The 265,159-nt window shown below is 44.8% G+C and overlaps 1 protein-coding gene across 6 annotated transcripts; it reads left to right on the forward strand.

The window, feature by feature from the left end:
- The first annotated feature begins 24,466 nt into the window (after positions 1 to 24,466).
- On the forward strand, positions 24,467 to 205,460 carry ZNF462 (zinc finger protein 462). Of its 6 annotated transcripts, XM_048504814.1 has the most exons (15): positions 24,467 to 25,149; positions 70,067 to 70,242; positions 73,651 to 73,812; positions 118,514 to 118,766; positions 122,092 to 127,580; positions 130,184 to 130,348; positions 132,335 to 132,618; positions 143,433 to 143,551; positions 152,760 to 152,951; positions 178,289 to 178,541; positions 182,512 to 182,648; positions 193,011 to 193,234; positions 196,498 to 196,630; positions 200,658 to 200,772; positions 202,543 to 205,460. In XM_048504814.1, the coding sequence occupies exons 4-15, from the start codon at positions 118,547 to 118,549 to the stop codon at positions 202,748 to 202,750; spliced, it is 7,539 nt and encodes a 2,512-aa protein (XP_048360771.1). In that variant the 5' UTR covers positions 24,467 to 25,149; positions 70,067 to 70,242; positions 73,651 to 73,812; positions 118,514 to 118,546; the 3' UTR covers positions 202,751 to 205,460. The 6 variants fall into 6 exon arrangements, with proteins under 6 accessions (XP_048360771.1, XP_048360772.1, XP_048360770.1 ...); XM_048504815.1 differs by lacking the exon at positions 70,067 to 70,242; XM_048504813.1 differs by lacking the exons at positions 70,067 to 70,242; positions 73,651 to 73,812.
- The last annotated feature ends 59,699 nt before the right edge of the window (positions 205,461 to 265,159 follow it).

A 265,159-nucleotide genomic window follows, 5' to 3' on the forward strand; every position in this document is an offset into this window, starting at 1 on the left:
GCAAGGCGGTATGGTTTGATGATCTGTATAGGCTCATGGTAAACTATGATAATAATATTCCTGTGGTCAGACAATTGCAATTCTACCTAAGACATCTTTAACCTGGGGTTTGGGGAGGGTGGGGGGGGGCAGAGCATGAAGACAGTGACCTGGATTTTTTTTCTCTTCATTTGCAATTCCAAATTAGCAGTATTTCAGTTGGTACTTTATTTTTGAAAGTTAACTAAAAGAGACTGTTCCAATCGTTAATTCAATCCCATCCATTTTGACCCAATATTCTAACTACAATCATAACAATGCTTTCAAAAATTTCTTACCAACTATCATAGAAAAGGAAACAGTTTGTCTTCCTTCTGTGTATTTTTTAAAAAATTAATCCTTCTTTCCAACGAGAAGGACTGCTTAATCTAACACCATAATCCTTAAGATTGGAAAGTGGAAAATCAGTTGCCTTCATAACCATGTTGCATTTATTGCATTTTTAAAAAATCCTGAAAGATCAGTTCACTAAAACCAATCCTTTATAACACCAAGGAGCTCACAGTGATGCTCATGGTAATTTCACATAATATTTCTGGTTACAAGGCCCAGGACAGTTGTAATGTCCATTCAGAAAGAGGCTCTAATGAGAAGAAAACTAGAAATCTATTTAAAGAATCAGAGGGACCACTTGGAATTCTTAGTAACATCTACCAAAACACACACCTACAATTCCATTGCAGTTAATTAATCTGCGGTACAGTCTACGTCAGGAAGAGTTTTGGATTTATATCCCATAGATACGGGCTATGATTTCTCCATCTTCCATATTTCAGACAATATGATTGGGGTGTGTGTGTGTGACTTGGTAGTGTCACATCTGATTTGCATCAGAGGATCCCAGGTTTGACCCTAGCAGCAGGGTGATGGGAAAAGACCTCTGTTGGAGACCTCAAAAAGTCACCGCCAGTCCAAGTAGACAGTATTGAGCTTGATAGGCCAATGGCCTGATTGAGTATACGGCAGCTTTATTTGTTCAGGTGATTATTTCTAGACCTACATTTATGACTTTAGGATGGGACAATCTTAAAACTGAAACTATAACACCAGAGGTGGGATCCAGCAGGTTCTCACAGGTTCCCGAGAGTAGGTTACTAATTATTTGTTTGTGCCGAGAGGGGGTTACTAACTGGTGATTTTGCCACGTGAATTTTGCCTTAGTTATGCCCCTCCTCTCAGCAGTAGCGTGCAGAACTTGAAGCCGTCTAGCAGGAGGTGCACCGGGCGTATCGCCCCAGCCTCATGTGCTCTGCTCATGGGTATTCATTTCTCTCGCCTCAAGGATCGGGCAAGAGAGTGGCTACTGCCCTCCTTGCTATACAGTCCCCTACCCAGGAATGCCCCGCCCCTGGAATGCCCGGACATGCCCCCGTCGTGCCCCCCCCAGCCCCATTGGCACTACGCTACAGTTTGAATCCCACCACCATGGGAACCTGTTACTAAAATTTTTGGATCCCACCACTGCATTACAAGCTACCAGAAAAGCTACTCAGTCCAAAGGGACTCAGAAAGGAAAAGGCGGGAAAATCTGCCTCACAGTGATAATAAGGTGTGTGTGTGTGTGTGTGTGTGTGTGTGTGTGTGTGTGTGTGTGTGTGTGTGTGTGTGTGTGTGTGTGTGTGTTTGGGGGGGGGGGTTTGCCACAGTTGTCATGGCCAGAATCAACTGATTGTTGTGACTCTGTGGTTGTGGTTAGGTAGTTTTAGCTGCTAACAGTTCGCCCGTATCTATGGATGGCATTTTCAGAGGCATGCCTCTGAAGATGGTAGCCATAGGTGTGAGTGAAACATTAAGAGCTAAAACTGTCAGACAATGTCCACAAAGTCTGGAAAACCCACCACACCCAACTGTTTAACAGTTTGTACAATCAAATCTAATCAAATCTACCAATCCAAAGGTTGATCAAAAGCCATGTACTGTGGATGCAAATTACATGATATCTTCCTCCAGGCAGGCACCAATAACACAAGACTTATCAGACATCTTGTGGGCTCCCTATATGCATAACAGACCCTGTTTTAGCTTTATATATACAAATAAAATCGCTTTGTAAATAGATCTATGTCAATAGATCAAAGCTGCAGATCTCTTTATTCCGAAATAGGATGACTTTATAGTAAGAAATGTTCCTTAAAAATTACTGATTTCTCTCCATATAAATTTGCCTTGATGAACAATATAACTTTCACTTTTGTAAGTTTAAACAACTATGCATCAGTGGTTTGAAGTGTGGAACAATCTTTACTTAACATCATATAACTTTTACTACAACTGATTTCGCAATGGCTCTTGACCTAGGTATCTGCTAGCATTCTCCAGAATTGCTTCCATCCAAGGACGTAGGTAAGGGGGGGTTCTCGGGTTCAACACCCCCCATTGCATGTCCGAAGCTCCACCACCACCACCACCACCACCACCACCCCCATTTATGTGGGGTTTTTTGTATTTTTAGTGGTTTTTTGGTTTTTGGCCTGCAGGGGGCGCATTTTTAGGCTAGTAACACCAAAATTTCAGGGATTGTTGGGAGACTCTCCTGATGATACTACCCAGGTTTGGTGAGATTTGGTTCAGGGGGTCCAAAGTTATGGACTTCCAAAGGGGGTGCCCCCATCTCCCATTGTTTCCAATGGGAGCTAATAGGAGATGGGAACTACACCTTTGAGGGTCAATAACTTTGGACCCCCTGAACCAAACTTCGCAAAACCTGGGAGCAACCATCAGGAGAGTCTCTTACTGATACCACCCAGGTTTTGTGAAGTTTGGTCCAGGGGGTCCAAAGCTATGGACTCCCAAAAGGGTGCCCCATCCCCTATTGTTTCCAATGGGAGCTAATATAAGATGGTCCATAACTTTGATGGTCCATAACTTTGGACCCCCTGAACCAAACTTCACCAAACTTGGGTGGTATCATTAGGAGAGTCTCCTACAGATACCCTAAAAGTTTGGTGCTGCTAGCTTAACAATTGCACCCCTGACAGCAGGCACCCTCCAAATTTCCCTTAAATCCATCTTAAAGGGAGAATCTGGGGTCCCCAGTTAAAACAACATTGACAGTGATGTTGTTTTGTGGTGGATTCTCCCCCACCCTGAAACAGCATCACTTTCAATGTTTAAACTGGGGACCTCAGATTCTCCCTTTAAATCCATGCCGAAGTGGGTGGATTTAAAAGGAGAATTTGGGCTCCCTAGTTTAAACCTCATTGAAAGTGATGCTGTTTGGGGTGTATTCCAGCATCACAGCGGCCGCCTATGGGGGGGGGGGCGCAAAACTCAGATATTGCACCGGGCTCCATTTTCCCTAGCCATGCCTCTGCCCAGAGGGGAGGGCAGAAAGGGCTGCCGGCTGGGTGCCCAGCTGGTGGGGGGCGGGGAGGGTGGGGCAGGGGAGTCTGCCGTCCCTGACCTCGGAGAGCTGCCTTCATAAGTACTGAGGCTAGGGGCGGGGCTTGTGGGTGGGGGCCTGGCCCCACCCCCTGAACCCCCCCATAAAATATCTACACCTTCGTCCCTGCTTCCCTCTATGAACCCAGGCACAAAAAATATTGGTTCCTACTGTGGTTTTATTTTAGAAAATGTTACTGTTTGTATCTAATAGGATTTCTTATTATTGATTCTTCCTTTTGATATGCTCATAAGCATCGCAGTATTCAAAATGCTGCGGTCTAATGTTTTCATTCTGTCCTGAGTCTTGATGTTACATCATGTTATATCTGATCTATGTGCAATAACTTTTTCAACTGTTCCATCCTTCTCTGACTCAAGATTTTGAATGTAGATTTCTTCTGTTCCTTCTGTAAACAATTGTGTGATCAGTCTGAACTAAATATGATCTTGTGGCCATATGTTGCTCTGTTGCTCTGCCTTTTCATGCAGATGGTTGCTGGGGATACAGTAATAAGCATGCTTACTGTGGAGTAAGTCCCATTGTGCTTTGTGGGACTTACTTCTGAGTAAATATGAGTCCCTCGCATAAAAAGTAGGGAAAAGATTCTATAACTTGGACAAATGATGTCTCTCTGTATCAGTAGACCCAATACAACATGTGCATCAAACCTACTATCTGGAATTCAACGGAGCTGCCATGACTGTCTAAAGATTACCTTAAAGACTGCACTAAAGATTGCATTTAACAAATACTTGTAATATTTTCCAAGAGTGTTACCAAACTAGTGTTGAAGTTGCTGCAGAATTTGGGAGGGTTTAATTGACACCAGAACTGTTTTCCTAGCTGTTTTGTCATCAAATGAAGAAGTATTAACTAGCTCTCTTACTTTGTTCATCAGCTATAGGAAGAAATAATGCTAGTTGAAGTCTTTTGTCTTCTGTCTTCAGTTTCCATGCCATATGGCTCAAATTCATGTTTCTACTTTCTCCAGAGCTCTGCATTTATTCCCTTCAAACATGCTGTTCTCTACAGATTTTCGTGGAGCTGGACTTTTTCTTTGCATCGGTGTTTTACTTTGTGTTCTTCTCCCAACATCATGTAATATTTGCTATTACCAACTTTATAAAAGTGAAACCACAGGAGGCTGAAGCGAAGAACAAATTTTGCTTAATGCTGGGCAGCTTTCGCTACAACTAAGCTCAAAATTGCCAGTGCTCTTGGTTTGCACTCTGCGTGGATGTTCTTTGAGAGCTGCTTCCTTCCTTATACCTGCTCGCAGAACGTTATTCCTACTACTAGCAGCCCATGTTGAATTTTCCGCTCTACTACACAATCATGAAAGTTTGGTGCACAGTCCCTGGATGGAGCTTGCATTGCCAGGAAATACAGTAAACCCCACTGATTGCAATGAAATTTAGACATGCCTAATTTTTTTTCCTGGGACTAAGCCCCTGATTAACGAGAGCAATTCAAGTTGATTAAGTGTCCTTGTCTGTAGAAGCACACAGCCTTTTGACTTCTAGCTGCCAAGCTGCTGTCTAAGCATCAGGCTTTCTTAGAAATCATACGTAAAGACTTCAAGCGCTACTGAGGGTGAAAACTGTGACTACGTTCAAACGGGCTGTGCTTGACGATAGATGGAAAAGTTTGGCCACAATAGCCTGGATGCATTCAGAGTTTCTGGGAAATTATAGACCATGACTATTCTGATCTGGAGTGAAGACTCCATTTGTTATTGATGTGATTCTTGAATTGCCTCTTATGGTGCAATCTTAGGCCCCTTACGCACAGCAAATGTATAACGGGTTGCAGTCAGGATAAAGTAACCCATTTTCAGAGGTGGGATCCAGCAGGTTCTCACCAGTTCCCGAGAGTGGGTTACTAATTATTTGTGTGTGCCGAGAGGGGGTTACTAATTGGGTCTGCTTTTCCGTTAGAAATTCCATTAGGTCCAAAAATCATAAAGTCCTGTTGTTTCCTATGTGGCTGGTTAGCGAAGGTAGAAAACGGGATAATTCTCCCTGTTGGGCTGTTTTAAAACATGTTTTAGAAATATGATAAAGTTCCTTGTTTAAGGAAAGTATCCTTTTCTTTGGATTTCTAGAAACAAAATTCGGTGCATTTGAAAGTATTGGGCATTTGACAGGCAGTCAATTAGAGGAGAAGTAGTTGTTTCTGTTGGCAGTAGACGATAGGACTTGCTATAATGAGTTTAAATTATGGACAGAAAGATACCAGCTGGAAATTAGGAACTTTTTTTTTACAGTAAGATTTTTTTTACAGTAACAGAGAGATTATTAATGCCCCGCCCCCGGAATGCCCGGCCACGCCCCCGTCGTGCCCCGCCCAGCCCCATTGGTGCTACGCCACTGTTTGAATCCCACCACCATGGGAACCTGTTACTAAAATTTTTGGATCCCACCACTGCCCGTTTTCCTGTTTTCACGTTCACATGCATCAATGAAGGCAGCGATTGGAGCCCACGGAAACAATCTGGGTTGCTGTTGTGCCTTCGCATGGAGGCGCATCTTTAAAAAAAATTTACTTCCCACCAATGCGTGAAGGGCCATAGCGCGGCATGCACAAGTGAAACACCCCCCCCCCCGCAGCCATGCTGACGTTTCATGATACGACCATCTGCACTTGCGTAGCCATGCAGTTGTTAAGCCATGAACATTTTTAAAAAGGAAAACGGAGGTGAATAAAGCACCTCCTGCTCGGCCTTTCGCTCATGAGCAGCGGCAACCCGAGATTTTTAAAAAGACTCGTGAATAGTGAGATTCTCAAAACAACCAGTTTGGGGGAAATAACACTGGGCAGACCTGTTTTAGGAGCGGGATCTGTGCAAAATTTCCCTCCGAAATGGATTTTTTTATCGTTCTACACCCAAGTTTATTGCCCGGTGTGGAAGGAGCTTTCTATATACCCCTCTATATTCAGAGAAGTCAATGGGCTTAAAAGAATATAATTGCTTTGCACGACACTGACCATTTTCTGCACATGCCGCTGAAAAGTTTTCAAAAAGTTTGTCTGCGCTCACTCCCTCGAAAACGCTTCCTGGCTGTCATTTTGTGATTCTCCTGTTTTCTTTCAATGTCTCCATGGATTCGTAGCATCAGTGCTTCCAAGCCTCAGGCTGTGAATCTTTGGGGGTTGTGTTTTCATAGCTTCAAAGTTATCACCGCCCCCCCCCCCCATTTTTTTTAATGACAGAAGTAAACAAGCGAGATGATGGAAAATGGCGCCGAGGAGGAAGTCCAGGGGCTGCACAGAGTGGTAGGAAACATTTTTAAAGTCCTCTGCACAGCAAGTGAGAATGTTTTGAAAACTTTTCACGAAAAGAATTGCTAAAATAGAGGATGCATATAAATTGTTTTGAGGCTGGACATAAAACTTTTTGGGACTAAAAGCGTTTTATTTCCTGCCTCAAAATAATGTTTTTTGGTTGTGTGGAAAGGGCCACTGTCAGTAAACAGGGTTTTCATAAAGGTGTTATTAACTGCCTACAGGAAGATATCATAATCCATCAGTACTTTGGTTTAAATAGGTGGGCTTGATTCACTGATGTTATCAAAGGATTGAATAACTTCTTGGACTTCGGCAGATTTACGTAGTAGATACTCGAAAAATACTAGATAATGTAATGAGTTGGGAGAAAAGAAATTATTTCCTGGTGTCAGACAGAAATGTTTTAGAAGAAAGTAACACAAATGTCACTGTAAAGGTTGGGGAATTTGTTTTTGTCAACTGTTTGAGTTTTTTAAATAGATATAGATATAGATAGATAGATAGATAGATAGATAGATAGATAGATAGATAGATAGATAGATAGATAGATAGATAGATAGATAGATAGATAGATAGATAGATAGATAGATAGATAGATAGATAGATAGATAGATAGATAGATAGATAGATAGATAGATAGATAGATAGATAGATAGATAGATAGATAGGTAGGTAGGTAGGTAGGTAGGTAGGTAGGTAGGTAGGTAGGTAGGTAGGTAGGTAGGTAGGTAGGTAGGTAGGTAGGTAGGTAGGTAGGTAGAAAGAAAGAAAGAAAGAAAGAAAGAAAGAAAGAAAGAAAGAAAGAAAGAAAGAAAGAAAGAAAATTGGAAATAGGGGAGGACCAGTAAAGACCTCTGAAGATGTTCTGTTCATGCCAACAGGGAATTCATCTTCCGGTATTGGGAATATCTGGGTCCTCACAGTGTAACCACTATGCATAGTCAGCATCTTGTATGAATTGAATGGATTTTACATATGGCTATCATTTATGCAATAAATAAATTCTCTATATCTGTACTGTATCATTTTAGAGTGCAATGGGAGTCTCATAGGATTGAATGCTCCTCCCTTCCCCCCTCCAAAAATATCCTGCGCGTAGAGAATTGGCAAACCAAGAGAATAGCCTAGGCTTCTCCCTGACACTCATTTTTCTATGAACCAGGAATTTGTGTGCACGTGTAAGAATATTCAGTGATCTGAGCCCCCATCTGCCATCTGAAGTGGTATAATCCAGAAACACCATTACCACCTCATCCGCAGTTGGTAAGAACTAGGCTATAGACTCAGCCTCTTCCTTTGAGTGGTCCACTGAGCTGTAAAAATGGAGCATCCTTCATCAAGTCACACTGACATTTGGGGAGTGTTCTTTTGCATTTTATTAAGAGTTTTTGGCAAGGTGCATGGTTACCTTATCCTTTGTTTTGACACAAGTCACTTCATGGGATATATAATGCTTTTGTTAAGTTCCTGGTTTCATATTGAACATAATCAGCCTCTTCAAAGCCTTTCTTTCCTAGTAAGATTTTTTAAAAGTAATCCTGCCAATTAAATATCAAGCATCAAGTGGACACTGTCATATGGCTGGAATTTGCTGTATATTCTCTGTATTACTCTTAGACTCATTCTACACATGCAGAATAATGCACTTTCAAACTGCTTTCAGTGCTTTTTGAAGCTGTGCGGAATAGCAAAATCCACTTGCAAACAGTTGTGAAAGTGGTTTGAAAATGCATTATTTTGCGTTTGCGTAAGGGGCCTTAGATTCTGTGGACAAGTGCTAATATATTTTGGTGGCTGGTAGCTTCCATGGTAAGTACGTGGTAAAGTTTCTCATGGACCCTTTCCGCACAGCGGAAAGGGTGCCCCTGCACCGGCAGGAATTATGTCGATGGAGGGGTGGGGGCCGGCGTGGGAGAGGCGGCTCCGCATGGAGCCGCCTCTTCCCCGTCCCCCCCACTCACCTCGTCGCCTTTGTCGCCCTGCTGGACTCCTAAGACCCGCCCACGTTGCCCTCCGACCTCCAGGGGTCAGAGGACAGCGAGGGAGGGTCTCAGCAGTCCAGTAGAGTGACGAAGGTGACGAGGTGAGTGGGAGAGGGATGGGGAAAACAGCGTGTTCCTGGCTGTGCCGTTCACACCGTGCCGGCGGGAACGCGCTGTTTTCCGAAAACCTCCCTCTAAGAGGGAGGTTTTTGGAGGCGGCCTGACGCCGCCCTGGGGGTAGTGGAGGGGAGCTAAAACGCCACAGCGCCACCTGTGCGAACGGCTCCCTGGGGACAGCGTTTTTGCCGTCCCCAGGGTGCCGTATATGGCCCGTGCGGAATGGGCCATGGTGTTTAATATTACTGGTATTAACTGTCATAATCCATCCATCCAACCTAATCACACATTGAAAAATAATGATCAGTATATATTTACCAATTATTTTTGTGTTCTTGCACTTAAAAGTAACATAATAAAAGTGTTCTTACTTTTTTAAAAAATGTTTTTTAAAAATGCCAGTTTTTCCAATTGCAACAAAGAAAATTGAAAAAGTTGCACAGCCATATAGGTTCATAGAAAATCCCAAAATGAGAATGAAATCCATGTAATACCTTTTATTAGGACAAACCCCATGGACACAACACATTGTGTCAACTTTCAAGGTCACAGAAATAAATGAAGCTGACAGTTCTTGGGTCCTGAGAAGTGAGAGCAACATTTTCACAAGACACTAAAATCTAATAATATCTCTCTTTTCCCATCCCATTTGCCGACTGCCCTGCCTGCCTCTCCAGCACATTTCTACCCTGTTGAGGATACCAGCAAAATAATAGCAGCTTGTGTTTTTGCCAGCAGGACAAATAGCAAATCTGGAAGGAAGACTGTTTAAAGTTGGGAAGATGGTGCTTGCTTGCCGCAGTTCCAACCAGGGACACCCGTGTCTTCTTTTTATCAGTGGAAAATGAACAGGACTCTGGAACACCAATCTGCTAGGTGAGTGTATCCTCTAATTTGGCCCTCAAATGGCATTTTCACTGATGGAATGTGCAGAACCATTCACTTTGCACCATTATTTGGCTTACATCCCCACAGGATGTTTGTGTAAGAATAATAATGCTATCGTGGTTAGATTTTTATTCTGATCCGTCAAGGGTGATCCATCGAAAGTACATTCTTCGGATTACAGATTCTTTTGGTGGTTCAAGAATCTCGGAAATTGAACTGGGATGGCTATCCACATTGCAATGCACTTCCAGCTGAGTACCAGGTAGCACAATCTTCAACTGTTCTGCAGGCTGCAGATGGAGATTGCATTATTTTGCATTGTGAATGCAAATGCATCTCTCGCAATTGCTAGCAGGGCTAGCTGTTTATTGAATACATCCCACTTTTACATCAGGGTTTTTATGTGAAGCATTTTCATTTTATCCACACAATGGCACTTGTATTGTGAGGTGGGCCAGAATGAAAAACTATAATGGCTTACCAAAGACCACCCTGTGAGATCCGAGCCAAAGAGCGGCCTTCCCAAAGTTTTCATGTTCTGGTATAGCCAGTGTGGTGTTAAGACCGGTGGGCTCTAATTTGAAGACCCTGGTTTGATTCCCCACTCCTGCACATGAGTGGCAGATTCTTATCTGGTGAACTGGATTGGTTCCCCCGCTCCTACACATGAAGCTGGGGGGGGGGGGGTGGGGGGGGGGGGGGGTGGGGGGGGGGGGGGGTGGGGGGGGGGGGGGGTGGGGGGGGGGGGGGGTGGGGGGGGGGGGGGGTGGGGGGGGGGGGGGGTGGGGGGGGGGGGGGGTGGGGGGGGGGGGGGGTGGGGGGGGGGGGGGGTGGGGGGGGGGGGGGGTGGGGGGGGGGGGGGGTGGGGGGGGGGGGGGGTGGGGGGGGGGGGGGGTGGGGGGGGGGGGGGGTGGGGGGGGGGGGGGGTGGGGGGGGGGGGGGGTGGGGGGGGGGGGGGGTGGGGGGGGGGGGGGGTGGGGGGGGGGGGGGGTGGGGGGGGGGGGGGGTGGGGGGGGGGGGGGGTGGGGGGGGGGGGGGGTGGGGGGGGGGGGGGGTGGGGGGGGGGGGGGGTGGGGGGGGGGGGGGGTGGGGGGGGGGGGGGGTGGGGGGGGGGGGGGGTGGGGGGGGGGGGGGGTGGGGGGGGGGGGGGGTGGGGGGGGGGGGGGGTGGGGGGGGGGGGGGGTGGGGGGGGGGGGGGGTGGGGGGGGGGGGGGGTGGGGGGGGGGGGGGGTGGGGGGGGGGGGGGGTGGGGGGGGGGGGGGGTGGGGGGGGGGGGGGGTGGGGGGGGGGGGGGGTGGGGGGGGGGGGGGGTGGGGGGGGGGGGGGGTGGGGGGGGGGGGGGGTGGGGGGGGGGGGGGGTGGGGGGGGGGGGGGGTGGGGGGGGGGGGGGGTGGGGGGGGGGGGGGGTGGGGGGGGGGGGGGGTGGGGGGGGGGGGGGGTGGGGGGGGGGGGGGGTGGGGGGGGGGGGGGGTGGGGGGGGGGGGGGGTGGGGGGGGGGGGGGGTGGGGGGGGGGGGGGGTGGGGGGGGGGGGGGGTGGGGGGGGGGGGGGGTGGGGGGGGGGGGGGGTGGGGGGGGGGGGGGGTGGGGGGGGGGGGGGGTGGGGGGGGGGGGGGGTGGGGGGGGGGGGGGGTGGGGGGGGGGGGGGGTGGGGGGGGGGGGGGGTGGGGGGGGGGGGGGGTGGGGGGGGGGGGGGGTGGGGGGGGGGGGGGGTGGGGGGGGGGGGGGGTGGGGGGGGGGGGGGGTGGGGGGGGGGGGGGGTGGGGGGGGGGGGGGGTGGGGGGGGGGGGGGGTGGGGGGGGGGGGGGGTGGGGGGGGGGGGGGGTGGGGGGGGGGGGGGGTGGGGGGGGGGGGGGGTGGGGGGGGGGGGGGGTGGGGGGGGGGGGGGGTGGGGGGGGGGGGGGGTGGGGGGGGGGGGGGGTGGGGGGGGGGGGGGGTGGGGGGGGGGGGGGGTGGGGGGGGGGGGGGGTGGGGGGGGGGGGGGGTGGGGGGGGGGGGGGGTGGGGGGGGGGGGGGGTGGGGGGGGGGGGGGGTGGGGGGGGGGGGGGGTGGGGGGGGGGGGGGGTGGGGGGGGGGGGGGGTGGGGGGGGGGGGGGGTGGGGGGGGGGGGGGGTGGGGGGGGGGGGGGGTGGGGGGGGGGGGGGGTGGGGGGGGGGGGGGGTGGGGGGGGGGGGGGGTGGGGGGGGGGGGGGGTGGGGGGGGGGGGGGGTGGGGGGGGGGGGGGGTGGGGGGGGGGGGGGGTGGGGGGGGGGGGGGGTGGGGGGGGGGGGGGGTGGGGGGGGGGGGGGGTGGGGGGGGGGGGGGGTGGGGGGGGGGGGGGGTGGGGGGGGGGGGGGGTGGGGGGGGGGGGGGGTGGGGGGGGGGGGGGGTGGGGGGGGGGGGGGGTGGGGGGGGGGGGGGGTGGGGGGGGGGGGGGGTGGGGGGGGGGGGGGGTGGGGGGGGGGGGGGGTGGGGGGGGGGGGGGGTGGGGGGGGGGGGGGGTGGGGGGGGGGGGGGGTGGGGGGGGGGGGGGGTGGGGGGGGGGGGGGGTGGGGGGGGGGGGGGGTGGGGGGGGGGGGGGGTGGGGGGGGGGGGGGGTGGGGGGGGGGGGGGGTGGGGGGGGGGGGGGGTGGGGGGGGGGGGGGGTGGGGGGGGGGGGGGGTGGGGGGGGGGGGGGGTGGGGGGGGGGGGGGGTGGGGGGGGGGGGGGGTGGGGGGGGGGGGGGGTGGGGGGGGGGGGGGGTGGGGGGGGGGGGGGGTGGGGGGGGGGGGGGGTGGGGGGGGGGGGGGGTGGGGGGGGGGGGGGGTGGGGGGGGGGGGGGGTGGGGGGGGGGGGGGGTGGGGGGGGGGGGGGGTGGGGGGGGGGGGGGGTGGGGGGGGGGGGGGGTGGGGGGGGGGGGGGGTGGGGGGGGGGGGGGGTGGGGGGGGGGGGGGGTGGGGGGGGGGGGGGGTGGGGGGGGGGGGGGGTGGGGGGGGGGGGGGGTGGGGGGGGGGGGGGGTGGGGGGGGGGGGGGGTGGGGGGGGGGGGGGGTGGGGGGGGGGGGGGGTGGGGGGGGGGGGGGGTGGGGGGGGGGGGGGGTGGGGGGGGGGGGGGGTGGGGGGGGGGGGGGGTGGGGGGGGGGGGGGGTGGGGGGGGGGGGGGGTGGGGGGGGGGGGGGGTGGGGGGGGGGGGGGGTGGGGGGGGGGGGGGGTGGGGGGGGGGGGGGGTGGGGGGGGGGGGGGGTGGGGGGGGGGGGGGGTGGGGGGGGGGGGGGGTGGGGGGGGGGGGGGGTGGGGGGGGGGGGGGGTGGGGGGGGGGGGGGGTGGGGGGGGGGGGGGGTGGGGGGGGGGGGGGGTGGGGGGGGGGGGGGGTGGGGGGGGGGGGGGGTGGGGGGGGGGGGGGGTGGGGGGGGGGGGGGGTGGGGGGGGGGGGGGGTGGGGGGGGGGGGGGGTGGGGGGGGGGGGGGGTGGGGGGGGGGGGGGGTGGGGGGGGGGGGGGGTGGGGGGGGGGGGGGGTGGGGGGGGGGGGGGGTGGGGGGGGGGGGGGGTGGGGGGGGGGGGGGGTGGGGGGGGGGGGGGGTGGGGGGGGGGGGGGGTGGGGGGGGGGGGGGGTGGGGGGGGGGGGGGGTGGGGGGGGGGGGGGGTGGGGGGGGGGGGGGGTGGGGGGGGGGGGGGGTGGGGGGGGGGGGGGGTGGGGGGGGGGGGGGGTGGGGGGGGGGGGGGGTGGGGGGGGGGGGGGGTGGGGGGGGGGGGGGGTGGGGGGGGGGGGGGGTGGGGGGGGGGGGGGGTGGGGGGGGGGGGGGGTGGGGGGGGGGGGGGGTGGGGGGGGGGGGGGGTGGGGGGGGGGGGGGGTGGGGGGGGGGGGGGGTGGGGGGGGGGGGGGGTGGGGGGGGGGGGGGGTGGGGGGGGGGGGGGGTGGGGGGGGGGGGGGGTGGGGGGGGGGGGGGGTGGGGGGGGGGGGGGGTGGGGGGGGGGGGGGGTGGGGGGGGGGGGGGGTGGGGGGGGGGGGGGGTGGGGGGGGGGGGGGGTGGGGGGGGGGGGGGGTGGGGGGGGGGGGGGGTGGGGGGGGGGGGGGGTGGGGGGGGGGGGGGGTGGGGGGGGGGGGGGGTGGGGGGGGGGGGGGGTGGGGGGGGGGGGGGGTGGGGGGGGGGGGGGGTGGGGGGGGGGGGGGGTGGGGGGGGGGGGGGGTGGGGGGGGGGGGGGGTGGGGGGGGGGGGGGGTGGGGGGGGGGGGGGGTGGGGGGGGGGGGGGGTGGGGGGGGGGGGGGGTGGGGGGGGGGGGGGGTGGGGGGGGGGGGGGGTGGGGGGGGGGGGGGGTGGGGGGGGGGGGGGGTGGGGGGGGGGGGGGGTGGGGGGGGGGGGGGGTGGGGGGGGGGGGGGGTGGGGGGGGGGGGGGGTGGGGGGGGGGGGGGGTGGGGGGGGGGGGGGGTGGGGGGGGGGGGGGGTGGGGGGGGGGGGGGGTGGGGGGGGGGGGGGGTGGGGGGGGGGGGGGGTGGGGGGGGGGGGGGGTGGGGGGGGGGGGGGGTGGGGGGGGGGGGGGGTGGGGGGGGGGGGGGGTGGGGGGGGGGGGGGGTGGGGGGGGGGGGGGGTGGGGGGGGGGGGGGGTGGGGGGGGGGGGGGGTGGGGGGGGGGGGGGGTGGGGGGGGGGGGGGGTGGGGGGGGGGGGGGGTGGGGGGGGGGGGGGGTGGGGGGGGGGGGGGGTGGGGGGGGGGGGGGGTGGGGGGGGGGGGGGGTGGGGGGGGGGGGGGGTGGGGGGGGGGGGGGGTGGGGGGGGGGGGGGGTGGGGGGGGGGGGGGGTGGGGGGGGGGGGGGGTGGGGGGGGGGGGGGGTGGGGGGGGGGGGGGGTGGGGGGGGGGGGGGGTGGGGGGGGGGGGGGGTGGGGGGGGGGGGGGGTGGGGGGGGGGGGGGGTGGGGGGGGGGGGGGGTGGGGGGGGGGGGGGGTGGGGGGGGGGGGGGGTGGGGGGGGGGGGGGGTGGGGGGGGGGGGGGGTGGGGGGGGGGGGGGGTGGGGGGGGGGGGGGGTGGGGGGGGGGGGGGGTGGGGGGGGGGGGGGGTGGGGGGGGGGGGGGGTGGGGGGGGGGGGGGGTGGGGGGGGGGGGGGGTGGGGGGGGGGGGGGGTGGGGGGGGGGGGGGGTGGGGGGGGGGGGGGGTGGGGGGGGGGGGGGGTGGGGGGGGGGGGGGGTGGGGGGGGGGGGGGGTGGGGGGGGGGGGGGGTGGGGGGGGGGGGGGGTGGGGGGGGGGGGGGGTGGGGGGGGGGGGGGGTGGGGGGGGGGGGGGGTGGGGGGGGGGGGGGGTGGGGGGGGGGGGGGGTGGGGGGGGGGGGGGGTGGGGGGGGGGGGGGGTGGGGGGGGGGGGGGGTGGGGGGGGGGGGGGGTGGGGGGGGGGGGGGGTGGGGGGGGGGGGGGGTGGGGGGGGGGGGGGGTGGGGGGGGGGGGGGGTGGGGGGGGGGGGGGGTGGGGGGGGGGGGGGGTGGGGGGGGGGGGGGGTGGGGGGGGGGGGGGGTGGGGGGGGGGGGGGGTGGGGGGGGGGGGGGGTGGGGGGGGGGGGGGGTGGGGGGGGGGGGGGGTGGGGGGGGGGGGGGGTGGGGGGGGGGGGGGGTGGGGGGGGGGGGGGGTGGGGGGGGGGGGGGGGGGGGGGGGGGGGGGGTGGGGGGGGGGGGGTGGGGGGGGGGGGGGGGGGTGGGGGGGGGGGGGGGGGGGGGGGGGGGGGGGTGGGGGGGGCGTTTTAACAGTAAATAGGCTGAGCAGAGTCATTGAGGCAACTGTATGTACAACTATATCAACACTTCTACAGCTATGCCAACACTTTTATCCTCTGTCCAGTTCAACTTCCTCCTTGCCAGCAACACTCCCCCCCAAACCATCAGCTCCCTTGCAAAATGCTTTCCTGTCCTTCAGACCCAAGTGCAGACTGTTTTTCAGATGCCACCCTTCCACATGGGTGTGACTAGCATTCCTAAAGTGCCTTGGTTCAGTGGCCACTTCACTGCACATCAATGCATTTCAACTGTGATTAAGCCCCACCAAAATCCAGGGAGGTTCACATCACTAAGGTCACAACAAAGGCAGGCACTCCCAGAACTGGCCCTGATAGCTTGAAATATCAGCCTCCCTTCTTGTTTACTTTCAAATCGTAGTCATCCAACATTTGAGGCTTTTAGATGAACGGCTGCTCTTTTGGAATCTGGTGTGGCCTCTGCTAAAACATAGTCAATTAGCCTGTAAAGGCTCTTTTGAAAATAGCCAGTCATTATTCCCTCATAAAGAAGGTGCACAATTCAACCAAAGAGCATTGCAAGTTCCACTGGTTTTAATGGGAGAGTGCTGAGCTTATGGATACCTCTTACTAGCATTATTATTACTTACTTACTTACTTAGCCTTGGTTGGATCGTTTCCCAGGTGTGAAAAGTGGAGATGGACTTTTCTGCAGAAATTGTTCAGTATTGCAACTCTCTCAGTGTCTGCCCATTTCAGAAGATTCCTTCACTTTCCTTGGCGTCCCCTCCGTTTCTCTAAACCTTAGAGGGTGTCTTCCAGAAGGACTCTATCAGCTCTGAAGCCTAGCCACTGTAATGTGGCTGATATAAACTGAAGATTTTTTAAAAATCTTATTTTAGGATGGGAGGAATTAGGGCTGCCACAAGGAAGGTTTAGCTTCTAAATTAAACCCAACTTCTGTACAGATTTAATCCAAATGCATCTGGGCTCAAGAAGTTTTGATATCTTGATCGGTCTTGTTTCATCTTTTTCAAATATAGAAAACATGGGTACTGCAAGAGACGTTTTAGGGGAATCTTTCTTTCCTTCTGCTCTCCCCATTCCCACAAATTGCTTAGGGCTGCTTCATCTGTTACAAAATGCACATGTAGACAACATTACAATTAGCACATGGAAATTAAAGTGTAGATATAGGTTGCTACACGGGATCATCCGGTGGTCATTCTCCAGTCTTCCACATTCCTGTCAATAGTGAGTTATGTTGGTGAGCACCAGGAGACGAACTTCACAGTTGTTGGATTCTAACACTGGATCTCCTAGTCCAGTGATGGTGAACCTTTTTAAGACCGAGTGCCCACATTGCATCCCAAACCCCAGTTATTTATCTCGAAGTGCCAACCCGGCAATTTAACCTGAATGCTGAGGTTTTAGTTTAGAAAAAACCGGTTGGCTCCCTCTTCCTCCACCCCACCCGCTCGAGCAGGGGCCAGCCTGCTCTAGCCTCCAGCAAGTCCTGCACACACTGCTCTGTGCCTCTCTAGCATCTCTGCCTCCTCTGCGCCCCCCCCCCTCGGGCAGCAGCCACGTGGAACACAGGCACCAGGCCCGCCAGCCGAGTCCTCCCTGCTCACCGCGGTGCGCGCATGTCATGCTTAGTGGCCCAGACCAGCCTAGATGTGTGTGTGCATGGGGTGTGTGTGTGTGTGTGTGTGATTTTCCGCCCCCCACATGACAAACTCTGTGTGCGCATACCCACAGAGAGGGCTCTGAGTGCCACCTCTGGCACCCATGCCATAGGTTCACCATCACTGTCCTAGTCCCAGGAGACTCGATCAGCCTCCTCACTGCTGGTTTTTTAGAGAATGGTGAAGATGTTCCGGTTCTGGGAGGCTCCTTGGTTATATTATGGCTGGCTACTTCTTTAGTTCTTGATTGTGCTCTATGCTGTTTTTTTGGAAGGGTTATCATTTGAGGTTTTACAGCTGTTTTTTGTTTATTTTCCATAGAATCAGATAGTTCTAGGCTGATCTTGCATGTCTGTAATCTTGCTGATAGTATTCATGTTGGATTTCTTTTAAAAATGCTTGTAAGCCACACTGAGTATTTTGGAAATATTTTTTATTTCTTTATGTCACAGTTTGACTTGTGAAAACCTGGTCAGGTTTTCAAGGCTGAAAACATTCAAAGGTGGTTTGTCATTGACTTGCCTTCATGCCCTTGGAGGACTCCCAACCAAGTACTTGCCACAGTCAACTCTGCTTAGCTTCTGAGATCAGATGAGGTCAGGCTCCCAGCAACCACACATTATTTGTTAAAGGCATAAGAATGCCTTGCTGGATCAGAATGGGGCCCACCTAAGTCTTGCAGTCTGTTTTCAGTAACTAGGGTAGTCAACATCCAGCTAGGGACTAGAGTTATCTCAGAATTACAACTTATCTCCAGACTACAGAAGTGCAATCACCTAAAGAAATGATAGGTCTGGAGCAGGGGTCTTCAAACTACGGACCTCCAGATGTTCACTGACTACAATTCCCATCAGCCCCTGCCAGCATGGCCCAATGACAGGGCTGATGGGAATTGTAGTCCATGAACATCTGGAGGGCCATAGTTTGAAGACCCCTGGTCTGGAGGGTGGCCTCTATGGACTTATACCCTGATGAAGTCTCTCCCCTTCTGAAACTCTGTCCTCACCAGAGCCCATCCCAAAATCTCCAGGAACTTTGCATCTCAGGGTTGGTAACTGCATTAACAGAGCTGGGAAGATTCTTCAGAAGCTTAGAAGCAGGACCTAAACAAGAAAGCCATCCATATTGCTTGCGCATAGCACTCAGCATTCAGAACCAGTGGACATTTTTAGATTTCGAGAGCAGATCGTGACAGCCACCACAAAATGGCTGCCACCAGGATTGCAGCCAATCATAAAATGTTAAGAGATTCCAACCCAAAAAGCTAACATGGTGGAATCTGTTGCTGAATGGGTGCTTCCTACTGAAGTAAATATGCCACTTGGTGGGCACTTCTGAAACATCTTCTTTTAATTATTTTATTTTGTTTATTATACCTTACCTGTCATGCCCCCACAGAGGCTTTTGTTATTTCCCCATTAAGATTCAGTTTCCCCATAGTTAGCATGGTTTTAGTTCATTGTTAAGTCTTCTAAGGGAGGGTATTTTAGTTAGCCCCTGTCCCTTTAAGACATTTCCTAATAGGCAGTTTCTTTTCTTTACACAGCAATCCCCTGTTTTAGTTCTAGCCAGTCAGTCAGAGTGAGGTGCTAAGGGTAGTTGGAGACTGGAATATTTGTGATGTCCATGGAGCACAAGTTAAGTTTAACAGTAATTAGAACTAGACAAAGACTGAAAGAACTGAAAGGAAGCAAGACACAGTGGACTTTCTTGAAAGCAGCCAAGAGAAGACACAGTCTTCAAGCCTGCTCAAGACAAGCAAGTACTCTGATTAGATAGACTAAAGGGAGGAGTTAGGGTCTTGATTCTCTCAAGTAATAAACCTATTGTAAGAACTGTTGAACCTGGCTTGTGTCTCCCACACTCTGTCCTAGCCAAGTACAGGGTACTAAAAATAGATTCACTTGGGGGGCAGAACATTACTTTACCTTGTGGTTCAGGGCAGCACTAAGGGAGAGCAAATCTCCTTCTTTTGGAGAAGATGGAAGTGGGCACCAGAGGAAAACATTAATGGGTAATGGTGTGTCCAATATTGCCTCTGTACAATATATTCAGTTTACGTGACTTACAGGGGACCTTTCTCCTATGACTCAGCCTACTCAAGATCAAGGGCAAACACTCCAATCAGATCACAATGTTAAAAGTCACTCTAAAATTACAGGGTGAGAAAACCAGTGGTAGGACCAGTAGTTCATTTCTAACAGTACCATATATAATATGACTCATTCCCCAATGTTTCTTCCCCTAATGTCCCTGCAGCTTGAACTTCCTCACCATTTAAACCAGGGGTGCCAAACATGGCCTGGGTGCTGCATCTGTAACCCCCTAGCTCAGAATGGGTTGACCCAGTAAGGGGTGGAGACTCAAAGCAGCAAGAGGCTGCAGCAGACCTCATGTAGTTGGAGGAGGCAAGGCTACCAGACTCGGACCTTGGTTGTATAAGCCCTTAACACCTTGTTAAGGTAACTGCAATATTGTTGGGAACTACTGGGAAGGTAGTTGTTTGTTTTTGCTATGTTGTAAATGTTGGGAGTTTATTGTTTCAGGGTTTCTTTTCATGTTTGTAATGGGTGAGAGTTCTCCTGGAAACCTTCACCATGTTGAATCCTGTTCACCAAGCCCTTGGAGTCTTCAGGAGCCAACCCACCTGCAAGAAGAAATGGACTTGGCATTACAAGACTGTAACTAGAAGGACTTGAAAATGCAACCTGAACAGGACCTTGAAGTGTGATGTTAAATGTTGATGTTATATGTTAAGAAAGTAAACCATTTTGTTTTTAAAAATTGTTGTTGCAAACTCATTCCAAGTTCTGCCCCACAGAACCCACAAGCTGAGGTTACACATCCAGCCCCTTAAGGGATCTTACGAGGCCCTCAAGCCAGCTGAAGCAACCCTGCCACCTTGCCAGGCTAGATCAGGAGTGAGGGTGGGGGGTTGCCTCAGCTGACTTGTGGGCCTGATATGCCCTCCAAGGCAGTCACCTCTCTCCCTCCCCAATCCATCCCTGCAGTGCCATTCTGAGGCCAGCCGAGCCAGCCACCTCCCACCCAAGTCACATTTATGCCATGTCCTGCCTTCGCAACCAACACATTTGACACCTGTGATCTAAGCCCTTTCCCAACATTCCATTTGTACTAACAACCAGTTCGATATTCTGTTCCAAGGTGCTGCACTCTGCTGTGTTATGCTATCTATACTCTTAGACACTTGTGCAGCTAATTTAAAGAGAATGGTTGGAGAGGCTGGTGCTCAGCAGTATCTGAATTGCCGAGTCAGTCTCTTTGTCCTGAGAAAGGCAGCTGCTTCCTAGCTCCACAGACAGCTCAGTAATTTGTGTGTGTGTGGGGGGGGGGGGGCACAGACAGCACTGGAGTCCCTTATATTTGACAAGTTTGGCCTAATCCTTCTAAAAAGCCATCTAAGTGAGTATCTGTCATCACATTTTGTCGTTCCAAGAGGTTTATTATAAATCACAGGAAGGAATTCATTCTTTTGTCTATCTAGAACATATTGCAGATCAACTTCTTTGGGGATTTTGAACTCTCCTGTCTGAAAGAGGGAGATGCCTCTCAGTGAAACTCACAATTGAGTTGCTCACAACCATTTGTACTTTTCTACTTGCTTGTAGGTAGCCATGTGAGAAGAATGCAGAAGAACTCGATCTCCTGCAATTTGTGAAGACTTGGCAGCCTGGTTGCCTGGAAGTTGTTACCATAGGTGATTAGTAGTTTGATCGTAAGAACATTTTCATAGGAGTAAGCCTCACTGAATCACTAAAGTAAGATTCTGAGTATATCTGCTTAGGCTTTCTTGCAGGCTGCTTATAATTTTGATCTAGAGCCATTTACGGCATTTGTTTTTACATGAAACTGACTTTGTAATAATTTTGGAACATGTGAAAAGGATCTTTAAAAAGCTCCATGTCAAGCTATCAATCATGGTTTGGAAGAGAAGTAATGCCATCAATAAGTCAACTTTCCATAAATAAGACACTCCAGACCCTGTTGTTGACAATTCTGAGAAGTTCTGTGGAGCACAAGGGGTTAAGAGACGTCAATTGCGTTGAATGGAGCTTGTGATGGTCTGAAGAGGTGAATCAGTGATTTGAAATAAAAGGTTGCCTTTCAGCTATGTGGGATTCTTCAGGAACAATACATCATGACGATTGCGCATTTATGATTGCGCTGCCTAGGACAATCTGCACATAATTATGTGTGCTCTGGATTGCCAGGAAGACCCATTGCTTGTGGGCATTCCTATGGAAATGAGGTTCACTGAGAAATGATATCCAGGAAGACTGGGCTTTGCTTTGTTTGTGTTCCCTGCCCCCTTCCCAAGATCACAGGATTGATGTGGCTTAGGCTTCCTGGGACTGACATGAAGTTCCAAGCTTGCTTCTACCTCTTCAGCTCTTATTTTTTTCCAGGACTATTGGCTGACAGGAAAAGTCAGGATTCATTATTAAAAGACAAAGAGGCACATTATCTGCTTGAGTGCTGAAGGTACGTCAAAGACTTTTTGTAAAGTCTTGGCGTTCCTTTCACAAGAAGGGATGATTTATAGAAAATTGCTGCCAGAACACATGCACCTCCTTGGCAGTAGCAAAGACAGTCCCCTCCTTTCCCTAATGTTCTTTTATCAGCATCTTAGGAGGTGTCCGCTTCACTTGTCTGCATGAAACCATGGAAGTCTGTATAAATTTCTGGGTTTCTTCCAAGCTGATTTTCTGAATCCAGCAGTGTTAACTTCTCCTCTCAACAGACTCTTTTTTTCTCATATGTTGGAAATTCTGGTTTTTTTCCCCACTCAAGTAGACGAAGAGATTGTTGTTGTTGTTGTAGTTATTATATAACATCAGGCTGTATTGAGCTATACAATTAATGTGGTTCTTGAAAGCCACCTCTTAGAATCCTTAAGACATGCTGATATAACAAGGCATGACCCCACTAAAGATAAACACTTTTCTATGCCATTAAAGGTTATAAAATATAAAAAAGGATAAACACTATTAAATTCCATCAATTTGATCTCAATGAAAGAGATCTGAGCACACACCCTGCTCTTCCTGAACACACGAAGCCACCTGCTATTGAGACAATCAGACCATTGAACTATCAAGGGCAGTATTGTCTGTTCTAACTGGCAGCTACTCTCCAAGGTCTCCAGTAGAGGTCTTCTGAATCACTTACTACCTGACCCTTTTAACTGGAGGTGCTAGGAATTGAACCCAGGACCTGCAACCGATTATTTTGGGATTTCATTGAATAATTTCAAAGGCATAGTGCCCAGAGGTGGGATCCAGCAGGTTCTCACAGGTTCCCGAGAGTAGGTTACTAATTATTTGTGTGTGCCAAGAGGGGGTTACTAATTGATGATTTTGCCACGTGATTTTTGCCTTAGTTACGCCCCTCCTCTCTGCAGTAGCGTGCAGAACTTGAAGCCGTCTAGCAGGAGGTGCACCGGCATGCGTGGCAACCTGCGCCTGCGTGCATTCGTTTCCCACCCAAGGACCGGCGCAGCGGCTACGTCCTTGCCACAGCCCTGCCCAGGAATGCCCCACCCCCGGAATGCCCGCCTCCGCCCCCACCCCCGTCGTGCCCCGCCCAGCCCCATTGACTCTACACCACAGTTTCAATCCCACCACCATGGGAACCTGTTACTAAAATTTTTGGATCCCACCACTGATAGTGCCTCACTTGGGCAAGTTCCTATCCAGTATCCCTGGTCTCCCCCCACCCAGTTCAAAAGGTTTGTGTGTGTGCGCTTTTAACTTGTGACATTATTATAAAATATCTTGATTAATGGCTAAACCAAAACTAAGGGAGGTCTGAGTGTTTATTTCCATTCAGTTGACACTTGGTGTGAAAAAAACAAATTATATTGTTGATCTAAATAGAATAAAATGATTATACTGATGATCATTACGGTCTTTCAGGGTAATGGCATGAGTTCCACTGATTTTTTTTTAAAAAACTGGGTTATAGCTATTATTATTTTAAAACCTCTTAATAATGCTCAGCATTAGGGCCACTGTGAGGAACCACAAGCAGATATGCTGTCTCATTACTTGGTTGACACTATTATCTTCTCAGTTCTGCATTTTCCCTTGGTACCTTGGGTTAAGACATCAGCTCGGTTTTAAGGCTGGCAGTGAACTATAGCCTTCATATTTTAATAAAATCTTAATTTTTAAAAAGATCTCAGCCAGTTCATTCCACGGAGAGGATTTCCTCTGCATAGTTGATAATCTCTAATGTTCCTTTCCCCCTCTCCCATCCAGATGGACTCCAGTTTGAAGACTAAAGAAACAGACTTAAATAGTGTCACGTCTCCCAATTCAAATTGCTTTCCCCTTCACTACAGCGCATATTGATTTTTCAATGCTAACTTCATCTCCCCTTCAGTACCAGATTAAAGTCTGGAAGGTATTAAATCTGGCATGGAAGGAGGAGTTGAAAGAAAGCACGCACACACACAACACACACACCCCAACATTGTTGCAGAAGAAGGTTCAGAATGATTTCTTGGGGAAATTATACAACATTGAAGATTGTGGGGTGTAATAACTTCATCTCTGCTTTTTTTAATTTCACTTCAAGGTGATGGCACCTTATCCTTTGGGGGTTTTGATTTCCACACAGAATATATCATCCCAGCCAGCTGCAGAAGTCCAGTCAACTATGGGAGACAGGATGGGAGGGGGTGACTCCAAAGTTTTATTTTTTCTTTTAAAGGAGATCGCTGTGGCCAAAAACAGTGCACAAAGCTCCTCCAACAGTAGAAGCGTTTGCTCCTCAGCCTTGCAAAACTCTCTTCCTTTGTGTGTGTGTGTGTATGCATGGGGAGAAAGGAATCAAACGACAAAGCGTCTTTATTTCCGGGAGAAGACTTCAAAATACGTGCCAGAAATGGACAATTCGAGTCCCTTCTCTCTTTCTCCCCTGCTCCATCAAATGCAAGCGAAAGCGGTGTGTGTGCGGGGGGAGGAATTAAAATCAACCACGTGGTAGATCTGGGTGTCCTTTAACACCCCCCCCCCCCACCACCACACACACACACACTTTCCAACCTCCAGTTCCATTTATGTTCTTTCACCCTGCTCGAGGTGCGCGGGGTGGGGGGACAAAAAGATCCAGCTTCTCCTTAGATGGTCGCATCTCAAGGATCAGCTTTGGGGAGCCCAGAAGAAGGCATCTCCAGCATGCAGGAACCCCCGGCTGGTTTTGCTCTGCATTGATCCCTTGGACATGGCTGGTCGCAAAGACCGTGAGGAGAGCCGCGAGCTCGGGGGGCTTCTCTCAGCATCTTCAAGACCGGCGAGGGTTGGAGGTTGGAGGCACCAGCTTGGCCAAACGAGGGAAGCTCTCCAGGTCGCTTTGGCCGCCTTCCCTCCTCAGTAAGCCTGGGAGCGCCTCACACACACACACACACACACACACAAACGCACACACACAAAGAGGAAGAAAAGCCCCCAAGAAGACTCAAGTTTCCAACCACCTTTCCCATATCTTCCCAACCTCCTCCTCCATCCACATCTCCTCCTCTCCTCTCCACTGTTCTCCTGCCTTCCCCCTTTTTTTTTTGTCTTTCTCCCCCCGGGTTGTTGTTGTTGCTGTTGCTAGAAAGCCTTCTTGCACCCCCTGGTGCTGTTGCGTTTTGTGTGGTAGGCAAGGAGATTGTCTTCTTTCTCTCTCTCTCTCTCTCTCTCTCTTCTGCTCCCTCTGGTTGCTCATTATTCAGAGAGAGACACAGAGAGAGAGAGAGAGAGAGAGAGAGAGAGAGAGAGAGAGAGACGGATATCTCAGGTCATCTGCAGCTGCAGCAAGCCAGTGAAGGAGAGGGAGAGGGAGAGGGGGGGGGAGAGAGAGGGGAGAGAGGGAAAAAAAAAAGCAGGGAAAAAGATGGCGATCCTCCATTGCTGAGACCTGGCAAGGAGCACATGAGACTCAGGAGGAGAAGGAAAAAAAAGAAAGCCCCAACTTCCATAACAATTTGCAGAAGAAGGAGAAGAAGAAGAGGAGGAGCGAGGCAGAGCGGGGAAGGGAGAAGAGTGGAGCGAGACCGGCACCAGCACCAGCACCCGGGACCTGGCTGTAAGTCCTCGCGATTCAAGCCCATCTCGATTGAGGAGGAGAGAAAGGTCTTCTCGGGGGTTTTGTCCCACCGCCGCCGCCGCCGCCACCACCTCGGGTTTTTGCTCCCTCCTTTGGCTCCCTTCCTCTGCAAAGCCATTCATTCAGCCCAGCCGGAGGAAGAAGAAGAAGAAGAAGAGGAAGGGAGGAAGCAAAAATAATAATAATAATAATAACAATTGAGGTGGCGGTGGTGGTGGAAGCGGTGTGGTTTTGTTTCGGGAGAAGTCTCCGTGTCTTGCAGCGGGGGAGGAGAAGGAGGAGATGGTGGTGGTGGAGCTGGTTGCTGGTGGGGGTGGGGGGGGGATAAGGAAGGAGGCAGGCAGTCAATTGTGATATTCTTCTATATGTTGCCTGTTGTTGCATTGAGGTGGAAAGTGAGGAGCCGGGCTGAGAAGTGTGTTGTATGGGCAGTTTTGGGGGGGGGGGGGGAAGTGATTGGAAGAGGTGGGCAAGGGGAAAAAAAAAAAGGCGCTCCCAAGCGCTGAGCTGGGCTCGAACGGGTGACCTCTTTCTTTCTTTGCTTTCTGTTTCTCTCTCCGCCTTTCCTGTTCCTCTTTTCCCTCCTTGCAAAAATCTGGCCCCTTCTCTCGGGCAGGTAACGGCGGCGGCGGGGGGGGGGGGGGGCACCTCCCCCCCCCCCGCATCGATGCGCACCGGCGGCCGCCTGGGCTGAAGTTGAGCCGGCGGGGGTCTCCCCTTTGGCTGGAGAGGGGGGCCGGCTTGGCAGAGGACAGCTGGAGAGAAGCCATTACACACACAGTCCTGCTCGCTCTCCCCCTTGGAGAGGAGGCTCTGAGGGAAGGGAAGAAAGGAGGCAGGGAGGGTGAAGCAGAGGGCTTCTGGTTCAGCTCCCGGGTGTCTGGGGCTTTTCCAGAGGAGGAGAAACAGCTGAGGGGGGGCCCCCCCATCTCTCTCTTTCTCCCCCCTCCCCGCCCCGCTCTTTCTTTCTTTATCTCCTTGTCCTCCATTTGCAAGCTGTCTGCTTTGGTTCCAGTCCAGACTCCAAAACACAAAGCTACTTCTCTTTCACGCACCAGCTCTGGGCTTTCTCTCCTTTTTTTAAAAAAAAATTTTGTCCTCTTGGAGTAAGCCTCTTTCTCCTCAGCTTTGTAGTTTCTGCTGGAGGGGGTGGGTGGGAAGGCGGAGATCCTGGTGGAAGATCTTTTCGAGATCCTCTGTGCTGCACAGAGTCTGATTCTTCAGCCTTTCCTCCCCCCCCCCCCACCAGCTTTGCAGCCTCAGAGAAAGTTTTCTCTTCTTGGTTATTTGGGAAGGTCCTCCTTGGAGGGGCAGATCCAGGGTGGCCAGGGATGGGGCTCGCTCTGGGCTCGTGCCCGCTTTTTGTGCTTCAGCCTGCTTGTCTCATGAAGCCACTTGCACGTCTCAGAGGAAGTGAGTAGTTGGACAGAGGGCTATGATCTGAGTCAGGTAAGCCATGTCATGTTCTCTAGCTCCACCAGAAAATGGAGGAGAGGGAGAGCAAGGACAGGCTTTTCCACTAGACAAAGCTGAGATGGGAAGTGCTCATGCAATTATGGATGTTTCTCCATTTTTTTTTCCTGAAGCTTTGTTGGCAAAGCCGGGCTTGACAATTTTTTTCCCCCACAGTGAGCAGTTTTGTTTTTTTTCTTCTTCTTCTGATGGTCTCTCCTCTTTCTGACTTCAGGAAATGGAGGATTTGAGGAAGTTTCATACATTCTTGTCATAGATTCTCCAGAGAAAGAGAGACAGGCGCACAGAAAGAGAGAGACACACACACATGGAGGGGGAGACCCGTGTTCTGAAAGGACATCACCCTCTCACCTTTGATAGTTTGATTATGAAGGCAACCTCTTTTGATTTAACTTTTGGGGTTGGGACTTCTTGGTATTCAAGAGCCCCGATTCAGTTGACCAGAGACATGCAAGGAATAGTGAAGCCCATCTGATAAAGCTGATGATGTTCTACTGCAGAATGACACGAAATCAATATTGATCAAGCAAAAAAAAAATGTTGATAGCCTTGCAGTAGACAATCCAGTTGATGAAGCATAATGGCATGGTCTCTTTTGGAAGCTTTGTGATTTAGATAAATAATCTGGAGTTTGCATGTTTGCTACTAATGTTTTATTTTTAAAATCTACATGATGGGGTTCCTCTGAGATACCATAAGGCACATTAAAGAATGTAATTCGCTGGGAGGTGGCTTCTCTTCTTTTCAAAAATGCTTTCACAAAATGCTTTGTGAGTTTGGTGTCCAGAGATCCATGAAGTGTTCTCTGAAAATTTCCAACGTGATCCATCTAAATCTAATTCAGCTTGCCCATCTTCCTCTCTCATTGAAATCAGTAGGAGTTTTGGTTTGATTTCTGCTTTTACATGTAGTTATGAAAACTCCAGGCATGCTTCAAAATGATTTCTAGAGATGCATGGTTCCTCCCCTCCCTCCTTTCACTTTTGTTTCAGTGCTTTAATTTGGCATAGTTTAGGGGCATCCAAAGTTGATGAAAAATATATCCATAGGGAAAACACAACAATCACCACTAGCTCCCCAGTTGTGTAAGTGTTTATCTCCAGAAGAGAGGGGTGAAATAACGAGGCAGAGTAGCCATAGCCAACATTTAAGAGAAGAACTTGCATTTTTGTAGTAGATAGTGACAATTAAAAAGGCAGATCTGGAAGAGATAAATATGCATGTATACATTTAGCCAGAAGTCATGAGATGGTTGTACAACACAGTGTGAATTTGTGGAATTTTCTCTTCCTCTTTGTAAAAATGAATACAGGATACTAAATTTTGATAGATATTAAATGCTTAAGTTGGTAGCACAACTTGATTATGGTTGAATATTTCTTTCTGAGAAAGATCCCTCTGTAGTGAGTGAACAATGAAGCAGCTAATGCTGTGCAAAGCATTCCTAGGGTAGCTTTGAATGATATTGTGAGAAGCTGGACTTTGGATGGGTCTTATCGTTGATACAACTCTCTTCTGATTTGACTGAATAAATGCTGAGTGAAACCTTTGTTATTATTTTGTCTGCCATTATTAATATGTCTTTGTCCATAAGAATTTTCAAACTTTTGGAGAACTGGGATTAAGGACTTAAATTAAAAAAAAATCCCAAACATGTTGGTATGAATAGTTCTTCTCTCATTTTAAGACAAAGCTAATTTAAAGGCATCATTTAAAGGCTAGCATTGTGGACCTACAAGGCCAAGATACCTCTTTCTAATTAAACTATTTGATTAATGTCTGGTAGGAACTGAGTAGTTTACTTTGCATGCAGTAAGTGAGCATTACAGTGATACCCTTGTTTGGAAAAGATGTAAAGGCTATTTTATTCATATGAATATATCAGTCCACATTTCAGCAGTGAATGCATGATTTGCTTTCATGGTGTTTGAGCTACTGTTTGGAGATATGGCTATTTCAGACTTCCAAGGAATTTCTGGATGCTGTTGGGTCTTCAAACTTTTTCGGGGAAGTTACTGATAACACTCTTAATATATTAGTGACCAAGCTATTATTATGTCCAGTGTAAACAGTAATTATTTTTGTTGCATTTCATCTCTCTAATTGTGGCTTATTATGGGCTTCTCCAAAGAACCATTAATCCAGAAAAAATTTGAATCTGGAAAGCAGATATGATGTTGTGATATTTTAATGAAAGGTGACCATTCCATTCATAAATGACCCATAAGGTAAAGGCTTTGGTATGTGTTTAATGAGGAGAGCTGATACAGAAAATTAAAGAAATGCAAGAAACATACCCTTTTAGAAGGTTTCCTCATATCTACTAAGCGTGTTCATATGTAAGGATTTTTTAAGCCTTTCTATTTTGGGGTATGGGGGAAAATCAATGTTATATGCAAAGAGAAAATAAAAATAATTTTCCTGCTAATTTGTACCATTTCATACGTCAAGCATTATCCCACAATAAAGTGTCTGTTGTTTAGCAAGTCAACACCCCACCCACAATTGTTCCTCCCCCTAATTTGATGGTTTCATTAAAACAATATTAGGGTCAGTTAGCGCCCAATTAAAGTGAATTGGGAAATTGAATGCTACATGTCCAAGGTCTGAGCCCTGAACCTGGTGAAAGCAATCATTTGACCACACAATAGCTATTTATGCTGAGGCAGCAGTTGAGTTAAGGAGGCATTATCCATCCTGTATTTTTTTAAAAATCATACCCCTAGGAGTTTTTGAATGGAAGAATCAGATCCCATTGGAATTAATGTATTAGATTGACCCTTCATACAAGTCTTGCATAGCTGTGCATCCTTTTCATAATCAATAAGTAATCCTTAAATGTAAACTTTTCTGAATTCGGTTTCAATAATTATGTATGCTTTTTTTTTTTAAAAAAAGTATGTCTAAATTGGGTTCTGTTTGATCCAGTATCTGATTAGTATGTTTTTTGTAACCATAGGAAGATTTAAAATTAAATTATTGTATCTATTTATGGGACAAAAGGACGAGATATATTTGTTGGATGTTAATTGATCAGAAGGAATCTGATGGGGATAGTTACCGTAGTGGTAAAAGGATGCCTTTCACAAAGGTTATTGGAGTTCTGGCAGATTTGGTACTTTGAAGCCCTAAGGACTGGATGACTGGAAAATGAAGCACTGAACTCTTGTGATAGTACATACCTGAATTTTAAGGACTGCTATTCAGTAAAGATTGTTCCCAAAATGCGGGTTCCTGTTTGAAAGAAAGAGGAGTGAATGAGTAAACTGACAGCAGTTCCTGCAATGTTTTTGTGGATTATTTTTAGAGTAGCATGGTTGGAATCACAGTGCATTTTTAAGGTAGTTCTGATGTTCTAGAACTGCTTTCTCTGGGAGTTGCACCCAGTTTTTCACATTAAACTGAAATACATAGGCCCACAACGGCGACAGGGAAACCTCCCCAAGAGTGAAACCTGTGGATAAATGGTTGTGCAACACACATTGGTTATGGCTAATTGTTCAGGCTTGGAGGAAGTAGATGGGAAGGTCTATCTCAGAGGTCTGCAACCTGTGGCTCTCCAGATGTTCACAGACTACAATTCCCATCAGTTCCTGCCAGCATGGCCAATTGGCCATGCTGGCAGGGGCTGATGGGAATTGTAGTCCATGAACATCCGGAGAGCCACAGATTGCAGACCCCTGGTCTATCTATACCTAGCTGTGGATGAAATCTGTGGATTAATGGTTACAGCTAATTGTTCCGATTTGGAGGAAGCAGGTAGGAGGGTCTATCAAGAGTTCACTGGAGGGTAATCAAGAGTTCACTGGGCATTAGCATGTTGCAAAGTGCAATTTCAAGCAATGAGGATCCTTTACAAAATTTTGTACTGAGGAATCTGGGAGAAAATAGATTCACATTGACTCAAGTTTTGGGGGAAGCATTTGTTAGTTTAGATGTCCCGACACTTTTTGAGTAATGGTGCAGTCCTAAACAGAGTGACACCCATCCAAGTTCACTGAAGTCAATGGGCTTAGAACTGTGCTAACTCTGTGTAGGATTGCACACTAATAGTCCCAAGAACACTTTCCTAGGAGTGAGATGTTTTGAACAGACCTGAGTCAGATTCTGAGCAGACCTGCTTAGTAAGCCTGATAAGACTGTGCCCCAAAATTGTTTTACCTGAGTAGTAGTCTCCTTCTAGGTTTGCCCAACTTTTATGCCAGTAAGATTTGATCCCAAATCAGATAACAAGGGTTCGCCACAAATTAAACTAGCTGCTTATGGCAGTGATTTTTAGGGGGGAAGTTGTGATAACAGATCATTTATATGAACAGGCGGAAAGTAACAAACAAGTGTTTCCCATGCTTTTTATAATAGGACCTAGGCTTGCTTGGATTTTTAAAAAAAACTTTGAGCAACAATTCCGTTATTAGAGGTTGAAGTCACAGATGCCACATGACATGCTTTTCAGCCCTATTTTCACGTAAACGACAGGCCAAACTGCTCGAATCGCGTTTCTGAGAGCAACACATGGCCATTCTGGAGGGAGAGTTTACAGTTGCGTTCTGACCCTCCTGTGCTTTATAGGGCGTGCATCATTATACTTGAAAAGCACATATTTCGTCAATCAAAATAACGGCCAGCCATCCTTCTTGTGATTTTGGAATGGTAGATTAAGCGTTGCATTCCAGAGTACTACCCCTCCTCTCCCCCCCCCTTTCCCCAGTCAGCCAATACTTGGCGGGAAGCTTTTTCCTGGGCAATGTTAATTCTTCCGGGATTCCCTTGACCCTGTGAACTGGAACACAGACTGCATTGGAGAATCTTGGTGCCTACTCTTGCATGTTTTAAATCTCTTCCTTATGATGATGTCACTGCTCACATATCAGCAGAAAGGAGAAGGGCTGGCAGGCCTCCGTTCCTAGATGGCATAAGGTGGTGAATGCACAGTGGCTTTAATTTCTCCAAGGCACTCTTCAGCTCTTCTTGCTGCATACAGTTGGAGCATTACTAGGAGGAACAAAAGGAAAAGTCTGTGTCTTCAAGCAATGTGTGATTACGGAATAAATTGCCCAATATCACAGTTACTGGTTTGGGGTTAGACAAGTGAGTGGAACAAAAATACACTGATAGCTAGTTGTTTTGAAAATTAAGAATTGTCCCATTTAGATCCAAGGAAGTGAGATTTTTAAAAAATGACTAATGATGCTGAAGATTTAATTTCATTTTGATGCTTAATGACCAAGTACTGAAAGTGTAGAGTTTAAGGGTTAATATTGGGTGTGGAAGAAACTGGAAGTCTCTGTGAAATAAGTGCTTTGTAATTTGGTGAATTTCTGTCTTTGTGTATGTTTTGGATTTTGATTTTGAAGGACAAATAAAAAATTGCCAACCACAAGTTCATGGAGCGTAGCTTTAGCAATGGCAGTTAAGTGCTGGGCAAACAAAAGAAAAGCGCAAGAGAAAGTTCAAACTGTGCATGGCACAAAGAATAAAACTTTGTGTAGCTTATTTGGCACATCAGATACTCATGTATCTGGACTGTGGGTGAAGGGGCACTGATTCTGAGCTCATCATATATGGTGGAGCTTACAGCAGTAAAGAAGTAACCAGTAGCATATAGTGACATCCTAGGCCCGTGGTGGCGAACCTTTGGCACTCCAGATGTTATGGACTGCAATTCCCATCAGCCCCTGCCAGCATGGTCAATTGGCCATGCTGGGAGAGGCTGATGGGAATTGTAGTCCATGACATCTGGAGTGCCAAAGGTTCGCCACCACTGTCCTAGGCAGAGTTGCATCCTTCTGACCCCATTGACTTTAATGTACTTTAGGAAGGATGAAACTCTGTTTAGGTTTGCATGGCTAGGCGATTTCCTTGAAGTATAGGTCTGTGGATGTCAATTGATCGTAACAACTAACATACACTATGGGCTGATTCAGAAAGGTAGTTGCACCTTCAGGTGCATCTTTAGATCTGCATGAAATCTTTTAATCTTCCACATTAGTTTCTTTCAGTGCTAATGCAAACTATCAATGTCAGCAGTTCAGGAATCTTCATGTAAAAACCCTGTAATCCTTCCCTTTAAATTTTAGCAAGTGTCTTGATAAACGTTAAGCACTTTGGTTTCTTCCTGTGATCCACGAACCAAACATTGGATTAATGGGTAGATATCCGAGCAAAGTTAGAGTTAAAACCACTTTAATTTTTCTTTAAAAAATTACTTTTGACTAATGATCGTAAATTGTTGCATGATAGGTGATAGCTGCTATTGGGAGAGACATGGTTAATGCTGCAAATGGTTGAACTTCACTATGGCATCTTTCCAGATGAGTTGACTGTTGAAAATAAAATGTTCCAGAAGAACTGGGAGAACAGGAAAGAAGTTAAAATAGCATGGTTTGTATGCCAGTGCTGAGAGAAGAAAGAGGAGGGGGAAGGCAGACAGAAGATAATTATTCTAAGTTCAACTATCTCTTTGGATGAAGGAAACAGAATTTCAGAGATGTATCTGAAGGATTCCTTCACTTCATCATTCTTCTTGTTTCCAGAAGAACCAAAAATCAAGAAATAGGAGAGCTTTGCTGTAATTGATTCCACTGGGAATAAATTGATTCCACTTTAAATACACAACTACCACCTAAAATATTTTAAGCTAAACATAGAAGAGATGCGCCAAGACACTTGGGTCTGCATGGGTTCTGTATTTTTCAGTGGAATCTTTGTGCAACAAATATTAACTTATAGTCTTGGGAACTGGTCAGATATCAAACAGTAGTCAAATATTTAACTCGTTCATTTACAAGTTGCAGCAGCTAATAGAGAGAACTATGCTAATTACAAAGAAATAATCTTTCAGAAGTTTCTAGAAGCTTTGTTAACACCATGCCTGATGACATGGAGGATCTTCATCTCAGCGGGAAACCTAGCGATAATCATGATTCTCAGCTGTCAGTCGAACCATTTTTTTCCAGTGGAAACATTTTGATGAACAACTTTGCTTCACGGTCCCTGTTGAATCCTGTCTTTGTGTTTAGAGATGCCTGCAGTGAGAACACATTGTTCACTTTAATTTGGTTTCCAGACAGGTTTAGGAATTGAAACCACCTGGGTTGCTCTGGTGTTTGCTTAAAGAGGAAGAGGGAGAAATTCCAACCTTGTTGGCTTTCCTGAAACTTACAGTGACTTTTGCTTCTGTTGACCACGGTATCAGGGCTGGCTGCTGTAGAAGGTATTCTGTTCCTTTGTGATTCCTTGCCAGAACCGGCGGTTCTGTTTCTGTGTGACTCACTGATACTGGAATGTGGTGCTTGGAAATAGCTGCTTGGTCTCATGGCCCTTGTACTGCAAGAGCCTGCTAGGTTCCATCTTGTCCCCTGTGCTGCTTAACCTTTATATGAAACTACTCCGAAAGGCCATTTGGCAATCTGGAGTAAGTTGTCCTCCATATGCACACAAATGCCCCTTCTTTGTGTCTTGCATCAGTAGATGCCCTAAACCAGTGGAAACCACGATCCACTGCAAGAGGGTCTGTAAACCGAAGTTCAGTCCAAGGTAAGACTGAGACACTGTTGCTCAGCACTTGTCAATCAGGAACTGTTTTGAACAGTTCAGCTGCTTCCGAAGGAGCAGGTATGTATCTATAGATAGATGCGCCTGTCTCCTCTGTGCATCTGTGTCCCTTCTTTGAAAGACATGATGGGGCGTGGCTGTGGCTCCATGGAAGAGCATCTGCTTTGCATACAGAATGTCCCCAGGTTCAACTCCCAGAATCTCCCGTAAAAAAGGCTCGGGTAGTTGATGTGAAAGTCCTCCAACTGGTACCCTGGTGACCACAGTTAGAGCAAACAGGACTCACCTTGATAAACCAATGGTCTGGTTCACTGTAAGGCAGTTTCACTCACCATGGTCTAGCCATGGTTATCGATACTCTAATTACATTCAGTGCAACGTGCTGTGAAGATGGTTTGTCAACTTTAGCTGGTGCAAACTGCAAAAAAAAAGAGAGAGAGCTTACTACAGTAATTAGTATGAGTTACTGGAAACATACCGTGGCAGTTCTGAAAAGTTGTTACTAGCTCCTTCTTTCTTCTGGGCACAATATACATACAGTGCTGTTTTTTTCTTGTAAACCTTAGGTGGATAGTCCAGGAGAAGGGTGCTAAAGACTGCCTTTTCCCAGTCTGTGTTGTAAGCCCTCCTCTGTGTACTTCAGCCATCAGAAATCATGGGGCATTGCAGTATGGTACCTTTTTTCTGTAACACTGTCTTCACAGAAAAATTGTCTGATGTCAGGTTTGTTATGTTTCAGGTATTAAGTGAAAAATTTGCAGTTTTGCCAGTCTTTTGATGTCTGTGGGGATTCTACCCCCGGGGATCCTAAACTTACTGCTGGCCAAGTTTACCCCAATTCGAACATAAAACAGCAACAAGAGGTGATAAGCAGCAAGGCTGTCAACATGCTGCCCCAGGAGTTAAGGCCTTGGTTAATGCTTCTCAGGTCCCATTCCTAAGGGCATTCCCTTCTAAGGCCACCCAGCATCTCAAGCCAGTGATGGGTTACCTGGCAATAGGCCTTCATCTCTAGATGGTTCAAGGTGGTTGCCTATCAGCCTCAGCTGCCAGCTACACTCCTACCTTAGTTAGGACCTTACCAGTCCCCTAGGATTTTTGTTGATTTAGGGAGATCCATTCCCCACCGCAACCTGCATGGTCTGTGCTAACCCAATCTCATCAAATTATGGAAGCTAAACAGAGTTGGCCCTGGTTAATCTGATGGGAAACCAGCAAGGAAGTCCACGGTTGGTATGCACAGGCAGGCAATGGCAAACTGCCTCTCTTTACCTCTTACCTTCAGTCCCTATAGGGCTGCCATAAATTGGCTGAAACTTGACGGTGGTTTCCATCACCATGTTCCCCATCTGATTATTTTGAATACTGTGGTGGATCCCAATATTTTGAGAGACAGTGAGCAGTCGGATAGCCTTATTGATGCTTTAATGTGGTTTTGTTGCTGATTGGTTAATTTTACACCTTGTGTTGCCACTTCTGTGGCTACTTCTTATCACTTTTTGTTGATTAAAAACATTTTAATGTTTTGGTTGATAAGAGCGCTTTATGAGTTTATAATGAGAGGCAGGGAATAAATTCTTAAAACAAATAGAAGCCAGACATGCGGTGTTCTTGGGACCAGGGAGAGCTGAACAAGACGTTAACAGAAAAGAATTGCAGAATTAGGATGTTCTGCAGAATGGGGTTGTGTCAAATGTTTGACCCCAACTCTTGCAGTGCATTGGAAGTACGGGGTTCTCAGTGCTGCCCTATCATATAACTCTATCTTGTGATGTTAGAAAACAAAAATTTAAAAAGTCAGATTTGTTTCTACTTTTGCAAATAAGAAAACCTTCAGTTGAGAACATCTCATTTGTCTCACATTCCAACCTTAGATATAACAGATTATTTACAGGATAGCCCAGGATAGCCTGATCTTGTCAGATCCCAGAAGCTAAGCAGGGTCAGCTTCAGGTCATTATGCAGAGGTGGACAATGGCAATACTACCTCTGAGTTTCTCTTGCCTAGAAAACACTACATGGGTTCCGTAAGTCAACTGAGGCTAGATGGTAAAAGGGGGTGGGGAATAAACTTCATTTTTAATATAAGCCTTACTTGTTAGAAAAACTCTGATCCCAAGACCAAGGTGAATTTCACACAGGCCATATATCAGTGGTGGCGAACCTTTGGCACTCCAGATGTTATGGACTACAATTCCCATCAGCCCCTGCCAGCATGGCCAATTGCCATGGGAGCAGCAGTGGCGTAGGAGGTTAAGAGCTTGTGTATCTAATCTGGAGGAACCGGGTTTGATTCCCAGCTCTGCCGCCTGAGCTGTGGAGGCTTATCTGGGGAATTCAGATTAGCCTGTACACTCCCACACACGCCAGCTGGGTGACCTTGGGCTAGTCACAGCTTCTTGGAGCTCTCTCAGCCCCACCCCCTCATAGGGTGTTTGTTGTGAGGGGGGAAGGGCAAGGAGATTGTAAGCCCCTTTGAGTCTCCTGCAGGAGAGAAAAGGGGGGTATAAATCCAAACTCCTCCTCCTCCTCCTCCTCCTCCTCCTCCTCCTCCTCCTCCTCCTCCTCCTCCTCCTCCTCCTCCTCCTCCTCCTCCTTCTTCTTCTTCTTCTTCTTCTTCTTCTTCTTCTTCTTCTTCTTCTTCTTCTTCTTCTTCTTCTTCTTCTTCTTCTTCTTCTTCTTCATAACATCTGGAGTGCCAAAGGTTCGCCACCACGGCCATATATAGTGTCTGCAGGGTGTTATAAAAAGTGGGGTGATGGTGGTGGGGAGACTTCACACAGGTCCTGTTCTCAAAACGAGTTTGGCCCGTTTTAGTTCCCTCAACCTGGGATTTTCAGAAAACGCTACACCAGTGTTCCTTTTGCACAATCCTGGTCTGGAAGTCCTCCCGCAAGAACCCAACAGGCAGAAGACGCTTTACTTCCCACCCTCCCACCTGTTCACTTTAGGTTACACCCCTTTCCCTATGTCAGGGAGAATCCACGCACCTGCATTCTGTGCGGGTTGCCTAGCACATTGTGGGCAGACGCTCTGAGTGCCTGACAGTGTACGAAGTCCTTCAAGCACATTTTTTTCCCCGTGGCAGCGAGTATGACCGCCATATAGATCTACAGCAGCCCGTTCATTATTGTTCGGAGGTCCCTTTTTCTTGTATTTTGTGCAGCTGCGCAGGTGCAGATTGTGGGACAATCGGCATGGCTGTGGGGGTTCATTTCTGTATGCTTTTGCAGCTATGTATGTGTTGCAGGAAATTTTTTAAAAGAGAGAAGCGTCTTCGTGTAAATGTGCAAAAGCAACCCGGATTGTTTCTCTAGGTTCCAATGGATGCCTTAATGGGTAAAGGGCACACGTGTGAACGGGAAAAATGAAAATGGTTTCCTTTATAACAACTGCAACCTGTTATACATGTGTTGTGCAGAATCCACCCATGATCTAGAAAGAGTCAGGGATGAGCCCAGATGATATATGAATAGCAAATACTTTTAACTATAATCTTCGAAGCAGATTCAAATTCGAAACAGATAGAGACAGACCAAAAAGGAACACAGTACATCTACCCAACACTGCATTAATATAATCATAGCATAATGGATCCCATTATGTGACATTCTAATATTATCAGAGAAACCATCACGAAATCTTTAAATCACTGTTGTCTGTCCACTGACTAGTCTACAACATCTTTACTGGACAGTCTCTTATATCTTAATCTCGATCAAATTAGTAATCTTCCAGTTGTTTTTATTTTTACCTGCATGGGTGCCTATTGGATAAGAAAAAGATCATAATACACTCAGGAAAGGGTTTTTAAAATGGTGATCTGGTGACTTCAGATGTCCTAAGGTAGTGATGAAAAATCTTTGAAGGAAATTAACAATATCCTTAGCCACAATGCTGGTCTGTGCTGGAATGTAAACTGATTGGCTGTTGATTTTGGTTAAGAGAGGTTTTGGGAAAAAGCTGTTGATTTTGGATAGGAGAACTAGCAGAGAATTGATTGACAGAGTGTAATGAGGCAGTGTTGTTGATTCCAGCTGATGAAATGTGCATCTCTGGTAAACCGTGGCTTGCTGCAGTTAATATTAGGTAACACTTGTTTCTCTAGGTTCTGGCTTGCTATAGTTAATACTAGGTAACACTTGTGTAAGTAGTCAGGGGGTTGCCACCAAAGTTCACTGATTTAAAAAATGACACAAGTAATCAGAAGATGATGCATCTCTGGGCATCCATAACAATACTTCTTAGCATTTATGTATTGCCTTTGAGTGTTCAGCATAATTAATTATATATATTTTTTTCTCTGTAGTCCCCCTTTCTCGCTGAGACCCCAGGTGGACTGGGCATTTTAAAACAACGCAATAAGAACAGAAAATAGGCAGCCAGCAACTAATAGAACAACGCACTGAAAACAGAACAATTTATACAAATAGTGTAGCAGAGCTGAATTGCAAAATAGGCCAGCAATATAATAAACATTGTAATACGTACAAGGAAAAAAAGCAATGAAAACTGGCTAAATTTCACAGACATTAAACAACTTTATTTCCTATTGTAAAACCATTCCATTTTACACATTCTGTAGAATAATCAGAGTGTGGGAGGTACATTGCCTTTGCCGTTCTGACAACCTTGAAATCTAGATGGCTATTATCCCCATATTGCGCATGGGGTGGGGTGGGGGGCAGAGTCTTGTGGAGAGTAGCTTTCTTAAGGTTAGGTTTTTGGCTGAGAGGAAATTTAAACCACCAACTCATGTCCTGCTGTTCATTCTCAATATGCCAGCTGCTACAAGGTGTGAAAGTGGAAATAAACCAAAAGTAATCAACAGGCATATAATCCACTGCGAAGAACTTGCATTGTGGTTCATACGATATTTAATGAATTGTGAAAGTTTACATTTTCAAAAATGTTTATGCCGAAGTCTGTTGGTCTCTTCATGTAAATATCTGGAAGAGCAAAGGGAAGGTGGCTAAATTCTCCACTTTTGTCTCTCCCACTCGCTTTACTACTTTGCTGTGCAATTAACTGCTTAGTAATTATCAAAGGGAGTGAATGACCTGTGGCAGAACATTCTTGTGAAAGCATCTGATATCTCATAAAGCCATCTGACACCTGGAGTGCCTAAACAGTCTTAGAAATGAAGATATGAAATGTCTTTAAAAAAAAAAGGTCTTTAAAAATGTCTTATTAATGGAGAACTCAGAAAGGACCAAAAAACTGGAGCTTCAGCTGATGTCACTGCATGAAGTTGGCTTTTCAAAGGATGCAGGGATCAGCATATCTGGAAAAGGAAACAGGAGACACCACAAGCAGAAAGCAGACGGTGTTGTTGAGCAAGCACAAAAGTAGGTTAAGGCATTCCATAAGCCATTTGTAGTGGAAACTCTCTGGAAACAGAGCTATCTGTGTTGAAGGAAAGAGAGGCGATGGAATGAAGAAACACAAAGGAAGGTAGCTTTTTATAAAGGGTTCCTTAGGGAGATCAAAAGAAATCAGTGTACTTTTGTGGACAAAGTATATGAGATAACCCCTTCCCTTTGGCTGATAGATACTAAAAATGGAAAGTGATGTCATAGGTGGGCACCGTCTGGTTCCATGAGCTTTTGGACAGCTGGCAGCATAACTGATAAGCAGTTCAAACAGTATAACAGTTAAGTTGTGGAAGAACCATGGATTCGGCCCTGCAATACCATGCATGCCATAATGCTTGGAAGACTGAATACATGCAAGACCTGTCTTTCTATGTAATATCTAAGGGTGTCTGGCAGAGATAGAAGCATTGATGGGAAAAGCAACCCAAGATGTTGTTTGTGTTTAGTGAGTGTTTCAAGGGGAAAAAGTTGACATTGACTATATTTCCTGCCTTGCGCTGCCATGTCAGATTGCTACCAGGGTTGCTTGTCTATGCCCCTCTTTTTCTTCTGAGCCTTGACCACTGCATGTTTGGACAAGATTTGGACAATACCAGTAGCCACCAGTTGCTAACATATAGTATAGACATATACACCTATGACATTCCAGTGCTGATGTTTTAATGTTATAAATGTCTGAGGCAATAAACTCTTATTGGCCCTCATCCCTGGCTGTGTTTGCATATATGTGTTTCTTAATTTGCATTATTAAATATTCATATACATACACACACACACATATATACACATATACATACGCATGTGTGTATGTGTGTGTGTACATGTGTATATATAAGCTGATGTTTTAATGTTATAAATGTCTGAGGCAATAAACTCTTATTGGCCCTCATCCCTGGCTGTGTTTGTATATATGTGTTTCTTAATTTGCATTATTAAATATTCATATACATACATACACACACACCCACACACACATACATACATATATATACACACACATATATACACACACACATATACATACACATATATACATGCATACACATACATGCATACATGCATGCATACATACATACATACATACATACATACATACATACATACATACATACGTACATATATATAAGCTGATATTTTATATAAATGTCTGAGGCTTTGATGTTCACCACTTTGGGGACCCTATGTGAGTAAAACGATGGAATATAACTATTTTAAATAAATAAATAGTCTGTTAGCCGAAAATTTGCATGGTAGGGGTAGGATGAAAAGTTATTACTAGTTGGAAGTTAGTATGGTATTTCATAGGAAAACCCATTAGTATCTAGATGCTCTTGATGATGCAGGTTTTTCGTTTCGTGTATTTCCTGAAACTAAAGCAACCATGCGAACAGAGCCCCGCAACCCTCTTCTGCCTTGTTCCATAAAAATTTCCACCTTTCTCAGCTCAAGAAAAACCCCATAACCAGTTTGGTAAAAAGTCAATTTGATCAGCTAAGTTAAAGCATCTTTAGCAGTGCTCAAAGAGTGTAGTAAACCTGTGAAAAGAATGTCTCTGGCTGGAAGAATTTGTGGTCTTGTGGTTAGAGTCATGGCGTTTTTGATTGTGGAGATAATGGATTTGTTGCTTGAGAAACCGAGCAACTATGGAATGAGTCCTACCTGCTGACAGGCCTAGGAGATTGGCATGTTTTTGCTTATATTCTTGGTGTTCATTTGGAAGGGTGGGGAAAGGAAGTTGCCCTGTTTGTGCAGGTTGACTTTTCCTCTTGGTCGGCTGTAGGGAGGTAGACTGTTTTCCAGTAGCATGTTTAGTGGTGCAAAATGTTGTTTGTAGTTTCTCACTAGATCTATTAGTGCATGTTATGTTTTGCATGTGAGAAAAAAATAATGATATGGTCTGGTCCTTATTTGAGATCAAAAGATAGAGGCTACAGTACATTCCGACCACTGTTAATTTTAGATTTCTTTATTTGTATCTGTTTTAATATCCCACCCCTCCCTTTTTGGGCTCAGAATGGCATACAACAATAATAAAACAATAAAAACATAAAAACTATAAAACATTTAGATATTTCTTTCTCTTTTATCTCTCTATCTCTTTTTTTCCTGCCCATCCATCAAGGAGCTCAGAGGGGTGTAGGTGCCCCCCCTTCCTCTCTTCACTGTATACTCCCATTATATACTCACGAGTTCACAAGTTACAGTTAATGCAGGTACACTCCATGTGCAATGTATATTTGATTTTTCTTCATATATCACATTCAGCTCATGTACAACTGAATGTGTGATTGAAATTGTAGTTTTATCCAGATACTGGTTCCCAGTTTAATTTGCAAAGCAAGTGCACGTTGGCTCTTTGTTACAAACAGATGTAACATGTGAACAAAACTACTTTGAAGTAGATTAGGCGGAGAGAAAATGAGCGCCTTGAGGTCATCCAGAGTGCATCATGGCTGAGCAGGGATTTACACCCGGTTCTCCTCCGTCTTATTTCGATACTTTTAACTGCTTCACAACACTAGCACTGTAGTGCCTTACTATCGGTTCCCTTACTCCAGTGTGTGTTTTCCTTTCCTTCAGATTTTGTTGACATTTCAGTGTTCTGGGACATGCTCTTCATTTTATTGATACATAAGGAGAGTCCTCCTTGATCAGTAAAATTGTTCGTGTAGTTTGGTGCTTTGCTTCTCACTGCCGCCGACAAGATATCCCAACTTCTTGGTGCAGCGGCTGAGTTGTAGAAATGTTTGCATGAACTAGGAGCACTTCTGTGTTGAAATGCTAGCCTGCCAGGGATCTTTAATTTGGTAAAGAGTGCCGTTCTTAACAGCGCCAGTCCTAACACACAGTTCTTAAGCAAGATGGAGCGTTCCTATTACTCCTGTTCTGCAGATGCTCCATTGGCTTCCCATCTGTTGCAGAGCCCAGTTTTATTCGCTGTCACATACAAAGCCCTTCATGGCCTTGGCCCCAATTATTTGCAGGACCATTTCTCTCTCTATGTTCAGTCATGACAATTTCCCTCAAGTCTGCTTCTGCTGCTGACCTGTAAAGGGGCAAAATCAAGAACTGACCATACAAGTCCTGTCTCTGAAGTAGCTTCCTCTTTGTGGTTTACCCAAGAGCGCAGGAAATCTCCCATTCTCCTGGCTTCCCACAAAGCAGGGTAGATAAAAAAAGACAAAAAGCAATGATTCTGTTTTCTAAACAAAAATCATTCTTTGATTTAAATCGGATTTTAAATAAACAAAAAGGAAGGCCTTTTAAGAAAAAATAACGATAATTTAAATAATTTTCTGTTAAAGATACTTTATAGTCCAAAGATTACTCATCACGAAATAAGGATTAATTTTTAATTATGTAGCATGAGACTGTATATTCATGCAATGTTTACATTATTTTTTTTTGGTAAATGAATCCCATTAATCCATTCACAATCTCAGGCTCTTCCAGAGGTTTCTGTAAGATTATTTTGGGCAGTTTTTCCATCTAGAAGATATTATCACACGTGCTTGGTTTTCCAGTTCTCAAAACTGTGCATTTTGTGTCTGCAGAGATAACATTCCACTTCTTCACAGCAGAAATGTTCATACACGGTTGTGAAAAATACCTTAATCCCATTTTTCCTTTGCAAATCTATGTACACAGAATCAACCCCTTACCTGTTAGGTAAGTTTCAGAACGTTAAATGAATAGAAGATCTGCACAAGAAGCTAAGGCCGTTTCCGCACGGCCACGCTGGGGGTTGGGTTGGCATACATGACGCCAACCCCCCCCCCCCGGGACCGTTCGCATGAACGGTCTCGGTAACGAACGGGAAGACGGCGCTGCAGAGCGCCGTCGTCCGATCGACCTACCTTCTCTGGGACCGTCCGGCATGTCGCCGAGGCCAGGGGACACGCCCCCCTGCCCTGCGCGACTGCTCCAGAGTCGCAGGGCAGGGGGGCGTGTTCCCAGGCCTCGGCGACGCGCCGGATGGTCCCAGAGAAGGTAGGTCGATCAGGCAAAGGGGGGAGGGATGGCGCCTTGCAGCTGCTGCCATTCGCATGGCAGCGGCTGGAAGCCACCGTTTTCCAACAACCTCGCTCGGGGAGCGAGGTGGGAAAATGGCAGCTTCGCGCCGCTGCAAAGCAGCAGCACCCCCCATGCGAACAGCTCCCTGGGGACGGCGTTTTTGCCGTCCCCAGGGCGCTGTATTTGGCCCGTGCGGAAAGGGCCTAAGTGTGAGGACTGAAGGGCAAACAGAAGAAACAAAAATGGAACCTTTTGAGCAGAATATTCCACAAGTGTTGGGATCTTTGCGTGTATAGCCTGAGGTTTCTCATATTATTCTCTTCCTGGAGGAGAAAATCTATAATGGCAGCATGTCACAAAAGATACTATGGTTGGGAATATTTTAGTGAAGATCCTCTACCTATGGGTGAGGCAGGCATTATTCTAAAAGCGAAACCTTCACCTGGTTGTAAATATTAAGACTATACCAGTAAGAATGATTTAAATCATGATTTAAATTAATTTGATTTAAATCAAATTCACCCTGTCATAAACTATGCAAAACTGAACTATTCGAAAGGGCTTTTCTGCACAGCTAATTTACAAAAAGAGTTTTACAAACTTGCTTGCATAAATGATTAGGAACTATGGTCTATAAGCATAAGCATAAGCATTTTATTGTCATTGTGCATGCACAACGGAATTTACAGCAGCATTCCTCGATGCACACAATTTCAGACTGATACCCCATCCTCACTTTCCCCTTCCTCCACCCATCCCTACACAGCCCCAAACACATCAACACGAAGCCGCAGAGTTTAGCATAGCCGCAGCTCTAGAGTAGAAGCTGTCTCTAAGCCTCTTTGTCCTAGTTTTGATAGACCTGTATCGTCTGCCGGATGGTAACAGTTCAAAAAGAGAGTGTGCTGTGTATAGCTTATTGTAAGTTGAGTCCTATTTGTGTAAGTTGTGTACTGCTTAATGTGTCATGTGGATACTTATGCTGTGCTTCAGTTCTTTCTGATGGCTCCAGTACTGCTTTGGCTACTGAATGTCCCATTTTGTTGATTGTATTGAGTCACGCATGTAATGTACCTTTAGTCCCTGTGAGAAAGGCAGACTACAAATAACGCAGCTAAAAAGTAGAAACATTCAATGAACTTAGAAAGGCATAACTCTGTTTAGGACTTCTCTGTAAACTGCTGAATTTTGCACTGATTTCAGGGTGGATTAATTTAAATTAAGGCAATTTGACAGTGATTTAAACCAACAAATTAAATAACTTAAACTGATCAATGGATTTCCCAATTTTATATTTCAAATATGATTTATGCGCATGGGTCTTTTTCACTACCTTGGAGTATGATTCAAAGCCCCTAATGATATGCCCTTTTGTATTACAGAGTTTATCTAGTTTGAGACAGTGAATACTTGTGAAACAAAGGATTTCTGATTGGCTTTCTGTGCACAAGATGACTTTCTTGAGCTACGTGTCTATATAAGTGCCGTCAAGTCCCAACCAACTTATGCCAACCCTAGCAAGATGCTTTCAAGGCCAGTGAGAAGTAGAGGTGGTTTGCCATTGTTTTCCTTGGCTGAGTCTTTCTTGATGGTCTCCCATTCAAACACTGACCCTACTTAGGTTCTGATATCTAATGAGATCAGGCTATATCAGGGGTCTGCAACCTGCGGCTCTCTAGAGATGTTCATGGAACTGCAAATCCCATCAGCCCCTGCCAGCATGGTCAGTTGGCCATGCTGGCAGGGGCTGATGGGAATTGTAGTCCATGAACATCTCTAGAGAGCCGCAGGTTGCAGACCCCTGGACTATACCATGGTGCCTTCCGTCCCCCTTACTTGAACTAATGGTATGTAAAAAGAAAGTATGTTTGGAATAGGGTTGCATTCTTTTTTTTTAATAAGGTGGGATTCTTTAATGTTATAATTAAATTTATTTGAGAAAATCAAACCTGTGGGGTGTAGTGGTTGAGAGTAGGTGAATTCTAATTTGGAAAACCTAGTTTGATTTTCCACTTGTTTACATGAATGGCAGACTCTTATCTGATGAACTGGATTTGTTTCCCCAGTCCTGCACATGAAGCTTTCTGAGTGACCCTGGGCTAGCCACAGTTCTCTCAGAACTCTCTCAGCCACACCTACCTCACAAAGTGTCTGTTGTGGGGAGGGGAAGGGAAAAGGAGTTTGTAAGCTGCTCTGAGACTCATTGCAGGGTATACATCCAAACTCCTCTTCTTCTGTAGTTCTTAAAGCTCGTTTATGGGTATAACTTGTCCCATTAATTTGGAATGGAATTTTTCAGGGATTGCACCTGTCAGCCAAGGGATTCTTCGTCTCAAATTTCAGGCAGATTGGAGAAAGCATCCCCATTTCCTAGGTGGTTAAAATTCTTGCTTATTTAGCAGGCACAGACAGATATGAATTGGCATGTGAATAATCTGTTCCTCTTTCCTGGGAGCCTCAGGCAATAGGGTGAAGATGCAGATTTTTAAAGAAATTGCATGTATGGGCAAGGGAATTTAAAATCCCCCCCACATCATTGTTCTTGAGCCCCCCCCCCCCTCCACACACACACTGTCTCACACACCAGTATGGCCAGCTTCTCCAGTTTAATTCTAAGTTGGAGAAAATGCAAGGTTCAGAGTGGGGCATTCTGTCTTTGCTGGAGGAAAATGTAGGATGGAGCACTCTGTCTTTGGTTAAAAACAGATGACTACCCTGCGCTGTCTTTACTTATGAATGGTGCTGATGCTTATCTTTTCCCTTTGCTGAAGATCATAGCGTTTGCTGGAGGATTTGCCTCTGGGGAGAGGAAGCAAGTGCTGTACATCATTGGACTGGTAGGGAGGGAGAGCCATAGCTTCTGTGCTTAAGGTAAAATGTTCTGTCAAGTCACAGCCAACTCCTGGTGACCCCATGAAGTTCCACCTCATGGGGTTTTCAAGGCAAGAGATGAACAGGGGTAGTTGGCCATTGTCTTCCTCTATATAGCCGCTGGGCTTACCAGGCCTTTGGAAGAAAATTTTAAAAAGTGACATCATCAAAGTCACTGTCATTTTTTGGGTACAACCCAGAAGCGACAAAACGGTAGCTTGAGGATTTGCTGGAAATTCTAAGTTTTTACCATGGAGTTCCTGGTGACTCCTAGAGCTACTTAGAGTGGCAACATCATTGACATCGCTGCCATCTTCCATGTCCCTACTCCCAGTCTTCCTGCTGGTTGGCAACCCTAAAAGCAGCCCCAGTCTTCCTTGAATGGGGCTTTGACTGAACTGTGTTTAAGTTACTGCTCGTGCTTTGAATGCTGTTCATGCTGTTTTGACTGAAAGTCATTAATATTCATTTGCTGCTGAATAAACTTAGAAGTCAAGGGATAAGAGGGCAGGTTCTCTTATGGTTTAAAAAGTGGTTAAATGATAGGAAGCAAAGAGTACGAATAAATGGACAGTTCTCACAATGGATGGAAATAAGCAATGGCTCACACAAGGATCAGTATTTATTATTGTTATTGTTATTATTATTATGATGGTTTCACAGCTGCCAGATCTTTAGCTGGTTGTTGGCCTTCATTACAATTTGAGCCTTACCCAGAGGCCTAGGAAGTTGTAATGTATCGGTGTGAGGCCAACAACCAGCTAAAGATCTGGCAGCTGTGAAATCTACTACTACTACTACTACTACTACTACTACTACTATTATTATTACTATTATTAATAGACTGCCCAATCCCCAAAGGGCTCAGTTGCATTGAAGCTAGTACTATTAAATTTGTCTGTAAATGGTTTAATTAAGCCAAATCAGTAGGGACTGGAAAACCCAGGTTTATATCCCCGTCTTGTGGAAATTCACTGGCTGGTTTTGGCCCAGTGACATACTTTTAGCCTGAGCCATCCAACAGGGTTGTTGTGAGAATCAAAAGGAGAAGAATAATGTAAGCTGCTTTGATCCCCATTGTGGAGAAAGGTGGGGTATAAATGAGGAAGAGAAGTAATAAACATAGCTGTATATGAGAGGCAGATGAAAGGCTGGTTGGTGTATATTTGAGAAGGACAAAATAAGGCAGGGAAAAGGGGTAGGATATGAGAATTGCCAGAAGGAGGGAAAGTGGTAATAGTGTGGGGAGGGGCGTAGAAGAAAAAGTGATGTGCCTTCCCCCTCCCAAAGTCCTTGAGGGTTCCCAACTTTGCAAGTTGGTCTTGTCCTGTGGTTGGCATCACAGAACTGCAATGTAGAGATCCTAGGTTGAAGCTGCTGTGGGTTGTGGGGAGCTGAAGACAGGAGGTCAGATAAAAATTGGTTGGCTGTTGGATGGGAGGGAGCAAAGGAGATAAAAAAGGGGGAGAGGCCACAGGGGCCTTCAGGAAGGGAAAGGAAATGGTGGAGGAAGTGGAAATAAGATGCCTCCTGAGAGTTCTTGCAGATTCTCATTTGTTAGTCCTAACCATGACTAACCATTATGTCTGAATCGGGCTGCTGTGTTTGATTGAAGTTTCTGGATTCTGTTTTTAAGGACATTATTTTTGTTGTCTCTGTTTCCCCATTTATCCCTTAGATTGGACAGAATTAACATTAGTGATGGTGATTCTTGAACTACTGTAGTTCAGCTACCTAGATCCCTCTGAAAACTTGCCAATGTTTGTTCAGTTCTTTTTGGAAAAAAAAACCCTGAATTAGAGCTATTGCCACATCTTCCATAAGTTTATAATGTGTACTTTTTGCTTATCTTGAACCTATTGCCACCTAGCCTTGTCAGGTGGTCCTATGTTCTAGTCTTAGGAGAAGGAATTAAAAATGTCCATTGACCAATGAAAAATTAGTAGGAATAGCAATTGTTGGTTATATGGATGTCTCTCTCCGAGGTTGGTCTCCTTAATATGTACCTCACAAAGGCTAGTAGTAGGTCTTTTTCTAAAAAAAAAGGCTCTTTTGCGAATCTCTCTTGTATACTAAACTTACTATCTTCTCTTCCCGTACATGCAATGCAGATGCCATCCTTGATCTAAAGTAACCTTCTGTACAGTTTTTCAGATACCTCTTAAGTCCCTTCACATACAGCAAAATCAGGTGTAGTGATAGCCTTCTGGTCTTCTCTGTTGGAGATGTTTATTTTAAGAGTTCATGTCTCCTTAGCTTTGCTAATACTATCCTACGATATCAGATAGTCTCTTGAGACTTCAAGGGATGGGTAAGATATTTTTAGCATGGCTGTTGGGTAGATGATGTTTCAGATCATGGAATGGCGTTTTGGAGGTTCTGTTTACCATATACAGAAGTGGGTTGCCTCTTTGTGTGTGTTGCATGGATCGTACATGGAATTCAGTCATGTTTTGGAGATGAGATAAGTGCTTCAACATGTTTTGAAGAAAGTGGATTCCAACAATTTTTGGAAAGTAGTAATGAGATATGTAGTGGTAAAATCTACACCAAATAATCTGATGGCTGTTTAAATATAGTGGAGCCATGTGACAGAATACCAGGGGTAACAACATGATGATGTGAAAGGACAGATTGGGGGGAGGGGGTGTATTATTTGTTGTATCTAATTTCTGTCCATAGAGCCATCAACACCCATGGTGTTTTACAGATTAACATAAACAAATCCTTGTTTTAAGGACCTTACAATCTAAAGGATGTAATATGGGGATGGATGATCTATGTGCTTCCCAAACTTGTTACTGAGGACTGAATCCCATGTGAACTGTCTTACAGGAATGTAGGTTTATTATCTCTGGTGATGAATTCCCTCCCTAGTAAAACTCCTGCTTTAGGTAGATTAAACATGGAGGGGTTTTTTTGTTCTTGGAATACTACATGGATGTTTAGTAGCTGCTACTGTTTCTATTTTTGAACATTTGCTTTCTGTTTCCTGAGCTAACAACATGAGAATACATTTCTTTACAAAGCTTGTTTGAATAACCTCTTTTTCTGAAGACATTACGGTAATTCTAGACATTACTGTCATTATCAGGTTGGGGTTGGGTTTTTTTTTTTTTTTTGGTTAACTAAACTACCCTTGTAATGGGTACATTTGGTTATTCCAAAAAGAAAAGAAAAACCTTGTACCAAAATCCCTTGGAATATGATCTAATGAAATGTCAGTTGTGATTAAGATCTTGGTCAAGATGTTGTATCGTATTTCCAGTGACTTATTTCTTCCTATGGGCCAACTCATGAGTCCAGAATGCTTTATTTCTTTACATCCTACCTTTTTTCAAAAGAAGCACAGTGACTAAGAAACAGAAATTGGTAAAAGTGTGCAAATGGAAAGTCCTTGTTTCTCCTTCCCTCTCCAGCAAACAGGTTGTCTTCTGATGAAGGTGCCCGATGACTGGATAGGCTGATGGGATGATCTTTGATCTTTCTCCTTCTGCAAAATACAAAGTACAACAATAAGATTTCCCTATTTATCTGAGAGAATCCACATTCACTGGTGTAAAATTGAAATAACAAGTAATACCCTAAGGATCTTGTCCCTTGATCTTAAACATATCTGCTTATAAGTGGTTTTTTTTTTCCATTTTACCTTCAGGAAACCTTTTCTATAGTAAGTTCTTTGCTATGGGTCATGTTGTACCAGATTATGAACCATAACACAAAGCAGATGCTAAATTGGAGAATGACAAACAGCAAGATCCATGGGCCTCATTTTGACTCCATGTGACTGCAAAAAATGTCCTAGAACATTTTCAGGACCCTCTCCTGTGCCTGTACATTGCAAAAGAAGGTTGCAGTTGGTGGGGTAAGCCATCCTTCTAAGAATCTTGCCTGTCATTACAGGTCTTCTCATTGATGAACACCTGGCGATAGTCCCTCTAATTGTTCCCCAGAACTTCGCGGACACTGAGCGGAACTGAGCCACCTGGGAGAACTCCCCCTGCTGGATAGCCCCTCATCTGTGCAGCACCAATATGGTGGCCTCATGGCTTATAGGGAACGTTGACCCCTGGTGAATTGGCTTCTCCGGAACACAGTTCTGTTAAAACGGTCAACACAAACTTTGGACCATAACGTTGAAGTCAGCTAGCCTACATGAGATGTGAATGGTTATGCCGATTGCGGCTTATGTGGTCATAGAGCCAGAATTTGCCCTCACCCAGAATTTGGTACTGTAACTTATGTGGATCATCAGTTTTTATTTTGATAGATCGGAGGCCACCCTTTTTGGTTGAATGTGGAATAGATGATGAAATTAGACATCAGAGAACATCTTTTTGCTCCTTTCATTCATACTCAACCAGATTATTTTCTTTCATCACCCTTGTTTATATTGATGAGCCTACTAGCAAGGGAATATCTCAAAGGGCCTTTAAATTCAAAGGTACATGTTTACAAAGGCTATTATGAAAGATCTTGCCATAGCTGCCAATTAAATGCTGGAGTAGTAGATGAAGGGGAAAACATTATTAAAATGATATGATGGGAGAAGAGACTGCTAATAATACAAGTAGCTATCCGTGTGGCTACGCATGTGGTTTAAGTTGCCAAGGTACTTAATCTGGAGGATAATTTCAGTATTTTTTCCTCCTCTCGCCAGAAGATCTCTGTTCACTGGTGTGAATTACAGCTCCCAATTATTTTTTAGGTCATGTTCATCTCAACAGCCCTGCTGGAGATGTATCCGGCACATTGCTGCACATGGTACCTATATCAGGGACCAGAGGCCCCCCCCCCTTTTTTTTTGTTTGGTTTAATGAAATAAACTTCCATGGGTCTGATCCCAAGAGAGAAACGAGGCCATCTGGATAACAGAAGGTTAGGCTGAGGAATGTGTTGCTGAGAGTGCCTCACAGACCGACCCAGAGTATCTGGTTAATGTGTCCAGTTGCTTCTTGTATTAGAAGCTTTGAAATGGTGCCTCTCTCAGATCTGCAGGGCCGGCATATCGGTTGCCACTGCTGTGACGCAGGAGATAATTCTGTTGGGCCAGCAGCAGCAGCATGGGGGTGGATCTACAGCACAGGATGTGTAGTGTCAACATGAAGCATTGGAGCTGGCATTAAGAAGAAGCAAGCAGCCATTTCATGCCAGTGCAGGAAGTCTAAACAGATTCCCCCCATGCTTTGCATCTTGTCCTTTAGAACACAGCCTTCTCATTAGGCAATAAAGCAGCACCTTTGTCTGTTGTCATCTGAAGAGTTCAGCCTAGCAGGATTTCTTGGCTCCCTCCTTTCTTTCTCTCTCTTTTTTCTTCTTCTCAACCTGCCTTTTTATTTCTGCTTAAGCAATTGAAGTATATTCCAAAAAGCATTGTATAATGAGGGCTGGGAAGAGAAGGTTTCACAAAACCGGGAGAAAAGGAAGCATTCAGTCATGTGAAAAGTCCTAAGCTTCTGATGAGGCTCCATTGTGACATGCAGATCTCTTTGTCTCCAGTCCCGAGACGGTTTTGTTCAATAGCTGCAATCATCTGAGAACATTGTGTTATAGCTGTGAAGTGGAGAAGGGTACAATACTGCAAATGATACAGGATAGACGGTGCAATTATGTAATTGCTACGTAACAGCAGAAAGCTATCATCGTTGTCTCTTAATGGGAAAGTCCTACAGATGAGGTGGTCTTTCTTTTCTGCAAAACCCTGCCGTCCAATTAACAATGCGACCGGTAGGTTTTGTTTTTTGTAATTAAAAAGCCCTGGAAGAACTGCATTTTTTAGCAGGACATTTCATAAGAAAAGTTGTCAGATGCTTCGGGGGAGACTTTGCAACTCTAGAACGTAGTGGCTTGCATGATTGGCAGATATGCCCATTTATGTCAACTGCACTTGAAATTTGACTGTTCTTTTTTTAAAGCCATCTGAACAGCAAGAAGTATTCCAGAGTTTACAAAGTTATGAGTACAGAAAACACCTCCTCTGTTGCCTGCTCAGTAGGATTTTCAAAGAACAATATGTTGCAGCCTTCCTGGAATAGCTCCTTGTCTGAGATTTTGTTCGTGTGGCTTCAAATGTTCTCGAGAATTCATTGTAAATTTTTCAGCAGCATCTGGGACAGGGGATACAGATAAAACAAGGGTCTGTATATCCCCCCTGACCCTTTCAATAAGATCTTTTAGGTAACATGTATGACTCCAGCTTTCTTCCAGTCTGTGGATGGCTGTTCAAGGTGTAAATTTAGCTTTCATGGTCTAAGTGGCTTTGTATGAACGTTTCTGATCTTTCAGTCAGTAACTACTTCACTTCGGCTATCATCAGAATTCTTGCAACCTAGTTTATTTGATTTTATTTACAAAATTCATATCCTGTCATTTTGCCTTCATAAGGGCTGCCAAAGTAGCTAGCTAACAATTTAAAGCAGTCCATTAGATACTCATGAAAGGTCCTTGTCTTCTGAGGGAAGGAGGACATCTTGAGTGGGTGATTCCCACCCCTAGGTCAAGAGAGGCAGGAACAACTTTTTCTTCCATTTCCTGTTCCTGTCATGAGAGTCAGTTTCTCCAGTACGTTATTTCCAGCAACAATCTATACAAGATAATGTAACTGCAACATTAACTTAGAACTAATTAGAGAATCATCCAGAACAATTTGGACAGGAAGCAGAAGCAACCATAAACGGGAAAAGTTAGATAATGTTTAAGATATTGCTTAATTAATTATGATGGTTACGGGAGGGATCAAGATGTCCTCCTGCTCTCAGGAGAGAAGGACCCTTCACAGTAAGACCATTTCTCCTCTGAGGGCAGGAGGACATCTTGAGTGGGACCTCCCAAAGCAGTATTTCTGAATACATTCTATTGCTCTAGAGAACATGTGGCAATATCCATTGGCCGGAGGCTGTCTGCAAAACTATAAGTATTGATTTTATATTGACTAACAAAGGTGGACATGTTGGACCAGGTGGTGGCCCTACGTTTCTCATTTATGGATGCGTGTTGGGCTAATGTGACATTTGTAGCTACACTGCAGATGGAATGTGATGTGATGCCTGTTGACACTGATCTTTTGAGCCTTGCAGGCTTCTGTAATGCAAGCTTTCAATTTGGAACTAACAGCTGCCCTAGTAGACATTGGCTGCCCTACATTTGGTGGACTAATGGATGTGAATAGCGTATCAGACCTTCTGAAGTTTTCTGTGGGAGGGTTTGGGGCAGAAAGATGGAAGACAGAGTTCCTGTGATAGATGAAATCTGGAGACCGCCTTGGGTTTAAAGGTGGAATCTGGTCTAAGAACTATTTTGTCTTTATGGAATACACATAACTTTAGTTTGATTGGAAGTGCTCCAGTCTCCAACACCCTCCCTGCTGAGGTAATTGTTACTAGGAATACTGTTTTCATACAAAGCCACTTCATTGGAACTTCTTGAATTGGCTCGAAAGGGGCCTTTGTAAGTGCAGTCAGAACTGTGCGGAGCTTCCACACTAGGGACTTGTGGTGGATTAAGCTGAGCAAATCCACTTATGCATCTTTGAACATGAAAATGTTTGGTAATTCTTTCTCCTCTATAAGTGGGAAGAACATGGCTAAGGCTGCTGTCACCTCAGTGTTGTGCTCTTTAGTCCAGATGACTGACTGTCATGCAAAAAGTCCAAGAAGAAAGATATGCAGGGTTTTAGCAAATTCATCTTCTTCTTCTGGCACCACTTATGAAATGTTTTCCATGTTGTGTTGTATATGTGAGTGGTAGATGGTCTTGGGATGCCAGAATAGTGTCCATCACTTTGGAGGAGTACTTTAATTTCAGATGTTTTCTCCTTTCAACATCTGCATGGTCAGCTTGAGCCACTGTGGATGGGGCTGTACCAGTGGGCCCTGGAACAGGATGTCTGGTTCTGATGGAAGCTTGAGAGGTGGAATTATCGACATCTCCTGAAGGGAGAAAAACCAGGGTGTCATGACCAGTATGGAGCTACTACTATGACTGTGGTTTTCAGTAGTCTTCTCAGTAGTTCTGGAATTACCAGAGTTGGAAGGAATGTGTTTAGGAGACTTCATGGTCAAGGAGCTCAGAGGACATTGGCTGCCTCTGCCTGGTGATGGTAGTCCCTGATGTATTATCTGCTGAGCTGGGCATTCTTGGGGGATGCAAAGAGGTCTAATATTGGTTGTCAGAAATGGCTGGAGATCGTTTGAAAAATTCTTTTCTTGAGCATCTGTTTCAACTCTGAGATTGTTTGCCTGCTTAGACAGTGCAGTTATGTTGAGGGAGCCTTTTATGTGTTCTGCAAGAATCGATGCCAAGTTCATCGCTGCCCACTTCAGGATTCTCAGAACCTCTGCATGTAGTTTTGGGATCTGGAGCTGCCCTGGCTGTTGATGTACATCTTGGCAGACATGTTGTCTGTCTACAAGGAGATGATTCCTCTGGATCTAGAACTTGAACTGGGAGATAGCAAGGAAGTCCACTCAAATCTCCAGCTGATTGATGCCAACCAGCAACTCTGCATGTGATCGTTGCAAGGGGTCATCTTTAGCTGGACAGTGAAGGTGCTTCCAATCGACTGGAAGGGTAGGCACATGCATGTAAGCCTCCTGTACATCTAGGGGAGTCATGAAGTCTCTTTGTTGCAGGTGTTCTATTATAGATCTCAATGTTTCCATGTAAAATCGTTGCAGTGTGATGCACTTGTCTAGGAACTTGAGATCCAGTGTGGTTTGCCAGTCTCCAGTTCTCTTGGGAACTGTGAAAAAAATTGAATAAAGACCACACTGAGGACAGGTTCAATTGCTCTATTTCCAATAAGTGTTGTGTGGCTGCTCCTGTACTCAGCAGTTTTTTTAATGTTTGAGAGCCAGTGATGGAAAGAAGAGTTGAGGGGAAAACTTGGTGAACTCTAGAGGGTAGCCTTTGGAGACCACCTCCATTGTCCAGGCATCCTTTTGTTCTGAGCCCAAAGATCTTGAAAAAACAGCAGTCTGCCTTCCACAGGTTGGTTGGCATAGTCAGGGCTTGGATGCTGTGGCACAGTCCTTGTTGGACTTGTCTCCCTTGTGAATGAATGGTCTGTTGTTGTTCTGTCTATGAAAGAATCTGTGTGAATTGTTCCAGTTAGCTCCTCTGTTGTCTCTGAAAATTTTTGTGAGAGTTCTATGGGATCAAAAGTTGAACCCGCTTGAAGGTCATTGCAGCCAAATGGATTTGGGCATGGCTTTATCCCTGGTTTCAATGCGGACTTCAACCAGAGAGACACCAAATAACATATCCCCCCTGTGGCTCTCAGCTACAGATTTCTTCTTGTGCCTACAGAACAGGCCATTGCCCTTGATGGAAAGATCAAGGAGTCCAGCGTGGCATCAGCTATGAATGAAGCTGCCTTCAGTACCCTGTTGGTACCCTCCACAAGCCTCCTGTTTTCTTCTGGGAGTAGCTGAAGGAGTTTTCTGGTCCACACAGTTGCATCCCTTGAGACAATAGGTGCTGTGGCTGAAACTCTGATGACCATGTCTAAGGAGTCTCTGTTTGACCCCTCTCCATTCTCTGGTAGTTGGCCACCAGAGGTGCAACTGGGGCATCAACAAAAAGTACCTGCAGGAGGTTGTTAGTGAACTTTGGAAGTGTGTACAACTTCTTAACAAAGGCAGGAAAGGTTTGCTTGTTGTTGGCTTCACCATTTCTTTTTAAGTTGATTTTCAAAATACATAGATAAAGGAAACACTTTGGGTCTGTCTCTAACATTGTTCCAATGGTGTCTCTTCGTGGCTAAGAGCAGGTGCATTCTGATCTGGAGGAACCAGGTTTGATTCCCAGCTCTGGAGCTTGAGTTGTGGAGACTTATCTGGGGAATTCAGATTAGCCCGTACACTCCCACACACACCAGCTGGGTGACCTTGGGCTAGTCCAGGGGTAGGGAACCTGCGGCTCTCCAGATGTTCAGGAACTGCAATTCCCATCAGCCTCTGTCAGCATGGCCAATTGGCCATGCTGGTAGGGGCTGATGGGAATTGTAGTTCCTGAACATCTGGAGAGCCGCAGGTTCCCTACCCCTGGACTAGTCACAGCTTTTCAAAGCTCTCTAAGCCCCACCCCCTCATAGGGTGTTTGTTGTGAGGGGGGAAGGGCAAGGAGATTGTAAGCCCCTTTGAGTCTCCTGCAGGAGAAAAAGGAGGGATATAAATCCAAACTACTCCTCCTCCTCCTCCTCCTCCTCCTCCTTCTTCTTCTTCGACTAGGTACATGGTGGATACTTGCTTTAAACAGAACTTGGTGCTTGCAGATAGGCTGAATCCCTGCCTGCTATCCCTAAGGTCCTAGTTAAAAAGATACTGCATGCTGCAGGTCTGTGTGGATAGTATTCTATATTTGAATATGAAAAATCTGGATTAAAATCCATACAGCATTAATGGATGATAGCCTGGGATGACCCCATATATGCTACACTGAGCTTTGTGGAAGAAGGTCCAGGATCTTTTTGTGATGAATAAATATGTTCTTTACATGTTTCCCTTGTGGAGGGTATTGATAATTGGCCATGCTGGCAGGGGCTGATGGGATTTGTAGTCCATGAACATCTGGAGAGCCACAGGTTGCAGACTTCTGAACTAGTTAATTATGAAAGGGAAGTGACAACTTTAATGTGAAGGTCCCCATCTGTTATTCTGAATGCACCCCAAGACTAAGATTAATACATTCCAGTTCAATCATATGTGCTTTGGGTGTGATATCAGCCCATATTCTCCGCACTTGCTATAGGCTTATTGTGAGAATGAACTACTCAACACCTTCTTTGCCTCAGTTTTCTCCCAAAAGGAAAATAGTGCTCAACCAAGAGGAAATGGGTCAGAAGATGCAGTGGGGAAAATTCAGCACAGAATAAAGAGGTACTGGTAGTACAGGAATACCTGGCTACTTTAAATTAATTCAAATCTCCAGGACCTGATGAAATACATCCCAGGATATTAAAAGAACTGGCAGAAGTAATTTCAGAACCACATGCAGTAATCTGAAAATTCCTGGGGAACAGGAGAAAACCTAGCAGACCAAAGGAGAGCTAATGCTGTTCCCATAAAAAGGGAAAAAAGAGGATCCAAACAATTTCTTCCCAATCAGCCTGACATCAATACCAGAAACATTCTAGAGCAGATCATTAAACAGACAGTCTGTAAGCGCTTAGAAGGGAATGCCGTGATCACTAAAAGTTTCTCAAAAACAAGTCATGCCAGACTAATCCAATCTCTTTTTTGATAGAGTGACAAGTTTGGTAGATGGAAAAGAATGCTGTGAATGTAGCATACCTTGATTTCAGTAAGGCCTTTGACAAAGTTCCCCATGGCATTCTTGCAAGCAAGCTAGTAAAATGTGGGCAAGACAATGCTACTGTTAGATGGATTTGTGATTAGTTGACTGGCCAAACTCAAAGAGTGCTCACTAATGACTATTGTTCAACCTGGAGAGAAGTGACTAGTGGGGTGCAACAGGGTTCTCTCCTGGGCCCATATTTTTATCAATGACTTCTAACAAAATGAATTTCAACAGAGATAAATGTAAGATACTTCACTTAGGCAGAAAAAAATGAAATGCAGAGATATAGGATTGGTAACACCTGGCTTGACAACAGTACATTTGAAAGGGATCTAGGAGTCTTAATAGACCACAAACTGAACATGAGTCAGCAGTGTAATGTGGCAGTCAAGAAAGCCAATGGATTTCTGGCCTAAATCAATAGGCGTATAGTTCTAGATTGAGGGATATACTAGTACTACTCTATTCTGCATTGTTCAGACCGCACATGGAATACTGTGTCCATCTCTGGGCACCACAATTCAAGAAGAACACTTACCAGCTGGAACAGGTCCAGAGGAGGACGTAGAAAATGGTGAAAGGTCTGGATTCCATGCCTTATGAGGAGTGGTTTAGGTATGTTTAATCTGGGGAAGAGAAGGTTAAGGGGTGACATGATAGGCATGTTTAAATATTTGAAGGGATGGCAAATTGAAGATGGAACGAGCTTGTTTTTTTTCTGCTCCAGAGACTAGGACAAGGACTTAATGGGTTCAAGGTACAGGAAAAGAGATTTCAGCTGAATGTGCTGCCTCGGAAGATGGTGGAATCTCCTCCTCTGGAGGTTTTTAAATAGAGGCTGGATGACTATCTGTCAGAGGTGCTTTGACTGTGTCTTCCTGCAGGGCAGTGGGTTGGATTTGATGGCCCTTGTAGACTCTTCCAACACTATGGTTCTAACTCTATTTAAAACCGTAAAGCAACAATTGTTGCCCGTGTTGCTGGTTTTCAGTGGAAAGTATTCCTCCTCATCAGTGATGATCCCTTTGTAGAAACATGGGAGAGGGGAAATAAAATTAAATTGCGTAATAATAGAACTATTACCACATGGATTACATCTGTGAAGTACTTTTGAGTGTCAGACGTCCTTACAAATGTTTTCGTAGGCTGATTGTTCTTGTCTTCTTTACATTGCATAGAGTTGCAGACAGTGGCTTGCTAGCGAATTCATTTCTAGGATGAGCTCTAACCAGGGATTTCTTGGCCCTCAAGTAACAGTCTTGACCACCACATTATCCTAGGCACTAATTACAGCCTGAAAAATTGAAAATACGTTCAGCTCCATGTTCTCCCAGAGGTCTTTGTAGACTATGAAATCATCTCTCCGTTCCTCTTCCTTCTTCCACTTCAATGCTTATGTCACTAATCCTTTATTGTATATATTTGTTAGAATACAAACCTTGCTCTGCTGAGGATAGAGCAGAAAATGCTGAGCTTCAGTACTGGACCAAGCTTAGCTTCAGCACTGGATTTGAGTCTTGCACCTTAAGAACTTTATCTTTTTCAAGTCTTCCTGCCTTTCCATCTTTCATATCTAATTCATATTCTGGCCTGTGCTCTGGGAAGGATTCTGTGACTTCCTGTGGTACTTAATAATGGTGTTGTAGCAAATAAAAGTAGTACCTGAGATATTACTTGAACATCTGATTCTGGATATTCTATTAAGTCAGTAAAACATGCATATGTGCTTTTTAAGCAAAGAAAGGCAACTGTTCTCAGATGCAGAGGTTGGATTTCACTTTCCACTTCTGAACTCTCTATCCCTGAGGGAAGCCCATATCTTTAATAGCGAGGAGATTTTTTTTTGTTTTGCCCCATCTAAACTTCAAGCCTTAGATTTAACAGAAATGGTATTTGCACTCTAATTGACTTTGACTTAGGGATTCAAGAGTAGACTTTCCTGTGTCATTTTTTTTTTGCAAAAATAAAAAGCCATATACAAGAATTTAGAAATTACATATATTAAGAGAGAGCCAGCGAGGTGTAGTGGTTAAGAGCAGGTGGAGTCTAATCTGGAGAACCGGGTTTGATTCCCCTCTCCTCCACCTGAGTGGCAGAGGCTTCTCTTGTGAACCAGATGTGTTTCCGCACTCCTACATTCCTGCTGGGTGACCTCAGGACAGTCACAGGTCTTCAGAACTCTCTCAGCCCCACCTACCTCTCAATGTTTCTGTTGTGGGGAAAGAAAGGGAAAGGAGCTTGTAAGCTACCTTGAGTCTCCTTAAAGAAGACCAAGGTGGGATATGATTCCAAATTCTTCTTCTTCTTCTTCTTCTTCAATACCATATACATATGATTAGATTGAAGAGATCATATGGTGTAATGAATAGAGTGTTGTACTTGCATCAGGAAGATTTCTAGCCTAGTCACTCACTATTTCTCAGGGTGGTGTGAGAATAAGACTGGGAAAAAAATCTATCTGGACATGAGGAAGGTTGGAAAGCAAGTGCTATAACTATATCTGAATCCACTTCCTGTATATTCAGTCTGAATATGTAGCATGCAGTGTAAATCGTGAGGAGGTTCCACTGCGTTATTGAAATTTATTGTCACTTTGATCAACTTTACAGATCTACATTAGATTTACCACTTCCCCCCTATCCTGTTATAGAAGTGGAGAATTTCAGATATCAGATGAGGTGACTCCTTTACTGTGTGAACTCACTTCGCAGTGCATCCAGTGTGTTAACTCACTAATATCTTATATTAATACCAGGCCAGCCTCTCATCATATGCAGGGGATAATTATATTTGTCAGCATCCAAAGCAGGCCTGACGGACCACATTAAGAGCTGCAAAGTCAGATCGAGGTTCCTCAGAATTGCTTTGCTTCCTTCCCAGCTGTATGGCACCTGTGGGAACTTGCTGGAGTGCCACATAGCCCCATTTGAAACGGGTTGCAACACTGGGGAGGAGAGGCTCTGGTTCATGAACAGTTCTGTAATGGGGCAAATAATGTGTCTTGACCCATTTTGTCTTGGGACAGTGGCAGAGAGGGGAGTCTGGAACCACTTCTCCCATGGCAGTAATCTAGATCCGGACTGAGCCCTGTGGCACATTGGAAAATAAGTTCTCTTCAGCTGCTGCTATATGGTTGCGGAAAAAGTGAGCCGGACCGTGGTTCCTAGGGCCAAAAGGTACAACTTGTGGCCAAACAAATTCTATAACACGGCCCTAAATATTATTAGAACTATAAATGATTTTGATCTAGGATTTCATCTTCTGGTCTTTTTCTTTCCATTTTGTTTGGTCTATTTGACCATTTTAGAGCCGACGTATCTAAGAGACTTCTAACACTGACACATCAAGTAGTGTTAAAGAAAATGTATGGAAGCCGTGAGACTGAGCCTTGCTGAAAGTCACATTCCAAAGAACTAGATGGCTAAGCAAGCTTTTGAAGGGCATCTTCTGTACTGCAGCTACTCATTTTATTTGGTTAATGGTTGACCTAGTTCCATTGCTGTGTGCTTCCTAGAACACAATCTAATAGAAGTAGATACTCTAAATAAGAGCAGGGAAAGTCACATCTCCTCATAAAACAGAAATTGTGACTTTGCTGACATATTTTGGAGAAAGCTGTATTTGTTTTTGAAGGATGAGAATGTGTCATAGTCATATTGAAAAACCTCTGCACCATTAATTATCCTTACATGTGGTAAGTTCCGGCTAGAGAATAAAATACTCAGACAAATTTTTGTTGGACTCATTGGTTGTTCAGGGCGGGTCTGTGGTTCCTGGTAACCAGGTTAAAAAAATTGCAAAAGGTTCTTTCTTTTCCACCCTTAGACCCCAAATGACAGTCAAAAGTTTGTGTAAACAGATGGGCTATTAAGACCTTTTTGTGGGCTTATAAATTTTTAAAAAATTATTTGCAAGATTGGATTATGAGCAATATATGTATGACGGTCTTCTCCTTGTGCGTATGAGTTCTGTCATGCAATTATAGGCTTTTATGTGAAATGTAGAATATTTAACTGCAAAATTTATAGGCAGTTATCAAATTTGTTCTTTTGGATAACATATATTCTTCAGTCGATCTGTAGACTAGCAGAGGTGTTTTTTTTTACAGGTATTAAAATTGGCTATAATGATAATACACGTGAGCAAAAGCCATTGTTTTCCTATGAAGTATTCATTGTATTAAGGAGAAGGGGGGGGGGGGAGCCTGATAATCTTTCTAGTGGACTCAGATTGAGAGATGTTAGCCACAGTATTTTATGGTTGGCATTCATTAAATGTGTTTTAAAAATGTGTTTTAAAAACATATTTTACTTAAATGGGCTCTAGGGGAGAGAGGAACCGCCAGCCACATCCCCCGCCTGCCATCTCCCAGGGCTCCTGCCACCTGTCCTGCCCCTCCACAACTCACTGTGTGCCACCTCTTGGGTCAGGTGTTTGGGGAGGGGGGAGATGGTGTACATCTGAATGGGGAGGGGTTAGGGCGGGCTGAGCAGGAGAGTGGCTTGCTGCCTGCATCCTGGCAGTGTGGCTTGGTTTTTGGTGAGTTGATAATGCGTAGGGGAACTGGGAGGACTTGTAGAGGGGCTGGATTGGTTTGGTGGGGAGATGCAGAGGGAATGGTGGAGCTTCTGCTGGGGTGGGGTGGGGTGGGAGACCACACGGGGATATGGGGGACTTCTGCCAGGGCCTGCAGAGGTTTGGGTTTTGTTGTGGGTGGAGGCTGGGGTGGGGGAGAAGAGAGACATTGTTATCAAGACCAGCATGGAGAGCAGCTTCCTGCTGCTTTCCCCGACGGGGGCGTTGCTTGGAATGCTGCTGCTGGACCTGGCAGGGATGGTGGCTTCCTACCGCTGCTCTGCTGGGTTGGGCTTCTTGTTTGGGTGGGAGGGAGGGAGGGAGGGTGGGGAAGAGGGTGAGTGCTGGAGGGCAAGGAGGCTGGCCAAATCTCACTCTGGTTTGATCACGACAATGAACCCTGAACCAGTGGGCATGCAGGACAGTCTTGTACGCCCATGGATTGAGGGTTCATCGTCACAGCACTTTGTGTATTACTGAATTGTATAGGGTAAAGATAGCGTTAACTCTTCTGCCATTGTTTGAATTTTTGCAAATCCCATTTAGCATCATGTATGGAAATGCATTTGATTACCAAATATTTTTAAAAATAAGATTCCACAAAGAATGGATCCATTGAATACTCATGCCAGTCTATCACCATGTTATAAATTAAAGGGAAAATTAAAGTACCGTATATACTCATGTATAAGTCGAATTTTTCAGCACATTTTTAATGCTGAAAAAGCCCCCCTCGACTTATATGCGGGTCATTAAAATTTTTTTTGTGTTTTTACTTTGCCGGCCAGCAGGGGGCGCTGTTTTTATGCTAGCGGCACCAGAATTTCAGGGTACCCTCAGAAGACACTCCTGATGATACCAGCCAAGTTTGGTAAAGTTTGGTTCAGGGGGTCCAAAGTTATGGACCCCCAAATGAGGTGCCGCCATTCCCCATTGTTTTCAATGGGAGCTATTAGTATATGGGGCTACCCTTTTGAGGGTCCATAACTTTGGACCCTCTGAACCAAACTTCACCAAACCTGGCTGGTTTCATCAGGAGAGTCTCTTTATGATACCAGCCAGGTTCGGTGAAGTTTAGGTCAGGGGACCCAAAGTTATAGACCCCCAAAGGGGATGCCCCATCCCCCATTGTTTACTATGGAAGCTAATAGTAGAGTTTCCATTTCTGATAATATCCCTCTTAAAATCTAAGTTGGGTTACATTTGGACATACAGATGATGATGAGGAATCCAGTTTTGGAGGATTTTAACTCTTGTGTTTTAGCTTGGTTGCTGGTTGAGCTAAGGTTTTTGTACTTTTAAAGTTATTGTTGATACCATATTGTTCTTGTTGACCCTCTTTTGTACTTACAGAGCCAGTTTACTGGGTTTTTTTGAAATAAATATTCAAAAACATTTAACCTACTGATGCCTCAATTGATGTAATTTTATTGGCATCTATTTTTATTTTTGAAATTTACCAGCAGCTGCTGCATTTCCCATCCTCGACTTATACGCGAGTCAATAAGTTTTCCCAGTTTTTTGTGGTAAAATTAGGTGCCTCGACTTATATGCGGGTCGGCTTATACGCGAGTATATATGGTACATCATCAATATAAAATTGCAAGCTGAAATTCAATTGACTTTTCAGAGCTTTTTGAGATTGTAGGAACTACTACACTTGTGTTCTGACATGTGGGTCAGTGAAAGTTTCTTAACACCATTGTCAATTTATTATTTCTGCAATCTTTTACCTTATTCCCCCAGTGGGGACCCAGAGTGACTTGCAGAAATATAATATTCAGTGTAATGTGAACCAATCTGGAGAACTGGGTTTGATTCCCCACTCCTCTACATGAGGGGCAGACTCTTGTCTGGTGAACCAGATATGTTGCTCCACTCCTGCATTCCTGCTTGGATGACCTTGGGCTAGTCACAGTTCATTCAGAACTTTCTCAGCGCCACCTACCTCACAGGGTGTCGGGGGGAGAGGAAGGGAAAGGAGTTAGTAAGCCGCCTTGAATCTCTTTACAGGAGAAAAAGGCAGGCTATAAATCCAAACTCTTCTTCTCTTCTTCTTCTACTGTGAATTAACACATCAGTACAATTTAATATAATATTAAATAGAATATATGATATACTATATGAAAATGTATTTTAAATTAAAAACAACAAAATATAATACAAAGAAAGAAAGAAAACAAGCCACACAAAGCTGTATCTTTTTTGCCAAAGGGAAGGCGTCTACAATTAGACATCATGATAAACTTTGATTTGCTTAAATCCCGGTAAGTCATAATGTCTGCGTGCAGATGATACAGCAACTGAGTCTTGATGATAGGAACCAATCCAAGATGGGTTTTTTTTAACAGGAAGAGTTGTTAAGCATGGTATGAGCTGCCTAAAGAGATAGAGAGCTCCCACTCAATGGCAGTCTTCAAGCTGCAGCTGGATGAACACTTTTCACAGATGCCGTAGGTGTCAAACTCGTGGCCCTCTAGATGTTATGGACTATAGTTCCCATCATCCCCTGCCAGCATCATGCAGGCCGCGAGTTTGACACCTGTGCCGTAGACTGATTCTGCATTGATACAGGGGTTGAACTAGATGGCCTGCTATGACCCCTTTTAACTTTTATGATTTAGACAAGGCTTTGTAGCTGATTTGTAATCACAGTTTGTGCTGTGTGCGAATGTATGTTCGTGATACCTGAATTCACAAAGCAAGAATCAGGGGGACCTAAATTTGATACTTGAAGAAGGAGGAGGAGGAGGAGGAGGAGGAGGAGGAGTCTTTATTTATGGCCAATGACCAAATATAATACAAATCTCCAATATAGCAAAAATATCTACAACAAAACAGGAAATGCAGATCTCTCTCCAGCGCTCCAGCACTATCCATATATATATATATAAAATACACTGTAAGCATACTAAATACTAAACAAAACAAAAGTATCTAAGCAGGATGCCATATTCAGATCGTTTTTTCTTTTTCATAATCAATCAACAGAATTTTGCTACTGGTTTAGTAATATTCTCCTACTTATCCTGTAATAGTTTTTTACAACGAACTTAATCAGAACAATATGTCATATTATGTAACATATGTGACAGGACTTTTTCCCTTGCCTCCTCAAAAAGGGGACATTTTAATAACATACTTACATCTGATTAACCAGTTAGTTTCCCTAAATCGCCATTTATTCCGATGTGTGAATGTAGCCAGATTCCATAGTTGGCACATTCCACCTAAAAATGCTGAGCAGCTTCTGAAAAGTTGCTGGCGTCTTTCAAAAGTTGTAATGGATTTTTTTCCCTATAGTGTTATTATTGAGCTGAGGTGGAGTATATTTTTAAAATAAATATGAATTTGATATTCTCTTTGATGTATCTGCAGAGCCCAAGTGTTATTTCATTCTTGCTTACAGAAGCAAAGGTGTACTGAGTCAACACTCTTTGAAAAGGGGGCAGTATATGGCCTTGGAAAGTTGATCTATGGAGTGATAAAAACACGAACTGCCTTCTTCATTGTGCCCAGTGTTGGTTTGGGACAAGTTTTTTTTGAGGAATTGGTGAAGACCTCTATGTTCATCATTTCACACCTTCAGATCTGAAGTGAAGCTGTGTGGAGATGATTTAAGCACATTTCCAAGACATGGCTTGGGTTTCTTGAGCTACGGCGGACCTTCAGGGACATCTCGTTTTGTATGTTCAGAAAGGCGATCCCTACATTTCTCATGCTGCCCATGCTGACAGCTGCTCTGTTTGTGAAAAGCAAATTTGAAGATGTCCCCCAAAGGGGAAAGGACATGTGAATTATGTTCAGCCCTGCTAACACACTCTTAAAGTGCAATGTCTGGCTCCTGGCCTTAAATGTGGGGTTTGTTTGTTTGTGTGGTATGGAAAATGCTTTGTCTGGAATGAAGAAGGGAAGCATGCAGAAATGCATAATGGCCTGGCCTTTTGTGCGCCGTCGTTGCCAGATGGCATGTTTGCTGCCTTCAGCAGAAAAAAAAAATTAGTTTGAATGTAGTGCAGCCGGCTTCTGATGCTTTGCATCTCTTAAATGTATGCCAGTATAGATTTTAAGCTTTTCTGCTTTGTTGACCACTATGTGTATGTGTGATTGAGAAAAGCTCACTTTGTCCTGCACCACAGAGTTCACATGAGGCCCACCGTTGCTCTAACCACAGCTAAAAACATATATATATATATTTCCTTCCAAAAGTGCCAGAGTGCAAGCGCTTACATACAAAGAGAATTCTCAGCACATCTTGAGACTGTGCAGACAAAACACAGCATGCAACCTGCCAACAGTTTCCCTGTAGGGGTGCGGTGGGGGCTCTTATTTATTATGTTCCTACCCTGTTTCCCCTAATATAAGACATCCCCGAAAAATAAGACATAGTAGAGGTTTTGCTGAAGTGCGAAATAGAAGGCATCCCCCGAAAGTAAGACATAGCAAAGTTTTTGTTTGGAAGCATGCCCGACGAACAGAACACAGAAAAATAAGACATCCCCTGAAAATAAGACATAGCGCATCTTTGGGAGCAAAAATTAATATAAGACACTGTCTTATTTTCGGGGAAACACGGTAGGAGCGTTTACATGGTTAGGGGAGACGGAGCTGCCAGCCCAGAATATGGAGCTGAATACGCTGCATTTGGCTTGATGGGTCACTGGCCTCCCTTTTGGAAGTCTTTTTTAACTTCTTGGGAAGTAGAAATTTGGTAATTGGCCATATTGGGGCTTTCCCTGTGGCTCCCGGCACAGCCACCCCCATTATCAAACCGATCTAATGAAAATAGGCACCAAATTTGGTTTTGCATCTAGTTGCTCAATTCCAGCCTTTGCTAATAAGCATCTGGAAATGCCGGAATAATGAGACCTGTGCATTCTGGCTGATAGTCACTCAGGGACCCGTCTTCCATTATCGTCCTTTCTGTTGGCATTCGCCATTTCCCTCAGCAATGCAGTGCATGAATTGCATAGTGTTTGAGACAGTGTTTTTTGTGTTTTAGTCTTAGAAATTCCTTTTCTAAATTCCTTTAATAATCTCCTAGGCTATCCACCTTGCTGCAAAACAAAGCCTCTTTCTCTAGTCAGTGTTTTGATTTTTTGCATCTCTCTGGACATACTTCTGTGCTTCCATTCTAAGTAGGATTTCCTGTCCTTGTCATTAAATTTATTTCCCATCCTATCTTACAGGGCAATCCTAAACAGTAAATGGATTTAGAAGGGTGTAACTCCACTTAGGAAGGCATTGTTATTGTGTCAGGTCCCTAGGGTTGTTCAGGCAGTTATTTGGAGAGTAGTAGTGGACTGCAGTCCGTTTGGTTTTATTTTATTTTATTATTATTTTATTATATAGGTAATTATATAGGTAATTCCAAAATGTAAAAGCAAATTTGCAGTGATGAAGGTGGCACAGTGGGCGTAATACATTTACGGGACTGGGGGGAGGTGGACGCCTGGGCAAGGAGCCGGCCATAGGGAGGCGTGTTCGGGCCTGCGGGAGGGGTGCATTCTGGGAGTGGGGGCTGAATTGTAGCGAGTGTCAGGGACGCAGGGCACGCGCGTGCCACATGCACAGTTTCCCATTGCTCCGCCCCTGAGGTGGATTGAGCAGAATAAAATATGGATTGAGCAGAATAAAATATTAGGAGCGGAACAAATTGGTTTTAGGAAAGGGTATGCTACGTTGCATCATTGTTTACTCCTTGATTCAATTTTCCATAAATACATCTGGAAAGGCCGTTCCAAACTGTATATTGCCTTTCTTGATTTACAGGGGGCGTTTGATTCAGTTGAAAGAAACAAGCTCTGGCGAAAACTTGAAATTCTGGGGGTAGAAAAATAGAGCTACTCTCCATGATAAGACCTGATTACACCATAAAACTTATTCCCAGGTGAGGTGTGCACAAGAGGGAATACTCTCACTCCAAAAAAAATTTTAACAACTTAAACCGAGTGCGTAAAACAAAGGATGTATTTTGAAGCCCCCACGTTGTTTAATCTGTTTCTAAAATGATTTGGCTCCAAACTTTAACAGCAATAAACACATGTTGGTCTCTGTCCTAGGTAACATCCCAACTCCCATCCCAAGCTTTATCACGGATGATGCAATTCTACTCTCAAGAAACTAGAGCTGGTCTCAACCTTTCTTATGTCAAAATGTGCGGAGTACTGCAACTAACTAACAGCTTAAATATAAATACCGCAAAAACCAAAAATCATGGTCTTTTCTAATAGACTTAAAATCCATAAAATGGTTCATATACACGTGAAAGGACATTGAACAGGTTAAATCCTTTAAATACCTAGGGATCCATCTTCAATTCAACACCAAAATGGGTACATCATAGAAAATGCAGCGGTGAAGGGATGTACTTGCCACACAAAATGCAGTGAATAACTTTTTCTACTCCAAAGGCCAAAAGCACATTCCCTCTGCTTTAAAGGTCTTCCAGGCCAAAGAATCTTGGTAAACAGAACCTCCTTTCACGGGGTTCCTGATCCTGGATTACCGCTTGGTCCAACGCGCTGTTGAAAAAAGGTACAATCAGCATTTCTCTACAAAATATTTGGAGTCCCACATTGTGTGCTCCTTATGGGGTGCTATGCTTAGAAGCTGGCATGCACCTATTATATGCTACCAGAGGGCTTGGCTACTTACCTTTAAGTTTTGGATAAAGATATGCTTTCAGCTACAACCACGGAAGCCTACTGCATAGGGCCTCCTAGTTGAGGTCCAAAGCTTAGGAGTGGTGGAATATAATCAATGAGTAAACTCAATTCATTGGGTTTCTCATTAGAGGAGTTGGTATTGAAGGACCCTGAACAAATATATAGCCTAATTAAACTTAGACCCTATATGATCAGGAGTATCAACATCCTAATCCAATACGTGCAAACAACATTACATGCTCCCCATTGTACTTTGAGTATAAACTCCTGAGCCTGGCACGATGGCCAAATACTCTATTGCACAAATCCCGGATTCTAAAATCAACAACAGCTGGAGTACTGACCTTCGAGCCAGATGCAATGTTTTTTTCCCCTGCCCTTTTAGCAAAGGCCGTGGATTGAGAAGCAGCCTCTCATCCACATAGACCTTCATGCCCTTTCTGTCCCACCATGGTGGAAACATTTGACCACATTTTGTCATGTTATTGCCCAAAATATAATCCCCAGAGGGAAGCTTTTAGTACTACCGATAATGGGAGAATGTGCCCCCCCAAATATCAAATCCCAAAATTGTTAAACAGTAATAATCCTTCTATACTTGGGAAATAGCCAATTATTTGCTGCAAGTCATGTCCTTAAGAGGTATGTAAAATAGGCAAGTACAAAACTATTTAAATGTAGGGAAATACTTCACATACCTCCTGATAATTCTGGGTTATTTTAGAAGGTGTTTATAAGGAGCTGACTGTTATTTATTGCATTTTATGGAAATTTAATTAATTTATAGTATTAATTAGTATATACAATTTATAGATCTTGGGGAAGGCTATACCTTTTTAGCAAATAGGCTATGAATAACGAATATCTTAATCTTGTCTTTTAAATGTAGTTTTACTATACCTGTTCACACTCCCATGTACAATGGAACGGACAAAAATTTTTAATCTTCGTTATTTTTATAAATGAAGTGTGATTTTAGAATGTAAAACTACTCATAGACGCCATGTACAACTCTTTTAAATTTAGTGATGGTCTATACTCACGCTTTTGTTTCTTATGCCAATAAAGGTCTATTGCAGGTAATCTGGCCTCCAGATGAGAAGTCTAGAAAACTGTGGCCTTCATTAGGCAAAGAAACGGTTTCAGGGAGGAAAAGGTGTGGTTGTCTGGCAACAGGAAGAAGAATCAAATAAAAGGGAGAAGAAAATCAGTTTTTGGAGAGAGCAAGAAGAAAAATGTTGTTCGTAAGTGACAGGAAACAGCACAATATTTAGGGATCTGTGGAGCAGAGGGTTGAGGCTATGCAAAAAGACTGCTCAGCGGTAGTAGCCATACCTAGTTTGTCAGAAATCTGAATGTTGCTGTCCAGTATTCCCAGATTTTAACTTACAAAAAGGGGTGGGATGGGGTAAAGAATGTTACCCGTTAGGGTACAGTTCTGTTGGGTTAAATTTTGTTAGCCATCTGACAGTGTGAAAAGTTCTATCATGCGCTCAAGCACAACTGAATCTTGCAGTAATAATGTTTGAAATTTAGAGAAATTCCCTTACATTTTACAGGGTTAAGAAACTGTAATTTGTAAACATTCCCTAAGATCACATTTTATTTATTTTATTTATTTTATATTTATTTATTGTTTAAACTTTTATACCGCCCCATCCCCAAAGGGCTCTGGGTGGTGTACAACATAAAATATAAATATAAATAAATTACTAAAACCTTAAAAACAAATAAATTACTAAAACCTTAAAAATACAAATATAAATAAATTAATAAAACCTTAAAAACATGACATTGATTTTCCCTGTAACAGAGCTTAGACATCTTGCCAAGTGTCCTCAATCTTTTTGAGCCTGCTGGCACATTTGGTTTTCTGACCCGACAGGATGGGTGCAGCTACCAAATGGCTTCCCCAGGAGGGACAGCCAACCACGAAATGATGACCACCTCTTAACTACAGTAGCACAATGAAGATCCTTGTGCTTATGTGGCAGCTACTGCCAAACCAACGTTTTTTTAAAAGTTGTGCAGCCAATTCAATCTCCAATAGTCAATCAGAAGAACTGGGCAAAAGCCCTACCTTGACCCATTAACTTCCCGACAGCCCAATCCAGAAAGAGGATGGAGCGAAATGGGTTATGGGAGCAGTGCGGGCTTGTGCCGACGTGGGTGCCCACCTCGATGGCATAAGGGGCACCTACGCCAGTAGAGAGCACAAACATGCTGCCAGGCACCACACAGCTCCACAGCACCCAAGCCCAGAAAGGCCCGCTGCACCAAACTGGCATCAGCACTGGCATCACTGCATGCAGGTATAGGAGGGTGGGTGGGAAAGCATTCTTGGGACTGGAGCTGACTTTAGCAGGCTTCCACTGGACTTTCAGCCCAGCATTGCCCCCATCCTCGACTGTAGACTTATGCCACTGTAATGTGGTGTGAGTCTTTTTTAAACACATTTTCCCAAGCAGCTGGGAGTTTTGTGTTTTGTTTTGGGGCCTTCCTGCGCTCCCTGAAATCCCTTTGTTGGCACTGTGGAAGGGGCACTGTGCTCTCTGGATCGGGCTGCACAAACACTTGGCAGGTGTCAAAAAAGGTGTCAGCAGGCACTCACATACACCACACTGAAGACTCTGGCATAGACTTTACTTTCAGTTTACACTTCCTGTTAAAATAGTTTTAAACAGTTTTCATTCTGTTGGTCTTCATCTTTGGACCCAAGAATATTACCAGGTGTCAGAAGTAGAGAACGAGGGTAAGACAAGGAGCCATCCCCCCAAACCTCTCTTTAAGTACTGCTGGATTGCAGAAGTGTGTAAATTTGGATATGTTACATCCATACTCAAGTCTGCAATTATATGGGAATACTGCAGATAATTTTTTTAAAAAAATAGACCTGAACTTTTCAGCAGCTATAGAAGCCAAGGAAAAAACTGATCAAATCAAATATTTATTTTTCTGAATATTGCTGGAGAGGAGCTGTTGGGTACTTACAATAATTTGCAGAAGGTGAAAATCTGAAACTGAAAGTAATAACTTACATGTCTAAGGAGAATAAGTTCTTTGTTTCTGTGCATGAAAAACCTGATCAAACTATGGCCCTTTCCGCACACGCAAAATAATGCATTTTCAAACCACTTTCACAACTGTTTGTAAGTGGATTTTGCCATTCCGCACAGCTTCAAAAAGCACTGAAAGCAGTTTGAAAGTGCATTATTCTGCATGTGCGGAATGAGCCTATGAATCAGGATGCTGTAGAACTAAGGTGGCTGAATCATAATTGTGGCTTAAAAGGGCCTCTGATAAGGAATAATCTGTGACATCAGACAAATTTCCTGGAAGAACAACTCAATATGAGAGAGAATTATCGTCTTCAGACTATGAAGGCCCAGGCCAAAGATCTGAATTCAATGGAGGTCTCCATGCCCTTAATTTAAAGAAGTACAACATACTCTTGATCAGATTTTTCCCCCTTGATGTTGTTCAAGCAAGAAAAACCTGGCGACAGGGCCTGGATTTTTGCAATGCAAGTAAATGAAACAATGATCTCATTTGATTTGGAAACTGGTGCTCAAATTAACCTGTTATCTGAAAAATATAATAAAACTTTGTCAGTGAGGAAGAAAGTGTGTGTTTTTGTTCTTTCAGAACTGACGTTTGTAGGAGATACATCTGCTAAAGGGATGAAATCAAACAGAAATTGCTGGCTGTAGACTTGATGCCACAGTTACAGTCAAAGAAAGATGTTCAGTGGTTTGCAGTGGATGGGAGGGTCATTAATCTTGGAATTTTTTCCCCTAATGTCCACCTCTGTGGAGCCTCTATAACAGCAATAAATGCTGCTAAGATACAGTGTAGGAGGAATCTTGGGAAGTCTAAAAGAAACCCCTGATAAGTAGCCAGTGTTAACATTTTGTGCCCTGCAAGATCCATCAAAACTTCAACACTGCATCGCTAACCAGACTAGTTCTTACAAAAATACAATGAGTGTTGGCACTAATGGCATCGGCAAAGCCTAATCCCTTACTGATTTGAAAAAGAGTTAGTATATTATTTGCCTATAAGCGATATACTTCTACACAGAGAGTGCCTGTGGGAATTGGCCATAAGCACCTTATAAATTTATTTAGCCAGTCAGTGAATGACTATACAAACAACAACAAATACAAAACCTTTAATGGCATATAAAGAGTGGTAAAATACAGATTATGTTAAAACCAATTGACTAAAATTTACACAAAGGTTTCACTCTTGATCCAAGTGCCTTTGTTAAAAACCTGGCAACTGATTCAGTAGTGTGGGGATGATGGTCACTAAGCAGGTGTGAAACTATTTCCTTGTCTGATCTCACTGAAAATTTCTTCAAGATGGCCTCGAGAAAAAGCAACCGATAGACTGCCAAATCTTTGCAATGAAGGAGCACGTGTTCAGTTGTTTCGGGTAGGCCCGCTGCACAGGAACAAGTCCTGTTCTCCTGTGGGATGCCATGATATCTGCCTCTTGTTTGGGCAGTCGGTAACACATTTAGCCGAGCAAGCATAAAATATCTGCGGTGAATGACTATACATTATTACTGTTGATCAGCTTACAACGATATGATTTGGCAGTGACCCATACCATAGGAAAACTTAGAATTTGTTGATGTGCTTTTCCAGGAGAGTTTCCCCCACTGTGGTGCTTGAAAAGACTTTGGAGTTGGAAATCAAAGCACTGAATAAGCAAATGACTATGCTTATGACTTCCACTGACTACTTCAACAATTAAAGAAGAAACTGATAGCAGTCCAGCATTGGAGGTTTTGAACCAAGTTGTGACAGGTCAGTGACCATAAATGAAAGATACTTGTGGTCTGAAAATCAGAGACTGCTGGAATTGTTGCTATGAATTCACAGTGATAGAGGATATTTTCTTTAAGGGGAACAATGTGGTGATACCTATTAGCCTCTGCAGATGTGGTAGAAAACCCACAAGCATCATTGAAAATGTACAGCAGAAGCTAAATCCCCAAGAAGTGTTGTATGGTTTAGGCTATCCAGGTCAGTGCATGTGACCATTAATACATTTTACCGTGCAATTCAGGGAGGGAGTGCCTTGCGGCAGCTGGAGACAACACAGCGAAAGCAGTGCCATACTGCCTCCAGAGGACCTATGGGCAGTGCAGGAGGGAAGGAAAACAAAAAACCCCTCCTGCCGCCCTAATTGCCCCATAGGCCACACAGTTTTACACTACACAAAAGTGTGACGCAAGCCTGCATGTTCAGGGGCCAGCATGCCTGGGCTGGCACAGTGGTGGAAGCCCCACCGTTGGGAATGCCCTGGCTCACCTATGCTGCCCCACAATTGCCTTGACTTCTGGGTTTCAGTTCCATGGAGCGAAGGCTCATTCTGCACAAGCAGAATAATGCACTTTCAAACTGCTTTCAATGCTCTTTGTAGCTGTGCGGAATGGCAAAATCCACTTGCAAACAGTTGTGAAAGTAGTTTGAAAACGCATTATTTTGTATGTGCAGAAGGGGCCGAAGAGTGGCTGGCTGCTGGCACCTTTGCCCCCTCTGCTGGCAGGAGTGTCCCTTGCAGTGGTGGAGGGGGCAAATGCTGCTCCCTGTGTGCGCCCCCCCCCCCCAATCTGAGCTGCCAATATGCATTATAAAAAAAAATTGGGGCTTTTGACTAGAAAGATGAAAACTTCAGAATGGTTAATAGAGCTGTGCTAATATATGATGGACGCATGATAGTTTATTACATTAAATGGTAGAGCTAATTTTTATAGAAGAAGAAGAAGAGTTTGGATTTATATCCCCCCTTTCTCTCCTGTAGGAGACTCAAAGGGGCTTACAATCTCCTTGCCTTTCCCTCCTCACAACAAACACCCTGTGAGGCGGGTGGGGCTGAGAGAGCTCCGAAAAGCTGTGACTAGCCCAAGGTCACCCAGCTGGCGTGTGTGGGAGTGCACAGGCTAATCTGAATTCCCCAGATAAGCCTCCACAGCTCAGGCAGCAGAGCAGAGAATCAAACCCGATTCCTCCAGATTAGATACACGAGCTCTTAACCTCCTACGCCGTATATTTTCAGTGTATAATATAAATACATATTTATTCTCATTTTGTTACAAAGGGGGCAATGTTGTGATAGAGCTCAATTTAGAGAAATTCTAATATTTTGTGGGATTGACTGGCAATTTGGGTTTTTTCTACAAGATCCCGAGACCTTAGGTTGTTTCTAGAACAAGGCTTGCAGACAGATATATCTTATCTCTCGGTCTATGGATAATTACGCATCTCTTTGTGGTATTAACTGTGCAGCTGATGAGTGGGACTGTGCTCTCACACTTCTTTGCATTTTGACCCTTTAAGTGTGGCAAGAGTGTATAGCAGAGAGAAGACAGACAGAGGCCATTGAATTCACTTTTCTCAGTTCTTTGTGATGATGTTTCCATTTCTATGAGCCTGTTTGCTCGGGAATAGAATCCACCCGAATGGCAGTAGTCCGGTCGCATCAGTAAGGTGCCTATTTGGATGGGGAGGCCCACAAACTTGTTCTCTAAGAGAAAATCAATTGATAGCATGACTAAAACTCAAATGTTATGACAGTGTCTGAAAAGACTTGTTTGAGAAATGCAGAGTTTACGAATAACATTCATAGTAATACAGAATACTTTGAAAGCAAACTATTTGAGAAATGGCACTCTTCAGTGTGCCTTTCCGAGTAGGATATGGTCAAAATGGGCTCATCTCAAGGATGCCCTTTACAATGTGTTTGGCAGAAATCCTTAGTGATTCCGATAGACAGTCCTTCCTTCCTTATTTATTTTATTTTATTGTTGGATTTATATACTGCCCTCCCCCGGAGGGCTCAGGGCGGTGTACAGAATACACATATACAGACAGGGCAAAGTTAAAACCAGTACAAATATAATATAAGCCCTGTCTCATGATTAGAACCAATAAACAGCAATATAACCAGCAATACAACCAGCATCCGAGAACTAAAACCAAACCCTCCCAGTAGAACCCAAAAGGCCCCCACTAAAATGGGCTACATGATTAAAACAAGCAGAAAACAAGGGGAAGGGGGTAGAAGGCAGGGGGAACCCTCAGCAGCCGACACCCCCCCCCCAAAGCCCGGCAGAACAGCTGTCTTACAGGCCCTGTGGAACTCACCAAGGTCCCACAGGGCGCGGACAGATGGGGGGAGGCTGTTCCGCCAGGCAGGGGCCAGGGCCGTAAAGGCCCTGGCCCTAGTGGAGGCCAGTCACATCATAGAGTTGATGTAAGAAGTTAGTAATGTGAACCGGTTGTAAGGAACAGTTTTTTATTTCATCATGAAGTAGTTGGGAAGTAACCTTTTTCACCGTTTATGTGGATGATACTATGTTGAAATAATTCCATGTAAATACATTTTAATTGTATGTGAATAAAATGGGCAGAGTATAATGAGGAGAAAAATACTGATTAATAAATATGCACTCATGTAAGTACCTAATTTTTGCTGTTTTGAAGCAAGAAAAAAAATCCTTGATGTGATTGGCTGGAAAATCTTGACAAATGCTAGCTGACAGGAATAGGAAGAGTTGGTAGGGTAGACAAAACTGGATTTATTTTCAGCATTGCTCTGTAGGTCTCACATGGGGTGATGCCTCTTAACTTTTTCCATGTGTAGCTTAGCAAAGCTGTAGATGGAATGGAATCCTGTAGATGGAATGGAATCCTCCCCTTTTGGCAGAATGGCTAACAGGTCATGTTTCATTAAGATATGATACCTGGTAAGACTTCATATTGCCTGAATCTACCCTGGAAAAATAGTTCTCAAGGCCTATGCCCCACTCTCTTCTGTGTTTATTTATTTGTGTTATTCATAGTCCACCTTTCTCCCTTAACCTCCAGGTGGATTACATAGAGCAATGGTTCTCAACCTTCCTAATGCCGCAACCCTTTAATACAGTTCCTCATGTTGTGGTGACCCCCAACCATAAAATTGGTATATATAAAATTTAAAAAGACCGTTTTGCGATGGTCTTAGGCGACCCCTGTGAAAGGGTCATTCGACCCCCCAAAGGGGTCGCAACGCCCAGGTTGAGAACCGCTGACATAGAGTGAGTCAACACAGTTGGCAGGTAGGACATTCAATAAACAGTGCAATAGGATTTGGGTTGTAGAACCAACCAGAAGTCTAAAAACAGAACTGAGGCAAAACACAAGTTTTTCACATGGCATATTAAGTGATGCAAAATACCGCAGCAGGATCCTGGTTTCAGCAAGCTAGACACCGTAGGATTGGCCACAGTCCTAATAATTTTTCCAAGTAACGTTGTCAGTCATTTGGTACAGTGCAGCTCTGTTGCCTGTGTAGAAAAGCCCTCTTGAGTAATTCAGTTTTGCATAGTTTGTGGACAGCCATGAAAGTGGGAACCTTCCTGACCTCAGGCAGGCCATTCCACCAGTTGTGGGCCACAACAAAGAAACCACGTGCACAGGCTGTTGCTGGTTTTTCCCATTTGAGGTTTTTATCCTGCCTATTAGCTGTAGGCTTTTGGGATACTTGCAATACTTGTATAATCTGTTCCCTGTCCCATGCGTATTATTTTGTATCCTAGTTTTCTTTCACTCTGATTCTTGAATCCTCCTTATATTGCCTACCCACAATATTTTTTGTGCTTTTTTGCTGCATTCAATCCTCCCTGAGCTGTTGCCTCTCAGCTTCCTGAAACCAGAGAGATACATTGGTGACTCCTGGAGTATTTAGGTATTTTTTTTCCAGGAGAATGTGAAAAGGGTAAACCGATCCCTTTGAAAAATCAATTAATCAAGTCACTTTAATTCTCTAGCTCTAATAGCAGTATTCCTTTCTGGGAAAAGCTCATTGCATGCCGTCAAATGCAACTTCCATCGTCCCGGAAGGCAGAAGGAAGGATTGGGGTACCACTGCAACATTTAGCCTTGCAATCAACCAGAGAAATCTAGGCCCCAGGACAAGAGCATTTTAAAGGGTCCACAATGCTAAATACAAAACAGGACGCCAGTATTAGCTCAAGTGCAAGACTGACTTCAGTCCTGATGTGTGTGGTCTGAACCACATAACTGTGTCTAGCAAGGACATTTCTAGCTTCCTGCGTATCTTGAAGGTTCTGATCACGCCAGGAATTGGGAATGCTTTCCCAGTCCCATTTTGAGTAATCCAAATCAGCAAAGTTTGAGCAAAAAAGCTAAGATTTGTTGATGGATCAGCAGCCAATCTGTTGACTCTCCAACTCATGCAAGTAGCAAGAACTGGCTGACTGTCTCTTGCTTTGCCCTGGCCTTGAAAATATACATTGAACTGCAGACCTCCATGGCAGTGGTTCTCAAAGTTCGTGAAGTAGGCATGCTCCTAAATCTATAATTCCGGGAGCTCACTTGCAAACAAACTCCATGTTGCTGTCCCTTTGTCCGAGCAGCCCCATGCTAGTTAACACTGAGCAATCTTGTCTTCTGTTATTTCTCATGTTTGGAATTGATAAATGTGTGGCATTGCTGACTAGCATGTTGTATTTCATGGCCATTATGCAGAGGCAAACTCCAATTTGACATTGAGCCTCCTCTGGTACCCCATTTTTTCTCTGGCTTGGTGTTGCCTTTGTGACCCTTTCTGGAAGGGCACCTCAGCCCACTGTTGGGAACCACAGACATATGGGAATGCTCATTTTGTCTGTGTGGTGTAGTGGTCAAAGTATAAGTAGGATATGGTTCACATCTCCACTCTGCCATAGAAGTTTGTTGGATAGCTTTGGTCCAGATCAGTCTTGTACATTTGTGACTGCCATGCAGTTCCCCTACCCCAGAGCTCATAAGGGCTCAATAAAGCTATTTTTACAGTATGTGTGTACATGAAGCTGCCTCTCACAATACTAGAACCAGGGGGCATTCATTGAAAATGCTGGGGGGAAGAATTAGGACTAATAAAAGGAAACACTTCTTCACGCAACGTGTGATTGGTGTTTGGAATATGCTGCCACAGGAGGTGGTGATGGCCACTAACCTGGATAGCTTTAAAAAGGGCTTGGACAGATTTGTGGAGGAGAAGTCGATCTATGGCTACCAATCTTGATCCTCCTTGGTCTGAGATTGCAAATGCCTTAGCAGACCAGGTGCTCAGGAGCAGCTGCTGCAGAAGGCCATTGCTTTCACATCCTGCAGGTGAGCTCCCAAAGGCACCTGGTGGGCCACTGTGAGTAGCAGAGTGCTGGACTAGATGGACTCTGGTCTGATCCAGCAGGCTAGTTCTTATGTTCTTATAAATGAATCACACTGTTGGTCAATCAGAGTTAGGACTGTCTACTCCAGGGGTCTGCAACCTGCGGTTCCGGAGCCGCATACGGCTCTTTCAGCCTTATACTGTGGCTCCGCGTGGCCTGGAGGTCGGAGGGTAGCATGGGCATGTCCCTCCAGGAAAGATGAGTGGAGGGACCAAACGGTAGATCTTTGGGGCCGTGGAAAACGGGTCCAAATGGCTTTTTGGGTGGTAAAGGTTGCTGACCCCTGGTCTATTCAGACTGGCAGCTGCTCTGCAGATCTTTCACATCACCAATTCCAGGTCTTTTCAACTGGAAATGCTGGGAATTGAACCTAGGACCTTCCGCATGCTGAGCAGATGCTGTACCGTTGAGCCACAGAACTTTCCTTTGAAGCATCTTTCATATATCCCAGGGCATGGCAGGTGGGCTGCATTTGCCTTGACAAGTCACAAGTTGCATAGATCTGGTTTAAGGTAGCGGAAGCATAATGTGAATTTATTAAACCAAGACAAATGATTAACTCTATATCACATTATAATATCACAGTGGCTTTGAAAGGCAGGATGCTAAAGGTCTCCCCTCACCTTTGGGAAGCGGACAAAAGGTAACAGTAGAAGGGAAATCTGAATGGATAAAATAATTGTGGCATGTAGGAAAACTTGTTTGGCCTCTTCTTTGAAAAGGAAAAAACAAAAGCCCTCCTTGAACTGCGGCTTTCCTTCCCAGAAAACAAGTTTATTCAGTCATGTGGGAAGCACAGGCAGACAGACATGCGCGAGCGCATTGAAAACCTGATATCAGAAGGGTATCCGGCCTCCAGGAAAGCAGTTCTTGTATGTGTGGGCCATGTGCTTAGATCTAGAGTTTAAAAATAAACGCTAGGCTGCCTTCCAGAAGATCCAGACATAGCACACAAATGCATACGAGCCTGTTTCACCACAGCTATACAGGTTGCCAAGGACAGCCCAAAGAGTTGGTTAAGGAATGAGCTTACATAACTGCGTAAGGGCAGCCAATCTGGATCGGCTTAGTGTCCCATCTAGTCCAGATGCCTGGAAGCAGAGAATGAAGGCCAAAGTCTTCTGCACACACCCCCAGCGCTGGTTCTGGGTGGATTACTGTCTCCAAACGTGGAGGTCCCATTTAGCCGTCTTTAATAGCCACTGACGGACCCACGCTCTGTGCATTTCTCTAATCCCTCTTTAAAAACCAACTGAACTGGTGACAAGAACTATATCCCATGGCAGTAAATTCTGCAAGTTAATTACCCAGACTTTAAAAACAAGTCTGATTTTTAAACCATTGGGGGTTGTAAGGAATAATGTGCAGTTATGTGCAGTTTTGATCTCAGTGTGTTGACGCTATAAATTGTTAAAATATAGTTTATCTAATTATGTTAAAATGATGCAACCTGTAAACCCGCCCCCCTTTCCTCCTTTCTCAAGTATCTATACAAGCTCGTTTTTGCCTGCTAGGAACAGCTAAAACTCTTTGGTGGCACCTTTCTGGCAATATTTCTGCTTAAGGTGTTCTGACCCGACTTTGTTAGAGGGCCCCAATGTCAGTGGGGAAGGGCCAGTGAAGTTAGTGGGCTTAAAGGAATGTAACGATTTTATGGTTGCATATTAAAGTGCACCAGATGCTTGTGGAGTTAAATGAATGCACCCCCATTTGGGTTCGTTCCCCCTTCTAAGTACCACATATGTAGGCCCCCAAAGCAGGCTTGACCATGGTGTGAAGGAAGGGATGACTTAAGTTTCCTCCAGTGCTGTTTTCCAATCTGCGATCCCCACATTTTTACACGTCAGGCCCACCCCCTTCCCCCCTTACATTGTCATAGTTCAGACTTGGCATGCCTTCTTTTTTAGAAAAAAAAATTGCATGGTTGCTACTTTATGGGACTCACAGCCTCTGTGTCGTTTGACCTTCAACATAAGCCTCTTGAGTAGGAAAACATTTAAATTTTGCTATGTTGTCGTAATTCTGATTTTCTGTTTGTTTATACTGTTTTATGAGGAGCGGTAGCAGCATCATGACACCGCCGCTGTTGGGCTGTGCTTTCTGTTTTAGCCTGATCTTCCGTTTGTGAGCCGTTCCAATGTTTATAATCTGTGGAAATGCTTGCTGGTCTGGGAATGATGCCTAGAACGAGGAACTTGCTATGCCAGCCTGGGAATAATTGGGAATTGCAATCTACCATGAGACCACAGCGATAGCCAACTGCAAGAAGGGAGTCTTTCTCCCTCCCCTCCCCCTTTGACATCAGAGTTGGACTTGAATCTGTTTGCTCTATCCAGTCACTGATGCCTTCTGTAGAATTACTCACCCATTCATCCATCCTAAGATTATAATTATTTAACTTGTCTCTCTTAAAAAAAAAAGACAATCAAGGGATAAGTCAAGATAAGTAAAAAAGGAGCCCCTGGATAATACAGGGCTTTTTCATTCCATCTGATTTTTAATCTCAAGGTAACTGACACTGAACAGTAACACAATCAATTATCTGATGTAGGCAGAGTTTGCAATTCAGATCAAATGGGCCTGGAGGGAACAGCTGGTTTGTTTTAAAGGCAGAGATATATTGCAGATTTAAACCAGTTTGAAAATGATAACTGGGATAGCTTTTCCATAAGAATGTTGGAAACTTTATATTTGTGGGATGCTGAGATTCTTCTGAAGTCATTTCACAAAACTGCAAATCTTTGGGGTAAAGTTTAGAACTGTACCTGAAATCTGGCAGTGACAGGATTGGTAGCTTTCTACGCACACAAGCAGCTTAATTTTGTAGACAACTTTGAGATTGACAATTCAGTCTTAAATAAAACTACATTGGGTTTAGAAGGGGGTACTTCTATTTAGCCTTGCAATGTAAGTGATTCAAGGACTTTAAAAAATAGAATAAAGCAAGCATATTCTTAGTATTCATGAACTCATTTATATACACTTCCTGACAGGCAGTCAGGGGCTATGATGCAAAGACTGGCTGAGTAACATCAATTAGACTTCATGGAAAGCCTATCAGTATGACCATAACGGAGGTTTACACATCAACTACAAATGCAGATGAGGAAGAAATTGAAAGCTTTTATGCAAGTGTCTAGGAGGAAATTGATCATACACCTAAACAAGCTGTGATAATTATAGGTAACTGGAACACAAAGGTAGGAAACAAAGTAGAATCAAATATTTTTGAAAGATTTGAGCTAGGAGCATAAAATGAAGCAGGGAAGTGACTCATAGAATTCTGTGAAGATTTGTTCATTGTTTAAGCATGTTTCAGGCAACAAGGCAGAACAGTAATCAAATAATCAGAAGCTGGAGAAGCTCCTTTCTCTCTTCTAAACAAGGCCAGGACTTGATAACAATGAAAAATTAGGAAAAAACTAAAAAAAAACATCAAACTATTCATAGTGCCAAAATACAATCTGAGCAACATTTTTGAAAAGTTTAATGACCAAATTTGCATTACTGTGTTCAGAACCAAAAGAACTATGGGTTGAGGCCCGAGATATTAATAGGAAACATGCATAAAGGCTATTCCTGTAGCCAAAAGAAATGAAAAGCTGCAATGGATGACTGATGAAACACTTAAAACTGTTAAACATAGACAAGAAGCAAATGTTAAAGGGGACAGAAACAGAATTCAAAGTCTAAATGCAGCATTCCAGCAACTGGCACATAGAAGTAAAGGGAACTATTATAATAACCAGTGCAAAGCAATAGAAAAGAACAACAAAGGAAAAACAACAGATCTGTTCCATACAGCCAACAAATCAAAGGGAAATTTAATGTATGGTCAGGAATGCTGAAAAGTTAACATGGGAATACATTAGCCGAACAGGACAAAATAAATAAAAGGTGGGAACAAAAAACTGAAGAATTATTCAGAAGAGATTAAAGGAGAATAGAGATTCCTTCCAATAAGAAAGTGAAGTGAAAGCTGCACTGGGAATAACTGGGGAGGAACAAAAATCACCAGGAGCAGTTGAGATATCAATAGAACTAATCCAAGCCACAGAAATGGTGTCTATCAGAATTTTGGCAAGAATATGCCAACAAATATAAAAACAAAACAATGTCTCACAGACTGGACTTGGTCAGTTTACATTACTATTTCAAAAAAAGGAGACACCAGTGACTGTAGCAACTATTGGACTGTCACATTAATTTCTCAAACAAGTGAAGCGATGCTCAACATTTATTACTATATATGGAAAGAGAAATGTCATATGTTCAAGCTGGATTCAAAAAAGGAAGAGGCACTGGAGACCGCACAGCAAATTTATTTTAGTTACTGGAGCATACGAGAGAATTTAAGAAGAAAATCAGCTTGTGTTTCATTGATTACAGCAAAACTTTTGACTGTGTGGATCAGGGGTCCCCAAACTTTTTAAACAGGGGGCCAGTTCACTGTCCCTCAGACTGTTGGAGGGCCGGACTAAAAAAAACTATGAACAAATTCCTATGCACAAATGATTGTAAAATGTTTGATTTCACCTTTCAGCCTTTCTTGTCTGTGAGTCTATTTTTTAGAATCAGTGACCAAAAGTATATCATAGTACAGGCATTTAGAATTGGCTTCCAAATATTGTTTGGGGAGGCTGTGGAATACCTTCCGTGTAAAAAAAAAAAAAAAAAAGCAAGAACTTTCCTCTAATGAAAGAGCATTCCATCTAACCCAGGATCAGGTATCTTCCTGCGGTCTCTTTCCATCTAACAGCCAGCGAGCGATTCTCGCCAGAAGCCATGGCTGATGCCAGTAAATGGGAGTGAGGCGGAACAGAAAGCCTGAGAGCAACACATGGAGTAGCCGAGAGGAGGAAGAGGCTGAGACTTTGAAGGCGTTACCACATGTAAGGTTTCCAACTCTAGGTCCAGATTGAAATTTATGGAGATTTGGGGGGTGCCATCAGCTTCCTGTAACTGCTAATCAACTTGGCCGTTGGGGCCCCGGGTTCCTCCTCCTCTCGAGCCCCTCACCCACATGAGATGGGAACATCGCCGCCATGCCTGGCCCAGCGGGCGGATAAGCTCTGCCTTCAGGGAGCCACATTTGGCATTCCATGACCCGTAGTTTGGGGACCCCTAAAGTGTGGATCATAACTAAAGCTATGAGGTGTTGGTTTAAAAAAGAATTGGTCAATGATGACTGCAATATAGCAGTTGAAGTTATTTTCTATGTGCACAACCTGTTACTCACAATGGCTTAAGAGGTTACTGTTAAGACAAAATATGGAGAAGCAGAATGGTTTCCAGTTAGCAAAGGTGTCAGACAAGGATGTATTTTATCTCCCTCTCCCTTCAATGTATATGCAGAGCTTAGCATTAAGGTGGAATAGATTTAGATGCATTTGGAATTAAAATTGATGGCAGGAACATTAACTTTAACAGTTTGAAGATATTCAGATGATACCACATTACTCCAGAAAATAGCAAAGTCTTGAAACAGTTGCTGATGAAGGTTAAAGCATAGGGCCAAAATGGGATTATATCTGCAAATGCAAAGCAGGATTATAGCTGAACATCAAAAAGACAAAAATAATGACTGCTGGGGAGTTACACAACTTTATGGTTGACAATGAAGAAACTGAAATGGATCAACATTTTCTTTTCCTTGGCTCTATCATTAACCAAAAGCGAGATTGCAACCGAGAAATCAGAAAGAGAATGAGACTGGGCAGCCATGAAGGAGCTACAAAATATTCTTGAGAATAAGGATGTGTCACTGGCAACTAAGATCAAATTAATTCATGCCATAGTATTCCTTATTATTACATATGGATGTAAACGTTGGACCGCTGGCAGGAAGAAAGTTGATTCCTTTGAAGTTATAGAGGAGCTATAAAGAGGTTTTTATTGTTTGTATTTGTTATTTGTTGATTCAATGTTGGTAGTCACCCTGAGCCCGTTGGGAATGATAAATAAAGATCAGCCCAATCCAGGTGAGAAGGGCTGAATGGCCATAGGGAGTGGTAGAGGGCTGTGCTGATGTACCCCCACACACACTGCAAAGGGTGCCCCTTCTGGCAGCGCGGGACTCCGGCAGCCAGCTGCCCCTCAGCTCCGCAGCAGCAAAATGTAGAACTTAGGGCTGCTGCTGACCAATGCTGATATACATTTGGATGCCAGCACACAGGGGACAGGCCTGGACATTCCTGGTGCTGGAGCTGATGTTATTCAGCTTCCGTTGGTGTTTTTGCCCAGGATCACTGGCCCTCGGGCCTTCAGACTTACGCCACACGAAAGTGCATCATAACCCATTTTTGGCAATGGGACAGTTCAGGTGGTGGTGGGGATTTCGAGTTTCCCTCCCTTCTGTGCCACCCAAAGCCCCTTTGGAGGTGGCGTCTCTCTCCCTGCCCTGCCCCCCAACTTGATTGCACTGTCAATAAATAAATGTCGTGTTGGAAGAGAGTTTTTACGGATTATGCGGGCTGTCAAAAGGGAAATAAGTGGGTTCTAGATCAAATCAAGCCAGAATTCTCCTTAGAAGCCAAAAGGACTAAATTGAGTTTATCATACTTTATTCCCATTGTAAGAAGACAAGAGTCACCGGATAAGATAATAATGCCAGGAAAAGTTGAAGGCTGCAAGAAAAGAGGAAAATTGAACAAGAGATGGATTGATACTACAAAGGAAGCATCAGCCCTCAGTTTGTAAGACCTGGGCAAGGCTGTAAACAATAGGACATTTGGGAGGACATTAATATAGAGCACAGGTGTCAAACTCGCGGCCCTCCAGATGTTATGGACTACAGTTCCCATCATCCCCTGCCAGCATGATTCTGGCAGGGGATGATGGGAACTGTAGTCCATAACATCTGGAGGGCCGCGAGTTTGACACCTGTGATTTAGAGGGTCACCATAAGTCAGAAGCAACTTGATGGCACTTTCTGCACACATGCACACACATACAAATAGTTGCATTTAGGCATTGAAAATCTCTTGTGGATTGGCTTTGAATCCGGTATGTCAAGGTATTTTATGCGTTGGCTTAATTGTACTCCAGCGAGCACCCTTCCTGCAACTTTGGATATAAAGATTGGCTAACTTCTAGAAGGCTTTTCTGCAAGGACTGCATTCAACTGTTTGGTAGTTGCTGGGTTTTCAGGGCTATGTGGCGGTTCGATTAACGGTTGGATCTTTGGGTTCCTGGAATGTTTCACCTGCATCTGTGGCTGGCATCTTCAAAGGTGGATCACAAAGGGAAGTATGTTACACATAACATAAGTGCCCTCCTGTGATTAAAATGAAAGGCTGTTTTCCTTTTCATTGCCTGTCACAGTAACATTCTAGGGCTTAAATAGTTTTAAAAGAACCAGCATGTTTACTCTGAGCTTTCAGTATCATTTATCTGGATTGGCCTTCTCTGATTTATCAACTAAGCTTTAGCTGCCTAATCAACACTTTAAGTTTGACTACCCCCACCCCTAAAAAAAAATCTCTTGCATCTGAATTAGGACTTTAAGAATGCTGCTTAAAGTGGGTCGTGGAAACTTAATACATTCATTCTGACTTTGATTTTTTTTTTTTTAAAAAAAATTGTCATTGAATGGGAGGGATGCACAATTCAAATTGCTCCGAGAGCCCATTTTTAAAATATCTTTATATTTTTATTAATCTGAGACTGCAAAAAAAAAGTTGTTAACGTTTTAAGTCGGTGTGTTTCTTTTCAAGCCTTTCCTTTGTTCGCCCCCTTTATCTCTCTGTGCCTGATAGTTCATTCTTTCTCACTTCTCTCTGGGCCACAGGCTCCCTCTTTGTGGATTCTCTCTCCAGTCCATCGCTCTTTCCTTTTGCAGCTGCGCCGCCACAGATCTGCATCCCCATCTATTAGCCCCGTTCTCTTTCAGTTTTCCCACCAGGACATTTTCTGCATTTTCATCTCTTAGCGTTTTCCTTTTCCTGGCACACAGTTCTCGCTGCACCCCATCGTTCTCCCTGTGTCCTCTATAAACCATCTCAAGTCTTTTTCTTTTACCGTTCGCCATGCCCCCTCTTCTTTCCGTACTTATAGAATGTGTGCGTATTTGTCCATGGTTTTTAACTAACTTTCTTGCATGCGCTTTCTTTCCATATTCCATAATTCAGAACACATAAACATTCCCGTATTGGAGTCCTCATATTCAGTCTTTGTATACTCTATGGCAGGGGTCTGCAAGCTGCAGCTCTCCAGATGTTCATGGACTACAATTCCCAATTGGCCATGGTGGCAGGGGCTGATGGGAATTGTGGTCCATGAACATCTGGAGAGCCGCAGCTTGCAGACCCCTGCTCTATGGGTTCCCCAAACCTCGGTGATTTTGGTGGTAAGAGCACTCAAGGATTTCATAATCAGGTGCAGGTAGACTTGGGTTGGCTAGAAAAACTGCTACCATTTCTATGAAGAACTTCTTGAACTGCAAGGGAAGGAGCAGTAGAAATCTTGATTCTCCAGTTCCCAACACCTTTTTTTAAAATGAACTTGGATAGCCTTAAATGTTTCCTTCAAGAGATAGGCTGTAAACAATCAATATTTGGAATCACCACTTGCAGGCAGAGAGGAGGCTAAAGTTGGTTCATAGGTCTTGCTTGGTCCTGGATTGTGCCGATATGCTGGATCATAAAAAAGTAGATTTCAGGGTTTAGTTTCTTTCCATTGTGTGTCATTTGGGGTGATTTTTGTTTGCAGATGACGGCATAGGAGAAAAAAGGGCAGATTTATTGGGCAATTATTACAGAACACTTCAGAATCTTTAAATATTTTGAAGTATGGCATTAATATTTTAAGGGTTTTCTCACAAGGGGAGGAATTGAAAATCTTGGCAGGCTTAATAGATACTATCTATACAGATGCACCTTTAAAAAAAAAGAAACCTTAACTCCATCATTATTGGGAGAATGGCCTTTTTCTAGCATAGAAGTGCCTTTGAAAGACCCTGTTGGACTTCTGCATTAAATATGTAATAATGATTAATAAGAGGAACGCATGTGTGCTCCCTCTGTGAAACATTCTCTTAGGGTATCTAACAGGGGTCCCAGACAGTTTGCATAGTGATCTGCGTAATGAGAACCAAATCCAGAGGGACTCAAATAGTACATGTTGCTTTTCCGACTGGCAGCATGATCAGTTAAGAACGAATTTGAAAGAGATGCCCTTGATAATAATACAGAGAGCTCTATTGTCCCTGAATATATGGGCTTTCACCCATAACTCTCTTTTCCTCCTGCTTTTGCAAGACATGTGATTAAACCACACAGCTTCCTCCTGCCTCCGTGTGGCTGAGCATGCTTCCACCACTTACGCCATCTGGGCCACGTTAGGTAGGTAACTTTTACTCCGTAGGCCTTTGCCGGCAATTTTTTTTTAAAAAAAAATGTGCAGTGATTTGCTGTAATGCTGACCTGGCTGGAGATCATTCCCAAGAGGACCCATCCGTAATACATTGCTGGGTAGTATCACAACAATCTGTGCATTACGATGCACCTCGTAGCTGGCCAGTTGGGGGTTGAGAGTATCCCCAGTGCCCTGAAGCACTTTTAACCTGCCAAAAGTGATGCATTGTGCAGCTCTTTTAGAAAACAAAAGGCAGGAGAGAAAGTCCAAGGTGTGTTGTTTTTCCACTTGGAAGAACATTTCCCCCACCGCCCACTTACGTAATTGACAGTAAAGTTGGACCGAAGAGAGCCCGGGCTAATGTCGATGACAGCTTCATTTGAGTAGAGCTTCCCCCTGCGCCCCGTTTCTTTCTAACACAGTCCATCAGAGCATCCTCGTGTGATAGTCCCATAGCAATGGACAGGACATTGTAGAAGAGCACGTTAGTGCCGTTCCCTCTGGAGCACGCGCTGGAAGGCTTCCCGGTGGGTTGCATCTTGGCCATTTTGTACTGAAGAAGTTGTAAAGCACAGGTTTTAAAGCGTATCGTTCTGTAGCAGTCCGATCGAGCCGCTGCAACATTTTCCACATGTCCTGGAGGGAAGTCGCCAAACCTGAGGGTCCCACCCCTTGATGATTTAAAATTGGAAATCCCCAGGAGAATAAAACCAGATGCTCTGTGGCTCTGCAATGCTGTTTTTATTTCTTTTTGTGGGCAACTTGAAATCTTGAATTGGGCGTGTGAACGTTATTAATGTACAATCGGCTTCCAGCATTTCAGCACCGCTGGGGCTATAGGATTCAAGGCGATGAAGCCAACTTGTGAATTGAGCCAAGTTGTTCATTAGTATCCTCTTCAAAGAAATGACAGCACACTTGTAAGGGGAAAAAAAGTAATGAACAAAGCAGAGTAGTGGCAAATCCCCAGGAGTGCAGGAAAATGCAAAATGTAGTACCGAGTGTTATGTTATGTTAAATTTAATTTATATACCGCCCTCCCCCGGAGGGCTCAGGGCGGTGGACAACAGTAAACAATAATACAACCAATAATACATAATAGATACAACGCATCAAAACAGAATACCTAACAAAAACTCAATAACCCTTAACAATATCTAATATCTAACACAGTTCACCACATATTAATTAACATCAACATTGGAAATATCATTTAACAAGTTCAACATCATTTCTCAATAATAATATTCGTAGAATATCAGCCAACAGAACAACCTAACATCTACACAAGTATATCGTAATAACACACTTAGTAGTCCGTCATGACCAGCAATAAACCCATCCCAACAATACAACAATTTTTTTAACCAGCTTCGTGGCAGGCCCAGCCTCAACGTTTAAAAAAATCTGTAGTCATAGTTATGGAGGTATGCTCAAAATGGTGTTGGAAGTGCTTCCTGAAATCTCTGCAGCCAGGAGGGTGACTGAATCAGACTTCCAGTGGTTCAAAACCGGCTTCATTTCCTCCCAACGAATGGCAAGGTTTAGTGTGTTTGGTACGCTCAATGAATTATGCAAGGCATGAAAATTATTCAAATTCACTCAATTTGCATAATCCGTACAAAGTGGTCGAAGTACTTTTCTTGAGGGAGAGTGTTGATCGCATGGTCATATAATTTTATTTTTATTTTAAAGAGTGAAGTATAAAGGTCTACCTTACCATGAATCAGAGTTTATTATCCATTTATGTCCTATAATGGTTGGCAACAGATCTTTCATGTCTAAGGCAAAGGTCCCCTGCCCAACTTGAAGCACCATAGTTAGAGATCAGCTTCAGATGGAGTCACTGCTGTCAGCAATAGCCTCATCATGGTGACACTTCAAAGGAAGGAATGCCATCCGTGGAATAAAAACACTGGAGATAGCCACATTTCTTCCTTAATTGATCTTCTTTGCTATTCCAAGCGGGTGTCTGGATGGGTTGCCGCAATTATACAGACAGATGAGGTGAGTCTGTGTCTCCCCAAGGGCTCACAAGCTGAGTGTTTGAGATGCCGATTGCCAGTGAAGAATTTGTCATTGAGAGGAGCGTCAGGATGTATTAAACAAGGAGAGCACAATTCATGAGACAACATCCTACACCGAGCAGGGAAGGGGGAAGAGGATGTGATTATGTACAAAGGGTTGATGACCTTCCCATTGGCAATGCTTGGGTGTTACACTGGCAGATTGAGAAGACAATTATCCCTTAGTTAGAAGTGAGCAGAGAAGGCAGGAGCGAAATGATTCTTGACAGAAAAGACTACTGACCTATTAAGGAAGTTTTCACAGCCCTCGTCTGTAGCAAAAAAGCTTCTGCCAGCGGACAAGCACTGGTGTGTTTTTCTCCTATACTGAGAAGAACAAAGAACAAGTAAACTAGTCAGATTTCCATACTTTATGGAACTGTGTTTGCTGAAAACACTTCTCTTTAGCGATGCTTTGGGTTGTCTCGCCTCATATTGGCTGGACAAACATAAGATGGAGCTTGAGAATAACCCCTTCCTCCTCTCCACAAAAGCATTCTCTGATCTCTGTCACTTGCCTTGTACGTCTCATAAGAGTAAACTTCAATGCCTTCTAATAATTATGTCTCACAAATAACATATACATGCAGAGGAGAACCCCAGAGATAGAGTTTTGCTGGTTGGGTTTGCACCCGCAGTTTGTCCTGTAGGCAAAGCAAGCCGATGTATAGTTTATTTCTTCACATACTTTCATTCATTCATTCATTCATTCATTCATTCATTCATTCATTCATTCATTCATTTATATTTATTCGATTTGGTAGACCGCCCTACCCCCAAAATCAGAACCCAAAACAGCATATAATAACAGTATAAATATTAAGAAGCTAATAATCTTCATAACAAAACCACTCCGTAAGGTAGGTAGAGAGAGAGAGAAATAAAACTGTACATTGGTTGAACTAAATGGTAAGCTGTGTTCACTGATCTTTGCAGCATACAGAGATCACTTCCTTGCCTTGTATCTTAAAATTAGACCTCCCTTCTTCTGTTGTTCTACCCGTATTGCTGTAGTGGCTGAAACAGCGCTTGGACCACCAAAATTTAAGTTCATGTCCTTGCTTGGCTGAGAAACTTACAGTAATGACTTGAACAAGTCATTGTCTTTCTGCCTAACATGCTTCACAAAGTTGTTGTTAAGTTAGCATGGGGTCCCATGTGTACTGAAATCCAGACTGTTCCAATAGATGTAGTAGGAGTTCTAACTGAGCAACCAAAAATTTGTCTCAGTGCTTTTCAAGAGCATGTGTATTTTAGAAGCTACTGTGGAGCAGCTGTCCTAGCTCAGACATGCCTGGTAAAATAATTTGTTTTGCATTTTGGTTTGTGGCCTTGCTTTCTTCTCTGCGACAACTGTAGAACTACAGGGAAGAGGTGAATTATAATTGTGGTGAAACCTTTTTGGTATTTTGGTTTTTAGTGGTCTTCTCCTGGCGTGTACCTCTTTCAGAATAATTTCCGCCATTATATTATGATTATACATGAATACATTCCATAGCTTTCTCTGGAAAATTTATATTTTATTAACTTCATTTACTCCCTGACTTTCTCCAAAATGGGAATCCAAAGAAGCTTGTATTATTCTGTCTTCCATTTTATCCTCAAGAAAGAAGTAGATTAGTCTCAGAGTGTGTGACTCCCCATGGTTGCTTAACAAACTTCCATGGCAAAGGCGGGATTTGAACATGGGTCGCTCAGATTCTAGTGCAGTCAGATTCTCGTCCAGATTCTAGTCTAGTCTAGTCTTAACAACTACACCCCACTTGCAGGTGTACTTATTGTTTCAACAGTAACAATATTCTCCCGTTACCCATTAACATAATCCCACCCCGTCTACCAGTTTATATAACAAGGAGTGAATGGCAGTTTCCAAATTATACAGTGGGGAAGTAGTTAAATTATCCATACTGCTCTATAAAAAAGCAACATTTTGTTAGAAATGAAAAATTCAATTTCTTCTGATTTCTTCTTCTGTTTGCACAGTTGTGTTTTTCCCCCCACAAGGCATATGGTCAAATTGTGGATCTGGTGATGGCCCAAGGTGGCTACTATAATTAATGAGCTGTTTGGAAATTTATTAGCATCTGCTATTCTAATTTGCTATTAAGCACAGCTGCGGATTGGAAATTTCAAGTATGAGGTATCCAAATGTGTGATTGACTCCCCCACTCCTTTACTAAAGAGTTCAGTTTCGCGGGTAATAAAATAATTGTAGTCAAGAAGGATTGGGATTTAATACACCAAGGATAAGAATCTATTTAGATATGAATTCAGTTTTGTATGTTTCTCTGCAAAGCATTTTATTACATATAACCGAGCATCATTTCCTTATTTTTCAGTATAGAACAAGAGCCAGTTTTCTACCAGCACTGTATGCCAGAGAGACATCCTGTGCTTGGTGCCGAATTTGTCAAACTGAATATTTCTGTTTCCATTTTAAAAGGCCGATTCTAGCCTTCATAAGTAATCATTCTGTAAAGTCAGAATTGATCTGCCTTCAGGCTTGTGCCCTGAGTGTGTGTTGATAGGGAAGTCTCTGGTAATGCCAGTTCAAAGATGACTGGGTAGATGCAATCCCTGTTGTTGAAGACTGGTTTGGGGTCTAAACCTTGGTGAGCCCTGAGTCTTAGGTTTGCCTGCTAGAAGCTTAGAAATGTATGGTCTGTGACTTTAGAATCAAAATGACAGGTGTTCCAGGCAGGGGCTAACATGCTTCGTGATAAAACCAAACACAAATAGTGGCCTTGTCAGAAACCTGGTGAAATCAGAGAGAATCCATGAGTCATAATGGAGAACCACATATGCTGTTCTGAGCTCTTTGCAGGAAAAGCAGGACAAAACTGTACTAGGTGGGTTATATGAAAGTGGGTACATCTGATGATCAAGCTATGAGCTACAGAGTCCAGTCAGCTGGAAGATTTGCTGCAGAATCTTGGAAACACCTGGTCTCAAAAGTAGTTTTGTAGTAGGAACATAATTAGGAGCAGCAGTGGGGTAGGAGGTTAAAAGCTCGTGTATCTAATCTGGAGGAACCGGGTCTGATTCTCCGCTCTGCCGCCTGAGCTGTGGAGGCTTATCTGGGGAATTCAGATTAGCCTGAACACTCCCATACATGCCAGCTGGGTGACCTTGGGCTAGTCACAGCTTCTCAGAGGTCTCTCAGCCCCACCTACCTCACAGGGTGTTTGTTGTGAGAGGGGAAGGGCAAGGAGATTGTAAGCCCCTTTGAGATTCCTACAGGCGAGAAAGGGGGGATATAAATCCAAACTCCTCCTCCTCCTCCTCCTCCTCCTCCTCCTCCTCCTCCTCCTCCTCCTCCTCTTCTTCTTCTTCTTCTTCTTCTTCTTCTTCTTCTTCTTCTTCTTCTTCGACCAAAATGATTTTGAGATTAAAAAGATCCAGGGGGTGGCCAAAGAGAGGAAAACAAGGGTGACTTGACCTACCATCATATTAACAGTTTCACATTGTGACAAAGTTACAGGGTTTATGAGATTATTTATTTCTATTTGTAGGCCACCCTTCCCCTTATAAGCTGAGGGTGGCTTCCAAAATAAGATAAATGCAATAAAGACATATACAACCTCTGTCAATCTGATCTGTCTAAAAACACCTCCCGTTGGCGATCAAAACAGTCTGAAAATTAAAACATCTGCATTAACAGAAGATCAAAAGAGAGGAGGGTGGGAAGGAGGGTGGCCACAAGATGATGAAACCATTGCTGCCTCAACCATAGGCCTAGTGGAATAACTCTGTCTCGTAGGCCGTGTGGAATTGCATTAAGCCCCTCAGGGCCTGGATCTCCTTTGACAGAGCATTCTGCCAGGTTAGAACTAGGGCCAAAAACAACCTAGTTCTGGTTGAGACCAGCTAGATAACTTTGGGGCCAGGGATCATCAACAGGTTGTTATCAGCTGAGCAAAATGCTCTTCTGGGGACATATTGGGAGAGGTGGTCCCTTAGATACGATGACCCCAATTTAGGGCTTTGAAGGCAAGTACCTGATTTGATACTCTACCCAGAGCCAATGCGGCTGCAGAGCACGTCAACAAATGTGCTCTGGAACAGTCTGTCTTGGGGACAAACAGAAAAGAGATGTTGCGGTCCTGAGTGGTTTAGAGTGTGAGAGCAGCAACTGAGATCATGATGCTGTTGAACTCCATATTTAAATAGCAGAAAGTTTCCTGCAGAGTCTAATGTAATTGTGTTTGTTTGGTTTTTCTTCACACTTCTAAACATGGAAGGGTTTCGCTAAGAGAAAGTTGAAGATGCATATTAAGAGGGCCAAATCCCTTCAGGATGCTTGGAGGCTTTTAAAAACCCATGATAACAAAAGCACAGATGCCATGTACCTGGTTGTACTGTGTTGCAGATAAAGATGTTAGTTTGGTCAGTTAAGGTGCAGTAGTCAACAAAACTGCACGCTTCCACATTAGAATATAGTCCCAAACGAATATGAGAATTATCATTCATTTTTATGCGCTGCCTTTGTCAAAATCATTATTTTGTACATTATTGAACATAGTACTTTGAAACAAGAGCATTTATGCCAAAATGTATTTTTACGGAGCTAGGACCCAGGCAGAGCATTCTACAACAAAGAAGTTCCAGCATGTTTTGTTGTGTGGCGGAGGAATATACATGCAGAGTAATACACTTTGAATCCACTTTCAGCTGCATTTTACTTTGTGAAATAGCAAAATCCACTTGCAAACAATTGTGAAAGTGGATTGAAAGTGCATTATTCTGCACGTATTATTCTGCCCAAGGGGCCTGTGGGGAGCAGTTTCTTGCTGTTATGCTAGTCTTTGGTGTCATTCCATTCATGACACCCCTTAGCCAAGGAGGAGTCTAACTGTTTACTTGCATGCACGTAAGATGAATGTTCTACTTCTAGCAACACAATTAATTTGTGGAATTTGTCACCACAAGGTTCAGTAATGGTACATTCATGGAGAACAGATTTATCAGTGGGGTATTTGACAGCTAAATGGAACCTTCAAGTTCAAAGGCCAGTGTTTCTCTAAATAGTAGCTGCTGGGGGGCTGGGGGGCTGGGGTGGTAAACAACGCAGGACAGAAGTTGCCTTCATACTTTCCCTGTGGATTCTGGGCTATACGAACTCTTGGTCTGGAGTAGGAATAGTAGTAGGATTGAAGTAAGCTCCATTCTTTTTTTTCTTTTTTTAAAATTTTTTTCCAACCAAAGATTACTAATATATACATCAATAATCAAGCTGTTACACAACATAAATATATAACAATTTAACAATCCTTACTAAATATAGATTATTATCTAATATTAAAACTTTACATATTGTTATTAAATACACAAATATTTACCCACTCCAAAAATCCTTTTTACTATATCCACTACTATTCGCTATCTATAACAATTCGTAAACCTTCCGTAATACACCAGCAAGACAACTATCAGCAGACTAAGACAAGTTCAGTGTCCCACATATTACACTAGATGAGTAGTATCCCCCATTCTTTATCTCACATCCATAGCTCCTGTGTGGGTGATCCAGATCAGAGATTCCGCAGACTTCATGGCAAACATGTGATACAGGAACATACGACTGCATGTGAGCTGAAGCTCTGCTTTCTTTGCTATCCATTTCAAACAACTGCTGAACAGCTTGGCAGCTGAACAGCAGCTATGGTAGTCAAGCTTCATTTCTTTGCCTTGTGGGAGCTTTGGGATCTATATAACACATGACACCAGTTGCTTGGATCACTTGATTAAATAACGAGAGTGGGAAAATTGTGCCTCCTGGAAGGCTGTGCAAAAATGTGCAATTACAGAATGTCAATAGCATGGAGGTAAATAAACTCCAAACAGGCTTTTTAAAAAAAGACAGTGCCTGTAATTGCTGGCTGCCAGTGAAGTCTGGTACCTACCCACCAACTCACCCTGTTGACTCAACACTTAGGGAGAACAAGCAGGTATGGTTGCCCTGGCCTCACCCCCTGACTCCGCATGCTTGTGATTTGCAGACAAGGAAATTGTGTAGATTGGGCCAGCATGCCTGTACCTGCACTGCTTCCTCATGCAGTTAGTAAATGTCTTGTGGGGGTTTCGTCTGTACAGGTCTTAACTGTTTGGTTAAACAGTCGACTATGGTGGCAAAAAAAGAATATCCCTGGAAAGGAGGGACAGCTAATTCTGATATGTGGTGGTTCTCTTGCATGTGTGTATCTAGAAACCCAGATGCTAACATGGACTACACAACAGAACGATGTCCTAGATGGAATTGGTTTATTTAAATTTTCAGCTGAGCTGTGTGGTATCTGATTTTGAACCTTGAAAGTTTGACTATCAGCACAATCCAGATCTCTCAGGTAGCGCTGCCACGCTGCCTCCGAAGGGCTTTTCTGCAAGGCAAGAAGCCCAAAACAAAACCAGAAAACACCAACTAGCTATACTCGCATATAGGGGATAGTGGGTGGACATATTCCACGAAAAATGTGGCGTACATCCGAAGCCAGCTCTGTTGGCACACTCTGCTGGCTAGAGGCGCAGTGGAAGCCAACCAGATTGGGTCCACCCCCGGAACTCTTCTAGCCACGCCAGCACAGCTTTCTATACTGGCAGGGCTGGAGAATGGTGACGGCTTCCAGGTTGGGCACCACAGAGCCATGTCGTGCCTGCCTGCATGTCTCCCCCCTCAGCCAGCGCATTTGCCCCTCGCTGGCGGGATGGGCATTTGTGGGCTGTGCCACCCCGCATAGTGAGGCCCCCCCCCCAATCTGGATTGGGCTGTATGGAGCATCTAGTTATTAGTCATGGACTAAGAATCGCTTTTAGGTCTGGAGATCTCTGGTTAGTTTGTAACTGCCTGAACAACAGAAATCACAAGGCCTCTAATTTCTCAATGTTACAATGACCCAAAAGATTAAAAGAAAACTATGGAGTTTTGGGAAATAATTAGGAAATCTGACTGTTACATGTGTGGGCAATACATACTTTCTTTACTCCACCTTAGTAGAAAGAAGCTCCACTTTGCATTTATTTTAGTTTTTGCATAGCACTTTAGAGTGTTTTAAGGATTATTGAAACATTACCTGTGCTTTAAAGAGACCTATAAGACCTGTTCGCCTCCATGTTGTAGGGAACGTGGAGTGGCATCTCTAAGCCCACCTAACAAGTTCTCAGGAGAAATGAACTGTAGGCTTTCTGGATTCCAGCCCAGTTTCTTATCATAGTCTAACACAGTGGTTCTCAACCTTCCTAATGCTGCGACCCTTTAATACAGTTCCTCATGTTGTGGTGACCCCCAACCCTAACATTTTTCCATTTTACAGATGGAGAACACTGATGCAGAGAGTCTTAGGCGACCCCTGTAAAAGGGTCGTTTGACCCCCAAAGGGGTCGTGACCCACAGGTTGAGAACCGCTGGTCTAACATATTGTACATTTTAGTTCAATTCTGGATCAGATACTGACATGTGTGGGGTTTTTTGGAGCGGGGGTTGGGCTTGTTTTTTGGGTTTCTTCCATCATGGAAGTCAAGATGGCTGACATGGGTTTCCTAGGAGGTCTCACTGACAAGTTTCAGACCTGTTTTAGCCTTTGCTCATACCCTGGACAAAGAAGGCCTTAAAATCCCCTTTTCTTCAAGTAGCACTATTCATAATACTTCTGCATCTTCCTCTGGACTACAAAAGCCCAAGGCCGTGAACAACATCTTGTTATTTCTGGAGTGGGAGGAAGCAGCAGCAGCAAATAACTGAGGTTATTTTGTTCATCATAGGCTTTCAGTGCAGCACATACAATTTCCAGGAAGCTTTTGTACAGCCTTTTGTATTGTTCAATTTTATAGTTTGGATAACCATCAAATTTTATTAAATAATAAAGTTTCTAGTTCTCATGGTGACAGAATATGGGGGAAAGGTAAAGAACTCTGTCCTCCCACACACCCTGAGTATCCCTTGGTAGCATTATAAGATACTTGATTTGGAGCAAGTCTGCCAAGGGTAAATAGAGTTTTAGTATGGTGATGTGCTTTCAATAGGTTTTCCTTTGCAATTTTATTTTCCCTCCCAGCCATGAATTGGGGACGTTGCGGAGAAGTGGTCTTCAGCCTTTCTAGATCTGAGACCCACCAAGCTACAAACATGTGACAAGAAAAACGGGAGCTAGAATTATGACCTCACTCATTTCAGTGCCAGGATCATTGGACTGGACCAGGAGGTGTGCCATAGTGAGGAAAAAGCCAAAGATCAGAGCAACAGAGGAATCCTTTGTTTGACTGAACAGACTCATCTCTCCATTCTCCTGTTCCTCTCAGGTTGGCTTTCTCTTCCTGAAGGGGAGGACATCTTTTGGGTGATTCCCACCAATTATCCAGGGAGGCAGGAACAAATTAACCACTTCCTGTTTCCTCTGGGAGTTGCTCCACTTTCAGTTTCTTCCTGCCTCACAGAGGCCCTTTCCACACATGCAGAATAATGCACTTCCAATCCACTTCCAATGCACTTTGCAGCTGGATTTTACTATGCGGACAGCAAAATCCGCTTGCAAACAATTGTGAAAGTGGATTGGAAGTGCATTATTCTGCATGTGCGGAAGGGGCCAGAGAGAAACATTAATTGTCTTGCTCTACTTGTGTCAGATTCTTATCATTTATACTCTTTTCCACGGAAAGATCTAACTAGAATTGTGAATACATCCTTCACTTCTTCGTGGACCTTATTTGTAGTAGAGTGCTCTTGGGGGGGGGGTCCTAGTGCCTGCCTTGCTTGCCCCTCCCCCTGTTTGAACGAAGAAAAAAAATCATCCTTACCATTTTGTAGGAGACGGAGGATTAGGCCAGAGGCACACAAAATAACATTTAGTTCCCTCCTGGTAACCTTGGACATCCTCCTTTCCTTTGCATTGCACACACCATTCTGGGCTCAGCAGCAGAGGCAACAAATGCTCACCATCTCCTGGATCCAGGGGCTTCTGTATGCCTTTTCCCAGGTGCCCTCATATCAAAAGATTTCTGAAAAAAATTGTGTACACAGATGTACCGGAGTGCCAGCACTTTCAAAACCTCATTTGAACCAATCTGGAAAATTTCATTGAAGCGAGTGGGGAAACTTGAACTTGATTTCTCGCTTCTCCTTGGTGCCAGTACACTTCACTGGCGTAATCGAATTCTTCCGTCTGTTGGATCTACTCACTCATTTCTATGATGGAGTCACTTCGCTCCCCCAGTTTTCGCTTCTCCATATTTTTTCTTCAGCCTCTTTTGTTGACTTACAAATTGGTTACAGTTGATTGTTTGCAGCTAAATTATGCGAACTGGTTCCATTGGGAGGGGAAATTGCAGTTTAGATTAGACATGGATGATGTCGAAGTCATGGTGGTACTGAAGCTGAGATGGCTCAGTCCCACAGTGAAGTCACAACGTGCTGGGTTAGGTGAATGCAAACCACCCCAAGAACCACCGTGAACTGTCTCTGTGCAACTAAATTTTGGGGAATAGGGTTATAAAGGTAGCACTTAATGACAGATGCATACACTGGGCAAGAAATTCTGTCAAAGTAACAGGTTGCAGTGGAGTCACCAGTGTTAGTGTGATGTAGCCAAAACCACAAAAAATTCTGCAGCACCATGATCCACAAGACTCTTCATTATCTGCCAAAGCCAATCTCAGCCAAGTGAGATAATTCTCAGAGCCCTGCCAACCTGCTGTTTTTTGCTATGTTGCCCAAAATGTTTGTGTTCAAAACCATTTTTGGGTTTCTTATTTAGGTATATCGTCCAACAATCTTCCGAAGGCTCAACACTTTTTAAAAGCTTGCATTGCATATCTTGTGTGTCACATATTGGAAAGCATTTGCATTATAAATGGTCTAGTAAGTATATCCTTGGCTATATTTAAGGAAATACTAGCTGAGGGGTGGAGCAGTGTCCCATCCAAGAACATGGCATTTCAGGAGACTTTAATGTAAAAACCAGTTCCAAACTCCTTGTGAGCTGGGATGTCTAAGATGGTTGTACTGAGGGAGATCAACTAATATGCTGATTTATCTTGCATTTCTTCCAGTGAATCCTATTTACATTTAGCCTCCAAGGCATGGAATCTAGTCTATTCTCAGTAGACCTATAGCTTTTTAAATCTCAGCCTCCTAGATAGTCTTATGACCTAATCTAAGGTGGGGGAGTGCGAAGGACTTTGTGGAGGCAGTGGGGCCCTCTGCTGGAGGATTTGCCCTCCCCAGAGCATTTACCCTGGTGGAAGGGGAAATTCACTGGCAGGCAGCTGTTGCGGCCCTCCAAAATGGGGGTGTTTCAGAGACATGGCAGGGGCATTCCAGAGGTGTGACCAGGAGTGCATCCAACGTTAAGTGGCTTCCACCCAGCCGTTGCCTCCTGGGATGCCAATGCCTCGGTCTTGGACTTACACCACCCAAGCCCATAAAGCCCAATGGAGGGCTTTTCAGTGGTGTTTTTTTGTTTTGTTTTGTGCCTTCCTGCACTGTTGAAAAGCCCTATGAAGGTGGCAGGACACCAGCGCAGCCGCACCATCCCTGGCTGTCCTAGAGCTCTGGATTGAACCCAAACCATAATCGAGGGGTTACCTGTTGAGAAAAATGGTCTCAGTCCTTGATCAGAGAGAATCTGAATCTCTCGCTTCAAAAGAAGAGGCATGCAGAGTGCCAAGGCAGCCTTGCAAATACATCCACGAAACCTAGTAGCCAAGAGCAACAGTTCCATATGCCCAAATATGTATAGTATATCACCAGTTAGCAGGCAAGAAGAAGAACGGACTGTAAAAAGTAGCATACTGCCATTCATAGAATCAATTCCTGTTCATCTGAGGTATGCAGGTGTTTACAAACGTGTATGAGGATTTTTGCTGCCTGTGAATGGGCTTGCCCATGATAGAACGCAGAGATCTACCGTAGGTTTATCTTTCTATATAACTTAACCAATGTAATGTGTTATTTCATTAATGTAGCGTCAGAGAGATAAATGAAGATGAGTTTTTTTTAAAAAACTGGAAGCTCACCCTTACTGACCCATTCCAAGATATATTTAAAGCAGGGGATATATTTAAAGAGGCGGGGAGTCTGTTTTTCAGATTTGTCTCCACCCATCTTGTCAAGAGTAGAAATTGGGGGAGGGGTTGCCACATGTACATGAAGCTTAGTATGATTAGGGCTGCTGTCTTAAGATTGCAATCATGTTCATACTTCGCCTGGAGTAAGCTCAATTCAACACAGTGAGATTGACCCTGGAGTATTGCATAGGCTTGTCCCAGGGATGGCAATTTTGGCTTGGGAAATGTTTAGCGATTTTTTTGGGGGGCGGGGGGGGGGTGCCTGAGGAGGGCAGAGTTTGGGAAGGAGCGATAGCTTGGAGGGGATGTGCTGCCATAGAGTTTGTTCCTGGAAGCTTCAGCTTCCTCCAGAGGAACTGAGGTCTGTAGGTAAAACCATAGAATTTGTGTAATTCCTAGAGTATCCTATGATAGTGTATTCATTTTTTGCTAGAAGTGACACCACGTGCTACTTCATGCTCCATTTTCCCCTCCACTTCCTCCCCCTAGCACTTCAAGCACTGGCTGCCAATCAAATGGGTTGGCTATTTAGGGCAACAATAATTCTAAGTGTATCAGAACTTAAAATCCTTATTATGAGCAGGACCATGGTCAAGAACTGTTTATTGGTTGTCCTCAAGCTAAAGGTGGCATATATTTCAAATGCAGATTTTTCATTGCCTGATTTTTTTTTTAACTTGCGCTCAAAACGAGAAAGCATTTGTTCTCCTAGGGGGCTGATGTTCCAGTGTGGCTGCATATTTCCGTTTTGCGGGGAAGAGGCTTAGCTATGAAGTTGGAAAGGAAAGGCATTCCTATTCCACTAGCAACGGTTGGGCAAACCAAACAGACTGACTAGAATATCTAGCATTTTTATAGCATTTAAGAGCATTAAAGGCATTTCACTTGTATCTTCATAGTAATGCTTAGAAATCTGTGAGAAACTTCACTGTTAATATCTCTATAATCCAGATGACAGCGAGAGACTTGAACTCAGTGGGTAGCCTTTGGCAAGCCAGTTCCAAGGGACCAGAAAGAAGGCTTGTGGAAGGCCATTTCAGTCACTATAATGCACAGGTGTCAAATTTGCGGCCCTCCAGATGTTGTGGACTACAGTTCCCATCACCCCCTGCCAGCATCATGCTGGCAGAGGATGATGGGAACTGTAGTCCATAACATCTGGAGGGCCACGAGTTTGACACCTATGCTAATGCATCATATTTCTCCCCAACACTAGACCAGGCTGTAATACATTGTTATTGAAATAAGACTAATGACCAGAAGGCTTAAGTGAACTGCCTGTTTTTTAAATGCTGATCTGACTTCTATCTTCCTACTCTTTCTCTGTAGACACTCTCTGTACTGTGTTGTATTTTATTCATTTAGTAAATATATATACATATATCTTCTGCCTTTCCTCATGTAGCTCAGGATAGCTTCCAAATTACAATTTAAAGCTGCACAAGATGGCAACCTCCTTGGGACAGGGGCTTCATCTTCTGTTACTCATAAAATGCCAGGGATGAATTTGGACTACATATGCCAGGATTCACCCAGAGTATCCAGCAGCCACCTTCGAGTAAGATGTCCGGAAACTCAGTTGCTTTTGTGGTATCATGACGAGGTCTTGAAGCACAGGAGGGGGAAAGACTACTCCTCTCTCCAAGCACCCTAAATAGAAGAAGAAGAAGAAGAAGAAGAAGACGAAGAAGAAGAAGACGAAGAAGAGGAGGAGGAGGAGTTTGGATTTATATCCCCCCTTTCTCTCCTGTAGGAGACTCAAAGGGGCTTACAAATAGAAATAAATAATCTCATAAACCCTGTAACTTTGTCGGGCCACGTGAAACTGCCGCATGTACTGCTCACCCCTTCTTGTTTTCCTCTCTTTGGCCACCCCTGATCTTTTTTTAATCTCAAAATCATTTTGGTCGTAAGAAGAAGAGAAAGAAAGAAAGAAGAAGAAGAAGAAGAAGAAGAGAAGAAGAAGAGAAGAAGGAAGAAGAAGAAGAAGAGAAGAAGAGAAGAAGAAAGAGAAAGAAGAAGAAGAGAAAGAAGAAAGAAGAAGAGCAAAGAAGAAGAAAGAAGAAGAGAAGAAGAGAAGAGAAGGAGAAAGAGAAGAAGAAGAAGAAGAAGAAGAAGAAGAAGAAGAAGAAGAAGAGGAGGAGAGGAGGAGGAGGAGGAGGTGGTGGAGAGGAGGAGGAGGAGGAGGTGGAGGTGGTGGAGGAGGAGGAGGTGGAGAGGAGAAGGAGAAGGAGGGTGTGAGGGAGGAGTTTGGATTTATATCCCCCCTTTCTCGCCTGTAGGAGTCTCAAAGGGGCTTACAATCTCCTTGCCCTTCCCCCCTCACAACAAACACCCTGTGAGGTGGGTGGGGCTGAGAGAGCTCCGAAAAGCTGTGACTAGCCCAAGGTCACCCAGCTGGCGTGTGTGGGAATGTACAGGCTAATCTGAATTCCCCAGATAAACCTCCACAACTCAAGCGGCAGAGCTGGGAATCAAACCCGATTCCTCCAGATTAGATACACGAGCTCTTAACCCCCTACGCCATTGCTGCTCCAATCTGAGTAGACCAATCTGAGTAGACCAACCTTACAAGTATAATGGACTTCTGAGTCCATTATACTTATAATACCAATCTGAGTAGACCAATCTGAGTAGACCAACCTTACAAGTATAATGGACTTCTGACCACACATGGAGACTGAAGGCATGGCAATGAAGGCATTGAATGTATGGAACTGCCTGGTGGATTTTCTTAAGCTCGGTTCATTTATTTCTTTAATACATCTTTAAGACAGGGCTGGTTCCATCATTAAACAGAGTGAAACGTGCCGTCACTCCCTGCAATAGATTTAGGAAAAACCACTAAAGGTCAGCAGGATATCGGGTACTGTTTTTTTAAAAAACAAGAGTGTCCTACATATGAACATCTCTTGCAGGTCAAGTTTTTCAATTGCCCTGACAGATCTAAAACGTTTCCATTGTTGGGAGGAAATACATGATATAATTGCTATCCTCCAAGTCCTTGGTACTTTTCTGGTGCTGTGTTTTCTTCACTGTGCCATTCCTTCCCTTGTTCCCTTTATTATTATTATTATTTATTATTATTTATTAAATTTAATAGACCGCCCTATCCCCGAAGGGCTCAGGGCAGTTTACAAAACAACATTTGAATACAGCAAATAGTGCCAATTAAAACAATAAATAAAGTAAACATTAAAACACTAGCAGCAGTGATCTTCCACAATTAAAATAAGTAGATGATGTCCGGCATTAACCCCCCGGGAGGGGACTGGCCGATATGTCAGCAGATGACAAAGCTGAAGGAGCAACAAAGAAGGGCGGACTCAGCGGCCAGCCTCACCAAAGGCCCGGTGGAACAGCTCGGTTTTACAGGCCCTGCGGAACTCCCCGAGGTTTTAAAGTGCATTTGAAAGATTTAAAAAGGGGAAAAGATACTACTGGCATTTCCCTGGAGTGTATAATTCCTGTTTTAGACATACGGAACATTGGTTGTTGTGGTTTTTCCAGGCTGTGCGGCCGTGGTCTGGTAGATCTTGTTCCTAACGTTTCGCCTGCATCTGTGGCTGGCATCTTCAAAGGTGTATCACAGAGGGAAGTCTTACACACTGCGTCCAGTGAGAAGGGAATGTTTTAGTGGGGTATATATTGTCCATGTCTCAGGGTGGGGAACCAATCAGTAGGTGTTTGGGTGGAACTTGCTATGCAAAGGTATTGTGGATAGTACGGTACATTGTTTAATAAAAAAAACCTTTCAATCCACTTTCAATGCACTTTGCAGCTGGATTTTATTGTGCGAAATAGCACAATCCATTTGCAAACAATTGTGAAAGTGGATTGAAAGTGCATTATTCTCCATGTGCGGAATAGTCTTATGTAGGAAGGATCCTATGTAAGTGACGGAGTCAGGCCTGCATTCTTGCCTGCTGCTGTCTGTTCCCTAGCTCAGGAGACTAGAAGTAAAATAACATGAAGTACTGTGCATTGCACTGGCATTAACTCATACTTTGGACTTGTTGTCTGGCATTCAACTTATATTAAAAATAAGGTTTAGCTAGTTCTATCTTAGAGTAATAGGCTGTCAAGAATAGATTGTATTCCTTAATAGGTTGGAACAGCCTTCAGTATATAAAGATGCTGAACTATTATCTCGTAGTATATTACCCATTATTACAACTGTTCATTAACATTAGCGTAGCTAATCTGAGGGTTGCCAAATTTAATTTAAGCAGTTAACTGGCCATTGATCCTAATCCCAGTATCATGTAAGATGGCAGAAGTTCAAATGCAGAAGATAATCGTGAAATGCTTTGATAATCATAACACTACGTATTTAAAAAAACACATAATCACTTTGTAAAGATGGTGCTTTGTTTGGAGTTCAATGTCTGGGGGCAGGGAGATGCTTGTATCTGCAGGTAGAGATAATTCTCGGGCATGGCAGAGACTTGAATGCAGACAGTGAGATACTGTGCAAGATTATTTGATGCATGATGGCTGGCAAAACTGGTAAGACTGAATTAAAAGGCTAAAAAGTCTCAATAGCAGGATGGCAAGATGTCTACTGGTAGATGCAATACTATGAAAAATGGAGTTCTAAAATTTGCATACAGAAAACACTGGGAAGGGTAAGCCTCAACAAACAAGTTTCCATATGCCAGCATACATGGCGACAAGGAGAAGAGAAATACAGCCAACTTACATTTGTAAAACACACTGTTTGCAAAGCCTCACTTGCTCCTGGCTGTCTTGGAAACAGGTTCAGGAATTAAGCTGGGGGTTTGTACTTGAAACGCTGCATGCTGTCCCAGATGTGGCTGCTAATATTCATTCTGAATATCTAACAGTGCAACCCATGGGAAGGGGAATAGTTCCACGGCAGCCAGGTATGGTGCTTCCTCAGCACAGCTGTGCCGCCTTCTCAAGCAGCGGTTCTCAACCTGTGGGTCGTGACCCCTTTGGGGGTCGAACGACCCTTTCACGGGTCGCCTAAGACCATCGTAAAACGGTCTTTCTATATTTTATATATACCAGTTTTATAGTTGGGGGTCACCACAACATGAAGAACTGTATTAAAGAGTCACGGCATTAGGAAGGTTGAGAACCACTGTTCTAAAGGATTTCAAGCAGCACAGGGGACATGGAAAACTAAAACCTGGTGGGCCACTGCGAGTAGCAGAGAGCTGGACTAGATGGACTCTGGTCTGATCCAGCTGGCTTGTTCTTATGTTCTTAAAAAACTCCCAGGCCAACCTGAAAACCCCTATTGCCACTCAACAGGCTTCATCACACTTAAATGTGGCACAAGTCGCCAGGTGGCATAGGGAGCAAAAGCTCGTGGAAGCCCACTAAAATTGATTCCATCCATGCCCATCCCCTGCACCGGCGCGGTGGAGGAGCCCTGGCATGGAGACAGTTTCCATGTTCAGGTACTGCAGAGCTCAGCAGCATCCTGGCACCCTCTGGAATTCCCTCTGGCGTATTTGCTCTTTGCACCGGCATGAGGGGACTTGTCTCAGAGCAGGGGCGCACATCTTCCACTATAGTTTCAGCCCCGCCCCCCATGGATTGCACTGACAGTCTTCAAGGATGAGCTTGCATTGCATGTTGTTTCTTTCTTTATTCCCTCTTGGAAAAGGGTGCCAAAATCAAGCTAAGGTTCATGTTTGACATGTTCGTATTGGAAAAGACACGCTCGTTCTGGAAAATTTCTCAGGTGATACTGTATTTTGTTAATGCTTTGCATTTTCCTTCCCATGGACACTATTTGGTGCAGGAATGGAACTGGTATTCAATTGTTAACCGGATAATTGAAATCCTGACTGTCCCAGGGCACGGTTTCATTCCCATAGCTCAAGGTGTGACAAAAGTTATCATGCTACAAATATTCCACTTCATTTATTTTACTTAAATTTCACTATGATCAGAGATCAGCAATAACATAATGGACAGTTGGCAACAGATAAAACGCAAGGGAGAAATCTTGGTCACTGCAAACACAACGAGACAGTGTTTACCAAATGCCTCATATCACTTTGCTAATGAAGCCATGAAAAGTGTGCAGTCATGAATTGAAAAATGTTATATAGATACCAGTTTCTTCATAGGACGAATGGAAAAGAATGCTTCAGTGCTGTGTCCATTGTTGTAGGATGTTCTATTAACATAAGCGGAATAGAAACTGTGATTCAGCAGTGGATGGCGGGATTATTCACAAATATCTGTGATGATCATATTTATTTAAATATTTAGACTTTGGTTTTTTTCCCCCATTGAGGTTCTAGATAGGCTCGCAACATAAGTCTCCCCTCACTGAGAGACTGGGGGTGGGGGGGTGGGCAGGCAGCTGTGAGTGACACCATGACATCACTTCCAGGAAACCCCAAATCTGATGTTAAGCCTTTCTAGGAATCATGGAAACGATGATAAAACAGGTTTCCATGATTCCTAGAGAAGACTGGGCTCACTTCTGGGTGTTCTTCTAAAGTGACATCAAATTGTTAGTCCCGTGGCATTTTTTAAATGTTTCTTCCTCTGCTGCTCTTGAGATAACAGAAAATGAGAGGCAGGGTTGTCATTCTTCCCTTTCCACTTCATCCTTACAACAACAGTCTGTGAAGTATGTTTGGCTGGGAGAGCATGACTGCCTTAAAAATCACCCTGTGAACTTCAGTGCCAGAGGGGAAACTTGGATCGGAAACTTCTAGATCTTAGTCTAATACTCTGTTCACTACAGCACAGTGGCTCTATAACTATAACTTTATCATCAGATTGTCTCTGACTTTTGTTTAGATATTTATATCAGCCTCATTTTCCCAATGTGTACCAAAATCAGTTTACACCCGTCTATTCTCCTCTATTGAGAGCCATCGTGGAGATTAAGACCGGTGGATTCTAATCTGGAGAACCAGATTTGATCCCTCACTCCTGCATATAAGTGGCAGACTCTTATCTGGTGAACCAGATTAGTTTCCCCTCTCATAGGCTGATTCCGCACGGGCCAGAAACAGCGGTGTGAAAACAGCGTGAAAACAATATAAACCCTTTTACACTGTTTTAAACCCTTTTACACCATTTTCACACCACTGTTTTTGGCCCATGCGGAATCAGCCCTACATTCCTGCTGGAAGACCTTGGGCTAGTCACCTTTTAGAACTCCCTCAGTCCCACCTACCTCACAATATGTCTACTGAAGGGAGAGGAAGAGAAGAGTTTGTAAGCCACCTTGAGTCTTCTTACAGGAGAGAAAGGTGGGAAATAAATCCAAATTCTTCTTCTTCTTCTTCTTCTTCTATTTGAGCCCACCACACCTCTGTAAAGTAGATTAAACTGAGAGCACCCAATACATTTTTATAACACAGTGGAGATTCAGATCGAGTTCTCCTAACTGCTATACCATTCTAATTGCTGTACCACTCAGGCCTACACATGCAGAATAGTGCACTTTCAATCCACTTTCACAGTTGTTTTCCAGGGGTTTTTTTGCTATTCCACACAGCTGCAAAATGCATTGAAAGAGGATTGAAAGTGCATTTTTCTGCATGTGTGAAAGGGCCCTCAGCAGTGGTCACTTTTAGAAGTGAGGAGAATGATTAAATGTAGATGGCTTGATGAATTAACTGTTCCTTTAATCTGACAGGAATGGGTCAATTTTGTCAACGAAGCACCTGCATCTCAGTGTCACATAAAATTGGATTGCCATTTGCATATGTATGCAAGGAGAGGCAAAGGATCGTATGCAGTTGCCTTCTGGAGGGAATTTTTCAGGAACTGTTATTGTGTCTGAGCTTCTCCTTTCCTAGTTATGGGTTTATGCAGTTTGAGTTGTGTGCCTCATATTTGTGAAGCCCTTATGACTAGTTGCTGCCCACGTTTATTATGAAGCCTGACCATTTTGGGGGGAGTCCAAATGTTCTTGTTCTCTGCATTAGTGGTTTAGATCACAGGTGTCAAATTTGCGGCCCTCCAGATGTTCATGAACTACAATTCCCGTCAGCCCTTGCCAGTATAACCAATGTTCATGTTGGGAGGGACTGATGGGAATTGTAGTTCATGAACATCTGGAGGGCCGCGAATTTGACACCCCTGGTTTAGATGAATTGTAGCATTTCAACAGATGAGAGGAATTCCGTCCACAGAGTATGACTTACTTGTCCCCCCCCCCCTCGTTTGTTCATTTTGAACAATTTATATGAGACTATAAGTTTCTTATAAACCTCTGAATACAAGTGCTAGGAGAAAGCACTGGATGAAGGTCATGGACCCTATGACCTGTTGCTGGCCCCCCAGAATTGCTGACTAGCTACTATATAAGACAGGTTGCTAGACTAGATGAATCTGATAACAGCAAGTCTCTTCATATGTTCTCCCAGTGATACCTTCAAAATTGTAAGAATAGGATTCATCAGTTACCTTCTTATAAAAACTGAATAGCATGCATATAATAGCTCAAGACTGCCAAGTCAATATGGTTTTCCAGTCACTATTTCCAGTGGTAACACTTTTCCACTGGTAACAATATTGATGTTTAACATGGTGCCCGGAAGCAGGAGTTATCCATGCAGTGTGGTCCAGGAATGAGCTTCTGACTCAGGCGTGCATACCCAGTGTGCAAACACCCATGAGTTGTTAAGGAAACTGACTTAACATTCATACAATCATTTTCACAAATGGGAATTGAGGATCTATCTGCTTCCATGCCATTGTGACATGTGTAAATGGAACACCCGGACAATGGTCTTTTGTATACTTACTGCTGCAGTGCAGGTGGGTGCTTCACTGTGGGGTTTCCCCGTGGTTCTCTGTTTAAAAAGGAGCCTCCTGCCGCAAGGCTTTCTTGTACCTTTACAGGAAAAGGGAAGCTATAGGAAAGATCACATTTTGCTATCACTTGAAAATCACATAGCTTCTCTGATCTGCAGTGCAGTGGCTTTAGCAGAGCCTAAGAAAAATGTGTGAATGGAAGTCTACAGCAAGTGTGTGAAATGGTCTACATGTGAAATGTCTTTGACTGTTTGTGTTGAAGTTTTCAAACTCCCATTTCCTGGCAGCTCATCTGACCTGTTTTGGGTTTCTACTGAGCCATGAAAAACAGTTGCATTTTGGAGAGCTTTTGGAATGAGGAAATGGTTCCACACTGTTCATGATTATTGTGTTATCAGAAAATGTTATGTGCTGCCCAAAACAATATTAATCCTGCTGTACCTTAGTCTTTTTTAACAGCTGCGGAGCTTGTAGTTTTTTAAAACTATCCTGCTACTGATGCTCTATGCTTAATTGTTTTATTAGTTTGTTTGATCTTTGTGTCATTATTGCTGTTTAATAGGTTTTAATCCTCATTAGCTCATTGAGTGTGACGTTCATTGTAAGATGGCAAAATATAAATTTTCTCAATAAATCAATCAAGGAAAAAATATTCTGTATTCTGGTTTTCTTATCTACTTATGGGTTAACTTTTTTGGGGAACAAAAGTTGACACTTGTATTCTTATCTCTTTTTCTTTCTTTCTCTGGTTCTTTGTAGGGTGGCAGGTCTACCACTTCTTGGGAATTGTTTTAAATCTGGTTTTTGGAGGTTTTCTCTGTATTTTACTTGCACTGTCTTACATGGCCATAAAGGCTTGGTGCTACTACTACTACTATAGTTTAGTACAGACAAATACAAGAAAAATAAATCAATTAAAGAACTTTCTGTTGAGGCAGGGGCAGAGATTCTTCAAGGTTGGCTCCTGTTTATCTACACGTTCTGTTTGGTGGTTTGGTTTGTGTACCTTTGCACTGAAGTTTTAGAGGAAGACATCCAGAACTCTTCTGAGAATCCAAGGTTCTTCTTCTGTTGACAGGTCCCTGTTCTTTTGCCTGTCACTGCCTTAAAAACATCTTATTCTTTTACAGTAAGGTAAAAACTGTAGAAACACATGATTTTAAAATTTTCCTTTAAGGCCCAAGGATTCTGCAAGCTACGCAGTTGCACAAACGCTAATCTCAACATTAGGGTGACCTACTGATTTTCACTTATTACAGAGTCTAGATTATACACATCGAAGTCCACTGGTGACTGGCCAAGTTTGCATAGTCCCAGAGAAGTCACTGGTATATATGCGTGCGTGCACATATCTCTTATGTCTTTTTTAGTAACAAGATATTCAAGCATGAGCTTATTTATATATTAGGAAACTTCAGCCCAGCCCAGTGGAAGCCACAAATTTCTAGCTTGGTATTTTCTTCAGTGTTCCTAAGCAGCTTTTGACTGGCTCAGCCTTCTGTCTACTTCCTCCCTTGATGCTGGTCCTCCACCACATCAGATCTAGCCGAGGCAGATGGCCCCACATACTTAAAGCTTCTCTCGGGCTAAGGTCACCATACCATATAACCTCTCCAACTCTTGCTGCTTGCTTATCAACAATAGCCACATCCGTTCACCAGCTTCCTCTCTCTCCCCCGCCCCCCTAGCATGCTACAAAAGGACAGTTTGATTTCTATTGTAAACATGCTGAAGTCTGAATCTACCTTTTCTCAATGTGATTATGCTTTCCCCAAAAACACGCAGGAACTGTTTGTGTTGTACGTAGGAAGTACAGAGCTCGTGGTTTTAGACTTTCCTTTTTAATGTTTTGCAAGCTGTCCAGTTGCAGCTCTGTAGGATTCTGAAAACAAATCCCAGAGCTAGCCTTAGAAATACATGCTCCCTCTTCTCTGAGAAGCAAATGTCTACTCATTCTTTCCTTGTTTAAGTGACATGTTGACACTAGAAGTATGTGAATGGTAATCATTCTTACATCATAAACCAGAATTTGAAATTTTGAATTGAAGTGGATTCGTAGCCCACATCAGTGACGGAGACCAGTATTGGTGGATACGTAATTCTCAATAATGGTCTACCCTTCTTAAGAAAAGGTGGAAAGAATTATCTACAAAAATAGAAGAGCATGTGGAGGAGGGGTCTAGATTTGAGTCCAGTAGCACTTCAGAAACTGACAAGAAGCTGACAGAAACTGACACTTCGAAAGCTGTTGGGTATAAGCTTTCCAGATAACTGATGAAAGTATCTGATGAAGGGATCTTTGACTCTCAGAAGCTTTCATCTCCAAAATCTTGGTGGACTTGGATTTAACTGTGCTACTGTAGACCCGCTTGGCTACCTTCTAAAGCTATCTTTGTGAAAGTGGGGGATTGTTCTTGAGGATGGTTTTGCCCAGAGCAGTGTTGTAGGAGCCACGTAGACAACTGCAGATTTAAAAAGTGGTTTACAGTTTTGCATTCAGATCACACAGAGAAACAAACATAGAAGGTGAACCTGTGAAGAAAACTTTGCTAGTAACCTGGAATCTGCTTTGTGAGGTTTTGCAGCTGCAAATGCTGGTTTGCTTTGTTTAAAATCAAGATTTATATAGCGAAGCGGGAAGAGGAAGGGGGGGAACAAGATTGATACCCTGTGGTGTTACTTGTCTTATGGTAGTTCAGGTTCTATTTCTTGAAGGTTTTGTAAGGTCTATAATTAGGAGGCTGTTGAATCACATTGCTGTTTCAAAGTGTATTTCTGGTAGACTAATCTCTCCAGCCCAGAGAGAAGATTAGACCAATGTTAAGGCCTTTTGGATTCTATTAAGAGGAGTTGTCTACATTGCATGAAGAAAGCAAATCCTATTGCCTTTATGCTTTCCTCAAGTGTGTCTTGGGTGGATTCCCACGACAACTTTCTCTTACCACTTGGTAATTTTTACCTCAGCCGTCGTCTTATTCATGCATGGTGTGGTCCATCTTCTACTGGGATTTGTGAAAATGCCAGTCTGTGTGTAACTCTGCACATATTCTATTTCGGGCCGTCAGTGAAAACCCTCCTTCCAGTTTTTAAATGGTATATTCTGGGAAATGCTGGTTTAAAGTAAACTTTAGAGCAATGTTCTAGGTTACAACCAAGACTACTAGAGCTAGAAAGGCTGTAAATATTTGAGTGACTAAAAAAAGCACACACACACACAAAACTTGTGTTCCATTGATCTAAAGGGGATTGTCCTAGCCCAGTGAGCTTTTAAAAAAACTGATATAAATATTTAAATAAATGAACACTTCTCACTATATCACAAGCTGTTCCTGTACCTCCCTCAGTTGGGTCATTGTTTTGATGGGGTGGGAAGATGGTTGCTACTTGATTAAAAAACAAACAAAAGTCTCTTGGGTTCTTTCCATACTAGCAGTATGTAGCAATAAAACATCTCCAAAATTTCTATATTTGTGGACTGTGGGTTTTGCCACATTATGGTGGTTTTATACAACTACAACCCTTTGTCGGGCTCTTACTGTTCATATCCCCAGAATCTCCCGAAATTCATTTGCAACCTCAGATTGTATAAACAGAATCAAGTTATGAAGAACTAACCACTTCTGCGCAGGTTCATGATGACTGCATAATTTTATTTTGATTACCAAATTTTGAGTTCATTGGCACAGACTTTAGGTAACTTGGTTGGAGAATTTTATTTGCAGAATATGCATGGTTCTGGTAATCGCCACACGGAAATGTTGCGACGGCTGCATTTCTCATTATGGACAAACATGCCGATATTGTTTCCATATATCTCTCTTTCATGTGCCTCTTGACAGCATATTAACATCTGCAGTGAAAATGAGCTCCATTCTTCGGCTGACAGATGGGTCCCTCTGCTCTTTATCTCCCATAGACAAAGAAATACAGACGACATATTTCAGATTTTCTCGATCACTTAAACCGTGTTGGCTCTTTGGGGGATTTCCTCCTTCTTGAAAGATTTGAACCATGACAAGAAATGCTTAAAGAGCAAAAATCAAAAAAGGTAGTGTCATTTGATTTGGGTGGAAAAATATGAAATCGAAGATCATTGAGAAACATCTGGCAAAAATTGCTGCTGGACAAGACTACTTACCTTGTGTATGACCTGGGACTGCTTTGTTACAATGAGAACCCATTTTGAAACCTCTGGCCTCTTTTTAATTTTTTTTTAAAAAATCAATCAATGGACACAAAGCTCCAGGAAGTTCCTCTATACAAGCCCCATCATGAAGCTCCCATTCATTTCAGTAGGAGTTACACAAGAGAGCTTCCTGGAGGATAATCCCCATTCATATTTAGTGAACATCAAATTGCTCTTACAGTGAATATTTAGCCAGAGCATTGAGACACAGCCAGGCCCACGTTAGCGTCCTTGAAAAGTAACCATCTCAGGAGGTGGTAGCGTTCACCAAGAGCAGTTTTTCCAACGTGGCTTTCCGCAGAAGCTGAATTATCTTGTGGAGAAGCGCTTAATCCCTCTCCCCCCCCCCAATCCCATTTCCCCAGCCAACTTTTGCAAACAAGAAGCAACAGTCAAGGGAAGGCCATTTGTCACTGGTGTTCCTGAAAGCATCAACGTGCTTGAAGGGAGAGCGTCTCCCCCTCCTCTTTTTCCCCCTCCTTTCCCTGCACAATGGAGCTTTCAGAGAACCTCTCTCCAAAAGGAATCGCTCCAGCCTTTGTGCAGAAGGGTGTGTCTATTGGCAAGGCTTGCAGAGGCAGACAGCTTGGCTGGTGATTAACAAAGGTCATTAGACTTTGGAATCTGGCAGGCAGAGTCAGATGGTATGTCTTCTGTGCATAGAAGAACGACTCCCAAGAGGTTCAGGCTTACTGGAGGGCTTTCCCCTCCCTCCTTCCTCTCTGTCTCTCTCCATCCTATTTTGTTTTAAGTCACGCTTGCTCCATCCGTTGGACAGTTTTGGCAAGCCTTTAGCATCTGGCAGTGGTCAGCGTGGTTGGGACGTTGTGTGAGATAGGAAAAGGAGGTCCACCATGAGACATTTTGTCCATGGGTTTCCTCAGGGAGGAGAAAGGTGTTGGGGGCCGGCAGCAAGGCTGGCCGCTTCAGGCGGCTCTTCTTTCCCTGAAAGGGCTGAGAAGGAGGTTCTGCTCCTCTTTGTGCAACTGATTCCTTCACACCAGCCTTGCAAATAAAAGAAGAGAAGAGGGGAAAAAAAGAGAGAGAGTGGTGTGCTGGAGATGCGGCTGAGGATAAGTGAAGCCATGTTGCGTGCTGGCAAGAGTTGCTGTGAGCCTGCCTCTCTTTCTGAGTGCATGCCTTGTCTGAGGTAAAATGGCTGCGCTTTCTCTCCTAAAGCTCAGAGGACTAGGGCAGCTTAGTGAGTCTTAAAGCTTCAGTGACGCAGGAGCTCATATCTCTTGGAAGTGTGATAAACACATTCGGCAGAGCTGTGGCTGGCTGGGCTCAGATGTGAAAGGGTTAAACTTGAGGGGGGGGGGAGTGAGGTTAAAGGATGGGCAATGAAGACTGAAGGATCTGCTCACCCACCCCTCCAGCCCCCAGCTTTCTAAATTCAGGAGTTGTCTGCTGCAAGAGAGAGAGGGGGAAATTGTTTTCAGGTCTAATGGACTGTGCTAAAGGAGGCTTGTGGGGTGGGGCCTCAGTTGCTCCCTGCTGTAATTTGATCCAGAGCAGATAGCAACCTCTTCCACACAGCCTGGTCTGGCGCTGGCACAGAAAAGATTGAGTATCTTGATTGTTGCTAACTTGGTTTGCTGAAAAGGAGGCAGTGCCAACGCTCATTTCTTTTCAACGCAAGGAAGGGGAAGGGTGCGAAGGGGAAGGAGAGCGGGGGGATCGAACAGTGCCATGTTCAGAACCCTGTCGGTGGAGATGCCTGTCTGCTCCTGTTGTCCAAAGAGGATTGCGGTTGTTGTCATTTCAAAGCAGGCAACCAGAAGGGGCTTCACTCCGAGGCAGAATCCTGACAGCAGTGCCCTTCTTTATTTACACTGACAGAATGTGGTTGGGACTCAACTTGCTGCTGCACAAGTAACTTCTCTATTACTTTATAGTAAGAGGATGGAGTTTTCCTGAGGACAAATTTTTGGCTGTGTTCCATCTTGTGGACTTGTGGAGCTCTTAGATTTAATACGACCTTGGAGCATGTAAGGGGACTTTAAAAGACACTATCAATTCATTAATCTACTATAAAAAGACCTCTTCCACCAAAAGATGACAGTAGAATTGTATATCAGTTGACCATTTCCTGGACCTTCTTTGTTCTGGAATGCTCCATTTGGGTCCTAGTGACTTGGGGACAGAACTAGGTAAGCATTAGAACCCAAGCACAGCATTCTAAAACTGAGAAGACCCGGAAACGGCGGATTAATATACAATTCTACTGTCAACTTTTGGTAGAAAAGAGTATAGCTGCCCCTGAATCCATGCCATCCTAGAATAAAATTATCATATATACTCACATATAAGTCGAATTTTTCAGCACATTTTTTGTGCCAAAAAAGCCTCCCTTGACTTATACGCGAGTGAGGTGTATTTTAAAAAATATTTTAGGGTTTTTACTTTGTCGGCTGCCAGGGGGTGCACTTTTTAGGCCAGCGGCACCAAAATTTCAGAGTATCATCAGGTGACACTCCTGATGATACCAGCCAGGTTTGGTGAAGTTTGGTTCAGGGGGTCCAAAGTTATGGACTCCCAAAGGGAGTGCCCCATCCCCCATTGTTTCCAACTAGCTTACAGAGCTAGTTTACAGGGTTTTTTTGAAATAAATATTCAAAAACATTTAAACTACTGATGCCTCAATTAATGTAATTTTATTGGTACCTACTGGTACTTCTTTCTGTTTTAATAACACCCACCTACATCTTTTATGTACACTTCTTTGCACAGAACACTAAATATTTTTAGCCTGACATAATCTTCTCCTCTGAAATATGGGATAACTGGTTTAACCGGTGATATTCCGAACTTCCATAACTACTTTAAACTAGTACTTGTTTGCTGCTTCATATAACAAAATATAGAATCAGATCTAGTGAGCATTACAAATTATCAGATTCCCATTATCCCATTGAGAGACCTCTACATGATGGAAGAAGGACAAGGTGTTTTATGCTCTCTAACTGGGTCAAAATTTTAAAATAAGTCATGCATTAGACAGATGCTGTAATGCCAAAAACATGTTGTAAGGGTACATTGCTGGTTAAAATATTTGCAGTGAAGTTGTTGTGTATTATACTTGACAAGAAGAGTTGAATTCATGATGAAATTCCCCCTGTCCCAGTGACAAAATAGATTAGGTGACTTGGGTCAATCATTATCTTTTATCCTACTTCACAAGGTTGGTGTGATGATGAATTAGAATGATACACGCTATATAGACCACCCTCATTTTATTGGGGAAAAGTGTATAGAAACATATGATCAACAAATAGTTAATTGAGTTGTATGTCCAGGTTTTATGAAAGCGTTTCAAAAGACACTCACTTCACATAGCTTTTGGATTTTTTATGCATACATATTATTGTTCAGTGTCTTTCTATTATGTTTCCTTCATTCTGCTGTAACATCTGTCCACCTCCAACGAAGGTTGACATATAACGAGGCTTGTTCACACAATAGCTATGAGTCACATGTCTTGGTATTTCCTAGAGTTATGTGAGATGCCTGCAAGAAATCCATGGGTGTTGTGTGTGAGTGAAAGTAATTTTTTGAAATGTATTCCGACAGTTGCTCAGTACTAAATTTGGAGCACTATAATAATTTCATAGGTCATAAAATCATATAATAATTTGTTTCATTAAACTGTGTTTCTGTGGATATGTGCTTTGGGGACGTGCCAAGGCTTAGTAGCATGTAAAAGCACCTAGGTTTAGCCTCCACCATCTTCACGTAAAGGGATCTACCAGCAACCCAGCAGAACCGCTGCCAGTCAATTATATTGACCTTGACAGAACAATAGTCTAAATATAAGGCAGTTCCCTGTGTATTCAGCTACTTCTTTGTTTGTCTTCTTTCAGGATTTCCTAATGTAAAACTTACCATCAAGGACTATGGAGGTGCTGCAGTGTGATGGCTGTGACTTTCGAGCGCCATCCTACGAAGATTTGAAAGCTCACATTCAGGATGTTCATACCGCTTTTCTGCAGCCAACTGATGTTTCTGAGGAATCCCCGAGCCAGTCGAGGTTTAGTTCTATGAATAGTGGTGACCAGACTGAAGTGGAATATTCTTCTGTAAAAGATGAATTTGCAATTACAGACGAGATGGCAGGTAAAAAAATGTGCCTTTCCCACCTCTGCCTTTGAAATATTGCTTTGGTCAATTTAGGTTAAATTTTTGCTGTTTCGATGCAACTCCATGTTGCGTTATCTACAACAGTGTCCAAAAATGTGGCGGTGGTGTTCAATTGCAGTGGCTCCCACAAGTTTTCTCACGTGCTCTCATCAATGGATTTGCACTTGATCATATATATAGGTTGGTTTCAATTTCTGATCAGAAGTGAAAAAAGATCATAGCCCTAAGTTATACTTTTTCCTCAGTAACCATGGCTTGTAGTTCCTGACTAACTTCCAATCCAAATCAAAAACCTTTATCTATCAATGGCCGTTTCCGCATGGGCCAAAAACGGCGGCCTAGGGGCGGTAAAAACGCCGCCCCCAGGCCGCCGTTCGCACAGGCGGCGCTGCTGAAACGCAGCAGCGCCGACCTGGCTGCCCTTCCCCTCCCTCAGGGCGGCGTCAGGCCGCCCTAAAAAACAACCCTTTAAAGGGTTGTTTTTGAGGGAACAGCGTCTTCCCAGCGGCGCGGTGCGAACAGCACCGCCGGGAACACGCTGTTTCCCCTTCCCTCTCCCACTTACCTCTCGCTGTCATCGTCCTGCTGGCCTCCTAAGTCCCTCCCTCGCTGTCCTCCGACCCCTGGAGGTCGGAGGGCAGCGTGGGCGGGGCTTAGGAGGCCAGCAGGACGGCGACAGCGACGAGGTAAGTGGGAGAGGGAAGGGGGAAGAGGTGGCTCCGTGCGGAGCCGCCTCTCCTGCGGCGGACTCTGCTGGGGCCGCTCGCACGCTTACGTGCGAACGGCCTCCACCCCCACGCCGGCAGAATTCTTGCCGGCGTGGGGGCGCATAGAGGCCCATGCGGAAACGGCCAATATAAAAATCTAAACGTGTGTTTGTCCCTGATGGTCTCCCTCAGAAGCTGCTGGACGGATCGCCCCCAAATTTTCACAGGACGTCCCTCCCCATTCTGGGCAGGTAATTGGACCTTCAAATCGCCGAATGTCCATACCTGAGCCAGGTAAAACGTCTTTTTCCTGGCGCACCAGTGTTTAACTGTCACCCTTAGAATGTTCGTGCAGCATGTCTGTGGCCTGAGGGGTTGGTATGCCCTTAGAATGTTCGCTCAGATGACCAGAGATGAGCAGTGAAAACAGTAAATAGGTAATACTGATGAGTAATACGAGTGGAAGTGAAACACATACGCACTTTGCCGTGTGAGACGTCAGGTGGGGTTCCCCCCCCCCTCACACTCAGGTAACTATCACTCTCTGTGCCTCACCCACTGCTACCACACAACACACATACTCTCATACACATCCAGCTCATCCTCACACACCTCACTCTGCCCTCCCTCACATCCAACCACCACTTACTTACTTCCTCACCCATATTCACCACAGCTGTCTTTTACTTAAAGTGAGCTGGAGTTTGCCTTTTTCTTTTAAGACAATCTGCAGGGTGGGGGCGAACCAACACTACCGGCTCTGCTTCTTTTGCACATGGCCCTTTAAGAATCCAGGGAGCTGGCCTCGATCTGAGCGCTTCACCACCCTGCCTCTGCTGCCTGACTGGGATAGCCTGCTTGCCCCAGTTCTGCCTTATCCAAGCCAGGACTGTGCATGTCAACCAGCCTCATGGACAGCGGGATTCGCACTCTGGACAGTTCCGTTGTGGAATGGAAATGGTTACCTTATATCAGGGGTCTTCAAACTATGGCCCTCCAGATGTTCATAGACTACAATTCCCATGAGCCCTACCACTTGGCCATGCTGGCAGGGGCTGATGGGAATTGTAGTCCATGAACATCTGGAGAGCCATAGTTTGAAGACCCCTGCCTTATACTAAAAAAACAAGACACCACCATATAATGATGTGCATTGAAAAGGGAAAGAGGGATTCCACTTGACCACCCCAAAAGGCTACGCTGGGGATCATTGGAACTGCATGGACATCTGTGTGGGTTGCGGACTGTGATGAGAAGGACAATTGCCACAGCAACGCGTGACCAGGCCCGCTAGTTAGGCATAAAACCAGAAGTACCACACATTCCAAGTACAATAACAGGATCATTGTTACACATCAGGTAGAACACGGATTAAAAATGTGGCAACTGCTTCAGAAATTTCTACATGAGAGCTGTTCAATAGCTTAGACATTTTTAGTTTGTCTGAGAAAAACATAAATTCTGGAGGTAGTAAAGCTCCCAGATGGGTTCTAATATCATTATACCTCGAACAGTAAAGCAGGATATGAGGAATTGAGTCCATAGTGTAGGGACAGTACCGACAACCACGCTCACTTTGTGGGATGTTAAGGAAACGACCTTGAAGGTAGACAGAGGGGAATGAGTTGCACCTTGCTCTGGTCACGACCCATCTGCACTTATAGTTAACAAGCTGTTCTAAATATACAGCAGGGCTAGATTTCTGGGGTGTGATCCCAAAGTATACAGGGGAACAAGAGCTTTGCTCAGCACTCAGGAGAGATTGGTATTCCTGGTCATACAGTCTGGTCTTTTCTGACTAACTTAAAAGACTCCTCTTCCCCATGCAGGCATTTCCAGGAAAGTTGAATGTATTTTAGGACAATAATGTGAAACGGTGTATAAAATGTATGTCTCTACTCTGCTCTCCCAGCCCAGTGAAGTGATAGTGACATATATTGAACCATGCAGTTTCTCTGATGGAATGGCATTTCCATTTATGAAAGAGGATGCAGTGATTTCTGCCAATTTCCCCCTCCCATCGCAGACCCCCGACTTTGCCAACTATGGTGTTCCAGAGGGCTTGCTGACCTCCAGGAACAAAATATCAGGGGGCTCAGTAGACTGCAACAGGAGAGAAAGGCTACTCCATGGAGTCTGTAGGTAGTTGAATACATACCAGAGTTTGCTAGACTCTGAAATTTTCTCAGCCAGATAGGGATATGTATTGATTTATTGTATTAGTGTGTACTCAGTCATCTATTTGTAGGTATATCAAGGGAAATGTAAATTAACCCAGCATCTTATTCCATTATTATTTCAAATACAGTAATTCACTGTTCCTTTTTTGTTTTGTGTTTTAAGTATCATTTTTCAGTAGCTCCTATCAATTGTGCACAGTATATTTTTGTGCGAACTCATATCAATGTATGTGTTTAACCTCTGACCCTATCTAGAAAAGAACCGTAAGTGGCAGGTCAATTTTATTACATTGTGGAAAATAAATTATAAAGTCAATGCTTACAGCAGATATTTTTTTTCTGATTAGGGAACTGTAACAATGCAGCATTTTCTAATTTTTTTAAATTTCTTGATTTTGTTGTGTTTTTTTTCAGGACAAAATGCGGCTCAGCTGGGGACTGGAAATTACTATAGCCATAGTCAGAGTTATTATAGCCAGCATATGCTCTCGAAACCAGCAAGCAAGTTTTTCCAGTGCAAATTCTGTGTCCGCTACTTCAGATCCAAAATCCTCCTCATAGAACATACAAGGAAAGTGCATGGAGCTCAGGCCGGAGGCGGATCCCCAACTGGATCACCGGGTGCTGGATCCTTAAATTACAACATCATGATGCACGAGGGCTTTGGGAAGGTTTTTTCTTGCCAGTTCTGTACCTACAAATCTCCAAGACGTGCAAGGATTATTAAACACCAGAAGATGTACCACAAAAACAGCCTGAAAGAGAGCTCTGCTTCCCCTGCTGCTGCCGCCGCCGCCGCCACCACTGCTGCTATATCTGAGTCAGCATCTACATCTGGACCAGGGCAGGACTCTTGCAAAGAACTTCCTGCTGAAGTTGTGGAACGCAGCATCTTGGAGTCTATGGTCAAGCCTTTAACCAAGTCAAGGGGCAACTTCTGCTGTGAGTGGTGTAGTTATCAGACACCTCGAAGGGAACGCTGGTGTGACCATATGATGAAGAAGCATCGCAGCATGGTGAAAATATTGTCCAGCTTGAGGCAGCAGGATGGGAACAGTATGCAAGAGTTATCGAGCAAGGGTCCGCCGAGCCCCACCCAAAATTCCAACTATATACCTATGAACGCTTCTGGACGGGAGATGCCAAATGCAAATGTCTCAAACTTCAGGGGCTCTATGAATAATTCTCTTGTCAGGTCCAACTCTTCTACTTCTTCAAAGTTTTCTTCTGTTTCTTATCCTCACATGAAACATAAGGCACCTCACAACTCGGGCATTGTTAGTATGTCTGACAGATCCCGTTACGGGATTGCTGACATGACGAATTCTTCTGCTGATATGGATACGAATAGTATGCTAAATGACTCAAGTTCTGATGATGAGCTGAATGAACTAGACAGTGAGAATGGGTTGAACTCCATAGATCACCAGGCTTCTGGACTAACTGCAGAGCAGCTCATGGGATCTGAGGGCCACAAATTATTGGAAACAAAGGGGATCCCATTTAGGAGATTTATGAACAGATTCCAGTGTCCTTTCTGTCCTTTCCTCACCATGCATCGGCGGAGCATTTCTCGCCATATTGAAAATATCCATCTCTCTGGAAAGACAGCAGTATACAAATGTGATGAATGTCCTTTTACTTGTAAGAGCTCCTTCAAACTTGGGGCTCATAAACAGTGTCATACAGGGGCAGCGTCAGACTGGGATGCAGTAAATTCTCAAACCGAGAGCATTGCTTCTTCATTGAATGAAAGCACAGTATCCTACGAAGGAGGCAATATAAATGGCAGGAAGTCTGGGGGAATGATGGATTCCATGCAGCAGCAACAACAGTCTCCACAGTCCAATTCACAACACCCATATAAATGTACCATGTGCAATTATTCCACTACTACTTTGAAAGGTCTTCGGGTTCATCAGCAACACAAGCATTCATTTTGTGACAATTTGCCAAAATATGAGGGGCTATCATCCAATACGCCACAAGAAAGTGAGCCTGACACTCATGCTTCTCCCAGCACTGTGAAGAAAAGCCAGACCTCAATTCTTGGACTGTCTTCTAAAAACAATTTTGTAGCTAAATCTTCTAGAAAGATGTCCAATGACTTTCCTCTAGACCTATCGCCCGTCAAGAAGAGAACGAGGATTGATGAGATTGCTAGTAATTTGCAAAGCAAGATCAATCAAAACAAGCAACAAGAAGATGCAGTGATCAACGTAGAGGACGACGAGGAAGAAGAGGAAGACAACGAAGTTGAGATAGAGGTAGAACTGGACAAGGAAGAAGAGCAAGCAGAGCAATTGATGGAAATTGCATCATTCACGTCCCAACAAATGTGGGGAAGAGATGCTGTTGAATCCCAGAAGGACTCGGGTTACAGAAACATCCCGCAGGATTACCACTCCACAAATGGTGCTGAAATTGAGTTAACTATCTCTGAGGATGAAGAGGACTATTATGGCTCTTCAGTTGGCTTGAAGGACCAAGGTCTGAATTCATCGGTTTTGGGCAGCCAGTCGAGTATGTACGGATCGGATCAAAACAATGAAAATTCTGACTACGGCGATTCTGGAAGGCTTTATTATTGTAAACACTGTGACTTCAGCAACAAATCTGCCAGGAGTGTTAGTACTCATTACCAACGGATGCATCCGTACATTAAATTCAGCTTTAGGTATATCCTAGATCCCAATGATCACAGTGCAGTGTACAGGTGTCTTGAATGTTACATTGATTACACAAACTTTGAAGATTTACAGCAGCATTACGGCGAGCATCATCCTGAAGCTATGAATGTACTAAACTTTGACCACTCTGATTTGATTTACCGATGCCGCTTCTGCTCGTACACCAGCCCGAATGTTAGAAGCCTAATGCCGCACTACCAAAGAATGCACCCAACAGTTAAAATTAACAATGCGATGATCTTCTCCAGCTACGTGGTTGAGCAGCAAGAAGGGTTAGCCGCAGAGTCGCAAACTCTGAGAGAGATCTTGAATTCTGCCCCGAAAAGTCTGGCGACGTCCACTCCAGTTGCGCGCGGGACGGGCATGTCTGCTGCTTTCAGCAAGAACTCTTCGAAAGGCGATAGCCCTGAATCTGACAGCCAGAAGGAGTCCTCAGTAAACAGTGTTGTGGTTTATGATTGTGACGTGTGTTCGTTTGCAAGTCCTAATATGCATTCTGTCTTGGTACATTACCAGAAAAAGCACCCTGAAGAGAAGGCTTCGTATTTCAGGATTCAGAAGACAATGCGTATTGTGTCTGTCGAGAGGGGCTCGGCTCTGGCTCAGATGGCGTATGAAATGGGATCGCCTGTTTCCCCCAAAATGTCCAGCATGCCTTCGCAACTGCCACCTCCACCACCCCCGGACCTGCCGACAGAACTTTACTACTGCAAACACTGCTCCTACAGCAATCGGTCGGTGGTCGGAGTTCTGGTGCATTACCAGAAAAGGCACCCGGAGATAAAGGTTACTGCAAAATACATTCGGCAAGCCCCTCCCACTGCAGCCATGATGAGATCTGGGGAGATGCCTCCCGGTATCCATAGGCCGCCCGGATCTATGCAGCAGCTGAACAGGGGCAATGCCGGGAGCTCTGCCGCTGCCACGGAGAATGAGATGTTCTTTTGCCAGCACTGTGATTATGGAAACCGGACTGTGAAAGGCGTGCTCATACATTACCAAAAGAAGCATCGGGATTTCAAAGCCAACGCGGATGTGATTAGGCAGCACACTGCCACCATCAGAAGCCTCTGTGATCGTGGCCAGAAAAATTCACCCGGAGGCCTGCGGATTCACACCTTGAACGCCGAACGAGAAAAGCCGAAGCTGAGAGCTCTCAAATGCAGGCAGTGCTCTTATACCTCTCCCTATTTCTACGCGTTGAGGAAGCATATTAAAAAGGATCACGCAAGCCTGAAAGCCACAGTCACTTCGATTTTGCGGTGGGCGTTTTTGGACGGCTTAATAGAAGCTGGATATCACTGTGAATGGTGCATCTATTCTCACGGTGAGCCCAGCGGCTTGCTCGTGCATTACCAAAGGCGGCACCCCGAGCATTACGTTGACTATACATACATGGCAACGAAGCTGTGGGCGGGGCCAGATCCTTCGCCTCCAGCCTTGCTGATACCATCAGAGATGAAAACGTATAAATGCAGAGACTGCATTTTTGAAGCCTCTTCCATATGGGATATTACTAATCACTACCAAGCTTTTCACCCTTGGGCGATGAATGGGGATGAATCAGTGTTGCTGGATATCATAAAGGAGAAAGACGCTGCTGAGAAAGCTAATCCAGCTTGCAACGATGCTGGAGCCGGGATGAATTCAGAGGACCAGATAACAGCATTAGTACCGCAGGTGGATCACGATGCAGAGTACGCAGAGGATGCAAACCTCCCCCAAGACAAAGCTATCCAGATCACCTCTGCAAACCCTGCAATATCTTCAACCCCGTACCAATGCACAGTGTGCCAGTCAGAGTACAACAATTTGCACGGCCTCCTGACTCATTATGGAAAAAAGCATCCTGGGATGAAGGTGAAAGCTGCGGATTTTGCACAAGACGTAGACATCAACCCGGGAGCTGTGTACAAATGCAGGCATTGCCCATACATTAATACACGCATTCATGGTGTCCTTACACACTACCAGAAACGACACCCTTCAGTCAAGGTCACGGCAGAAGATTTTGTGCATGACGTGGAGCAACCTAATGACATGAACCAGAATGACGTGGAGGAGACCAGCAGAATTTTCAAGCAAGGCTATGGTGCTTACAGGTGCAAATTGTGCCCTTATACACACGGTACTTTAGAAAAACTCAAAATTCACTATGAAAAATATCACAACCAGCCTGAATTTGATGTGTTTGCCCAGTCCCCTCCTAAGCTATCTGCCTCCGTGGAACCTGAAGTAGTCGCTGAAATTAAGCCCTCTCCAGAAATTGTCCCCGAGGAAATCATTGGAGATGATTCTGTGCCACTGCCTCACTTCTCAAGTTCCCATTTGGTTTCTCACACTGTGTTCCGATGCCAGCTCTGTAAGTATTTCTGCTCGACCAGGAAAGGGATAGCAAGGCATTACCGGATCAAACACAACAATGTCCGGGCACAGCCAGAGGGCAAGAACAACCTCTTCAAATGTGCTCTGTGTTCCTACACAAACCCTATCCGCAAAGGTTTGGCGGCACATTACCAGAAGCGCCACGACATCGACGCGTACTATACTCACTGCTTGGCAGCTTCGAGGACTGTAAGTGACAAACCGAACAAGGTGATCATTCCATCTCCCCCCAAAGAAGACTCTCCTCAGTTAAGTGAGGAGTTGAGGAGAGCAGTGGAGAGGAAGAAATGCTCTCTTTGCTCCTTCCAGTCGTTCAGTAAAAAAGGAATCGTGTCCCACTATATGAAACGGCACCCCGGCGTCTTCCCCAAGAAACAGCATGCAAGCAAGTTGGGAGGTTATTTTACAGCCGTGTACGCTGACGAGTATGAGAAGCAGCAAGAGCCACCAGAGGAGAGGAATGATTTTGAGAAACCTGAAGTTGAAGCTGAGGGTCAGGAGATGGAGTGGCTCCCCTTCCGATGCATCAAGTGTTTCAAACTCTCCTTCAGCACGGCTGAGCTGCTGTGCATGCATTACACGGACCACCACAGCAAGGACTTGAAAAGAGACTTCGCCATTCTGGGGAGCGGCCCCCGCTTCCAGAACCCCGCTTTCCAGTGCAAGCACTGCGACAGCAAGCTGCATAGCACAGCGGAGCTGACCGCGCACTTGAACAGTCACAACGAAGAATTCCAGAAGCGTGCCAAACGTCAAGAGAGGAGGAAACAGCTTCTGAGCAAGCAAAAATATACAGATGGTGCATTGGTGGATTTCAAACAAGAGCGGGTAAGGATATGTTTTCGCATTTTGTATTGATATTTTGTTTTCACATTTTTATATTTATATTTCCTCCTCTTCCGCCCCCAGGAGATTTCTCATTACTAGCGTCCAGATGCACATTTCCTTTGGCATCCGAACAGCCACAGGCTCACCAGTGACTTAAGAGTGCCAGTATGCCCTAAGTCAATTAAACATTGTGGCTTGATTACACCCCCTTCCTTTTATTTCTTCCACCACTTCCTCAAACTCCTGGCATGGTTCTCCCTCCCTCCACCTCCTCCCTTCCTAATTCTAAAGCTAATTTCTCTTTGGCAACAAATCCTGTTAGACTTCTAGTGTGAGAAAATGACTGCTTTTTCCCCCCTTTGCTTAAGTTATCTCCTCCCCCATTCCCAAGTATTGGTATCGCTAAAAGAATGTTGTTAACAGTGTCATTGAGAAGAAATGGCAGCATCAGAACTGTGTGTGTGTGTGTGTGTGTGTCTGTGTGAAGTGCCATCAAGTTGCAGCCAACTTATATCAACCCTAGCAAAGGGCTTTCAAAGCAAGTGAGGTGTCTTTCTATTGCCTTCCTCTGCGGTCTTCTTCAGAGGTCTCCCTTCCAAGTATTCACCCTGCTTTAGCTTCTGAAATCTGATGATATCAGGCTACACCATGCTGCCTTCCTTCACCACATAATCATATCTATCCCTTTCAAATCCTTGAAAGTCATTGGGTTTAGAACATGTTTCTTGTGGGCTTCAGTTTGAAGACTTTCTTGTTTTACCAATTTCATCTTGGAACAACAACTTGGAGGTTCACATGCAGTCAGTGTGTAAAATTTTGAATGGCACGTGAACTAATGAACTAACAAATAGTTGGTCAAAGAGAATATCAGGTTGTTCCTACCCACCCCCTCCCTCTGCTGGCCTTTAGATCGGGCGCCTGTTTTTAACAACTTCCGTTGTTTAAATCTGTATTTATTTTTTTGTACCTGCTGCTTAAGTTTTTAATGAGTTTAAGTTGTATTCTTGTAATGATTTGTTGATTTGCTGTCTTAAGAGAACTGCCATTTTGTGAGCCGCCTCGAGCCCTTCGGGGGTGAGGCAGCTTATAAATCTAATAAATAAATAAATAAACAAATAATAAATACATCAGTGAATCAACAGCAGTGGATTTCAGTCGCAAATTTGCTAGGAGTGTTTTTCTCACTTTATGATCCTCAGAGTGTTTCTCGTTTTGTTGCGGTCCCGTTTTTAAGAGAGTCTATTCTGTAGCATGATAGTAAAGGTGAGGAATGATAGGAGTGGAGAGATATAGATAAAGGGTCGTGGAGGTCAAGATGGGGAAGCTTTGGTTTCCTAGCCAGAGGTGCTGAATAGAATGTCCAGGAGTAGAAGAAAAAGAGCTGGTTTTTATATCCTGCTTTTCTTTTCCTTTGAGGAGTCTCAGGCCTCTTCCGCACACGCAAAATAATGCGTTTTCAAACCACTTTCACAACTGTTTGCAAGTGGATTTTGCTATTCCGCACAGCTTCAAAGAGCACTGAAAGCAGTTTGAAAGTGCATTATTCTGCATGTGCGGAATGAGCCTCAGAGTGGCTTCCCTTCCTCTCTCCATAGCAAACACCTTGTGTGGCAAGTAGGTTTTACAGAGAGTTCTGAGAAAATTGTGACTGGCCCAAGGTCACCCAGCGGGCTTCATGTAAAGGAATAGGGAATCAAACCTGGTTCTCCAGATGAAGAGTTCCGCTCTTAACACTGTACCATGTTGGCTCCAGTGGGCTGACTGCCTAGAGGACAGGTCTCAGTCTACCCTGGATGAATGCAAGCTGATCTGATTTTAGAACTATTTTGAAGCACGATTCTGAAAGAAGGAAAGGTTAGAAAATGTCTGCGCTGCTAAATGTTTGTTTCAGGTCCTTGCGTCATTCAGATGCAAAGGGCTTGTGTGTTGGTTTTACAGGGATCATCCTTTCAGAGAGTGTTTATGGATATTTGCCTCGGTTAAGTCAGTTTCCTTCTGCATGAATAAAAAATCATTTATGAAGAATGTATACTTTCTGTCAGCTCTTTGGACAAGCAAGTGTACCTGCTACAAATGCAAAACCTTCACCACGCGTCCTCCGGCCACTGCAGTATTCCCTCCCCAACTGGTTTGCACTGTTAAGACTGCACTTCACAGCTTCAGTCCTGCGCATATTTACCTGGGAGTAAGTCTCTATGAATACAAAAGGACTTATTGCTGAGTAAACATTTGTTAGATTGCACTATGCCAGGGGTCTGCAACCTGCGACTCTCCAGATGTTCATGGACTACAATTCCCATCAGCCCCTGCCACCATGGCCAATTGTAAGCCAGTTGGCCATGGTGGCAGGGGCTGATGGGAATCGTAGTCCATGAACATCTGGAGAGCCGCAGGTTGCAGACCCCTGCACTATGCAATCATTCAGAAATCTTTAAACAACTGCCTTCAGATTAAAAGTGTTCTGCCACAGTGATTTGCATATTGTACCCCTATCAGTATTGTTTATTTTATTTTACACTGTAGTCTCGTGGCCTGGTTGTTTAAAAGATCTGCAGACCTTCCTGGGCACAGATGTCAGTTTCATATATTGTGTTGCCTTGCAGCCTTTTGGTAACTTGGAAGAAATTTCAAAGCTGAAAGAGAGAAAAGTTGTAGGATACAAATGCAAATTTTGCGTGGAGGTTCATCCAACACTTCGAGCCATTTGCAACCATCTCCGTAAGCACGTCCAGTACGGGAATGGCTCCGTGGTGTCTGCTGCAGTCAAGGTGAGTAAGTTTAAGAGTGAACTAGTTTGGGAACTAAAGCTGCAGTTGCCTGCGGGAGGGCGGGGGGTCGAGCCAGTTTTGTCATTTAATTCTGAATCAGACGGCACATTATGCTAGCTAACCACATCAAACAAGAACAACACTATCTCCATTCCTTTCCCCCCCCCCCCAATCTGCATTTCACTTCCCGCCCCTCCCATGCATGGCAATACGTTGAGATCCAAAGATTCACCACGCAGTCCTACGCAGAGTTACTTCTGCTTGAGCCCATTGATTTCACTGGTGCTGAAGTGTTCAGTTGCTAGTCAGGAGAGCATTTTGCGGCTGCTCTGAGTTGCCGTTATGCCTCTCCTCCCCTCCCACCCCGTAATCTCTTCAGGAAAGGAGTACAAAAGCACTCATTAAAGTGAGTGTACTTTTGTGTCCTGTATCTTAATATAATTCAGTGAGCATGGTGTTATATAAGGTGGGTATCCAGGTCTGAGTGTATGCCACAGATTCAGCTTCCTTAGAACCTCACTCTTCTCTCTTTCTTTGCTGCTTGCTTCAAAAAGCAGTTCTCTAGTCCTCATTAGGTGCGAAGATCTGCAGGTGTGTGGGGATGCAGTGGCTCATGGAATATCAAAAGCCGGAGAAGTTGGCGAATGAGGTTTCCAGTGCTGAAGGGCAGGACCCTGGTGCCTTGTGCAGTCTTCTCCTTCCCACTAGCTAAAGTTAAAAAGAAATACACAAAATAGCTCAAGTGGCAGAATTAATGACGCTAAAATAAGAGAAAGCCCACTCGTTTGCTTAGTTGGTGTAATGTATGCATAATTCTGCTTTACCTCAGATTTTTTGCAAACTTGCTGCAGATTAGTTTTTTTTTTCCCCAGAGCGGATCGTGCACAGTTCTTTGTGCATTTTCCATTTGCAGAATTCACTCAGTTCACAGAATTAATGTTATCAACTTTGGTGTAAGCTACACCATGAGGGTGGGGAGTGACAGCGTGGGGGTGAGGGGGATATATTTGTTCATGAGCAACTAAGTCAGAGCTCTTCAAACTATGGCCCTCCAGATGTTCATAGACTACAATTCCCATGAGCCCTACCACTTGGCCATGCTGGCAGGGGCTGATGGGAATTGTAGTCCATGAACATCTGGAGGGCCACAGTTTGAAGACCCCTGAACTAAGTGCTTGTAAATGTGAGTTCGGAGAATTCTGTTGTGTGAACTAGGTTATAAATGCGGGACTGGAACCATGTTAGCGTATAAGAGTTCTTGATCTTCAAATGTCATGACAATTTCAGAATCATATTTTTGAGGATCCTTTTGAACTCTGAAGTTTAAGACCAGGACATGTATGTTTTCTGATGGAAAGAGATTACCAGTTCATAGAATTTCATCCAAAAAACAAAGACTAGCTATCTCCCACAAATTCTATCAAAGGGATCCAAATACAGGAAGAATTAAACGGTTGTTCTGCACAAAGAAATTCCATTTGGACAGTTTTTAGTATTTTCCCTTTACCTCCATTATGTGATATTACAACAAAGTTTCTTGATTTGGAAAACTCTAGGTTGATAGGCGATGTATAGCTACTTAGCAAAGGCTCAAAAACTATTTCGGTTCTGTATAAAATTGAAGAATTTTCACCAAATGTGGAGCAGATAATCTCCCCCAGTTTTATATTGGTATGCTTAAGGATGGAAAACAAGCACTCTTAATAAGGAAGACTTCATTTCTTTAGAATGTGCATTGGTTCCCTCCAATGAAGTGAACCATCTTGGAAAAGTGATATGTTCAAGCAACGCTATTTCATGCGGCACCAGGGCAGTTTGGGGAAACCTTCCTGCCTACAGGGATATTTTCTGAACCTGATTGTACCTGGAACTGTAGAGATGCTACTTTTTAGACGAAAAAATTCGACTTCCGTAGATTTAAAGGTGACAACAGAGCAGAAGGGAGAGAGAGAATTGATGGCTTTGGGGGGCATATGTGTCTTTTAGCAGGAGGCTGAAGATCCTTCACATGCAGCTTTCTTGGAGGGTATTGAGGGAGCCAAAGACCCTGGCAATGTTGCCACTGTGGAACTTGCGGAAGCTGACTCTGGACCATCACTGGAAGATGAAACCAGACCTGGTGGCTACCACTGCAGCCAGTGTGACCGGGTTTTGATGTCTATGCAGGGTCTACGATCGCATGAGAGGAGTCACTTGGCACTGGCCATGTTTACTCGCGAAGACAAGTACAGCTGCCAGTATTGTCCCTTTGTCTCTGCTTTCAGGCACAAGTAAGTTTGTACTACTTAACATTCTGTTACCAGTTACCAGGGTTTGAATCTTACCAGGTTTTCTGAAGGTAAAAGAGGGAAGAGGGGCTCCTTGGGACCACAAGGAATCCAGTTCCAGGACTTCTGGGATCCAAATAAACAAAAACTGGATGGGACTGGAACTTCAATGAAAAGAGAGGGGTTGGGGGAGGTCCAGTGGAAAAGCTGGTAGAATCCATCCCCATGTGTTAAGAAATATGCTTAAATGCCAATGCTCATGTAATGTTTTTGAATGTATTTATGTTCAGTGGAGTGGCCAGAATAGCTCTGATTAACCCAACATTGTCAAAGCTTATAAGCTAAGCAGGGTTGGCCATAGTTAGTACTTGGATGGGAGACCACCAAGGAAAGTAGGGGTTGCCCTGCAGGAGAAGGCACTGGCAGGGCACATTTGCTCGTCTCTTGCCTTGAAAATCCCATGGTCCTGGGGAAACCATTAGTAGGTTTTAACTTGAAGAAGAAGAAGAATTTGGATTTATACCCCACCTTTCTCTCCTGTAAGGAGACTCAAGGTGTCTTACAAGCTCCTTTCCCTTCCTTTCTCCATAACAGACACCTTGTGAGGTAGGTGGAGCTGAGAGTGTTCCGAAGAACAGTGACTAGCCCAAGGTCACCCAGCAGGAATGTAGGAGTTCGGAAACACGTCTGGTTTACCAGATAATCCTCTGCCACTCAGGTGGAGGCATGGGGAATCAAACCTGGTTCTCCAGATTAGAATCCACCTGCTCTTAGCCACCATACTACGCAGGCTCTCAACCACGCTGGCTTGATAGCACACAATTATTATTAATCAAGTTAGCCAACAGGAAAGTGGGCTGGATGACGTTTAGCCTTTGCCCTTTAGTTCCATAGGATTCCTTACAGTGTTTATTTTTAAGTTTCCAGAACTCACAAATGGTGAGCTACCTGCAAAGAATTCCAGATATTACATTTAGTGGGAGAAAGGGTCTGTCACTCAATGAATATGGAGAAGGTCCTGGTAACTCCAATTAAAGGATGTCAGGTATTAGAAACCGCCTATGTCTGATGCCTGGGAGATCCACTACCAGTTAGACAGCATAGGACTACATAGTTGGCAACTATTTTGAATTGTAAACAGACTAAAATGCAGTGGCAGAAGAACAGTTTTTAAGCTTTTTAAAGCATCAGAGACTATAATAATCATTTTATTATGTAGCATGTTGCGTAGCTTAATTGTAAAATAATTATCATTACAAAAATAATAGAAACTGCCGTGCTAAACTGCACACTGAAGTGTGCTAACTAGGAAGTAAGACATACAACTGAATAAGCGTGTACATTATTGTGTTCATAGCCCTTTTTGGATACCGAGATTGTGCATATCAAGAACCAGCTAACCATGTGTATTAGGAGTGTGACTGCCTGCAGTCCTCTTGATATGGTCCGTGCACATGTCATGGCCGCGGGGGAGAGGGCAGGACTTTCCAGCCGCCAGTGTGGGAGGGGGTCATATTGGCGCCGACCCCCTCCGTGCGCAACCTGGGGGTCCACCTGGATTTGTCTCTTTCGATGGAGACCCAGGTGGCCCACACAACCCGGGTTGCTTTCTTCCATCTCCGCCAGGCCCGATGGTTGGCTCCTTTCCTCTCCCAGGCGGACCTAGCCACTGTGATCCATGCAACGGTCACCTCCAGGTTAGACTATTGTAACTCGCTCTACGCGGGCCTTCCCTTGCGTTTGATCCGGAGACTAAAACTGGTTCAGCATGCAGCGGCGCGTTTGCTCACAGGCAGCGCCATCTATGATCATATTCAGCCTGTGCTACGCCAGCTGCATTGGCTCCCGGTAGAGTTCCGAATCATCTTCAAGGTGCTGGTGCTGACCTTTAAGGCCTTACGTGGCCTGGGACCCTCGTATCTTCGAGACCGCATCACCCCATATGTCCCTGCACGGCCTCTCCGTTCTGTGGAGGCCAATTTATTAGTGGTCCCTGGCCCCTCAATGATGCGGCTGGCCTCCACACAGGCCAGGGCTTTTACGGCTCTGGCCCCGGCCTGGTGGAACACTCTCCCTCCGGCTGTTAGGGCCCTGCGGGACCTCAGTGAGTTCTGCAGGGCCTGTAAGACGGAGTTGTTCCGCCAGGCCTTTGAAGGGACCAGCCGCTGAAATGGTGCCCCTAGTTGGCTCCTTACATCTGAGCCTGTCATCCTGGGACTCGTCCTCCTCCTCTGGGGAGAATTTTTAAAAATGGGGTTGGCCGGACGTCTCTACTACTGTTATTACTGTTGTTATCGCTGTTTTAAAGGTTTTAGTCATCTATTTATACTAATTATTTTATGTTGTACACAGCCCAGAGCCCTTCGGGGATGGGGCGGTATAAAAGTTTAAACAATAAATAAATAAATAAATCTGAAAAGATAATGGGCAGATCTATACTTGAGACTCTGATTTTTCAGGGTTCTGGTTGGCATGTTGCCAAGCTAAAAACCCACACATTGCTCCTGTCAAACATGATGGGAACCCATTCTGACAGGATCTATGTAGGGTTGCCAGCATCTTGGCATAAAAGGATTGTAACTTCTGAAAAGGGGCTATATTTTGCTACAAGAGCTGGACAAATCACTTACAAACGTGCATCATCTCTGGAAGATATGGTTCATCACCTTCTTGTTCGCTCTCAGCGTGTAACTTTTTATTTAATTTAGGGTAGACAGTGGTTAGTTTAGTTTAGGCCAAACAGAGTTAGTTTAGGGTAGACAGTGGTTACTGTTTTGGTCACAGAAACCAGGAGTTAATCATCTGAGTGGAAGACACATGAACCCTTGGCCACAATCCAGCACAGTGTCAGATTGTGTTGAACTACAGGTTTGGTATGTTAATTTTTCTCACTGCAAAATTATTATGGCTACGATGGTACACAGGGGCAGCCTGATTTGTGAATGCTTTCATGCATCCTTACCTGGAAGCAAGATCTAATGAGTTCAGTGAGGCTCACTTTTAGTTTAGGACTGCAGGATGCTCTTTTCCTAATAAAAATATTTGTGTTAATAACTTTTAATAGATGTGCTAGGGAACTAACATTCATAGTGCAGAAAGCAGCAAGCTGAATTGACATCTGATGGGAGGGTCTGTCCAATTTTCTTCATGCCTGCTTAATAGCTCACTCATTGTTTTTTTTAGAAAAAGGTTCAGTGAGAAGACTGTAAGACAGTTATTACCCTCTTTGAAGTAGATGCCTTTAACTTGCTCCCCTCGACATCTGAGCCTTTCTCCTCTCACACACAATCCCACCATTGACTCATCAGCTGTGGATCCCTTCAAAAGCACACTTTGGGCTTGATGCCAGCCTTTCTGCCTCTTGCTTTCAGGAGAACACTGTCCACCATCGTTCTGTTGTCCACCAGACTGAACAGTGAATCAGAAGTAGGGAATAGTTTTACTCTTCTCCCCCCCCCCCCCCCAACAGGTGAAGGTCTGTTATGGTTCTAAAGGTAACTTGTGGTGCCTCTTGGTTCTTACCGGTTAGCAAATGGTGTATAGCTGTGGTGGTGAACCTAAGGCACTCCAGATGTTTATGGACTACAATTCCCATCAGCCCCTGCCAGCATGGCCAATTGGCCATGCTGGCGAACCTATGAAATTAACACTCCATGAGCTGTTTGAGTCGCAGATTTCCTACTGAAAACCATATAAAACCAACTCCGATCAGTTTATAGCTGGTCCAGATCTCAATCCAGAAGCCTTCCCTTTCAGTATGGGTTTCTCATAAAAACAGATATGAAGGAGGTTGTCTTTATTTAACTGAAGAAATGGTAAGGTATAGTTTAATGTACCTATTACAGGTGTGGGCAGTCTCACCTCAGTGTCCTCTCTTGCAGACCCCTTCCTGCTACCTTGGACCAGTGCTGCATGGTCATCACTTGTCTCAGGATGGACTGCAGGAGAGGAGTTAGTACCTTCTCCTCCTCTGACTGGAAAGTTTCCCATGCTGCAGGAATCTCACGAGCCTTCTTCCTCAGTCTCTGTTGCAGGTGTGACGACCCTATGCTTTCAGTCACACCAAGGAAATTTTTCCCTCCAAAAGATAATCAGTCTGTCCCCTCAGGAACCGAGTAGCCCTTAACTTAATGAACGTAGCATGTGAGGGATAATATATAGGTATACAAATCTTGTCCCACCTTTCTTTCTTTCTTTCTTTCTTTCTTTCTTTCTTTCTTTCTTTCTTTCTTTCTTTCTTTCTTTCTTTCTTTCTTTCTTTCTTTCTTTCTTTCTTTCTTTCTTTCTTATTTATTTATTTATTTATTTATTATATTTATATACCACCCTCCCCCGAAGGGACAAGATTTGTATAGTTAAAGGTAGGACAAGATTTATATACAAGATTTGTTTGTGTGTATATATATATAGATAGATACACACACATACACACACACACTATTCCTTGTCAGAAATGATTTGGCACTAGAGACATTGCATAGTTTTAAAAAAGACTAGAAAAAATTATTAAAACTATGTTTTTTGGTGTCATCACAAAGAGAAAAAAGCAAGCTTCAAAATCAGGCAGTTTCTCCTCTTGCCCTCCTTCCATAGGCGCTGTTGGCCTCCGTGCCTATCTCGACCTTGGATGAGGCATCCGCCGGAGCAGCTGATTAGATCCCATTTGTACTGCTTCATGTTCCTCCCAGCCTCCCAGAACTACCCCGTTGTGACCTACCCCCCTGTCCCAGTTGGGTAACTTCCCTCTCATTTGCGCAGAGGCGTAGCTGGGCCAAACTGCGCCCGGTGCGCAGAGTGTTTTTTTCCGCCCCCCCCCCCCGCCCCCGCGGCACACACACACACACCAACCCCCTTCCCACAGTTACCAACGTTCCTTTTCTTTTTGTAGTACTTTACAGTTCAAGGAGAAAGCTGCCTGACGAACTATACTTCCCAGGAAACCTTGTGAGCCCCAAGGTCTCTTGGGAACTGTAGTTCCTCAGGCAGTTTTTCCCCTGAACTGTATCTAGGCCGCTTTTTTCAGCCTCAAGAAGTACTACAAAAAGAAAACGAACGTAGGTAAGTGTGGGAAGGGGGTTGGTGTGTGTGTGTGTGTGTGTGTGTGCGCGCCACGGGGGTCGCGGGGAAAAGGGGGAGGGGCCAGGGGGTGATTTTGCGCCCCCCCCAGGCGTGCGCCCGGTGCACGACGTACCCCCCCATCCCCTTGGCCCTCCGCCACTGCATTTGCCCCATCCCTCTTGACCACTTTCCTGTGGCTCTTCCTGTAGGGGCGGGGCCTCACTAGGCTCCTCATGGCACACTGGACTGCCTCCAGCCGACTGCCGCAGTTCTAATTGAGGCAGGGACAGATAGCCTACCACTGATTGCCCTACTCCCTGCTGCTTGTACTGAGTCTGCCCTGCCCTGAAGGGCAGGAGAATTGGGCCTTGAAGGAAGGTCTCTGCCTACTCTGCTGCCCCAGGAATCTTCAATGATTGAAAGCCCATAGCATGACAAGCATGTGGAAACAAATATTTATGAGGCTTGTCAGCTTTGGAGAAGAGCCAAGACAGATCAGGAGGCTGAACCTGACAGACACTGAAAGGACCAGAGCTTTTCCTCTTCATATGGCTGATGTGGGCATTGTGCACGCATCCTGTTGTCAGGTGAAGGAGCTGGCCAGGTAACTGCCGCTGACAGGTTGCCTTCCTTGACTTGATAGAGCCAGGAGGGAGGAGGAGGAACAGGCAGCATCAGACAAAATATACTCAGGTATTCCGCTGCCTCTTGTTGTAGCAACACGTGGAAAGAGAAGCTAAGGCTGCGATCAACAATGTGACTCCTCAGAGTACATATATGGTTATGCTGTTCAAGCATGAAAATGATGCTGCTTTCACTGAAGAAAGAGATTCCACACACATACCGAAGAATTCTGGCAACTGGCCTGTGGATACAAGCTACGTTTGAGATACCTTGCCCAATCAGTCTTATCCTTTTGGGGGGATTAGTGTTGTGGGTAGTAGCAGTGGTGACAGAAAATGCCATGAAGTCACAGCCATGTTGTGGCTACCCCATAGGGTTTTCAAGGCAAGAGATGAAGACAAGTGGTTTGCCTTTGCCTATCTTTTCATAGCAACCCTGGACTTCCTTAGCAATCTCCTATCTGAACCAGTACCAGCCCTGTTTACTTTCCAAGATCTGATGAGGTTGGGCTCACCTGGGCCATCCAGGTGAGGGCTTGGTGTGGATACAAGCAGGCAATTGAACCTCTGGTTTTGCTTTTTAAGACTGAGGGAGTTTGCTGTGTGGGACACAAACCAGGTGGGCTTCTAATTATAAGAACATAAGAACAAGCCAGCTGGATCAGACCAGAGTCCATCTAGTCCAGCTCTCTGCTACTCTCAGTGGCCCACCAGGTGCCATTGGGAGCACACAAGCAGGATGTGAAAGCAATGGCCTTCTGTGGCTGTTGCTCCCGATCACCTGGACTGTTAAGGCATTTGCAATCTCAGATCAAAGAGGATAAAGATCTGTCCAAGCCCCTTTTAAAGCTATCCAGGTTATAAGACAGACTGTTTAGGAGTTGGGATTCCCTGCAGGGATCCATCAACCTTAATCACAGCAGCACACACCAAAAAAGTTGTGCACTTCCTTCTGCGCACACATTCAGTCTGAATAGTTTTTTTTACAGTCCTAGCGGTTTGTGTCTTCACAACTTTTAGTGCCCCACCCCCACCCTGCCCCAATCCCTCCTGGCTGCATTCCTAGGAAAAGAATTGGTTTTCTCATCTTTTCCTGATGATAGACATGGAACCACTAGGGGGCTACAATTGCAAGGTGACAGGAATAAGCTTGCATGTGTGTGTTTTTCAGCTTCTGAATCCTAAAAAAATTCCATTTTCAAAAGGTCAGGATTTATTTATTTTTTTGGCTTTAATTCTTAGAAAGAGTTGTTGAATCACTTTTACAATAGCTCATGTATCAGCTGCTTCTCCAGTTAGGGTAGGAAGTGTACAGAAACTGTATCCCTTCCTATTTTAGAAAGGTAATTTCTAATATTTCTAATATTTTAGTGCTTCTTGTTGCAGAATCTTGTTATAGAATTTTCTCTGTTTTTTCTGCAACAAATCGAGGCTATGATCCTGTGTATTGTCTAAACACACTTCCACTAGCTATACATTAATATTTTTACATTTGAAGACGATTTATTTTGGCTTTTCACTTTGCAGTCAGTTGATGACTTATCGCAAAGCAGGGGTCAGTTACTTTCTGCCTTTCAATCTTACACCTTCAGAGCATTTGTTTTCATTTGGTTCTCAGAGACAAGGAAGAGCTAGAAAGCAGAACTTTGATAACTTATGTCTGCCTTTGTTGACAGTTCTGGGAAAACTCCATTGTTTCCAGTTCTAATACTGTGTAATCAAGTCACCTAACAAACTGTGAAGAAAATAAAAATACAAAGAGAAACTTGCAGTAATTTTGCAATGGAAATCTTAGAGGACTTCTGTCTTAAAACATTCCATTGTAATCTGGATCATGTCAGTAGTATGCAAATGAGCAGTTTGAAGATCATATCCACAATAATCCTTTTTCTAAATACAAAATGGTCTAATACGTGTGTGAAAGGGTGGAACATGGAAAATTCCTGTTGCTAGTGACGAATTGTGGCTGTAAGTCAAGGGAGTAGGGCTACTTTATAAATTATTATTATCTCTGAAGGACAGCGATGTTGTACCAGGCCTTTGGTTGAGGCAGTCTACTGGTTCGATCCATTCTAGCCTGCCGGCCTCCCAAACTTTTCCACCTCCTCTTCTCCCCATCCTGACACCTTAGAAGTAGGATCATAGGGTGGGAGGAACTGGAGATTTGATAGGCTTAAAGGTCAATTGTGTTTGACTGGCCCAAGGTCTGCCAGTGAGCTGCTATAGCAAAGTAGGCATTTGAACTTGGGCATCCTAGTCTGAAACTTTAACCACTATGCGATGCTTCTGCAATGAAGCACCTGTGTTCTACAGCACAATACCAGGTATCTGGAAGCAACAACAAGAAATTCCTTGGAAGCATCTTCCTTGGTATGGTCAGAAACAGACTACTGGAGCTTGGCATGAAGAAAGCAAGGCAATTCTGCTCCACTACTTTTTAGAAAGCTACTTTCGCTTGGGTAGCAATAATTTCCCTATGGTTCTCTCAAATCATCAAAGACGGAGGTCCTTTGGCTGGATTGCGATGGGCGATGTCAGGATTTTCAGCCAGTCTTGGAAGGGGTCTCATTGGCCCCTACTTCTTCGACCCGCAGTCTGGGGGTCCCCCTGGACTCTTCTCTTTCTATGGAGGTTCAGATTGCTTTTTTCCATCTTCGCCAGTCCCGGCAGCTGGCCCCTTACCTCTCCCAGGTTGACCTGGCCACGGTGATCCATGCAATGGATACCTCCAGGCTGGACGATTGTAACTTGCTCTACACAGGCCTGCCCTTGCGGCTGATCTGGAAACTGAAGCTTGTCCAGAATGCAGCGGCTCGACTTCTTACAGGTGGTTCCTTTAGAGATCATATTACCCCTGTATTGTGCCTGCACTGGCTCCCGGTGGAATTCCGGATCATCTTCAAAGTGTTGCTATTAACCTTTAAGGCCCTCATACCTACATGACTGTCTTACCCCATATGTCCCAAGCAGACCTCTGTGATCTGCGGAGACTAATTTACTGGTAGTCCCTCACCCCTAAATGATGCAGCTGTCCTCTACCCAGGTCAGGGCTTTTACGGCTCTGGCCCCTGCCTGGTGGAACACTCTTCCATCTGCTGTTAGGGCCCTGTGGGACCTTGGTGAGTTCTGCAGGGCCTGTAAGACTGAGTTGTTCCACCAGGCTTTTGGGGGGCCCGGCCACGGATTGCCTGCCCCCTCTTGATGCCCCCCATTATATTCTTACACCATCTCCGGCATTGCCCTGTATTTTTGATATTTCTGGCATTTCTGTTACCCTCCCGGCCTTTGGATCGGATGCCATCAATCAGTCAATTAATGTGGGTTTTGGATGCTGCTGCTACTGAGATTTAAGGGATTTTAACGTTAATGTTATATATGTTTTTATATTCTGTATTATACTTTGTATCTTTGTATTTTATTTTGCATTGTTGTTATTGTATACCACCCAGAGCCCTTTGAAATCCAATAAATAATAATAACAAACAACAACAACAACAACAATAATAAATATGTATGTATGTATATATTTATTGGATTTTATAGGCCGCCTCACCCTCGAAGGGGGTGTATACTGTTTACAATGTCTGTACCGTTCACAGTTTATAATAACTGATTATGCTCAAGGTGTCTGCTGCAGGGTGGGGGCAAATGTCCATTGCAGCAAGATTTCTTGTACAGACATATTTACTAGAGCCCCGCTTTTACTTTCCATTCTGAGTGTTCCATGTATAATGAGCCAATGAAGTCCCTTTAGAGGGGAATATTATGATAGTGGGTGGCCCTTCTGTCACTGGGTTTGATCACATGAAGAAAATGTGGTCTCAGCCTTTTGCAAATGGATTTGGTCTCCCCATCCCCCTTCATGCTAGAGAGTAGAAATTTCTCAGACATCAGCTGAGCGCTCATTTTGGCTGATAACGTGCTCATTTTCTCAATGAAGTTATTGCATATTTACTCAGAGATTAGCTATGAAAATGTGGATGATTATCTTTCTTCCTCCTGTTGATTGACTGCTGGCCTATTTGGACTGGATGAAGTGGAACTGAAACTTAGAATTGCAAAAGATAGATGCTTTTCAGGAATTTCAAACCACACCTATTCTGTTTTTTTGTGGACAGAGGTTCCTATCTCGTGCTTTGCAGTACAAGTGAGATTTTTGGTCTTGGCACTCATTGTTTATTTTATTTAACACGCATTCGTAAAACAGGTGAGGAAAAATATTCAACGTTGTTCCTAAATCCTTGGGATCAGCTGGCAATGCCAATCTGAACAGAGAGACAACCTTTTAAGCCCTTTTGACTTCAGTGGATGTCAGAGGTTGTGACTCTCTTTAGCATTGCACTATACCTTGTTAATACATGCCGTTTACCCACAATCAGATTTGACCCAGTAGATAACGTATGGTAAAGTTTTGTGATTAGCACCGACGTAAACCTCCTGTGTCACAGCTGTATTCATATTTGCGAACACTTTAAACTTGAGCGTTCCTGCCAACCTGTGGCCTACAGACAGTGGTGGGATCCAAAAATTTTAGTAACAGGTTCCCTCGCCAGCCCCCCGTCAGCAAAGGGGGCAGAGGCGTACCTAGGCAAACCTGAGCCCTGGGCAAAACCTGAGTTGGATGCCGCCCCCAATGGGCAGCCACCCCACCACAACCCCCCAAAATTTTTTTGCACCAGGTCATTTCTAAATCATCATCACATGATAGAAAATGCCCCAACTCACAAATCTGAACACAGCAGTGATGAAACACACAGGTTCTTTTGATAGAGACTGGTGAGAGAAAAGGTATGAAAGGCTGAGAATCCATGAATTGCAGTACCTGAAAGGGATTCACCCAGTTCAGGGAGTTACATTATCAGTCGCAATTGCTACATGGAACCTTCACGTCCAAAGGCAGGATGCCTCTCGGGGAGGCGAGGGCGTGGAGACGGGAAAGCAGACCCAATTAGTAACACAAATAATTAGTAACCCACTCTCGGGAACTGGTGAGAACCTGCTGGACCCCACCTCTGCCTACAGATATCACTGTGTGTCTGTGTTTTCCCCCACTCTCCTGCCAGCAAGTTGTAGCTGAAACTATGATTCACATTTATCCTCCCTTTTCTCCCCTTGTGCTGCTCTTCCCTTCTCAAGTTTGGATCGTCATATGCAGGCTCACCACGGACATCATAAGCCCTTCCGCTGCAAGCTCTGCCCCTTCAAGTCCTCCTATAACAGCCGGCTGAAAACTCATCTCCTCAAAGCACATGCTGGTAAGTCCTGTTCCTCCAATTCATGAATGAAACAGTTCCTGGGGTTTTGCCCCCTCTTCCTGCCTGTCGCTTCAATGAACCAGTCAGCTTGTGATTTTTATTCGTCTATTGTCCTTGTGCATTTTTAGCCTTTTATCTGCTGTTATCAGGATTGGGGTGTGGGCGCGATGCTTGGATATGTGTTGAACGGAGCTCAGCTTGCAACTTGGATAGACGAACAGGGTCATGGTGTAAGGGAGCGGCTTTCAGATTGGCAGAAAGCGGCTAGTGTTGGAAACTGAGCAAACAAGCCAAGTTGGCATTGGGGTGAATGTCAGGAAAAAAGGTGGAAAGTCTAGGCTTGGGGTGCTCCGCTTCATTTGGAAGAAGGCAGATATGTTGAACCTTGTTGTGAGAATTAGTGCTGCACCAAACTTTCATGCTTGTTTGAAATTTGAAAGGTGAAAAGTGTGGTTTCCAGACGTTTCCCAGGCTTCTGATCTTTTTGTATCATTTTCTGTTGTGTTTTGCATCTGTTTGCTGCTGGTCTTTCATTCTGTCGTTGCTTCGTACTGTTTCACAAATTTTAACGGGACTTCTTTCTCTGCTGCCATGCAATCCACAAGTCAGTCCTTGAGTCATGGAAGTGTGAAACTTTTTGCTGGGTTGTGAAAGGTTATATTCATTCAAATTTCACTCTGTGTGGATCTTTGTTGAGAGTAAAGGAAGCCTCGGCTCAGCGCTAGTCAGACTCTATGAACACTCACACCCATCTCATTGAGGGCAGGTGCCCATTCTGAGAGACTGCATCTGTACTCTGATGTATCTCCCAGATCATGGAAGTGTCATGGATGGATGTCTTCAGCAGAGTTTTAACCTTTTAAGGAAGATCTTGGCTTGCACTGTCATCAGTAAATCTGCTACCATAGCCTGGAGGAAGAGCGGTCTAGATCTTTGACACATTTGTCATATGGGAATTTGGGGGTTTATTTTGAAACCAACTACACTGATGGAAATTAGCATACTAGAGAGGGGTCTTGGCTGCATAAAAGCTGCCATAATAGTATTGAATTCCATTTGTGTACCAGATTGTAAAATCATCAGGAAGTGTCATACAGTAAATTCCTTATTTTAATTTCTCCCCAGGTTTTTGTCGATGTCACTGAGTCACGTGAGAATGTTGTCACCATTCCTAATGGTTTCCATGTTGAGTCCTTTTCTTACAATTTTCAGTGGCGTTTGTGCTGTTTCCCCATTGTGATTTCATCTCAAGGCAACAATTTTTCCAAATTATTGGAGGTCAGATTATTCTTAATATGGTATACGGAAATCGCCCAATATTGTCCTCCTCCCCCAGTGCAGAAATGCTAACATTTCTACAACCTTTGATTTGATGTTAGAAAATGGGTGGGTCGCTTGTAACCAATTAACACATATCTGGCTGCAGTTTTCAAATTTTTAGTTTTTATTATTTTTTCCAACTAAGTACATTTTACTTCTAATTGCTGTATGATTTTCATTATGGTAACGTTACGGTTTGGTGCATTGAACTAAACCGCTTTCTGACTTAACTGTTCCTTCATTCAAATCATGTTCATGAAACTATAAATCAGAGCTGCTAGTATTTTTTTACCTGGATAGATAGAAATTCATAAAAATAATGAGTTGCAGAGGGGTTTGACAGAGGTTATTCTCTCTTTCACGTAACACTAGTGCTTGTGATAGTCAAACAAAATTAATCGATTGATTGATTGATTGATTGATTGATTGATTGATTGATTGATTGATTGATTGATTGATTGATTGATTGATTGATATCCTGCTTTTCAGGAAGTGCCATTTCCCACAATGCCTAATTAAACTATAGTTTCTTTTTGCACAAGATATGAGTTGGCCACTAGTGTAGACGACTTGTTCAAAGTGTTGGACAAATGGTTGTGGTGGGTTTTCCGGACTGTGTGGCTGTGGTCTGGTAGATCTTGTTCCTAACATTTCACCTGCATCTGTGGCTGGCATCTTCAGAGGTGTATGACAGAGAAAAGTCTGTTACACACAGTGTCTAGTAACAGACTTCTCTCTGTGATACACCCAGTGGTGGGATCCAAAAATTTTACTAACAGGTTCCCATGGTGAATTGTAAGCGCCAATGGTGAGGCCCAGGAGCATGTGAGGAGGCATGGCAGACATTCAGAGGGTGAGACTGTAGCAAGGGGCGCAGCCGCTTCATGTGATCCTAGACAGAAAGCAGATACATGCAGAGCATGAGCTGCCATGCACACCGGTGCACCTCCTGCTAGACTGCTTCAAGTTCTGCGCGCTACTGCTGAGAGGAGGGGCGTAACTAAGGCAAAAATCACGGGGCAAAATCACCAATTAGTAACCCCCTCTCGGCACCCACAAATAATTAGTAACCTACTCTTGGGAACCTGTGAGAACCTGCTGGATCCCACCTTGGATACACCTCTGAAGATGCCAGCCACAGATGCAGGTGAAATGTTAGGAACAAGATCTACCAAACCAGGGCCACACAGCCCGGAAAACCCACCAGTTGAATCCGGCCGTGAAAGCCTTCGACAATATGTAGGACAAATGTATGGAGGATACATATTTATCAATTAGCTATGATAATTAAATGAAACCACCTTCTTGAGAGGAAATTAACCTCTGATAGTCATGTGCTGGGTATAAACACAGAGGAGAACTTCATGCCCTGTTTGTGAAATTCCCATGAGTATTGATTAACCAGTGAAGGAAACAGGATGTCGGTGTCTAACAAGACTCTTATTCCATTATGAGGCAAGGCTTGCTATATGATATACTTTGGCTATTTACTAGTAATTTCATTTGAGTTTGTATTGTGTCCACATTGAGCATTGTCGTTTTTCTTTTGTAAAGAAAAGTCAGGAATAAATTGGATTTTCAAAACATCATGAGATGTCGCCACTCCCTTTTTGACTAATTTAATAATGTTTACCACAAACGTGTTATACAGCTAACGTTTCTGTATTATTGAGTCAATTTGTTATCAACCAGCAAAATGTTCTCAATTATTTTATGCAATATTGTACTTTTTCCCCTGATTTGTTCCTGTGAGATAAAAAGGGATATTTGTGTGTGAGTCTGGAGAAAAAAATGTACGCTAGACCCAAAAATTGTGTGTTGTAGTAGATTGGCACAGAAGTCTTGTCTGTAGCACTATTCTAGAAAATGAAAACATATATAAGCTCATATCCTATGCATATGAAATACAGTTTAACATCCAGTTGTGGCAATAGGATTCCTCTTGTGTATCTCAGTACATAACTTGCCTGCGCACATTGAACGTATTGTATAACTGATGCAGTATAATCCTGAATCTACGGCATAGGTGTAGGAGGGATAGAATGGACCCTCTTTATTATCATAGGTGACACTTGTGTTACTAGTGATTATGAGTGATGTGAGCTGGAGGAGGGGGCAATGGAATCTGATCCCTGCTGTCCCTTGATTAAGTACACTTTCATGTTCGTATTGTTGTCTTACTGCTATCTATTTCAGCACTAGAAAAGAGGCCACAGTGGGCTTTCACAGCATCCTTTTGTGGCCTCAAAACCTTCTGAGGTAAAACTATCTTTGTAGGGATGCCTAGCCTTTTCCTGTTGGCTCTATTGTGTTTAGATTAGTTCTGCTGAGTTCTGCCATTATTGATGTGATTGATTAAATCAGCTATGACCCAGAGGTGGGATCCAACCAGTTCTCACCACTTCTCTAGAAGTGGTTACTAATTTTTTCTGAGTGCCGAGAAGGGGTTACTAAAGCAACCTCCCTGCCCAATAGGGACTGGAGGCGCGCGTGTGCGGTGGCGCCACTGTTTGAATCCCACCACCATCGGAACCTGTTATTAAAATTTTTGGATCCCACCACTGCTATGACCACTGTTGTCTTGAGAGGAAGGTGGTCGTATTTGCTATACGTATAAGTACAGTCCTGAGCAGCCTTAGACTACTCTAAGGCCCATTGGCTTAAATAGGCTTAGAGGAGGTATCTCTGCTTAGGATCACACTGTGTTAGTCAAGTATGCTGAGCTAAGCTAGTTGAACTGTGCTCACAAACTGCTCTGTCGGTGTGCTTTCGCTCTTCCGCAGTGAATAGTGTTGCATCTCTCAGTCTGCCTTTTCGGTTAATTTCTCTGCATCTATCTGTGACCAAACATTTGGTAGCGTTGGTATTTACCACTTTGAGTTTTGGTTGTTATTTTTATAAATACTTTCCTTGATACTCTTGTCTGATTATTAGTGGGGGGAAATCTTGGTTCTCACAAGGTCGGCTTGTAAGACTGGGCCTGAAAAAATTCTCAGCTTTAGGCTATTGCTGAAACTTGTCACTAGGGTAGACTAATTCTCCCTTGAAAACAAAGTACCTCTCTGACCTGTTTCCTTTATTTGTGCAATCAAGGTCTGCCTTCTCCCAAAACCCAACTGAGACAAAAGCCTCATTCCATTTTAAGTTGGCTTTGAGGAAATGTTTTGAAAGTAGCTCTTCCAGGCTTGCAAGATAACTAGCTACCTGTGTGGAGTAAGATTTGCCTCTAGGTAACCAGGTGAGCAACTGTTTTGTAAATGGGAAGTCAGATTCTCCTCCTGTGGCTGCTGCTTCAGAGACCGCTGGGCCACTAACATTGTTTTTGTGTAGGCAGGCAGAATAGCAGCTTTGTGATTTTAATTTTAAGGTTATTGTAAGATTCTTATCTGAATGGGTTTTATGACAACCTGTGGCCCTATAGGTCATAAAACACACATACAAAATAAAAACATCAGACATGCTTGTTCAAATCATGAATGTTCTGTGTGTGTGTGTGTGTGTGTGTGTGTGTGTGTGTGTGTGTGTGTGTGTGTGTGTGTGTGTGTGTGTGTGTGTGTGTGTGTGTGTGTGTGTGTGTGTGTGTGTGTGTGTGTGTGTAAAATCAAACTATTAGTTTTAGGCATGTCACTGTGTTTCTCCAGTCAAATTTGATGATAGTTCACCACACTGATATCCTGTGTCTTGTATCCAGAATTCTGTTCCAATCTCACAATACAGTCCTACACGGAGTCACATTCTTCTAAGTTCAACATCAACAACCTTTATTGGCATAACAGTGCATTTAAGTCAACAATAGGTTCATTCAGGCCAGACAAAGGAGGAGAAAGAAAAAAGAAATAACAAGAAAAATAAAAAAGGAAGGAGAAGAAGGAGATGTTAGTCAAGTTTACTCTTAGGACTCTGAATTATAAATAAGTCAAGAAATTTGGCGACTGAATCAGTTACATCACTGCTGGTATTATCTAATAAGAAGACGATCTTCTGCGAATTGGAAGCATTCTCTTTTTTAGCTAACAATGGTGATAGCAGTTTTGTTCTAAGTGCAGTATGAAGGGGGCAGTAGAGTAAGATATGTACTATGGAATCCACAATTCTTCTAAATTCATCGAAGCCAGTGTGTTTAGAAGGGTGAAACTCTAGATAGGATTGCACTGTGATTACACCTCTTCCTTTTTAAGGAAAGGATATATTACTTCTCTTTCATGTGTTAACCTGAAGGACACCATCAACTATTGTGAACATCCTACTTTGAGCTTTGGTGTTTATCCTTTCTATATTAACCAAACTGAACTGTATTGTTTTAGGACAAAAAAAAAATAGATAAACTTGCTATTTGCCTGTCATGGATACACTCCTGTCTGCTCCACTTTTGTTTTGTTTAAGAAAAACATTATTGTTCTTTTGTTGTGATGATTCCAGAACACAACTAAATGAGGTTCTGGTCTCCTGGGATTGAAAGATTGGCTGCAGGCCTTGGCTTGACCATGCTCTTCTCCTGTTCCCCCGTGAAGAAACGAGTAACCATTCACTTACGCCAGGGGTGGGCAACTCATGGGGCTCCAGATGTCCATGGAATACAATTTCCATCAGCCCCTGTCATGGACATCTGGAGCCCCATGAGTTGCCCACCCCGACTTACACATTTCTTTGGATGTGTGATCTATCTGGCTCCATGGAATATTCTTCTGTCAAGTTTTAGTCCAAAGGGTTGGTTGCTCATGCCTCGCCACAGTGGAGAGGAATGTAGGAGGATGATAAATTCTGTGGTTGAAGGAGCGTACAGTTCTTGAGGCGGAGGGTGCAGGTGGTGTTATCTGAACAGGGTTAAAAATTTACAAATCCTCCAAATTGCTGTGAACATCTTCAGTATAAAAAATTTATATTTTTCTTAATGCTAGCTTTGCCCAGCAGCAGTCAACAATAGTGATGTCACACGGGATAAGACAGCACTTCTTGTTTTTTTCAGCAAGGTGCTGTTTATTTAAGCAGCATTTCATGACTTGGACTCTTTTGCTTTTATGGTATGACGGCCTTCCCATAAACTTCTAAAGCGCCTACTTTTTTGGGGGGCTTGGACCTAAAATCTTTGTAATGCCCTGCCTTCTTCCTTTAGCCTTGGACGCCACCTTGGAATCCCACATAAAGAAAGGAAATGCCCGCGTGGCATGGGTTCTGTGGAAACAGTATCTCATATGCTGTTGGATTGTCCCTTTTATGAGATAGGTAGGAAGAAGCGCATAATCCCCTTCCTGCATGGAAGTGAAGGCATTACAGATAAACAGAAGGTTATATATCTTTTAAACAGCCACAACTACGAGCTGTTGGAAGCGGTGGCTAAATTTTTAAATGGTGTTATTTTAACTCGTCAGAAATTGTAAAGTTGTAAAGGCTGTTATTATCTTGCTAAGCTAATCTTAAACAATCTATATGCCATTAAAGGTATTCGAAATCGAAATCGAATCGACCTAAAATCTTTAATTGCTTGCCTTTCTTCTGCCTCTGGCTTCTGTAGCAGAGAGAGACAGCGTGGTGTAGTAGTTAAGAGCAGGTGGATTCTAATCTGGAGAACCAGGTTTGATTCCCCACTCCTTCACCTGAGTGGCAGAGGCTTATCTGGTGAACCAGACGAGTTTCCGGACTCCTACATTCCTGCTGGGCAACCTTGGGCTAGTCCAGGGGTCTGCAACCTGTGGCTCTCCAGATGTTCATGGACTACAGTTCCCATCAGCCCTTGCCAGCATGGTCCATGAACATCTGGAGAGCCACAGGTTGCAGACCCCTGGGCTAGTCACAGTTCTTTGGAACTCTCTCAGCCCCACCTACCTCACAAGGTGTCTGTTGTGGGGACAGAAAGGGAAAGGAGCTTGTAAGCCACCTTGAGTCTCCTTACAGGAGAAAAAGGTGGGATATAAATCCAAACTCCACCTCCTCCTCCTCCTCCTCCTCCTCCTCTTCGTCTGGCTTTGTAACCTTCACGGAATTTTCAGTCCCCTCTTTACAGTTGACACAAGTTCTGGTTATGCCACAAATAATTCATAGTCCCATGTTTCCTGTTTCATGTCTGTATATGCCAAGGATTAGAAGTCTAGGAGGTAGTTTTGTGTGAGGGAAAATGGCCCTTTACACAACAATGATATTGATGACTTTGATTGCAAAAGGAGCTTCCAAAAGAAATTATGCTGGGAGGGCCGGGGAGGAGGGAATTGTGTGTGAAATTCCTGGTTAGCTGTTTGTAGCCTTATCTCAAGCTTCGTCTTCAAAGTCTCTTTCCAATTTCTGCTATTGATTTATGTATATCCACAGCTCTCCTTGGTTTCATGAAAACACACATGGGCTCTCTACTCCTCTGTTAAGTTTTAGAGAGAGGGCTGATGAGTAGCTTAATCGAGGGTCTCATTACACAGTGCTCTTGGTTCCTGTCAACTTGTGTCTCTTTTACGCCACTGTAAGATAGTTGGAGAGAATGGGGGAGTCACGCCACCCTCCCATTAAAAGGCTGGGAGGCTGTTCTCCTTGATGCTGCTGATAGATAAAGAAATGCGTTGCCCTGCTGGAGCCGAAAGAGCGATACGTCAAAGGAACAGGATTTTTGTTTTACATTTTTAGCATCCATCCGGATACTTTGCACGTTTAAAAGTGCTGTTCGTTTCATGGAAGATGATGTTTCAAGCCCTGAATGGAGGATCTCTGACAAGCATAGCAACAAGTCCCCTCAGTGTCTCTGATTACCATATAATTCACTGGTAATTGGAGGGTAGTTAAAATAACTGCACCACCGACTGCCTACCATTCAGTTAAATATAACAAAAGTCCAGTGGTGTCTTAAAGACGGAAAGCATTTCTTTCAATATTAGCCCTTCAGGTCCCACTAGACTTTTACTTTGGTATAACAATTCCTACATGACTACCCCTCTGCAAATAATATTCAGTTGCAGGCCAACACAAGTTGGTTGCATTCACTGTTAATCCCTCCTTCGGTTGTTACAAACAGCAAGCCAGACACAGTCCCAAGAGTAGTCACTCAGTTACAAAGGGTAAAGCAGAAACCAGGATTATGTCACATGTAATGAGACCCTCATTCTGTTTTATCACCTTAAAACGCCAGTGTTTCATAGGAGTATCTGCAGTTCCTCTACCCTGGCCTCACGCCCAGAATCACAGTTGTGCAGGGGTCATACTGCTGGCCACGTTAATGAGTGCCATTATTCACTGAACTGTTTCACACGGGCAGCGTGCTGGCGGTAGCCACTTCACCCCTTGGCAGCTCCCTAATTATATCACGTGCCTGCTCAGGTAACTGCTGACATGGGCTGAAGAAAATGGACGCCACCATCATGGTGGCAGCTGTATACGTTGGCCCAGAGGACAATAGAAATGGGTTGGTTTAAACCAGTGGTTCTCAACCTTCCTGATGCTGTGACCCTTTTAATACAGTTCCTCATGTTGTGGCGATCCCCAACCAGTGATGGGATTCAAATAATTTAACAACCGGTTCCGGTGGTGGGATTCAAATAATTTAACAACTGGTTGAATACAAGCACCATGTTAACAAACGGTTCTGCCGAAGTGGTGCGAACCGGCTGAATCCCACCACTGCCCCCAACCCTAACATTTATCCATTTTACAGATGGAGAACGCTGATGCAGAGAGTCTTAGGCGGCCCCTGTGAAAGGGTCATTCGACCCCCAAAGGGGTCCCGACCCCCAGGTTGAGAACCACTGGTTTAAACCACCTTACTGTCCCTTTAAGATCGCACAGAGAAAGAAGCCCACGGGATGCTGAGTTCGAGAAAGATTTTTTCCACCTTCTCCATCCCCTGCCCCCTTTTCCTATTTTTTTTCCTCTCTGCTTGTGAGCTGATGGCTTCCCTGTTATTTCGCTCACCCAGGTGAACATGCCTACAAATGCTCCTCCTGCTCATTTTCCACCATGACAATCAGCCAGCTGAAAGAGCACTCCCTGAAAATGCATGGGAAGGCACTGACACTACCAAGACCGCGCACTGTCAGCCTTGTAACCTCGCATGCGCAACATGCCTCCAAGAACCACACCACTGCTGAAGAAGGGGAAGACTCTAATGGTAAGAGGCCCTTCCAAAGAAAAGATGTAGAGCACAGGTGTCAAACTCGCGGTCCTCCAGATGTTATGGACTACAGTTACCATCCCCTGCCAGCATCAGGCTGGCAGGGGATGATGGGGACTGTAGTCCATAACATCTGGAGGGCTGCAAGTTGGAAACCTATGATGTGGAGAGAAAGATCAAAAATGGTATCTTTTGAATTGAAAAAGGAACCACCTGATCAAGAAGTAGCTTTTGCATTTTGTGGGGAAACAACCCTACAGCTAGGATCCTAAGTTGCTGTTCTGTCAGCCCAACAGTATCTCCTATGATGGAATGGTTTTTCCATCTCTGGAGTACAAGAGGAAGACTGGTTGTGGTGGGTTTTCCGGGCTGCGTGGCCATGGTCTGGTGGATCTTGTTCCTAACGTTTCACCTGCATCTGTGGCTGGCGTCTTCAGAGGTGTATTGCAGGGTGTATCGTCTGTTACACAGAGGTGTATCATCTGTTACACACTTTGTCTAGTAACAGACTTCTCTCTGTGATACACCTCTGAAGATGCCAGCCACAGAGGCAGGCGAAACGTTAGAAGCAAGATCCACCAGATCACGGTCACACAACCCCGAAAACCCACCACAACCAGTTGAATCTGGCCATGAAAGCCTTCGACAATACTAGAGGAAGATTTTTGTCTATTCCCATCCCCACTACAGACTTTCAATATTGCAGTCCGCATTGTTCTTTTCAGTCCACTGATCTATGGAAACACAATTGAGGGGCGGCGGGGGGGGGGGGACTATAGACATTTTAAGATGTTATGAGAGCTAAACAATAAGAAATCAGAAAGTTTGTGGGTTATTTGTATAACGTGATCAGTAATTGTGCCGTAGAAAAAACCCACAGACTTTCTGATAACAGAATATGGGACAGAACAGATTGTGGTTGGGATCTTGTTGGTCAGATAAGATATAACAAATAATCTTTCACAACAGTCTACTATTTGTAACCTTCTTATGACCTGATAGGCACCTAATGTTCTTTTCTTAACATATTAGCTTAGATTCTACCCTTCTGGCACCCACAAAAGTAAGGAAATGGGGTGGGGAACCAATTTACATTTGGGCTGGACTTTCTGAAGGATCCAGAAAGCTGAATACAGAAGTTAGACTTTTGTTCCACCTCTCCTTCATGCATATACATTCTTCCTGTCTTTCTCATTAAAGATGCTTCAGTATCCAACCCAAACGACATCAGATCACTGTGTCACAAGGGAATTCTGTCTGATACGCTACTCATTCCGTTGTGTGCCATTGGGGATAACCCTGAACTAAAACTTGACAAAATGAGCAAAACTTCTGAGATTTCTTGTTCTAATGAAATTTGAGGGGCGGGGGGGGAACCCCAGATCCCAGAAGCTAAGCAGTGTCAGCCCTGGCTAATATTTGGATGGGAGACCTCCAAACAATGCAGGGTCGTGACACAGGGGCAAACAATGGCAAACCACCTCTAAACGTCTCTTGCCTCAAAACCCCCAGAAGGGGTCACCATAAGTCAGATGTGATTTGGCAGCAAACAAAACAAAGCACACTTCTTATTGTGGTTTAGCAGAGTTGCACATGTTTCAGTATAAATGCTGCACGATAGATAGGGCAGTTTTTATAGGCTCTGGCAGGGACACAGTTTTTAACCTCTGCTGGCCATTCACACTAAGGGCCATTTCATGTGTTAATGGCCAGCAAACCCACATTTGCGATAGCCCGTTGCAGCTCACTGATAAGTGTGCTTTGATGACATGTTGTTACGCTCACCGTTTCCATTTTTAAACGTGTTGTTTCAAAAACACTTATAGGGAGGCAGCGTGGAGAGGCATTTCCTCCCTCCCCCTTAAAAAAACAGTATTATCTTGATAATAACTGTCTAATAGGCAACCAACTCATGGATTATTATCAAGATATCTCAGCCAACTTCAGAAATAGGATGCGTTGCAAATATGCAGTCACCCTTTACTAATAAGTTTATTAATCAAATTATTTTTGACAATTATGGAAGTGACTTACTAAGGAGAGTGTCAGAGTACAGGTGTTGAAATAATCAAATTGACATCCTTGCTATAATTTGATAGAAGAAGGAACCTTTCCAGTAATTTTTTTCAACTTTACAGTGCTGGGCACAGACTTCATTAATTTCATCTAAGGGTGTCTCTTTACTTGTTTTTAAATTACACAGCTGCTGGTGAATCGTAAGGGGTAGATAAGAGATTGTTTGAAAGTGAACAGGAAACAGAGTTTACCTGTAAGATGAGCTTGTGTATCCAGCTGAGGGGAGTATGTGGTGTGACATTTGTACAATGCACAGTTAGGAGTATCTCTGTTGGTTTAGTTTGTACAAGCAGACTTTATTCAAGAGGAAGCTATGGTCTAGCTAATTTGCTTATATGATATATAATTGGATCAGCATGGTGAGCAATGGTGAAGATAGCACAAACCAGACTAGCAGAGCAATCCAGAACAGAGTTATTCCAGTCTATTGACTTCAATGGGCTCAGACTAGAGTAACTCTGTTCTGGATTGCACTGTAGGTCTCTTTCCATGGGTACGGATTTGTGTAGCTGAAACATAGTGTCACTAAATATTAGTGAATATTGACAATCTAGGGGGTTGTATTGTATATGCTACACCTACTCAGTCAGGGCCCATATGGCAGGGAAGAATGGGGCTGGACTTATTAAGGTTTCTGGATCTCCTTCCTTCCATAATGCACTTCAAGATCCTTACAACAATAACATAGAAAACACTCCATAATAAAACTAAGTCGTCTTGCATCTGATCCAACTAGGGTGCCACATTGAGATATAGTGGCCTTCCCAGTTGTTCTCAGAGCTACCACTCAGTGGTGGCGAACCTATGGCACTCCAGATGTTCATGGACTACAATTCCCATCAGCCCCTGCCAGCATGGCCAATAAGGGTTAGTCTTTTGTACACAGACTGGCAGTGGCTTTCCAAGGCCTCAGGGTGAGACCTTTCCCATAACCTCCTATCTAATCCTTATTACTGGAGATGCAAGGTTTTGAACCTGGGACCTTCTGCAAGCCAATCTGTTATGGTATCCCTGAGCCCCCGCCCCTCCCATCAGCTAAAGATTGGGGATGGGGGGGGGGTGACATCTTAAAGACCATCCCACAATATGTCATTTATTGTGATATATTATCTATAAATTAGTGCCTGTTCCCTCAGTCTACGAGGTGCTAACACTAAAGATAAACACTTCATGCAGGTGATAAAGTAGGCTATAATCCACAATAGTTCCTACAACAACAAATGTATTAGTTTTTGAGGTGCCTAGGATACTTCGCGTGGCATGACTGAATAGGCTATCTTATTTTAAAATGTGAAGATCTGTGATGCCTTTTTAAATAGATCAAGTGATACCTGTTAAAAATAAATAGATCAGTGATACCTATTGAAAATAAAACAGTAAAAATATTTTCGCTTCAATATGTTAGTTCTTATAGTTACTTTGCTCTGCTGATTACCATATTTTAAATCTTCTTTTGTAGTTTGATGGAATTTATTTCACTGTAAGAATTTTATCGCTGAAATTCGGTGGCATAGCCTTGAAGCTATCTTAACAGATTGGATCTTGTGTAGCACGATTTTAATTTTTATAGCAGATATATAAACTATCTTTTTAACAAGTTAAGATTATTTTAAAATGTATCTGTATTAACCATTTATTATATTAATCTTTTGAGGTTGTTGATTTGTGTTTGCCCATACTCATGTGGTAGTTTCCTCAATCTGTGTATTGGGTGGTCAGGTTGGGAAAGTCTCACAAGCTGTTTTTTTTTTTTTAAGTTTCTGTTCCACAAACTTTGACCATTCAGGTTCATACTTTAATCCATTTGGGAATGTTTGGGGAAAAGTTGTCAAAAGGCTTCTTAATACTTCCTTTATTTGATTTATGACTCATAAATTCCTGGGAGACACAGTATGCTGACACTGTATCGTCTTGACCTGCTTGTAGGACCAACGCAGCAACTATGTTCTAATTGATAGTTTCTTATATAATAGTTAACTTCAGGACAAACGATGTGGTGACAAGCATCCAGATTATTCCTCGTCTCCCTGTGTAATTCAGAATTTTCACATATTTAAGTTATGAATTGCAAAATCCCAGTTTGCCTAAATAATTTCATACCAGTTGAAATTCATATGAGGAATCTTAACGAATCTTAACGAAATCTTACGAAATCTTACGAATCTTAACGAAATCTTAACGAAATCTTATGAATCTTAACGAATCTTAACGAAAAGGCCTATGCTTAACTCAACATGTCAGCACTACGAGAATGACCTGTGGTTTTGAAAACATTGAGTTTCTTAAACTTGTATTCCTGTTTTTTTTTGGGGAAGGGGGGGGGTTGTTTTGCAACAGGCTGGTTTTCTGGCATGAATCTATTATAAATCATCTGGCTTGGTGTAGTGGTTAAGAGTGGTGGATTCCTCTCGCACAAGCATCCTAGCACATACAAAACTCTGCGTGTAGATCCATGCCAGTGCTTCACTGGGCAATTTTGAGAAATCACGGAATCCAACAGCACGAGGATAACGTGTCCCAAAATTAGTTAGGAGCACTCAAGCTTGGCGCAAGTGTCCCTTTCCAGATTGCACGTCCTATGGGCCCTGTCTGAAATACTACTGAACTTGTTTAGCTAAGGAGTCTGTAGGGGTGTGTTAGCGAACCCAGTAGAGCCTCAGAAAGTGCACAGGAATGCCTGCGCCATCTGTCCCCTCCTGGGCTCACACGTACGCACATCACGAGATCCCCCAGACACCCAGGTCACAAGATACCTGAATGTGGATTCGACCCAGACAGGAACGTTTCTCCCTGCACGTACGCAGCCCTCCGCTGAGTCATGAATTGCGCAACTTTCTCCCTCTCTCCCGCCTTCCTGAAACCCTTAATAAAGGTGCCAGGGACCCCAGCTCGGCAGATTGGCCAGATCAGCCAGGCCTGCCGCTGGCCTCTCTCCACCAGTCCCGATATCACTGCGTCTCGTCTCTTCATTGCGTCGCCGTAACGACTTCAGGAGTCCAAACCAGTCGTTCCTCAGTAGTCTCCTCTTGGGGCAGATGGGTTGCTTGCGAGTCAGATCACAACCACGAGCAAACCCCAAGATTCTTAGGGTATATCCGCATTTTTGCAAAGTTTTTAAGTTCAAGGAAGAAAGCACAGTCGGAGCGCAAGGGACTGACGCTAATCACCCCATAGCTTTGCTTGCTGTGTCTCACGCTGGGGCGCAGTGCAAGTTTGAGACCTGCTGCATCCACTGGCAAGTAAGGACATAGTCTGAATGGAAAAAACTTAGTGCTGACGTCCCCTTCATTTGATACTGTGCATCTGGCCATCGGCAATTCCCCCACTTGCTGACCTTTTGCCCGATTTGATTTTATACCTGCAGGCTAGTCAGGAACTTTCCCCCAGCCTTTGAGCTCTAAACTTTTACACGCATACACACCCAACTCTGGAATGTATAATCATATTATGACATTCAGGTGCTTATAAAAAAAGAAAAAGGAAATCGTAACCTTCCGTTTCAGACAGCAGGAAATGACCTCTCTATTGTTATTCCAGATTGTGTGTGGTTGGTATCAGGTTTTAGCAGAAGGGTTTCTCATTCTTGGCCATCCAATCTACTCTACTTCTGTCTTTTTAGATGAGTAAGACATGATTTTTTTTTAGAGTAGAAAGCGTTGCAATACACTACCCTCCTGTGCCTGAAACTCATTTCACACGTGCCAAGAAAAATGTTTGTCTGCTCTGTAAGCGAGCAAAGTGCCAGTAATGTTCAAAACAAGAGCTTGGCTGTTTATTAAGATTTTCAGGGAATGTGTTATCCAGTCTTTTCATAAATAAGAATTCTTTTACCTGAGAAAAGGAATGGGAGAGCCGGTTCACCGCAGCCAAAATGCAGTTACCTCAAACTGTGTTATGACACAGTGCAGGGACAACCTAGGCCTTGGAGTGCGTCTATCCTGAGACAGTTTGCAGTTTCTCTTTATTAAAGCCTTTTCAGGAATTTGAAAGTGAACGTTTTTCCTGCAATTCATTGGAGCTGGTCTGAGAAATAAAACTGTTTCTTGGAACTATATTTGGTTTCTGAAGCTGTTTCCCTTCATGACCCCCGCAGCTTCCATGTTTGCCCTTAGGCCATGGAAACCCCTCTTGACCTGAGGGTGTTTTTTGAAACTTTGTGGAAAAAATAGCTTATTTGTGAAATATATATTAGAGAAATAGATCCCCGAAATACAAGCATGTTGGAACTCTAAATGCCAGAAGAGAAGGTGAGGACATTTGCAAAAAAAATACTGAAAAATTGGTGCTGGGTGGTTTCCGGGCTGTATGGCCGTGTTCTAGCAGCATTCTCTCCTGACGTTTCGCCCGCATCTGTGGCTGGCATCTTCAGAGGATCTGATGTTGGGAAAGCAAGTGGAGTATATATACCTGTTGGAGTGTCCAGGGTGGGTGAAGAAACATTGTCTGTGAGTAACAAAGAAGACAGCCAGGTCAATAGGTGAGGGCATCTGAATAGAAGTATGAGTAACAATGAAGTCTATAGCATGGGAGTAACAATGGAGATAGCAAGGTCAGTAGGTGGGAGCATCTGAACAGAAGTATCGTAGCCTTTGTTTCCTTTGTCTATAGTCATCTTATGTTTGTGTGGAGCTGGTTAGACACTGTCTTGACTCTAGACTCTAGTAATACTGAAAAATGTTGGTGGAGTAGAAGAAAATGTGGATGTCCCTCAGCTACCAGGAAATAGCCTTGACAGAGAAAGAAGCATGCAGGAATTAAGTGTTAACCAGGGACAGGAAAGTTTGTGGCTGAGGGACACTTCCATGGTTAGTTTATACAAAGAGTAGTACAGGGAATGAGGCTGTCTTTCCCTCTGAAGGGATTGTGCTGGGGGAGGGGGGGAAACATGCTTGGAAGCAGCATGAAGGAACATCTTACGAGAGAACGTGTTCCCAGTGGAACGTGGATCCAGATGGTTTAGGCAATCAGGATTCTCTCAGGTGTGTCAGGACAGTCTGTCAGATGGAGAACCTCTTAACTGAAACCTGTAGGGTAAGAATGGGTGAGCAACTAAAAAAGCCTAATACCTTGTTCAGCTAGCTTGCAGCGAAGAATTGTTTTGGGATTCTCAGGGGCCTCCGCAACTTCCTTCTTCTGCATGAATGTTTCGAGATGAAGCTTGTCGGTTTGCTGTGAAGGATAGTGTCCTTTTCAAGACGCTCTCAGATGCCACTGGACTCAGTGGTGGGATTCAAATAATTTAACAACCGGTTCCGAGGGTGGGATTCAAATAATTTTACAACTGATTGCATACAAGTACCATTTTAACAACCGGTTCTGCTGAAGTGGTGCGAACCTGCTGAATCCCACCACTGGCTGGACTCCCTTCTGAATGGAATGTTGCTTGTACATATCACTCATGCAACGAGTTATTTCATTTATAAGAGTTAGTGTGTTCTCAGGTTTTGAAAGGTTTGGTAACAAAGTACTTCTGTTGCATTTTATGGTAAAATAAGCAAGATCCTTAGTACTGCAGTTAAATAACTTATTATCTTGAGTGTTTTTAATGGATCTTTGGCCAGATAGTTACTGTTATTATTATTTATTACAGTCAAAGACCAGAACAAAAACATATACAGTAATTAAAATGTTTACAGATAGTTACTGAATTCTAGACAGGAGGAACACCTGTAATGGTTCAGCTTATAGTATAGAATTTTAGAATATATTTAATAGCTCAGATTAATTTAAGGCAGTGTTTCTCAACCTTCCTAATGCCGCGACCCTTTAACACAGTTCCTCATGTTGTGACGACCCCCAACCATAACATTATTTATGTCTCAGTTCCTAAGACCGTTGGAAATATGTGTTTTTCATCGAATTTTGAAATCTTAGGCACCCTCTGTGAAAGTGGCTTCGGCTTTGACCCCTCAGAGTCGTGAACCCACAGGGTTGAGAACTTCTGCTGATTTAAAGGTCTCTCGCATACATCTTTTAGTGCTATTATTTGAAATAAGTACTTTTCTTGTTTGCCCTAAGCTGGATGGCTTAGGTGAACTCAAGGTCATCGGGTTTCAGAACCTAAGCAGGATTGGTCCAGGTTTGTGTTTGGATGGGAGACCACCAAGGATATCTAGGGTTGCAGTGCAGAGGCAGGCAATGGCAAACCATCTCTGTTCATTTCTATCCTTGAAAACTCTATGGGGTCACCATACGTTGGCTGCAATGTGACAGAATTTTCTATTAGCACTTTCCTTGTTTAAAGGATCTCAAGTAATTGCTCCAGGAAAGGCCTCTCTGTAAAATACATTGAAATGCCACAGCCAATAAGAGTAGGCAATACTGTGCTAGATGGATCCAAGATCTGACTTGTTGTAAGACAGCTTCTTACATAATAATAATAATAGTTGTTGTTGTTGTTACTATTATTACCTTTGTCGGTATGTATATATATATCATCAGGAACTCATATCAAATTTGAATATGTAAAATGAATAAATAATAAAATTAGTATTAAGAGAGACTAAAATTATACATTATTTGTTAAAACAAGTTGCAGTTTTTGGTTGGCTTGAGGAACTTCACTTTCAGAGCTTCCACCAAGGATTTTGTAACTGTAACTGTGACTTCAAAATTGCAGTCATTCAGTAAGTACGGAATTATTTGATCTGTACCAGCTTTTGACTGACTTATAGCAGAGAATTTTTTTTTTGCTGAAGACCCTCATGCAAGTGACAGTCCAAAATTCTATGCTGTATGGGGTCCATCACATTGGCTCTATATGAACAATGCCTCACCTGATCGAGGATCTGCCTGAATTTCCCCAACATCATATTTGAAGCAAATGCATTCATTTATGCCAACATGAGGTTTTCCCAGTGTGCTCCTGGTCAAGGATCACTTGGTAAACTCTGGCCCCTTCCGCACACGCAAAATAATGCGTTTTCAAACCACTTTCACAACTGTTTGCAAGTGGATTTTGCTATTCCGCACAGCTTTAAAGAGCACTGAAAGCAGTTTGAAAGTGCATTATTCTGCATGTGCGGAATGAGCCTCTAAGACTAGGCTAAGGTTCTCACCTAGGTTTGCCCATTCTAAGAGTAAGATGCTCATCACCTCACCTCACAGGCTGTCAGTTTACTGAATACAATAAATATCTTGTGTACTTACAACAAGTTGTATGTTGCAACCACTATCTGAAGCACCATGCAGTAAACTCAATGCAAGTCACAAAAATGTGAATTTTGACAGTTTTCAAAGACCCTGTGATGGGGCAATTTTAAGTTGAAGATTAAGTTGGTGCCAAGCTTGTAATTTAAAACTTGAACTTGCATTAAATATCCCTTACCATGTTGTTTCCTCATGCAATTAAACTGCCTACCTGTCTTGAAATAAGCTGCTATGCTTACATAGGCACCCTAGATGTTGGCAGTATTTTTTTTACAGATTTTGCAAGCTGTGCTGAAGGCCATGTATGATGAAAAGGCAGGATAACATATTTGTCTTTCTATCTAATTGAGCAGTATGCTTCTGATGATGAACCAGAAAAAGCGAAGAACTCTGGGAGGTGTAGTACAGAGGGTGCCATTTCTCATGTACAGAGGCTGACAAGACTACCACTGCCAGACTCCTTCTCACTCAGCCAATAACACTTCTTAAACTCTGTGTTCATTGCTAGGGTTGGAGATTCAGACAGTCCAAATCCGGGTTCAGACCGAATCTGCACTGATTTGGACAGATTCGGACGAGCAGGGTTTGAATCAGAGCTGTCCGAATCCCATCCGATCAGAATCCATGGGATTCGGATCAGCCGCTGAACCGCATTTTTATTGTTTTGGTGTTTTTCACGCTTTGGCCTGCAGGGGGCGCATTTTTAGACATATCGGCACCGAAATTTCAGGGTATGATCAGGAGACTGTCCTGATGATACCCCCAAGTTTGGTGCAGTTTGGTTCAGGGGGCCAAAGTTATGGACCCTCAAAGGGGGTGCCCCATCTCCTATGAGCTCCCATTGGAAACAATGGGGGATGGGGCACCCCCTTTGAGGGTTCATAACTTTGCCCCCCTGAACCAAACTGCACCAAACTTGGGGGGTATCATCAGGACAGTCTCCTTACGATACCCTGAAATTTTGATGCCGATATGTCTAAAAATGCACCCCCTGCAGGCACCCCCAGAAATTTGCCCAAGATTCTTAGTTCTGCAGTGATTTAGCTGTATTGCTGTCAATGGGGAATTTCTGGTGGAGGGCTGTGGGGTGCACATTTCTGAAGGTACAGTCACAAAACTTTCAGGGTATCTTCAGGAGAGCCTCTGGATGACACCATCCAGGTTTGGGGAACTTTGCTTCAGGGGGCAGTGGGAGATGGGCCCTAGCCTTTTTGGGTCCTATAGAATTGAACCCCCTGAAGCAAAGTTCTCCAAACCTGGATGCAGAATAATGCACTTTCAATCCACTTTCACAATCGCAAGTGGATTTTGCTATTTCACACAGTAAAGTCCATCTGCAAAGTGCATTGAAAGTGGATTGAAAGTGCATTATTCTGCTTGTGCGAAAGTGCCCTCAGTACATCCAGGGAGCAGCAGATTACAAAACTGGCTAGAATGTCATTTGTAACATTGAACTGTGCTTGTGTTGAAAAGAAAATAGTCTGGAAACTCTTGAAATTTAAGAATACAGTTTTTGGTTAGTTCTTTGAGAAGCAGGTCCATGGAATAAAAGAAAATAGCTACTTGCACAGTGATGTAGGGTGGAAAGATTTTCACCTCACATACATAAATATTTATCTTTATCTATAGTTGTCAGGGTTGTTGTGTGGGATATCGATCTTGGTAGATGTGCTAAATACAAGGACGAAATCTTATATTTACACATAGTGCAGGCCTGTAAATGTGGTAGTAGCGTTCGCCCCCCTCCAACTCGACACTTTATTATTACTGTGAGGCAGATTTTTCTGCCTTTTCGTTTTGGGTCTCTTGGGACTGAGTAGCGTTCTGGAAGAATGTGATGGTTTCAGGCTATAGTTCTAATATTGTTCCACCCCAAGGTGTAGAATGCCTTTTTTCTTTTCAAACCGATCCTCTTAAAAATGGCACTGGTGATATGTAAATTTGAGTTGGAAATGTTTTTTCCCACTTCATATTTTCCTGGGAAACCTGTATCACTGCACTTACATGACCTACTATCAAGGTCACAGCTGCCTCTTGATCGTGGGAGCAGTTCCACATTCACATCCATTTCTTTATGCCTCACTCTTAAGGTCACAAGGATTACTTGGCGCTATAGACTAAGTCACTGGATGCATATTTTCTACAGAAGTCCAGATTTCATGTTACACTGTGATGGTTTGGTGACTGTTGAAAACACGCTCCCTTGTGGCCTGGTCTCAGATGTCCTAAATAACATAGAAAACTTGGCTGAGTTTTGTACACCTGCAGCAATGACACAGGAATAAGCAGTACAAACAGCATGTCCCATGTGACTGGAACTGTAAATATTATCAGAATGCAGTGGAATGGAAGCAAGAGGGAGCCGCTTCATGACCACGACCACCATAGCTTGGAATCAAAAGGAAAAAAGTGATTGGACATCTGTGTTGGATTTTTTTTTTCACTTGAAAAGCAGAGAATAGTAAGAAGCAAAGGAAAAGTCTGGTCCAGCATCATACGTTGTTTCAAATTGCTTGGCTTTTATAAAAGCTGTATTTGCTTATGGGGAAGCCGGTATTTGTCTTTAAAATTTTACATTGCCTATTCAGTGCAAGACAACTCACAAGGATGAGTTTGATTATATCAAAAACATAATCGAAAAACCACAACATAGAACCGGTATACTCCAAATAGAAGAATAAACATACATGGGCCCTTTCCGCACGGGCGCTGAGGGGGGGGTGTGTTGGCATAGTTTATGCCGGCGCACCCCCGCAGGACCGTTCGCATGGACGCTGGAAGCGGCAGTGGCGCAGCCTTCGCACAGGCTGCGCCGCTCCCAAACTCTGCTTACCTCCCATCACCTTCTGTTGCGTAGTGGAGGCCAGGGGACACACACACCCCTGCCAGAGCGACGACGCTGGAGAATGAGACCAGGGGGGCGTGTCTCCTGGCCTGCACAACACAACAGAAGACAATGGGAGGTAAGGAGTGTTTGGGAGGGCCGGGGGAGAAACGCCGGCTTCCACCCGGTGCAGTTTGCATGGCACCGAATGGAAGGCGGCGTTTGCAAAAAACCTCGCTCCCCGAGTGAGGTTCAAAAACACCGTTTGGGCGGGAACCGACCGCCACTGCAGCGATTTGGCAGCGGCGGCTGTGCGAGCGGTCCCTACCAAAACGGTGTTTTACCGGCCTGACGCCGCCACTTTTGGCGCGTGCAGAAAGGGCCATGGACTGGCTTTCAGAGAATCCATTTCCATCAAATGTAGGAAATATACCTGGTGAGGGGCTGGTGAGGTTGAAATAGGATAGACTTGCAGGCCTGACAAAGAACCATCAGAATGTGTTTGTCTGCAGACTGATTCGTAGTGCAGAGGCACTATAAGAGGTTGCCAAGTCGCCTGGAGGAAAACATCTTCTCTTTAATATGAGCTTGATGGGATCTTACATAGCAAGTAATATTATTTACCTCCATGCAGTGAAAAGCCTCTGCTGCCTGTTTCTATACACTGAGCCTCTGGTAAAGGGAAAGGGCAATTCTATCTAGGCCAGGGGTCTGCAACCTGTGGCTCTCCAGATGTTCAGGGACTACAAATCCCATCAGCCCCTGCCAGTATGGCCGATCATTTGGCAACCATAGGCACCAATTTGGAAAGCCAATGAACAGATAGAGGCAGAATATGCTGCACACTGCAGTGGGGTGGGAGAGTTGACAGTTCTTTAGATACTATGGTTCCAGGTTGGAAAGGACTTCAAAGGTCAAAACCAGCACCTGGAATTCAACCTGGAAGCAAATAGATAACCAGTGTTGTTGCTTTGGAATTGGTGTAATGTGTGTATAATATCTAAGATAATAAGGAAGTGTGTATGACTGCATTCTGTGGTAGTTAAAGCATCTGAGTTGTCTTTGAGGCAGCTTCATGTGGAGAACATTGCAGTGATCCGGTATAGTGATCAATCTGCATTCACATTGGATATGACCCATAAAGAAGTTTTATTTCAATGGAAAACATATAAGCATGTGCTTAATTTTTATCAAGGAAACTTTAAAGAGTGTAATTTTGTGCTGTAACAGAATTTATCCACACATGTTTCTTATCCTTTTTGTGACTGCCTTGAACACTTGGGCATATTAACCTGTGGTGTTTTTTTTTTAATCTTTGAAAAGGATTCCTTCTCATTTTTCTCCTGCTCTTATGATTGCAGGAGTAAATGGCAGCTGGTTCTAGTCACCCATTTCCGAATGTTTCCTTTGTTGTGGAGTGTTGCATCCTCTTTTATAGTTGGATCGCAAACAATCCTTAGAGAACAGGTGATTAACTGTGCAATCCGGGAAAAAAAGTTTCCTGGGAATAAACACTGTTGAATAGACCCGAGGAGGATTCTGAGCAGACTTGTTTAGGATTCCAGGGTAAATTAGCTGGCTGTCTCCCATTTTACTTCCCATTCAAGTTCCTTTTCTCTTTCTTCTGTATTCCTACAGATGTCTCCTATTATGCTTCTCAGTAATTGATGCTCCATTGCATTGTAACCCATTTACAGGCTTGGGGTTTTTTTCTTCTTTTTGCATGTATTGAATAATCAATGGCAAATTTTATTTTTAAAAACTTCAGACAGAGCAGTATGGGGCCAAGAGCCTTCCAAAATTCATTTTGAATGTCTTTCGATTAAGTTCATTTTCCTTCTGAGGGGATTTGACACTTGCTCAAGAAGTTTGTATAGCGTTCGTCCGCTCTCTAATCCATTCAGACTTGCACATCTATAACTCAAAGGGAGAGAAAGATTAAAAGTTTCAAAGGAACACTGATAACATCTTTCCAACCTTTCTGAATAGCTAACATTCCTAGAGTCCACATCTTTCTTGATTGCCCTCGGCAGTACCTTCTGTATACCTACAATATGTCCTTTCTAAAAGCTGTTTTAAATGGCCGGAGCTGATCAAAGGTTTCCAAATCCAGCCTTGATAGATTGCTATATAATTTCTTGGGGGGTATTAAAGGAGAGCCAAATATACATTCCTGAAAGATGGTTGTCTTCCACTCTCTGAACTATTATAACAAAGCTTCATTAAAACATTTTTTGCTGTGTTTTATGTCCTGCGTCCCGTGCTTTTTTGGTGGCGTTTAGAACTCCCAAGAATCTGTCCATACTAATGGATACCCTGAGTCTTCTGTTCCATTCTACATTGCTCACAGCGTGTATGCCTTTGCATATTCTACCCTTTCTGCTATTGCTGGTTGTTTTTCCATATGTCCACGCAGTTCAGGTTTGGAGCACTTATGGGACTGCCCCTCAGGGTGCAAAGAAAAGCGTTGCTTGTCCATCTGCTTCCTAGAGTGATTTTTTTCGTTATAAGAATTGTACTATCAGAGCCTTACATAATTAAGACAAAACAGCGTGTTGGTGCCCAGACAAACAAGGAGTCTTCCTGGAGTGTTCTTCTCCAAGAAGCAAGGAACTAATACTTTCAAAGATATCTGCAACGATTGAGGCGAGCAGAATGGAACAAGGCAGGAATAGCAGGGGTTTCTGTTCATCTCTCTCTCTTTCTCTCTCTCAGGGTAGATTTGATTTAAATCACTGCTCAGTGGTATAATCTAAATATTTACAACCAGGTGAAGGGTTCATGTTAGAATAACTTTTCAGATTAGATTTACAGTTATATTAGAAACATATAGACAGATAGTTTACCTCACATTAATATCGTGATTTACCTCACATTACATGATTTAACTCACATTAATTTCATGATTTTTAAAAAATAAATGCTTTTTGAGGAAAAATCTGTCTAAAGATAGTTTTCTATTTAAAATACATTATCGTCTAAGGTTACTAACCATGAAATAAGGATTCGTTTTTAATTACGTAACATGATGTTGAGAGCAGCAGTGGCGTAGTGAGAGCAGCAGTGGCGTAGTGGCTAAGAGCAGTGGCTAAGAGCAGGTGCACTCTGATCTGGAGGAACCGGGTTTGATTCCCAACTCTGCCGCTTGAGTTGTGGAGACTTATCTGGGGAATTCAGATTAGCCTGTACACTCCCACACACACCAGCTGGGTGACCTTGGGCTAGTCACAGTTCTTCTGAGCTGTCTTAGCCCCACCTACCTCACAGGGTGGGGGAAGGGCAAGGAGATTGCAAGTTCCTTTGAGTCCCCTACAGGGGAGAAAGGGGGGATATAAATCCAACTCTTCTTCTTCTTCTTCTTTAATTACGTAACTATCTCCTGATTCATTTGGACCACCAGATTTTGGGTTTCTTTGTTGCAGTGTGTGCATTTTGCACACATGCCTGCCTTACCCATAGGTAGAGGGACTTCATCAAAATAGTCCCAAACTGGGTCTCTTTTACAACTGCTGCGATGATATGTTTTCTCCTCTTGCAAGAGAATAATATGGTAAACCTTGGGCTAGACACACCAAGATCCTAAAACTTGTGGAGCAGTCTGTTCAAAAGGTTTTACTTTCCTTTTTACCCATTGCCCTTCCGTCCTCACACTTAGCTCCTTGTGCAGATCTATTCCACTCCAAAAGATCTTCAAATTATTTAATTTCTTGAAACTTAAGAGGTGAGAAGTTGATTCCGTTTACAAACATTTGCAAAGGAATAATGGGAACAAGGTCTTTTTTGCCAACTCTGTATGCTTATTTTATAACATTTTTTATATAAAGAGGCATCTCTGCAGACACAAATCCCCTGCGGAGATATGGCAGGATAAAAGCCGAATAAAATAAATAAATAAATTTCGCAGTTTTGAGAACTGCAAAACCAAGCAGCTGTGATAATATCTTCTAGATCAGCAATGGCGAACCTTTTCGAGACAGAGTGCCCAAATTGCAGCCCAAAACCCACTTATTTATCACAAAGTGCCAACACAGTAATTTAACCTGAATACTGAGGTTTTCGTTTAGAAAAAACGGTTGGCTCTGAGGCATTACTCGGGAGTAAGCTTGGTGGTAGTCGATGGCTTTGCTTTGAAGCAACCGTGAAACAATTCCAATGGGTGAATCACGACTCTAGGAGGGTTTACTCAGAAGCAAGCCCCATTTCCAGCAACCGAGTTTACTTCCCATTAAAGGATCATGCTTTAGTTCTTCGCATGAAAATCAGTGGGGTTTAACAGCGCTTAACAGGGTTACCTACGCTACTTCCCCAAAACTGGGTCTTAGGTTTAATGCTAATAATCGAGCCCAGTGGCCCAGGCTAGCCTAGATGTGTTGGGGGGGGGGGGACTCTGTTTGCGCGTGCCCACAGAATGAGCTCTGAGTGCCACCTCTGGCACCCGTGCCATAGGTTCGCCATCACTGTTCTAGATAGAAAAACTCCCCGAAAGAATCTAATAGAAACCTGTGGAAGAGCGCAGCATTGTGAATTCATTAATGGAATTCACTTAACAAAAAATTAAACATCATGTTATGTAATTCAAAACTAATCCTTATTTCATGGTTAGTAACCTTTAGACAATAATGTATTTTAAACAGAAAACTATCTTTAGATAGATTTTTCCTCAAAAAGCATTTTATTTTGTAAAAATCCAATTTAAAATTTAAAGTTCTTTTTTTTTTTATACCAAATCATTTCTTTGTATGAGAGAGATGATCTGAGGAGAGGCTGCTTCAGTATTTAATGTCAAGTGTGAACACTGCTTATTGGGGAATGGAGATCTGAATACAAGTTTCACTCTGTAGCCCAACACTACGGCCATTACTTCACATTGACTCTTTCAGAGGCCCACTCCGCACAAGCCAAAAACAGCACCCCAGGCATGGTCAAAACACCGTTTCTGGGGTGAAGTTCACACAGCTGCCACCACCAAAATGAGGCAGCACCGTGCGTTCCCCCCCCCCCCCAACCGTTGGGGAAATGCTATTTTTGAAACGTTCTCAATGAGCGTGGCTTTTCAAAAACAGTGTTGTGTACCCGGTGCTGTACGAACGGCACCAGGTTGCAGGCGCCGCTTTTAGGCATCTCCGGTTTTGTAAAAACCAACCTTCTCTCCCTGCGCAGCTCCGCAGAAACGAGGAGGCACGGCCATGCTGCCCTCTGATCCCTGGGGCGTGGCTGCGGGGGCCGGTCCCCTCATAGTTCCGCAGGGAGAGAAGGTAGGTTTTTAAAGAACAGGAGGTGAGCCACGGCAGCTCCGGGGCCGCCCTCACAGAAATGTGTGAACGGTCCTGGGGCTCCCCCGGCATCATGTATGCTGGTGTGCTACCGCTTCACTGGCCCATGCGGAATGGGCCTAAGTTGTCTAAAGTAAGACGGAAGACTTCCTGAGAAACATTGGCAAGTTGCTCTGAGCTGCTCAAACCAAGGACAGGGGGAAAACGAAAGGGCGGGAACAAACTCCTTCCAAAAGCTCATTCCCAGTGGCAGTAGAAGAGGCTCTTTAGCAGGCAGTAGCAGAAGTACATAATCACCTACTGTGGGCCACCATGATGAAGTTTCTCAAGTCATCTTCAAAGGTAGTCCCACGCGTTACAGTCAAGAGCAGGGGTCTGCAACCTGCGGCTCTCCAGATGTTCATGGACTACAAATCCCATCAGCCCCCGCCCGCATGGCCAATTGGCTGGCAGGGACTGATGGGAATTGGCCATGCTGGTAGGGACTGATGGGAATTGTAGTCCATGAACCTTTGGAGAGCCACAGGTTGCAGACCCCTGGTCTAGAGGTTATAGAAGCATGGATCTGCATGGCAAGTGTAGGATAAGATTTTATTTCATTTAACATTTGTAGTCCTCCTTTCTCACTGATATTGAAGGAAGATTACCTAGAATAAGATGAAAGAAAGTCCACATAGCAACTGCTGCAATCTGTTTTTCCATCAAGCAGGCAGGGACCAGGAGCACCCTCAAACTTTTTAACTCATGTAGGCAACTGTACTCCATATCTGAATGGTACAGTTCCTGGAGGGGGCATATGGCCCTCTTTGTCCTACAGACCCCCCCCCCAAAAAAAAACCCTGCAGAAGCTGTGTTGCGGTTGGCTCTTTTAGTATATATTCTGTGTACAAACCAAACCACAGAAGTGAGCCCCTAAGGCAATAAAGGGACAACATTAATATAGCTGATCTGATAAAAAATGGTTAAGGATCCCTTTAATTGTGTGTTATTAGGCAAATCCACTTGCTGCCTTCAGCTCCTTCTCAGTTGCAAGTATGGCCCTCAGTGGAAAGCCGAATTGCTGACTAGGGGCATATGGTATAAAGACATGTTGTATAAGATTGTCCTGATCCGCCACTCTGCCCACATCTCCCTTTATTTTGCTTCTAATCGTCAGACTACCTCACCTTCCCTCGTGTTTCTGCAGCATGAAGTGAGCAAATCTGTAGTGTTATTGAACTCTTGTTTCTTTACATACCTACTTCCCACGCTGCTGAAAACACACGTCTCGTCGCTATTTAATGTGTCACTTTAGGGTGAAGATTTTCAAATGAGGAGGTTATGTGTAGGAGGAACACGAGGGTGGGGTTCATGGCGAGTGAGCTATATACTCCACGCGCTGGTATGTAGAAATGTCTGAGGGCTGTTTTCATTTCATTTTTTTCAATCCTTCTAACAGTGAGACTCGTTGCAGTATGTTAAATCCACCCTTTGCAGCCAAATTCACCTACGGTCTTTTTCCTCCTGTGGGATGAAGTAGCCAGTTACGAAGTTTTGTGATTAAGGCTGCTGTTATTTCTCTGTATGTGCGTGGCTTATTTCATCTCCACTATCAAACCTGGAGAATATGCTAGGTAGTAACTTTTCAGCTAATACAGCTCTGGGGCCCCTTCCAGACAGCAAATGTATAATGGGTTACAGTCGGGATAAAGTAACCTGTTTTCCTGTTTTTGCGTTCACCTGCATCTGTGCAAGCAGCGATTGGAGACAATCTGGGTGGCTGCCGCGACTTCGCACGGAGACGCGTCTCTTTTTAAAAATTTACTTCCCATCGGTGCGGCCTACCCAGGCGTGCACAAATGAACCTGCACAGCCATGCTGATGTCTCACAATACGAACATCTGTGCCTGCGTAGCTATGCAGATGTAAGCTCCAAAAACAATTTTTAAGGAGCGTGGAGGCAAATAGAGCATTTCCTGCTCAGCCATTCGCTTGTGAATGGCTGCAACCGGGGATTTTTGAAAAGGCTCGCTAATACCGTAGCACAATTTTTAAAAAAGTTTTGGGGAAATAACACGGGACAGATTCGTTTTAGGGGCGGGATCTGTGTGGCGTTCCCCTGCACAATAGGGTGTTTTTTTACTGTCCTACACCTGTGTCTGTGTATATTGGCCCGTGCGGAACAGGCCTAAGCATACCTGTTGCATTTTTCTAGTTCTTCTCTCCTGTGGATATTTTATCCATCCCCATGCGCTGAATCCAGATAGATGGTGCGCACAAGAAGTTGAGACTTTTAATTGGAAATTATTGTATACTTAACCAGAAGTAATTTTATTGTTATAATATGTAGGGTATCGTGAAGTTGAAGTTTGTAAGTTATTATTATGATTGTATTTGTGGTTGGTGGCCACCCTGAGTCTGGTTTTTTGCTGGGTGAGGGTAGGATATGCATGGAATAAAACCAATAAATTAAAATAGAATAGATTCTAATTCCCATCCCGGGGGGGGGGGGCAAATCTGCTCGTGGGAGCAGCAGGTAGCCGTGCCACAGATTTGCCCTCCCCAGAGCACTTGCCCCTGCTGTGAACCTCTCTGTCACAGAGGCACAGCACCAGCATCCCTGCACCCCTGCCATTGCTGCCAGCGTATCAGTGGCATGCCAGGGGAGGAGCCGACTTCGCAACCATTCATCACGTTATGCTGGCAGCCAGGGATACAGACTTACACAACCCTTTTGAGTGGCATAAGCCTGTTAAACCCAATGGGGGCTTCTTCTTCACCAAAAGATCTCAGGAGATTTGTGAATTGATCTGCTACTTCTTCCTGGACCTTATTTTTCGTTCAGTGCTCTACGGGGGTCCTAGTGCCTGCCTTGTTCTGAGAGGCAGCATGATCTTGTGTAATGAACTTACGTTAACTCAGCCCGACATTCAGGATGTCTCTCTCCCTCCCCTGAAGAAAGGAGGGGGCAGGAGGCAGTATGATCGTGCATGTTGTGCTGAATTAATTCAGACCAATGTGCAGGATGCCTGCCTGCCTCCCCAGGATCACCCCAGGAAAATTGCCTCTAGGAGGGGATGGGACTGTTTTCACCTGCAGAAACACACTTTCGCTTCTGCCGAACAACTACAGCCGCACTGAGATCTTTTGGTGGGAAAGAGTATACCTAGGTTTGTCTCTTGCCTTGAGAAACCTCTAGAGCAGGGGTGTCCAACTCTGGTGCCCCAGATGTTCATGGACTACATTTCCCATCAGCCCCTGCCAGCATGGCCAATTGGGACTGAAGGGAATCATAGTCCATGAACATCTGGGGCACCAGAGTAGGACACCCCTGCTCTAGAGTCACCATAGGTTGCAACTTGACGACACTTTGCTTCACTCGGACTATTCTGCAAGCCATGTATCATTTGTTCTCATTCTGGTGGCTCAGCATTATGTTGCAAAATGTCCAACTGTTACAAAATGTCCACTTGTTACAAAATGTCCAACTGGGATTATTCTAATTGATTAGGCTCCTAAAAATCAATAGAATTGTGATTTGTTGCTTTATTTACAAATTTTATACCCCCTTCTCCGCCCCAATGCAGCACACGAAAACAATGTAGAATGCAAAGGTAAAATGAATTAAAATGTCTGTTCTAAAAATAATAATTAAAAACTTCCATTTAAGTAAGTCATTCAATGTTTGGCTATAACAAGCATTCCCTGAAAATTTTTTTGCTTCGACATAACAGCAGGAGCTTTTACTGCAGAAAGCCAATTTAAAAAAATTATTATGCAAAATTTGCTTTAAACAAATAATCTACAAAAGGGGTCCTCGACGTAGCCACCGTGGGGGCCATGGAAACTGCTGGTACTTTTCCCTGAATCTGCCAAGTGTCTTTAGAAAACAGGCCGGGTTTTTGCCCAGCAGAGTTTCTGATTGACCACAGGAGATTTGATTGACTGCAAATTTTTAAGATGTTGCAAACCATTTTGTGATTGCATGCACCATCATCCTGTGTCCAAATTCCAAAGGTGCCTACAGGATCAAAAAAGTTGTGGACCCCAATCACAAGTCAGTCCTAATTTCCTCCCGTGTGAAAATGTGTGAGGTAGTAATTTGGATATTGTTGAAAAGGAACACTTGGACAAAGAAAAGTACAGGTGACGACCAAAGTCTCAGCCTTAAGTATAGCCATATAATAGGAAATTATATTCATAGAGTGTGAGTGTGTCTTGAAGCATCTGGTTGTGCTCTGATCATATGCATTTTCAATTTAAAAAAATAAGAAAAATATACATTCCAGATAAAAAAATATAAATGTCCACTATGTTTCTTATAGGTTTGTAGGATAAAGTATTGATCTTTCTGCTCTACACATTGCACTTTCCTATATGATCTGTTTATCGTTTTTAAATTTTAATCCCATTAATGCATCTTATCTTGGGAAACAGGACCGCACTTGAAATAAGTATAATGGTTATACTGCATGTAGTATGGTAACTTAACAGTGAAAGTGCAGATGCAGGTCACCCACGGAACAAAAGTATGCCAACCAACTTGCTGTATTGACACCAAAATCTGAGATATTTAGGTCCTTCTGTTTTCTTCACCATATCTTCTCACAGCTTCCCTAACTGAGCATCTTTGAATAACAGTAATAGACTTAATATGACTTAATATGTTTTCTTGGGATTCTCAAGCTGTTTGGCACTAAACGTTGTCACAAGGGATGTTGCCACTGAAGAAATAGAAGGCTTGTTATTAAGTGCCCTCCAAATAAGTCAAAAAATTAATACAGTGGAACCTCGGTTTTCGTTGGTAATCCGTCCGAAAAGAATCAATGAAAACCGAAACCGATGAAAACCGAGGCAAACTTTTCCATAGGAATCCATGTAAATCCAATTAATCCATTCTAGACACTCCAAAAAACATACCAAAAACACATTCTTTGGTGAATAAACATGGTGTTTAATGCTGAAAACAGTAACAAACAATAGCACTAGGACCAGCTTCAGAGCCAGTGGACCCATGTCGCACCAGAAAGCTGTCCAAAGAGGTCTGTTTCTGACACCTCTTTAAGATTTGTCTGAAATGGGGCAAGACGTTGCTCATTAAACAAGTTGCAGACACGGCCTGCAACAGCTTTGTCTGGGTGATTTTTCTCCACAAACCCCTGCACCTTACTGCAAATCGATGAAAACCAAGACAAATTTTTCACTGAAAAAATCATTGAAAACCGAAGGCAATGAAAACCAAGGTTCCACTGTACCTTGTGAAACAACATTTGATTATGACTAAGCGAGGCTAATCAACAATATCAGTAACCTGCTATTTAAGAATGCTGGTCCCACATCCATTAAACTGTATGGTGTAGTACAGTACAGTCGCGAAAAGGATAAAAATACGATACTGAAAAGGGATAGAAAGACTTACTGTGTAAATTCTTAATCTTGACATTCAAAATAGAGGTTCAAGATCTCTCCCTTCTTCTCTTTACGTATCCTAATTTTACTGTTTTATATTTAGCTCCTCTGTCCCAACCTGCTGTCAGTCTCATGACTCTGGTTTTCCATTTTAATGACATCCCAGGCCTGTTGAATTTCTTTAGACTTCTATGTGGACATTTTTCTTATGGTTGCAAAACTTGAGAACATAGCTTCTGTGACTGAATATTCCCTTTAGGGGAATCTGGTATCTTTCAAATGCTGCCTGTGTGTAAACCTCAAGTACAGGATGTCTTGGTTTATATTTTATGTATTCTCCATTCTTGCATATTGTTTCATAACTTGTTTTTGGATCTTTCTCTTCTCACGGGATGCCTGAATTTCAGGGTAGCTTGAGTTTTCATCTATTCTCTCTGTTAAAAGGTAAGTCCCTGTAAGCCAATAGGTTTAGCCACTACGTAAATAGATGTGGCTATATGTATGTTCAATGAAGTCATAATATAGGTGATACATGAAACTTCTGTACTTGATGCATAATTACTGTACTTGATGCATAAAAGAACAAAGGTTCATGGTATATTAGTCTCCTTCTTTTTCCAGACAGTACCGTTTATTTCAACTCAACTATTATTATCCCTTTCATGGGAAAGTGTCTAATCTGAGATTTTAGTCAATAGCTCAAAATCATATTTCAGAAATCACGATAGCAAAAAGTGACTTACCAAAAAAAGGTACACCAGAATGCACTGTATCTTTCACCTTTTCCCCTTCTGTGCTTCTTAAAACAGATGGTTTCATCGTTCTATCATACTTCATTCTGAATTTAAAAAAATAATACAGTGCAACTACTGTGACTTGGATCTGTTGGTATATTTCCGCAAACAAAAACGTCTGCACATAGTGCATGTCTTTTTTGCCATTTCTCTCTTGCTGCAGCCCAAAATACCCCTACTCCTGGGGGGGTCCTCAGCTTGGGGGATCCACGTCTATGATTTATATGGTCAGACAAGCATGTGTGTGTGTGTGTGTGTGTGTGTGTGTGTGTGTGTGTGTGTGTGTGTGTGTGTGTGTGTGTGTGTGTGTGTGTGTGTGTGTGTGTAAATCAGGGTCTTTTTAACACTTTCCTCTCGCCCTGTTTCCTTGCTAAATTGGTGCCCATGGAGCTCTTTCTGGTTTTGATGTGTTGGTGTGGGGAAGGAGCAATTTAGGGCAGCTTATTTTCAGCAGGAATACAGAAGCATGAGATGGAGTTCATGGTTGTCCTTCCTCTGCATCAGTCTTTCAGCTTAAATTGTAGCTCAGCAGTCCCATTCTGTTAAAGAAATGTCACTGGTGAAATGGATCACAGAAATACACAAGCGGTATTCCTTCCCTTAATTTTTCAGCATTTATTTTTGGGAGGAGTGCAGGGGGAATGAACAGTGAAAGTTCCAGGTCATTGTAATAGCTCTTCCTGTTTGCCATCAGTGAAATCAAGTAGTTCACCGAGAATGCATTAAGATGGTATCAGTCAGATTGAGAGTTTGTGAGACTTACTGATCATAGATGATAGATAGATAGATAGATAGATAGATAGATAGATAGATAGATAGATGGATGGATGGATGGATGGATGGATGGATGGATGGATGGATGGATGGATGGATGGATGGATGGATGGATGGATGGATGGATGGATGGATGGATGGATGGATGGATGGATGGATGGATGGATGGATGGATGGATGGATGGATGGATGGATGGATGGATGGATGGATGGATGGATGGATGGATGGATGGATGGATGGATGGATGGATGGATCTCTATTTAAGTCAGTGTGAATGAACACTATTATCATTGTTGTTGCTGCTATTATTATTTATTAACTTAATTTATACCATGTCTTTCTCCCCAGTGGGGACCCAAAAACACCTTACACCATTCTCCTCTTTTCCATTTTATCCTTACAACAACCCTGAGAAGTAAGTTAGGCTGAGAGTGTGTGTGGACTTGTGCAGGCTTGTGTATGTTGTTTATTTAAAGTTATTAATAATCCTGTCTTTCCACAGTGCCTGAGGTGGCTCGTTTTTGGTTTTGTGCCCATAGCCGTAAACGTATTTTGTTGCATCACTACCAACAGGGATCATTTTACATTTCCTAGCAAGAGGCAGGCCCGGTTCTTTCTCAGGGCTTGGTTTGCACACGTCATTTGATCTCTCATTAATTAATAACTCTCAGTCAAATGCATGAACTGTCTCCGCTGAAAAGTATCATCTGCAAATTGACATTTGGCAAAATGAAAGCTCTGTCAGTGGTGACTTACAGGGCAGTTCTAAACTGCGTGACACCCTTCTCACCCCATTAACTTCACTTGACTTAGAAGGGTGTAACACTGTTTGGGATTGCAGCATCCTTATTCGGTTAAGGAAGCCACTCTTGGTGTCCCAGACAATGACCAAAAAAGCCATGAAGAAGCAAAAAGACCTTCTGTTCAAGTGGCCCAGAAGGAAAAGTTGCAGAACAAAATTATTTTTAAAGCATATGTTGATTTCAGAGATGTCAAACATGTCCTTTATATTCTTCAGTTTCTTAATTTCACCAGTCCTTGTTTTCCCCCAACAGATTCTTCCTATTCAGAGCCTCCAGATGTCCAACAGCAATTGAACCACTATCAGTCGGCAGCTCTGGCAAGGAATAATAACAATATTAGCCCCCCGCTTTCCGGAACAGACCAGAAAGCTGAAGCTGTCCTTAACTGTGAATTTTGTGAATTCTCCTCGGGTTATATTCAGAGTATTCGGCGTCATTATCGTGACAAACATGGAGGGAAGAAGCTTTTTAAGTGCAAAGATTGTTCCTTCTATACAGGCTTTAAGTAAGTATTTATATCATAAATATCCCCTTTTTTCAAACCTTGACTTCAGACCATGTTATTAAACTTGGATGGTGAAGAAGATGGTCATGATAGCAGATAAGGATCAAAATCACCTTCTGACATTGAAGTGTATTTATTTCCTTCATTGATCAGTGAAGCCAAAGCAAATAATTTTCCTCTCATCCATTTTTCCTCGCAACCCTGCAAAGTAGGTTAGGCTGAAAGAGAGAGGGGCAGCCCCAAGATCACTACTCTCAGTGGCCCACCAGGTGCCTTTGGGAGCTCACGTGCAGGATGTGAAAGCAATGGCCTTCTGCTGCTGCTGCTGCTCCCGAGCACCTGGACTGTTAAGGCATTTGCAATCTGAGATCAAGGAGGATCAAGATTGGTAGCCATAGATCGACTTCTCCTCCACAAATCTGTCCAAGCCCCTTTTTAAAGCTATCCAGTTCCTATGCCCAGTTCTGAAAAGAAGAGGAGGAAAATTCAAGGGCCATACGTGCACTAGCATATTAAAAAGTCCACTTGTGTCTACTCTTGTACAGATGCAACTAGCTAATGCTTCAACATCACATTTTGACACACCCCAATAACCTCCTAGGAACTCTAGAGAATGCACCTGTATCTTTTAGCGACAGTCTGCGAAGCATCCTTCAGAGCCGCCAGTGCTCTCAACTTTGAGTGAAAGCGCAAGCAAGAGAGAAAAAAACTGCAGACACAAATCTTCCCACAGCTCCTTTCTCCTGATCTCTTTTAGTTAGAGGTTGACATCTGCCCAGAAGCAAGAGGAATTTAGAAACCAGCCTAGGGGAAAGAAATAGCAAATCCCTATCAATTGTGCAGTACTCTGCAGTCAGCAAAACTTTCAGTCTTCTAAGTTTGGAATCATTGAAGTGGATTTTATTCAAACTTTTTAGCTGAATTTTACAGACGATGTACGAAAGATTTTCAATAAATGCAAGGGGGAGGAATGGGGTTGCGTTGCGTATTATTCTCCTTCCTTAAATAATTGAAGTAGCTAGAAAAAGGTGGTTATGAGTTTATCCATTGGGCTTTACGATGAACTATTTAGGAACTTGATCGAGCAATTATTGTTGCACATAGCACTACAATTTAGGCCAGCTCTCAAACGGAAGTAGCATGGTTTGGAAGACATGGTTTTCAAATGGTGAGCTCCCCCTCCTGTGGAATTTGGAGCGATTGCTAGGAACCATGGAAGCTCTTTTATGATCCTGAATCCAAAAATCAAAATTATTCTGCCTTGACAGGACCAAGAGAAAGACATCCCTCTTGGTGACATCCACACTTATCGCAGCTAGTGGAACCTGGGGCACTTTCGCACATGCAGAATAATGCACTTTCAATCCACTTCCAAATCTCCTCAATGGGCACTTGCTTAACCAGGGCTGCGTTAGCTGCAGCACTTCTAGTTGAGTGTGCTGTTATAGCACCTGGGATAGGAAGGTGGTTAGCCTTATGGGCTTCTGCAATACAAGCTCTAATATTTGAGCTTATCGCTGCCGTGGACATGGCCTCCCCCAACCTAGGAGGCGCCACATTAATAAAAAGACTCTCTGACTTTCTGAAGGATTCAGAACGAATAAGGAAAGCTTTGAGGGACCGTCGGACGTCCAGATGGTGCCAGAGACGCTCCCTGGGATGCATCTGGATTTTACTGTGCGAAATAGCAAAATCCACTTTCAAACAATTGTGAAAGTGCATTATTCTGCATGTGCGAAAGTCCCCATAGATGTGTCAATTCTACTACCATTGATTTTCTTTTGAATTATGGGCCAACATTCCTGCCATAATGGGTTTTCTTTTGCTTCCTGGGAATACCTGTGATAGTCCATGTGGCCACACCAGTCTCTCTTTCCAGTGATCATGGTGTCTCCCCTTTCCAGTACTTTTATATCTTAGATAAGTGAGAAACCAGTGGTTATTTTCTCCCCGTGGGCCTGGCTCTTGTTTGCAAGGCAACAAAGTGGCAGAGACCTGAGTTTCTAGAATGGACTGCATCAGATTGCAGTGGTGGCTTGCTTGCTTGCTTGCTTGCTTGCTTGCTTGCTTGCTTGCTTGCTTGCTTGCTTGCTTGCTTATTTATTTATTTATTTTATATACCGGTTCACAACAAGGTTAAAACATACATTAAAACATAATTTACATATCAATTACCCAAAAACAGAACCCATTTAAAAATGTGGATGGCGTCTGGCTACCCCCCTCCCCCCCCCCTTGTGCCCACGGGAGGCCAGATGACATGGTAGATGTATTTTTAACCAGGCTGGCCAAACGCCTGGTGGAACAGGTCTCAGTCCTTGCAGGCCCTGCTTGGAAACTCTGCAAGTGTCCCAGAGAGGCCCTGATCTCCCTAGGGAGCCTGTTCCACCAGGTAGGGGCCAGGGCTGAAAAGGCCCTGCCCCTCGTCGAAGCCAGCCTGATCATTTTTGGGCCAGGGATCACGAGTAGGTCCTCCTCCGAGGAGCGGAGGGGCCTACCGGGGCAATATGGGGAGAGGCTTACATTTTGGAATATTTTCTTCTGTTGAGAGTTCTACGCAAAAAGAAAACCAGTACAGAAAACAAAAGGGGAGAGGGGTAGAACTCTCCCCCCCCTACTGTTGTGCTAGTTTCTAGTTACTTTGGGGGATTCTTGTGTGAAAGAACATTCAAAGCTGCATATCTACTGCTTATATTCTGAAATGGTGCGGGCTATTCTTCTCAGCTCAGGGTTTTGTCACCTCGTTGCCACCTCACTCTCCTGCACTGGTGAATCAGGCCTGAGAACAGACACAACTGTCAATCTTTTAATTATGGCTTCACTTCCTGTGCTTGGAGGAACACGATCAGATGTGACAGACCTCATCTTGATATTCTCTTTCTTTGAGGACTGTACACAAGGCATGTGAGAAAGGGGTTGGCTGCAGTCCTGGAAGAGCCAGAGTCAAATATTATTAAACACACACTCCTTTGAGAGTTTTGTATATTAGAGCTAAAAGTATTGGGCCATTGAAGGAATTCCAAAACCAAACCCATCGGGAGTTTGGTCAGCCCAAACCCAAACATGATTGTGGAATGATGATAGGTTATTGACAAGTTGCTAATATCTGTACTGCACACATTGTAGTTATATTGTAAGCCAAAAGTGTATATTGTAAGCCAAAAGCATTATTTGGGCGAGAGGTTCAAGGAGTACTTTTGTATGTATGTAAACACAAGAATTTTCATTATAAAGATTTAAAACACATTGCTGCCTTAGGACAAATGTGTTCGTCTCAGGGTGTAAAAGTGGTTTGGCTGTATTTACTCATCTAGATATGAAGAAGAAGAGTTGGATTTATATCCAAGGGGTTTACAAAGGGGGTTACAAACTGCTTTCCCTTCCCCCCTCACAACAAACACCCTGTGAGGTAAGTGGGGCTGAGAGAGCTCAGAAGAACTGTGACTAGCCCAAGGTCCCCCAGCTGGCGTTTGTTGGAGTGCACAGGCTAATCTGAATTCCCCAGATAAGCCTCCACAGCTCAGGTGGCAGAGCGGGAAATCAAACCCGGTTCCTCCAGTTTAGAGTACACCTGCTCTTAACCACTACGCCACTGCTGCTCCATATGTAACAGAATGAGGTGTTAGACTTCTGAGGTGGAACAATGGAACTTATCACCTCTGATGGTGATTGTTCTGAAGGGCCAGGCAGATATATCACTGGTTGATCTGCTAACCATGGTTCACTCCTAGTACCGGTACCCTGGTTAACAGATCATGAAATGGAATTTGTGGCTGGCCTTTAAGAGGGGTACTCAAGCCCAACTGTATCTTGCCTTGGAAAGGTTTGTGGCAAATGCTGATAACTCTTCCTTTGACAAAATAGAAGCAGAGTGATGTCTGAATCTTCTGACCCAAGCCTACATTATCTAATGCATTGGGTTCCTCAGCATCCTGTTCTGAAGCTGTCCCCTACTCCCCTCTGTTTACAGATCTGCTTTTACTATGCACGTTGAAGCTGGGCATTCGGCCGTTCCTGAGGAAGGACCCAAAGATCTACGCTGTCCTCTGTGTCTGTACCACACCAAATATAAACGGAACATGATTGACCATATCGTCCTTCATAGAGGTAAAGGAATGGTTGGGGGATGGTGAATAACAGAAAGTCAAGACACATAGAATGTTGTTAGGTGATTCTATGGACAGTGTTTTGTCACGCTAAAGTTTGCAGTTTGGGGATCTTTCTTTGCGTTTGGAATCTCAGATTGTTTCTGTGATAAGAGCGGCTTTTTACTAACTTAAACTGACCTACCAGCTGTCCTTGCTACTAAAACAAAAGAGTGTCGGCACTCTCGTTTGTGCCTTGATGACTTCTAGATTTTTGGATGCCGCAGTGCGGTCCACATGGGCTTGCCCTTGAAGACAGGTCGGAAAATTCAGCTATTCCAAAATGCTACCACCTGTTGTTGAATATGAGCAGGAAAGAGCATGTCTTTGCTGAAAATTATGTTGGTTAAGTATGTGTTTCTAGCACTATTCAAGCTGTTTGGGCCTTGAAAGCCAAAGTCAATTTGTGTCCAAAAGAGATGAAGGAAAATCTACTACCATACTGAACCTCTCTGCAAGTAAAGGGCCTTGCACAGTTTCAGGCTGAAGTAAAGTCGCCGGGCACTTCTCAGGAGCAATAGTGTCTCCAATTTTGCAACACTCACTCCTCCCCGTGACATTCCTCTGTCTCTTCTCATTGCTGCTTCTGGGGGTTGTACATTACACTGAGTGTTTGTTTAATGACTCGTAAGATCTGGATCATTTTATGCTGCTCGTTTTTTATTTTTGTTATTTATTTGATGCCTATCCTGCCCTTCCTTGACCAAAGTCAGACTCAGGGCTACCAACAAGCACAAACAGATTAAAACAATAAACCATAACATGTAAATTATGCTTAAAATCCTCATTAGCTTTAAAATTCCAGATGGCGCCTTTCAGCATTAATAATTTGTTCTGCTACTCTTTTAAAATAATGTTTTCTGTGCTTGTAATCGTTGTTTATATTTGTTGTGAATGTTGTGTAACTTTGACTAAGTTGCAGTGTAGGACCATCCAGGTCCATGAGCACAGATCACATTACTCAGCTGAAAGCCTCCAGAGGCTGGGCATGGGGGACAGCCAGCGTGGTGTGGTAGTTAAGAGCAGCGGATTCTAATCTGGTGAATCTCATTTATTCCCCCTCTCCTCCACATGGAACCTGCTGGGTGCCCTTGGGCTAATCACAGTTCTCTCTGAACTCTCTCACTCCCACCTACATCTCATGGTGTCTGTTGCGGGGAGGGGAAGGGAAGGAGTTTGTAAGCTGCTTTGAGACTCTTTAGAGTTGAGAAAAGCAGTGTATAAATCCAAACTCTTCTTCTTAAAGGTTTGGACTGGAATCTGCAAGACTCCGATTTGAAGCCCCACTCTGCCATGGGAGCTTTCTGGGTAGCCTTGGGCCAGTCACACGCTCTGAGCCTAACACATGTCACAAAATTGTTGCGAGGATAAAGCAGAGGAGAGGAGAACGATGTAAGATGCTTTGAGGAGAAAGGCGGGATGTAACTAAAAGTAAATAAGTAAATACAGTGGAACCTCGGTTTTCATTGCTTTCGGTTTTCATTGCTTTCGGTTTTCATCTATTTTTTCAGTGAAAATTTTTTCTCGGTTTTTATCGATTTGCCTCGGTTTTCATCTATTTTTTCAGTGAAAATTTTTTCTCGGTTTTCATCGATTTGCCGCAGTTTTCATCTATTTTTCAGTGAAAAATTTGTCTCGGTTTTCATCGATTTGCCTCGGTTTTCATCGATTTTTTCAGTGAAAAATTTGTCTCGGTTTTCATCGATTTGCCTCAGTTTTCATCGATTTTTTCAGTGAAAAATTTCTCTCGGTTTTCATCGATTTGCCTCGGTTTTCATCGATTTGCAGTAAGGTGCAGGGGTTTGTGGAGAAAAATCACCCGGACAAAGCTGTTGCAGGCCATGTCTGCAACTTGTTTAATGACAATGTCTTGCCCCATTTCAGACAAATCTTAAAGAGGCGTCAGAAACAGACCTCTTTGGACAGCTTTCTGGTGCGACATTGGTCCATTGACTCTGAAGCTGGTCCTAGTGTTATTGTTTGTTACTGTTTTCAGCATTAAACACTATGTTTATTCACCAAAAATGTGTTTTTGGTATTTTTTGTTTGAGTGGATTAATTGGATTTACACTGATTCCTATAGAAAAGTTTGCCTCAGTTTTCATCGGTTTCAGTTTTCATCGATTCTTTTCAGACGGATTACCAACGAAAACTGAGGTTTCACTGTACTTAAATTCATCACATTTTTGTTCATCTATAATATTCTCACAATCAGAGTGATAAGAGTTTTGAAGATGAGGGATGGTGGTGGTTGGTTTTGCTGGCTGCAAAACCTTATTTTTGCTAGGTAGACATAAACACCTGAAAGTGCCTTATATTGAGTCAGACCATGGAGTCGTCTAGGTTAGTATTGTCTATGCTGGCTGGCAAGAACTCTCCAGAGTCTCAAGGAGAAGTTTTTTATATATATCTTATTGTCTGATGCTTTTAACTGGAGTTGCCAGAGATCAAACATGGGGCCTTCTGCATGCAAATTAGATGTTTGGCCACTGAGCACAGCTTCATCACTGTATGTATATATGTGTTACATATGAAACCCACATCCTAGCCTCTTTAAACTGTGTGTGTATACATTGTGCAGCATGTATAAACACCATCTCTGTGCCATGTTATGCCTAGAATGTCTTTCTCTGCCTGGCACCAGGCCTCACCTGATCTTCCAGAACAGAACAGAGAATCTTGGCTTGGGTGTATGTGTGTGGGATTTTTTCTCCCCCCTTAAGAAAATTCAAGAGGAATTTTCAGATTTTGTTGGCCGCAGAGTTATGCGCTCAGAAGACACAGCTGTTTGCACTCTTCAGATCTGGGAATGCTGCCCATAGTTATCACACTTGATGCTTTGAGATGGTCTGTTGGCTATTGAAATCCACACCCATGTGTTGGGGGTGGCACTCTGCCTGTTTACAAGCTGAGCAGCGTCCCCCAGCAGGGGTGTTGTTGCTGAGGCGATGAGAGCTGTATCTGCTTTGTCTTCAGGAGGAACTCTTTTTATGTTGTGGTAGAGGTGTGCCACTCAGGTTCTCAAAGCAACACAACCGTTGGCGAATGAAGGCCCGAGTGGAGAACACAAGAAGACTGGAGTTCATAGGCATTTTCTGACTGTCTGAGAAAGGCGAGCCAATGACTTTCCCATCTGTCCCTGTCCATACAAAGACCTCTCTGGGATTCAAAATGTGTGTAACAGAGCCACCTCTGTGAATGTAAAAGCTGAGGAAACAATGGCTTCCAGTGTTGAGCTTAACCTCTGAGGGAGCTGTAGCGCCAGTCTGCCAGAGCGTTTGACCTCTAGGGCATACTAGAAGGTTTATCTGTTTTACAAAGGTTTTTTTTTAAGATGGAGGGTCCACAGAGGTTTCAAGAGGTGGTGTTAGTTATTGTTTCATTCTTGTCTGGCGGTGTACAAGTGAATCAACTAGTTCCTGGTTCCTTCCAGGTTTAGTTTCTGAGGTACCTTAACCTCTGTCTGGAATGCACTGCTAAAGAAACTTTTGAGTGGTAAATAGGTAGTGTGGGAAGAAGGCCCAGAAATAGGCATGAAAGTTTTTTGTTTTGTTTTGTTTTGTTTTTTAAAAACTGCTAATGAATTTAACATCTTTGCTGCCCTTTGCATCTTTTTTATTTTTTAAAAAAAGTTTTATTATTGCATTAAACATTGAATATGAGACATTCTAATAATAAACATTCAAACACAAACAAATCACGTAAAACGCTGCAGAGGAGGGCAATGGCAAACTACCTCTGAGTTTCTCTTGCCTTCAAGCTCCTCAGGTCAGACCTAGGGGCCAAGGGGGGATGGCTGCCCCGGGCAGCTCACAGCGGGGTGTAATAGCAGCAGCAAACATAAAGAAAAAATATGTATATAATATACAGAGGCCATCAATTTGTACTTTTCCCCCTTCAAAAGAAAAGTCAATCTGATCCTGAAACCCACCCCTTTCTTTGGCTGCCAGGAATTGGTCGCAACTTGATGGCTCATATGTGTGTCCATGTTGGATCCCACTAGGAAGTCCTCCGCTTTTTAACAAATGTACCAATTTGAATTGCCCTTTCCACCAACTTTGCGTCAATTTATTAACATCGCAGAGCAGATTCCTCTCTCCACATTCTATTTAGTTCCTTAGCTTACCTCTCTAAGGGATCTTAAAGTATTTACTTCCTTCAAATTAATTCTGATTTATTAATAATTGGCTGTAGGAAATATATGCTGGTTGATCTTGTTGTATGTTTGTTTTGTTTTCCTGTGATGTATATTGTTTGGGAAGAGAGAAAGAGGGTTTTTTTGGTTAGCTTAAGATAGCTGCGTATAAGGAAAAGAACGAGAAATTCTGATCCGAACAGATAGCAGAGATGTGAACTTAGATAGATGCTAATCGAAGTAAAATGCGCACATAAAGGTTTCATTAGAGCATAGTTAAGACATTTTGGTCACTATTAATATGAGTCTGAGGCTATTTACAGATTATGGGGTTGTTTTGGGAGGAGAGGTTGGCTTGAAGTGGGAAAATGTGTTTCTCATTAAAACAGTTATAGGCTACAGGATGTTATCAATCTGCCCCAGAAATTGCTGTGTCGCTGATTTCAGGACATCAACTTACACACTGTCGTAAGTGTGGGTTTTAACTTACCTTATATAGGCACAGAGGGAGCTGTGATTTTTATGGACTTTATAAGGCTTCAAGGAGGAACATATTTAAAACCAGGAACTGGTTATTGCATGAACACAGTGGTTGTAAGGAATAGCTTCTGGCTTGTAAATTGAGCTTTGGTTTCCTAAAAGCCTAACCTATTGAACTGTTTTGACCCACCTTTCCTTAGAGCTAGGGAAATGCAGACCTTTTTTATTCAGTAGAGATAATGCCATTAGTTGTTAAGGTCTTCCAATAAGCTGCTTCCACCCAAAATGTCTAAAGGATTTTCACCCTCCTCCCCAATATTGCTTAAACGTTTTCTCACTCATGATAGATATTGCCTTAGATTGCAGTTTTGACCCATCCCGTATGTTTGGTAGGCTGTAACTGCTCTTTGCAAATAAATATCCTTCCCCTCCGTTACTCCATGTGGGAAGCCGGTATCCAGGATGCACGGTTTCTGGAATCCCCAACTTTTTACAACCTGTGGGGCTGGGCACCTAAAGAATGTTGAGATGAGGTGTTGGGTGCCATCTTAAAATGGCTGCTGCAGGAGGTGGAGCCAAACCCAAAATGGCTGACTTGGAAAACACTTGGAAAATGGGACATCTTTTCATTTGAATGGGGACAGCCAAAAACAATGGTCCTGCCAGCTTACGGTGGCCCCACCCACATTCTGAAAAGGTTGGCAAGTGCTGGAGGAAGTAGCGGTGAGTGCCACAGCACCTATAGGTGCTACGTTGGGGAACTCTACCATATTAAATAGAACCCATAAGAACAGAGAGATTTCTCCTCCTAAGCTTCTGCCCTGACCAGTGAAGTCAGGGGTTTTTTTTTATTTAATCCCTTGGCAATCTGCTGCCATTCCAGCTGTTAAGTTCTCTTACAAAAAGAGCCTCGGTATTATTATAGTCGCAGTATGAACCAGACTTAGAGCAAGCGTGGGTGGACTATAGCTTAAGAACCCAAGACAAAGATTTGCTATTTAGATTTAAAGTTTTGTTTATTGTAAAGGAAACCAGAACTTACATGGCATGAAGTTAAAGGAAGACATTTTAAAATTCTGATTGACAATTTAGACAATTTTATGTTGTCGCTAGATATTTTAGCGGTTGTTCTTCAAAGCTTTTACAGTGTATTGGTTATATTATTGTCACCCAACTTGGGTAGAGTCTCAATCGCAAGGTACTCCCAGCAGGGTATGTGTTGGCTGATTGCTGTGGCTTCTACACTTACGATTGTCCCACAACAAATATGCAGGATGAGAAGACTGGTTACGGAATGGTAAAAGCATTCCAAAAATCTCAAAGCCCTTCTTCCAGTTTTCCAGTCGGAATTGGTAGAACAAGCTCTTTGCCAACAAAAGTGAAGACTGTGAACCAATCAATCAAATACACGTGGGAAAGAATAACAGTCCAGTCCCAAGCAGAGTTAGCCCTTTCTACGCACAGTAAATTTCAATGAACTTAGAAGGCTGTAACTCTATTTAGGGATTGTACTGTAAATATTCTGAAGGGTTGAACAATCACGTGGACTATAGAATGCTGCAGGAGCATGTCACACACACCTTGAGTTCCTTGACAGCAAAGAGGAAATGCCTCCGAAGCATTTATACAGAACTCAAAAACCAAGTTAGCATAACTTTGCTAACAGGGTGTGGGAGTGGGGTGGAAATCCGAGCGTTCTGCTATCAAATGACAAACATGGTTCCACAAAGGAAACCAAGTTCACACCAATAAACTGGCTTCTTGAGAACAGCATTAGAAACAGGAGCTGATCAGTCTGCGTTGACCGAGCTGTTAACTGTCTCGCTCATATTTTTCACACCCTGGTGTGCACAGCTTTTCCCTCAGGGAAAAAAAAAAAGCTAGCAAAGATGACGTGATTGTAGTTGTAGTTGGGCTTAAAGCCTTTGGTGTGGCGTTTGCTTCTCATGTTACACAGGATCTGTGGTAGAGAGAGTTCACACACGCCCACATGGTTTGCAGCGGGACACTGTGTCTGAACCAGGTCTTTCTGAATCACACATCACCCTGTGAGTTCATCCCGACAGCTGTTTTCCACATGAAGCATTTTCGACCCAGATACCACATCTGTGTAGGAAATGGCAGATACTCTGCATGAACTGTCCTTTCAAATGTTGTGGAATGCCCCGAGTGGCAGAGAGTTTCTTTACAGAGAAAGGGGCACGTAAGTTACACGTTGATTATGAAGGGCAACAGGTGTATTTGGTATATATAATCCTGTCAAGCAAAGTAATGAGCGGAAACGTGGATTGTGCGGCACGTCAAATTAGAATAGTTATCTGTCAAAAGACCAGCCGTTTTACCTCAGAAGTTCATAAAAACATAAGCAGAACTTTACTTAAACTGAGAGAGAAAACATACAGTATATACATTAACAAAGTATCACAAATAATAGTTACATGTACAACACATGGTTTGTTACAGTATGGTTGTGTTACAATATATTTTAGTCAGAGCACTTTCTATATATCATTTGGTTTACAGAGCACAGAGAAACATTTTTCCAGTCAGTCAGTCAGTCAGTCAGTCTGTCTCAGAATGTGTGTGAGGGAACAGAACACTACCAACGGATTTTAACTATCACCTTTAGAATGTTCGTGCAGCTTCCCAGAATTCCATGCTGCTCTTGCTGCTGCTGCATGCAAAGTAAGGCTGGAAATTCCAACAGATTATGCACCTATATCAGTGATGGCGAACCTTTTCGAGGCCGAGTGCCCAAATTGCAACCCCAAACCCACTTATTTATCACAAAGTGCCAACACGGCAATTTAACCTGAATACTGAGGTTTTAGTTTAGAAAAAACGGTTTGCTCCGAGGTGCACGTTACTCAGGAGTAAGCTTGGTAGTAGTCGGTGGCTTTGCTTTGAAGCAACCATGCAACTCTTCCAACGGGTTAATCACAACCCTAGGAGGGTTTACCCAGAAGCAAGCCCCATTGCCAACAACCGAGCTTACTTCCAGGTAAAGGATCGTGCATTAGTTCTTCGCATGAAAATCAGTGGGGTTTAACAGCGCTTAACAGGGTTACCTACACTGCTTCCACAAACCTAGGTCTTAGGTTTAATGCTAATAATCGAGCCCAGCAGTCCAGGCCAGCCTAGATGTAGGGGGGGCACTCTCCACGTGCCCACAGAGAGGACTCTGAGTGCCACCTCTGGCACCTGTGCCATAGGTTTGCCATCACTGACCTATATAGTGCATACATCTTCTTAAAGAGAAAGGAACTACATTCTGATAATTAATCATTTGTGAAGCAGTTCATCAGATTTTACTTGCGACTCCTACTAGTCTAAACAAGAAGGAAACAGTGTATGATGTTTCCCTTGAGTGTAGATTATGCAAAAATATGCTGTGCAATGAAATCAATCTAAGTGGATCCTAACCGATTTTCTGGCATGTTGTTGATTTTTTGAAAAAATTAAATCTATAAGTTGTTTCAATTTTAAATATGTACACTACTAGGTGGCAGCAGCTGATGACATTGTTTACCCAGGGTTCCCCAATATGCCTCCTGTGGGCACCATAGTATCTGCTGACATCTTCTGTGGCATTTACCAAGTATTTCTAGGAAGTGAGTGGGTGCAAGTAGCGCTTGTTGTCCATCAAGGCCTCTGATTGATTATTGGAGACGATCGGCTGTGCAGATTTTAAAAAAATGTTGCTTTGGCAGCAACTGCCACCACAGCGCTGTACAATGTTTCTGAAGTTATTTTGTGACTGGCTCCTCCTCTTGCTACAGCCATTTTGTTGCAGTGCCCACTATGCCATGTCAGAATTCCAAATGTGCCCATAGGTTGGGAACCCCTGGTTTATACAGTGTCACCAGCATATTAGAACCAGGTCACTACTCTAAGGAGTTTTCAGTTTAGAAGTTTCTTAAGAGAGGCAGAAGTAAGGGAAGGGGAAGAATTTGTGTTCATTCTAGTTGCACTGTGCCACTTTGAATTCCATGATGGAAGAAAGATGGAATATAAACAATACTTTTGTGCCTTTTAATTCCCTCTCTCTTACATTTCATTGGGCTTAGAGTGGAATAATTGCATAGCAGCAGTGTGTTATGTACTCCGTTTACTCACAGACGTGTTCCTGGTGTACATAAAAGTGGTTGGGTACTAGAAAATTGGCTTTGTTGCAACATCTTTCCTTCCTTCTACAGTTACTGCCAATTTGGTTTTTAAACTTGCTACTGTTTTTTGGTTTAAGGAAAGACAGTACGGCAGCCGGAGAAAAATGGAAATGTCCCAGTGGTGTAGTTATAACCACACTTGATCCCAAAGTACACACAATGGAGGTTTTGGGTCATGGCCTGCATTCAAAAACAAGAGGCAGAAATGTGCAAGAGATGCAGAAAGTTTTAAATGTGCTTTGCTCCCAAATTCCACAACACATAACAAATTCCTTATTTACCACTGGTTAGGGCATGTTTTAAAGGTAGATATGCTGTTGATCCAGTTATAAATTTTGCATGGAGTTAACCTTAGGCCCTTTCTGCACGGGCACTGAGCAGGGGTGCATCGGCATAATTTATGCCGATGCACCCCCCCAGGACCATTTGCACAGACGGTCCCAGTAGGGGCGCAGGGGAAGGTGCAACCTTCGCACAGGCTGCGCCTTCCCCAACCGGCTTACCTGCTCCTGCTGGCTCCCATCGCGTTGTGGAGGCCAGGGGACACACACCCCTGGCCAGAGTGACAGCGCTGGAGACGGAGACCAGGGGGGCATGTCCCCTGGCATCCACAACGCGACGGGAGCCAGCAGGAGCAGGTAAGTTGGCTGGGGTAACGCCACGTTCCAGCTGCTGCCATTTGCACGGCAGCGGCTGGAAGGCGCCCCTTTTGAAAAACCTCGCTTGTGGAGCGAGGTTCAAAGGCTGTGGTCCGATACCCGCTTAGGCGGCGCTTGAGCACCAGCAGTGCTCTGCTATCGCGAGCAGCCTCCCCAGGGATGGCGTTTTTGCCATCCCTGGGGCGCTCTATTCCGCCTGTGTGGAAAGAGCCTTTGAGAGAAGTCAGTAAAGAAGGAATTCTGCGCATTTTGAGGAAGAAGGGAAAAAATCCCACATTAGACAAGGAGACTGCAGGCTTGTATGCTGCTGCTGAATATCTTAAGTGTAAAATCTTGAGTGTATTAGTGAATTCAGTGGGACTTACTCCCAAGCAGGTGTATCAAGAGCCAAAGTAGTTATAGATCTTGGAGACTTGCAAAATCTTTTCTTAGCTCTTGTTTCCATAAAACTGTACTAAACGGAGATTCTTGATGGCTCATCTCTCTTCTACCCCTCCCCTTTTACAGAAAACCGCTCATCTAAGCATCTTTTAACTACTGGACTTTCTTTGCAGGATCAAGATTAAGATGGCAAAGAAGGAGGGGATCTTAATGATATCCGAATGAAATGTTTGTTTGTTTTTTATCTGCCTTGTATCTTCTGAATTGAGTAAACTATAAATCTAAAGATCTGTAGTTTACTTTTTAGGATGGGATGCCGTAATAATGACGAAGTGCTGTTTATTCCAGTACTAGTACTTTAGAAACAGGTCTGTTGGAGGTATATTTGGAATGAATATCGCGGAAAACAACTGGGCAGTAGAATAGAGGGCGACTAACCTTATGTGGACAACACCGCAATCATTTCTTCATTGATGGAGCTTTCTTTCTTTCCCGCCCAACAGAAGAACGAGTGGTCCCCATAGAAGTGTGCCGTTCCAAGCTGTCCAAATATTTGCAGGGAATTGTTTTCCGCTGCGATAAGTGTACCTTCACCTGTTCGAGCGACGAGAGCTTACAGCAGCACATAGAGAAGCACAATGAGTTAAGACCTTACAAATGCCAACTCTGCTATTACGAGACCAAGCACACGGACGAGTTGGATGCTCATCTTCGAGATGAGCATAAGGTAAGTCTTTGCCAGTTGTGCCCATCAGGGCGCATTCCTTGTTCTAAAATTCTGCATAGCTGCAGACAGATGGCCGTTGTCCACGGTGACCACCGTTTCCTCCAAATCTTGCCATGAAGAATTTCTCCATCCCATAATTAACACGGCCATAATGCTTCTGCTCGCTATTACAAAGTCATTAGGCAGATTTGTGGAGGACGCTGTCAGGTTCTGCTGGGGTCTGTGCTGACTCCAGGGCTGTCTCACTCTCCAAGATTGCTTTGGTTGAGCAAGTGTCCCAGGATAGAGCCTAAGAATAGAACAAAAAGAGAATGGAGGTGTCGCTTCATTTAATTTCTACACTTTTGCTCTGCCAGTTACCTACTCCCACCTGACATGGAAGGGATTCTAACACACGTGCCTGTTCTCTTCCCCCCCACTGCTTCTAGGCATGCCTTTTAAATTCTTCCCCAAGCGAGGGCCAACACTGTGCTCAGCCAATCCTTTCTCCCCAACCCAGTACTGGGGAGTGACAGGCCCCTAGGCCAATAAATTCTTTCCTTGGATTGGTGAGCTCACTAGCCCTTCCCTCTGGGCTTCTTTGAAGAGCTGGCTGCCCCATCCCAGAAGATCAGTGCTGCCTGCTTTCTTTGCCCCTTTGTCAGAGCTCCCCTAGGGTCATCCCAGGTAAGAATTCAGGTGGGTTGGCTTCTGCTGTTGAGGACCTCTGAGAGCCAGCTGGGCTCCTTCAAGGTCACTATCTCCTGAGTAGACTCTGTCAAGGCCACGCCCTGCGACAATCTGATAAATGACTTCCCCAGTCTCTGACCCTGCTGGTGCAATGTACGGTACTTCCAGTGGGGCTTGCAGTCCCCTGAGGTAATTGTAGGGGCAGAGGTGTCAACCCTGGACAGATATATCCAACAAGGACTATAGAGGGCTCCATGTGCAAAGCATTGTACCTCTGAAGCCTACTTACAGTTTCTCCATATTTATCTTATACAGAAGCAGCCCAGATTTGCTACTAAGCTTTCCCTAAACCTCTCTCCCTGACCCTCCTCCTTCTTAAGAAGAAGAAGAAGAGTTTGGATTTATATCCCCCCTTTCTCTCCTGTAGGAGACTCAAAGGGGCTTACAATCTCCTTGCCCTTCCCCCCTCACAATAAACATCCTGTGAGTTAGGTGTGGTTGAGAGAGCTCCGAGAAGCTGTGACTAGCCCAAGGTCACCCAGCTGGCGTGTGTGGGAGTGTACAGGCTAATCTGAATTCCCCAGATGAGCCTCCACAGCTCAAGCGGCAGAGCTGGGAATCAAACCCGGTACCTCCAGATTAGATACACGAGCTCTTAACCGCCTACGCCACTGCTGCTCCCTTGCTAATAGCAAGAAAATCCATAACTCACTTTTGGGTCCGTCCCCCCCCTTGGTTTGAGAACCACTGCCTCCTGACAACAGCTAGCTTAATAAGATAACAGGGTTTGAAAAGATCCAGTCTGGAAGCCAGCATGTAGACTCCTAAGATTCTAAAACTGAAGGGCGCTGCACCTGAATCTTTTGAGTTGGTACTTTTCCCCTGATTTGAATCTATTGACCTGTATCTTATCACTTTGCTAAGCAAAGTTTGACGCCAGCCTCATGCCATCCTCCAAACAGTGGCTATTCCTATGATGATCTGAAAGGCCCACTTTGCCATGAAAGCTTGCACCATCTCAGCCTAACCTACCACACAGGGTTGCTGGGAGGATAAAATGGAGGAGAGGAGAAAGGTGCAAGTCTTTTTGCATAAGCATTAGCATTTTATTGTCATTGTGCACGCACAACGAAATTTACAGCAGCATTCCTCGATGCACACAATTTCAGACTCATACCTCATCCTCACTTTCCCCTTCCTCCACCCATTTCTACACAGCCCCAAACACATCAACACGAAGCCGCGGAGTTCAGCCTAGCCACAGCTCTAGAGTAGAAGCTGTCTCTAAGCCTCTTTGTCCTAGTTTTGATAGACCTGTATCGTCTGCCGGATGGTAACAGTTCAAAAAGAGAGTGTGCTGGATGAGACGGGTCTCTCAGAATATTTTGGGCTTTCTTTAGGCTTCGGGAATTATAGAGTTCTTCCAAGGAGTCCCTTCCTATCAAAGAGGAAGGCAGGGCGAAAGTGAAGTACATAGATATTCCACTGATGGGAGAGCCACATGTCGGAGCAAGTTGGGGTGTTTTTTTTAAACATATTTGTGTTTTGATTTCATGCTACCCTGTGTTTTGCAAGTTGCTTGGAGAAACTGAACCGGCAGAAGAGTGCTGAAAATAACAACACTTAAAATTCCAGTTGTGGCCACTGTGTTCTGTTCATTCTGTTCCTCCATTGTGATTCTTCTGTTTCACAATTGTGGTGTATTTGCTATCCTAGCCCAAGGTATTTGTCTGTGTTTTCTCAGCAAACATTTTACCGAAGAGTTTCATAGCATATGGCTGGTGGCTTTTAATAATATCACCCCTGAGCACTTTTCTACGGTGGGGGTCTTACAGTCTTTCCCCTCCTTAAGATGGGGGGCACTACCAAAAGAGCCCATCGGTCTTGGCTGCGGTCTATTTGATGCTTCAGGAGACTCAGATCATTGCTATAATGGGACCGCATTACCCCATAATGGGACCGCATTACCCCATATGTCCCTACTCAGCCCCTGCGCTCAGCAGAGGCCAATTTGCTGATGGTTTCTGGCCCCTCAGTGATGCGGCTGGCCTCCACTCGGGCCAGGGCCTTTTCAACCCTGGCCCCTGCCTGGTGGAACACTCTCCCTCCAGCTGTCCGGGCCCTGCGAGATCTTGGTGAATTCCGCAGGGCCTGTAAGACTGAGCTGTTCCACCGGGCCTTTGGAGTGTCCAGCCGCTGATTGAAGTGCCCCCTTTTATTCCTCCGGCTCGGAGTTCCCTTTGCCATCTACGGGACCCACTTTTTCGTTCTGCTTCCCCCTTCTTTGGGAGGGTTTTAATTGGGGTTTATTGCGTGACGTCACCTTTGTCAATTTTACCGCTGTGTTTTAATTTTCATGGGGTTTTGTCTGTATGTGTTGTAAGAGGAAACTATGCTGTGCACCGCCCAGAGCCCTTCGGGGGTAGGGCGGTATACAAAACCAATCAATCAATCAATCAATCAATCAATCAATAAATGGAAGAGACATTACAGCAAAACAGTTCTCTCAACGGCATATGGAGAACATCGAGCCTGAATATTACACAAACAGTCAAAATAAACAGAGTTCCCCTGTGTTGCTTTCTTTTCCAAAGGTGAGTCGCAACTTTGAGCTGGTTGGACGGGTTAACTTAGATCAGTTGGAACAAATGAAAGAGAAAGAGGAGTGTTCCAGCAGCGATGAGGAAGAAAAAGAAGAAGAGATGAGTCCCAAGGCAGAAGAAAGAGGTCGGTATTCTTTTCTGGTTCCTTATGCCAAACCAAAAAACTGTATCCAGATTCTTCCTTCCTCCCCAAGATGGCTGTGACAATTTTCAGCAAGGTAGATTCGGTTGCGGCTCATCTCGCACATATTTATCATGAGTCGCAGTTTTCATGAATGAACTCGTTTTCCCTTTTTTATCAATGGAAAATGAATTCATTTATAACTATTGCAGCGTGTTCTAAATCTGCTGTGCGGAATCCACTTTGTGGGAGGGATGGGCTTCTTGGTATTTAAATAGATTCTTTCTCACCTGGAAGTCAGTTACATGACCACTCAACTATATCTGGAAAAAGTTAGAACGTTTTTTCATTTAGATTTGTGTGAGGAAAGGATACTCATATCACAAACTGACCAGAAAGCCCTGGTAATGGGTGGAAAATGGGTAGGCTACTAGGAGAAAGGGTGCAGTGTTTTAGACTTGTGGACTGGTCCTCCTCTTGAATGAGTCCTTCCATCTTAATCCCAGAGTTCATTCTTCCCTTAAAGAGCCAGTAGCCTTCAAGGCCAAAGAATGTTGAAGCTGCAGATGCAACCTGACATGACACCAGTTCCCAGTTCTGGGTTTCCTCTCTGGGTCCATTGAAGTGCTCATTTGATTCCATCAGTTGCAATTAAACTGGGCAGGGCTTGGACTCAGTGGCAGAATTTTACATGTAGAAGGTCCCAGGTTCTTTCTTTGGCATTTCCATCATAAAAGAATCAGGAGCTGTGGGGAAACCTCTGCTTGAGAACCCAGAGAGACACCGCCAGAGTAGGCAGTCCTTGCCTTGGTAGGCCAACAGTCTGATTCTGTATAGGACAGCTTCATGTATTCATGCACTGTTATCAGTGTCCACAACTGGCAAGCAAGCAGCAAACTCATATACTCGATCAGCATTCACGGGGATTGAGAGTCTACATTTCTATATTTATTCTTAGGCAAGTCTATGATACACATTTGTCCAGGCACAATTCCGGTTTCATTATAATATCAACTAACACTTTCTGAGTATTTAGATCACTTCAATACTCCTTTAAACAATCCTAGAAGGTAGACCATAGAAGGTAGACGTAAAACCGTGGTGGCGAACCTTTGGCACTCCAGATGTTATGGACTACAATTCCCATCAGCCCCTGCCAGTATGGCCAATTGGTTCACCACCACTGACCTAGAAGGTAGAGCAGAAACCGTGAGAGAGATCAATCGTGAGAGGCCCCTTCTGCACATACAGAATAATGCAGTTTCAGTCCACTTTCAATGCACCTGGCAGCTGTGCAGAATTTCAAAATCCACTTGCAAACAATTGTGAAAGTGGATTGAAAGTGCATTATTCTGCACGCGCGGAATGATCCCTAGAGAGGCAGAGGAGAAATCTGAATGGAAGACCATCTTGATTTATAACTTTTTAGCTACTAAGCTGCACAAGTTTTCAGTTTCTACTTTTTTAAATGTATTTTCCATTATGCGATAACCAGTTGCTTTTGAGCATCATTGTTAGCCACCATGGATAAAAGCTATTGATATTCTTCATGAACCACAGTCACCTCCTCATCCAACTTATTTCCTTCTGTGCTGGGGAGAAAAACACAACTGCAGACAGAACTCTAGATTCAGGAGTGTGTCGGTCGAAGGAAGGCAAACTTGTGCACTTCTGCCATTTGTGTAAAAATATGTAAACTGAAGTGAATGTATGCAAATAATTAATTTTCAATAGCGGAATTTAGGGTTTTCAGCCTAAAACTTCAGGCCTTGCCTCCCCCGGCCCAGTTCTGTTTCAGATTTACTCTGTTCAAGGACCAAGCTGTGACATCCTTAAGCGGATAAAGATCAGCAGTTTATGAAAAGATGCTTTTAGCATCGAGAGGACAAAAATCTCTGATGTATGCTCCTTGATAGATATTTTTCCGCCATCAGCCAATGAAAGGCTGGAATGCTCTGGGCCGACAGTGATGGCGTAGCTTCTCAGTGCTGAAGCCAGCTTTGGGGGGGGGCAGGGCAGGCACTGTGCGTGTTTTGTGTGTGTGATTGTCAGTAGCTTAAGTTGGCTCATGAGCTGTGTACATTATAACCAAATGTGGAAATGAGGCAAGCAGAGATCAGTAATAAATGAAGCAAAATCCCCATTTCTTTCATTATGTACTTTGAGAGGACTCTGGGAAGGCAAAGGCATTGGCATTCTGTTGTTTTCTTGCTCAAGATAATCCCCACTAAAGAATTAATGCTCGGAACAGATGGCGCCGTCTCATTTTCAGTGAAAAGAATCAAGCGAGATAGTCCAAGCAATTATTTTTAATGGCCTGTGTGGTGATCATCTTAATTTTGTGAGGGGGAAAAAAACTTCATCTTTTGTCTGGTGGCCTTTGCCCTTGTTCACATAGGAGCCTCCTCATGGGACGGTCACTGTTCCTTCAGGGTGCCGTGTGGGTGCTCAGTTATGCTGGCTGGGCGTGATCTAGCTCTCCTAAGTCAATAGGAGAGGTTTAAGCACATAATTAGCTCACTGGGACAAAGGAGTGCTCAATCTTTGGCTGGATCATGACCACATTCGTGACTGGCAAGGGCATATCCAGATTAATGAAACGCTTTGTTCAGCTCTGTCATGCATGTGTCTAGTTGGAGATCTTGTGTTTAGGAAATCTGTGGCTGCAGTCCATGTCGGATGAAAGCCACTGGCAAAACTCCCATTTATTTCAACGGGGGTTGGATGGCCGTCTAAAACCCCAGCGCTGAAAGCAGCCACAACCAGTAACTGTGTCTCCCTTTCTAGCATGTCCCTGACCTGTAAGTTCACACCATAATGGGGAGAAAACTAGAATTCTTTCCCTCCCTTTTTTGTTTAAGTCTCCATCTACTGTAGAAAGCAAGCAAGTCAAGTGATTGACTTTCATCTGATGTTTGGATTGAAACTGGGTGGGGCAAGGTGACAGAGGGACACTTTGTCTATCACACTGGAAAGTCAGGAGGTGCACGTGTCTCATGCTTCCTGTTCAGTTGCGTGACAGTTTTGTGTCACACTGATCTCTCTCCCTTAAACTCTGAAGAGCCAGCGTGGTGTAGTAGTTAAGAGCAGGTGGATTCTAATCTGGAGAACCGTGTTTGATTCTGCACTCCTCCACAGAGGCTTATCTGGTGAATCAGATGTGTTTCCCCACTCATACATTCCTTCTGGATGACCTTGGACTAGCCACCTTTTAGAACACCCTCTGTCCCACCTACCTCACAAGGTGCCTTTTGTGGGGAGAGGAAGGGAAAGGAGCTTGTAGGCCACCTTGAGTTTCCTTACTGGAGAGAAAGGTGGGGTATAAATCCAAACTACTACTTCTCCTCCTCCTCTTCTTCTTCTTCATCATCATCTGGAAATGAGGAGCATTTATTTTACACAAGATGGAGTTACCAAGATGTTGGAAGTGTTTCATGTTTATATTCATTTGTTGTTACATCCAAAACTGTTGTCTGAATGCTGAGACCTACTGTGTTATAGATCTGCAACCCCTTAAAATAGCCAGGTTTTCTTCAGTAGTAGCAAGGAATATATTCTTGAACCTAGAATTGCATTTCAAAACTAATAAGAAAAAGAATAATTTAGAACAAGAGCAGGCATCAAATGGAAAATGTAGACATAAGGCTAATGGCTGACTGGCTACGTTTTGATGCAGGAGAAGCAAGTGATAAAGCATACGCACAAGGTAACACATTTTACCAAATGTTAAATATTTCTCAGTTTCCATTAGATGAAAACTTGGCTCTTTATCTGTACCTAAATGGGAGCTGTTAAGCGTCACACTTGCTTAATGAATCCTGATTTGTGTATAGCTTAATGATCATACTTAGGGTAGTGGTATTAGCTAATTAAGTTTTACACTTTGAATTTCTCTCTCTTTTTGTTTTCTGTAAGAGGAGCTGCCTGTTTTCATTCCAGGGAATTTCAAAGGAAGCTGCATGTTCTGGTTTTTAAAGAAGAAATATCAGGACTCTTAGCAAAGGCTGACCTATTCTCTGTTTTCCCGCAGAGTCCATGAGATTCTCAGAGAACGGACCTCCAGAAAAACGGTTCCCATGTGAATTTTGCGGTCGATCGTTTGCCGAAGGCTCTGAATGGGAGAGGCATGTATTGAGGCATGGCATGTAAGTTGGTTTAAGAACAGCTTTTCTGTAAAGGATATGGTCGCTCCCATATCTTCCCCTCCACTGTGTATAGAGTGAAAGAAGAAATACTGAAGATGAGTCCCTTCCAACATGGGGAAAAACTGGTCGTTGGTTTGCTGATTAAGATATCACCCGCAGCCTAAAGCGCCGGCTCTGGCCATTGAAGGTTTTTTTGAAGCAGCTGCCTAGGAATGCAGACATAAATGGAACTACATGGGGGAAAGGAGGTGGAAGTAGTCAAGGGAAATGGCGGGGCAGACAACTGAAGCAAAAGTGAGAAAGGAAGAATGAAAGAAATGGGGAATTTGATAGGGGGTGTACTAATTTGGATTTGTAATAGCCACAGAAGGGGTTCTATGGCTTTGAATAGTTCATTCAAAATCTCTCTTTGGCCCTTTCCGCACGGGGCAATAACGATGCCCTGGGGATGGCAAAAACGCCGTCCCCAGGGAGCCGTTCACACAGGCGGCGCTGCCGAAACACAGTAGCGCCAACCTGGCTCCCTTCCCCCTCCCCCAGGGCAGCCTCCCTGGAGGGAGGTTTTTGGAATACAGCGCATTCCCGGTGGCGCGGTGCGAACGGCACCGCCGGGAATGCACTGTTGTCCCCGTCCTTCCCCACTCACCTCGTCGCCGTCGTCGCCCTGCTGGCCTCTGAAGGCCCTCCCTCGCTGTCCTCCGACAAGGTGAGTGGGGAAGGACGGGGAAGAGGCGGGTCGGCCGGGCGACGGCGCTCCGCGGCGCCGTCGGCCCAGCCGGTTCTGGGACCGTCCCAGCCGGTTCTGGAACCGCCGACCCAACCCCTTCCGCCTCCGTGCGGAAGGGGCCTCTGATTAGAAGAAGCAGGAAAATTATTTGAACGTGCTTGATTTGCATAATTTATACAGATAATGTAAGCTTATTTTTCTTGTTGCGGAATACGGGTTACCTTGGCACAGAATTCCCAGTGCTTTATTGTTCTTAGCCCAAAGTGCATGTAGTCCTAGTTTCGGAATTCTGAAATCAGGGGTGACCAGCTTCTGTATTCTAATCTTGAGTGCTACACTCTTCCTGCAAACCAAGGTCATGGGACAGCAACTGTGTGTTTTCTTTTAGCTTCTCTGAGGCCCATTGTACATGAAGCACTTTCCACGGGGCTCCTACCTCTGCATTCCCTCCACAGTGGGGTCCCCTTGCATTTCCCTGTTTAAACACGAGGAGCTGCCCCACTGTGTGCTGCACAGCTCGCAATTGCTTGCCCCCACATTGCTCAAAGATTGTGGAAGGTCTCACCCCCCCCCCTTTCAGGGATGGACGTCATGCTTTCCCCTTAAAATTCAAAAGCCACGAAAGCAGCCTCCACAATATCGATATAAGCAATGTTGATATTACCTTTAAAGGGCTTTTAATGAGCAAACCTATTGCCTTTGGAGCCACCCGAAAGGAGCAAAACCCCGCAGCAAGAGGGAAACTTCACGGCTCCCCTGCTCTTGCAAACAGAGGGGCATCAGGGATCTCTGGCGACGCAATTTTAATGGCAGTACAAGAATCTCTGCCCCACAGGAACCATCTGCTCCCTGCAGGGCACAGTGCCAGTGTTTAATCAGCCTTAGATAACTTAGTCCATCAGAAACAGCGAAGTGTATATAAACACTGATGTCATTTAGCAGGATCTGTGGAAAGTGGTCTGGTTAGGTCCGCAAGCGAGATGTTGAAATCGGGTGATGTTTCTGTGTCTAAACATCTCGTTCTCTGCTCACTGGATTTCCAGGGCCTTGAATGAAACCAAGCGAGTGATTGCTGAAGACGGCCAGCTGAAAGAAAGCATGGAGGACAACGTTAAGGTACCATTGGCAGAAGAGATGGAGAGCAGCGCGGAAATAGTGGTAGACTTTTCCCACCAGAACGACACTGCTGTCTGTATTGTTGCTGCTGCTGATAAATCACTCCAAGAGAATGCGGAGGCTGAAAGTGAATGAACACCTGGCGTGATTTCAAACAACCTACTTCAACAGTGATCAATGGGAGAGGGCAGGGAGGGGGACAAGGAAGACTCAAAGCTGCTTTTAGGACTGAATGATCTATTTTCAAAGCACTGGTACCTGTGTGTGTGTGCGTGTGCGTGTGCGTGTGTGTGTGTGTGTGTGTGTGTGTGTGTGTGTGTGTACATATATTAAATTTATTTAAGTGAGGGCGATGAAAAATGTGACTTTCGCGACATCGCTGCGGCTGTTCTGGATTTTGACAATGGGAAGTTCCGTTCATTTGAACTTGAGAAGCAACCTCCCCAGTGTTCCTCGTGTTAATGCCAACGTGCTTTGCCATGGAGACTTCGGATTGTTTCAAGAATGGAAGGTGTCATGAGGATGGAAGAAGTACAGGAGGGACAACTCTTAAGCGCACAAGTTGGGGCGCTTTTTTTTCTAGTTTTAATATACATATTACGCTTTTCCAGACTGAATGACTGACCAACGCTTTAGAAAAAAGAAGAAAAACAAAAATAAAAACTGCTTTTTTTGCTTAAAACAGTCACCTGTTTCCTAGTACCTCAGAATTAACCAAGGGAAATTTTAAAAAAAAATACAAATCTCTGCATTTGTCAGTACTACCTGTTGTCATTGTGGTTAAATGTAGAGAGAGAGAGTGAGAGAGAGAGACTGACTGACTGACTGCTGGGCCAGATAGTGAATGGAAGAAAAATTAAAAAACCACAAAGTTTTAAAAGAAAGGAAAACAAAATTGTGCTCGAAATCCCTGCGGGGGTTTTATTTCTTAAAATACTGTGATTTTTTTAATTATTTTAGTAAAAAAAATTACAAAAAAGAGAGAGAATTCCTAGATACCTGTCTGTGACTTGTCATCTTTTATTCCAGGTAAGCTGTTTGTTAGCATTTGGCTATGATTTTAGGGTTCCTTTTTTGATAGACTCATGTGACTGACTCCGTGCCGTTTTTGTTTGGCCCTGTGTCTCCGTTCACTCAGCCTGAGGGATTACAATACAGCACAATTAAGTTGTTGTGTTTTTTTTCATGTAAAGTAACGTTATTTCCTCCACCCCCAGGAAACCTGGGGTGGGGGAAAGAGGATTAGTTCTTGTGAATAGAATATTTCTTTCTTTGTTTAGTTTTAAACATGTGGAAATAGCAAAGAAGTAACTTTTGTAAGAAAAAGAAAAAAAAAGAAAAAACCCATTAAACTAAAGAACCAAACTTACAGCACAGCTATGCAGGTTGCGGACCAGTCAAAAGGGTCCTCATAATCATTCTGTTGCTCGTCAAATTTAACATCTCACACTGATTATTATTTTGGTTTTTAAGAACGGTTGCCTTTTTTTTCCCTTTTATATGTGGCGTGTCTTGTTTCGGTGCGACGGGGGAGGGACGGAGGGGAGGGAGTTGATGAACACGTCCGCGAGCCTGAGGTGACCGAGCTCCGTAAGCGTTGGGGCCTGGAGAATCCTCTCGGCGGATTTCAAGATGGGGAGTTAAACTGTTTGTATTGCCTCCCATTAGCTCTTCGCATGAGGGGGAACAGCGTAGCATTAAATAGGAATCTACACGCATGGAATCTGAGCTCCCAGTTCCTTATTCACGCAAAGAACATTTTTTTTGTGTGTGTGTATGTGTGTGAATATGAAACGGAAGAGACAGACCCTGTGGGTAACGGTCTGATTGTGAACAAAGGGGTATCTTTCCAAAAAATTAGACAGTACTTGACTGAATCCTAGTTTTAGAAATGCATGTCTCTCTTTGGGTTAGTTTTTCTTTTTCATATTTTTTTGTTTGGCTTTGTTTTAAACTTCGAGGATAAGGGGGGGAGGGGAGGGGAGGGGAAGAGGAAGGAAGGAAGGAAGGAAGCTGCTGAGAAGTCAGGTGTCCCAACAGAACTTCTTTTCGAATTGATGGCGAGAAAGAAAAGAAAACAATACTGTTGCATTTGTGGAATAAGTGCTACTTGAAAAGCATGGTGTTTTGATTTTGAGGATTCATATTTTGGGGGGGTGTGGGAGGTGGGGGTTTTGCTTTTATTTGAAGGGAGGGAAAGTCATGTGGAAAACACTTTGGAAGGACAAGTATAAATACACATTTTTGTGTCTGTATGTTTTTTTTTAAATTGGCCTCATTTCAAATGTATTTAAACAGTTCCATACCTGGATTGGGTGTTTGTAATGGTTACCAAAAATGAAAAAGATGAAAAAAAGAATTAAATGATTGTGACATGCTTTTATCACTATTTTCAAATAACATGTAAATATTGTAATCCATTGGACTTGTTTTTGTTTTGTTTTTTTGCTAACCTGTTAATAAATATATGGGACCATTATCCTTTTTAACAAGCCTAGAATGTCATATTTTTGTTGTGTTTTTTACCCCTCCCAAATGTATACCTTGATATATTGTGGACACATATTTTAGATGCATTATTATGATTCTGTTGGCTGTAATGATGACCTAGGATTGAGAATAACATTTTTTTTCATTTGTTTAATTTATACAGAGGACTTTTTCAGAGTTTGACAGAAGGAAATAAATAGCAAAATGATAACCCACTGGCTCCAGAACTCAGTATTTCCTAATTAAAATTAACTACTGCTCAGTGTTTGGTGAAAGGAGTGGAAGTTCTGAAATGTTGCACTGATAACTTTTTTTAAGGCAAAAAGAAAATGAATAAAGAATTTTCAAAAGCAAATGTGTGTATGGTTCTATCCAGTTGGGAATTAAGCATTAAGCCCCTCACCTCTCTTTTTTCTTTAATCTTGTTTCAAAGCCAAATAATAGGGGGGGGGGAGATTTCCTGACTTCTCATTTAGTTAAGAAAAATCCCTGAAAGTAACGAGCTGTTGATACTTTTCATGCTTTGCTGGGTTTTTTTTTCCATCAAAAGGTTTGTATCCTCTTCTTAAAAATTACCTCCATTTTGCAGAAACTCAAAAGACATTATAGCTAATAACACTTTATTTGCACAGGACCAGATATATTCAACATAAAACTCTTCAAAGGGCACTGTTCAGTACAGACTCACTTAGGGCAAAATCCCACTGAACCCACTGGGGCCTCCTTCTGAGTAAATATGCTCATGGTTGTACTATGTCTCATTAATTTCAATGACAAAACTAAAGTTGACTGAAACATATGGAACTTAGAAGACATGAACTCCAGCTGTAAAATTGATTATTCCAATAAACATTAGTCTGAAGAACCAAATCATTCACCTCAGTAGTCTTGAAGAGGTGGACAAGCATAAAGCTGCACCCGGGGACAAGACCTTGCTTTTGCGCCGCCCCGCCCCCCCCCCCTCCGATAGAGGTGGGGGGGGTGCAAAAACAAGGCCTTGCCTGCAGCAGGCTCCCCCACACACACAAACAGTTTTCATTGATTTGCCTCGGTTTTCATCGATTTGCAGTAAGGTGCAGGGGTTTGTGGAGAAAAATCACCCGGGCAAAGCTGTTGCAGGCCGTGTCTGCAACTTGTTTAATGACAACGTCTTGCCCCATTTCAGACAAATCTTAAAGAGGCGTCAGAAACAGACCTCTTTGGACAGCTTTCTGGTGCGACATTGGTCCACTGGCTCTGAAGCTGGTCCTAGTGATGTTGTTTGTTACTGTTTTCAGCATGAAACACTATGTTTATTCACCCAAAATGTGTTTTTGGTATGTTTTTTGGAGTGCCTAGAACAGATTAATTGGATTTACATTGATTCCTATGGAAAGTTTGCCTCGGTTTTCAACGATTTCGGTTTTCATCGATTCTTTTCGGACGGATTACCAACGAATACCGAGGTTCCACTGTATTGTGCAATTACGCAAGGTTTCCCCATTGTCACTGCAAAATATTGGCTGCTATGTGTGGAAGTGGAGAAATACATGTTTAGCAACAGGTTCAGGTAGCCCTGTCTGGAGGCAGTAGAGCAGTGGCTGGGAACAGTCTCTCCGTCCTGCCTCCAAAGGGAATCCACAGTGCAGGCACCAGAGGAGAAGCCCACTGTGCAGGCACCAGAGGAGACGCCCACAGTGCAGGCACCACAGGAAAGCCCACTGTGGGGAGTGAGTTATGCCAAACGTTTGGTGGTGTAAGTCTCCACTGCTGGGCGGTGGCATTCCTGGCCTGTAAGAAATGGGAGCTGATTAATATTGGCTCTGTCTCCAGGATCACCTCTAAAGACACTTGTGGATCACCTCTAAAGACACCCTCCACTCTGGAGCCAATTTTCAGGTTTGGCCACTGCACAGCGGGCCAACACCATAATGGCTCAACTCTGCACTTTGCACAGTGCAGTGGGCACAGACATCAGCATAGGGCTGCTGCCAGTTCCAATGAGCTTTAGTTCCCCCTCCCCCGAAATGCAGTCTGATTGATTCCAAATTCAACGGGGAATGCTATTTTCATCAGCTTCCCTGTACCATACTGTGTAGCATGGAGGCCCAGGTTTTTATTTATGTATTTTTTTATTATTAATTTTATATACCGCCCTCCACCTGAGGGCTCAGGGCGGTTCACAACAAGGTTAAAACATACATTAAAACATAATTTAAATATTAATTACATAAAAACAACCCATTTTAAAATGTGGATGGCGTCTGGCTACCCCCCTCCCCCCCCCTTTGTGCCCACGGGAGGCCAGATGACATGGTAGATGTATTTTTAACCAGGCTGGCCAAACGCCTGGTGGAACAGGTCAGTCTTGCAGGCACTGCGGAAACTCTGTAAGTCCCGCAGGGCCCTGATCTCCCTAGGGAGCCTGTTCCACCAGGTAGGGGCCAGGGCTGAAAAGGCCCTGCCCCTCGTCAAGGCCAGCCTGATCATTTTTGAGCCAGGGATCACGAGTAGGTCCTCCTCCGAGGAGCGGGGGGCCTACCGGGGCAATATGGGGAGAGGTGGTCCCTCAGGTATGCAGGACCGCGAACAGTTACACACACGGCTTAATTGGCCTTTTTCCACCTCCGTCAGGCCAAGGAGTTGCCCCCTCTCTGTCCCTCCCAGACCTTGCCACAGTGGTCCATGCAGTGATCACCTCCAGACTCAGCTGCCCCTGAGACTGCTCCGGAAACTGCAGTTGGCCCCAGGATGTGGCTGCAAGAGTGCTCACCAGGACTCTGTAGACGGAGCACATAAGACCTGAACTCTTATCAGCTGCACTGGTTACCAGTTGAATTCTGGATCATCTTCAAGATTCTGGTGTTAACCTTTTGAGGCCTCGAGCAGTCTGGGATTGTCATACTGTCAGGACCACATCTCCCCATACTGCCCATGGAGGACTCTGTGGTCCTCTGGCAGAAATCTTCAGTGATTCCTGGGCCCAAAGACATATGGTTGACTTCCACCAAAATCAGAGCCTTCTTGGCTTTGGTTCCTACATGGAATGCTCTGCGGGTGGACATCAGAACTCTGCCTGATATTAAGCAGTTTTCACAGAGCTTAATAACAAATGTTTTGCTGGGCTTATAATTGATACTGCATAAGTATAAAGAGCTATATTGACCCAGACTTGCGTCCCTTCCTTGGGTGGGCAATGTCGATCTATTAAATCGCCACTGAGAAATTTTATACTGAAGGTTATTAATTGAAATTTGTTATTCATAGTTTTAATGTTTTTGTAATCATGGATGTTAGCCTCCCTGAGGCTGAGGAGGGTGGGGTATCAAATTAATTAAATTATTAAATAGTATGTAATTAACTGCCTATATCCTAAAGCTGGAATGTGCTCTCACTCCAGTCTTTGGAACTAAGTCATGGAAAGGATTAGTATGTCCAACTCAAAAGTTCACCACTGCCAGTGTTGGTCCTAGGCAAACCATATTCGCTCAGCATTATTACCCCCATCAGTAATACAGACATACTTTATATATATTTTAGATTTATATACTGCCCTCCCACATATGTTCAGGGTGAGTAACCAGTCAAATGTACATTTGAAAATGTACTATATTTACTATTCTAATACAGGGTTATTCTTTCAGGGATTACAGAAGTAATATATGTTAAATGTTTTGAATATTTAGTAGCAACCTATAAGTGCTCAATGTTATTACAACTAGTAAGTCTCAGGCCCCTTCCGCATATGCACAATAATCCACTTTTAATCCACTTCCACAATTGTTCGCAAGTGGGTTTTGCTATGCCACACAGCTTCAAAGTGCATTGAAAGTGCATTATTCTGTATGTGTGGAAGGGGCCTTAGACCAGTTCTACAAAGCACCTTTTGTCTCCAGTGAGATTTATGTGGTCCAGTTGACTGTAGGCTACCCAATAATAAAATGTTACAGTGCAATCCTAAACAGAGTTACACCCTTCTAAGTTCATTATAGTCAATTGGGTTTAGAAGGGTCTACCTTTGCTTAGAAATACACTGTGAGATTCTTGTGCATCACTGTTGTTCCTAGAAAATGATACAAACTATTACATGCCCAAATTTCAAAAAGGAAACCGTAATTACATATAGCATCAATCAGAGATGGAAAGAACTCTGTGTACAAGTGGCTAATTTCTTCTGGGAAAGAGGTATGCTCTTGATTCGCATCCAAAAAGACATTTTGCAAAATGAGATTCTAAGATTCTCAATTAAGCAGGCACATTGCAAATGTAAAAAGCACAATTCCAGTGAAAATGTTAGCAGAAATGATAAAGAAAGGGCTTGTATTAAATGCATGAGTCATTCTCTAGCACCCAAATTATATATTACTTTTTGCTGAGGTCAATTGATTGGCATCTGTTTGTTTCAGCTACAATGAACAAGGAGAAGGCCTGGTATTTGCAAAGAAAGCTTTTAGAACTAAATTGTTGGGTCTATGGATAGCGAAGCGGTTTATTTTGTTGGCAAAATAACTGCTAGGGCCATATTTTATATGGTCAGCAATAAAAGAAAAAAACAATGAAGCATAATAATATTCGTATACGCTGCATAGGTAAAATATTGGCGAGTGCTACATTTGTAAGAATAAGCCAAGTGTAACTGTAAACACCAGCCACAGCTCAAGAGTAATGACTTGTGATATTACTACAAATTAATTTCACTTGTACGTATCTGAGATTTCCAAAACCAAAATACGCCCATAATGTTTGGATTGCTGAGAGGAGACATGTTTCGTTTAAATTGGGGAGTCCAATAAATCCCAGGAACAGTTCAAAGAGGGGTTTTCCCCCCTCTCAAAGAACTGGAAGAGAAGCCAGACCTAAAATCTCTCAATTGCTCTGTATCCGTAAACATCGGAAGTTATAAGTGGCCCAACAGACTTGGGGAATTCTTTTGGGACCTTTTCTTCTGTAGCAATATTTGGAGAAATGATATTTCCCAGTGGTCCCTCTAAAACGAAGATGAGCAAGAGATATATATTTTTTTACTTCTCAAGTAAAGATTTTGAGGAGCTCTGATTCTGCTGACATCTTCTGTGTGGAGGATTTTTGAAGTGAAGATGGAAGAAGGAGCAGCAGTGGCGTAGGAGGTTAAGAGCTCATGTATCTAATCTGGAGGAACCGGGTTTGATTCCCAGCTCTGCCGCTTGAGTTGTGGAGGCTTCTCTGGGGAATTCAGATTAGCCTGTGCACTCCCACACACGCCAGCTGGGTGACCTTGGACTAGTCACAGCTTCTCGGAGCTCTCTCAGCCCCACCTACCTCACAGGGTGTTTGTTGTGAGGGGGGAAGGGCAAGGAGATTGTAAGCTCCTTTGAGTCTCCTACAGGAGAGAAAGGGGGAATATAAATCCAAACTCTTCTTCTTCTTCTTCTTCTTCTTCTTCTTCTTCTTCTTCTTCTTCTTCTTCTTCTTCTTCTTCTTCTTCTTCTTCTTCTTCTTCTTCTTGTGTCTTCCTAGCTCCAAAGTTCCTCTTTGCTGCTTTTCTAAACAGGGTAACTTTCTGTTCTTTTTGGATAAGTTATTGGGGCTTCAGGAAAGAAAAGAGCCCCAAGGAATAGGGGGTAGGGGAGATGATATTAGAAAGGACAGAGGTCCCTGAGAGGGAGAGGAAAGGGAGCTCAGTTTGAAAGGCCTGATAAGAAGGTCTCTGTTGTTTGTTTTCCCTCCGGCAGCCCTGAAGTAGCTAAGCCCAAAGCTTAATTGTCACCTTTGGTCTCCGATGAAAAGAATTTTTGAGGAGGAAGTGGTTACAGAAGGCAGTTTCTATTTGTTTGCAATGTAGGCAAAGGGAAAACCAAGGGCTCGGAAAGAAAGGGAAATGTGACATGTTGATATTTGATATGCATTTCAATGACTATATTGAAAGTATAACTATATAACATATAACGCTCTCTCTATATATAGCTGTATCTATTTTTATCTATATTTATATATCTATCTACCTCTATGTTCAGATGTCGGCCCCCTCCCTCCCCTCCCTTGCATGCCACCCCTCCCTCCCTCCCCTCCCTCACTCCTCTTCCCTTGCTTGTTACCCCTCCCCTCTCTCTCCTTCCCCTCCCTCTGCTAGGGTGGGCGGGCCATGTCCAGGTGCCGGGCCCCCTCCCCTCTCTTGCATGCCACCCCTCATTCTCTCCCCTCTACTCCCTCACCCCCTTCCCTTCCATGCCACCCCTCCCCCTCCCAAGGCTAGGGTGGGTGGGCCATGTCCAGATGCCAGGCCCCTCCCCCTTCCTCCTCTCCTTTGAATGCCACCACTCCCTCCACTCCCTCCCTTTCCCTTGCATACTACCCCTCCCCTCCCTCTCCTCCCCCTCCTTCTGCTAGGGTGGATGGGCCATGTTCAGATGCCAGGGCCTCTTCCCCTCCCTCCTCTCCCTCCCTCCCTCCCCTTCTCCTCCTTTCATTAGGGTGGGTGGGCCATGTCCAGATGCCAGGGCCTCTCTGCAGGGAAGCCCTGGGTTTATACAGGAGATTCGGCTAATGAAATACATTCGGGACAGTGAAGAGATTTCTTCACACAAAAAGCAGGCTAGCTTGAGGAACTCACAGCCACTACAGTGGAACTTCGGTTTTCATTGCCTTTGGTTTTCATCGGTTTCGGTTTTCATCGATTTTTTCAGTGAAAAATTTCTCTCGGTTTTCATCGATTTACCTCGATTTTCATTGATTTGCAATAAGGTGCAGGGGTTTGTGGAGAAAAATCACCTGGGCAAAGCTGTTGCAGGCTGTGTCTGCAACTTGTTTAATGACAACGTCTTGCCCCATTTCAGACAAATCTTAAAGAGGCGTCAGAAACAGACCTCTTTGCACAGCTTTCAGGTGTGACATTGGTCCACTGGCTCTGAAGCTGGTCCTAGTGTTATTGTTTGTTACTGTTTTCAGCATTAAACACTATGTTTATTAACCAAAAAACTGTGTTTATGGTATGTTTTTTGGAGTGCCTCGAACGGATTAATTGGATTTACACTGATTCCTATGGAAAAGTTTGCCTCGGTTTTCATCGGTTTCGGTTTTCATCGATTCTTTTCGGACGGATTACCAACAAAAACCGAGCTTCCACTGTATAGTGGATTCCGCACAGCATATTCATAATGAGTTATAATCGTTATAAATGAATTCGTTTCCCCTTTTTTATAAATGGAAAATGAGTTCATTTATAACGATTGCAACATGTTATAAATATGCTGTGTGGAATCCACATCTATCTATCTATCTATCTATCTATCTATCTATCTATCTATCTATCTATCTATCTATCTATCTATCTATCTATCTATCATCCATCCATCCATCCATCCATCCATCCATCCATCCATCCATCCATCCATCCATCCATCCATCCATCCATCCATCCATCCATCCATCCATCCATCCATCCATCCATCCATCCATCCATCCATCCATCTATCTATCTATCTATCTATCTATCTATCTATCTATCTATCTATCTATCTATCTATCTATCTATCTATCTATCTATCTATCTATCTATCTATCTATCTATCTATCTATCTATCTATCTATCTATCTATCTATCTATCTATCTATCTATTAGCAGGAGATAGTGGGGAGGGAAGAGAGTTACCAAATCAAGGTTGGGAAATTCCTGGAGGTTTGTAAATGGAGCCTGGATAGGGCAGGGACCTCAGTGGAGTACCACAATCCAGAGCATCCATTTTCTCCAGAACTGATCTCTATAATCTGGAGACAAGCTGTCATTCCAGGTCCCCAGGTCCTACGTGGAGGCTGGCATCTCTACCTCTTGCAGTGGAAGAGGGAGAAAATGTAGCCCTGGCCCAGCCAGCTAGGAAAACCTCAGACAAAGTAACAATGGTGTTGATGTTGAAATGTCATTTGAACTTTCAGGATCCAAATATGATATTTTCCTGTGTTGGCTGGTTGAACGATTTCCCATATTTTGGGGATGTGCAGAGAAGTATAGCCAGGAGTAGGTGAAGGCTCTTCATTGCCAGCAGTACAGTTGCAAACTATTTTTCTACTCTTTTCACAGGAGACTCCCTGGCAGAAATTCCACAAGTGCAGCTTGTCGCATATGTGGTAGGACAAGTTTCACCTGCTGAATTTTTGCTAGCCAGCGCCACACAGCTGTTAAAGGTACAGGAATGTCCACAAGTTTTAAGGTGTAGGAAATCAGCAACCTAGGAAATCACCTTCTCTCTTTAAGAGTCACGCTGCCACAAAAGATGATACGGAGGTGGTTTCTTCTGCTCGTTCTTTCTCTGGTCCCATCACCTTATCGGTTTAGGGGCTTCAGAAACACCTGGAGATTTGAGCGGGGAGCAGGGAGGAGTGTGGTTTAAGGAGCAAAGGGACCTTAAGGAGGTATAATACCAAAGCAGCCATTTCCTCAAGGAGAAGTACAATAGATGTTTTAAATAAATAATAAATACATGTGATTTATGCGGTCTGAAGATTTGTCGTAATCCCAAGAGATCTTCAGCCCCCACCTAGAAGTGAGCAACCCTAGGCCTGGCCTGTGGCACAAGCCCTGTGATAGTTGGGACTAGAAAATGGGCTTTGGGGCCAAAGGAAGAACTGGAGCGACACCTTTGGCAGCCAGAAAGCTGCTGAGGAGCAGGGTGATTTTCCAAGCTGCAACCTGGCAACCCTGTCTCAATTAAGTTAATAGTTCTTCTTCTTTCTTTTTTTTGCAGTGTGTCTTCTTTCCTATCACTGATAGCATGTGATTTGATTTAATTTACCAAGTAATTGGATTAGGGGGAATTTCCGATCAGTTTGCGGATAAAATCAAGTGGATCTAGTCCAAGTTGTCAGCTTCCATACATCAGAACAGTGCTTTAAGGTGAAAGTCGCTTTGTCCGGGCAAAAAAGCACTGGCCAAGAGCGACACATAGTTCTTCACTTGGCAGGGATCCAGCGTCCTTAACCGCTAAACGATGGGCAGAAATGTGGCAGGTAAAGCTTTCTTTTGCATTGAAGTGCAGTTTGGGGCAGTTTGGGCTGATTTTCTATCTATTAGTTCTCGGGTGCTTGTGAGGCTGGGTCTCACATATCCATTCCAGTAATGGCAGCAATCACTTGGGCACCAAGACCTTTCTCCTGATTCCACCTTGTGCTGGAGGAAAGCAGAGGGTTGCCAACCTCCAGTCGGGGCCTGGAGATCTCCCAGAATTACAACAAATCTTCAGACTACAGACATCAGTTCCCATGGAGGGTGGATTCTATGTCATTATACCCTGCCCTCCCCCAACTCCAGGAAATTCCCATCCTTCATAAGCATTTTATTGTCATTGTGCACGCACAACAAAATTTACAGCAGCATTCCTCGATGCACGCAATTTCAGACTCATGCCCCATCCTCACTTTCCCCTTCCTCCACCCATCCCTACACAGCCCCAAACACATCAACACGGAGCCGCGGAGTTCAGCATAGCCACAGCTCTAGAGTAGAAGCTGTCTCTAAGCCTCTTTGTCCTAGTTTTGATAGACCTGTATCGTCTGCCGGATGGTAACAGTTCAAAAAGAGAGTGTGCTGGATGAGACGGGTCTCTCAGAATATTTTGGGCTTTCTTTAGGCTTCGGGAATTATAGAGTTCTTCCAAGGAGGGGAGAGGGCAGCCGATAATCCTCTGTGCAGTAGTGATCACCCTTTGGAGAGCCTTCCTATCTGCCACTGTGCAACTGGAGAACCATGCACAGATGCAGTAGGTTAAGACACTCTCTATAGCACAGCGGTAAAAGGACACCAGGAGTTTTCCATTCAGTTGTTGTTTCCTTAAAAGTCTCAGATAGTACAGTCTTTGCTGGGCCTTCTTAACCACCGCAGCAGTCTGTACGCCCCAGGTCAAGTCCTCTTTAATTTGGCCCTTCAGTTCGCAACCGTAGGAAAGCAACAACTGGTGGAACGGCTCCATGGGATCCAACCTGTTATATACTTAGAAAGAAAGCGACTGCGATATCTTCCTAACTTTGACATATCTTTCAAGCTTGGCAACCCAAGCGTTTTCCCAACATGCTTGTGGGCAGTCTGTGGATTCTCTGTTTTTTTCAAGACTTTTTCAATAACAATATATAGAGATTTAAGTTGGGGACATATCCAGATATTACATTACCAGGTAATCTTTGACCATGCTTTGGAAGCATGAAGACAGTGCCCAATGAACCGGCAGGACACTATGCAGCAAGACTGGCATCAGCATACCCTGAGGTAGGCCAGCTGCTGGGGCCCAGGTTTTCTGGCAGGTGTACTGCTACAGGCACACCTGCCCGCTCACTCACCTGTGTTTCACTACCCAAGTTCCATGCCCTGTCCGGTGCCACTGGGGAAAGGGCTAAGGCAGACGTGGGATCCAGCAGGTTCTCGCCAGTTCCCGAGAGTGGGTTACTAATTATTTGTGTGTGCCGAGAGGGGGTTACCAATTGGGTCCGCTTTTCCATCTCCACGCCCTCACCTCCCCGAGAGGCATACTGCCTGTGAACTTGAAGGTTCCATATAGCAATTGCGGCTAATAATGTAACTCCCTGAACTGGGTTAATCCCTTCAGGTACTGCAATTCATGGATTCTCAGCCTTTCGTACCTTTTATCTCACCAGTCTCTATCGAAGAACCTGTGTGTTTCACCATTGCTGTGTTCAGGTTTGTGAGTTGGGGCATTTTCTATAATGTGATGATGATTTAGAAATGACCTGGTGCAAAACAATTTTGGGGGGTCATGGTGGGGTGGCTGCCCATGGGGGGGCATCCAACTCAGGTTTTGCCTGGGGCTCAGGTTTGCCTAAGTACGCCTCTGCCTCCTTTGCTGAGGGGGGGCTGGCGAGGGAACCTGTTACTAAAATGTTTGGATCCCACCACTGGGCTAAGGGCTTGTGAATAGACAACGTGGGCTTGTGGTAGGACAAACAAACAGGTGAGATCTGTGCCAGTGGGTGGGAGAGAAGGAGGACATGAGTGCCTGGTGTTGGGCAGAGGAGGAGAGGGGGATCCGAGCAACTCTCTGGTGAGGGGAAGGTTTGACAGTTTCTGATGGGGTTGTGTTCACCCTAAAGGAGCAGGTTCGTAGCCTGGGGGTCCTCCTGGATCTACGCCTCCTGTTTGATAAACAGGTGGAAGGTGGAAGCCTTTTGCCAGCCTTGGCCCTTTCTGGGTGGGAAAGACATTGCTCCTGAGGTGTACGCTGAGTAGCATCTAGATTGCCACAATTGCTCTACTTGGGGCTTCCTTGTTTTGGTTGGCATGCACCGTTCTTGGCCTACCTCCCTGATTGTGGTATTATGTGAGTGTTTGTATTTATGCAATTTTTATATATGCTTTGTCACGAGTTACCTGGTATTTTTTCCCCCTTTTTTGGTTTGCTAAAAATCCAGTTCTAAATACCTTGAGCATGCTGGAATAAGAAGGTCCCTTTAAATCCAGCACCTGTTATTCATTAAGGCTAACTGCAACCCAGAAAGACCAGAGTCTCCTTATTGCTGAGACTAGCAAGGAAACCTGACTCAGGATCCTTTAGAAGGGGCAGTGGTGGAGAACCTTTGGCACTCCAGATGTTATGGACTACAATTCCCATCAGCCCCTGCCAGCATGGCCAATTGGCCATACTGGCAGGGGCTGATGGGAATTGTCGTCCATAACATCTGGAGTGCCAAAGGTTCGCCACCACGGAGTTAGGGAATGTCACCTAACCAGCTTTGGCCTATCATAGTTAAGACATCCCCTCCTGGTCTGCCGGATCTCTCGCATTCTGGTGTTAGGCAGAGGAGCAGCCGTGGCATAGTGGTTAAGAGCAGGTGTACTCTAATCTGGAGGAACCGGGTTCAATTCCCCGCTCTGCTGCTTGAGCTGCGGAGGCTTATTTGGGGAATTCAGATTAGCCTGTACACTCCCACACACGCCAGCTGGGTGACCTTGGACTAGTCACAGCTCTTCAGAGCTCTCTCAGCCCCACCTACCTCACAGGGTGTTTGTTGTGAGGGGGGAAGGGAAAGGTGTTTGTAAGCCCCCTTGAGTCTCCTACAGGAGAGAAAGGGGGGATATCAATCCAACTCTTCTTCTTCATTCTGAGCAGAATGGAAGGGACTACAAACGGTCCCTCTTCCTGATGTTCCTCAAGTCTCAGATTCCAAATGCACACAAGTTTGAATCCTAGTGCCTGAACCTGAACTCAAGGTTTTCTCTGGCGCTTTGCCACAAGAAGGAAACGTACCGCAGAGTTTTGTATGTACCGTGCCAGCCCACTGTTTTCACAATAACATCACCGGCAATTTTTTTCAACAGTATCTATTGTTCAAGTCTCCCTTGAATGTCATATATACACAATCATTTTCAGGCAGGCATTAATTGTCGCTGTGCTACAGGAGACACACAAACTCATAGCAGATCTCAGCTCTATTTTCCCCAACTGCGGAGTTGAGATCTCTCATGAGGACAAAGTTTCTGTGTTCAGTTGTTCCTTTGAACAGTTTTTCAGGGAAAGTTAAGACGAACTCTGAAATAATGGTGGACTGGACTCTGCTTTGGAGTCAACGCCATCGTGAAGCGGAAGGATGGGGGCACAACTTTTATTAAAACGCTCAGTGCCGGCGTCAAGCGCTGCATCTCCATGCTGACCTTAGCGCCACATGCTATTGGTCCATTAGTGTGCTGATTAAATAGATCAACAAGTGCTTTAGCAATAATTTGATATTTAATGCTCAGCCTGCTATTAAAATGCTAATTAAATGTTTTAACATGCCACACATGCTTTATGTATTAATAAGCAATAAGCATTCAAGTTACACTTCTTGTGTGATTTAGAATTAATTGAAGGGTAGTAAGGGTTTCTCCTTTATATACCTATTAAAGCCCTGTAACTGCTGTTTTTACAGTTGATTGGTGTTCATTTAACATACCATAATTGCTCTTTAAATACGTTAAGTGCATATTTGAGACAATTTACAGTGCTAGCGATTTCCCAGCAGTATTCCTCAGAGGTATCTGCGAAGCAGCTTCCGCGCTGGAATTCTCTTGAAGTGTGTGGCATCTCTTTTCCCTCTTGCATTGCACACCAAGTGTGAGGGCACTGGGACGTTGCCTTTGCAAGCCGAGAATCGCTTTGGGAAAACTTGTCCCCTTGGTGCTAAAACAATAACGCGGCCCACCTGCCACTGGTTAGGAGAACATATGGGGGTACTGGAAATGATTCACTGGAAAACAAATTAGAAGAGGCACCTTGGTACTTGTATCACAGAAGGAACGGTAGCGTGAGCTTGTCGGTTGTCTCGTACCTGCTGTTTGGTTATTGGGCAGCGTTGTTTGCATGCTGAGGTGTAGTACCAGCTAAGGGAGGAAAAGAACAGAACGTGGCAATGGATTCAGCTCTTGGAAAACTGTGTCTATCTAATTTGTTTGTCTATAAATGCTGTTTTGAATCCTTATGGGTTGCGAAGAAATATCTTCTGGACTGAACTCAGATCGTAGAAGAAGAGGGGTTGGTTTTTATATCCCATTTTCCCTGCTTTTAAGGAGTCTCAAAACAGTTTACAATCACCTTCCTTTTCCCTCCCCACAATAGACACCTCGTGAGGTAGATGGGGGCTGAGAGAGTTCTGAGAGAACTGTGACTAGCCCAAGGTGACCAGACGTCCCGCTTTTGGCGGGACAGTCCCGCCTTAAACCAATTTGTCCCGCATCCCGCGGGGTTTTTTAACTGTCCTGATTTTTGGAAGGCTGCCGCACTGCCTTCTGGGGCGCTCCCCTTTTCCCGCCGGGGAGCTCCCCAAAAGGCAGTGTGCTCCTGCGGCCCCGTGCATGCCCCCCCGGGTCCCGGTTTAAAAAGGTGACAATCTGGTCACCTTAGACTAGCCCAAGGTCACCCAGCAGGCTTTATGTGTAGGAGTGGGGAAATAAACCCAATTCACCTGATTAGAGTCTGCCGCTGTTAACCACTATACCACTAAACCTGGTGCTGAGTAGGATTTCTAGTGACTAACAAATCCCCCTTTCATCCTAAAGGGGATGGCTGCCATCCTAAGGGGTTCCTTTCCTGAGAGTAAGCCTGGGTGATCTGCCTCTTCCCTTTTATACTAACACAACTGCAAGAGAAATTACGTAGTCATGCTGGCTGCAGAACTTCACTTCTCATCGTACAAAACTTTGAATAATGTGCAGAATATTCACAGCAGTGAGTTTAAGCCCATCCCCTGTACTTTTCGACTGAGCACTTTACTCTCCCTTTCTCTTTGTTGCTCCTGGGATCTTGAGCAGCCCTCCTGAGTCACTTCGATACGAGCATAAATTTGCCAGATGGCAACTCTGAGAATTAGCCTGTCTCTTTAACAGCCCTGCCACTGTGAAAGATTATGCCTTCACAGTAGGAATATCATTCTGATTTCAGGGAATGGGGGGTGATAGCAAGATTATCAGCAGCGTTTAGAGGCATGCTGTTAGATCTGTTCCGAGATTAAGCTGCAAACGAGCCCATTGTGTTTAAGAGATGGTGCGTGCGTACAGGTTTGTACCATCTTATAATTCCTGTGGTAGTGTTATCATACTGACTGTCACAGAACAAACATGAACAGTTTTATTCATGACGGCACTTAATTAGTTCTTCTGCTTGCTGGCAGTTTTAAACTCTAGATTACCATGAGTGGTTGTAGGGTTGCCAGCAGTGGTGGGATTCAGCAGGTTCGCACCACTTTGGCAGAACTGGTTGTTAAAGTGGTGCTTGTAAACAACCAGTTAAATTATTTGAATCCCACCACCGGAACCGGTTGTTAAATTATTTGAATCCCACCTCTGGTTGCCAGGTCCCCTGGCCCTGGATGGGGGGGGGGGGGCGCGGGTAAGGTTGCCATATCTAGGCTGGGAAACTCCTGCAGATTTAGGATTGGAGCCTGGGGAAGACAGGGAGCTCAGTAGGATATAATGCCACAGAGTCCACCATCCAAAGCATCCATTTGTAGTCTGGAGACTTGCTGTAATTTCTGGGGATCCCAAAGTCCAACCTGGAGGATGACATCCCTAAATGGTTATGTCTTTTTCATTATTATTACCTTATATACTCGTGTATAAGTCGACTTTTTCAGCACATTTTTTGTGTTGAAAAAGCCCCCCTTGGTTTATATGCGAGTGAGGGTCCCACTTAATTCTTGTGTGGCGTTCCCCCTCTCCCGTCTTCGCTCTCTCCTGCCTTCTTCTCTGCCTTCCCCCTTTCAGCCGCTTTCTCTGCCTCTGCTTCGCTCTCCTCTGCCTTCTCCTCTGCCTCCCCCTTTCAGCCGCTTTCTCAGCCTCCTTCTCTGCTTCGCTCTCCTCTGCCTTCTTCTCTGCCTCCCCCCTTTCAGCTGCTTTCTCTGCCTCTGCTTTTTTCTTGGCGGTGGCCGGCCCCTGCCTCTCGGCGGGTGACAGCCAGTCAACCTGGGTGTGCTGGACAAGCTGCGGGATGGAGAGGTTGGTGGCAGAGACCTTGGGATTGGTGAGATGGGGGGTCAGTGGCAGAGACCCCCAAATAGTGCCCGACCATATCTATTTTTTAAATTTACCAGTAGCTGCTGCATTTCCCACCCTAGACCTATACTCGAGTCAATAAGTTTTTCCAGTTTTTTTGTGATAAAATTAGGTGCCTCGACTTATATTCGGGTCTACTTATACATGAGTATATATGGTAATTAATTTATTTATATTTCGATTCATAACCTTCCCTTCCCTGCAGGGCTCAGAGTGGTGAACAACAACAACAAAAATAATATAAAACCAGAATAATCATACAACAATCCAGCTTAAAACCAACTTTAAAACATTAAAATAATTTAGCAGTGGATGGCGCCATCCGGTACGCTTATACATCCCTGGGAGGCCACATTAACAATTGATTTCAGTTCAGGTCCAGCCGGTCCCGATGTAAAAGCCTGGCGGAACAGCTCCATTTCACAGGCCCTGCGGAAACCATTCGTCCTGCAGGGCCCTGATCTCACTAAGGAGCTCGTTCCACCAGGTAGGGGCAAAGACTGTAAAGGTCCTGGCCGTCATAGTGGCCAGCCAAAGATCCTTCGGGCCAGGGACCACCAGCAAATGTTCCTCTGAAGAACGGAGGGAACTTAAGGGGCAATATGAGAAGAGGTATGCAGGTCTTGAGTTCCTATAAGGTAGGAAAGGGGCTAATATATGTTTTAAATTTAAAAAAGTAAACAATATTCTTCTGGAAAGGGATTTGCACCATTCACAAAATATCTGAGGCCTTCAGCAAGTCCTTTAGGGAATAGTATACCTTGGACACCCTTATAATCATGACAGAGTCTGATGAAGAGCTGGCCATAGGGAAACTTATTTTACATAACTGGGTGAAGTTTAATCTAGTTGTAGAGATTTCTAAAATGTAAGGGAAGCCTAATACAATGGCTAGGCCAGAATTATGCTTATCTTGTGGCTTACCACAGGAAGCAACTGTGTGGCACCAATCATTAGCTCTGTTCATGCCAATCATGACAGTAGCAGAAATTGGAGGCGGGAGAGGGAAGTGAAGCCCGGAAGCAGAAAGTGCGTGTTTAGAAAAGTGGGCCTTTTATGGTGGTTAGTGGAAGTATGAATTGATGAAAGTGCCACTAACCTTTTCTTTACTTGAGGATAACCTAGTGACTAATTCACTAATTTTAAGCACCGCCTCATGTTTTAAATAATGCATACTCCTTTTAAAAATATTTAATTGTTTAAAAAACTTAACTATTGCCACACCCTTCCTGTTCCAAGATAAAAGCCAACCGCAACAACTTATCTCCAAACAGTTTTTAATTGTATTCAAACTTAATTTTGAAAGCCATATTTACTTATTTATTTCATTTATACCCTGCCTTTGTTTGTTTGTTTGTTTGTTTGTTTGTTGGGTTGATTGATTTTTACCCTTCTCTCCCCCGCCACAGCAGGCTTAGAGTGGCTTCCAACATATTCTAAAATTACTAAATTACAGATACAAAAGATTATGAAATACAATAAAAATCAATTTAAAATCCAGAAGATGGGGTCAGATAATATCTAGTCTTTGGATTCAGTCCATGTTTGCTATATATCTACACAGAGGTGGGATCCAGCAGGTTCTCACAGGTTTCCGAGAGTAGGTTACTAATTATTTGTGTGTGCCGAGAGGGGGTCACTAATTGGTGATTTTGCCACGTGATTTTTGCCTAAGTTACGCCCCTCCTCTCAGCAGTAGCACGCAGAACTTGAAGCAGTCTAGCAGGAGGTGCACCGGCGTGCGTGGCAGTCTGCGCCTGCGTGCATTCGTTTCCCGCCCAAGGACCAGCGCAACGGCTGTGTCCTTGCCACAGCTCCGCCCCGGAATGCCCAGCCACAGCCCCGCCCAGCCCCATTGGCGCTACACCACAGTTTGAATCCCACCACCATGGGAACCTGTTACTAAAATTTTTGGATCCCACCACTGTAAATCAACATCACAGTTGTACTCCACCCTTAATCTACTGATGGGCAGTAGAATCAGGATGGACAAAGGAAATATTTCTTTACACAACAAAAAAATTATTTCAATGTGGAATTTGTTGCTAAAGACGCAGTGATGGCCACAGGCATGTGTATTAAGTGCTGTCCAGTTGCTTCTGAGTCATGGAGACCATATGAATCAATGTCCTCCAAAACGTCAATCTGCCAGTGGCTACTAGCCATGATGACCAAAGAGATCCTCTACATTCAGAGGCTGTAAACCGAAGTACCAATACCAGGAGGCAACATTACAGGAAGACCTCGGCCTCTCGGCCCTGTTATTTGCCTTCCAGGAGAACTGGTTGCCCACTGTGTCAGCCAGGATGCTGAACTAGGCGAACTGGTCTGATGCAGCATGGCTCTTCTAATGTTCTTGTCTTGTAATCTACACCTCAGTTTCTTCTTTTGTTTAAGAAGCCGATTTAAATCTCCTCCTCTGTTTGCAAATACTAACTTGCAGTGCAATTCTAAGCATGTACATTCGAATGAATCCCATTGAGTTTTGTGGGATAGAATTGCAGCCTGCGACTTTTGCAGTGAAGAATCGCAGGCTGAGACTTTTGCAGTGAAGACTTGAAATAGCAGAACATAAATCACCCTCGTTGAATTTTCAGGAACAAGGGGCACATACAGTTTGGACATACACAGCTTGTTCGTCATAGATTTAGCAGCTCAGGGAATATTATGTATGAATGAACCAAGCCTACACTCTCTTGGACTGCAATACACATATTAAAAACCATGGAATGTCACCATTATCTGGAGATTTGTGTACTAAATGTGCCTCGCCACCTGAATGCCAGTGAGCTGTTGCATTTTGTTTCTCATTGTTTCTTTTGTGCAGTACCTTGAAAAAGCTGCATGAAAACATTTTCCTGCCAATTGCTGCCATTGACAAAAAGAATGAAGAAGAAAAAAATCAAAGGCTTTATCCTTAGCATCAGATGAACAATGGGCGCTCTTTCCACGATGAACATTGAGCTGGGTTTTGAGAGCGAGAGAGAGTTAGTTGCAGAGACAAAATGCAAACATATTCCAGTGTACCATGAAACAAATATTTAAATGGAAGCTGTCTGAGGTGTTGTCTCCCAGGTACCTGTGAAGGATTCTATTGGTGGATTGTTTCAAGTGATTTCAAGGGCCCTCTCAGCTGTGGTGAACAGACAGGGAGTCAAAAGGAGTGTTCCTTTTTATTCCTACATAAATCTTGGCGCTGAAAACCAGTTCATGTGCCGTTCTGTCCAGTGAACATAGAATATTACAGCAAGACTTTATACACACTCTCACATACATACAAGTAAATATGTACAAGTAAAAACAACGCGTTATAGTGGAACATTCATGTAGCCCCTGACAAACTTTCTTACTGATGCTGGATCTTTCAACCTATCAAGATTCAAGCACGTGTCAGATTGCTGAACCAAATGCCGATGACAGTGGTGTAGCGCAGGGGGGATGCACTGGGCGCGCACCGGTACAGAGGCATGTTGAGGGCGTTCCAGGGCGTGGTAGGGGCGTTCTGGGATGGGGCAGGGGCATTCTGGGGCAGGCGGGGGCATGTCACTGGTGCAGGGCTCACGCGTGCCCTGGGCGCAGCTCCCCCTCGCTCTGACCCTGCCTGATGATATTAGGCAGATTTGGTCTGTGTATTATCACCAAGATCTCCAAAGGAAGAAATGCAAGAAAACTAGCAAAAGGCTTTTTGAATACCAACAGTCCAGAGGAAGCCAGAACCCTCTCCAGCAAGGCTTGCTCTCTGCTGCAAGATAGTGCAAGATACAGCGGGAGATCTGCAACCCCCCCCCCCCCCCAACCTCATTCTCCTTGCTGGTTCATACTCTTTGCACTTATTCAGCGTTCATCTATTGCTGTCCTGTTGCCCACATGCTTATACAGGTGGCCTCTTACCATTCACCCCACCCACATGTCCTTTCCCCCCCACTCTTTTGATGGCTGTCACCCTTCCTGTTCCCCCCACAACAGTGTACGCAATCATTGCAGCTTTGTTTTTGCTGTGACATTAGAAAAAGCCACCTGCTGGTTTTGTTGGAAGCGAAGGACTTGGTGCTGACCCTTAACCACAGATCTCAGAGGGTGGCTGGACTAGAGATTCAGAGAGATAGAGGGGTCAAGGCACTGGGCATCCTTTCTCTACTGCTCTTGGCCCTATCCCTTTGCTGTGTAGATTGCTACTCTTAGAGAAATGTCCTTCCTTCCTGCTTCTTCTCCTCCACTTGCACACATGCACACTTGTACATCGCCCAACTATGAAGGCAGGATGCAGCACTCGTATCTCCCTCCATCCTAGTTAGACTAGATTAGGAAACTATATTCAGTCCTATCCTATCCAGAAATGGAAGTCCTGCAATGAATGAAGTATACTGGTTTGAACAGATAAAAAAGCTCTGAGTAATTTTTGTTCCTGGCACCCATACAAATTAGATAGGGCTTCGCTTATCACACAACAGCCTTGTGTGTACTCTACTAAATTACCAGTTGAGTCTAACAGCCTGTGGGGGGTGGGGGACAGACTCTGAAATGTAACAACAGATTTGGGGGATTTTTTTAAGTCCCTTCCTCTGTTATAGCTTTTTTCACAGCCTGCCTCATAACCCTGCATGGGTCTGTTGTGCAGGTTTTTTGAACTGTATCTGTGGAGGGGTGGCATTGATTGCTAGTGAGTGTAGAATTAATAATTATGCCATCAAGTCACATCTGATGTATGGTGACCCTCTCATGAGTTTTCAAGGAAAGAGACAAGCAGAGGTGGTTTGCCGTTGCCTTCCTGTGCATAGCAGTCTTTGTCTTCCTTGATGGTCTCCCATCCAGAGGCATACCGGGGGGAAATGGAGCCCGGAGACATCCATTCTCTGGGCACCCCCCCATGCCAGGGGCGGGGCCCACCCTGAATTCACCCCCGAGTCTCCCCCCCCAGCTGCCGGCTCAGAGCTGGCAGCCCGCAGTCTCCTCTGCCCTCTCCTCTGGGCAGGACAGAAGCAACTGGAAGGCTCCATGCTGGGGCCTTTGCTTGTATAAACTCGGGGGTGGAGCCACACCTCCCGAGCTTATAAAAGCAAAGGCCCCAGCATGGAATCTTCCAGTTGCTTCTTCTGTCCTCCCCAGAGGGGAGGGCAGAAGGGACCGCCAGGAGGGGAGCAGGGTTTTCCCCTGGATTGAGCAAGAGAAAACCTGGTCCGGCCAAGAAGTTCACATGATTCCCAGTCCTAAAGGAGGTTTGCCCCACAATATTTCCCTCCTCCTGGGATTTTCAAATAATCACCAAATTGGACATTCTTTCAAAAATCCCACACTAAGCCTGTTACTGTGCAAACACCCCGGAAGCAGGGCCAGTTTATTTTTCCCGCCCAGCCACCTAATCTCCCCGCCCTGTTCCCTGCCCCCCCCCCCGATCTCTGCACCTGAGCCAGGCTGAGCAGCCGACCATTGCAGACCACCCTTCACAGAAACAGGAAGCTATGCAAAGGGAGAAACTGGGATAAAGTAGGCCCAGTATGTAAGACGCCGATTGTAACCCGGTATAATTCTGCCATGTGGAAACGGCCCTAGTCTGGGGCATCCAGGTCAGGGAAAAATGTATATAAATAGTTCTTTTTACGATGTACAATTTCCATGATCATACATGACTTTATGGGCCTCTGCAATGCCATGAAAACTGCAAATGCTCAGGGTAGCATTTCTACGCTCTGTCTCACCAAAAGAAAAAAGCAGACTCGTAACTTCATGCGTAACGTGCCAGTGCTTCTTTGTTTTAGAATGCACCGTTTGTGTCCTAGTACCTGCCTACCTAACAGAACTAGGTCGGCTCTAGGACCCAAACAGGGCATTCTAAAACAAAGACAGTCCAGCATGTGCAATTTTGGTTTTTCCTTTTGGTGAGATAGAGTTAGCAACAGGTACTTGTGTTTTCAGCTGGGACAGATTGCTCTTTGCTCCTGGCTTCCTAAGCTCTTTGGTTGGAGTGGGATTCCAAGTTGCAAAAAATGGCAAATGTATTTGTGGCATCTTCTCTTTTCCCGTTGGGAGGTGCATCTGCCAACTTAGGCTCCCTTTTGGCCTAACGCAGGGGGGAGGGATACGGGCGAGGAAGTGGCTCATTGGCTCCCTGTTGGTCATCAGTGTGGGAAAATGAAGCCCTTGGAGCCGTCTGAGTTTGTTTGCCATTGGAAAAACAAAGAATGAATCAGAGAGAGAGAGAACTACAAGAGGCTGCAGGAGCAGGGCTCGTTCCAAAGCCGCTTCGGTCCAGGTCTCCCGAAGCCAACATGCCCAAAGCAAACAAGGCCAGACGCTGCCTCTGCCAGCTTCTCTTTCCAGCTACACTGATTGACTGGCTGGCTCTAATGCAGTCAGACAAATGCCTTTCTGCATTTTTCTTGTAAAATTATTCACTCCATTGACGGCCCTCCCACCCCCGTTCTTTTCTTGGGGAATGCCTTTCTAAATGCCTTCTTGGGGAATGCCTTTCTAAATGCCTTCTTGGTATGGGACCTTCTAAATTAGAGAGCGCTGTTTTCCCATATGTACCGATGTCAAGATCTACGGGAGAGCCACTGATTCAGTATAAAAAATCCTCAGGAAGTGGATCTTAGAGTGAGACAATCATAGTTTGATTGGGGAGGGAGGGGCTGTGTGGATGTGTGTTTTAGTTAACTTTTTTCTTTGGATCTTAAGGGGATGTTGCAAAGTTATAAAACGTTTAAGTTCCAATAAAAATAGTCAGATTTGTACCTCACACCTATCATTTCTGTGGGTTGGGTCCAAAGCACTGCAATTAGAGCTCTACTTATATAATCCACCTTTCCTGTCTCCGTTTCTCATAATGCTTCTTGATGACATCTGGAAAACTGAGGGTTTTCTTCCCTTAAGAACAGCACATATTTTATTTGTTTATTTGTTTATTTGTTTATTTGTTTATTTGTTTGTTTGTTTGTTTGTTTGTTTGTTTTAATATACCGCTCCATCCCCGAAGGGCTCTGGGCGGTGTACAACATAAAATAGCATATATAAAATCAGCATGAATATAATTCCAAAAATACACTTAAAACAGTAATTGTTCCCAGAAAAAGGAGTCTCACGAAACCTTACTTAAACTAAAACTTAAACTTAACCCTCCTAAAAAGGAGGAGGGGGGGAAGTGGTGGGTCCTGATGACATTGAAGACCCAGAAAGTAATGGAGGGGGCACATTCAGCGGCTGGTCTCTCCAAAGGCCCGGTGGAACAACTCAGTCTTACAGGCCCTGCGGAAATCACCAAGGTCCCACAGGGCCCGGACAGCTGGAGGGAGAGTGTTTCACCAGGCAGGGGCCAGAGCCGTGAAGGCCCTGGCCCGGGTGGAGGCCAGCTGCATCATTGAGGGGCCAGGGATCTCCAGTAAGTTGCCCAACGGAGAGGACGAACCGGGACATAAGGGAACATATTTGTATGAGTAGAAGTGCCCTACCATTGAAAAGGTGTAGTAAAAGGAATTGGGGGCGGGGGAAGAATAATGCAACTGTTCAGGTTGCTAGCAAGCAGAAGAGCTTAGGGCAAATTTATACAGCAGCTGAAAACAGTAGCTGTGACTCACAACATGTCATGTTGGAATAAATGTTGTGAGTCTTTGAAGTGCCAATGGATTTTATGGTTACCCCTGAACAGGGCTAGTCTTCTCAGATGTGCAGATATTACTTGAAACCTTTTTTTTGGGGGGGGTGTCTTTTATTGGTGCTAGTCTTTGCAGGTGTGTTTTCCGACATGTCAAAAACAGGCAGTTTTCAGGGCACTTATGCTGGGCTTCCTAAATTGATTGATGGCCATGTAGGAAGTCTGGTTTATAATGGCATTTCAACATTTCTGCACTTCATAACAAATGTGCAGTTTTGGTCCAGGCATTTTGCACCTGTGAACTATTTTTTAAATACTGTCAGTGAAACTTGAGGGGGAGCAGAAACCCTTGCAATACAGTGATGTGACTCCATGCATCTGATAATAGAAGATGCCACACTAGCTGTTTTCAGCAGCATTAGGCATATACCGCCTAGCTATTGCCTTGGAGAATGATTTTACAAGTTGGATCAGTAAAAAAAAAAAAGGATGATTTGCCACCCAATGAATCTGGGTCGACGACATTTAATGGCAAAAGCAGGACAGCCAAATGATATCCCAACATACAGTACAACATAAGAACATAAGAACTAGCCTGTTGGATCAGACTAGAGTCCATCTAGTCCAGCACTCTGCTACTCGCAGTGGCCCACCAGGTGCCTTTGGGAGCTCACGTGCTGGATGTGAAAGCAATGGCCTTCTGCTGCTGCTGCTCTTGAGCACCTGGCCTGCTAAGGCATTTGCAATCTGAGATCAAGGAGGATCAAGATTGGTAGCCATAGATCGACTTCTCCTCCATAAATCTGTCCAAGCCCTTTTTTAAAGCTATCCAGGTTAGTGGCCATCACTACCTCCTATGGCAGCATATTCCAAACACCAATCACACGTTGCGTGAAGAAGTGTTTCATAGCAGTACTACTTTGCGCTATAGTGGAAACCAAACTAATCTACTTCTTTTCACTTAATGGGCTAGCCAAATCTGGAAAAGGAGGACCCTCAAAAGTGTAGCCCCATCTCCTATTCGCTCCCATTGGAAACAATGGAGGATGGGGCACCCCTTTTGGGAGTTCATAACGTTGGACCCCCTGAACCAAACCTCACCTAACTTGGGTGGTATCATCAGGAGGCTCTCCTGAAAAATCCCTGAAATTTTGGTGCTGCTAGCCTAAAAGCTGCGCCCCCTGCAGGTCAAAAACTGAAAAAACACTAAAAAATACCAAAAAACACATAAACAAACCTGACATTTTGGCGCTCTCTACTGGGGGGCGCCTGGGAACATAGCGTACCCCATGTCCCCTAGGTAAATATGCCACTGCCAAAGATGCAGGGAGATGACAACAGTGTTGTGTTGCAGATGGTTTCTATCTGAAGCAGGACTGTTGCTATGTAAGCAGCCAATATGTGCACTGACTTCAAGGGTTGAGTATTACTTGACACCGAGGTATTCATCATACTACAGAATAAAGACAGTATTTGCATTGTAAGTCTGAATGCAGGATTTTCATGACAATAGACAACAGGTATGCTAGCACTTTATATGGCACAGGTCCAACTGACATGCAACCTTTCTCAAAACCGATCTCTTGTTGAAGCAAGAATGACTAAAAAGGCAATGTCACGAGGTAGCAGTTCGAATCTTCCACTTTGCAGCTTGAGTTCGTTTCTAATCTGCCACCTTGGATCAGAGAAAGAGTTGCCCTTTGAGGTTTATTGTGATTTTGTTAATGGTAGTATAGGTCAGATTCAACACGTACAAATTTTGCAGCCTCCCTAGTCTTCAGGTTGCAAAACCAGATTGGCTTTCCTTCTCCATATTCTTCTCACTTGCTACTGAATGACATGGCACATTGATCCCTGTTTCTTCTGACCGATATTGATACAGGTTCTTGACAGCGTATGTAAATAAAATTTGGTAAATAACATGACTGAGAAGTGTAGAAATACACAGTCCTGGAAGAGAATTATCAGTGGTGGTTTCTGCACATTCAGGCTGCACATTCAGGCATGATTGATGCCAAAGCAAGCCCTGGGGCCGTTCGCATGAACGGCCCCACAGGCTACACGGCTGGCGGAGCACGCTCTGCACAGCCGCACAGCCCCCTGAACAGCTGCCTACCTTTTCCCTGCCTTTCTTCGCTCTGAGGAGGGAAGGGGACACGCCCCCTGGCCAGAGCGATGGCTGAAGCGATGGAGGCAAGGAGGCGTGTCCCCTTCCCTCCTCAAGGTGACGAAAGGCAGGGGAAAAGGTAGGCAGCTGTTTGGGAGCGCCACGGGAATACACTGGCTTCCACCCGCTGCTGTTTGCTTGGCAACGGGTGGCAACCGGCATATTCCAAAAAACTCGCTCCCCAAGCGAGTTCCAGAAGCGGCATTTTTGCACCACTTCAGGGGAGCCAGGACGGTGCTGCTGCAATGCAGCAGCGCCTCCTGTGCAAACAGTGCCCCAGGGACCATTTTTCCCCGTCCCTGGAGTGCTGTTGTTTTCCCGTGCGGAAACCGCCAGTGTTCATAAACCTGGACAAATTGTTAAATCCTCCATACTTGGAAGTGGCGAGACATTCTAGAAGCAGCACTATAGGCTTTCATTGCCATTGGATCAGAGACTACCAGATATTTATGATACCTTTGACATTCTTGATTGATTTAGAAATATACCAGGCAGCCAAGTATAACAAGCACCCTGCCAAGCCCAGATTAGCCCAAGCTTGTCAGGCCTCAGAAGCTAAACAGGGTCAGCCCTGGGTAATAATACTTGGTCAGAAACCACCAGGGAGACCAGATCAGGAAGGCAATAGCAAACTAACTCTGCTCATCTGTCGTTGAACCCCCCCTGGCAGACTACCCATGTATATACTCGTGTATAAGTTGATCTGAATATAAGTCGAGGCACCTAATTTTACCACAAAAAAACTGGGAAAACTTATTGACTCGAGTATAAGTCTGGGGTGGGAAATGCAGCAGCTACTGGTAAATTTCAAAAATAAAAATAGATACAGGTTGGGCAGTATTTGGGGGTCTCTGCCACTGACCCCCCCATCTCACCAATCCCAAGGTCTCTGCCACCGACCTCTCCATCCTGCAGCTTGTCCAGCTCACCCAAGTCGACTGGCTGTCACCCGCCGAGAGGCAGGAGCCAGCCGCCGCAGAGAAGAAGGCAGAGGAAGAGAAAGCGGCTGAAAGGGGGAAGAGCGAAGCAGAGAAGGAGGCTGAGAAAGAGGCTGAAAGAGGGGAGGCAGAGAAGAAGGCAGAGGAGAGTGAAGCAGAGAAAGTGGCTGAAAGGGGGAAAGCAGAGAAGAAGACAGAGGAGAGCGAAGCAGAGGAGGAGGCTGAGAAAGCGGCTGAAAGGGGGGAGGCAGAAAAGAAGGCAGAGAGAGGAGAGCAAAGCAGAGAAGGAGGCTGAGAAAGCGGCTGAAAGGGGGAGGCAGAGAAGAAGGCAGAGGAGAGTGAAGCAGAGGCAGAGAAAGCGGCTGAAAGGGGGGAGGCAGAAAAGAAGGCAGAGAGAGGAGAGCGAAGCAGAGAAGGAGGCTGAGAAAGCGGCTGAAAGGGGGAGGCAGAGAAGAAGGCAGAGGAGAGCGAAGCAGAGGCAGTGAAAGCAGCTGAAAGGGGGAAGGCAGAGAAGAAGGCAGGAGAGAGCGAAGATGGGAGAGGGGGAACGCCACACAAGAATTAAGTGGGACCCTCACTCGTGTATAAGTCGAGGGGGGGCTTTTTCAGCACAAAAAATGTGCTGAAAAAGTAGACTGATACGCAAGTATGTAAGGTATGTTTTACAGGATGGTTTGCCATTGCCTTCCCCAATCATATGCACGTTACCCCCAGCAAACTGGGTACTCATTTTACTGACCTCAGAAGGATGAAGGGCCGATTCAACATTGAGCCGACTATCTGAATCCGACTTACATAGCAATTGAACTCAGGTTGTGAGCAGAGCTTTGAGTGCATTACTGCAGCTGACCATTCTGCGCTATGGGGCTCCTATTTATAGAATAGAAATAAATAGAATTGTAATCCATGCTGTGGATTTAACAGACTGAAAACTACGTAGCAGCAAAAATCGGGGGGGTGGGGGGTGGGATGGGGTGGAGTGCCTGCCTCCATTTTATTCTCCTGTGTTCGGGGTCCCTTACCATCTATGGGACCCTTCCTCCACCTCTTTGGGAGGGTTTTTAAATAAGGGTTTTATTGCTGAAGTTGTTTTATTATATTGACCGCTGTGTTTATTTTAACGGGCTTTTAATTGTATATGTTATTTATTTATGTTGTTCACCGCCCAGAGCCCTTCGAGGGTAGGGCGATATATAAAACTCAATAATAAAAAAATAAAATAAAATAAACTCCCGTGCAATCATCCTGGCTGCAAAAGTGGGCGGAGCTGTTGCCACCTGCTCTCTTCGCTACCCCGTGGAACGAATCTGTTGATGGCTGGTAGTTTTGTTGTTAGGCAACTTGGATTTTGTGACATATTTCGATATGTTATTGAATGTGGTGGGTTTTTTAAAACATTGTAAACCACTTTGGAGCCTCACTGAACGGAGAAAGCAGGCCCAAAATGCCCTGGTAAATAAATAAATACTACTTCAAACTATTTTTCTCCACTTGGCTGGCTAAATGTCACTTTCTTCAAACTCCGCAGGTTGTTCCAAAAAGTTGTTAAGTGATTAGAAGCCTCCAGGAGAATATCTTCCATCATTAGCTAAAACATCAGCTGATCGTTTGCCAGTTAAGCAGATATTAGTAACACCGTATGACACAGCATCAGAGAGAACAAATGTTTATCTTAGCTATTTCTTGTGTATTTGAGGAGAATAAAAGAATCAGGGGGCTGTGATAGACAGCTCTCTGCTTCCATAATGCGTCCTTTTCTGCTTCCATAATGAAAGAAGGTGGGAATTCTTCCATCAGAGTCCTTTACAATATTGTCATGTCCGCCCCTCAAAAGTTCTTGAACTTGATACCAGCAAGGATATTGGGAGGATTCTGGTAGTTGTTATTTGTGTTTACTTATTTATTTCTATCTCATATTTCTTCCATCACGGAACTCCAGGGGGCTTTGCAGAAGGTCTCCCACTCGAGTCGCCAACTCTGGGTTTGAAAATACCTGGAGATTTGAGGGTAGACTTGGAAGACTGGGGTTCAGAGAGGGGAGGGTTAGGGTCTACTTCTACAAGCAGTCTACTTCCAAAGCAGCCATTTTCTCCAAAAGAACTGGAATAAATGTTTTGTAAGCAATTGATCTAGTCTGGAGATCTGTTGTAATTTCAGGAGAACTCCAGTCTTACCTGAAAACTGGTAGTGTGTTTGTGTGTGTGTGTGTGTGGGGGGGGGGTGTTGGTTAGCGATCCACAAAAGGTGCAGTAGACTGGGACCTGGGCAAGGATGTAGGTAAGGGGGGGATTTCCCAGGTTCAACCCCCATTACATGTTCAAAGCTCCTAAGCTATGCCCCCCACCCCCCTTCCCCTTCCCCCGTGCCCCCCCGTCTGGGCTCCCAGCCGACAGTCCCTCCTGCCCTCTCCTCAGGGGAGAAGAGACTGCTGTCCCTGGCCTTGGAGGGCTGCTTTTATAAGCACTGAGGCCAGCGGGGGCCTCAGGGGCCGTGGCCACACCTCCCAAGCCCCGCCCCAGTCTCAGTGCTTATAAAAGCAGCTTTCTGAGGCCGGGGTCGGCAGTCTCTTGTAGCTTCCCCAGAGGGGAGAGCAGGAGGGACTGCCAGCTGGGAGCCCAGCTGGTGGGGGGCGGGGGCTGGGGCGTGGAACCTGGTGGGGCAGAGCCTCCATCTCCTGGTGAGGGCTGGTGGGGGTGGAGCTGAGGAAGGCATGCCTTGGGGAGGTGTGGCCACACCCCCAGGGGTGGGTAGGGGTGTGGCCCTGCCCCCTGAGCCCCACCCCAAGCCCATCCCATTAAAAATTATACCTATGTCACTGGACCTGGGGATCCCCTGGAATTGCAGCTCATCTCCAGACTACAGCAATCAGTTCCCCAAGAGAAAATGGATGCTTTGGATGGTGGACTAGATGGCACTGTACCCCACTGTCCCTTTCCTCTCCAGGCTCCGTCCCTAAATCTCTTGGAGTTTCCCATCCTGGATATGACAGGTTTCAATGAATGGATGACAAGTTGTAAAGTTATTGTGCCAAAACTGTTCATCTTGAAATACCCTCCAAATGACCTCTCTCCTATTGCGTAATGGCTTCACAGCTGTAATGGATATGCTAAAGAATGACCAATAAACATAGGCCCCTTCAAGCATTTATGCAAGAATAATGCATTTACTTTCAACCCACGTGCTCACCAATTGTTTCGCAAGTGGGACTGGCTATTCCGCACAGTAAAATCCAGCTGCAAAGTGCACTGAAAGTGGATTGAAAGTGCATTATTCTGCCTGTGCGGAAGGGGCCTCAGTGTGGTATGTATAGAGCAGTAGAAGTTGCCCAGCAGTCTTTTGTCACAGGAGTAATTGCTTCAGACTAATAGATATATGTATATTAAATGACTTGCCAACATAAATAAACTCATTAGTTCATCCTGTATGCAACCGCATAGCTATTCCGAGTTGACAGCTCCAAGTTCGGGGTTTTTTAAAAAGAAAACTTTAATTATGTTTGAAAAAGTTAATTGACCGGTATTTAGTTGAGTAGATTTAATAAAACCCCATTAACCTTTGTCAAGATTTTGTCTAGAAACTGCATATGGATTTAATGCCTCTTTGAATTAAACTTAACCCCTTTTTATTAGGGGGTAGGGGAAGGATTGAGTTTTAACTTAGAAACAATTTTGGCTAACATGAAAAGAGGACATGCAAAGGTTTACAGATCCACCAGAAAAGAACAAGATTAAATAAGAATAAGATACTCCTTAATTGAATGTCTGCCTGTGAATTAGTTGGGTGGGGCAAGCTGCGTCAAAATATTATTCAAGCGTACTTTGCAATTGGCCCTTGTATCCTGTATGGGTGGGCTAGTGTGGTGTAGTGGTTAAGAGCAGTGGACTCAAATCTAGAGAACCAGGCTTGATTCCCCACTCCTCCACTTGAGCAGCGGACTCTTATCTGGTGAACTGGATTTGTTCCCCTGCTCCTACACATGAAGCCTGTTGGGGGACCTTGGGCTAATCACAGTTCTCTCAGAACTCTCTCAGCCACACCAACCTCACAAGGTGTCTGTTGTGGAAACAGGAGGAGAAGGGGTTTGTAAGCTGCCTTGAGTCTATTTACAGGGGTGAGAGGCGGGGTATAAATACAAACTCTCCTTCATCATTTGGCTGCCAGCCTATTGTGTGACTTCTGTAGCACTGTTCCTGTGCATTCACCAGATTCTTAGGAATCATTCTCTTTTTGCAATGAATAACTAATGTTTCAAGGAATCGAGTTAATTCAGCAGTGCCAGTTTTAGATATTTGATGGGATTTATAGCAGGATGCTTCCATTACATCCCTCATTAAAGATGAGATCTCCCATTACTGGGGTGTTGTGGGATTTCCGGGCTGTATGGCCATGTTCTAGTACAGTGGTGGAGAACCTTTGGCACTCCAGATGTTATGGACTACAATTCCCATCAGCCCCTGCCAGCATGGCCAATTGGCCATGCTGGCAGGGTCTGATGGGAATTGTAGTCCATAACATCTGGAGTGCCAAAGGTTCGCCACCACAGTTCTAGTAGCATTTTCTCCTGACGTTTCGCCTGCATCTGTGGCTGGCATCTTCAGAGGATCTGTTGGTCGTAAAGCATGTGGAGTATATATACCTGTGGAATGTCCAGGGTGGGAGAAAGAACTATTTGTAAAGGGTGCCATTAGCAAGCTTGGTTTTAGCAGAGCTGAAAAGTCGTGGTTTTTAAAAAGGGGAGGGGGAATAAAATCTTGGCGTTAACGCAGAGAAAGATAGATGAGGGCATGAAGGGGTAAAATGGTGTTGTAGCAGACTGAGAACCAAGCAAAGAAAAAAGTCAAAGAGAACAAGACAGTGTACCACAATAGTACAGCAGAAATCTTATTGCTGGGGAAATTATCTTTTGACAGGACAGGAGACAAATAGTAAAGGAATATAGGCTCAGAGGTAATTGAGCACAAGTCTTCTTTTGCTAATATACACTACCCCACAAGAAACCTCACAGGGAAGGGTTATGGATTTTGTTCTGAAGATGGAAAGTTGCTTGGAAAGTTACCTGTGGGCACTCAGGGATCATGTCACTGTTGCCGGACTCTGAAACAGAACAGAAATTATTAGACATAACATGTCAAACAGTGCAGACAATGGTATTACAAAGGTGGAAAGCAATGCTGTAAGAGTATTATAGCAAACAGATAATAACAATACAGTGATATAGCTCACAGTCCTGTTTCTTTGGCCCCTTCCGCACACGCAAAATAATGCATTTTCAAACCACTTTCACAACTGTTTGCAAGTGGATTTTGCCATTCCGCACAGCTTCAAAGAGCACTGAAAGCAGTTTGAAAGTGCATTATTCTGCATGTGCGGAATGAGCCCATGATAAAAGCTTCTTCCTGAACCATTCCACAGATCATATAGCCCTAAGACCTTTATAAAATATACCCTCTTGAACCATGGTTATAGTTCAAATATATTTTGTCCTTTTAACTGTATCTCATCTACCTTATACTGGTCTAGTACCATAATAAAGATTGATTGATTGACTGAACCATTCTGTTTTCCATCGTTTGCAGAATTACATAGTTGTGGGAGCTTTCCTGAGTTTTCTCGGAAAGGTCATTTCACAGGATGGGGAAATGCACGCATATGGGCAATTTTCGACATTACCCATTGAGAAGCCTTGATCTAGTGCAGTGATGGCGAACCTATGGCACAAGTGCCAGAGGTGGCACTCGGAGCCCTATCTGTGGGCACGCACACACAGAGTTCAACATGTGGGGGGCTGGCCTGGGCCATTGAGCACAGCATGCATGCACCACGGTGAGCAGGGAGGACACAGCTGCCGGGCCTGGTGCCTGTGCTCCAGGTGGCTGCTACCCAAGGGGGGGGGGGCGCAGAGGAGGCAGAGATGCTAGAAAGGCACAGAGCGGTACATGCAGGACTTACTGGAGGCTAGAGTAGGCCGGCCCCTGCTCAAGCGGGTGGGGTGGAGGAAGAGGGAGCCAATTAGTTTTTTCTAAACTAAAACCTCAGCATACAGGTTAAATTGCCAGGTTGGCACTTTGCGATAAATAACTGGGGTTTGGGTTGCAATTTAGGCACTCGGTCTTAAAAAGGTTCGCCATCACTGATCTAGTGATTTCATTCTGTGTTGAATTTTGAAATCATTAAAAAAAATTTTTTTACAAATATGACTTGCATATTGGGAGTCTCAGTTTAATAACTGGCAGCCCCATCCATGAGCCGGGAACCCAGGTGCGGCACCACAGCAGTGCCTGGCCACCCCCCACCCTCCAAAGAGGCTTCCCAGCAGTGTGGAGAAGTTAAAAACCCTTCCCACCTTGATGGCCTGCATCAGACTTATGCCAGCCAAAAGGCTGGGTTAAGTGCAGACTGAGGCCCACTGGCGTTATGCCAGCAAAGGTCAGGACGGAACTGACTAATGTTGGCTCCTCCCCCGCCCCTGGCCTGCCCCTGGCCAGAGGGGGGCGGTGGCTGCAACCACTGGTGGAATTGCCCCTCCATCTGGGGAGGGCAAATCTGCTGTTGCAGTGGTGTGCCCATCTCTGTAGCAGATCTGCCCCTCCCTTTGGATGGGGCTCTTAATCTTGTAAAATAAAAATGAACAGGCTCATAACCAACAATCACTTAATTTCAAGCACAGTGCTGCAGCAGAGACTGAGAATTTTTTTAGAGAAGTGAACCAATTAATCCTCCAGACCTAGGTATGGAAAATCACCCCCTCAGCTTGTTGACCCAAAAACAGAATAAGAATGCCCAACAGAATTTAAGCTACAGATGATATGACAGCATTCTCGGGCCGTTTATGTACTTGTGGTCTTCTTCCCATTGAGTGTACATTCCCTTCCTGTTGGATTCTCGGTTATGCACACGTTTTCCCCTCTTCAGAACTTACCACACTCTCAGATCAGAGAATCTCTGTGGTTTCTGGAAGCTCTCAAAGTGCAATTTTTCCTCTGCCTTTACAGGGAAAGTAAAGGAAATCAGCATGTATTTCATTTTCATGTTTTATTGCTCCTCCTAACCTTTCTCTGCCCACACAAAAGCAGTTCTTTTCCACTCACCACTTTAGAAGGATCAAAAAGGATGGTTTCAGAAGAATCAGATAAATTCACAGTCAGGGTCTATTCCTCGAGTGGCAGACCATTGAAATTGATATAAAACATGCAAATTCTAGTGAATTAACCCTAGAAACTGGGAGAAAGTCTCCCACATAGAGATCAGGACTGTAGACTGTGGTATATGTTATGTTTTATCTATTCATCAAGTTCTAATTCTATGGTTCTATGAAGAAGAAGAAGAAGAAGAAGAAGAAGAAGAAGAAGAAGAAGAAGAGGAGGAGGAGGAGGAGGAGGAGGAGGAGGAGGAGGAGGAGTTTGGATTTATATCCCCCCTTTCTCTCCTGTAGGAGACTCAAAGGCGCTTACAATCTCCTTGTCCTTCCTCCCTCACAACAAACACCCTGTGACGTGGGTGGGCTGAGAGAGCTCCGAGAAGCTGTGACTAGCCCAAGGTCACCCAGCTGGCATGTGTGGGAGTGCACAGGCTAATCTGAATCCCCCAGATAAGCCTCCACAGCTCAGGCGGCAGAGCGGGGAATCAAACCCGGTTCCTCCAGATTAGTATTCACCTGCTCTTAACTATTTATTTAGAAAATTTATTTAGAAAAAAATATTTATTTAGAGCTAAATAAAGTTATCAGGCTGGCCTCTACAAGGGGCCTACCTGGTGGAACAGGCTTCCGAGGGAGATCAGGGCCCTGTGGGATCTTCAGAGTTTCCGCAGGGCCTGTAAGACCAGACCTGATATTCATGCCAGGTGTTTGGCCAACCTGGATACGATTCGTATCGCTTCGATTTCATGCAGGCTTGGTGGGCGTGAAGGTAAGAAGAGGAGGCACGCCATCTGACACTGTACGGTTCCGGGTTTTGTTGCTGCTGATCAGATTTATGTTACGTTTTAAGCTGTTTTTATCATTGTTGTTCACCGCCTTGAGCCACTAGGGGGAGGGCGGTTTAGAAATCACTCACTCACTCACTCGCTCGCTCACTCACTCACTCACTCACTCACTCACTCACTCACTCAATCAATCAATCAATCAATCAATCAATCAATCAATCAATCAATCAATCAAATAAATAAATAAATAAATAAATAAATAAATATTGGCCATGGTCATCTAGAAGTTAAATCCATTGACTTCAGTAGATGTAGAAGAGTGTAACTTTGTTGGGATGGGACAGAAATCTCAGCTGAGTTTTTACTGCCTCAAATCATCTGAAGTTGTAGACCTGTGATGAGATTTTCTGTACCCAAGTAATACTGTAGGCATCAAGCATGAACCAGTTCCCTAAGACAAAAAATGGCACAATATGGTTAGTTTGGCTGTGAAGTTGAACCTGCATTTAGAACGGCTTGATGGACATATTGTCTTCTTTTCTCATTTGCAAATAAGTTTCTAACGGTGATTATTGTCTCTTTGCCTCCTTCCCCTTCAAAGTAAAATAGCCCGAATGGAATCCCTCCAATTACATGCAATTGTCTCTACAGGTCACATGGGACTTCCTTTGGTTTTCCAACACTGTGAAAATTAACGCATATCCTTATAGGGGGGCCAGCTATCCTGTGTGTGTTGGAAGAATTAGTATGTCTCCCTTGCTGGTCTTGTTTATTTAGATTACAAGGAAGTGTCTAACTGTACCTTCCAGCAGGTTTTGCTGTCTGTTCCTGCTATCTTCCCAGGAGTCACTGCCGTTGATAATTACGAAAAATTATAATACCAATATAGTATTATGGAAATCCCAAGCAAATAGCTTTTGTATTAGAGTGGTTTTCTTAGCCTGACTGTTCCACGTAGCATTCCCACAAGGCCAAAGGTTGAACTTTATCTAGAATTCAGCTTGGATTTACTATAATTTGCTTTTTGCTAATCCCTCTGTCAGCTATTCAGCCAGAAAACCAGAAAGGCTGGCACAAGTGAGCAAAACTGGACACAAATTGTAAGCTAGAAGAAGCTGGACAACTGGTATTTTTTCTTACAGAGCCAGGCTCTCAAACATGGTATTTGTACAGTTACTGCCATTGGAAAGGAAAGGGGATTCTGGCAAACTGAGTTCCTTGGGAAACCTAGCCCAATGGGATAGCAACATTATTTGTGCAGCGTAATTATACTTTGAATAATAATTACTCTTTCGCCGCGCTTTACCCAGGGTAGGAATATCCTACAGTGGTTATTTCTGCTTCCCTTGCTGTGTGCAAAAGGAAAGTCTAATTTATGACAGGATACCATTGAACACAACGAAACTGCTTTGCAAAAAGCCAGATCACTTACCGGTATCTGCTTAAGCTGGTATGAACTCTGCAGTGACTAGCAATGGCTCTACCGTGGCTTCATGAAGGTAGCCGTTTTCCTTCCTCAAACCCTTTATAAGGAACAGTTGGGTTTGAACTTGGCATTCCTGCTTGCCAAGTTTGTGCTCTAGTGCCAAGTCTACCATACCTGTTGCTAGTATGCTCTTTCGTATGCAAAATGGCCTCCACACGTTAAGCTTTTGCATAGCCTGACATTTAGTCATAGACTGTAAAAACCTCCTAATAGCCTTTTGTACACTAATGGTCTGCCTCACATGGGGGCTTTCCCCTCTTACCATTTGCTGCGTGCTACTCCGGGAAAGTAGCGCGGGGTCCAGCGGCGCTCCCCACTTGCAAAGGCGGCAACCACGCAGCCGCCCCGACGCTGCCGCTCTCCCGCCCCTTCAGCGCGCGTCATTTTTGGCGCTGAGGAAACAGCACCTTCTGACTGCCCCACGGCAGAAATCACTCGTGCCGGGAGCGCGCTGGAAGTAGCGCGCCGCAAATGGTAAGTGGGGAAAGCCCCATGGAGTGCAAATTCCCGCCTGGTCCATAGCAATAGCCTTTCTGCCTTGCTACAATATACGGAAATGCTGCTGTGTTGGTTTGGAAATTTAACGGAGTGGCCATTTGACCTTCTGGGGTGCACATCAATATCTCCGTCAAGGCCTGAATGTTTATCTTGGCAGGGAAAATAGTTCCATGGAATTGTTTCAGGTCAAGGAAACAGTATTGAGGGAGGGGGTTCAAACACCCCGTCACCCCGCAGGTTCAAATTGGAACCTCACATGTTTGCTTGTAAAAGCTGTGCCAGGCGTTTCTGAAGAGCTCCCAGCATGTTGTGTAGCTTGGCTTGACCATTCATGAGCTGATCCAAATGACAGGTGGCACTTCAGTAACCCACATGGACTTTTGTGGTTCGATCCCCCCCTTTGCACAAAGTCAAGGTTGTCCCAAATGAACTTTAAAATAATAAAAAAATTAAGCTGAAAACTGCTGTATAAAGACTAAGGCCGTTTCCGCACGGCCAATTAACGACAGCCTGGGGGCGCCAAAACTGAGCGCCCCGACCACTTTCAGTAGCCGCTGCTGCAACGGCAGCGGCAGCTTACCTGACACCTCTTCCCTCCCAGTGGCGGCTGTCAAGCAGCTCTAAACAACAACCCTTTAAAGAGGTTGTTGTTGAAGAGGGATCGTCTTCCCTGCGGCGCGGCGCGTAACCGCGCCACTGAAGACGCTTTCTCCCTCCCCCGCCCCACTTACGGTGCAAAACCTCCTCATTCGCCTCGCGGGAAGTCGCCGAGCCTCTTACCTACACACTGTCCTCCGACCTCCAGGGCGACGAGGCGGACACCGTAAGTGGGGCGGGGGAGGGCGCAGAGGCGGCTCCGTGCGGAGCCGCCTGCCGTCTGCCGGCCTCCCCGGCCAGAACTCCTGCCGGCGTGGGGGCGCGAGGGGGCCGTGCAGAAACGGCCTAAGTTGTCAAAATCGTTGACATACATGGCCAGCGACCCTCTTTACAACAAGCATGAAAAGGAGGCAAATGCCCCTCAGATCACAGATGTAGGGTGAGACGATACTTTCCTCAGGTAACATATTTCCAACAGTTAGGATTTTATAAGCAGCGGAATGACATACACTTTTAGAGAGAAATTCTATGCTAATACCACATACAAATAGCAGAAGAGGGAGGTGTTAATAGGCTGTTTCTAGGTTGTCTTGGTTTCTGTTTCTGTTTCAACTGCATCTTTAATTGAATGCAGAGGTTTTGTTTACAGTGCCTTTCCTGAATGAATAATTTATGAATGAAGGTATATTTTTTTCTACTGCCGCTCTGCTGGGCACAGCTTAGTCTTCCGTTGACTTCTCTGGGCTCTGCAATATGTTCAGCCGTTGGTGGTGCCACATAGGTGATGAGGACTCCAAGATGGACCCTGCCAGGGTGCAAAGATGAACTGGAACCCAAGGATCATCTCTCTCAGCTTTCTGTTGCAAAGAAGGGCATAGTCTAGTCATCAAAAGGAGGCTGATTTCAGCCCTGCTGAAATGAATGGAGAATGTGAAAAAACCCCATAAAATTTAAAGTACGGTACATATGAATTTCCAGAGTCACAAGAAAAGGGAGGAGGATTTAAGAGAACTGCAGCTGGTAATGAATAATCTTTTGCCGCACACTGTACGGTGGCACTATAACATATACCCTGTCTTAAAAGGTTTCAAAAGCAACTGTTCTCTTAAGTTCAGGTTTTTCTCTCATTCTGGGCTTGAGCAGTAGCAAACAGACTGAATTTATGTGTTAGTTGCTTACAGCAGTGCCGTAGGAACAGCAGTGGCGTAGGAGGTTAAGAGCTTGTGTATCTAATCTGGAGGAACTGGGTTTGATTCCCAGCTCTGCCGCCTGAGTTGTGGAGGCTTATCTGGGGAATTCAGATTAGCCTGTGCACTCCCACACACGCCAGCTGGGTGACCTTGGGCTAGTCACAGCTTCTCGGAGCTCTCTCAGCCCCACCTACCTCACAGGGTGTTTGTTGTGAGGGGAAGGAGCAAGGAGATTTCAGTAAGCCTCCTTTGAGTCTCCTGGAGGAGAGAAAGGGGGATATAAATCCAAACTCCTCCTCCTCCTCCTCCTCCTCCTCCTCCTCCTCCTCCTCTTCTTCTTCTACTACTTCTTCTTCTTCTTCTTCTTCTTCTTCTTCTTCTTCTTCTTCTACTACTACTTCTTCTTCTTCTTCTTCTTCTTCTTCTTCTTCTTCTTCTTCTTCTTCTTCTTCTTCTCTTAAAAGGTCTTCACATGGAAGAAGCCTTAAAGTGATGATCGGACCCATTAACTGAGAAAGTCACTACAGGTACATCCGTGAAATGAGGAAAATATGTGAAGCCCTATAATGAAGTATAGGATCTTGCAACTGGATTTTGCTTAAATTTCGGAGCCGTATCTTGACCCCGCAATCCATCCTGGGATTCAAACTGCTGACACATTTTATTGAGCCTTTATGAGGTCTGGTTTGTACATTACTGAGAGAAGCAGTAGTCCTTGATCACCTTTTTGGGGGAGACAGGAAAGATGGGATATAAATATTTTAACAGATAAAATGAATGCTCCTGCCATTCTTGCTTCCATCCATTCATCTCCTGGCAACATCTGTAATATCCAGTCACAAGGTTCACCCAATGAACAGTGTGGTATCACACAAGCCAACACCACTCCTCCAACTGGGCAGGTATCACTTAGCATGGCGTATAACCTCAGATCTGCCCTAACCAAATAGAGTAGAAGATTTAGACCCTACATGGAGTGATACAAACATGAAGGAACTAATAGCCAAGTAGTATGTTAATCTACCTTATGCTTGGTGGCAGGTAAGGGCAGCAACATCATTTTTCTCTGGTTCAGAAGAGGAACCTTAGCACAAGTATGGAATAACTACGCAGTTCTAAGCAACTATGCAGTCCTCTGTTCCACCAGATCCAACTGTACCTCCTCTATTATGGGTTTAAATGTCTATCCTGCCCTTAAAGCTTACACGGTTTTCTCCACCTTTTCCCCTCCAACAGCCCTAGGACACATGGTCAACTGAGTAAAGATACTGGGCCCAATATCACACAGTGAGTGTCATGGTGGAATTGAGATGTATTCTAGTTCCTTTTCTAACCACGGCCCTTTCCCCACTTACCTTAAACCCCGCACTACTCTCCTAAAGTAGCGCGGGGTCCAGCTGCACTCCCCACTTCAGGGGCAGCGAGATGCTGCCTCTCTCTCGCCCCCTCAGCGCGCATAATTCCTGGCGCCTTTTCAAATGGCGCCTTTTGATGACCCCGCGCAGAGTGCGGGGTCATGGGGAAACCGGGGTGCGCGCCAGGAATTGCGCGCACTGGGAATTGCGCGCAGCAACCCTCCGACAAGGGTAAGTGGGGAAAGGGCCCACGAAAACTTGCTGGCTAACTACTTATTGTGACTAACTACTACTGTGACTAACTACTTATTGGTTCACTCATATTCTTCTGGAATGCTGTCTTCACAGTAAGCTGCGCATGATTGTTGCTTTGTTGCTTCCAAGACTTGAGTACTCCAAGTTCCAGACCACTCGCTTTTTGCTAAGTGACTGTAATCCACCGATCACCTTGACAGTGGCTAAATTCCTGGAAAGCATTTTAAACACCCGTATTTAAAAGTTTTAAATGTTTTCTTCTTTTTAAATGGAAACATACTAATAATTGATATGCCATTAAAGGTTAAAATTGAAATTGAAATACTTATTGGCTGAATTTTTCCTTTTTTTAAATTCAGTTCTTGAGTCTTGTGGCCCAGGCCCTTAGTGGGGCAAATCTGATCTGATCTCTGTTTACCTCTTGGATCCTGAACTTCAAAAGTCCGTGGCTTCCATGACACACACCGATCAGCACGCTTATGATCCAAACAGTAATTACACAGCAAGGAGTAATACACGCAACCATTTTTGCCAGGCTGTGCCAAAGCAGTGATATGTGCTTTGCTTTCAGGGCATGTTCAGTTTGGCCCTTGCCCCTTTATTGATGCTAATATAATTCTCTGGATTTAGTTCCTAACACTTTCTTTTCCGCTTGGCAGGGAGTAATCATTTGCTGAACCCAAACTGAGCATGAATTCCAATTGAGCTAATCCCGCTGCTCAATTTGGAAGCGTTCCCAAAACAACACACTCCTCCGCTAACATTTTCAGCCAAACTAGAACTTGCCTTCCAGTGGCTGTGCTGCCGTTGTTCACGTCTTGTAACTGGAAAGAGGTAGCTGCAAGCCACTGAACAGAAACTCTGAAATGTGACTGTGATGATTGCATCCTATTTATCGCTATAGCAAGAAAACCTGAAGGGATCCCCAACTCTTTTCGCACAGAACTGCATTCCCAGGATTCAACTGTAAAATAATTTTAAAACTGTGGTATATATATTGCTCTTCGTCTGTGGGGAGCTCAAATTATAAGCACTTTCACTATCCTTGGCTTAGGCAGGGCCAGACCTAGGGGGAAAGGGGGGGGCAGGTGCCCCAGGCAGAGGGCAAAGAGGGGGCAGTAGCAAGATGTGCTGGAGGCTTAGTGGTACAGAAGAGATCACTTGTTCTGCAGTGTGTACTCCCCGTTTCCCCAATGAGGCTGCTGCTAGAAGATGGAGGAGGCTCCATTGCACAGCAAAGATGGCTCATTCTGCAGTACGTATGCCCCTTTCCCCTGATATTGCGGAGATTCAATTGCATGGAAGAGATTGCTTATTCTGCAGCACATGCACCACATTCTTTTAATTAAGCTGCTGCTGGGAGGTGGGGGAGGCTCAGTTGCATAGAAGGGATTGCTCATTCCGCAGCACTTGCAGCTGGTTACAGAGGCGTAGCAAGGGGGGAAAGTGCCCGGTGCACTGGTGTGTCCTCTGCCCTCGCCCCACCCCGGAACGCTCCGCCCTGGAGTGCCCCTGCCACACCCCCAGAATGCCCCCACCACGCCCTGGAACACCCTCACCACACCCCACAGGGGTGTGCACCCGGTGCGCCATGCACCCCTTGTCCCCTTGGAGCTACGCCTCTGGCTGATTACCCAGTAAGGCTACTGGTAGGAGGTGGTGAAAGCTCAATTGCCCAGCAGAGATGGCTTGCTCTCCAGCTCGTGCGCTCTGTTCCTCTGATTAAGCTGTTAGCTATAAGGTGGGTGAGAAGGGAGAGGGAGACTGCAGTTTCAGAGGAAAGTCACAGATCTTGGTAAGGGAGAAGCTGCCACTATTAGCTGGGCAAAACTGAAGGGAGTGAAAAAGACCTAAAGGTTCCCGAGGAGAGGATCAGATTTGTAAGGGTCTATGCAGTGGGAAACCTTCCTTGACCTCACTTATCTCCCTCTTTCCCCTGGTCGAGGCACCCTCTACTTGTCCCCCTGCAGGATCTTCCAATTCATTGTCTTCTGCCCCACTTCCAAGGTCCGCACACTGACAGTGGCTGTGTAGTAGGCCACTACACAAGACTTCTGGGGGGGGGGGGAGGAGGAGAGCTTAGGATGCATTCTAAACACTCACAAGGGAAGAAGAGTTTTGGGAGCTGGTGACTGTTAATGGTTTGACTGATGCACTCTTTCTTTCTTTCTTTCCTGCCAGCCCCCCCCTGCCCCCCTGCCCACTGCCTCCTGCCCCCCCTTCTCTGCTGGGGTGTTTCAAGTCCTGGAGCAGCCTGGAATAAAATGGGGCGAAGAAGAAGAGGAACTGAGAGCTGTGTTATGCTTGGCTCTGTCAAAGAACACAAGTAGACCTGTCCCCTCTTCTGATAAGCTTTGCCTTCCCCAAGGAGCTTGATCCTTGAGAAAGAGGCAGGGGACAAGAACAAAGCACATGTTCTTATGCAATGTGCATCATCAAGTCACTTCTGACTTCAGAATTGATGACCTGCAAAACATCCATCTCACGGTAGGTCTTCCTCTTTCAGTGCTGTCTTCAAGGTTTCCTTGCGTTATTGTCTTTTCCGGTGAGTTTTTTCCAGTGACTAAAATACAGAAGCTTCAGTTTAGTCCATTTTAATTTCTAGTAGCATAATTACCAGATAAAGCTATTCTTGGGCTGTCCTTTATCAGGCTGCAAAGGAGTGTGAGGTGTAATTGCTGTTTCCTATTTCAAAATCATGTGTGCTGTATTATAAAAAAATGTCTGGGAAAAGGCTAGGCTGAAAAACCTTTTCCTTGGGTTGTGTTTTTATGTGTGCAGAGAGGCTGAGGGAATATCCAAATGTTATAGGTAGATAAAATACTGTAAAAATGTAATTATTGATTAACAGTCCATGGAGGTTTTTTCATTTATTCTATCATTTAACAGAGTTGTTGATTTTATGCACACACACACACACACACACACAAGATTATATGTGTGTGTGTGTGTGTATACACACACACATATACACACACACACATATACATACATACATACATACATACATACATACACACACACACACATACACACATACATACACATACATACACACACACACATACATACATACATACATACATACATACATACATACATACATACATACATACATACACACACACACATACACATATACATACATATACATATAAATATAAAGCTATTTTATAAGATATATAGGCAAGAAGGATATATAAGGATATATAAAGAAAAGATATAATGGGGCCATCATTTTTTACTTTTGCCCTCCTTAAAACATGTAGATCCAACCCTAGGCTTACGAATGGATAATCAAAGTTGCTCTGAAAATCCAGCCCTTTCTTTACCACTTTCCTTTTTAACATGTAATAATTAAAATCCTTAATTTTCAAACAGTGCTTTTTTTATTGTACACACACGCCCACCTATCGCATCCGATCGCCACCATTTGCAGCCTGACAAATGGTGACATAAACGCTGTGCACCTGAGATCTCCAGGTGTCCCCATGTGATTCTCAACAACCATAAAAATTCTGACATCCACCATAACAATAGGAATGTATGCCTGGTGTTCAATTACAAGTTGGCTCAGATGCTGCTTGAGATTTCTCAGGAAATCTTGTCACACACCCCTCATCCTTGCAAACCAATTTATTCCTTTCATCTGATTTGTTTTCTGGGTCTATAAAGGCTTGGGAAAATCTGCTTGGCAAGGCAGCTGACTCCCCCCAACCCTCTTTTTCTTTCTTTTTCTTATTTTTTACAAAAGCAGTCTGCCAAGTTGATGTATCAAGGACAGGGTTTTTTTTTAACTCTTTAGGGATTCTGGGTATATATCCCCATACTCTCCTCCTAAGTAAACACGCAGCCGCCAGCACCAGCCTTAAAGGATTAATTAAAATCCACAGAGAAAAGAGGGGAGAGGATAATAAACTTCCCTTGCCGTAGATAAAACCATCAGAGGTTTGTGAATTGGGAGCCAAGAATCAATGTGGAACATACAGTCGGTTGCCTGTAAAAGAGATAATGTCATCATCTAAAATCGGTGAATGCCTTCCTTTTGCAGTTTTAACTCTACGTATTTTTTTTTAAAAAACTTTGTATTACTTTTCCAGTGACTGAGAGCCAGATGGTGTAGTGGTTAAGAGCAAGTGGACTCGAATCTGGAGAAACAAGTTTAATTCCCCATCCCTCCACATGAGTGGTGGACTCTTATCTGGTGAACTAGATTTGTTTCCCCACTCCTATATTCCTGCTGGGTGACCTTGGGCTATTCACGGTTCTTCAGAACTCACCCAGTTCCACCTGCCTCACAAGGTGTCTGTTCTGGAGAGAGGAAGGGAAATGAGTTTGTAAGCCACCTTGAGTCTCCCTACAGGAGAGAAAGGTGGGGTATAAATTCAAATTTCCCTTCTCCTTCTCCTTCCTTAAAAAAAAATACCCTATACACTTATACTTGGCATTTTTCATGATGGTAACTTCACATCTGAACTGAGTTGGAGACAATCCCTAGAAGTGGTCCTGATTCTCTTTTTGGTGGGAAGGTGGGGAGTAAACAAATCATTTCTTCATATGGGGAAACATACAGTGTGATATGTGGGGCCAACATTTCAGTGTAGATTTTTTAAAAATACTCATATATCTGTCTGCAGTGCTCTGACCTGGGCCAATTCCGCATGGTACAAAGGGAACTATCCCTTTGTAAGGCAAGAACTTTGCATGGTTCCCTTCCTCCAAGCAGGATTGACCCGTGATATTTCCCTCAACCTGGGGTTTTTTTAAATGCCAAAATGGCGATTTAAAATCCCAGGTTGCACCTGGTTTGTGGGAACAGCACGGACACCAAACCGCTTTATTTTTCCCATCCTGCTTCCCATTCTCCTGCCTTATCTATCCATCCATCCATCCATCCATCCATCCATCCATCCATCCATCCATCCATCCATCCATCCATCCATCCATCCATCCATCCATCCATCCATCCATCCTTCCTTCCTTCCTTCCTTCCTTCCTTCCTTCCTTCCTTCCTTCCTTCCTTCCTTCCTTCCTTCCTTCCTTCCTTCCTTCCTTCCTTCCTTCCTTCCACCCACCCACCCACCCTCCATCCATCTTCCATCCATCTTCCATCCATCCATCCTCTACCTTCTATCTATCATCTATCTTCTATCTAACTATGATCATATTTATATACCGCCCTCCCCCAAAGGCTCAGGGCGGTGTTATGTCAGTATGTTATGTTATGTCGGTATCTTATCTTATGTCGGTATCTTATGTTATGTTATGTTATGTCGGTATCGTTCCTGCTGAGCTGATGGCTGGTGTGATAGCCTGCCATTTCAGAAACATCCCCCAAGCCTTTTTTCTCCCCTTGCCAGTGACTGTGAGCACCATTTCACCCAAATGTGTACAGCAACGGACTCACAACAAATGAAGGCATTGCGAGCATTGGCCCCATTTCCTTTCCTTTTTATTTTTCCGGGTGCTCAGAGCATGTGGCTAGGCAGATGCACACCTTTGGATGGGGATCATGGGATGTATTGCTTTGCTCCCTTTTGGGGCAGATTTTATTATTTTGTATATCACACTATTAAGGGGTGTGTGTGTTGCATGCTGCATGTTTACATGTGTTGTGGTTTCAAACCCCTACATATTTTTTCCCATGCTGGAGACATGGGAGGAGGAGGTCCTGCTTGGGCTCCTGGGGTTGCTGTAGATTCTCCACCAATCAGAACCATTCCCTTAGCAGAGGGTGGGAGCAGGCAAAGGGGAACTGTGGTGGTGGAATAGCCAATCAGAACGCAAGAAAAGTGGGATGTTTGCATTGGGCGTTTGCATTGTAAAAAAAAGCAGGTTTGTGTGAACAAGCAGAAAGAAAATGGATTATTTCCTTCATGGAAAACAGGCACCCTGCCCAGCTATGCCTCTGCTGGGAAGGAGCTGACTAGCATTGGTTCTTCCCCTACTCGTGCCCCTGGGACACCAGCGGCAATAGCAGGGATGCAGGGATGCTAGCACTGAATCCGGCACCGCTTCTCACCACGGGGGAGGGCCACAGTAAATTCAGGCTGGCAGATTCACCCCTCCAGTGGGGCAAGTGCTCAAGGACGGCAAATCTGCCAGTGCAGTCACATGTCTTTTGTGACTTGTGGAATTTTATGTATGCAATAGGAGGGGGGAAGATGATACCATTTTCTATAGGACCTGGAGAAATGTAAACAGGTGTTATGGAGAATGAAATTAAGTTTGTTTGTTTAAAGATGCATGAAAAACTAGGCTGTTTTCCACACCTTGACTTCTAAACTGCAGCATTTTTTGTACTTCCACATCACACCGAAACCAATCTATGTCCAAGTTTTCTCCATTCTCAGTGTACTGTTTCCAAACCTGTTTAATGCCAATATTTGGGCAGGTATGAAGTCCAAACACATTTGCATGTTGTCCGGAAGGAATGTGGCATGTTTTCTTACCCTGCAAAGGTACTTCCCAAATGGATGCTTTTTTTCTGGCCAGCAGATCTGCTCAGATGACCTTTTCCTTGTATTTTTCCCTACCATGCCACTGGAGGGCTTTTTGAAGACTTAAATAAAATAATCTGTAATTGCTACAGACTATACTGAGTTGTTGCCCCTTTCCATTCCAAATGCCAATAGAACCATTATTTTTGCAGTTTTGAAGAAATTACTAAAAAGGGTGATAGTGAGTCACCACAGCAGTCCCTAAGAGACCACTTCCTTGAAGGCCTATTGCCGTGCAGCACGAGAGTAAGGGAAAAGTTTAAAAGATGGAGGAAAGTGTGCAGAAAACTCCCACCTGTGTGCAGAAAACTCCCACAGGTGTTCATGCCTCTGTATTTTCAGAGGCAATGAAAATAACACAAAGTATGTGGAAGCAGATTCACTCAAAAATAAGTCACAAAACAACACATGGAAGAGCAGGAGAATGACCTGCAAGCAATGTCATGACAAGTTCAACTAAGGGTCAAAATAAACCAAGAGTGGGGATGGTGAATTTCTCTAAAGAAGTTCTCCCACTGCCTGGTGTCAGCGCTTAGAAGGCTCTGTCCCGATGACCCATCTCAGCTTTGAAGGCAAGGGCCTGCAGAATAGCATCTCAAGACTTCAATGAATGCGCAAGCTCAGTGTGGATTAGTAGGAAACTCAGAAATAGCTGGAGCTCTCCATCTCTCCATCAGAGCAGCAGTGGCGTAGGAGGTTAAGAGCTCGTGTATCTAATCTGGAGGAACCGGGTTTGATTCCCAGCTCTGCCACCTGAGCTGTGGAGGCTTATCTGGGGAATTCAGATTAGCCTGGGCACTCCCACACATGCCAGCTGGGTGACCTTGGGCTAGTCACAGCTTCTCGGAGCTCTCTCAGCCCCACCTACCTCACAGAGTGTTTGTTGTGAGGGGGGAAGGGCAAGGAGATTGTAAGCTCCTTTGAGTCTCCTGCAGGAGAGAAAGGGGGGATATAAATCCAAACTCCTCCTCCTCCTCCTCCTCCTCCTCCTCCTCCTCTTCTTCTCCTCCTCCTCTCCTCCTCCTCCTCCTCCTCTTCTTCTTCTTCTTCTCTTCCTCTTCCTCCTCCTCGTCCTCTCTTCTTCTTCTTCTCCTGTTCCTCTTCCTCCTCCTCCCCCCCCTCCTCTTCTTCTTCTTCTTCTTCTTTCAGATTCTCCTGGGCCCTTCCTCTCCTGCCTCCTCCTGACCTTGGGCTAGTCTTCTTCTTCTCGGAGCTCTCTCCTCCTCCTCCTACCTCACAGAGTCTTCTTCTTCTTCTTCTTCTTCTTCTCCTCCTTCTCCTCCTCCTCCTCCTCCTCCTCCTCCTCCTTTTCTTCTTCTTCTTCTTCTTCCTCTTCTCCTCCTCCTCCTCCTCCTCCTCCTCCTCCTCCTCTTCTTCTTCTTCTCCTCCTCCTCCTCCTCCTCCTCCTCCTCCTCTTCTTCTTCTTCTTCTCCTCCTCCTCCTCCTCCTCCTCTTCTTCTTCTCCTCCTCCTCCTCCTCCTCCTCTTCTTCTTCTTCTTCTTCTCTCCTCCTCCTCCTCCCCCTCCTTCTTCTTATTCTCCTTCTCCTCCCCTCCTCCTCCTCCTCCTCCTCCTCCTCTTCTTCTTCTTCTTCTTCTCCTCCTCCTCCTTCTTCTCCTCCTCCTCCTCCTCCTCCTCTTCTTCTTCTTCTTCTTCTTCTTCTTCTCCTCCTCCTCCTCCTCCTCCTCCTCCTCCTCCTCCTCTTCTTCTTCTTCTTCTCCTTCTCCTCCTCCTCCTCCTCCTCCTCCTCCTCCTCCTCCTCCTCCTCCTCCTCCTCCTTGCCCACCAAGCTGGATGAGACTGCAGTTAAACTGTAGCTTAATTGCTTATGCTACTGAATAAACAGACTACAAATGACGAGAACCCGGGAAGACTCAGTTTGGCCAAACCTATTGGATCCACCTATTAAATTTTGCAAATGACAATTGATGGTGACTGACAACAGGTCGTTCACGTGTGATTTAGCTTCCTAAATGAGTAAAAATGCAAGATCAATGTCTTCCTTGGAACATGGCTGTCAGGAGAGTTTTTTTTCCTTTTTTAAACCTTCCATTGGAATGGGCCCTCCTGCTGGGCTTTCTCTATTAACCCCCACCCAAGTGTCCTCTGTTTGCTGTGAGCCTGTGACACACGCATCTGATTTAAGCGGCTGCTGCTTTCCTAAGTGGTTTCACTGGCACCAGAACTCGGAGCTGTTGGAACATGATGATTTGGCCATGCATCAGCCACACAGTTTAAACTGAGGCTTAACCAGCCAATGCTAGCAAGGATCCAGATCTGGAAAGAGCACCCTCTCCACAATGAATATTTCAGCTGTGCTCTACTAACCCATTTTCATGATGCAATTCCACTGCTTTCGGTGAAAACAAACAGAGAGAGAAAATGAACCCTGGAATGTGTTGGAATGTTGGATGTACGTTTCCCCCCTTTCGCCTCCACATTATCCGGTCACGTTGGAAAACAAGCCCTTTATTTTCTCATATACACAAAAAATTACACTGTTTAACATTAATTGTGGTGGAATGTAGAACTGGATGCATCTTTCATGTGAACTGGAATCCCACACCATCTTCCCAGTGTGCACTGACAGAGGGGAAAAATCTTATACGACAACTGGGTTGAACTGGGGAGGTGTTAGGACTGCCAACTCCAAGCTGGGAGATTCCTGGGAAATTGGAGGGTTGAGCATAGGCAGGGTAGAGTTTGGGAACCCTCCAATTTCCGAGGAATCTCCCAGCTTGGAGTTGGCTGGTTAGCAAAGGTAGAAAACGGGATAATTCTCCCTGTTGGGCTGTTTTAAAAACATGTTTTAGAAATATGGTAAAGTTCCTGGTTTCAGGAAAGTATCCTCCTTTTGATTTCTAGAAACAAAATTAAGTATTTGAAAGTATTAAATATTTGACAGGCAGTCAGTTAGAGGAGAAGTAGTTGTTTCTGTTGGCAGTAGACGATAGGACTTGCTATAATGAGTTTAAATTATGGACAGAAAGATACCAGCTGGAAATTAGGAACTTTTTTTTACGGTAAGAGTTTTTTTTTTACAGTAACAGAGAAATTATTAATGCCCCGCCCCCAGAATGCCTGGCCACGCCCCTGTCGTGCCCCACCCAGTCCCATTGGCGTTACACCACCGTTTGAATCCCACCACCATGGGAACCTGTTACTAAAATTTTTGGATCCCACCACTGTTTATATCCCCCCTTTCTCTCCTGTTGGAGACTCAAAGAGGCTTACAATCTCCTTTCCCTTCCCCCCTCACAACAAACACCCTGTGAGGTAGGTGGGGCTGAGAGAGCTCAGAAGAGCTGTGACTAGCCCAAGGTCACCCAGCTGGCGTGTGTGGGAGTGCACAGGCTAATTTGAATTCCCCAGATAAGCCTCCACAGCTCAAGCGGTAGAGCGGGGAATCAAACCTGGTTCCTCCAGATTAGAATGCACCTGCTCTTGACCACTACGCCACTGCTGCTCCTAGTTGAAATTCTGGGAGATCCCTAGGCTTCACTGGGAAGTTGCCAGACCTAAGTGTGATGGATATCTTGAGGACAGGTCATTACCTCACAGGATGTTTCTGTATATCACGGTACTGCTTACCTCACTGTACCAGGGGTCCAAGTGGAAAATCAAAAAGAGAAAGCCAGTTTGATTGGACAGAATCTGGGTCGGAATATAACCCACCCAAGCTTGGGTTTGATAATTAAGGTAAAAGTGACAGGCACAGGGTTTTTTTCTTGGGTGAACAAGGTTATTTAAGAAAGAACACACAACTGAGGTAAACATTAACATTTAATCAGAATTTTGTCAGATGTCAGATTTTATACACCACACGCCTCAGAAAAACATTATCTCAGGCATGTTCAAAACATATAAACACTCAACAGCAACTAAGTAACACACCAGCCCAGAAAAAGCTCAGTTCCTTCAAATGAGGAAACCTAATGGAAAATCCACATAACGTTTGACAAAGATCTCTCCGATCTATTCTTTTCCAGGACACAGCTGCTCCTAGCTGATGTAAAACACTGCACTGGTTTATTCTTGTTTCTCTGGGGTACAGTTCTGTGCCCTCCCTCCCACGTGAAAGTTTGGGGGGAAGTGGGTAGAGCAATCGGGCTGCAAAGGCAGAGGTGGGATCCAGCAGGTTCTCACCAGTTCCCGAGAGTGGGTTACTAATTATTTGTGTGTGCCGAGAGGGGGTTACTAATTGGTTTTCCGTTAGAAATTCCATTAGGTCCAAAAACCATAAAGTCCTGTTGTTTCCTATGTGGCTGGTTAGCGAAGGTAGAAAACGGGATAATTCTCCCTGTTGGGCTGTTTTAAAAACATGTTTTTAGTAATATGGTCAAGTTCCTTGTTTAAGGAAAGTGTCCTTCTTTTGATTTCTAGAAACAAAATGAAGTATTTGGAAGTATTAAGTATTTGACAGGCAGTCAATCAGAGGAGAAGTAGTTGTTTCTGTTGGCAGTAGACGATAGGACTTGCTATAATGAGTTTAAATTATGGACAGAAAGATACCAGCTGGAAATTAGGAACTTTTTTTTACAGTAATAGTTTTTTACAGTAACAGAGAAATTATTAATGCCCCCCCTAAAATTCCTGGCCACGCCCCGTTGTGCCCCGCCCAGCCCCATTGGCGCTACGCCACTGTTTGAATCCCACCACCATGGGAACCTGTTACTAAAATTTTTGGATCCCACCACTGTGCAAAGGGATTACAGAAGTGAACACACAATAATAATAGGAAAGTGTGATTGGCAATATAAGTTGATGCACACATTTTTACCTGGAGGGTCTGAATGTTTAGAGATGTGGCTCTCTCAGATTTAATATGCTGACTACTGGCAGTCTCTGGCTGGTGATAAAGGACAGGTCAGCAGATCTCTCCCTGCTGGTGTACCCAACAACAAGTCCTTTTCTGCCTCCAATTCCTGGATAAATAGTTCCTCTTATGCCACAGTTCTTGGTTGTGGAGGCTGTTGGCTTGCTGAAGGTGGAGCTGCTGGTAGCATTGGCTTCATTCATCTGTGCAAGCCATCGCCAGACACCCAGGGGTAATTCATTATCTGTGTGATTGCTCAGATTTGTATCTGGGTCAGAGGAACAGTAGAATGTTTAGCCCTTCTGGTTCAGACAGAAGCTCCAAATCTCCAGGAGTTAATGAACATCTTAAGCATGATTTTGCAAAGAGCATCATACGCTTTAGTTACTTACAGTCGTATAATGTAAGGCGGCCTCTGTTGTAACGCCATCTGAGCAATGGAACAGCAAAAACCAGAAAGAGGGATGCGAGAAATGGCCACGTGGAAGAAACTCACCTCAACTGGGTAGGAAAAGAAGCCAGAAACCTTTGATGAGAGTTATAGCAATACAAAGATCTACAGCAGATCAACCCGGAAACGGAAGCAAAGGCAAGAGAAGTAAAAGTAAAGATCTTGGTGATCTTTACATAATCGCTCGGTGTTATCATCCCGTGATTTCATTATATGCAAGGATAAGTTCCCAGAGTTCAAGTGTGACAAAAGAGTGGCTGTGAATCACCACAGCTGCAGTTGCTGCCCGGGAAGGGCAAGTGGAGAGCCACCGGCTTCTGCCCTAAAGAGGGCAGATGCCAGGCTGGCAGCCATGCCCATTAAGGGCAGACATCATCAGCAAGGGACAGTCAGGCCTATAAAAAGGCTGGCCCGGCCTTTGTCCCTCCATGTGTGGCAGGCCGACCAGCAAGTTGGCCACCCAGAGCCATAGCGAGGGGAAACTGCGCCCAGGGCACGTGTGTGCCCTGCGCCCCTGCCGCACACCCACCTGCCCCTGCCCCGGAATGCTCCCAGAATGCCCCGCACCGCCCCATCACACATCCCACACCACCCTCATACCAGTGTGTGCCTGGTACAAGATGCCCGCCTGTCCCCTGGGCACTACACCACTGCACCCACCTCTCCCTTAATGAATTTGGTGACAATGTTAATGCATGCTTCTTTGTCATAGGGGGTGCGACAGCGGCAGCATCGGGGCAGCTGCATTGTCACCGCCCCTGCAGTGGGGAGTGCCGGGGGACCCCGTGCTACTTGCCTACAGTAGCGCGGGGCAGAAGGTAAGTGGGAAAACGCTCATAGTCCCCCAGGGCCGAGTGGCAGCTAAATCTACAATATAGATATGAGTGAGATGGGGGGGAAAGTCTCACTAGCTACTTGGCACACAATAATTTCTTTTGAGTTGAACAGGTTCTTTTAAAAATTGATGAACTCACAATAAAACACAACACAGGCATAATTATTCTAGCCTTCAATTGTTAGTTTCTAGCCCTCAAAAGGTTTTTTTCCTAGAAATTCTTGAACCACCATTCTAACCATAGCAGAGATGTTTCTTTTGGAGTCAGCTGTGAAGAAGGAGGAGAAAGCCCAGAAATGCAGGAGCTGCCATGACCATCCACTTCTTACTCCCTCCCTCCAGGTCAGCAAGGGAGCAAGCACTCAAGAGCATTAGCACATGCCAGTTTGACAGAGCAAAAGGGCTTGGGTGATTGATGGTGGTGTCTCTCTAGTGGCCATGGGCTATGACCACGGGATAAGCAAGGGCCTATGAGACCTATTAGAAGTCCCTTAAGGAGAACAAGTCCTCTCTACTGGCTTGGATGGTTTCTTTGGTAGAGGAGGTGGAGGAAGGGATAGGACCAGAGGTGGGATCCAGCAGGTTCTCACAGGTTCCTGAAAGTAGGTTACTAGTTATTTGTGTGTGCCGAGAGGGGGTTACTAATTGGTGATTTTGCCACGTGATTTTTGCCTTAGTTACGCCCCTCCTCTTAGCAGTAGCGCGCAGAACTTGAAGCAGTCTAGCAGGAGGTGCACCGGCGTGCGTGGCAGCCTGCGCCTGCGTGAATTCATTTCCCGCCTAAGGACTGGCGCAGCGGCTGCATCCTTGCCACAGCCCTGCCCAGGAATGCCCCACCCCCAGAATGCCTGCCCTGCCCCGTTGTGCCCCGCCCAGCCCCATTGGCGCTACACCAAAGTTTGAATCCCACCACCATGGGAACCTGTTACTAAAATTTTTGGATACCACCACTGGATAGGACTCTCTCTTACTGGATAGAAGATGAAAGCTGTAGCACCCCCACTGAAGCAACCAAGGGGGCTTTAGAAGACTTACCCCCTGGATGAACCACTGGGCCTGGAGCCAAGGATCTCCAGTTGAGAATGGCCTTGAGTCTTGAAGCTCTCATTTGCCAGGCCTCCGGGATGAGGTTGGCACAGGCCTTGCGTGTACTTGGAATGTGCCCCTCTCCCAGGCAAAGAAAACCATCTGAATGGCCATCGTTCTCTGCCATCTTCAGTCTGCCCTTGGAGCACTTCTTGAAAAAAGCGGAGCTCTTGGAAGGCAAAATGCAGTACACAAAAAGGCAGGCTGAAGTCCAGGAATGCTACAAAAGCAAATCCTCTCAACATGGCAATGAAAAGAGAACTGAGGGGATTGCTCCCTCTGCCTCCAAACTTGTGACCATTTTGGTGGGAAAACTTCCTGCCCTTCCTGTTGTGTGTGTGCCTGCACAGAAGACCACTAGATGAACATCAGTTAGAAGTGAATGCAATGTTGTTTGTCCAACCACTCAAACTTTCGCGATTTTGAGACTAGTAAGATCCCCAGTTGGTCTCTTCAAGGATGCCGATGCATAATTTGTACCTGTCTGCGGCAGCGAATGGCACAGAAGAGGATTCCCACAGCGATGGCAACTGAAGTAGCAGTAGCAGCAGCAGCTCTAGTGTTGGGACTTCTGCAGATCAGTCGTCCCAAAACACTAATCAGTGTAAAAGTGTCATCAAAGGACGGTCAAACATTCTGGCTCCACGAGACAAATCTCAAGAATCCACTCAAGAAATGTGTCTGTTATGTCTGCCATATTGTTCTCGTTCCTCCTACTGTTGTTGCTAAATTTATGGAGCAGCAGTGGCATAGGAGGTTAAGAGCTCATGTATCTAATCTGGAGGAACCGGGTTTGATTCCCAGCTCTGTCGCCTGAGCTGTGGAGGCTTATCTGGGGGATTCAGATTAGCCTGTATACTCCCAGACACACCAGCTGGGTGACCTTGGGCTAGTCACAGCTTCTCGGAGCTCTCTCAGCCCCATCTACCTCACAGGGTGTTTGTTGTGAGGGGGGAAGGGCAAGGAGATTGTAAGCCCCTTTGCGTCTCCTGCAGGAGAGAAAGGGGGGATATAAATCCAAACTCCTCCTCTTCTCCTTCTCCTTCTCCTTCTCGCAGGACATGTATATATTCTAGCAGGACAACTCTATCATAGCTTTGAATTGCCATCGGATTTGCCTCACCGTGTTCAGCCTCCTGCTGGCTACTACGAGGAATTGCAACGAGCCAACCAAAGAACAGCGACTGATGCCAATGGGCAATGCCAACATCTCTTATCCAAGATCACAGAGCTACCACTGGAGCTGGCTCACATGAAAGCCAAGCTGCTCAATTTGCAGATTTTGATAGAGGGCTATGAGACAGCAGAGACCCTTTGCAAGCTTACAGTCTGTGTTTCACACTTCAAGAACCCATTTAGCATGGCTGAGTTTGCCCTCCCTCATAGCCTTTTTAACATCAGCTGCTACAGAATAAAGGCTAATTCGTTTTAAACACCACAGCGGTGGCACAATGATATTAAAGTTATCTTATCTTACAAATGGAATATACCATTTCTGGTTTTAACTGCAGTCATGGGACATACAACTGAACTTCTATAGTAAGAGGGTGAGTTCTTAAAGCCACAAACAATTTCCATCTGTCACGACGAGCGAATCCAGTATATTGAGAATCATTATGCTTACAAAATCCAACTATCTTTAGATTCAGTTATAGTTCGGCTGGTTCTAGGTCTGGGCTTAATGCACACTTTGTTCTACTTTAGTTGGTTTCCACCCTGGCTTTGTTCCTGGGATGCTGGCACCCATGGCATGGACTTTAGCTACCATTTTGGTTGGCGTAAGCCCATTGAGGGCTTTTCGGCAGTGTGGAGGGTGGGGGTGGCCTCCCCACACCACTGAAAGCCCCTCTGGAGGCTGTGAGGCAACCCAGGCCACTCACACCATTATTCCTTCCTCCATTTTATCCTTCCACCAACAAGCTTGAGAGGCAGGTTAGACTGAGAGTGACTCAAGGTCACTCCGCAAGCCTCCATGGCAGAGTGGAAATAGGAACCAATCCATACCAGATACTACTCCAGCACTAACCAGAGGTGGGTTCCAGCAGGTTCTCACCAGTTCCCGAGAGTGGGTTACTAATTATTTGTGTGTGCCGAGAGGGGGTTATTAATTGGGTCTGCTTTTCCGTTAGAAATTCCATTAGGTCCAAAAAAAGTCCTGTTGTTTCCTATGTGGCTGGTTAGCGAAGGTAGAAAATGGGATCATTCTCCCTGTTGGGCTGTTTTAAAAACATGTTTTAGAAATATGGTAAAGTTCCTTGTTTAAGGAAAGTATACTTCTTTTGATTTCTAGAAACAAAATTAAGTATTTGAAAGTATTAAGTATTTGACAGGCAGTCAATTAGAGGAAAAGTAGCTGTTTCTGTTGGCAGTAGACGATAGACTTGCTATAATGAGTTTAAATTATGGACAGAAAGATACCAGCTGGAAATTGGGAACTTTTTTTTTACAGTAATAGTTTTTTACAGTAACAGAGAAATTATTAATGCCCCGCCCCCGGAATGCCCAGCCACGCCCCCGTTGCGCCCCGCCCAGCCCCATTGACGCTACGCCACTGTTTGAATCCTACCACCATGAGAACCTGTTACTAAAATTTTTGGATCCCACCACTGGCACTAACCATTAACTTATTCTGGCTCTGCTGATTTCAGTCACCTCTTCTGTAGACCAACCAGCTTGAAGCTGTCTGTGATTTGTGTTGTTAGTCACAGGCCCCTTCCGCACATGCAGAATGCATTATTCTACATGTGCGGAAGGGGCCACATTCTCTGCAGCAGTAGCATGCAAATTAGCATCCCACTATACGTTGCCTCCTATCTCCAGATTTAAATTTGCAGAAATACCATGATGGTAGCCAGTGAACGTTTTTTGAGTGTGTGTGTCAGTGGTGGGATCCAAAAATTTTAGTAACAGGTTCCCATGGTGGTCGGATTCAAACAGTGGCGTAGTGCCAATGGGGCTGGGCGGGGCACAACAGGGCGGGGGCAGGCATTCTGGGGCGGGGCATTGCTGGGCAGGGCTGTGGCAAGGATGCAGCCGCTGCGCCAGTCCTTGGGCAGGAAATGAATGCACGCAGGCGCAGGCTGCCACGCACACCGGTGCACCTCCTGCTAGACTGCTTCAAGTTCTGCGCACTACTGCTGAGGAGCGGAGGAGGGGTGTAATTAAGGCAAAAATCACGTGGCAAAATCACCAATTAGTAACCCCCTCTCGGCACACACAAATAATTAGTAACCTACTCTCGGGAACCTGTGAGAACCTGCTGGATCACACCTCTGGCGTGCGTGCACTATTTTGAAAAGGCAGTGACTCTAGCTGGCACTTCTGCAGTTCTGATCACCTCTAAGGATCTCTAGTCTGGTGCACTTATTGGATGCAGCTCACCAAGCGTTTACCGAAATGAATGGAAATCACCCAGCAGCTGTGCTTGGTGGATTGCACCCTCCGTTTCTTGCTTAATGCTAGTATCAGCACATGATGATTATCTCAGTGACATTTCTAACTTGGGGGGGGGGGAATCAAGAAGAGTTCATTACTGTAATTATCACCCAAGTAGTGATGGAAAAATGTGATTATGCAATTTATAAAAATGCAAAGAGGAGAGCTGCTCTGATTGTAACTGTTTTTATGAACAAGCTCTGGTATTAATCAGAACCGACTGGCTGGGATACTGATCACATGGGTGGAAAACCTAATCTGCAGACCACCTAAAAGGGATCGGTTGGACTTTATCACCAGGGCTGGCTGTGCTGAAACTTTAAGTATATCATTTCAGCCTGAACTCTTACCTGCCATTCCATTTCCATGTTTAGGTTTAGTGCTGAAGTTTAAAGAAAAAATAGCAAAAAAAGAGAGAGAACTACACTATAGCAATGTTACATCTGGCAATGCAAGGATGTCAGGAAAACGAAGGAAGGGCCATTCACGCCAACCTTTTCAATATTGGTGGTTCATGCAAAATGAATAAATGCTCTAAGCCAGCGATTCCCAATCATGGTTCCGTGGTACCCTGGGGTGCCGTGAGCATGTCCCAGGGGTACCGCGGCAACACTACTGGCCCCCCTCACTTTTGTGGTGTCTCCCGCCGGCGCCAGCAAGGACATGGAGCTGGCCCAGGAGGCAGGGCTTGCTACAAGGTCAGCAGCCAATTCCCGCAAACCCCCCCCCCCCCCCCCCGTGTTTCCCTTCACCCTTGTTGCACGACTCCTGCTGGAAGATGCAAAGACAGACCCAGTAGTGTCTTCATTCACAATGAAAGTATACAGTTGATACACTTAGAGCAATGTCAAACCTGTTTAAGGTCACAATTTTATGCATACTTGTTTGGCAGTAAGTGCTGCTAAATTCAGTGGGGTTTACTTCCAAGATAATATATATAGCCGTGGTGGCGAACCTTTGGCACTCCAGATGTCATGGACTACAATTCCCATCAGCCCCTGCCAGCATGGCCAATTGGGGCTGATGGGAATTGTAGTCCATTACATCTGGAGTGCCAAAGGTTCGCCACCACGGATATATAGGATCAGACTGCGTTTCTCAGAGCTCCCATTTAAGGTAGGAGTGAGCTGACATCAGCCTTGTGTAGTCTTTTTAAAAAAAATGGAGGATCCCCATTCTCTGCTGATATGTTTTACGAGCAGAAGTACCCGCACAGGATCTCTTAACAGTTAATGCATAGCTAATTTGAGTTGCCTGATCCTCAGCAAGCACTTCTGTTTAAGGAAATAAAGACTAGAAGTCCATGTTGTTCAGCATTTTTTTTGGAAGAATCCGAGCCACCTGCAGGTGTTAAGTAGAACTGCCCACTGGTTAAGAACATAAGAAAGAGCCTGCTGGATCAGACCAGAGTCCATCTAGTCCAGCACCCTGCTACTCGCAGTGGCCCACCAGATACCTTTGGGAGCTCACATGCAGGAAGTGAAAGCAATGGCCTTCTGCAGCTGCTGCTCCTGAGCACCTGGTCTGCTAAGGCATTTGCAATCTCAGATCAAGGAGGATCAAGATTGGTAGCCATAGATCGACTTCTCCTCCATAAATCTGTCCAAGCCCCTTTTAAAGCTATCCAGGTTAGTGGCCATCACCACCTCCTGTGGCAGCATATTCCGAACACCCATCATATGTTGCATGAAGAAATGTTTCCTTTTATTAGTCCTTTTATTAGAATAGTGTGTAACAGACTTCCATCTGTGATACACCTCTGAAAGATGCCAGCTACAGATGCAGGTGAAATGTTAGGAACAAGATCCACCAGACCACGGCCACACAGCCCGGAAAACCCACCACAACCGATTATTATTGGTTCATAGGTGGACCTGTCTTCTCTCCACGCTGTATCCTCATTCAGACATCACAACAAATCTATGTTTGTTATGATGGGCATAAATGGTGCTGGCTGCTGTATACATATGCCCCCTCCTTCCTTCGGTTTCCCACCCTATACAGAATTCAACTGAAAGCTTGTTTCCACTCCACCCCCAAAAGTGGGATTCTACACGTTGGTTTCAGCATAATTTAGAATCCTGCTCGGGGTGGAGCAAACAGAATCCAGTTTGTTCAAGCACCTGTGTTCACACGTGATGGCAAACTGGAGCTTGTTTGAGGCTTTCTAAAACCAGGGAGCTTTCAAATGAGCTCGTAGCATAAGGGGAGGAGAGAAGGGAATGTGTGAATTTAGCAAAAAATGGCATGTGCCCCCATTATAGACAGAAGTTCATCATGAAGTCTGAATTGGACCCTAGGGAATTCTGGCTGACTAGCAAAGGACTCTTGTTTACAAACTTCAACTTAAGTTGAAGAACATAAGAAGGGCCTGTGGGATCAGACCCCAGTGGAATTTTTGGAATGCTACAGTCAGGCCCCTTCCGCAAACGCAAAATAATGTGTTTTCAAACCACTTTCACAACTGTTTGCAAGTGGATTTTGCCATTCCGCACAGCTTCAAAGAGCACTGAAAGCAGTTTGAAAGTGCATTATTCTGGATGTGCGGAATGAGCCTCAGTTTCAAGCCCCTTTCAGTTTGACTGCATGCTGTTCTTTTCACCTGTTTGGAAGTGTTTAGCAACAATGCACTGAAAATACATATTCACATAGCACCTGCTTGTTCTGAAAACGGTTAAATCTTTATTTCCGTGTGCCTCTAATCATCTGAGAAAACCATACTTTCTAGAGTTATGTTTTTGTTTTCACGAAAAGCATGGGACAATCCCAACTGCTGTATATTCCACTCATACCTGCCTGTCTACAACATTCAGACCAAAGGGAGAGATATTGATTTGTTTCAGTACAACTACTGTGATGGATTACTCAGGCTCCTAAACTCCCTGTTACAGGTTTGAGATTCTTTTTTTCTTTTCTTTTTTAAAAAAACTTCTGTTTGGACAGCTTTCTTTTGTTCTGACATTACGGGTGAAATATGTCAGTCAATTCTGCACCTCAAACTCAGAAGAAGTTTTCAGCATAGATCCCCGCTGTGGCTTCTGCAAAACCATTCGTGAAGGAAATGAACAGTTCAAGTGGGCGGGGCTAATCTGAAGCTTTCTCTGGAGGCAGCTGCTGCCACCTACAGACTTCAGTCTCTGGTTTCCCTGATTTCTTCATTTTTTGATAAAAAATGTATGGTGTCATCTTTTTGTCTATTCTGCAAGCTATGATATCCGTTAAATCATCATCATCATCATCATCATCATCATCATCATCATCATCATCATCATCATCATCATCATCATCATCTTCTTCTTCTTCTTCTTCTCCTCCTTCTCCTCCTTCTCTTTCTCCTCCTCCTCTTCCTCCTCCTCCTCCTCCTCTTCCTCCTTCTTATCGTAAAGTATTGGATATATTTAGAAATCTTTTGTGTTGTGGCCTGATATGAAAGGGTGGGAAAAGTCAACATTCC

Source organism: Sphaerodactylus townsendi, linkage group LG07 (genome assembly GCF_021028975.2).
Source record: "Sphaerodactylus townsendi isolate TG3544 linkage group LG07, MPM_Stown_v2.3, whole genome shotgun sequence".
Classification (NCBI taxonomy): Eukaryota; Metazoa; Chordata; class Lepidosauria; order Squamata; family Sphaerodactylidae; genus Sphaerodactylus; species Sphaerodactylus townsendi.

Excerpts from the sequence above, each read along its gene's own strand:
- ZNF462 (XM_048504814.1), top strand. The coding sequence starts at position 118,547 with ATGGAGGTGCTGCAGTGTGATGGCTGTGACTTTCGAGCGCCATCCTAC. Across the intron at positions 193,235-196,497 it reads ATCTTCGAGATGAGCATAAG|GTGAGTCGCAACTTTGAGCT; the intron begins GTAAGTCTTTGC and ends TCTTTTCCAAAG. Across the intron at positions 200,773-202,542 it reads CATGTATTGAGGCATGGCAT|GGCCTTGAATGAAACCAAGC; the intron begins GTAAGTTGGTTT and ends CTGGATTTCCAG.